The sequence below is a fragment of the Rhineura floridana genome, chromosome 5, assembly GCF_030035675.1.
Source record: "Rhineura floridana isolate rRhiFlo1 chromosome 5, rRhiFlo1.hap2, whole genome shotgun sequence".
Lineage (NCBI taxonomy): Eukaryota > Metazoa > Chordata > Lepidosauria > Squamata > Rhineuridae > Rhineura > Rhineura floridana.
The window spans coordinates 63,461,957-63,727,269 of record NC_084484.1 but is presented as its reverse complement, the minus strand read 5'-3'; the positions used below and the strand labels follow the sequence as shown (position 1 = coordinate 63,727,269).

General features: G+C 41.3%; 6 protein-coding genes across 15 annotated transcripts; 2 read left to right on the top strand and 4 right to left on the bottom strand.

The window, feature by feature from the left end:
• Nucleotides 1-5,838: 5,838 nt before the first annotated feature.
• On the bottom strand, nt 5,839-29,396 carry CHST7 (carbohydrate sulfotransferase 7). 5 transcript variants are annotated; one of them, XR_009762739.1, is made up of 3 exons: nt 27,734-29,395; nt 27,300-27,443; nt 5,839-9,546 (listed from the first exon to the last, which is right to left on the bottom strand). XR_009762739.1 is itself a non-coding variant. In XM_061626975.1 (2 exons), exons 1-2 carry the CDS (start codon nt 29,217-29,219, stop codon nt 9,542-9,544), a joined length of 1,491 nt encoding a protein of 496 aa, XP_061482959.1. In that variant the 5' UTR covers nt 29,220-29,394; the 3' UTR covers nt 5,841-9,541. The 5 variants fall into 5 exon arrangements, 3 of the variants coding, with proteins under 3 accessions (XP_061482959.1, XP_061482958.1, XP_061482957.1); XR_009762740.1 differs by lacking the exon at nt 5,839-9,546 and adding an exon at nt 23,249-23,310; XM_061626975.1 differs by lacking the exon at nt 27,300-27,443 and having other exon boundaries at nt 5,841-9,546; nt 27,734-29,394.
• A 27,345-nt stretch (nt 29,397-56,741) lies between these two features.
• TUBGCP5 (tubulin gamma complex component 5) lies at nt 56,742-98,754 on the top strand. Of its 2 annotated transcripts, XM_061626971.1 has the most exons (24): nt 56,742-57,087; nt 60,355-60,444; nt 60,839-60,892; nt 60,971-61,079; nt 64,357-64,453; nt 64,761-64,837; nt 65,381-65,516; nt 75,127-75,241; nt 75,782-75,871; nt 76,610-76,703; nt 76,859-77,105; nt 77,209-77,411; nt 77,981-78,096; nt 79,263-79,531; nt 80,749-80,947; nt 82,332-82,520; nt 83,796-83,978; nt 84,993-85,077; nt 85,176-85,296; nt 87,293-87,471; nt 88,305-88,430; nt 89,636-89,724; nt 98,081-98,181; nt 98,489-98,754. In XM_061626971.1, the coding sequence occupies exons 1-24, from the start codon at nt 56,855-56,857 to the stop codon at nt 98,533-98,535; spliced, it is 3,249 nt and encodes a 1,082-aa protein (XP_061482955.1). In that variant the 5' UTR covers nt 56,742-56,854; the 3' UTR covers nt 98,536-98,754. The 2 variants fall into 2 exon arrangements, with proteins under 2 accessions (XP_061482955.1, XP_061482956.1); XM_061626972.1 differs by lacking the exon at nt 60,355-60,444 and having other exon boundaries at nt 56,743-57,018.
• Nucleotides 98,755-101,831: 3,077 nt separating this feature from the next.
• On the top strand, nt 101,832-196,246 carry CYFIP1 (cytoplasmic FMR1 interacting protein 1). Of its 2 annotated transcripts, none has more exons than XM_061626964.1 (31): nt 101,832-102,095; nt 111,776-111,899; nt 112,020-112,109; nt 113,312-113,389; nt 118,058-118,159; nt 118,465-118,646; nt 122,407-122,503; nt 122,689-122,817; nt 125,128-125,232; nt 126,339-126,430; nt 126,641-126,758; nt 127,812-127,934; nt 129,841-129,966; nt 130,081-130,247; nt 131,715-131,862; nt 143,088-143,235; nt 145,267-145,423; nt 147,766-147,862; nt 148,737-148,813; nt 148,912-149,020; nt 149,253-149,372; nt 150,676-150,875; nt 155,348-155,435; nt 163,822-163,965; nt 169,285-169,375; nt 176,856-176,986; nt 189,740-189,812; nt 190,855-190,949; nt 191,592-191,830; nt 192,497-192,644; nt 192,808-196,246. In XM_061626964.1, the coding sequence occupies exons 2-31, from the start codon at nt 111,783-111,785 to the stop codon at nt 192,970-192,972; spliced, it is 3,756 nt and encodes a 1,251-aa protein (XP_061482948.1). In that variant the 5' UTR covers nt 101,832-102,095; nt 111,776-111,782; the 3' UTR covers nt 192,973-196,246. The 2 variants fall into 2 exon arrangements, with proteins under 2 accessions (XP_061482948.1, XP_061482947.1); XM_061626963.1 differs by lacking the exon at nt 143,088-143,235 and adding an exon at nt 143,466-143,619 and having other exon boundaries at nt 101,833-102,095.
• Nucleotides 157,383-158,030, bottom strand: FNDC9 (fibronectin type III domain containing 9). Its single transcript, XM_061629318.1, has one exon. The coding sequence runs from the start codon at nt 158,028-158,030 to the stop codon at nt 157,383-157,385; it is 648 nt and encodes a 215-aa protein (XP_061485302.1).
• On the bottom strand, nt 196,214-232,383 carry NIPA2 (NIPA magnesium transporter 2). 3 transcript variants are annotated; one of them, XM_061626965.1, is made up of 6 exons: nt 232,090-232,383; nt 215,077-215,307; nt 200,470-200,526; nt 199,845-199,935; nt 198,131-198,291; nt 196,214-197,138 (listed from the first exon to the last, which is right to left on the bottom strand). In XM_061626965.1, exons 2-6 carry the CDS (start codon nt 215,213-215,215, stop codon nt 196,504-196,506), a joined length of 1,083 nt encoding a protein of 360 aa, XP_061482949.1. In that variant the 5' UTR covers nt 215,216-215,307; nt 232,090-232,383; the 3' UTR covers nt 196,214-196,503. The 3 variants fall into 3 exon arrangements, with proteins under 3 accessions (XP_061482949.1, XP_061482951.1, XP_061482950.1); XM_061626967.1 differs by lacking the exon at nt 232,090-232,383 and adding an exon at nt 231,471-231,668; XM_061626966.1 differs by lacking the exon at nt 232,090-232,383 and adding an exon at nt 228,012-228,170.
• Nucleotides 232,384-239,274: 6,891 nt separating this feature from the next.
• On the bottom strand, nt 239,275-264,585 carry NIPA1 (NIPA magnesium transporter 1). Of its 2 annotated transcripts, none has more exons than XM_061626968.1 (5): nt 264,097-264,585; nt 260,228-260,275; nt 252,821-252,911; nt 247,229-247,389; nt 239,275-245,032 (listed from the first exon to the last, which is right to left on the bottom strand). In XM_061626968.1, exons 1-5 carry the CDS (start codon nt 264,251-264,253, stop codon nt 244,521-244,523), a joined length of 969 nt encoding a protein of 322 aa, XP_061482952.1. In that variant the 5' UTR covers nt 264,254-264,585; the 3' UTR covers nt 239,275-244,520. The 2 variants fall into 2 exon arrangements, with proteins under 2 accessions (XP_061482952.1, XP_061482953.1); XM_061626969.1 differs by lacking the exon at nt 264,097-264,585 and adding an exon at nt 262,279-262,371.
• Between the last annotated feature and the right edge of the window lie 728 nt (nt 264,586-265,313).

Below are 265,313 nucleotides of genomic sequence, written 5' to 3'. Positions count from 1 at the left end.
CGAAGGTGCTCAAATCAGAATTCGACATTCCTTTGCAATTCAAAAAATCGGTTTCCTTAGCCAATAAATATTATATGCTGGAACAACCGATCATGGATCAGCTGAAGGTCCCACTCATAGACGCGCCTATAGTCAATCTGCTAAACCCATCATTGAATCCAAAAGACTCAGATGCGCACCTTAAGGATACCACTGAGCGCAAGATGGACCAGGGGCTTAGAAGGGTGCACGAGGCTAGTGCGCTATCAATCAGGGCAGCAGCAGCCTCCTCAGTGATTGCTCGAGCCTCCCTTCTTTGGTTGGAAGATCTGCTGGATGGCCCACAGCAAGATGCAGCCCGGGTGCGCAAATCTCTGCTGAAGGTCTCTCGAGCAGTTACCTTCATGGCAGATGCATCTATGGATGCCATGCAGTTTGCAGCAAGGTCACTGATGGCAGGGATCTTCATGCGAAGAACCCTTTGGCTTCGACATTGGGAGGCAGACCGGGCAGCTCATTCGAATCTTGCCTCAGAACCCTACGTAGGAGGCAAATTATTTGGGGACACTGCCCTCGCTAATGTCTTGGAAACTAAGGAAAGGAAAAACTTCATGCCATCCACCAGAAAAAGGGATGACGGAAGAACCTTTCATCGCTCATTCCATCCTTATCATTTGGCGCAGTCCTTTCGGGGCTCACGTCCCTTTGGAAGACAGAAGGACACCCGCTCCAGCCGTCCCTTCTGGAACAGATAGCGCAGCCAGCTTAAGTCCCAGCAGCACCTTCCGGGTCAATCGGGCTTTGCATCCCAGTCATGTGGAAACGGGTCAGTTCTGACGCCTCCGCCTCGCCGGTGGGAGGCCGTCTCCAACATTTTGCTCACCGATGGAAGGACTTATCCTCCGATCAGTGGGTCCTACGCACCCTTAGATACGGCCTTCGCCTGGAATTTTCTTCCACCCCCCCCGGCGAGATTCATTCCATCCCCTCTATCAGCAAATCCACACAAGAGGGGCAAAGTTTTACAGTCAGTTTTCCATCTCCTACGCATGGCAGCCATTGAGAAGGTCCCACCAGGAGAGAGATTCCTGGGAAATTATTCTCTGTTCTTCACCGTCGAGAAAAAAGACGGTTCGTCCAGGCCAGTGCTAGACCTCAAGGGTCTAAATTCCTTCATAAAATACCGCAAATTTCGTATGGACACCTTACTTTCGATCAAAGAAGCGCTGAGGCTAGGGGACTTCCTCTCTTCTATCGACCTGAAGGAGGCCTACCTTCACATACCAATCTTTCCCCCTCACAGAAGGTACCTTTGCTTCGCGGTGGAACAAGACCATTATCAATTCAAGGCTATGCCCTTTGGCCTGTCGTCTGCTCCCAGGACATTCATGGAGATCATGGTTGCCCTGGTGGCACACCTCAGGACTCTGGGGATTCATATCTTTCCTTATCTGGGGATTCATATCTTTCCTTATCTGGACGATTTTCTGATCTGCTCACCATCATTGCACAAGGCATGGAAGGACCTCCATGTCACCCTGACCTGTCTAAAAGACCATGACTTCCTGATCAACAAGGCCAAGAGCCATCTCTTTCCGTCCAGACGCATTACACATTTGGGAGTGACTATAGACTCACAACACGGCCTCATCACGTTGTCCCAAGAAAGGATCAGCAAGATTCGCAAAGTAGCATTGGATGTCCTATCCTCCCCCTCAACGGACCTGATGGACTTGGCAGCACTTCTGGGTTTGATGGTATCCACGTTCCAAACAACACCATGGGCACGTCATCATTCCCGCACACTTCAGTGGGCGCTCCTGCCCTTCAAAATGACATAGCGTCCAGACACCACTGCAGAGTAACTTTGTTGCCAGAGGTTCGGCAGTCGCTGTTCTGGTGGACCCTCGAGCCCAACCTGGAGCGAGGAGTTCCTTTCCAGGATCCACTGCACACTCTGATGACATCGGATGCCAGCCTATCAGAATGGGGAGCCATATGCGATGGGCAGATGATTCAAGGCACGTGGTCGTCTCAGGAATCCACACTGCCGATCAACCTGCTCGAACTACGTGCAGTTCGTCTGGCCCTCAGACACTTCGTGAGCACCAGACGGTTAGGGGCGGTGCTTATCAGAACAGACATGTCGGCTAAATCTTATTTAAACCGTCAGGGGGGCACACACTTCCTCCTTCTTCAGAAGGAAGCCTTTCTCCTCTTCCAGTGGGCAGAGAACAATGTCGACTCAATAGCGGCAGAGTATCTCAAGGGGGAGGACAACAGCCAAGCTGACTGGCTCAGTCGGAAGAAGCTGATTCAAGGAGAATGGAGACTTCACCCAGAGGCCTTTCGTCAGATAGTGGAACGTTTTGGCCACATTCAGGTAGACCTGTTTGCCACCAGTCACAATCGGCAGGTGAAGAGGTTCTTCTCCCGGTATGTGACACCAGGCGCGGAGGGGATAGATGCGTTAACTTCCCGGTGGCCTCCGGGCAGGCTATATGCCTTTCCTCCAATTCCAGTTATCCCCAGGGTGATCAAAAAACTTCGTGCCGAGAGGTCAGCGGTTCTGTTGGTGGCTCCATGGTGGCCAAGGAGACCTTGGTTTCCAGACCTCCTCGACCTGTCGGTGGAACCACCATGGAAAATTCCAGCAAGAAGGGACCTGCTATCTCAGGGACAGCTCCGCCACCCGGACCCAGAGTGGTTGGCGCTTCAGATATGGAACTTGAACGGAAGAGACTCTTGAAAAAAGGCATCTCTCCCCAAGTATTGGAAACCATGATGGCTTCTAGACGCCCATCCACACTCAGAATTTATGAAAGCACATGGAAGACCTTCTCATCCTGGTCACAGAAGAAAGGAATTCTTCCTCGGAAGCGGGGGTCAACGAGATCCTGTCTTTTCTGCAAGACGGCTTATCTTTGGGTCTCAGACCTAACACCCTGAGGCACCAAGTTTCAGCCTTATCGGCAATTCTCTCCAGATCCCTGGATAATCCAATCGGGTCTCACCCTTTCATCAAATGTTTCCTCGGGAGCAACGATAACAGCACCACCTACAGTGCATCGCTACCCAACTTGGGACCTACATAAAGTTTTGACAGCCCTTCAAAGATCTCCGTTTGAACCTCTGAGTCAAGGTTTCCTCTGTCTTCTGTCCTTTAAGGTCTTGTTTCTGGTGGCCATTACTTCGGCACGTAGAGTGTCTGAATTGAATGCCCTGTCTGTCCATAAGAATATTTGTGTATTTCATAAGGATAGAGTAGTCCTACGTACTGTCCCTTCCTTTCGTCCCAAAGTGTTGTCTACCTTTCATTGCCAGCCAGAGCTGGTATTGCCATCCTTCTGTCCGAATCCTGTCCACCCTTTAGAGAAAGCCTGGCACTCTCTTGACGTGAGATGAGCCCTTAAAGTTCCAAGACAAAGCCAATTCGGAAAACAGATAATTTGTTTGTCTCCTTTCACCCAACATCCCTGGGGAATAAGGTGACCATGTCTACACTAGCCAGGTGGATCAAGGCATGCATATCATTGGCATATGCCTCTCTAAGATTAGCCTGTCCTACCGGAATAGTAGCTCACTTGACCAGGGCAGTGGCCACATCAGCGGCCTTTTCCCATAATGCCCCTCTAGCGGAGATTTGTAGGGCAGCCACTTGGTCCACTCCCAATACTTTCATTAAACATTATAAAATAGACTCCTATGCTTCAGCTGAGGCAGCCTTCGGGAGGAGGGTGCTACAGCACGTCCTCACAGATCAATAGTAGCCACAGCCCAGCAGTATTCCCACCCTACATGGGTCAGCTTTGGTATGTCCCACCTGATATCATGTTTCCATGCACAGGAGAAGACACATTTGGTCTTACCGTGAAATCGCTCTTCTCTGTGCATGTCAAAGATGATATCAGGGCCACTCCCTATGAGGGCTGGGCTGCCTTTACAAGCACTATTGGACCTTGAGCAGAGAGTGTATGAGTACTGTTGTCTTGTCTTCTTTGTGGTGTTTATTGGTCTTGTTCGTAGGGGCTTGTCATTGAAAACTGAGCACGGAGCAGGCGCAGACCAGGAAGGGATCTACAATAAAACGTCAGCAGTAATCTTTTGCCTTCAACCACCAGGTGGAGCTAATTACCCACCTGATATCATCTGACATGCACAGAGAAGACCGATTTCACGGTAAGACCAAATGTCTCTTTCATACAGAAATCAGGATTACTGCCATTCATGTTGGGACTTTAATGATGCCAGCTAGGCAATAATTAGGGGATGTTTGTTATACAATCTAGGAACTGATGCCGCCTGATGTAACTCAGACAAGTCTTACTGACTTCAACAGGGTTTACATCCAAGTAACTGCAAATAGGTTTGAACCTTTAAAGTTAGATGGTCTCATTTATCTCTCTTTGAGGGTATGTATTTTTCATCCCTACAAGTAGGATGCATTCCTTCTAAAACACCCTTGAAAAATTAGCCAACAGAACAGTACTTATCTCGAAGCAGGCCCATGTGCTTTAAGCAGAAGCAACAGATGTTCTTACAGAACAGGAGAAAATGAATACTAAAAAACATAGCTTGTTAGGTAAATACAATGTGTTACTACCCTGTATTTAAAAACAAGGCAATTTTTCCTTACAAGAGCTCCAATTTTCATAAAATTTCACACTACAGTCCTAAAAACATTTACATAGGAGCAAATCTAATTCAACTCATTGGTTAGTTATGAGTGCATAGGATTGCACTGTAAGTTTCAAGAAGATGGTTGCCCGAGAAATAATTTGGGTGCAGCTACCTAAGAGCTGATAGTTGAGGTTGCTATACCCCTTTTGGTGACATTGTCTAGCCATCACCAGGCATGCAGAAAACTGTGTGAACTTGGTGATGGATCTTTAGCAGTTATTGTGTTATCACAACTGGAAAGGGTGCTGCCATATTTGCAGTAATTGCTGCAAACTCTGGCCACAATCCCAATGTAGAGTTAAAGTGCACTTACAATTGAAAGCGATGCCAATCTGCATGTGTGCTAATTTTGTTGGGTTATTGCTTTCAATTGACAAAGTAGCTTTGATTTTTTAAAGCAGAAGTAGGCACCCTGTGTCTTCGAACCTCATTTTATACAGTCTCCAGTGCTTTCGAAGCTGCCTCATTCTTCCATCCCATTAGAGTTCATTCTTTTCTATTTCCTCTTTATTTTTTCTGGATTTGTATTTTCTTTCCATGTAGTTTTGGCTGTTTGATAAAAATGAATTTGTTTTTGTAAAACATTTTTCCTGATAATTTGGACATTGGGGGAAAAAGTTTTATGTCCTACATGTCTGAAAACAAAGTTATAGGCTTCTGCCATATATGTGTATATATTAGCACACGAATCAGAAAGGTACTACTTACATTTTCTTGCCAGAATAGTAACTATATTGGTCTGTTGAGCTAAAAAAAAAATTCCCGTCTGTCTGTCTGTACTTCCCCGAGAACCCCATCAAACCCAACAGAGCTTACTTCTCAAATTGATGGGAATTCTAATCTGAGGTAGCCATGGTGAAAAAATGAAGCAGGATGATCTTTATTCCTGAAGAAGTTAATCCAGAATTCTTGTATCTCTTTCCTCTGCCCATTGCTGTACTGTCATCTCTGACTGGTTACCCTAAAAGAAATGTGGCCCTTGACAGAAATAAAGCTTCCTATCTAAAGCATGGATGCCATAAGCACAATCGGCAAGATAACACTGCATGTAGGTGGCATAGTCAAAAATTTTACAGCTCGCTACCAGCAGATTTGAAGCTAAACCACACTGAGGTTGCCTATAATTGGTTGTAGAGAGAATGAAAATGGTAACATCTCATATCCTGTAGACTTGTGGTTTACTTATAAGAAAGCTAGCCATTATGAGTATTAAACTAGTTTTGTTTCTCCCCTAAAAACTATTGGGTGCTTTGTGTTCAAGTGCATGTTCATTGAAAGCCAGAGATTGAACCAATTCTCTCCTGTAAACATATTTATGATAGCAGTAAAGTGCTTCCAGCATAAAAGGCCAGCAGCATAAAAGTGCCAAGTTTGATGATGGGAGCCCTGTATAAGCCCTTTATTAGTGCCTATTCTATTTCACTGCATTTAAACAAGACAAACATTTTAATACAAATTGAGCCTCTATATGTTGGTGCAAATTAAGTTACTGTTGTTCTTTTAATGTAATGTCCAAAGATCAAGTGGTTCAAAAATTCACAAAATGGTACCCTTCAAATTCTAAAACACCCACTAAAGGTGTTCCTATTTGGGCAGAGCAATCCAAAGATGATGAGGGTGGGAGAATCAAAGTGGAGGAACTGCCAAATCCAATGTCCAACCTTGTGCTAGCAGCGTGGTGGATGGGTGGGGGTCTGTTTTTCTTTTTTGGATTTTCTTTTTGATTGGTTCTGTTGGGAAGGAAAACAATACACCAGTTCCAAGGCAATGTACTTATCACATTGCACATTTTTAAACAGTCAAAAGCTGTTCTGTTAAAAAAAGGCAATTTGTGAAAATCATACTGCATTATTATCTATCATAATGTGTTCAAAAAGCCATTTTTTAAACACTTGGCCTGTTCTTTTCAGATTTAAATGGTTTCCTACATGCTCCATTTTTCTTCACCTCCCCATCCAGCTGTAATCTTACTTGATTTCTTCTTTTAAGCAGGAGAATTACACCAAGCTTTGTCGTATTGTGTTCTGTCTAAAAAGCCCCATATGACCCCTTCTGCATTTAGACTTCAAACAAGAGTTCCATGCCGTTTATGCATTAGTGAGATGGTGCAGGGAAAGGTGCTTCATATTTTTAAGTTTCAAAAATGTAAGTGCTTTAGCCAATAATTACAACAAACTTTTCTAACTTAGCAATACTGCCTAGTGAGGGCCAAACTAGACATGCTAATGAAAGTGCAGCTGGTGTCCAAAACAACCTTATATCAAGTTCCCCTTCCTGTGCCCTTTACTGTGTAGTAATGGAAATGTGTGTGATGTGACATCATGTGGTGTATTCTTCCTGCCCATCCACTAGCAGCCAATCATATAGAGCAGCATGTGATGAAATGTGTGCAATGTTACGTACATAATAGCAGAACATTATGATGCATTTCCACTTACCCATCCTGGATCCTAAGTATCTCAGAGTTCTCCCTCTCTGAATGTTTTTCCTCCCAACAATTCTGTGAGGTAGGTTAGCCTAAGGTCACCCAGCAAGTTTGTTGATTAACAAGGATTTGAATATAGGTAGCTGTGTATATTAAGCTGGACCTCTGGTCCATCTGGCTATGTATTGCCTACTGACTGGTGGCAGCAGCTCTCCAGGGTTTCAGGAAGGTCTTCCAGCCCAACCTGGAGAGGCCAGGGACTCAACCTTGGACCTTCTGCATGCAAAACTGATGTTCTACAACTGAGCCATGGCTTGTTTCCCACGGTCCTAAAACTTATGTTGCACTACATAGCCACTGTTACAGCAGAAAGGAAACTAAACATAGTGATGCAGCCCTTGGTTCTATGTTGTCCTCTAACTTTACTCTCCAGCAGAGAGAATTAAATGCTGTGTTGTTAAATAAATGTATCAGTCTTTGTATGCTTTTCTATTATTAAGACAGGCTCTCTAAACTTGCTGGCTACATGCAAATGGTGAAATATCCCTAATTCATTATTAGGTCAAAAGCTGATGTGTACTGAAAGAATGTTCAAAATTCAATATAATGTAAGACATCACTGAACTACACTGTTCTAATTTGTGAGATACACTATAATTTAGGTGCTCGCAATGGGAAAGAACAAGCACTGCTTGATCAGTTCTGTCAAGTGAATTAAGGTCCTTACATGCTAGTTAATGAAACATGAACTTGCTTAACATTGACTGTACCGTAACTTTTTAATAAAAGTCCCTTCCATGGTACAAGTCTAAGGGTGCAATCTTAAACACACTTGCTTTGGAGTAAGCTCTATTGAACAGAGTGGTACTTTCCATAAAGTACAGTTATATAGATGCAACTGTAAATATCCAGGACTCATGGGTGAAGCTATTTGTCAGGCCCAAATTCTAACCATTTGTTTTGTCCTGTGCCTCTTCTTTCATACCAGAGGTGTGTTTTACAAGAGTGCTAACAAGCAACCTTTCAGCATGTTGAGAATAAAGTAAAAAACATAGCCATGAAATTAGGAGCCTCCGATGCAATGCAACTACTGTAGCCTAGGAGTCAGGTCCTGGCTTTAAATCTGTTTTATAAAAGTTAGGTCAACACAATTCTGGAATGGAGCTGGATAAAGCGTAAAAATATACCTGTTCCTATGTCCTATACTAAAGACCACTTTTATATCTTAAAAACCCAGCAATGGCTGCTATTGCCAAATCCTCTATTCTAAAGAAAGCTGCACTTAAAAAAAACACCCTAATCTTCCACGTACCACATCTGTGGTTGCACATGTCAAGCACAGAATGTATAGCCTTACTTTGACCATAAAGGTCTCTTAATTTTAGATTAGAATGTTGGTCTTTCTGACTTGTGATTGTTTCTTATGGGTCAGTTTAAACATAATTTCACTCCCATATCTCCAGGTATCATAGTAACTAGCATTCTTTTACAGGCATGGAGCTTACTAAAAACTACTGCAATGTTTCAGTTCCTAGCACCAGTGCTTCCTCTAATGTTTTTTTTAATTGAAAATAAACTCGTTGGGAAATAGTGTGTGTTTGGCAATTCCATCACAGCCTGAACATTTTATTTTAAAAACAAATTTAAGTTCCTGAACCTATCTAAAACAATGAATGTGTGTCTAGTTTTTCAAGTCATCAGCAGTCTTCACTTAGTGGGTCACATTAATGATTCCATCACCATTTTAGTTGTTGCTAAACCTTTAAGAAAGGTAGATAGTCAAATAAGAGAGCATAAGAGTGTCAAGGAAAAAGGAGGAATAAATACATTGGGCGGCATATCTGAATAGGTTAATTAAAAGCTAATGCCTTATGTTAACAATTTACCATATGCCTCCTTTAGGCAGGACTCTTGAGTCTCAACCTAGATATCTGTTTGGATCTAATGAAAGAGGTGAGTTATACACTCATGACTGACTTGTCCCATTGATTTCAGGGGTCTACTTGAAGCATGGATAAAAATGGCTCCAACCTGTTTGCTGAAGTTTCTCCTCTATGAAATGAACAAGACATTTAAGATTCTAAAATCAGTATAAGAGATCCTAAACAAAACACCATTCTTGTTTATATTTCACTTGATATGATAAGTGATTGTCCAAGTGCTGACAGTAAAAAATACAAATAAGTCTCTTGTTGGAAGTAGTAGCGCTTATAAATAGCAGCACACTGGTAGGCTGAAGATAAACCACTCCACAAACGGAAGGTCACAACTATTCATATTGCACCATGTTACTTTCCTTACGGGAAGTTCTCCGTACAATAATTTCCATTTAATTAAAGCTAGTCAGTATTCATTCTGCCGTGCAGAACCTACAGTAGAAGTCACTGATGTTTCCAGTGGCTATGGATTGCATAGCTGCTCTTCCGTGTTGTCTGTCAGAAGTCAGCTGCTGGCCAATTAGCCTGTAGAGTTGAGGAAAAAAATCAAAGCTTGCATTAGAATATGATTTCTGCAACACAGTGCTTTCTTTTTTAAACTGTAACCAGGGATAAGTACATGTCTAGTCAGTCCATCATGTTCTCCTGAGATTAATCTGTGTTATGTCTCACCAGGCAAATGAATTTTACATCATTAACTAGTTGTTCCTTCCGCTTGCTGGCTTTCCAGTTGCATCAATAATAACCACAGTGTCAGCACTCATGTGATTCCAGTGCCCTATGTCATAATATAATTTTAGAACTTACCAAAGCATTGTAGAAGCTAACTTAAAAGATGAGTAGAAGCTCAGTGAAGAGTTCAAGCTCTGCATGCAAGAGGCCCAGGTTCGATCCCTGGTATCTTCAGGCAGGGCAAGAAAGGGTATTTATCTATTGAAAATATTTTAGGCCACCTTTCTAGATAAGATACCCTAACTGGCAAACAAAAATATAAACACAGTTACTATAATTTGACATTATATTAAAAAGGGCTGTATCTAGCTAAGTTCTACTCAGAGCAGACCTGCTAAGATTAATAGACCTAAGTTAGACCCATTTTTATTTATTTATTTGTTTTATTATTTGATTTATATCCCAAGCTTCCTCCCAGCAGGAGCCCAGGGCAGCAAACAGAAACATAAAAAGACCTTAAAATCCATTAAAACAAAACAATGTTAAAAACATTTTTTAAACAAGCTTTAAAAACATCTTTTTTTTAACAAAAAAGGGTTAAAAACATTATTAAAGAAAACATATTAAAAGCAATTCCAACACAGATGCAGACTGGGATAGGTCTCAACTTAAAAGGCTCGTTGAAAGAGGAAAGTCTTCAAAAGGCACCAAAACGATAGCAGAGATGGCGCCTGCCTAATATTTAATGGGAGGGAATTCCACAGGGTAGGTGCCGCTACAATAAAGGTCCACTTCCTATATTGTGCAGAACGAACCTCCTGATAAAATGGTATCTGCAGGAGCCCCTCACCTGCAGAATGCAGTGATTGACTGGGTATATAAGGGGTAAGACAGTCTTTCAGGTATCCTGGTACCGAGCTATATAGGGCTTTGTACACGAAAACTCAAACCTTGAACTTGGCCCAGTAGCAAATGTGTCTACAATGACTAGTATTGGATATAACCCTTAATTAAAAAAAACACCCTCAAGAATAAATAACTAAAAGGAGGTTAGCCAGCACAAATGCTCACGGATGACCTGGCAGTACTGAATATTTTTAGAAAATAAATTAAACAAGTATTCATTATGAAGAGTTTAAGCTACCTATTTCTTCCGTTTTATTAACATACAGTAGCCATTAATATGCACGGTTCTTATATAAAATCACTAAAATAGTGGATAGAGTGGTAACCTGGCAGTGCCAAATTCACATCATGTTGTGTGCTACAGATTAACTTGAGCCACTCAGGGACACACAGTCTAAAGGTGAGCAGGCATGGAAGGGGGGGATGCAATGAAACCTTTCCTATGCTTCATTTGAGCCAGACTTCCTGGTAAATTTTATTCCATTAGATACCAGATAGTACACTGACAAGTACTATGATATCATGTGATAAGAAGGCCATGGTATCCTGTATCTGAATCCCACAAGGAGAACATTGATGTTATATAACAAATGTGTTATGCAAATGTCGCTAGCTGATTGCTAAAGGCCTTCTAATTTGCGTTGTTTTTCTTGCAAAACAGAATTTCTTATTTTTAATCATTACATTTTCATACCATCCTATAGTAGAAGTCTGAGGGCAGTTTATAAGAACATTAAAAGCACAAAAGATAATTAAGAGCAACAATAAATTAGCTAAAAACAATAGAAGGAACAATAAAATATGAGGGTTTTTTTGGCAGCAATCAGATGGCTAGTAACAGTGAAAGGAGGAAACCTGTTTGGAGACAGTTTAGGGCTAAGGCAGAGGTGGGGAACCTTTTCCAGCCTGAGGGTCACATGCTGTTCTGAGCAACTTTCTGAGGCCACATGCCAGTGGTGGGCAGGCCAGAGGCAAAAGTGGATTGGGCAACTAGTGTAAACGTTACCTTTGTACATTAAAGTAGTTTCTACACATACGTTTCTATCCTCCATTTAGATGAGTAAGAGACTTGTCAGAGCAAGAACACATTTCATACAGCAACAACAAGTGTGAAGCAAGGCTAGTAAGGGTTGTGACTTTCTCTAAATCAAGTCTACTACTAGAGCAGCAGGGGGAACTTTAGATTCAGTGGGTTTCTTAATCGGGGCGAAAGGGGAGGGGGATGTAGCTGGGAAAGTCTCAAGGGCCAGATCAGAAAGGCCTGGAGAGCTGTATTTGGTCCCCGGGCCTGAGGGTCCAGGCCCCTGGCCTATGGATATTAGTAAGGGAGAGAGAGCAGTGACAGTTTATAGGAGCTTCTGTGTTTGCTCTCACTTCTAGCCAAGGATACTAGCAAAGATGCAATCTGCTCCTCAGTCCTAAAATAATTGTGGTCACCAAGAAGACCAGGCTATAAGATGTTCTTGCTTAGTAATCTATAGCAAGAATATTTTCTTATAATTTCCAGCAGAGGAGTGGAAAACCTTGCTCTCCTACTGCAAGATTTCCTCGGGGAGGTGCGCACCAGTGGTGTGTGGGGCCAAGCACATAAACAAACACACACAGTTTGGCTTCCTCTCTTTGCACTGAGACAGAAAAGGCAGCAAGCTGGCCATACAGGAAGAGATCTTTTCCTGTCCTGCATCATCAACTCCCTTTGTTTTTTCATTGTGTGTTGAAAACAGGGAGTCCCTTTCACAGCGCACAAAGAAGAAATGCAGTGATTGTAGCAGGGCTAGGGATATGCTAGAGTTCCGCCCAATTTGGATTTGGTATTGAATTTTCCATTAATTTACTTATTCTCTATTGTTGCAGATTGGATTTTTATGTACTGTAGTGATTTTCCAGAGCTATTTCCAAAAACAGTTTTTTAAAAAAAAAAAACCTCTAAAATATTGCTATTTTAGGAACAATATCAATATTTCCTTTTGAAATATCCACATTTTCTTTCAAAATATTTCTATTTCCTTTAAAACAAATAAATATTCATATCAATATTATTTGCGAGAGGGAAAAAACAGATTGGTACAAGTAGCAGCAAGCGGACAAACAATGAACTTGAATTGATAATGGCCTGTTAGGCTGATGGGCTACTTTTGAACCAATACCAGCCAGCAGATCCCATCCCTTAATTAGACATGGAGGAAGAGATTGCTATGGAAAAGGAAGGAGGAGAGGGTGTGGCTAGGAAGAGTGCCAGGGGCACAATTAACATGCCTGGTGGGCCCATGATGCCCTACTGCTGCTCTTGTTCAAGCCTTGATTTAGATAAAATTACTCCAAACTGTGGACAGCTATAATGAAATCATCTTCATAACTTAAGTAAACTCTTGTAACAAAACCACTTGTTGGGAACTGTTATTAAATATGTTACGGGTTTGAAGGAGTTAATGGAATGCTTGGGAGTATGAGTGATGTAAGACTGCCAGGTGGGAGGGGGTGTGTGAGTGAGAGTTCTAAGGGAGGTCTGAATAAAAAGACAGTTGTTTTTGACAGATGGGAGTTTTGTTGTTGAGATGTGGAGTGGAAGGAGGGAGGTGGTGGTGTGGGAGCGAGTTGGGTGGAAAAGGGTGGATTACATATTAGTGAGAGGGGGTAAGACAGGTAGGGAAGCTAGGGACTATGCACCAATATGCTATTTAACATCTTGTCTTTTAATAAAGTTATTGTGTTCATTTAAATGCCTGGGTGTCTGCCTGGTCACATGTGCTACCATATCAGGGTTCTCTTCAGTTCCTGTACCTACATCCTATTGGGCTAACAGGGCACACCAGTGGGTCACCTTTTGGGTGGGACAAAAGGTGGAAGGGCTGACGCTCGTGGTGCAGAGAGTGTATCTGACCCAGGGTGAGGCAAGCCTCCCGCTGGGTGGGGATTTCCTGAACCAAGCGTGGGGTGTCAGGAGGGAGAATCCCTGGTGAAGGGCTGGTTCACGACAACCCTCAACAAGAGGAACTATTGCTTGAAACAAGGAACCTTTTTGCTAGGCTTTGATCATAGCAGCTTAAAATATTCTGGATTCTCATTACAATATTAAAGGGTTCAGGGAAGGCTTAAATTAAAATGTACAGTTGGTTTGGATTCCAAGCAGTTTGTCTCATTTTTCTCTTTACCTACTCTTTACCAACAGCTTTAAGCAAGTGTTTCACGGCCTCATGCTCTCCTATTTATTTGTTTTTCACCCAAGAAACTGGGTTAAATAGAGGCTGAACAAACTTATCTTGTTATCAGAGAAACCAGCATCGCTGCTAGTTCTTAATATAACATAACACTTTTCTGAGACTTATGTTTCATGAAATACTATACTGTGAAAAGAAGAATGAAGGAAGACTGAATTAAACTGAGCAATGGATATCTTAATCCTAAAAACCTAAACATTTGACTTAGTTATATCAAAGACATTCTATCATACTTAAGATAGGACATGTACTGAACATTTTAGTTCAGTAAAATTATTTCTACTGGAAACTGTATTTGACAAAATGTAGTTGATTCTAGTCTGTATAGTTATGGAAGCACAATAGTTTTTGAAATGATTGATTATAGGTAAGCACTGTTTTCCCCCAGGTCACATGCTGCATTAAATGCAAAATGCTTTTAAATGTTTTTTTCATAGCAGTTACTTTGGCTATATTATTTCACATTAATCTTGCAGATTATACTGATAGCACTGGCAGCTTCCAATAAGGATTTACGTTCTTCTCCAACATCAGCTGAATCATATGAATAGGAGAGAGAGAGGGAGAGAGAGGGGGAGAGAGAGAGAGGGGGAGAGGGGGAGGGAGGGGAGGGAGGGGAGGGGGAGAGGGGGAGGGAGGGGAGGGGGGAGAGGGAGAGGGGGAGAGGGAGGGGGGGGAGAGAGCGAGAGAGAGCGCAAAGAACAGTTCCCATACTATCTTAGGTCCATAGGGCCAGCTCTACCATTAGGCAAAATGAGAAAACTACCTCAGGTGGTAGATGCTGAGGTGGGTGGGGTGCCAGCGGAGAGCAGAGCTCTGCGTGTCACTCAGCCTATCTTGCAGCTCCTAAACTAGCCTGCTGGCTCAGGTACAATGGAGGACAGTCCTTTCACTAGTGAAGACAGAATAATAAACTACCCAGTTAACATCTGTACATGGGAATTGAGAGGGGGCATCAGACTTCAAAATGTCTTAGGGTGGCCTTGTTGATGTGGGCTCTTTAAACTTATAGAAATATTGTGCCCAAAAGGTTAAGGCGGAAATCCTACACATGCTTACTTAGGAATACATAAAAAATGAAAAATATATATTAGAAACCTCAGAAAGGATATTGTACAGCTGGAAAAGGCTCAGAAAAGGGCAAACAAAATGACCAAAGGGCTGACATAACTCCCCTATTAACGCTTTTTAGTTTAGAAAAGTGGCAAGAAGAGGGGGCATGATAGAGGTGCACACGACGGTGCATGGTGTGGAGAAAGTGGATAGGAAGTTTCTCTCTCTCATAAAACTAGAACCTGAGACCATCCAATGAAGCTGATGTGAGAAAATTCAGAACAAACAAAAAATACTTATTCACACAGCATGTAGTTAAAACGATGGAATTCATTCCAATAAGGGGTAGTGATGGCCAACAACTTAGATGGCTTTAAAAGAAGATTAAACATTTTAGGGGTCTGTATTCGGGGGCATTTGTTTGGTTGTATAATGTTGTTTTGATGCTGAAATACTATAAAAATATTAACAAAAAACCCTAAAGCAATAATAAATCATTTTTTCTTTTTCAATACATAACTAAATATAAAAGAGGATTAGGCAAATTCATGGAGGATAAAGCCAACAATGGCTACTAGCCATGATGGCTATGTTCTACCTCCACTGTCAGAGGCTGTATGCCTCTATATATCAGCTGCTGAGAATCACAAGAGAATGCACTCAGGTGCTGCTTACAGGCTTCCCATAGGCATCCGGTTGACCGTTGTGAGAACACGATGTTGGACTTGATGTGCCTTTGGCGTGAGCCAGCAGGGCTCTTCTTAAGTTCTTAAGTTCCACTGACCAAATTACCTTTAAAGAAATATACCCTAGACCACATTCAATTCAAGGTGCTTGCTTTGATGTTTTAATACTTAGCTGGGGCCAGGGCACCTTCGGAATAATAATCTGCTCTATGAATTTGCCCAGAAACTCAATTCTACTACTAAGACCCTTCTCGTATTCCCTGAGTTGTCTGAGACAAATGGGTAATGCATGAGACAGGACCCATTCCGTTGTGGTGCCCGTATTTTTGAACAGTTTACCTGGGAGGTCACTTGGCCCACTAACTGCTTGCAGGCGGTGATGAATATTTTATTCCAGCCTCTACAATACAGTACTTCTAGCTGCTGTTTTTTCTTTTCTGAATTGCTGTTCATTTTATTCTTTATTATTTTGATTTACAATCTGTAGTTAATGCTGTGCCACCTTGCCTATGCTTTTGTGCAGGATGGTAGGGTAAAATATTTTGAATAAATAAAATGGGGGGGGACACATCTTAATATTCTGTATGGTTATATACACAAAGAAGCTAAGCTAAGAAATGTTTTCTTATGGAGGCCATAATGCTGGAGATTCTTGTTCAACAGTAAAAAGTGTCAGGGTTGGTATTTTGTAGTTTAATATCTAAAATGTCTGGTAACAAGTGCAAAACTGAAAATTTTAAAAGTAAATAAATATACCATCCTGGGATTTGTCCAGATGATGGGAAATGTGGAAATGTTTTAATTAATAATACTGTTCCCAATGAGTTAAAAATTGCCCCCCTTAGTGGTAACCCTCCATAACCACCATTTGCTCGAGCCGCTATAATGTCATAGAACATTCAAACATCCAGGTAGCTGGATGGGGCAAAGAAGGGTCTCTCATATCTTCTGCGTGAGGGAGAGGAGAGAGAAAGATGGTAGAAGATTGGTCTAGATAGGAGAAAACCCTCACACAGGCCCTAGATACAAGCTGCATGTGCTGCAGAGAGACTGGAAAGCAGGACAGAAGCTAAGAGAGCTAAGTTGTCCATGTGTCCTACTTTATAGAGGACAATCCTCTGTTTGAAGGGCTGTCCAGTCTAACTCCAGTTTTAAAATAAGAAGGAAGAGCAGGGATCTTGAAATTGTCCATCAACAGTTAGTACCTTGACATCCCACTGAGCAGGTATACAGGTCACCTGTTCAGATTTCTATTTACATTATATTAATTCTTTTTAAATTTGCATATGCACATATAAATTAGCATATGCACATTTTATGCAAATATGTGTCCTCTTTTGTCCTTTTTTTTTGGTGATACAGAACTAAAGGGGGGGGAATCAGGCAAGGTCCTGGGGGACAAAATGCAGCTTGGTGCTCTTGCTGAATAGGTCTATGTTACACACATCAGTTAAAACAAACCAGCCAGATATCTTGCTTGCTATAGAATTCTTATTGGTAGAACATAGCCTCTGCTCGTACATGTAAATTCTGCATTTCTATTCAGTGCATTGAAGCCAAAGTATTAAACTATTTTTAGCTAAGAAACTGATGAAATGTACGCTGTCACAGCCTGTTAGTTGACTGGGTGAATATAGGTCACTGTCAGAGCTTAACACTTCAGTGCTTTCCTGGTGCTAAATAGCTTGGTTTGTTGTTATGTGCCTCCAAGTTGACTACGACTTATGGCGACCCTATGAATCAGCGACCTCCAAGAGCATCTGTTATGAACCACCCTGTTCAAATCTTGTAAGCTCAGGTCTGTGGCTTCCTTTATGGAATCAATCCATCTCTTGTTTGGCCTTCCTCTTTTTCTACTCCCTTCTGTTTTTCCCAGCATTGTTATCTTTTCTAATGAATCATGTCTTCTCATGATGTGTCCGTAGTATGATAACCTCAGTTTCATCATTTTAGCTTGGTAGACCCTCTCAACAGTTTGAGGTTAATCAGGCTGACCTGTTGGGAAGCCACAGGCACAAGACACATCTTTACATCTCTTTCAGACACACCAAAGGAGCCAAGGGACTATCCAAAATGCACATTTAAATGGTACAGTTACATGACAGGGGAAGATAAACATTAAACTTTAAGAACGCTGGCAATGTAAGTTAAGGATTTTAAGGGTTTTTTATGGTTTTAAGGTGGATTTAGTTTTACACTTTTTTATTTTTTGTACCTGCTACACTGATTCCCCCCCAAACCTCTACTATCACCACTTATCAGCCTTTATCTGGAAGCCAATTGTGAACCACCATGCATTTAAGTAAACTTTTTTTTTTTGCTTGCCATACACTTGGTGACAGGAGAGCCTAAGAGCTCAATCACACATGTCTACTTAAAATAAGTCTACTTGAGCTAACTGGGGCTTCTGTGTAAACAAGTATAAGATTGCAGTCTACAATACTTAACCTCACCGACCAGCCACCACAACACACTGAATTCAATTTGACTTCTGAATAGGTATGGTTAGGATTGCACAATAAGGCATTTGCTATTCTGTGGTTAAGTCAAATCCTACAAGTATCAAATGACCAAAAAAGAATCCATTTATGTAGGAAGAAACATGGGTGCACTAATTCATTCTCATGATTTGAAATAAGGAATGCACTTTTCTTTCCATTAGCTTCCTTTCTACTAGGCCTAATGTAGAGTTCCCATGAACAGATACATGCCTACCCAAATCTAAAACAGCCGCATGAAATTTAAGAGATAGAGAGGCAGAAAGGCTATAATGCCTCCTGACTGTTCCACTGTGACTCCTTGTCCAGCAGACAGCCTGTTTTGTTCCACTTATATCCCATCTTTTCTCCTGAGTTCAAGGTGACACAAAGAGTTTCCTCCCTCCCCTCTCCAACCTGCGAGACTATAGCTGGCTCAAGGTCACCCATTGTGCTTCGTGGCTGAATGGACATTTGAATCCTGATCTCCCAGCTCCTAGGTCTGACCATAGTCTATACCTAAGCCCTTTCCCTCCTGAACTGGCAGGGAGAAGGGAAGCTCTGGGGATACTCCGTATTTTATTTATTTATTTATTATACTTGTATACTGCCCCATAGCCAAAGCTCTCTGGGTGGTTTACAGTAACCTCTTCTCATTTGTTCCATGCTTGGGGGGAAAAAGAAGTCTCATTTTCATCATTCTTTACTTACACTGCTTAACAGGAGTCTGTATGCCAGGTTTTTAACTTTTTACTCAGATGCAAGCCACCAGGAGCTAATTTTTTTCTTCTGTGTTTGATAAAGGATTTCTGTCTCCTCCTCCATCCAGCTTAGTTACACCTAGTTAAACCTTTTAAAGGCAAGGGATTAGCATGAGTGTCAAGGGTCCCAGGATGACCCACATTAATGCCTGAAGAGAAAGTAGCATAGCTTGATTCATCTTTCCTAAATTCTGTGGGAGATGAAAGCTGGTGAGGAGAGGAGGAACTTATCTACAAAACACATCAGTTACCATCCCGTCAACCTTAAGCATTTTAAAGGCCCATTTATTTCAATGGCACAGATTCAAGCATGAGCCTGAATGGTACATTTTGTTAGGTTATTGGTGACTGTCATCAACTGTATATTTGTCATCACATGATAATTGTTCCCCTTATTTCATCCTAAGCAATTATCATTACATTATTGTGACAAAAATCAAAGTATGGGAAGCATAGAAAATGTTAAGAACATTTATTACTTTAAGCAGTGAAGAATGAAAACATTGCACTATAAGACTGAATGGCAAGAATTTTTGACCTACATACAGGTATTAATGAATCAACAGATGGAAAGCACCTATTAGTGTTATCTCTCTCTGCTTTTATATCTATGAAGATATGATTTCTGTTCTGAATTACAATGGTCCCAGCTCCTGTTATGGACAACGATTAGCAACGGGTGATTTTCTCTGAGTATGTGCATCCCTTGGCACAACAAAAGATGAATCCAACCAATTCAGTGTTGTAATGTTAGTAGGGAGAGTGCATCTGAACACATCTACATGAGGGACATGTACAGAACTTTGCTTGCGTATACAGACTGGGACAAACACTATTCTCTCTCTCTCTCTCTCTCTCACACACACACACACACACTCTCTCTCTCTCTCTCTCTCTCTCTCTCTCTCTTTTACTGTCAGGAAATGCACCAGCCATATTTCAGACGATAATCATCAATTACTTAACAAATGTAAAGGAGCAAGTAGTAAGATCAGCACTACTGAATAGCTACGTTGAGGAAACATTTGATATGCCTGTCCTTCATTTAAGTGCTTAAAATATGCTTTTTCCTCAACAGTGTTGTTCAAAACACAGTATTAACTATTTTCATTGTATCTCAGGTTTCACCCAAACACTGCACACTGCAGAATTCAATAATGTAAAAGATATACTCAGACTGCCCCCTTCCAATGAACAGTTACTCAGTTTTAAGTCCTGCAGAAATCAATCAGATTAAATATGATTAATTGTTCCCTGGAGCACAGTCGCTGTCTTTACTAGCTGTCAGCATCATACTGAACAGAAAATATAGCAAAGTGAAAGATACTCCCGCTTACTTGATTCATACGTACCAACTCTTGTCTAGAATCTGCTCTTTCTTTTAACAAATGATCCAGTAAGATTCCAGCAAAACCTGCCATTTGGTCAACACTTCTAGCACTGGAATGTGAACACCAGCTCCCAATGTTAATACAATAAAAAAATCCTACCTCTGATGTCAACGTTTGTACTTCTGTTTAAAATTCAATGAACTCCCAAATGTTGCATGTGTATTTCTTTATACTCAAAGAATGCAAATGTAATAGCAAAAAGCTGCTACGTATCCACCAGAAACTGTGTATGCTAGACACACAGTAAAACTAAATATGGTGGTCATTCTTTGTGGAAAGAAATTATGACACCAAAGCAATCTATGCTGTGGTAACATTCAGGCTGGATTACTGCAGTACACAATACATGGGGCTGTCTCTGAAAAGAGTTCAGAAATATCAAGTGATGCAGAAGAACACGGCTGCCAGATTGACTGGTATTGGCTATTAGGAATGTATTACTCCAGTGCTTTAAGAATATCACTGGTTCCCAGTTTGTTGGCAGGCACAATTTAAAGTGTTGGTTTTAATATTTAAAGCCTTGCCTAACCCAGAGCCTGACCATCTATAATACTATGTTTTCTCATATAAACCTGTCCACCAGTTTGGATCTCCCTGGCATGCCCTTCTCTGGGCTTATAGTGCTTTCCTTAGCAACAGGGTAAGCCTAGCTTCTAACTGGCTTTACAGCCAAAACAACAGACAGACAGACCTGCAAATCAAATGAATGTGGAGCTGTCAGTCTTTTTCCTTCCCTTATGCCTCAAGCATATCAATATTTTTAATTTATTTTATTTATGAATGTGCCATATACAAGTTCAGTTGTTGTCTTATCAAAAAAATTTAAAGGAAATTTTAATGTGCAAAATCATTGCAGGGAGTGGTGATATGACTGAAAGCCAGCCTAACATCACTGTGCACAGCCAGGTTTTTCTGAACATGCAGAACTAATGTTACTGAGTTTTTTTGGGGGGGAAGGTCAGAGCTCAATTCTGGAAAGAAACAGGTACATTAAACAGACTGCAGTCAGGGTGTTTTCAGAACAGTGTCACTGCTCTGAAAAGGTTATTTGTGCCCTGTCCAGGATGCAGTAGCATCAACTCAGTTTAATAGGAATGGCATCTATTTCCAGATTTTTCCTCTCTGGTTCGCTCTCTCTTATCCTGACATTTCGGTTTTCACAACAGTAATACTGGTAGGACTGCATCTGCTGATGAAAGGTGGATAGGCTAATAGGCTTTTGAGATTCTCATCATGCAGCTGTCTCATTTGGCCAGTGGATTGGGCTGATGGGAGTTGTAGTTCAAAAAAGTAACTTTTCCAAGCTCTACTTATCTGTGAGTGTATATGTGTATAAAAACTTCCAATGTTATTCTTATCATGAGAGTTATCTGAATCAAACATCAAAAATACCAAGAGCAGCACATTCTACTAGTATACAGTACACTGCTGTTCCGCCTCCCCATATTGGCCTCTGTTAAGATGATTAATGCTTTGTTCTTCTTGTCTTCAGAAAGTTTTTCCTGGTGATTACTTCAAGACATGTGAGGCAATGGAAACATGTTGGGCCAAATTTCAGCCTTAGCAGCTAAATATGCCCAATTTGTGGCACTCATCTATGGATCTAGGACTCTAGAGTGTTGATGCTTATGTACTGAATCCCAATTTATGGTGCAATTCCCTTTGTCTCAACAATTAAATGCATGCTTTGTGGGTCACACCTCTGGGCTTCTATGGTTTCCTTGCAGCTGTTCTTAAAAACTCCCACTTCCCACTCTTGCAAAAGGACTGCTTCTGCTTAAGCTCTGGGGTCATTAGAAGTTCTAACTGCAAATATATTCTTTACCCCTTACATCACAGTAGGCCACCTCCCAATAATCTCTTGGCACCACCCCACCATTCTGGGCACTTTAACAAAAAAAAGGAGTTTGCTCTCCAAACAAACAAAGCATGCTGCAAACAAACAAGGAATTCTTGATGGCACAATGCCCTTATGTGGAAAAACGGAGACCATTCATATGCAGTCAACAATGAATGCCTGAAGAATGAGTTTCCTCAGGGTTTTATGTCAATGTAGAAACTGCATGTGAAGCATTCTATGTTTGTCTGTGTGTTTTTGAAACCCTACCAAATTCCAAAGCAGGAACATTGTTGGCTTGGACATAGCTGTATTGTTACAACCTTGCAAAGCTTTTTCTTTTTCAGAACACCGAAATTATCACTTGAATGATTTACAGTGCATTTATTGTTTCCAGCATGTAAATAGGGCCCATTCAGCTACTTGCCAGAATCCCTCTTCAGTAATTGCTTTTCCCCCAAAGCTCCTTATTATGCTTTGCATAATTGCCATTACCAGCTTCTCATTATTATTATTATTATTAAAAAATTCTTTCTGGAGGCTTTTAAAAGTGGCTTTCGCTAACGCCCAATAATTCTGGATACTACCTATGCAAAAATATGTGCTTGAGTTACAGGAAACACCTTGAAAGATTATAAAGTTCACAATACAATTATACTGCAGAAGAAAGGGCAGAGAGGCTTCTCCCCACGGAATGGACTCCCTTGGGAAGGAGGGCAGGATACTAATTTAATTTATCATCATTATCTTCATCATCATCATTATAGCTCACATCTTTCAAGCACTTTAAAAAGTGTTATCTTGCATTACATTGAGTGGCCAAGGGTCCTATCTTGTTTGGCCACACTGCAGTGAAATAAATAAATGGTTGTCTGCTCACTGCTGCATCACAGCCAACACAGGTCCCTACAGATTGCCTTATTTGGAGGAACATTTTACACATTAGTGTTTTCAGAAAGTGCGACTCTGTAGCAGGAGCGGATTAAAGTAAAGGAAGGAAGGAAGCCAGAAAACTGCCAAGTATTTATTTGCAAGTGTTCAGGCAGATGTGGCCTGAAGGGCAAAATTCTCTTATCTGTAATTCATACTGCTTTGGTGGCTGAATGATATTCATACCAGGGAAGAACAGAAACAACTTTTAAATAGGTTATAACAGTTCACAATATAGAAAGATATAGCTCTATTTTTCTCAAATCATACTAAGGTGCAAAAGAATAGGAATATGCTGTATAATTCTTCTGCTGATTAATACTTTTGTCGGTGCTATGGCTCTCCAGATGTTGTTGGACTATAATAAATAAATAAAAACATCCATCAGCTCCCACAAGCATTAACCAATGTTCAGGGTTGCTAAATAATGCTAGATCAGAGTTTGGAAGAGGGGCAATTCTCAATCTCCCCTGTCCCATCCTCACCACTCCCCCAGAATGCCTCATTTTCAGAACTTACTGGCCTTGGCTCAACAGACTTTAGCTAAGCAGGGATGAAAGACTTAAACCAGTGCATCTCTGTCTGAGCCAGGACAAAATACTTCAGTCAGCATAACCCTAGCTGAGCTCAGATGGAAGTCCACCGATTCCAAACTCCACTCATCCTGGCGGATCTTGGGTTTAGATTGTTCCATAACACTGTAAATCCTATGCACGCTCCTGGGAGTAAGTCCCAATAAACTTAATGAAGCCTTCTTCTCTGTAGATGTGTGCAGGATTACTGTAAAAGTTGCAGCCCTAACTACAATCTTGCCTAAGCACACTAACTAGGGAACAAGTCCCACCGAGTTCAACGTGGCTCCTTCCTAAGTGTGCCTATAACTGCAGATTTCTAAATAAATATGCACAGAATTGGATTGTCAAGAGTCATAATTGGATCTACTGATGTTCTCTGTAGTGTGACATATTATAGCATAAGAATACTTTTTAAACAACATTGGGGTTCCAAAGCTCCCTTCCATGGTGGTGGAAATAATTATTTTTCAATTGTCTTCCCAGCAATTTTAATATATAGGTTCATTCTTGATCTGGGAGGAGAATCCCTTATTTGAGGCTCACAGCTTTATGTCTATATCAAAGTAGCATCTATATAAAATGAAGGTGCAGCCTTTAAAAACCCCTGCAAGTTTTTTAAAATATCCAAATTCCTCTCCACTCCCACAGTCCTTTACCCATAAAAACTTCTCCAATTCAAAATTAGTCTGCAAAAGTTACATATGCTAAAAAGCTTCATACCAAGCTTGCCAAGGTTAATTTGAAACTGTTGGGAAGCATTTGGATTTGTTTGTATTTAAAAGTCTGGGAGGATGTTGTTGTAGCAATAGGATGCATGTCTGTGCATCAGGCAGGAAGCTGAGGAACAAAAGTCTTCCCCAGGAGATTCCATGGATCATCCCCTTCCTTGTAAAAACAAGCTGATTCTGAAGGAAGTAGAACACAATCACCGGTTCTGTTGATTGAGAAAACCAGCTGAACTTTTACTCAAACACTATGTTTCTCAAAAGTCTTTGCTATGTATTTCAGATGATATTCTTCACAGAATTTATATACCACTTAATCATCTAAATGGTTCACATAAAATATAAAATATACATTAAAAATGTATGGCATTGCTCACAAATTCATACTAGATAATATTGTTTCTGGGAGTCAGTGTGGTATAGTGGTTAAGGTGTTGGACTATGACCTGGGAGACCAGGGTTTGAATCCCCACACAGCCATGAAGCTCACTGGGTGACCTTGGGCCAGTCACTGCCCCTCAGCCTCAGAGGATGGCAATAGTAAACCCCCGCTTACCATGAAAACCATATTCATAGGGTTACCATAAGTCAGAATCGACTTGAAGGCAGTCCATTTCATTTTCGATATTCTTTCCATGATAAATAAAATTTCATCAAATCTTTGCTTTTCTAAAGAACTTACCTTTAAAAACAAACATACAGATGAAACTGTACCCAAATGTTAACAGAGGGTCTGCACAAACACAAGGTCCCCTCCCTATCCCTCCTCTGGTTGCTTCATACCGTACACAGATATATTCTATCCTATGCTATACCACGTATACTAATGAATGGGGAAAGTGTCACAGGTTCTCCAGCAGCATAATTTTGTTTCCAAAAGGGGCTATCAGCCAAGTGTGAGTTTCACTAGTCATTCCAATAGGATCAGTATTTCTGTCTTTTGTAACTGATTTCTTTTCACCATCATTTCCCTCCTACTGTGGGCTCATCCATACTTCCATTTAATCTGTAATGCAAGCCCCTTGTGTCTCCATTAATTCACCCTCATCCATATGACATGGCCTGCCAACTGCTGCACTCCCTGGTTTTCTCCTAGCTAAATCTGGAGTTTCCCTACCCACAAACACTCGGAATAGTTCTGGGTAGAGAAACTCTGGACTTAGCTAGGAGAAAACTTGGGAGGGCAGCAGTTGGCGGAGCACATCATATGGATCAGGGTGTATTAATGGAAACACAAGGGGATTACCTTACAGATTAAATGGGAGAATGGATGAGCCCTTAGTTGCATCACTCTAACAGTATGGTCTTCAACCATTTAAGAAATAGATACAAATTAGTTTGCTTTTGCAGTACAGTACTGTTCAGAAAACTTCAACGTGTGGTCTGAGCTTTTTCTGAAGTACTTCAGGTTTATGCAAATACATACTTGGGCACAAGTCAGATTGAAACCTGTGGGAATTACTTCCTGTACAGCTTAGCTAGTTTCAGTCTGCCCTAGTCATTTATGGAGTCTTGTACACAGGCCCTTTTTCTCTTAAAACGAACTTTCGGCTTTTTTTCTAACCTCTATCTTAACTATTAGGTTGAAGACCATACTGTGCTCCTCACAATCAACTCTTTTATTTGGCTCAGTCTGCAATCCTATTCGCAGTAACTTATCTCTAAGTGAATGTGTACAGGACTGGGCTGCATGGCTGAGGGCTTAGGCTGAAATCCCTACCCCACTTACCTGGGAGTAAGTCTCACTGAATTCAACAGGACATATTTTTGAGCAGAGGAGTGGGAATTTTGAAGGACAGCTGTGTTTTAGTTCGCATCCTGTTTCAGAAAATGCAGATTAGGTGGGCTCATCTTTAAATGTGAACTGGTTCTAATTTCTCCCCCATATCTACTTCTGAGTAGACATGGTTAGGATTGTGCTGTAAATTCTGAAACATGTACAATCTAAACAGGCTGCTTTTGTTCAGGTGCAGAGTGCTTTCCCCTCACTATTGAATGCTGATTTGCATATAATACTGATTAGATTACTGCAAAAGCATTGTATGAGGAGCTGCCTTTGAAGAGGCGCTGGAATATTCAGTTGCTGCTATAGGACTCTTGACAAGCATATTTGAATCACGTGTTGCCAGAATCAAAAGGGTTACACAAGTTGCTTGACTGCTTCCCAGCCCATTTCAAAGGGCTAGCATTGACTTGTAAAGCTTTAAACAGGTTGGGATCCAGGTAACTGAAGAAGCACATTCTTTGTACCATCCTGCCTGTACCTTTAGTTCATCAACCAAAGCCTTTCTCTCTGTTCTGCCCTTGTTGATGGCAAAGCAGGTGACAACCAAACAGAGAGGCCTTTTGGCTGAGGCATCCATGTATATGGAATGACCTCACTAGAAAGGCTAGCCTGGTGCCAGATGAAGCCCTTTTTATTCTCAGGCTTTTAAGTTTTATGCATTTTTAGATTTTGCCAATGCTTGTTTTATAGTATGTTTTATCACTGTGCTCTTGAATCAGTTTTGCTGAAGGGTGGTATATAAATATGTTAAACAAGGTAGATAAATATATTACAGAGCAGCAAACCCAGGTATACCACCATGTACACTCAAGAAGTCGCAGCCAACCACCTGCACGTATGACACAGGCATGGTGACTGCATGCACACATCACATTTTAAGTGTGAAGACTTCAACCATCTTTGTCGTATATCTAAACAAAGCCAACATGCAAGGCAGTTGTTAGTAAACCACACACAGAAGCCTATGTGGCACCTCCAATTGCTGCCAGACAACTCTTGTAAGCCTGACAATGGCTACCCTGGTACACCCACCTGTGATGAATGGCTGATATATACCACTACCCAATTAGCTATCAGGTCATGTGATTTGCTTTTTCTTGCATCCTGATCTGAACTACGTTCAACTGACTTGCTCAAATGCAAATGGAAAACCAACCCAGCCTATTTGCCCAAAGGCTGGTGGTATGCATTTCATCCATCTTAAGATTTCACCAATGCCACTCACTTTAGACACTAAGGCTGAAACCTAATGCGTACTTACCAAGTGCTAGGACTCAGTGAAGGTTACTTCAGAGTAAGGACCTTGGTGCACACTACTATTAGAGTTTTAACAGGAGTTGCCGCCAGATACTTCTGCCAAGCAGCGTTTGGGGTTTGAGGTTCCTCCCTTTTTCCTCTTCTTCACCTTGTTAAGTGGAAAAGGTTGCAGGCTGGTGAACTCCAGACCACCATTCAAGCCTCAGGATATGGACATGAGAGGTCTCTGCAGATCATGCCCCTCTCCCCACACCCAGGTAGGTGCAACCATCTTCCCCCCTAACAAAATCTACCAGCAACTGCATCTACCAGCACTGGCAGATAAAGCTTAACCTACTGAATTTCCTTGCCTCTCACTATTTCCAACCGAACCACTTGGGGGAAAGGGAGAAGGGCAGCACTGGGAAGACACGGGGCTGGAGGGAAGTTTGGTTCTACCTGGGTGCCGAGGAGGGTTCGGGCGCCCCCTGGTGGCCTCATGCGGACTGGCTTCCTCGCCACTGAGCGGGTAGGAGAGGAGACTCATGGCCTCACCGCAGGCGTCTTCCACCTGGCGCACCTGCTCGCGGCTGAGGCGCTCCCGCCAGGCGTGGATAGCTTCGCGCGCGTCGCGGGCGGAGATAAGGAAAGGGCGCTCAGAGGAGTAAGCGGCGCCGCGGGTCATATTGAGCACGAAGTCCTCGAGGGCGAGCGGCGTAGGGAGATCCACGAAGCGCAGCAAGCGGCGCAACTCGGCGCGCGGCTCCAGCACCAGGTCCTCGTAGCGCAGCTGCGTGTACCGGGCACGTAGCCAGGCCGGGGTGCCGCGGGAGAAGAGCAAGTCGCGGAGCCAGGCCTGGCAGATGACCTCGAGGGCGCCGGCTAGGAAGAACTCGGCGCGGTGTTGCTGGTGCGCTCGGACGCCAGCGCCGGCTAGAGCCGCGGCGGCGTGGGGCAGCAGGAGTTGCCGGCGGGGGAGTCCCCGGGGCTCGGCGCGGTGCCGGCTCCGCAGCACCTGGATGCTCTCCCGAAGCAGCGCCTGCTTGGCCTTCAGGCGGGAGTTATGGACGGCGCGGGGATCGCGGAAAAGCTGGATGATGCGTAGGTCGAGCTCTGGGTCCCGCAGCAGCGGCAGGAGCACCCCCAGCTCCAGCAGCCTCACATCCTTGATCACCATCACCGGGTACTTACGGCACTCGGCCTCCAACTCCCGGAGCGCTCGCGGCGGGCAGCTCCGCTCGCAGGCGGCGCCGTCGACGAGGCCCACCTCATCGCGGGCCCGGGGCGCGTCGGGACACAGCGGCGCGGAGCAGATCACCTTGTTGGTCCGCCACCCGAAGATGCTAGCCGTGCTGAGGTTGCTGCCGGACTTGCCCCCGGAGACGGCGGGGAAGGGCGCAAGCGGGTCGCGGGGGGCCGGCGGCGCCGCGTAAAGGCGCAGCACCGAGAAGTCGCAGCGGAAGAGCGAGCGGATCATATCCCGGAGGGCGCCCTGCAGGCTCAGCGCGTCGCCCGGGTACAGCGCCTGCCACATATGCCACATGGGCTCGTACAGATAGAAAACGTCCGGGTGCTGGTTGAATAGTTCCCCCAGGAAGGACGAGCCGGTGCGCCAAGTGGCGTGCAAATAAATGTGCCGCTTCCCGCCTGCCCTACTCCCCGGGCCGGCCTCGAATCCAGTCCCAGTCTTGTTCCCTCCATGACTGGCTGCAGCTTCTGGCGGCGGGCGCTGCTCCTGCTGCTCTCCCCACGTCCAGTCCCCTAGCGCCTCCTCCAGGCTGGGGCAGTGGCGAGGCGGCAGCAACTCCTCGCCCGCGCGCCCCCTCCTGGCTCCGTAATCCAACATGTAGGACACCAGCAGCAGGAGCAGCAGCGTGTAGAGTACCAAGCCCAGGGCGAAGCCCCGGTGTTGCCAGCGCCATCTCCACCGCCGGCGGCTCTTCATGGCTCTCTGGCCACGCCTGGGTGAACTGCCCAGGCCACCGTCGCTGCTGCTGAGGCGGGTCTTTACCCGGGAGGCTCCTGCCTGTTTTAACAACAGGCACAAACTTGGAGAGGCGGAAGGAGGCGGCTGCGGCGGCCGCTCTTGCTTCTGCCTCCGCCGCCTGCCCAGCCTAGAAACACGCCCACATGCCGGCGAGAGAGAGAGTGAAAAGCGATAGCCCGCCTTTCTTTCAAGCCGAGCCTGCCGTCGCCCTTTGAGTCTTGGCACTGCTGTGGTCGGTCTGTAGCGCTCAGTAGGTGCCAAAACATAATTAGTTCATTTGCGTTCTAGCTCCGGAGAATGTCAAGACTGCTGTCCTTCGGAGTAAAACACAGCAAATTTGGTGAGACGTTTTCCCAGCCGATCGTGCATAGGATTGGGGCGAGTGTTGACATTGTTCCTGCATACTCAGTGTCATCACAAAGCATAAATGCAAAATCATTTAACATTCTTATAATATAAACTTAAGTTGCCTTTTTGCCAAACCATCCCAATGCCTTTGGAATGGAAACCAGCCCGAGTTTGTTGACATCTTACTGAACAGTTATCTGCATGTTTTCTCTTGGTATATCCCTGAAATGGAAATGGACTGCCTTCAAGTCAGTCCCGACTTATGGCGACCCTATAAATAGGGTGTTCATGGTAAGCGGTATTCAGAGGGGGTTTGCCATTGCCTCCCTCTGAGGATAGGCCTCCCCAGCTGGCTAGGGCCTGCTCAGCTTGCCACAGCTGCACAACCCAGCCCCTTCCTTGTCTGCAATTGGCAGCTGGGGGGCTACTGGGCTCCTTGGGACTATGCAGCTTGCCTACGGCTGCACAGGTGGCAGGGTACGTAACCCCTGAGCCACTCACTGTGGGGATGATCTTTAGCTGGCCCTTGACACCCAGGAGACACGAGTGGAGATTTGAACTCACAGACTCTGGACTCCCATGAGACACAAAAAGCCAAAAAAAGGGAAACTCACTTAAAGAAAAAAACCCCAGGAAATTCAGGGAAGAGCCTAGAATATATCTGAGCGGACTGGTCACTGTAGCTTCCCCCCCATCCTGCAGCTGTTTATTTATTTGGCCCTTTATCCCATAAGGAATGCTCAGTGCAATTTCCAGTGTTTAAACTATACAAAATAGCCATAAAATTATAACCAGTGGCAGCCAGTATGTGTGTGCTGTTGAAACATGGATTCAAAGCACCACTTAACCATGGTCCTTCAAGTGCTTAGTTGTCCCACTGTGTTACAGAGGCCGGACTGACCTCAACCAGAAGTCTGGCACTTAGTGTCACTAGTTCCTCAGGATTACTCTTCCAGCAGAGATTTGGCAGGCATCCTTGCTTTACCTTTCAGGCAGGGGTGTAGTTGTTTAGGGTCTTGGGGGGTCTTAGACCTCTTACTTTTTGGGGGAGCAGAGTCCCTATGTCTCCAGCATCGTATGAGCCAATCAGCATGGAAGGGGAGTGTATTGGCCACTGAGAAGAGTCTTCTAACATGTTTCCTTGTCCTTTCCTGGCTCTTAGGGATATCTGTTGTGGGAGGAGGCATTAACAAGGATCTCATTCTGAACCCCAAAAAAGGGGAAAGGAGGCATGGCTGTGACTAACATGAAGAGACCCTGGCACTTCTGAATTTGCTACTACATTACTGCTTTCAGGTGCTTCTTGAGGACTTCTTTATATTGTTTAAACTTTTCTTGAGTAGCCAGTCATGTTAATGTTTTTATGTTGCTTTACACTGCCCTGATATTTTTGAAAGGGTGGTATATAAATACTTCCATAAATAAATAACACTGGCTGTGTGACCTTGGGCTGGTCACTCTCCTCACTCATCCTAATCTACCTTCCAGGGCTGTTGAGAGAATAAAATGAGCGGGTCAGTCAGTGTACAGTCAGTGGCATGGTAGTTACATTTTGAAGTGAAAGAACTTGCCATGACAACCCACATAGCACATCACCAAGCAGTGTCCAAAAATGCATATAACTGTTGTGATCTATATATCACACCCAAAGAGTAACAGTGCCCCATTCAAATGAGGCTGAACCCCTAGCACTGTTCTGCAGAGTAGCTCTGACTTGTCTGGATTAAGTTTCAATTTGTTTGGTCACATTTAACCAATTACTTGTTCCAAACTGTTCAAAATCTCCATAATATCCCTGGTTTGAGATGGAAGAGTGAGTGAGAGAGAGATGCATCTTGTCATTTGCATAGCGATGACAGCAGACTCCAAATCTCTGGGCAACCTCCTGAACAGTTGTATGTCGCTGTTGAAAAGCATAGGAATCATAAAGCCCTGTGGGATACAAAACATCAAGGAATCAACCAGTACCACCTACAGAAATCTAATCTGCAAGAAGGACTGGAACCACCATAAAAAGTACCTCCAATGCAACCAGTCTAAACCAAGGGTAGGCAGAAGGTAGGTCTGGATCTACTCAGTAGTGGCTGGTGGCTCCATGTTAGTGGGGCAATAGAATCTGCTCTGGGTTTTAGCCAGCTTTCAAGGAGCTGTCCACGGTGCTGAAAGTTTGGACAAAAACCTGGGGCAGATTCCACTGCCTCACTGACATGGAGCCATCAGCAGCTACTGGATCTACTGGTAGATACCTGGATGATTTGAAGTAGATCAGCAAGGATTCTGTCTCCCAATTGTTTAACAATAGCAACAATGAAATGACTCTTCCCTGACTTAAACTGTACTGCTGAAGTGAAGATAGCTCAGGCTAAGCAGGAATGGATTTTTGTGTGGGATGACCTGAGTTCCATTAAGTTCTGAGACTCAACATAAATTTATTTGGGTTCAGAATTCTTAATTTCAAAGCATATGCATTTTGCCCCAGGCCTTTGGTTGGTGAGTCTTGTTACGACTGCTTGGCTAACCCCATTTTGGTTCAAGTGGAATCAAGGAGGTCTTTGAGCATAATTCCCACCCCACACCCCTTGTCTTTCTGGTTATGCGTTCCTGAGGTACTGTGAGGGGACAGCACAAGGCCATCCTGTGAGCAACAAAAATAACCAAGAGAAACTGGAATAAATGTTATCTTCTTCCTTGGCAGATTTCGATCCCATTCTTCAAAGAAATCACTGAGTTTTCTCAGTATCAGCTAGAAACATACACACACACGAAATCACCTCATACCCAGACCCCTCCTTTTTCAGGGGAGTTGGCAGAGGCAAAGTGTATGTAAAAAAGCAAGGCTTGAGATCTGGGGGGGGGGTAATGGCGATCTGAGCTCCAACACATGTAACTATGCTCTCAAAGAACTCAGCACAGAACAGCCAGGGATTCTGTGTCTCGGCACAAGCCTTTAGGCAAACAGATTCTTTCCTGTTTTGGGGCCAGAGCTCCTTCACATCACTTCAGCTGTATTCCACTGCCCACTCCTGGGCCTAGGATAGGTAATCTCTCCTACCTGTCACTCCTTATAGTAACAGAGTCCTTTGATCTCTTTAGTTTAAAGTTATGAACGGGTTAGGATATTAATGATTCATGCTGCCACGCACACAGTAATTTTGTAATGCTATTCTTCTCTTTTCTCTCAAAAAAGAAAGCTTTGCTTTAGTCTGGTTTGGACCTGCATTTCTTGGGTTATGCATGTACCATTTAGGCACACTTCAGGGCAAAGCACTTGTTTTATCCATAGCAAAAGATCCCCCTCCTCTCAAGGAGGTGTGTTTCATGGGACATGTGGGTGGCAGGTTCACACATTCAGGTTCCCAAGAGCACAAGTCGTAATAGTCTCTGAGTTCTGATAAAAATAAAAGTAGATCCCACAAACGCAACATCTGCCCACCCCAGTCTAAACAATCCAAAAGAATGCCCTGGTAAGTGGTATTAAGCCACTGAAAGGTCTAGGAGAACTAAAAGGGATATACACTCCTATTGTCCAGTTCCCAGCATAAATAATCCACTAGGACCTCTTAGGGCTCTGGAATTAGATGGAATAATGGACACACTGATCTATTAAACTCCTTAGGAAAAAGAATACAGTACCTTTGTTATGTCAGCACAAGGCAGATCTAGTCATGTAATCAGTAATCAGTGCAACTGTAGTGCTGAATGTTGCTTTCCAAAGTGTCCGAATTGAGTGGGATATGAATATGAACATTTTTATTGGGGTGTATATGAAAAATAGTTTATACGTTGGTTGTATTGTTTTGAGGTTGTGTGGAATGAATCCTGGTCCCATTAAAATCAGTGGGAGTTTTGGCAAACACTCCTCAGTGGAAGCAGAGTGTAATAGCTTTATGCATAGAAGTCTGTCTCTCTTTAAACTAGTAACAGATTTTATTTATTTGGATTTGTCCCATTTGGATCTGCCTCATCCCAAGGGATCAACAAAAAACCTTACACAGATTTAATAGCATATTGAATTCCAGTCACTTAAAAAAAAAGTCTGGAGGAGTTTCTTTGACCTGTTTTTCAGCCAATGAGACCATCACAAGGCTACTCCTCAGCGGTACGGGTGAAAGGGTATAGCTGCAGTTAGTATGGCAGCTACACCATAGCATCGCATATGTTGTCTGTTCTTTTGTACAGTGACTTTCTCCTGTGCATTGTATATTTATATAGTCTTTGTGTGGGAAATACTGTATTTGTCATAGCTAACAGCATATGAACGCTTATATGAGTAACACATCTTTTTTTATTGTTCTGACCTAGAACCCATTGTGTAGATGTGGAGAACCTTTCTGCAGCCTGAGGGCCATATTCTCTTATGGGTAACTTCCATGGCCCACATGCCAGTGGTGGGTAGGGCCAGGGGCAAAAAGTGGGTGTGACCAGAGGCAAAATTGAGTGGTTTATTAGTCCCAGCAACCCTAGGTACAATCTGAGACCTGTAGAACAGGGGTTGCCAAGCTTTTGGGGGCCTGGACACATTTGCTAACCAGAGAAACTGCAACCTGTTTTATTGCCTACAATACAGTGCTTCTTTCAAGCCTAATTTCAGCAGCAGGAGGGGAAGAGAGAGTAAACCCTAATGGCACAAGAGAAGGCCTCTATGGGCATATGCATGAGCCCTGTGGTAGAGTCTAATCTAATTAAGTTCGCCGTCTCCTCCTACACTCTATTTCAAGACTCAGACTTTGTGGCCTCAGCATCAAGGCAGCTTTCTCTCCTTTCACCCTTTTCTTTGCCATCCAGTCTGATGAAGAGTGCAGTGAATTCAAAAGCTTGGTCACGTTTTTGTGACACCTTGGTTGGTCCTCATAAAAGTATTGTCTGAATGTGGTTTTTGAAATTATAAAGCATGACAGCCAAAACTGTGGAGCAGAGCTTTGTAATTAAATCATACTTATGATCCTTCATGGCTGTGTGACCTAGAAATCTTTTTTTATTATTGTTTTTTCTGACTTGTGGAGATGAAACGTTACATCTTGTACTTGTGAGTGGCAGGGCTTCAATTACCAAGATTTCCAGATCTCAGAGGATTAAATAAACATATAACCACTGGCAAAATCTAGACAAAATTGTTTTAGTTACCAATAAATCTACAAATATGTCTATGGCTAGTTTGAGTATATGTGTGATTAATTTTAGTTTAAATAACTCCACACATGAAATGTGTCAAAAATGAAATTCTATAGCCAGCTAAGTTCTACTCAGAGTAGACCCATTGAAATTTAGGAACCTTACATTAGCCATGTCCATTAACAGTAGCATTGAGTATAATCCATAGCTATATTTTATGAATAATGCATTTTTTCAGTAAATAATTCTGCACGTCTCAAATGTAACAAAGTGTTCCCTGGAAGTGATTTCTGCTGAATTACCTTTAAACCTAACATTTACAGCATTCTCATCTTTTCCCTTGTTGTGGCTCTTAAGCACAATCTCAAGGGTAGCTATTCCATACACCTTGAGCAATGTTTCACCCAGGACGAGGATCCAAAAAATTGCAACTAGTTCCACAAACTCAAAGGGAACTTTCTTGAACAATACATGCCCAGGTTACATAGCAAACTTCTTTTGAAAGAAGTTTGTGTGTGGAGCAGCTTGTAATGTTTTCTGTGGGCCTGTCATTCAAATGGAGGGGATGGAATTGGAAGTTTTCTGTGGGCCTGTCATTCAAATGGAGGGGATGGAATTGGAAAACATCAGTGTCTACAAACATTTTTTATTTATAAAAATATTTATATACCGTTATTCATTATATATATATATAAAAGCTGTTTACAACATGTAAACTGTAATTTAGGAATATTAAGAGTGCAATTTCAGATGTTCCACTTGTCAGAAGTAATCACTTGCAGTATCAAATCTCACTTCCTTATTTATTTTTTTTGCAGACCTTGTGCTACAAGAACAAGGAAATTATCTTCTCAAATCTGTTTTGGGCTTGTTCTCTTGTTTCCTGGCTGCATTAATGATCACTTCTCTACCTTGAGCACTATCAGTGAGGACACAAAGAGCTTTTCTTCCTCCTGATAAACAACAAAGACACTTTCTACCTATAAAGGTTAGAATCCTTTGCACACACAGCTAGGCTGCTTAAATCCCTCTGAAGTAAAGTGTGGTGTAGTGGCTAGCAGAATGAACAAAAACTGGAGAAATCCAGGTTCAGATCCTCGCTAAGCAATTGGAACTCATTGAGTGACCTTGTGACAGTCACATACTCTCAGCTTAACTACCTCATTTATTTATTTACTTAATAATTAAACCCTACCCTTCAATCAGATTATTAGGGTAGCTGAAAATGAGATATTAAAATGCAATAAAATAAAATATACATCAAAATGAGCTAAAAACATCAAATCCATAAAAGCAACTTAAAAATAAAATGCAAGCCAAAATAAATGGGAATGACAAAAATGTAATGTAAAATAAGAAGATCTCTGTGATCCTCTCTGAAGAGAGCATTGCACATTCAGGATGCCAGCACTGAAAAAAGCCCTTTCTAATTTCCTGACTATTGTCTCCACTTTGGTTAATGACTGTGCCAAGGTATTGATAAACTTTGACAAGTTCAATGTCCTCCTTGTCAACTTTAAAGTTACATAAATCTTCTGTTGTCATTACTTTAGTCTTCTTGACGTTCAGCTGTAGTCCTGCTTTTGTGCTTTCCTCTTTTAACTTTCAACAGCGTTAGTTTCAGATCATTACTGGTTTCTGCTAAGAGTATGGTATTGTCTGCATATCTTAAATTATTGATATTTCTCCAATTTTCACACCTCCTTCATCTTGGTCCAGTCCTGCTTTCCTTATGATATGTTCTGCATATAGATTAAACAGTTAGGGTGATAAAATACACTCCTGTCTCACACTCTTTCTGATGGGGGAACCAATCGGTTTCACCATATTCTGTCCTTACAATAGTCTATTGTCCAAAGTATAGGCTGTGCATCAGGACAATCAGATGCTGTGGCACCCCCATTTCTTTTAAAGCTTTCCATAGTTTTTCATGATCTACACAATCAAAGGCTTTGCTGTAATCTATAAAGCACAGGGTGATTTTCTTCTGAAATTCCTTGGTCCATTCCATTATCCAACGTATGTTTGCAGTATGATCTCTGGTACCTCTTCCTTTTCTAAATCCCGCTTGGACATCAGGCATTTATCGCCCCATATATGGTAAGAGCCTTTGTTGTAGAATCTTCAGTGTTACTCTACTTGCATGGGATATTAAGGCAATAGTTGGATAATTACTTCATTCCCTGGGATCCCCTTTCTTTGGAATTTGGATATGTATTGAATGCTTCCAGTCTGTGGGCCATGGTTTAGTTTTTCATATCTGCTGACAAATATTTGTCAAAATTTGGACAGATTCAGTCTCAGTAACTTGTAGCAAATCTATTGGTATGCCATCTATTCCTGGTGATTTATTTCTTCCAAGTATTTTAAGAGCAGCTTTCACCTCACATTCTAAAATTTCTGGTTTTTCATCATACGGTTCCTCTGTGAATAAATCTGTCACCCTTGCATCTCTTTTATACAGCTTGTCAGTGTGTTGCTTCCATCTTCCTTTTATTTTATCTCGGTCAGTCAGTGTGTTCTCCTGTTGATTATTCAACATCCCTACTCTTGGTTTAAATTGCGTTATAGCTCCTAATTGTTTTGCTACATCACTTCTCACTATTAAAACACCTTCTTCTTAATTTCTCATTTCCTGCATAAAATATTTTGTAGTTGCCTGATTGAAATTCCCATCCATTTTAATTCACTCACGCCAAGTATTGTAATGTTGATGGGTTCCATTACTTGCTTGACAATTTCTAACTTTCCCTGGTTCATGCTTCTCATGTTCCATGTTCCTATTATGTATGTCATGCTACTCCGGACACTCCTTTTGCATCTGTGCACAACAGCGTCCGGGCTTTCTTTTGGCTTTGTGTCATTAGTCACAGTGCTACTCGTACTTGTCCCTTGTTCTTCCCCAGTAGCTCAATGAGTGCTGAAATTAGTGACCAGAAAAGTACATCCTCACCAGATCTTTCCACCATTGCCTATCCAAGATCTTATTCTGTTCCCGGGCACTGAACAGCAGATGAAGAGATTGGTTTTTATCAGCAGGAACCATTCTTATCTACTTGCTTTCCTTCCATTGTCACAATCTGTTTCTGCTGCATTATGACCGTTCACTCAAAACAAACATTACAGCTATAATCCCACAGGCAGTTAAATTGCAACCCTCAAATTATAGGCTGCTTGCTTTACAAAAGTTCCACCCAGAAAAGAAAGAAAAGGTGAGCTACAGTATTGGAAAAGGTAAGCTACAGTTTGGGAAATTTTGTCCTTCTGCAGTGTAACATACACACACATACAGGTAATTTGAGACCAATCAATGCAGGTAAAATCTTCCACATGACTCAAAGCAGTAGAATTCTCAAGTAGACAAAGCCTCCAGTGGGCTTAATTTGAGCCTGGACTCAACAGGACTAAGCCTTTGGTCCTGTCTACACTATAGACTTATATAGCTTTTTATATCACTTTAACTGTCATTGCATCCCAGGATTTGTTGTTTAGTCAGTTAAATATCCCAAACCCCTTCCCACAGAACTACAATTGCTAGCAATTCCCAGAATGACAATTCCCTGGAAAGAGGGAATGAGTTTGATCCTATGTACATCCCAAGAGAGTACTTAGTTACTTTTGAAGAACCATACATAGGATCAGACCACATTCTCCCGTCTAAAGTGGATATTATTGTTAATTTTATTTCTGAATGCCCTTCTCAGTGGAGAGCTTAGGATGGTATACAGTATATTAAAATACCATCAGCCCTAAACATTGCAATAAAACCAATATATTTCCTACAGCAGAGCTTAACTTAAAAATGACAGAACCATATTGCAACTGCTGAATCCCTGGAGCATCCATGCCCTAAAAGTGTGGGTGAAAAAACATGTCTTTGGCTGATGCCTCAAGGCTACCAAAGAGGGGGACAAAACATGCTTTCTGAGGCAGGAAATTCCTCATTTGGGGTCCCTATCTCATGCAATCACTCCCTGGGCTGCCTCCATTAATGGGACTATGAGCAGGGCCTCCCCTGTCACTCTCAGGGCATGGGCTGGGAGGTACAGAGGAAGAGAAGGCAATCCTGGTCACCTTGGCCTATAGTTACAAGTTTGGAATTAAAGAGGCCCCAGGCTATGTACTTGCTCCTTCAAGGGGAGTGCTACCCCATCCAAAACAGGCCAATTCCTGGATCTGAGAGATGGTCTTTTAACTACAGTATACAATGGGCCATCTCTGAAACGTACTGTTGTACTATATGAGTGCTGTCATACAATATAACTGACTTTGATCATGTGGATGGTGGCTTCCCAGTCATTACTGAGTAATCGCAATCAGCCTGCAAACATGAGATAGTGTTATCGGGCGAATGCTGACAGGGTCTGCGGTCTTTTCAGAAGAAATTATTCCCCAGGGACGAGGGTGAAAATGTTTATGATCACTCAAATGGGTAAGGGTTAGAACTAAACGTTAAGACTGCATGGAGCACATGATAGCAATTCAGAGAAGCCAAAACACTGTATGGTTAAATACACGTGCTAAAGACATTTGGAGAGAAACACTGTGCAATGAATAAACACCATGTATAAATGGTGACACGCTAATGCTAGAAGCTTCTGAGCCAACATGAGTGAGCTAGAGTGCATGGTCTTATTGTAGAGCATAGGTGTAGTGGGCATAATGGAAATCTGGTGGAATGGATAGAACCGTTGAGATATGGCTATCTCTGGATACAAACACTGTATCCAACAAATTAGAAATCCCAAAAGAGGCAGTCACCTCCACAGAATCATATGCCAGGGTAGTTAATGAGCAGAGTTAAAGGAGGTGTTAGAGGCAAGAAGTCTTCTTTCAGAAAATGGAAACCTTGTCCAAATGAGGATAATAAAAAAGCATCACAAACATTGACAAAAGAAATGCAAGCAGACAGTAAAGAATATAAACAAACACACACCAGATTTGGAAAGTACCTTGCTAAAAACATAAACCCCACCACCACCAAAAATCTTTTAAAAATTAGAAAAAGGAGACCAATTAGCAGGGGGGTTAGACCTTTGGACGACAAGAAAGTCAAAGGTGTACTTAAGGGGGAAGAGGAGATTGCAGAAAAGCTAAATGGATTCTTTCCACCTGTCTTCACAGTGGAAGATGTAGAATAGATTCCTATGTCTAAACAAACTTTCTCAGGAAGCAAATCGGAGGACTGAGGAAAATAGGGGTGAGGAACCTATGGCCATCCAGATGTTGCTGGATTAAACTTCCATAATCTCTGACCATGTACCATACTGGCTGAAGCTGATGGGAACTGAAGTCCAGCAACATCAGGAGGGTCATAGGTTCCCCATTTCTATTATATAGTGTTTGAATAAAATGGAGTTTAGATCTAAAATAAACTCTTTTTCATAATCAAAGAAAACTAATAGCACAATTAGTGCATATCTTAACATACCATATACGTTTCCAGTCCAAGACTGTTGCTGTTATGTTTGGATCAGTACATTTCTAGGTCTCTTTTCCAATGCTCACTTGCATAACATGTAGCTATCTTTTGCCCTGCTCACAGCTTTTCTGATTTTCTGCATGGCAGGACAGACATATTGGCTGAATTGTATTTTGCCCATTCCAAAACAAGCAACTCTGGGTAGCGATAACACATAGATTGACTTGAATGACACAACCTAGATATAACTACTGTGATATAACATGTCCTTTTAAAATCTCAAAATGAAGGAATACCTTTGATCACTTTTCTATTCCTTCATGCTTTTGCTATTAGGATTAAATTATAGTGGCTGAACATTTGCACAGAAGGGTTTTGTGTGCCTAAAAGGATAATGTTCCCTGCAGAGCATTCAGAATGTATTTGATATCTGCAGGAAAACTTCCAAGCATGGGTGTTCCCTTAATGTCAACAGTGAGCAGTAAATTACTATTTTTTTTTCAGAGACAGACAGTTGCCATCTTAGCCCATTTTTGGTAGCAATGGAGACAAAGGTCATCATTAAAAGAAATACATTTGCTCTTTGCCCAAGGGCTCATATGCACCCACTGGAATTTTTGACGTTTTGATAAACTGATCCCTGTGCCATATCATTTCCTTAATTTCCTATTCAAGTCTTCCCACAAACGTAGCCAGAAGTGCACTACTCCATGTATAAGAAAAAAGGCAGATGTATCAGCAGACTTGGGGTAATCCTTAGATTTGCAGGGATCCAAACATCTTTAGAAAACAACCCTAAAGCAGGGGGGAAACCCTAAACACCCCAATGAGGACTCAATGGTCATGCAACCCAGAATGACTGAGAGAAAAACTGACAACCAGTTGGGAGGGGGAATGGAGAAGAATAGCTGGAAATAAGAAGGTGGAAGAAACCTAAGAAGCTGCCTTATACTGAATCAGACCATCAGGTCTATGTAGCTCAGTACTGTCTATGCTGCCTGGCAGCAACTGTCCAGGATTTCAGACAGGAGTTACTCCAAGGTAGGCCTGGAGATGCAGGGATTGAATCTGGGACCTTCTGCAAGCAAACCATAGGCTCTACCACTGAGCCTAGGCCCTTCTCGATGTAAGAGAAGACACACAGATACTTTTTTTTAAAAAGAAAGAAGAGCCATCTCGGTTGGATCAAGATTTGTCCCTACACGAACGGGAGGGCTCCTTTCATTCATGGAGGGAACTAGGATCTAACAAAGGCTCTCGGCTGGAAAAAGGCGACTGTTGTTTTTTTTTTGGCCAATTCTTTTATGTAGTGATTTTCCATAGCTATGTTTGAAAACTGTTTCGTGTTTTTTTTTAAATGCCTCTAAAATATCAATTTTAAGAATAGTTTTATCAATATCTCCTTTCATTTATTGGTTATTTGCTTTCAAAATATAAATAGTATCAATATTTTTTTGTGAGGGGAAACAATGGATCGGTAAAAGCGGACAAAGAATGAATTTGAATCGATACTGGCCTGTTAGGTTGATGGAATGCTTTCAAACCAGCACTGGCCAACGGATCCCAGAAGAAGAAAGTTAGTGTTGTAATACATCAGGAGGATTCCTCCAGCATAACCCTTATGCTAGTCACATACGGCCCTCATTTGCATGAAATGCTAAGCCAAATCATCCATAGCATGAACAAATAAATGTGGGCATAGTGAGGGGACATTATGGCCACTTTGCTTCTCCCAGTAGTTTTGCTGCTGCACTGAGCCCAAGTCATGGTTTAATATAGTATATCATCTCAATGCAGACTTGTGGTTGAGCTCTGCTAACAAACTGTGGCTTGCAAACCATAGGACAAACTTTGGCTACAGCTCATAGTTTTTCTGGACAGTTAAACAACATGCTCAACCACACCATTAGCTCAGCACAGCAACAATATTACCAGAAAAGAGCAAAGTGGCTGCAATCTCCTTTCCAGGAGTCCACATGTTTGCAGTAAGCCATGGTTTGGCATAGTGTAATGTGTGAACTGAGCCTCTGTCAACACAAAGGACAATGGAGTGAAGGCAAAAGTGGGCCTTGGTTGCAAACATATGCTTGGTCACGAGTTGATCCTGCCATGCCAATGTTAATGTCAATGGCATAACGATATGCAAAAAAAAAAAATCGCATTGGAATTAATGGGAAAGTCCAGATGACTGCCATCCTCTCAGTCCAACTCCACAGCCGCTACAGAGAATGGAATTTATACATTATACAAGCAATAAAGGTGTATGTATATATATATATATGCACAACCAGGCATATATAATCCCTAGCCAATTCTCATATATCCAGGTTTACAGCATGGAGATCACATACACTGATCACTGCTTTCCATGCATAGGTAATATTGGGACATTTTCGGTGTGCAGTGTCATGACTGATATACCACAGTAGAGTTACCAGGGATGCTGTGCAAGTGGTAGTTGATGCTATGTTGTTTCTACAGCTACTGTTATGCTTGTTGACTCTGCTGCTGGTTAACCTACAATCATGACCACAGTATGCTGGCATTGGCCCTAGTGTAGTGGCTACCTGGAGTACTGAAACCATAGGATCAACCTGAAAGTGATAGATAAATGAAGTGTTTAAGCAGTTTTCCAAGTTGACTGATAACTACAGTTATCCTAGTTTGATGGTTTGGCTGCTAGAAGGCAAGCTATTTACGCATTGTTCCTGCAAACCAACTCACAAGGACATTGCTAGAAAATATAGCACCCTGCTGATTCAGAGGTAAACATCTCTTCCCTACCCCCACTCTTTATTCCAAACAGTGACCTACTTTGTATCTGCCATACTCAGCCTTTGTTGGTTGATGGGGGTGAGGAAAATAGATGTCAAGGGAATTGTAAGTCACATACATTCACTGGCAGCTACTGGCAATTTTCTTTTTACTACCCCCAGTCCTTTTTTTACAAAGAGGGTTGCGCTAACTCTTCAGAAGCTAAGCACTATCTCTGACGGCTAGTCTGTATCCTGCGTTAAGTCAACATCCTACAAACAGCCAAAGTGGTCCATGCACCGAAGTGCTGCAGAGACCCATTTGCAAGTCAGTGTGATATTTTCACTCTACGCTCTTTACACCTATGAATCTTATCTACTGACATACCCATGAATCTTTAACATGTTTGCTCTTTTCAGCAATGTTAGAATATTCACAATTTGGTTCTCAGCTTTAGGCGATTTCTACAGTGGAAACTAGGAATCAGCAATAAGGAATGGAACTCATTAGTAGAATATATGCTTTGTCTCTTTTTTGCCCTTCTGTATTGATCAGTTTCTCTAAATCATCCAGAACTGGCCACTGTGCAAAGCAGAATACCAGGCAGACTGATCATTGTTCTGTCCTAGGAATACATCTGACTGGATATTAATCAGCAACAATAGGCATCGGTATAGCTGTATAGTATTTCATCTGAGCCAGGAAATTTAATCCTAAACATCTACACTTGGAAATAAGTCCCACGTGTTTCAATTTAAGTTACATGCACATTATCCTTAAAACTAGGAGCTTGCTTAATTTTTAATGGGGTGGGGTGAGAGTCATAGTACAAGTACTTTAAGATATTTGATTCTTATTTTGTTGTGTTATATATTGAATGGAGTGAAATGACTTCTCACTGAGGAATGGAGAGATGGCTCACAGTTCATAGGAATGTTGTTCAAACTGACAATGTACTATTCTCAGCATTTGAGATATTAAAATTACTAAATCAGTTGCCAGCTTTTCTGCTGAGCATCAAAGCTGTCAGAGAGGGTTTGCGTGCACTATAGAGCATGTTCTTATGTGCAAAAATATTTGTAGCATTGTCCTCTAGCAGCTGCAGAAAGCAGTATATTCAGAAAGGTAGACCATTTCAGTACCAAAGGCACCTACACTGGAAAGACTCCTGCAACTGCACTTTACAAAATACCTAATTGGAAAAAATGCAAAGCTATTTTTCTTTGATTGTTCTACCTCTCTAACCAAAATTGCCCATTCATCAAGAGCTACATGTCCCTTTAATGGAATATTTTATCATCTGTGTAGATGGAAAATAAAACAACCCATTTATCCACTGCCCCCTCCCCCTCCCTGGAACATTACTTTAAATCTTCAGGTGTAATTACTGCAATCAATTCAGGAACATTTTAGATAATCAATTCACAGGGGAAAAAACAATCTTTCAAGCAGTAAACATGCTGTGGCTTGTGATAAGAGCTCCATGATGGTTTTCCACAGAGAAAGGACTTTGTTGCTTGCCTTTGATAATTTTCTTTATCATTTGTGGCTTTTCTGTACATGGTGGATTTTCTTCTCCACTCCATCATATATCAGTGTAATGCTCGTGGCAGGTATAAAATTAGCACAAAAACTAGAGAACAAAAATCTACATTTAAAAAAATGCTACATGTCACCTACTGTGGGGAAACTATTTACAGTTATAGGAAAATAGCCTAGAATAAGCTATGAGGGACTTTAGTTGAACACAAAGGATGTTTTGCTTAATTATTACTCCCTATCTCCCCTTCCTAAAAAGATTATCCTCCTCAGTCAAACATATTAAGATTAAAAACGACATAACAACAGGTAGCCATGTTAGCGCATTAAAGAATTTGTTGTTATGTGCCTTCAAGTCGATTACGACTTATGGTGACCTTATGAATCTGCGACCTCCAATAGCATCTGTTATAAACTATTCTGTTCAGATCTTGTATATTCAGGTATGTGGCTTTTTTTATGGAATCAATCCATCTCTTGTTTTGTCTTCCTCTTTTTCCACTCCCTTCTGTTTCCCCCCCAGCATTATTGTCTTTTCTAGTGAAACATGTCTTCTCATTCTGTGTCCAAAGTATGATGACCTCAGTTTCATCATTTTAGCTTCTAGTGATAGTTCTGGTTTAATTTGTTCTAACATCCAATTATTTGTCTTTTTCGCAGTCCATGATATGCGCAAAGCTCTCCTCCAACACCACATTTCAAATGAGTTGATTTTTCTCTTATCTGCTTTTTTACTGTCCAACTTTCACATCCATATATAGAGATCGGGAATTCCATGGTCTGAATGATCCTGACTTAGTGTTCAGTGATACATCTTCGCATTTGAGGACCTTTTCTAATTCTCATAGCTGCCCTCCCCAGTCCTAGCCTTCTCCTAATTTTTTGACTATTGTCTCCATTTTGGTTAATGACTGTGCCAAGGTAATCCTTGACAAGTTAAGGAGCAAGATCTGGAGTACCTGAAAACTTGCTCACTGCTTTCTGCCATTTTCCTTGGTCATAATAAAAGTGCTGCTATTAATAATTATTAGTACGGTTTAAAAGATTAATGTATTAATTAGGAAAGTGGGCCTTTTCTGTGCTAGTCTCCTGATTGCGGAATGGTTTTCCTAAGGAAGGACGGCTGGTGCTGACTTTGTCATCTTTCTGATGCCAAGCAAAGAAGGTTTTATTCTTCCAGACATTTGGAGTGCATTGATGGTGAGGCTTTTGGTGGTTACTGAATGAATGAATGAATCTTTATTTTTACCCCGCCCTTTTCCCAAAGCTGGAACTCAGGGCGGCTTACAGATAAAAACTATGGTACATATGGTTAAAAACATACAAAAATATACAATTAAAATACAATTAAACTATTTACGACATTAAAACTATGAAGCCTAAAATACAAAAAAAAAACCAATTTAAAATAATACAGGTAAAACCATGGGACAATACAACTGACCTTATAGGTTACTGGTGCTTCTATTTTGTGCTGTTTTAAATGCCTTTTTCTTTGGATTAACATTATTAGTATTTTGTATTTGTGTATCTTTATTATAATTAAATTTATATCCAGCCCTTCCTCCCAGAAAACAGGTGTTGTTTTATTGAATTTATTATCTTTTTCATATTTTATTATTGTAAATTTTATTATTGTCGCTTCTGACACTTTTGGAACTGTGAAGTGATATATAAACATAATTAACTAACAATTATTGTAGCAATATGGGATCGTTCTCGAATTGTGATTTGGCTTAATTTTGGAGGCACATCTGAATTACAGTGTTGAGAAATCAGTCATAGAAGGCCCCACTGGGTGATACAGAGTTGTGCTCAGGTAGTACCTTGTAAGATATTCGGCACAGATGAGTGTATTTCCTCTGTAAATCCTGCATTTCATTGTCTTATCCTAGCCAAGTACAGCCATGTCACTTGCCAGATGCCACTAGACTCTCATCTGCTTGCTTTAGTAGTAGTAATTGCTGCTTTCAAAGAGATGTTACAAGGAGAACAAAATATTAGTAAAGAAGTAAACTTAATTCTGTTGGTAATAAATTAATAACATGCATTCAGATTTATTGATTCCACTAACATGATTTCAAAAACCATTTCACTTTTGCAAATGGACTAGGCAATTCATTAACCATTTATTGTAACCAGTGGGACTACAGCAGTGTTATAGCCAGCAAATGTTAATTTTTTATTATTTTAAAAACTCCTTTGTTCTTTGTGCTATGAACAGTTAGCTTCACAGAAGGATTATGTATAAACCAAGTAAGAGGCAAGATTTGGTTTGATGTTACACTGAACTTTGGAAGTACTCTGACTGCCTCGAGGCCCAGTGCAACTGAAAGGGTTGTGGCTTCCTATAATATAAGGCAGTTCCCTATGTGTTCTAATAGTCCAAATGTTGTGACAAGGCCCTGTTCTCCTGTTCAGGTCTAATTTCAAGGGAGGGAGTTCATCTCTGTTATGCTCTGGAGCTCTGGAGTTGCTTGGAAACCAGTGAGATGTTTCATTGCATTCTGGGCATTGTTTAGCATCTCATCAGAGAGAGACCCATTCTTCTATGGAGCCTGGAGAAGGATGCAGTTTTTCCCTGACAATGCACTGGTTTCAAAAACCCTCTGAAAGCAAGTACTGTACAGCTTGAAGTCAGGCAAAGACTTCACCCTTCCCCAAGGTCTGGAGAATAGGGGCTTTACAAAGTGGTATTGTCTTACCAGTGGAGACCATACTGTTGTAGACCTCTGCTTGTAGGTTCTTCTGAGGGTAAATAAGAATTTCAGTGTCATTTGCACACTGAAACGTGCCACAATAATGAGATGAATAATAAAGAGCACTCTAACATACAGCTTAGCAATTAAACAGAGGAAGTTATGAAGGAAACTGAATTACAAGAAGCTCAGCTTTCCTTTTTACTCCCAACATCCCCTTCTTTGTTGGACAATTTCGAACTGTAGGCCAAGGGTGGAGAATATGTGGCCCTCCAAATGTTGTTGGACTAAAGCTCTCATTATCCCTGGCCATTTACTATGCTGGCTGGAGGTGATGAGAGGTAGAGTACAGTCTAACCACAGCCAAGCTTCCTGTCCCTGCTGAAGGAGGAAATTTTTGCTAGCTCTTCAGCCGAACAGGATCTCCTCTTTCTCTCCCTGTTGCCCTCTGTAGGAGGCTAGGATGAGCAGAAAGGATTCAGGATGGTGCCAATGGCACTGATGGATTGTGCACTCTCATTCTGTTCATCTGCTCCAAGCCAGGTATGGACTGGATGACAGATATTACATGGTAAGTACTGTCCACTCTTATTTATTAGGCATATCATTTACTCTCTGTATGAAAAAGGCTCTGGTAGAGCTCATGTCTGAAAGAGCTGATTTTTACCAACTTGTATTAAAATTAGTTCCCAGTTGTTTTCTTTCCTATTTTGAGGTAATTTATTTGATAGAAATTCATGGGCATTGCGGGTGGGACTGGGAACTCTTGACATTCTATCTAAATGGTGCAATTTAGACTACAGCTGAGCAAAAATTTAAAAAATTTGCCATACCATTCTCTACTGTCGCAACTTGGCATCAAAAATGTCTCCACAACAATAGATACATTTTTTTCACACTTTCATAGTATGTGAACTGGATTCCTGTTTGCAGACTGGCAACATGTCAAAGAGAAAGGAGCACAAGCATCGCTGCAATGGATTTAGAACTGTGCAGTTTCCCTTGTGATCTGTAAGATAAGATCCTTTGAGATAGAACCTTATGGGAAAAGAATGATAAACTTCTTATGTTGTTATTACAGAGTAGTATGAAGCCAACAGCTGGGGATGAGGAGCAGAGACAGCTGTTTGTTATTCTGAAGCATTTGCTTTCCTCACCAAAGAGTTCAATGTTAGTTTAATTTTAATTGTAAATAATTTCTGGCTCCCCCCCCCATGGTTAAGCCCTTGATGCTATGTGAACTATAGATTTCAGAAACAAGAAACTATTCAATCTCTTCATGCCAAACAATAGTGGATAGATGGAAATAGAGTGAAACTAGATGGGGCTTCTGGCCACCAAGCCATTAAAAATACTGTTAAGATATTTTTTCTTGTGATTTCAATTAACTAGCACAGTTATTCCCATGTGAGGGAGGACTGTCTCATGTTTTGGAGGGATCCTATTACAGCATACTCCAAGTATTGTAAACATAGAATATATATTCATCTAATGGCTGCATTTGAATGTCACGATGAACCAGGGATGGTGAATCTTTGGCCTTCCAGATGTTGTTGGACTCGAACCTGCATCAGTCTCAGCTCTCCATGACCAATGGTTGGGGACGATGAGAGTTGGAGTCCAACAACATCTTGAGGGCCACAGGTTCCCCATTACTGTGATACACCATGGTTTATTATTATTATCATTTATTATATTTATTAGTCGGTTTCCCCCCAGAAGTAAACTCAAAGCAACTTACAAATATTAAAAACAGATATACATGTCCTCTCTACCCTTGCCCTTCTTGGCTTATTAAAGCTTGCCGAGGGGATTTGACTGAGTGGATCCAGAGTGTGGTCAATGCATCATTGCTGGAGGGAGTGGTTCCAGCCACCCTGAAGGAGGCGGTGAACCGACCGATCCTGAAAAAGCCCACCCTGGACCCATTGGTCTGCGACAATTACTGACAGATTGCAAATAACCCCTTTTTAGGGAAGGTGACTGAGAGGGTTGTGGCGCAGCAATTGGAAGTACTCTTGGATGAAACAGATTATCGTGACCCATCCCAGTCTGGGTTCAGGCCTGGTTATGAGACTGAATCGGCCTTGGTCGCCCTGATGGATGACCTTTATCGGGAGAAGGACAGGGGGAGTGCGACCCTGTTACTCTTACTTGATCTCTCAGTGGCCTTTGATACCATTGACCATGGTATCCTTCTGGGCCGACTTGGTGAGATGGGTATTGGAGGCACTGTTTTACAGTGGTTCTGATCCTATCTCCAGGGTAGTTTTCAGAGAATAGCATTGGGTGATTGTCTTTCAGCCCCCTGGCAGTTGTGCTGTGGGGTGCCACGGGGTACCATCTTGTCCCCCATGTTGTTTAACATCTATATGAAGCCTTTGGGAGCAGTCGTCAGGAGATTTGCGGCAAGGTGTCAGCAGTATGCTGACGATATCCAGCTCTATTTCTCTGTAACATCTGAATTGGGAGAGGCCATGGAAGTCCTGGACTGCTGCCTGGACTTGGTGGTGGGCTGGATGAGGGCCAATAAACTGAGTCTGAATCCTAGCAAGACGGAGGCGCTGTGGGTTTGTGGTTCTCAAGTTCAGATAATTGGGAAGTTGCTTACTTTGGATGGGGTCATACTCCCTCTGAAAGAGCAGGTCCATAGTCCGAGGGTGCTCCTGGATCCATCTTTGTCGCTAGAGGCCCAGGTGACCTCCGTAGCTAGGAGTGCCTTTTACCAGCTTTGGCTGGTAAGACAGCTGTGGCCGTTTCTGGACCAGGATAGCCTGACTACTGTTGTCCATGCACTAGTAATCTCTAGGCCGGATTACTGTAATGCTCTTTATGTGGGGCTGCTCTTGAGGTTGGTCTGGAAGCTGCAGCTGGTGTAAAATGTGGGGCAGGGTATCGCCAACATATCACCCCACTGCTGAAAGAATTGCACTGGCTGCACATTTGCTACAAGGCCAAGTTCAAGGTTCTAGTTTTGGTGTACAAAGCCTTATACAGCTTGGGACTAGGATACCTGAAAGACCGTCTTATCCCTTATATACCCCTTTGATCACTGCGCTCTGCAGATGAGGGCCACCTGCAGATACCATCTTACCAGGAGGTCCGTTCTGCACAACATAGGAAATGGACCTTTAGTGTGACAGCACCTACCCTGTGGAACTCCCTACCCTTAAATATTAGAGAGGCGCCATCTGTGTTATCTTTTTGGCACCTGATGAAGACCTTTCTCTTTCAACAAGCCTTTTGAGACCTTATCCCAGTCTGCTGCTGTGTTGGAATTACTTTTTAATATGTTTTTAAACCTTTTTTTTTTTTTTAAAAAACACCAATGTTTTTTAACCTTTTAAAAAAATATGCCTTCAAAGCTTTTTTAAAAATGTTTCTAAAGTTGTTTTGTTTTAATGTATTTTAAAGTCTGTTTTTATGATGTTTTAAAGTGTTTTTAGTGCTTTTGTTTGCCATCCTGGGCTTCTGCTAGAAGGAAGGGCGGGATATAAATCAAATAATAAATAAATATAAAAACAAGAATAAAAAGAACCTAAAATACTCATAAAATGCATAAAAACAAAATCCAACTCATCCCTATCTGACTATAAAGAAGTAGAGAATTAAGTTCCAAAGGCCTTGGTAAATCAAAATGGTTTCATCTGGCACCTAAAAACAGATCATGATGGCACCAGGTGTGCTTCTCTAGGGAGAGCATTCCACAAATGGGGAGCTACCATTGTGGCAGCCTATTCTCATGTTGTCACCCTCTGTACCTCCCTCAGAGGGGGCAAGCTGAGAAGGGTCTCAGATGAAGAATACAGGGTCTGGGTTGGTTCATGATGGGAATGACCCTTGGTGTGCCTAACCAGAAAAGACTGGGAGCTGGTGCTTCTATTTTTGATTAGCCACAGTTCAGTGATGTTCAAATCCTAACCTGGAATTCATTTTTACTGTACAAGCCAGGTTCATGACCCATGGCTTGAAGATGGCTTGTTTCAAACACACCAGTTAAGATTAACTTACAGTTTGTGCTAAGCTCTGGCCTACCCGTTTCCGGGCTTTCTGCTTGCTACCACCAGCAAAACTGTTGGTGATAGCTTACTGCCTGCTAGGGCACAGCTGGGTTCTCTGTTGTGGTAGAGTTTCTCCAATCACCCCTGTCCCCCCAGTAGTGTTCTTCTCTGCTGGCGGAGCAGCTTCTAGTCACCATCCTAGCCCACTTAGCCATTAACATCTGGGTAGAGGAAGGATTTTGCTTTCAGGCTGTTTTCAGACATAAGCCATATATTTAATGAGGCAAATTTCTGGTGTAAGTGGAACAGAGAGGAGACATACTCTGGTGTTTCCTGGAGTGAGATGTCTAATTAGTTCCACACAGTTCAGAGTTGAAACTACTTTTGTCGGGAGCTGTAAACACCTGCACATTTCTTGAACATTAAAAAACCTTATTCTGTGCACCTGAACCAAAAATAGCTTCAAGAAAAATATATAAGGCTGTAACATAACCTTATTACACATTTTTCTTTCTACATTTTCACAATGAATAATGCTCTCCAGGTGTTTTTCTGGGACAAAACATTACTTCTTTGTTCTCCCTTTGCAGTATTACTCACTGTTCCTCCTAGATATATGTACACCTAACCACTTTACTTCCACACAAATTAGATGGGAACAAATGTATATTTTCAATAGTTTATTTTAAAATAATGATTGCATGTGTTTTCATGTATCTGGCACAGTGGTGATGTTATAGAGGGTACACAAAGTTAGTAAATTCAATAACAGCATAGACAGAAAGGCTTGCACGGCTCTTAACAGCCATTTATTCTAATTTCCTACAAAATAAGACAAGCAAGATAAGTAATTCATATGGTATACCAACAATATTTCTTAGAGGAGCACATCAGTGTACTCATATTTCAATTATCAAATGACAGAAGAAAAAAGTGAGCTTGCATGTACTTTTAGAAAAGTTGACAGGAAGTATTTATTTATTTCATTCATTTCATTTATGAATCACTTATAAAATATTTCAAAAAAGTTTTAACAATAAAACAATTACAACCATTTTATACATTAAAACAATTTCAAATCCAGTACAGAGACAGACAAGGATAAAAATTTCTATTTAAGCCTGGTTAAAAAAGGAAGCTCTTCAACAGGCAGTGAAAAGACTATAGAGTTAGCAACTGTGTGATATGTAACGGTACAGGAGGAAGTTCCAAAAGGTAGATGCCACCATAATGAAGGCCTGGTTCCTACATCCTATAGAATGGATCTCCTGATTAGATGGTATCTTCAGGAGGTCTTTGCAGCAGAACACAGTGATCAGTTGGGTATATAAGAGGTGAAACAATATTTTGGGTATCCTGGTCCTAAGCTGTGTAAGTCTAGCACAGCCTTTCCCAACCAGTGTGCCTCCAGATGTTGTTGGACCACAACTCCCATCTTTCCTGACCATTGGCAATGCTGGCTGAGGCTGATAGGAGTTGTGGTCTGTGATGTTCCTGCTTATATTGTAAATATGGTAAGTGCTGGTTATATAGAAGATATATGGTAAGTGGAGTGAAAGAGGAGGGGGAGTACATGAGCAGTAGAATGCTGAATGATTGGCTGAGCGTTTGAATGGCTGGGAGTATAAATGGAAGAATGACAGTTGAATCTTGGTAGAGGTTTGGTGGTGAATTGAGGTGGTGGCTGTGAGGTGGTGTTTGGAGGTTGTTGTTGTTGTTGAGAGTGAGTCGGAGTTCTGAGGCAATTAGTAAGAAGTCAAGTACATAACAGAATATAGATGAAACCATACTCTTGTGAAACATTCCTTAAGTAATCTTGTTATTATTAATTCTTAATAAATATTTCTTGGTTAAACAAAAGCCTGATTCCTTCAGCTGGGAAACACAAACCAGGGGGGATAGCAAGTAACCAAGGCTGAACAGTTGTATCAAATGGTGGCAGCGGCGGAGGAAAAGATATTGTATCCAGTACCACAGAGAAACCCAGGGCTGTAAGCTTCAGTGCAAGAGGCTGCAGGGGGATTTGGGAATTACCTATACCCATAGACACAAGGTATCGAGATAGCCTGGCAGAGACTAAGGCACAGTCTAAAGGTTATAAGAGATACAGAGTGTTGGGTAGTAAGGCCTAGCAGGGGGATCTTCTGAGATCTGTGCTAGTGCGGTGAAAGATAAAAATAAACCTGATGACCCGGTCTGCTGGTGGCCACAAGTGAGAGCTTCACAGGTGGTGCTGGGGAAGGATGTCACATGGTCCAACAACATCTGGAGGCACACTGGTTGAAAAAGGCTGGTCCAGCACCTTGGACTTAGCCCAGCACCTAACTGGCAGCCAGTGCAATTCTTTTAGCAGTAATATGTCCATATTCTGCCTTAATAAGCAGCCCGGTGGCTGCATCTTCCACTAGTTACAACTTCCGGGCCAACCTCAGGTATATGCAATATCTGCAAAAGGGTTTCTAGAAACTGTGTAGTAGTCACTCTAATCATGAATGAAATCCTTCTGATAAAATTAAGTGAACTACTTACCATACAGTAGATAAAATTGGAATGAAAATGCAACTATGAGAAAAAATAAACTTCTCTGCCAGTCTACATGTTTCTAAAGCCAGGTATGTGCATCAGGTTCACCACAGACAAGATATTTAATTGAAGTGAATGCTCCAGACAAGTTATAACCATTGTTTGTTTTTGCTTTACCACTTATGGATTGTCTGGGGAGACAAACCATGGGCCTAGGCTGAATATAGCACTGAGCCAAACTGTGGCGTAGCTCTGGTAGCAGCAGGACTGGGGAGTAATGTAGTGGCTGTGATAATTGTTCCAGGAACTTGCACGTTTGTGCTAAGCGATGGTTTGGCATAGCATTAGGTGAGAAATGAACCTCTGAAAGTAGTGAGACTTCTTGGTGCCTATTGAATGTCTCTGATGAGCCTACATCTCTTTCCCCCAGCTGCAAGTTGGGGAATGATGGGTTCAATTTCCCAGAATTTAGTGCAATTTATAACCTTGATCTTTTGGAAGAGGAAGGTCTGGAGAAGAACACCGTGAGGCAGTGATATTAAATGACAAAATGTTATTAGAGACAAAAATATACTTATCTAGAAAAGTTCCAGTTACTACCATTTACATTTTATATAAAACATGCAAACTGTACTTATAAGGTAATCTTGGGAAACTTTCACTGAAGCAAGAGACATTCTTGAAAGCTCTACTGAAAAGAAAGCAAAATGAATATAAATGAATGTGACAGGCTGTGCAGGGAGAATGCTCATTAGCATTTGTAAAGGTCAGGGCTCGTTCCCAACATGGATTAAAAGCACTATTCCTCAACTTAATCTCCAACAGGTAAAAGAACCGGAGACTCACAGCAACTTCAATAACCCTTTGGAAATGTCTGTTACTGCACAGAAATAGATTTGATTTGAATAAAAAGGAAGAATAAGGGTTTTCAGTCTTAGCTACATCATTTTCAATGAACTACTATCTAGTTATAATCCCACCTACTCAACTCTTAAAACTGCAATTCTATGCATATTTTATTGGGAGTGCACCCCATTGAACATAGTGGGACTTACTTCTGAGTAACCATGCATTGCACTATAAGCATAATATTACATAATTAGTTGGGCACAGCAAGCAGCATTCACGTTTTGAAGTTCATCTGAACTGAAAAAATCACACACTCCATTTCTGTAATACAGACAAAAAATAATTTTAGCCATCTAATTTTACTGATACACATAATAACTCAGTGGGACTAACAGCAAAAAAAAGTGCTTGTGTCAGCATCACAGTGCAACTGGCACACAACTTTTCACATTTAGATTGGTGAAATGTAAGCTATGGGTGATTGTCAACTAAGGCTGCAATACAGTACACATTTACCTGGGAGGTAAGTCACCTTGAACCCCATGGAGCTTAATTCTGAGTAGACATGTATTGGATTGCAGCCTGTTATACTCAGGACAGACCCACTAAAATCAATGGACCTAAGTTAACTGATTTCAGTAGGTGTACTCTGAGTATGACTTAGTTGGCTACCATCCTGCATCCATGCATGAAACTAAAGCTGTATCTATTTTTACATACTTTTATTGGATTAAGATTTTGTTTATAAAAGTTACAAGACTGTACAAGATACCACCATAAAAAAATTTAAAATAAAAAGGTGACAAAGGGAAAGGTAGAGATACTGGGCAGGAGAATGACAGGGAAGATAATAAATAGGGATCATTATATATTCTATAAACACTGTACAAAGGATGCACTTTTAACAATAAAACTCAGTTCAGTAAAATTCTCAAGCAAAAGTTTACGTATAGGCTGATCAAATCTTTAAATATCTGTCCATATGTTGGAGGGTATCGTAGGAGGCATGTTGAAACACAATGTGCTGTCAAATCTTTGGTCCATTAATGTACTGAATGGAATGACAACTCTTACCAGTGCTGCAATATGGGCTTTTGGCCACCAAGAGAGGCTGGAGCTAGCTATGGTGGCCATCCAACAGACCCCATCCTGTTGCATATACATCAGCTAAATGCTTATACATCAGCTAAAATGAAATGTTTCCAAAACCAGATTAAGGTGGACAAAAATTCAGTCCAGAATTGTGTAACACATCACATGCACTAGGGATTGCTCCTTCATCTTGTGACTTCAAGCAAAAGTGGGCTATCAATAAGTTTTTGTTGAATGTCTGTGCCCCACAAGCAGCTTTGTATGAAGAGCCTCCCCTCACTTCAGGGAAGGTGATCTCTCTTTGACTGAAGTCATGTAGGGTGGGGGTAGAGCTAATAAAGTTCAACAGAGAACAGGATATGGGGGAAGATAACTTCAGAATCTGCTACAGCAGGGCCTTCTCACTCCCCAAGGCAACCAAGTGTCCTTTGGGAAGGACGCTGCACTCTTTCTATATTTTGGCATTATTTTAATAATAATAATAATAATAATAATAATAATAAACTAGGATCTACCCAAGGGTTTCCCCAAAGATTGATACAAATGAGAAAAGCTGGTATTTGAGAGCATTTACTACTCCCGAAAACAGTTTTACAGCATAATTTTAGGCATGTCTACTCAGAAGTAAATCCCACTGAGTTCAATAGGACTGGATCCTAGGTAATTGTGTTTAGGACTGCAGCTGCAAAAACTGAAGGGGAAGGGCGGTAGCTCATTGGTAGAGCATGCAGAACATCCCAGGTTCAATTCCCAGCATCTCGGTGCAGAGCTGGAAGACTCCAGTCTGAACTCCTGGAGAACTGCTGCAAGTCAGTGTAGACAGTACTGGGTTTGATGGACCAATGGTCTGACTCGGTATAAGGCAGCTTCCTATGAAGAATGAAATCTGATACCTCATATTCTCCTGAGTAAAACGGGATAAATCACCATCTACACGGTGTTCAGTCCTAGTGACTTCAATAGTGATTCTCAAGTTCTGAAAAAGCTTTATTGATCCAGACGCTGTAGGAAACAAAAGACTTTAACGGTTGTTGTTTTTAAATTTACATCAAATAAACAGTTCGCCAAAATCCTGGGGAAGCCTTCTACAAGCGTATTACCAAGGCGGCAGGCGCATGCGTACAAAATCTGAAAGAAAGTCTCGCGGTATTCAGAGTTGCGAGATGTTATGTGGGCTATGGCGACTGAAAATTGAAAGGTTATAACATGGGGGGGGGACTGCTGTTCTCGCTGACCTGTTTTCTTTAGTTGGTTATGGCGGCAGCGGCGACTCCCCCGGCGCACTGGAGTCGGTTTGAGCAGGAGCAAGACCTGACATTACGGGACCTGATCCGGCGACTAACTGGCCTGGACGGGCAGAGCTGGGAAGAGGCTGGCCACTTCCAGGCGGCGCTGAACTTCGCCTGGTCCAACTTCAGGTCCGTTAGCCGGGGAGGGGTATGCCTCGAGCCCAACGCGGAGGAGGAGCGGCGCGTGACCTGTTACCGGTGCCTGCCTTCGAGCGTCATCTTTGTTGGTTCAGAACAGCCGTTCAGGAGGGCTCCATTCCCGGCCAGTGTAGTAGAGGAACGTGCCCCTGAGAAGCTCAGTTATAAGTGGCTTGATCATTATTTGTGCGTTGGGTCCAGATTTAGTCATGCTGAAGGAGAACCCATTGACTTCAGTGGGTTAGTCTAAATATGGCTAAAGCTCGGTCTAGCTTCATTTATTTAGTGCGCTTGTATCCCACCCTCCTCCTGTCATGGTGGCGGAAACTCGAAGATGCCCTATATATGGTTCTGAGGGATGGGGAACTTGTGGCTGCAGAGCATCTGCTTTGCAGGGCAGAAAGTTCCATCTTCATTCACCCTATCTCCAGACAGGGCTGCTAGAGACTCCGGTCTCAAATTCTGAAAAGTTGCTGCCAGTCATTGTGGACAATAATGAGCTAAATAGATCAGTGGTCTAACTGTGTATAAGGCAAAATCGTATGCTCCCATTTAATTAGACCCTTTATTAAGAACCATGAGGAGTAGAATCATACTTCTAAGGAAAAGCTGTAGCTTTGCATGAAGTGGGCCCCAGGTACAGGTAAGGTTGGGAATGTCCCTTGTTTGAAACCATGGTGAGCTCCTGCCAGTCAGTGTAGACAGTTCCTGAGCAAGATGGACCAATGGCCTGACTTGGTATAAGCTGGTAAATTCCTGTACTGTTGGACTACAGCACCTATCAGCAGTTGTAGTTAGAAGTAAACTGACAATGTTTAGTACCTGTTGAATTCTGAGAAGAGGTGGGTAACTGTAAATCTGGTTCTAGGACCATGGGGACAATTTTCTTTTAAAGTGATGATATTAGGATGCATCCCAGCAATCTGGAATATAGGAAACTCTTGTGGAGGTGAAGGGAGCATCTAGTCCTTTCTCTCCCCCTTCCCTCTTTCCCCCCTTTTCATATCTTTCCCATCATTTTTAAATTTCTCTCTGTCCTGTCGTGTCTTTCTAAATGTAAATGTACTGCCTTCAAGTCGATTCTGACTTATGGCGACCCTCTGAATAGGGTTTTCATGAGGCTGTGAGGCAGTGACTGGCCCAAGGTCACCCAGTGAGCTTCATGGCTGTGTGGGGATTCGAACCCTGGTCTCCCAGGTCATAGTCCAACACCTTAACCACTATACACACTGGCTCTCTTCCTGTCTTTCTACTAACTAAATTTTCTCTGTTGTGATGATGGATATACAAATGGATGTATGAATATGGTTGATTGGATGTTATGAGCCTTTTATACGAACAGCTTAATTTAGAGGAATGTTAGTTTATCACATTTATATTCCATCTTGTCTCCTGAGGTCGAGGTGTTAGTCATGGTTTTTCCCCTTTCCCTCCATTTTATCCCCACAAAAACCTGGTGAGGTAGGTTAGGTTGACAGAGTGTGATTGGCCCAGGGTCACCCAGTGAGTTTTGTAGCTGAGTGGGGATGTAAACTTGATCACCTAGTCAGACACTCTAACCTAGTCTGTCACACTAGCTCTCTTCTGTAAGGTTGAAATTGTAAGGACAGTGTGGAAGAGAAGGAGAGATGAAAGTGAAGATGAAAATACATTCTTAGAATAAAACCGTAACGTGAGGCAGGAACTCTAAATTGGAAACACTTGGGTTCCTTTGCTTATATTCCCATGAACATAATGATCAGCCTAGCAGTTTGCCATGTGCTTAGGATGAGTGGCTCGTCAAATCCAAAGTTGAATATGCTGTGTGACACAGGCAGGCTAGTAAAATGTTTTGGACTGGTAACCTTGAGCGTGATGTATATCTTTGTTAAATTTATATACCACCGTTCCTCCCAGAAGGAGCTCACTTGCTTTTTAGATATGGATCAGATGTGTGCATCTGGCAGACCTACCGTTCCTTGGTAGTACAAGCCTCTCTGCCCTGTTAGTTTTTCATTCCCTTCTTTCTCTTGGCCGTAGAGCAGGGGTTCCCAAACTGTGGTCTGCGGACCACCACTGATCCATGAGCTTCATTCAGGTGGTCCACAGCATGTCTGTGAACTTCTGGTTGAAATCACATGAAATATTTATATTGAATTTTATTTGTAGTTTAATTGCTACTTTTCTTTCATATATACTGTATTTTACTGTATCACAATTTGAATTCACAGCATAAAGCCATCAAAATTGTACAACAGTGGTTCGTAACCTTTTTTGGGTCATGGACCCCTTTGAGAATCTGATGAAAGCAATGGACCCCCATAAACAAATTAAAAATACAATTTATTTTATTGCATTGGAAACTGATTTCTTTTTTGCGCCCAGTTCATGAATCCTCTGAAGCCTATCCATGGACCCTATAGGGACCCATGGATCACAGCTTAACAACCACTTGCGTACAAGATAAAACCAGAATAAATCACATAAGCACAAGCTCTAAAAACAATAAAATAATTTCAACAAACTCTAAAAATGATAATATCATCCATGTTAATTCCAAAAACAACAACAAAACAGTTTCATCATATATAATTGATATTCTGTAAAAGACTGGGTTATACCTTAGGAAAAGTCTTCCTAAACAAAAATGCCTTCAGTAGGCACTCAAACATCCTCAAGTTTAGGCGTCTGTTTGATTTCGGCTGGAAATTGGTTCCAGAGAGCTGGACCTGCAACACTAATAATCCAGCTTCAAATATGGGCTAAGTGCACCTCTGGGGCATATGGTACTCTCAGCAGTGTCCCATTTGAGGAGTGCAGTTGCAGAGCAGAGATGTAGGTGTTCATCATCTAACATTGAGTTAGAAAGTATTCCTTGATCTAATTTGTGTTTCTCAGTTGCTATTTCTTTTTAAGCTTCTCTTTTGATTTAAAATTTGGTGCTTCTGGGACAAGTTTTTAAAAAAATCTTACTGGTATTTGCCAGCATAGAAAAGAATAAAACTCATGCACTTGATAACACAGTAATAAGAAACAGGAAAATTACAAACTAAATAATATGCCATGACTTAGTTACACAGAAATAGTTGCATTTCCTTTGTGGAACAAGTTCTTGAAGCGATTGGTGGCTGCTTACATGTGGAAAAATTTTCCTTTAGCTCCCATGTAACTTTCTAGGAATGAATTTGTGATTGGGACTTGACACGGATCTAGCATCTTCAGGAATTGTGCCTGGAGCCAGTTCTGACTGCTGTTTTTTTATTTATGGATACTTTTAAAATGCAATTTCATAACTACTAAATATCATGTTGGATTCAGCCTATGTATGTGCTCTCTTGCTCTCCTTAGGCTGCTTGCTGCCTCAGTGTATTCTGAATCCTCCAGAGCAGCAGCTTTAACTGTGCCCTTAGAATGCTCATTTCACTTCATGCTTGAAAGGTACAAACAACAAATAGCTAAATTATTCCCTCTATTGATGATATTCAGGCTGTGAGTGCCATTGCTTATGTAGCACCCACTTACAAGAGGGAGGTATCAACAGACCCAAGGCTTGCAGGAGAACCCCTCCCCCCAACAATCTGTTGAGGACTAAGTGTGATCAGTGGCCATGGAATGCTGACTGATAGAAGAAAAAAAAAATGAAAATTGAAAACCTGGGTGGCTTGGGGTGAGGGGGAATAGAGTAGGAATGCTCTACACTGCAACATTTTGTTGCAAGGTCTTGTGTACCCTACACCAAAACTGCTGAAAAGGTAAATGCTTAACTTGTATCTTTCTCAGCACTTTCTTATATGCGTGATACAATAGGTATTCCCTCTTTTTCTCTCTCTAGGTTTCATCGATTTCTTGATGTCAGCAGTCACAAAGTGGACAAAATAATAGAGGGGTAAGACACTTCTATTTTTTATGACACTGGGTTTTCTTTTGACAGATTCACTGATAAGTACTTAATCTTTTAATGCAGAATATATGAAAAGCTGATTGTTCACTCAGACCTTGTTAAAGCTGCAAGTTGGAAGGATTTAACGGAAGAATTTCTGAATTCACCTCTTCCAGCCACAGAAGGAACAAAGGTATGCAGTTTAGAAGATAATGTTCATTTGTGTTATTCTTCCATACTTTTGTTCTGAGGCTAACCATTTGGAAACATAAAGCAATTTGAAACTTGTTCAGTTTTTATAAACCATTGTTTGCTGCATTCTTTATTATTGAAGTATGTATGTATTGGGCTAGTCCAGAATAATGCTTGGGCTCACACGCTTCTCCCTTCCTTATGCTAAAGAAACATCTTAACTATGTTTTGTTGAAATAAACCAGCTTCATACTTTAAAACTCTGGCTTGTTTCAACAAAATATAGTTAATATTAGTAACGGTTTGTCAGTTAAGTCAACACAATAAGCTGTGGTTAGGCAAAAATGAAAGCAAATGCTTCCATTCTCCTCATTGTGGTCAAGAAGGGGGAAAGTGGGTGAATGAGTCTGAAGCTCATTGTGGCTCATTCATGTGTTGTTAGTTGTGATGTCTTAACGCTGCTATTGTGTGCACATTGCCAGCATGCCATTTCCATGTGGCATGTTAGATACTTAAGAGGCAGATAGGAGGCAGATAACACTACAGATGTAGAAAGAACCTGCTGGATCACACCAAGGGTCCATCTAGTCCAGTATCCTGTTCAACAGTGGTCAACCAGATACTTATGGGAATCTGCCAGCAAGCCGAACATTATTATATTATTATTATATTATATTTATTAGTCGCCCATCTGGCTGGTTATCCAGCCACTCTGGGCGACGTACACAATAAGATACATTCAACATTAAAATATTAAAATATAAAAACCCCAACAGTAAAAGCTTAACCCAACCCAAAGGCTTGCCTGAAAAACCAGGTCTTTAAAGTCCGGCGGAAGCTCATCATCGAAGGGGCATGGCGGAGATCATTTGGGAGAGAATTCCACAGGGTGGGGGCCACTATTGAAAAGGCCCTCCCTCTGGTCCTCACCAGTCTAGCTGTTTTAACCGGTGGGATCGAGAGAAGGTCTTCTGAGGCTGATCTTGTTGAGCGGCATCCCTGCCGATGCTGGAGGCGCTCCTTCAGATAGACTGGTCCAAAACCATATAGGGATTTAAAGGTCAGAACCAACACCTTGAACATGAGGGCAACACTACTCCCACCTCTTGTGCTTTCCAGCAACTGGTACTGTGATACTAGAGGTGGTACACAGCTATCATGACTTGTAGCCATTGTTAGCCTTATCCTCCTAATTCACTTTTAAAGCCATCCAAGCTGGTAGCCACTACCTGTTGCGGTAAAGAATTGCATTAACTATGTGCTTGTAAAGAACCACTTTAGTTTGTTAGTCCTGAATCTTCCAGTGTTCAGCTTCGTTGGATGGCACTGGTTTGCAGCTGATGCTGACTGTTCCCCCACAGATGTCCTCAGAGGACATGTGCATATCTAAACTGCACACATTAGGCTTGCGGGTGTACTTCTTCAGGCACTACTTTATTGGTCCATTTGATGCATGATGCTGGCAGCCTGGAAGGAAAGGGTCTGGGATAAATATAAACCCTGGATAGCCATCCAGACCATAGGCTTTCCATTGACTAACTGGACACAGTCCTGCTCTGTAGGCATCCTGATCACTTACTGAGGAGAAACTCAGGGGAGAGCTGACAACTTGTGCCACAAGTTTTGAGAAATCAGTCACCCCAGTATGGTCCAAGCCCTCCCACCGGCTGTAGAAAAAAAAGAGCCAACAGAAGGCATCATCCTCACCTTCCCATGTGACAACTGTGCCTGCTGCCATCTTAACACTGAGAGTTCTATTGGAGTAAATCTGATAGGCTAGCCCAGGTTTGCAAACATTGTTGCAGTGAATCTTATATTTGGCCATAGCTCAGTGGTATAGCATCTTTTTTACATGGAGAAGGTCCCAGGTTCAATCCCCAGCATCTCCAGGTAGGGCTGGAAAAGAATCAGTGTAGACAGTACTGAGCTACATGGAACAATGGTCTGACTTAGTGCAAGGCAGCTTCCTATGTCCTATTAGGCAGAACTGATAATGTACTGAAAAAGAAAAGAGCAATGCCATTATGTGCTTTGAAATTTCAAAAGGAGGGATGCTCTGTGGAAGATTGCAGATTGCTTTAAGTTCCTAGTATCATTCTCCAACAAAAACGGAGATATGTAATTACCAGTTTTGCTGTGATGGGGATGTAGGGAGAGAAGGTTTGTACTTTCTTGGTCCATTTGATGCATGTATAAATGGGAGTGTGGTGAGGATGTGGCTAATCAGTGTACTTGTACCTCTGTAGGACACCCTACTAATACTTTGAGAACCCCAGCAATAGGACATTTTCAGAATGTGGACACCCCACCCCCACCCACCAACAATAGCAAGTTATTTTCAACACATGGCTAAGTTTGTGTTCAAGTTCATTTCTTGGTGTGATGCTCCCAGGATCCCTCACTAGGCCCTGTCACTGAGTGGTCACTAATTCTTCAGCTGCTCCATTCAGATTTCTCTCAGAATACCTGATACCACCACCTACTGACTTCCAGGGAGCAGTAGGATTCTCTCTTTATATTATTACTTAAGTACATCTACACCAGGCGTGTGGGGTGAGATATATTTGTCTGAGAATCCACACAGATCAGAACATAAACAGTTGAACATAAACATATGTTTAATTATGTGAACAAGTAGTCCTGTATGTATATAGAAAATTCATCTAGTTTTCGTTTCCAGATCTGACATAAGTTTCTCTTGTTTCATAGCAGCTACTTAAACTCTTGTATATTCTTGAATGTCTCCTTTATCTCATTTCCCCCTCTGATTCTCTGCCCTTCACACCCACACTCTCCACTCTAAATGTCATTCCCCAAAAGACACTACCAATCACTCTTAACTCTGCTCAACATTCCAGTCTCTTCCTGTCATTCTTCCTTTTATTCTTCTGTTACATTTGATAAAACAAAGCAAATATTTAGCTTTTGCCTTCTTACCAAAGTGTGTGTCTATGCAGGAAGCATTTTGTGCTTAGAAACATCTGAATGTATTATTCAGAACTTGAATTGCTTGAACAACCGGAAGCTTACCATGAAGCCAGTTAGCTGCTTTCCAGTATCATGGTCAACTTGTATAGACTAAAAGCTGTTATGAAATACAGACTTTGGCTGATTGAAATACGCTATTATACAGACTAGTGTTTTGTTTCTTATGTGGTTTTGTATCCTGATTCTGTTCCTATTAAGATGTGTGATAAACTGAAGCTGCTATTTCATATTTCTAAATATACTATTGTACTAGAATTCCTTCACTGAATTACTTTTTCTTTCTGTTTAAGACAGATACCCATTATGCCATACTCTCTCTTCTGCTGTGCTTATCTGATTCTCCTTCCAACACCAGTTATGCAGAAAAACCGAGAGAGAAAGAAGTGGGTAGGTTTTAATAAATAGAATCCACAAACCAGGAATTAAGTAGAAAACCTGGTGTTCTTCCTTTTTTGAAATCTTTTTATAACCTGTTTGTTAAACTCATATCAATTCCTTTTTTATTTTGTGAATTACTACTGTTAGATTGTTCATGTTCATTGAAACTTTACTCCTATTTAACAGTTCAAAATATCTCGGTACTGCAGTAGTTTAGCCTACTTACATAATCATCCTGTGCTCTGAAGAAATGGGGATCACTGGAGAGGCAGTTGAAAATAAGTCAGTATAGTTCTTATTTTCTTTTTTAATCTAGAAAAAGAAGAATTTGATTGGGGAAAATACTTAATAGAAGATGAAGAATTTGATTTTGGTCCTGATTTAGAAACACCGGTAAGTAATACAGAACGCTGCTTTATAAAGTCACAGGATACATTGGCAAAAAGTGGCAGACTATATACTGTTCTGTTAATCCCTCTGTTTTTAATATTTATTATTCATATATTTAATAATTTATAAACTAATTTATTTTTATTATTAATAGTGAAAACCAATTGTCTACATTTGCACATCATGCTAAGCCAACCTATGGCTTAGTGTGAATGTGCAATGTGCTGCCTTCCAATGAGGAGCATGCTTTTCCCTGGGCTTTTTAGGTCCACTACCTCAACAGTGTTGGTGAAGAGTGGTGGGCTTCATGTCCCTTTGATCTAAATCAGCAAGGCAATTCTATTGCCTTTAGTGTGTTTGAATTCTGTTAGAATTTATTAAAGGGATTGCTAATACTTTGAATTATGATCTGATTCAGACGTTAGGGTATACTGTAATATATTTTATAAAAGTAATTTTATTTCTTGTCTAGCAGATTGTTTCTTTAAATCTAGACGAATGCATCTATCTTGAATTAAATATACTTAGTGTGTTTATGTTTTACAGGAGTGGTCTGAAGTTAGTGATGATGAAGAAGATACTGAACCTTTGAGTAGAGAAGACTCTGGCATTCAGGTAGACAGGACACCACAAGAAGATCAGGATCAAAACAAGAAATCAGTGTCTCATGGCACCTGGAAAGGTTTGTTTTCCAAAGCTTTCTTCATTTTGGTAGAATTTTTATATCAGGCTGGAGCATATTAGTTGTTGTCATGTCGTTTATTGCTGTTGCTTTAAACTTTGTGCAAGTTTGTATTACTAGTATTGAAACTCAAGCTGGCAAATGTAAAATAATTGCAGGGTTTTTTATTTACTTAGGAAAGTAGCACCACTTGTATCACTTAGTTGTCTTGTCTATGCAGATGCAAAACTGGCTCTTTGATCATTGTAGTTAGCAAATTGGAACAAGCTTCAGGAACTCATATTCCTTCCTAAAGTGAATTCCCTTTTAAATCATGGCTTAGTGATTTGACAGCAAGACATTAAATACAGCTAAGGCTTAACACAGGATCTGTAATGGATGTTATTTTCCATATGAGTCCGGTCCTCACTGTGGGTTGTAGCTCCACCTATCGTGCGAAGGCAAGAATGATTTTTGAAGTCAAGACTAGGGGCGTCAGGCCCCTCCCATTCTCCAGTTCATTCTTGCCTTCGTACGAACAAGATTGAGATATCCATAGCGTAGCACTTAGCTAAGTCTTTCGTATTTGTTTGTGTATTTGTTTGACAGGGTGCAGAGGTGGTGTTACGTGTGTGTCTCCCAAGCCCTTTCCTTCCCCTGTCTTGTGTTTGACTGCTTGATTGAGTTCATTCCCTGTATCCGGGCAGTTTGTTTTCCCCGGTGATTGCCTGACGGCCCCTACAGCGACCGTGGCTGTGGTTCTCCACGTCCTTGGCCGTTTCCAACTTTTTCTCCCCGGGCTCTCGCATCCATCTGGAGCTCGCGGCTGTTACTCTGCAGTACCGGCTTTTCTGTGCCCCTCGAGCCGCGTTCCGTGGCATCCTCGGAGAGACCGTGGCTGCGGTTCTCTTTCAGGCGGGAGCTTGCGGCTGCGGCTCCCTGCCTTTCCCCGCCAACCGACTTTAGCCTGCCTGGGTACTACCGTGCCCCACGGGAGCCTGCGGGTGCGACTCTCTCTTGGCGAGGTCTTATCCTTGAGCTCAGCCTCACTCCGTGGCTTCAGATCCCGCCGCGGAGAGCTCTGCAGTCGGTGGCGGTGGCTGCTTGCCCCTGCTACCTCGCTTGTCACAGTGTTCTCCTGGCCGTTCCCTCCTGGGTTTTTTTCAGAGCCGCTAGTGCGGCTATCGGCCCCGCGGCTGCTGCTGCGAGACTGTGCTGGACAGCCCCTCCCCCAGTTCGCTAGCATACGGCGGCCATTACTCCTTCTTCGCCATTTTTTGACTAGTTTTTCCCACTCTTTTTACGGGCGCCATTTTATTTGCGCCCTTTTTCCCGCCCTTTTTGTTACTCTGCAAAGCTAACTGTATGTGTGTTGTAGACAGGCTCCCATAGACTCAGGTCTCCTTACACACGAATTTACAACAATTTTAACCTAGACTACTGTGACTGTATCATCAAGGCTGTGGCTGTAATCTCAGGTGCTGAACTGTACAGCATTATATTGATGCCAATACCATAGTGCATCCTGCCCCCTCTGTGGCCGTGTACCAACCTGAACTATATACTGTACATCCTGCCCCCTCTGTGGCCGTGTACCAAGCCTGAAATCCAGCCTACAGCATTATATTAATGCCGACATAGTGCATCCTGCCCCCTCTGTGGCCGTGTACCAACCTGAACTATATACTGTACATCCTGCCCCCTCTGTGGCCGTGTACCAAGCCTGAAATCCAGCCTACAGCATTATATTAATGCCGACATAGTGCATCCTGCCCCCTCTGTGGCCGTGTACTAAGCCTGAAATATAGACTGTACATTCTGCCCCCTCTGTGGCCGTGTACCAAGCCTGAAATCCAGCCTACATCATACTAACGCTGATACCATAGTGCATCCTGCCCTCTCTGTGGCCGTGTACTTAGCCATCTGCCAGTGTATCCTACCCCTCTGTGGTCGTACACTGTGCCTATTCGGGTCCCTACATCCTGCCCCCACTGTGGCCGTGTACTGCACCCAAAGTGAATACAAGATGGCAGATCAGCCAGGCATGTCTCAAACAGCCAAGCCGCAACCTTCTAAGGCAACTAAGACTAAGCATGCTAAACCACTGGCTAAGACCAAACATCTTTCCACTCATAGCAAACCAAAGCGTCCACGCTATGCTTCTGTGCCGACCCCCTCCACAGCAGCGCAGGAGCACATAAGAGATATATTCCATTCACCTGCTGCTTCTTCTGACGAGGAGGACTTTGCTGGCTTTCCTACTCAGCCTTCGCTTAACCAGCCTCCCTCCAGGTTGCCACCCAGGACTTATCCTCCGGCTCAACCCACGGAGCCAGTTACCCAGGCACAAACATCTGTTCCAACAGCTACTCAGGCACAAACATCTGCTCCAATGGGGCTGCAGCTGACCCATGATTTCCTTTCCCAACTTCAAGGCATGCTGTCATTTTTCACCCAAATGCAGTCACCACCACAAGTCCCTGCCATACCTCAATGCACTAGGGACCAACGTGCGTGTCATGAAGCACACCCTTCCTGCTCCCCAAATCCCTTTGATGTAGCCAGAGGCAGATGTATTGACGAAGCTTCGTATGGGGAGGAGTCAACCTTCACTGACCACGTTGAAGGAGATGACTGGAGTGACTATTCAGAACATGAGGAGGATACATCGTATCGCCTGTTTAATGCCTCAGACTACCAGCCCCTGGCGCGCAGGGTAGTTAACACCCTTGGTCTCCAAGCTGCGCCTTCAACATCTACCACTCCAGCTATCAAAGGGGCCAAGGTCCTCAAATCTCCTGCACCTACTGAGCACTACATCCCGGTGCCGGACCCCATTGCCAAACTGGCCTCTGAAGAATGGTCTCATCCATTCCAAACTCGCCGCTTCAAGAACCTGGCTGACAAGCTTTATGCCCTAGCTCCGGACTTTGCCACCAAGCTAGCCGTCCCTGGCATAGACGAACCAGTCGCTAGCCTAGTTTCACAATCTCTTTTGCCCAGGGAAGGAGAATCCCAACTAAAGGACGCTACTGAGCGACGACTAGACGTCGCCCTCCGCAAAAATCATGAGGCCACCGCTTTCTCCATACGTGCCTCCGCATCAGCCTCCGTCTTCTCCAGAGCAACTATGATGTGGCTGGATGATCTTCTAGAGGACACTAACCCAGATCCTGTCTCCCTCAGAAGGTCACTGATAAAGTTGCTTAAGACAGCGGCGTTTGTGGCTGATGCCACTTTGGATGCCACTCAACTGGGGGCACGAGCCATGACGGCTCAGATAGTTGCTCGACGGACCCTCTGGCTTCGCCACTGGCAAGCCGACTCTGTGGCCAGAATGAATCTGTCTAGGGCTCCTTACTCTGGATCTCTACTCTTCGGCGAGGAAGCTCTAAAGGCAGTGCTGGTTGACCCCAAAGACGCCCACAAACCGGTTTTGGCCACTGTCAAGAACATCGACCACAGGCCTTTCAGGCGACTTCCTCCCTTCCGCACTAACCAGCCCTTTCGAGGAACGTGGCCAGGAGGACGAGGCCGCGACTTCAGATCATATGACCCCAATTCCTTCAGGGGATCCTGGAACCGGCGTTTCCAGGGTAGAGGTCAGTACCAAGGGCGCAGGGGCACCTCATCGTCCTCATACAGGGGAGGGCCTCGCCAATGCAAACAGTATTAACACACTTCCCGTTGGTGGCAGATTACTTAATTTTGGAGACCAGTGGCTGCGCCTCACTACAGTCTCCTGGATCAGGGAGCTTTTCTGTTATGGCTATGTAATAGAGTTTTGGGCGACCCCACCAGACAGATTCCATCCGTCCCCTTGTCCAAGGGCACCAGCCAGGCACAGCATCATGCAGACAGCTATACAACACCTCTTGGACATAGCGGCAATAGAGCCAGTCCCCACAACTGAGAGGTCGGAAGGGGTGTACTCCCTCCTATTTGCGGTGCCAAAACGAGATTTATCATGGAGGGCGGTATTGGACCTCGAGTTCGTCAACCGTTTTGTAATATATCGCAGGTTCAAAATGGAATCACTCCATTCTATTTCGGAGAGTCTGCATGAAGGAGACTTCCTGGCTTCTATCGACCTTAAGGAAGCGTATCTCCATGTGCCCATTTGCATAGCCCACAGAAAGTTTCTTCGGTTTGGCTTTGGCCACCAGCACTTTCAATATAGAGCGATGCCGTTTGGCCTCTCCTCTGCTCCAAGAGTATTTACCAAAGTGCTACTCATTCTAGTGGCTTATCTCCGGATTCAAGGGGTTCATCTCTACCCATATCTGGATGATCTGCTAATACGGGCAAAATCTGAAGAGCTGGCTCATCATCATTTAACGATCACCCTCAATGTCTTGCAGGCCTACGGCTGGCTTGTCAACTTCGACAAAAGCCATCTTCAACCAACCAAATGCCTACTACATCTAGGGGCGATGTTGGACACCCTGCAGGCAATGATATTTCTGGCTCCAGATTGCATCACGGCCATCACAAACATCGCAAGGTCCCTGATGCAACAAACATCCGCAGACGTCATGCTTCTAGCCAGGGCGCTTGGAATGCTCATCTCTACCATCCATATTGTGCCATGGGCTCGAGCCCACACTTGTCACCTTCAGTGGACTTTGTTGCCCTTTCAACAGGACATCGCCAGCTCCAGCCATCGCAAAGTTCACTTGAGCCCCGCTCTGTGCCTCTCCTTCCGCTGGTGGATGAGGGTCCAACACCTTTCCAAGGGCATGCTGTTCAGAGAACCCCGCAGAACTGTTGTAACCACAGATGCCAGCCTCATCGGCTGGGGAGCCCACTGCAACTCCCAGTACGTTCAGGGGGTTTGGTCCACCGCAGAGCAGACTCAAAGCATCAACTGGCTGGAGCTAAAGGCTGTCCACTTAGCTCTACGTCATTTTCAGTCTCTGTTCCCTTTGGACCATGTGTTCATTCAAACAGACAACATGTGTGTAAAATCACATTTGAACAGACAGGGGGGCACCAGGTCTCGTCCTCTGCAGGACTTAGCCTCCCTCATCTTTGTCTGGGCAGAACAACATCTACAATCCCTGAAAGCAGAACATCTCAGAGGGATTTGGAATGTGACAGCAGACTGGCTCAGCAGACAACAAGTTTTTCCGGGAGAATGGAAACTTCATCCAACCATTTTCCATCGCCTTCAGTGTCGGTTCGGCGCATTCTCAATCGACCTGTTTGCTTCCAGTCGCAATTCCAGCTTCCCAGGTACTTTGCCCGATATCTGGACTCAACAGCGGAAGCAGTGGATGCGCTATCAACACCGTGGCCACAAGGTCTGTTGTACGCCTTCCCTCCAATACCAATGTTAGCCAAAACATTGAGGAAGGCGCGAAGCGAGAGGGCACAGCTGGTCCTGATAGCATCATTTTGGCCACGCCGACCGTGGTTCTCGGACCTTCTTGCAATGTCAGTAATGGATCCTTGGACAATCCCAGTCAGGCCAGACCTTCTATCACAGGGTCCAGTATGGCACCAGGACCCCACTTGGCTCCACTTAACAGCGTGGCGTTTAAACGGGGACATTTGAGGTCGGCTGGCCTGTCTGACGCTGTTATTGATATTATCTTGGCCTCGAGAAGACCATCTACCACTCGGATTTACCAACATACTTGGGTGGCTTTCTCCAAGTGGTGCCAGTCCCACCACCACGATCCATCCCAGGCCACCATGCAACAGGTGCTAAAATATCTCCATAACGACTTCATGATGGGGCTTAGACCCAACACCTTACGTCGACATGCCTCGACTTTGTCGTCTATTCTATCAGTTTCCTCTTCTGGTGCGACTGTTGCCTCACATCCGTTCATCAAAGGTTTTTTGAGGGGAGTCGCCCTACAATCTCCGGCTGTTGTCCATCGGTTTCCCTCATGGAGTTTGCCGAAGGTTCTGCAGGCTTTGCAACGCCCTCCGTTTGAACCCATCAGGACTGTGCCTCTACGTATGCTGTCCTTCAAGGTCTTGTTTCTGATCGCAATCACATCTGCCAGACGAGTTTTGGAGTTGGGCGCATTGTCTTCTGCTCGCCATCTCTGCGTCTTCCATAAGGACTCTGTTGTACTGAAGACTGATCCTTCCTTCCGTCCCAAGGTTGATTCAGTTTTCCATTGCAACCAGGACATTGTTTTGCCTTCCTTTTGCCCGAATCCTAACCATCCTCTCGAGAAGGCTTGGCATTTGTTGGATGTCCGGAGGGCTCTCAAGACCTACCTGTCCAGGACTCAGGATATCAGAAGGACCGAGTCTTTGTTTGTATCCTTTAATCCAAGGTCTATGGGGCAAAAAGTAGCTAATTCCACTTTATCCGGCTGGTTGCGGGCTTGTATTGCTTTAGCTTATGAATCCCTTAAGCTTCCAGTTCCAGCTAGTATAACTGCTCATTCAACTTGGTCAGCGGCTACTACGGCTGCTTTTGCTACCAACGCTCCTGTTGCTGATATCTGCAGAGCTGCAGTCTGGTCTACCCCACACTCGTTTATAAGGCATTATAAAATAGACCGTTATGCCTCTGCTGACGCCTCTTTTGGCAGACGAGTGTTGCAACAGGTTCTTAATGAGGATTAGCATGTGGGTGGTCCCTCCCTATTATGGGCTGCTTTGGTACATCCTGCAGTGAGGACCGGACTCATATGGAAAATGGACCATTGGTCTCACCTGAAGGGTGATTTTCATATGAGTACGGTCCTCACGACCCTCCTAGTTGGAGGATGTATAGATATTTTACTAAGCTGTTATATATTCCTGTTACGCCATTATATTTAATTTTAAGAGTGAAGTCAAGATTTCTAGTTCTGTTATATCGCTATGTTCGAGTCATGTTATTATCCATGTTACTATTGTGTTATTTTCCTGTTGGCAGGCCTGTTGGCCTTGTTACTGTATTTTTAGATATTTCTTCTTAGACTCGCTGTGAATGAACTGGAGAGTGGGAGGGGCCTGACGCCCCTAGTCTTGACTTCAAAAAACATTCTTGCCTTCGCACGATAGGTGGAGCTACAACCCGCAGTGAGGACTGTACTCATATGAAAATCACCCTTCAGGTGAGACCAATGGTCCATTTTTTTTTATTACGGAAATATATATTATGAATAAATATATCATACAAAAGTAATATACACTAGCCTACATCTATAACAACTTTTACCAAAATGTTTTTAGGGGTATTTTTTTCTACCCCAAGCTACATTACACTGTATCTCAGGAAAATCAAATGTCTCAAGACCAAACAAAGGGTGTGGTGTTGGTAGAAGTCTGATGGCGAGAGTGTAATGCTCGTGCACTTCCCTCCAGTAACAATGCCAGTAACAAAAGGCAGTGTATAGGCACTAGCCCCAAGTCCCGTCAGTGAAATAAACATAACTTGAACAGAGGAGGGGCAGAACCATTCTGCTCAAGCCAGCACTGTTCCTCAGCTTTGATGGGGCTAGTAGTAGTCTTCAGGTGAGAAGTACTCCCTGACACATTACTGGTCTCCACCGTATGCTTCAGATTTTACTGTGCCTTCAAAGCATATAGTAAGTGATAGCATTGATATGGAAGGAAAGAATGCCATATGCTCATGATTGGCAGTCTGACTCCATCTCATTTGCCACTTCATCCTATCTTACTGACTGGTAAGATGGGAAGACATGGATGGGGTTGTCCTAAGCACAGACTTGTGTTTCAGGAAGCATTTATCCATTAGCCCTGTGTCTAATGGATGAATGCAAGTTCCATGTGTCATGAACCTGTAATGGTCATGAGTTATTAAAAAGCTGATGACAATACTTTGGTTCCAGAAAGGGACTCTGGGAGATGGTTATAGTCAGAAAAGACAGGCCTTGCCAATTTGTAAAGTTAAGTTTCATTTTCCCAGCTGAAGACGGTTAGAAGAAGCCTTAACAAGCTGCACCTGTTTATCTTTGCTGATTAGCAAGTGCCTGGCACCCAAGGTCATCCTTGGCCTATGCAGTTGGAAAACATCGTTGGGAGGGGGGCCTGAAGGCGCGAAAATGTGAGAAACATCGAGAAGAAAGTTACATCAGTCAATTCCTGATTGGTCAATTAATCTTGGACCGTTAGGATCTTTTTCCCTTAAGTATAGGGCTAGGGACCCATAGCCTTTGTTCTCTGTTCTCTGCCTATGCTGACTGGCACCAGAGTTCCAAACCTTTTCTGCCTTATGGTTCCTGGGGTTGCTTATGGGAAGGCAACCTATGTCTGGTTCCATTGCTTTATGTTGAACATCCATCTCTCTTAGGAGAGGTGCCACGCAACCAACTACCTCGTATGTAAGTAGTTAGGTGAGCTAGTTTATTATTTTCTTGTTGTGTGTATGAATTCTCTTGTAAGAACCTAAACCCCTGTTGGGTGAATGGTCTTAAAGGATTACTTGCTGCTATATGATATGTGCACTTATATATTTTAATAAAGCTACTTCTATTTAACCTGGTGTGTTCATTTGAGAGAAGGGGTGGTTCTAAATTCAGTGTTTTGACCCAATCTCAGTCACTCACTACCAAAGAGGGTTAAGAAGTTAAAAGCTTGGATTTTAAGTGTTAAACCAGAGGTGCCTGGCAAGGAGTGTAACTGTGACTCTTGCCTTTTAGGACCTTGGTTTTATATACCTTCTGGGCTCAGAGATCCCCTGGCTCTGAGTGGACCAGTATACAGGGGTGGTGGCAGCCTACCTTCTACCTTGCAGGGTTGTTGTGAGCGTACACAGCCTTGGCAAGGGTGAAGTAATAGCTTTTCGGTTCCAGTCTCATTTCCCTAAGGGTGGGGGTCTGAGCCTGATGCATGTTCCCGGGACCCTGAGGGTCGGGCGGGCATGACACCATGTATGTGCCTAAGACAGTTGGGGGAGGTGCTGAGGAATAAACCTTTCCCTCCCCACAATTTTTGGAGCTCCCCACTTCTTTAATATACATCTTCAAAAGCAGTAACAAATATTGATATTACTTGTACACAGCAGATAAATTTCTGCTTAGGTGTCATGATATCCTGCCTTTGGAGGCCTCTCTTTGTAGTAGGAGGGGTTAAGCTATGGCCAAATCGCCTTTTGAGGGAGTTGCTTGGCCCAAGAACAAAATGTGGTAGCATCGTGTCAGCTGTTGGACATTTCCCCCTGCACCATGCTCTTTTCACTGCATGCTTGTAGTTTGTCTCAAGATACTTTCATAGTTGGAGAGTTCTTATGCTCTTGCTTAGAATAGAAGAGATGACATTTCGTAAGTGCAGCTTCCTCGGCAAGCAGTAATCTTAGTGGCTTGAGTCTGAATTGTTTTCCTGTGTTTATTATCTTAATTATTATGATTTATTTTAATTTATTATTAATTTATATCCTGCCTTTCTTCCCAAAGGGAGCCCAGGGCAGCAAACAACAAGTGATAAAACCCTTTAAAAATAATTTAAAAAGAAAAAAACCCTTTCTGTTCCTGGTTTGTGAATTTTCAAATTGACATCTGTTTCATGCCTTGGAGCACCTGAGATTTAGGACCCTATATACACTTACCTGGGATTAAGCCCATCTCTATGTATAGGATTGCTTTGTGACTTATATTCTAATGTTTTCCCTTTTATGTAAATGGAAACATTTCACTGGAATGAAATGCCTTGTCTACAGATGAACCTGATGCACGTACCTGGCTGGAGCAACATGTAGTTGCCCAGTACTGGACAGGCAGAGGAGTCCGTTTTCCCCATAGTTTGCATATTCATTCCAATTTAGCTGCAGTATGGTAAGTAGTTCAGTTAATTTTGTGTTGAAAGTATTTCATTCATGATCAGAGTGGTTAGTCCGCTACAATTTCTAGAAACCCTTTTGCAGATGTCATTGCATGGCATAAAATGCTATTTTGAGTTGGTCATTCCTTTCTATACTTTCTCTGATTGTTTTGTGCAAGTATCTGTGTTATAATGATAAAATTGAATTCAGTGTATACCAAGAACCACTTTGATTCATGAAGAATTACAATACTTCTTGAACTGTGCTATTCTTATGTAGTAAAGGTGCTTAAAGATGAGGTTTGCAATTTTAATATAGTGAGCATCTGTGAGATGAAGTAATACATTTAAAATACATATTCAGAGGGCTTTTCAGTCTACAATTGGAGTAGTTAATGTGCATTTTAATTTTTTATATAGGACAAATTATTCCTTTGATTCCATAGTTCCATAAGTCCACTGGAGCTGCAGGAGAGAAGCAAATGACAGGAATAATATTTTATATTTACCAATAATGTCAGTTGTTATAAAATAATGATGGTTTTTCCCTGTAGGGAACAGCACTTATATAGTAGTGATCCCTTGTACATGCCGGAAGAAAAAATTCTTGTCACTGAAACACAGGTCATTCGTGAAACAATTTGGTAAGTAGCAAGATCAAAGAAGTCGACACCTTAAATTTGTTTAATGTTCAGTCATGGAATACTCAACATTCTGCAAGTCTTCACAAATAATATTCAGATTCAGAAAAGTGATTATGCTATTCCTTATTTCAGCATCATCACCTGTAATAGCAATTCTATTATTGACATTTCTTATATTTCTTATGCCATGGCTTTAAAAGGAATTTAATGCTTTGCATTGCTTTTGAAACGCACAGAAAAATTCTAAGTGTCATCTCAAGGTAATAGCTGCAGGAGTGCTTCTCAAAGGGCTTTGCTGCCTTTCTTGTGTAAATGTCATTCATTTCAGTGTGAATTTTGTCAGTGGGGGTAAAATGAGAATTGTGTTACCCAAGGTCAATGCTTGAGGGAAAATAGTTTAGTAATATGAATATTTGTATAACTTTGAAAAAGAAGCCCCTTGTTAATGAGGTCTAAAAATAACTTATCTGAGATATACCTTGTAAAGTTGAGGCCACTTTATGAAATGCTGATGGAGAAAATTACCACAATTTTCCCCAAATGAATGGTGGGCCACTATAACAATGATATAATCCAAAGGTATCATATTGAAATCAATGAGACTTGCAAAGCCTAATGTTTGTCTGGGGACTTCCTGAATACATCCTATCTTTTATATGTATAAAGCTATTACTTCAGTTTTAAAAAGCCAACGTGTACTATATCAGACATTCTAAGTCTGTTGTTTTTATTTTATAGGCTGCTTTCAGGTGTAAAGAAACTCTTTATATTTCAGCTGAATGATGGAAAGATTACTGTGAGAAATGACATCATGGTAACCCATTTGACCTACGTAAGTTAAGTGATCAACCTAGATCTGATTCAGTACTAAATCTAGGTACAAAGAGACCCTGCTTTTGATACACGGAAATAGGGTTGTGTGCAAAAGATACCTTCTGAGTTTCTATATAGGGGCATTTTTTTCTTAAAAATATATTTGTTTTGTAGAACTCATTAAGATCAATGCTGGAGCGGATAGCAGCATATGGACAAGTTGTATTTAGGCTGCAAAAGTTTATTGATGAAGTCATGGGTCACAGCTCAGAAAGTGGAATGCATGGAACTATTTCCACTCCCAAGAAATCTGCAGATGCCCCATTTAGAACCTATCAAGCTTTCATGCGAGCCCTCTATAAATACTTCATAAGCTTCAAAGAGGAACTTACTGAAATTGAGAGGAGCATAATAAACAAAGGTAAAAAACTTTACATTATAGTAGAAAAGTCTGCATAATTCCTAATCTGTTGTGAAAGTATAAGCTGTGAATATATATGTGAATATGTATTTCTGTTCTATAGATGCAACAATCACTCTTTCCATAGTCATTGATCAGTTGTCACATCGACTAGCACAGCTGAATGTACTTCATAAAATTTTTAGCACTGGAGTTGCAGAAGTACCTCCTGACACTCGCAATGTTGTAAGAGCATCCCATTTGCTTAATACATTGTACAAAGCTATCCTTGAGTATGACAACGTTGGGGAAGCCTCTGAACAAACGGTATGGAAGCTCTTATTTTATCATGATTCCTCAAGAGGAAAAAATGTTATGCTTTTGTCAGCTGAATACCAGACTTATAAATGCTTTGGTTCACAAATGGTAGTTGTAGTGTTCTCCTATTCTCATACTATCTATTCCACAAAGCTGGAAATCTATTATAGGCAGTTCAGCACTAAGCTCAGTGCAGATTCCCTGGTATGCAGCTTCCTACAGTTTAGTGGAATACATTGGTTTTTATAGGTTATTTGTAGATCTAGGCCAAAATGCACAGCACCATGTGGAGTGTTCAGTTTGTCTGTGGGAAGTCATTTCGTCACCCCACTCCTGGTAGAGTGCTTCCTGGAAAGCCACCCTGAAGGTCAGGAGTCTTCTAGAGCAGTTCCACAGGAAGCTTAACAGGCTGTTACCGGAGGGAAAAATTGCCTGCAGTCATATGCAGAAATGCTTTGTACGTGTGCCTATGGACATCTCTGGTTCCTGGGTTGTATATCTTAAGCACATTGGGGAGGATATATATTCATGAAATATTTATAAAACATCCAATAATCCTCTTTGAAATTTCACTGCAGGTCTCCCTCTTGTTTTCTCTTTGGGTTGAAACAGTAAGGCCGTATTTACAGACGGTGGATGAGTGGATTGTCCATGGTAATTTATTTGATCCTGCTAAAGAATTTATAATTCAGAGGTAGGGATAATGAACCTCTCTTGAATATATTGGAGTTCTTAGGGCGGAGAACACTGGTTAGATGCTAGTCTTTGACCCCAAAAGCAAGACTGTATGTGTAAGGGACTTTCTTTTCTTGCTAGCTAACTACTTCCTGTACAGTCACACTTTCATCTCCATCCAGCAAAAGAAACCCTATGTGTATATGCAGCTGCAGTCAAAACAGGCAGCAGCTTTGTGATCTTTGTTCATCCTCAGCAAGGCTGAGACACACCCAAGAAACTTGGGCAATTGTAAGTTAATAAAATGTCTAGCAAACTTTAGGATAAACATTTCAATGAAAACATATTCTTTAAATGTATTGCAGAGTTATGTATTGCAGAGGGCTATGATATGCACCTTGTAAGTGAACATTGTTTAATTTTGTGCGGATAATATCCTCTGAACATAAATTGGAGAAAAGAGAGTTTGGGTTGTTTTAGTCACGAATATGCGGGCTGCAAGAAACACATAGGCAAGTCTTCTACAAGTGTTTATCCTTGAGATTCCTTTTATTCAGTGTTCCTCCTTAAGGCGTTTGTAATGTCATGGCTAGTTTGTGTTTCTTAAAATGTTTCACTACAGTTACTTGTATTGAAAAGGCTTGCACAGCTATGTGCAGGTATCTAAGAGATTACACATTTTGGCTGTTGATTTGTACATCCTAATTCTAAAAACTCAATATTTTCTCAATCAGAAGGTGGTGTTCAACTACATACTTGTGTGGGGAGAACGACTTCTGCTTGTGCAATGGGACTTTCCTCCTCTGTTCTCCCCCTGCGTATACCCTGTGCTGTCTCAAATCTGTTCCGGAAAGTTGGGGGTGTCCCAGAACAGGCTTAGGAGGAAAGAGGGAGAATTTTCCATTGCACCACGATAAATGCTTGTGCTGATAGAACATTCACTTTAGCTCTACGTTGAATCTAGCCCAGAATGTTTATATTACCCTCATGAGGGTTCAGAGCTGTTTATGTCGACCTTGAACTTAACCGATTCCCCTTATAGTTTTTAGTTTTGTAGTAGAGAATTCTTCTCTAACTTGATAACCTGCTTTAGACTATTTTCAGTAATAGTCATGATATAAAGAACAGAGAAGCAATTATAGTTTCATAAGGGAAAAATTAATAACTGCATGTCTGTCTTTGCAGAAACAAAAATGTTCCAGTTAACCACAGGGATTTCTGGTATGCTACCTACACTTTGTATAGCGTATCAGAAAAGACAGAGAATGAAGAAAAAATGAGTGATAATGCCAGTGCCAGTTCTGGCAGCGATCAGGCACCCTCAAGTAGACAGCACACCATGGTCTCGTTTCTGAAACCTGTACTAAAACAGATCATTATGGCTGGAAAGTCTATGCAGTTGTTGAAGAACTTGCAGTGCACAGATGGCTCTTCTCAGCAGGCTTCATCAAGAGGTGAAAATGGCTGTTGTGTAAAATGCTATTTTGCCATGTAAATGTTAATACTATAAGTCTTGGTTTTCAGCAGCATTCACCTCTCTATATTGCATGTGAAAATGCAAGCCGTGTAGTGCTAGGATAGCAAAGAAATAGTAGTTTTTGTTTCAGATCCGTACACCAGTGGATAGTCAACATTTCAATATAGCTCCCTATATTTCCCACTGAATTTTATTCCTTTAATTGTTGCCTACTCTTTAAAAATCAGTGATTAAAATAAAGATAAATTATATTCAAATATTATCTATCTTTCGTTATTGTTGGTTTTCAGTCAGCCCAGAAAGTAATGTCATGTTTATTATCAGGATAAATTATAGTTTCTGGTATCTGGTTTCTTTTTCTTTTTGTTCTATAAACCTAAGTTTTCCATTTTTTGAGGGGGCCGTCTTTAAATCACCATCAACACATTACAGTTTTCACAAGAAACTTCATCTTACGAAAATGTCTTAATATGCATTCTATGGCTTTGTAATTGTAAGAATCAAATGTAATGTTGTGAGTCTGTTGTGATGGCTGGAGAGTAGCTGTGTGAGATGAAGATTTGTTTCTGTGAATTGGTGATTGTTAGACTTTAGGCTTCTATAGCTGTTAACACTCGCATTCCCTTAGCAGTATGTAAGAGATCTGGAGCAGCTGCTGGCATTCATGTTGGAGAAGGGATATTCTGGGAAAACAAACATCCTGTAGCCTACTCCCTTACCTCTTAACCATGTTTAAGTGACTAGGAGTGTTATTTTTTTCCCCACTGACGCTTGAAGGTCTGGATATCGAATAAATAAAGTCTTACAATATGGTATTCCAACTACTAGTTCAGTGTGATGTGTTAAATCATGACATTGGGTGACATTGTATGCATACTCACAGTATATGCATTGATTTCTGTGGGTCTACTCTATGACAGATGGATACCACTCATTTTTTTAATTGAACACTTCTGCAGCATTAGAAGTGGATAAACAGCACAAGTGCTATGTGTTCAATAGGCTTACAATGTTTAAGAATGCCAGCTTGTAACACCTTGTTAGATCAGCCTTAATTCACTTGCTGATGTTGACTGAGAGATAAAAAGCATGCATGGCTTAAGCTTTCCTTTTCCATTCCTTTTTTGTTCTGGTTTAAGTGAACAGCTGTTTTTGGAGAGTGCATAATAATCTGAATTTCTCTATGCAATTCAGATGCAGAAAGGAAGAGCTTGTACACGTTATTTCTGGAGTCTGTACAGTCACGCTTGCGGCATGGAGAAGAACCTGTTCAGGATATTATTACAGAACAGCAGGCCACTAAGCAGAGTCTAATAAAGATGCAGTCTATTGCAGAAAGACACTTGGAGTTGGATGATGTTCACGATCCCTTGTTGGCTATTAATTTTGCAAGGTAATAGAAGAGTTTCAAAATATTTGATTCTCCGTACTGTGTCACAAATCCGAAGTCTGATTCTACCAGACACATGTTGGGGAATTCAGGTGGCTAGTGTGTGACTTGGAACCCAAGTTGCTGAGTGGCAGCTTGTTGCTGTTCCATCCTTCAGAATTTATTAATCTTTATTGCCCCTGTCACTGGCCATGGCAGTTATCTGGATATAATGTACAAAAATTGGAATGCAAAACATAGGAAATAATTTGAAACAAGATACAAATGTGACATCCTATAAAATATCCTATATAAAACGCATCTGAAGAAAATTAGGCCTGTACAAAGAAAAAAAATTAAGCAAAAGATAAAGACTATTTCATATATTGAATGAGAATGCCCTCTTGACTAGGGCAGGAGATTACCAGTCTTTCTTTGCTAAATGGCTTCTTCCTCAATAACGATACATTTCTGATTAGTACTGTGAGCTCCTAGAGCAACTGTCAAATACAGCTGAGGCCTTGTCCCCCTTCATGGGCAATGATCCACGACACAAAGGCCAACAAGTAAAATCTAGAATGTTTAGCACTTTGGGCCTAAATCTTTAAAATGACAGAATAATGTGACAAATCTTCAGGACCTGCTGAAGCACAAACACAGGAACAAAACCTGTAGGTCTCTTCTGTGCATGTAACATGCTCTCAGGTAGGATGTGAGCACTCTGAGAAGGTACAAGACAAGTTGCATACACAGTTTGTTTTCTGGTTTGTGAGGATCTTTGTAGGGGAAAGTAGTCACATATTCCTTGAAGAAGAATGATCTGCTACTAAAGTAGTTTTGTAATGTTGAACCATGTAGTCTGGCTTTAATTATAGGTATTGCCTAGTATAAACCCACAGATTACATCTATTCATATGAGTGAAATACTAGCACTGACCTTTTAAAAAAAAATTGGAGAAGGGAGGAATTCTGATAAGTTGCAGAAGATCATCTAGCATTCACAGTTTTTAAAGGCCTGTTCAGAAAGCTGAGAGATGGCTAGGAGGCTCAATCTGCAAACATAGGTTTCATCCTATATTAGAAGTTTATACCAGTGAGTGCTGCTGACAGATTTCTAGGTGCCATCATGCGTTGCTGTACAAGTTGTAAGGCCTATAGATATTGGGAAATATCCAAGATACATTTTTGCCTCTCGTCTTCCCACCACCCAATATTTCCAGTAGAATCCCGCTACAGAGCTAAAAACCCTATGGAAATCTATCTCCCAGCTTTAGGGTGCAACTTCATGGGAAGCTTACATTTTGCTCCTCTCTAAGCATAAGAGACTTCAACAACTTTTTGTTTTTTGTTTTAACTCATTCTTGAAGACATTTCATATCCAGTAATATATTTTATTTTATTATTGTAGACTATATTTGGAACCAAGTAACTTGCATGAGACCCTTACTGGTGATGATGTTTGTGTGGATAGATCATCTGAGTCAGTTACATGCCAGACATTTGAACTGACATTGAGGTCGTGTCTTTATCCTCACATAGACAGACAATATCTGGAGTGCTGTGGAAACTTAATGAAAACGTTGAAGAAAGATTACAGGTAACTTAAAATATGTTGGCACTGATGATGTGGCTGGTTGTTATAGCATGCTTAAGCAGTAGTGGAGGTCTGGTTTGGATTTCCAGTAGTTAGTGCTTGGTACTACAGATGCTCAGTGTAGGACCCAGTCTTGATCATTCTTCAGATGGATGGAGGAAGTATCCTGATGGCTTGGACTGCTTTAATCACAACGATTGTTGGCTGTCTTTATGGAAGAGACTAGATTAGATTTATGGTGGGAAAATAAAAATTTGTAGCAAAAATTGCCAAATTCTGAAGAATTGTGTGTGCAGACACGTGATTTTTCCACAGTTCCCTTTTCAGAATCTGGAGTTTGTGGCTTTTTTTTTTTTTGAGGAGGGGTATTTGCAGAAATGTCATATTCTAAATAAAGGCTTTAGCCTCTAAAGATCTTCTTGGGTCACTCTTGTTGAAGTTAGCATGATACATATTGTACAGTATATACTTGAAAGGAATGAAACATGGTACTAGCAGCAACTCATCTGTGCATGGTAAATAAGCTTTGAATTAGTTGATGTAAGTTTTGATTAAGGCTTGAAAGGCAGCAAAATAAGGCCTTTCGGTTTAATTCAAGAAATCTGCATGTTTCTATGTGGAATAACTTCTGTTAAGTGAATGCAAAAAATGAAGAAAAGGTACTAAATAATCTCCCTCCCTCCCTCCCTCCCTCCCTCCCTCTCTCTCTCTCTCTCTCTCTCTCTCTCTCACACACACACACACACACACACTCACTCACTCACTCACTCACTCTCTCTCTCTCTCTCTCATGCGCTATATATATATATATATATAATATTATATAAAATAACTTTACAAGAACAATCTTACAGCTTTAGGCTAAGATTAGGACAGTCAGAGAGAAGACAGAGACCTGAGGAGAAAGGGGCAGGGAAGACAGGAAGTTGAGGAAGGAGCTAGTGAGAGTAGAGTGTGGCAAAAGTATCAAAATGCAACAATGGGAAGAGGGGTGGGTCCATGGTTGATGGGAAAAGTGAATGTGGTGACAGAAAAATGCTGGGTTAGCCTGTAAGTTAGTGAAAATGGAGTTTCATACAAGATGAAGCTATCTTATTCTGAAGTTAGGTCTCCTGAACCATGCAATTTACTAGTATTTATATATACATATTTTTAAAAATCAAGTTTCCTATGGCACAGCTTTAATGGTTTGCATTTGAAAGGTTTCATTGCATAATAACTGAAGTATTGAAGTACAAAATCTGAAGTAAAATCTGAAGAAGTGTATTGGTTTCTTAGGCTCGTAGAGTACCTGCAGGCAATGAGAAACTTTTTCTTACTTGAGGCTGGTGATACTATGTATGACTTCTACACATCCATTTTCGATAAAATAAGAGAGAAAGACACATGGCAGAGTGAACCATTCCTTAATGTCCAGCTCCAAGAAGCAGTTGGACAGCGTTATCCAGAGGACAGTTTAAGGTAATAAGCATGCAGATTATATATACATTTGGGGGGAAGAGATCCTCATTTTTGTGTGACTAAGAAAAGATTAAGAAAAATGGCTTGTTTGCAGGGAAGCAGCAGGCTGTGTTTGGAAAGTAGGTGACATCTTGCTTAATATGTACCTCTTACTAACCATGGCAGTTGAAACACAACCAGCATCTCTTTTGCTTTCAATAGATCTGGAAAGGATGGAGAATTGGGTAAGAGAGCAAGCAATGTTCCATTAAAGTGCCAAATTGGATGCAGGAGGACACTTGGGTGAAGAGGGCCATACACAAAAGAGCTGTATCATATTTGGTCTGGCTGTATAGCTTCCTTTTGTAGGAAAAGGAGAGGGCAGTATATAAATACTTATATAAATAAATGGGTTTGCTAAAGGAGTGCCGCCTCTTTTTAAGGAGTGCCCAGTGCTGCAAGAGGAATGGAATTTTGAATGTGTTCTGGTTCCGTTTGGTGGAAAAGCAGTGACGTCAATTATGTCAATTTAACAAAAATAGCAAATTTAGAATATGCTAAGTGTAAAAATGTAAAGATGTGAGAGTCCTGAACTCAGAAGATAACACAGATATGCCTGTACCCGAGACCACAAGCTGTTTTTCTAAGGAAGTGAATCTAAGATCTAAGTGATGGGCTTAATTATATGCCCATTCTAATGTTGGCTATTTAACATAATTTGACCTCTGCTGGGTATGAAGGTTTAGGGGGGAAATTAAGCCCAGTCTAGATTTTGTAAATTGGAAAAGCCAAGTCAATTTAAAAGACATACATTTTAATGTTAGCATTCTACCCTGTTTGAGAGCATCAAGGTTTCTCTGTCTTGTGTAGAATGTAGCTATTATTGTGAGCATAGATACCTAATATCCTATTACAAAGTTTGCTGCAGAAGTAATTGTAGCTGTGAGATTTTATCTGATTTTGCATTTGTTTCATTTACCTAGTAATCTCTCTCAGAGCAAAGTAATGGTAACTAATATGTGTTTCTGTATGCAGGCTGTCTATATTGTATGAAAATATAGATATAGCAAAGAAGAAGCTACCTGTTCATACCTTAGATGGCTTAATATTGAGCTACAAGGTAATACTAGTTTGACTTTAAATAAAATTATGGTTTAATTATAAGGTAATATATAGTTTAAAAAATGAAATAATTTCATGAACATTTTTGCTCCTTAGGTCCCTTGGCCTGTGGATATAGTTATAAGTGTGGAGTGTCAAAAAATCTATAATCAAGTGTTTCTTCTGTTGTTACAAATAAAGTGGGCCAAATACAGTCTGGATGTGTTAAGATTTCATGGTAAGGTAATTCATGGACACATTTTGTTCTGTATAACTGAAAATACAACAGTAATTATGGATGGCCTATAGTCACACTGCTTCCAGCTTCTAGAAGAGCATAATATTTTTTCTACCTATTATGTTTCCTCCTTGGAGGGAGGGGAGGTGCAAAGGAGAGAAAAAAAGAATGTAAGAGCAGGAAAAGGGAAGCAGGACTTGGGAAAGTAGATACTGTGGCAAAGTATAAGTTATATGTAGTTGGAGGCTGATTATAGGAAGAACAGGTGGGACCTAATAATAATAATAAAATTTTATTTATTAGTCGCCAATCTGTCCGAGTTAACAGACACTCTGGGCGACGTACAACAATACAATACAACAATTCAAGTACAGTATAAAATAATATATAAATCAGCAAAACACAACATCACCATCAATTCAACTAAAACCATCTTCAGTTAAGATTCCATAAAAACTAATCCCCCTCAAAAATCCCATAGGCCTGCCTGAATAGCCAGGTCTTTAAGGCTCGGCGAAAACACATCAGGGAGGGGACATGTTAGAGGTCAAAAGGGAGCGAGTTCCAGAGGGTGGGGGCCACAATCGAAAATGCCCTCTGTAGTATGGAGTGCTCCTGTTCAGGATTCCAGTCAGCCATAACTTTTTCCATAATACTCCATTCCATTCCTGCTCCCCAATAATCAGTGAACGTTTTATGCCCACGGATAGTCTTGAACTCTCCATTCAAGTGAACAGTCATTGGACTGTTTTGGGGAGGTTGCCCCTTTGAGGAATTTCCTATAGTTTTTTGTACTTCTGCAAGCTTTGGTGTTACTCAAGGATTAATACTTGGAGAATGATTTTACTATCCATGTATAGGATGAACAAGTATATTAGCTGAACTCTAATATGGAGTAGATGTGTTTAGCTGTCTGTCTGCAATAAACAGAGCTGTACAGTGCACTCTGCGACAAAGAATTTAGTTACTTGAATTGGCAACTTGATGGTGGTGGTTGTTTTTCCATACAGAGTCTTGTGGTACCTTAAAAATGAGTATTTTAATGTACCACAAAACTTTGCATTCTTTTTGCTGCAACAGACTATTTCCAGAGGTGTAGCTATGTTAGATTATTCCAATTTGCTTATATTTGTGTACTTTCTATAGTTTATTCTGTATAGTCATAAGAACTGGCATATAGGATACCCAAATCCTATTTCTGAAGCTCAAGGTTAAGTTCTGTTATTTATTATTGTTTTATTTTATTCATTTATATCCAACCTTTTTCCCAGACTGGGATTCAAGGCAGTTTACAAAAATTAAAATAAATACAGTTAAACATATAAGTAAAACATACAGACAGTTATCATTAAGATGTAACTAAACTAGCTGTAGAATTAAAACCATTTAAAACATAGCGATTAAAAAGCACACAATAAAAATCTGTAAAACAGCATTCTATTGCCATTGCAGTCAGTTCCCGAAAGCCTGTTGGAATATATAAGTTCAAGTCATAAGAACTAGAAACACCCCACTCTCTTCTATGCATGACATTATCTTATGAATTGATGAATTGGTTTTATAAAATGTTGTGTAGCTACTTAAAACAAAAATATCCCTTAATACTTGGTTTTAAGAGCTTGGAAAAGTTACTTTTTTTGAACTACAACCCCCCTCAGCCCCAGCCAGCATTGCCACTGGATTGGGCTGATGGGAGTCGTAGTTCAAAAAAGTAACTTTTCCAAGCTCTGGTTTTAACACCTCGTTCAGTGATTGAATTGAAAAGTGGATCCTTTGCATTTGATTAATGTCCTGATTTTTGTTGTTTGTACATCATAGCAACCCTGCCTTCTGCTGTTTTAAACAGATCATCAATATCAGTTAATTTTTTACTAATAAAGAATTTGAGGGAATTGAACTATTCAGTTCAAATATTAGTAATAGTGTAAGGATAGTAATTTACACAATCTTGCTATTTCCCTTGATGTCTTATTTTGTTGTCTTTATTTCTTTTAAGAACTAGTCAGAGCGGCAGAAAAGTCCCAGAATAAAGGAGGACCTGTACTTGAACAAGAGCCATTTTCTCACTTTGGATCACAATTGGAGCCCATTAAACAACAGACTCATCAGATGTTCCTTTTAAGGATGAAACTGATGCATTTTGTTAACAGCCTGCACAACTACATCATGACTAGGGTGTGTGATATATAATAATTTCATTAAGATTAAGAATGTAACTGCTTCTGTTTAACAATCCAAAATTACTTCTGACATAGGTGCAGAGTTTGACCTTCATTTTGTACGGCAAAAGTGCACCTTATTTGCCTAGGTTTTAGTTAATAGTTGGAATACTCTTAAAATAACCATATCCAGTATAATGGCAAGGCTGGTACAGCGGGCCCTTGAAGGTGGTGGTGGTGAGTGATACAGGTGGCACTGCCACTGTGGTGCACTTAAATAGGCCCAGACACATCAGTACACTGCACATGCATGCCTTCCATCACCCAAGATGGCGGTGGGGGTGTGTTGATGCCCCCATGGCCATCTTGGGTGATGGCAAGCATGTGTGTGCTAATGCAGGAAGTGGTGTGGCCAGTCTGCAACGGCAGCAGCAGAGTATTGACTGGGAGGGTGGTTCAGGCAGATCGTGAAGTGGGAGTGACATCCACCTAGCCCAAGCCACAGGGGTCCCTGTCAGCCACAGGGGCCCTTGGCCAGTGCTCAACCTGGCATGCTGCTGACTCTGGGTCTGTTTATGTATTGAATAACCCAATTCTACTAAAGCAAAATGCTTTTGGTGTACGTGATTAATCCTTCTGTATTCTTGCCAGAACTTTAATCCCAAGCACTGCAAACAGAAGCTCTTTGTGTAACATAAAATATATATTTTATAGCTAGATCAGCTTGTTGTGGTCTTGGAGACAAAAATATAAGTGTAAAGCATTTTTCATAGAATTGTGAAAAAGAAAGGAGATGCAACATTTAAACACAAAGTTTAATAATTCTTTGTACGTTTTGTCTTTCTAAAGATTCTTCATAGTACGGGTTTAGAATTTCAACATCAAGTGGAAGAAGCAAAAGATTTAGATCAGCTGATTAAAATTCATTATAGATACCTTTCTACAATCCATGATCGCTGCCTGCTGAGAGAAAAGGTACATCAAGTAACACCTCTGTGGTGTATTTAGTTCAGCAGGCAAATTCCTATAATACCTGCAGTCTGTTTAGGGATTTTTACATAATATAAATCTGTTGGTAATTTTAAGACTTGGGCTGCAATCCAATACACACTTACTTGGGACTAAGCCCCATTGAACTCAGTGGAGCTTACTTCTGAGTAGACATGTATTGGATTGCCGCCTTAGACTTAAACATAGTTCTTTTACTTTCATATAAATGACTCATAATAGAATTTTCATTGTTTGTCCAGGAAGCTTTAGGATCCTTTATTTGTATAGTATTTTGATTAAGTTGTTTGGATAAATTGTCTAAGTACATATCTGACTGGTGTTTTCTTATATCTATAAAAAGGCTCTCAAAACAGCCACTTCAAAACAGTAATAAGACTTAGTTATAAAATCATTCAAATTTAATAGAGGGTAGAGTCCTCTTCCAGTGATAGAAAATGGAGGTTTATAATATGGTTCTGCAGTTTACATTTAGTGTAAATTAAACCAGGTTATTCACACACTTATGGTGTAGGATTTAATATTTAAGACTAATAAATAAAAATTGTGACCACTAAGGAATAGGGGCAAGATGGTTGAAGCAAAGAGATTTCCACCTTCACTCCCCATCTGCTGCACTTTCTCTCTGTTATACCTATTATAAAGGTGTTTTGTGTAAAGGCTGTAATCCTGACACCACTTACCTGGGAGTAAGTCCCATTGAATTCAGTAGGACTTACTTATGAGTAGATTTGGTTAGGCTTGTGCTGTGAGTTAAGGAAAACCAGATGTTGTGTGTTAACCATGAACAGTTCACAAAGCTGGTTCCATGAAGCTGAGCCGAGCCAGACCCACCACAGATACTGTGCTCAAGCTTAAGGACCAAGCTTGAACTGTGGGACTTGTGCAAAGCAGAAGGGAAGTGGTTACTTCTCTTCACCCACCCAAACTCCCAATCCTGCTTGACTAAGCTAATGCCTCTGTCCTGCTTCTGTGATGATAAAGAACCATGAAGGAATAGTGCACATGCACATACACAACCCTCAGCCCACACTAGTTTAGCAGGAGTAGCTTTTATGTTGGGTAGAGTAGTGCAACCATTTAGAATAGCAGGAAAATGGAACATGCATCAGGGACATTGAATCTCAAAATTAAACTGATCACAGCAGCTAGTTTTTTAATGTCATTTCCAGGTTACCTTTGTGAAAGAAGCTATAATGAAAGTGCTGAACCTAGTACTGATGTTTGCAGACCGTTGGCAAGCTGGTTTGGGAGCTTGGAAGTAAGCACATGCAAAATTATTTGTATTGTAATCATTTTCCATAGGAGGTGGGCCATCACTGCGGGTAATAGTTCCACCTATCGTGCGAAGGCAAGAATGTTTTTGAAGTCAAGACTAGGGGCGTCAGGCCCCTCCCACTCTCCAGTTCATTCTTGCCTTCGTACGAACAAGTTCTCAGATAGCGTAGCTTAGCTAAGTTTCTTGTGTCTACTTGTGTGTCTGTCTGACAGTGTGTGGAGGTTGTTATCTGTAATTCCACTTCTCCCTCCCCTCTGTCTTGTCTTTAATTCGTTGTGTCTCCTGGAGAATTGTTGGGGGGGATCTTCCCTTACCCGGTCCGTTTTCCCCAGTTTTTTGAGCTTTTCAGCTCATTGTTGGGGGGGATCTTCCCTTACCCGGTCCGTTTTCCCCAGTTTTTTGAGCTTTTCAGCTCTGCAGAAACCGCGGCTGCGGTTCTCTAGCTTTTCAGGCGGGAGCTTGCGGCTGCAGCTCCCGATTTGGCCCGCTGTTTCCCTCGCTTAGGAGCTGGCTCTCGCGGCCTCCTTTTTTTCCCTTCCAGGAGCTTGCGGCTGCGGCGGCTTCGTTGCTTGGCGCCGTTTTTTGCCTCCGTCTCCCGACCCTTCAATTTCCCCAGTTTTTTGAGCCTTTCAGCTCAGCAGAGACCACGGCTGCGGTTCTCTACATTTGTCTCTCCCGTAGCGTTTTTTCCTGTCTCAAGCCGCGCTCTGTGGAGCTCTTGGAGAGACCGCGGCTGCGGTTCTCTCCCAGGCGGGAGCTTGCGGCTGTGGCTCCCTGCCTCTTTTCCAGCCTCCTAATTTCAGCCTGCCGGGGTCCTACCTCTCCAGAGCCTGTTGATTCGGCTCTCACAGGCTTCTCTCGGCAGTCTCTTCCTTGGGGTTTTTTAGAGCCGCGAGTGCGGCTATCGGCCCCGCGGCTCCTCCTGCGAGACTGTGCTGGGCAGCCCTTCCCCCAGTTGGTTTCCAGACGGCCGCCATTGCTTCTTCTCCCTCCGCCATTTTTGGATCATTTTTTCCTGCTCTTTTTTCCGGGCGCCATTTTTTGTTTGGATTCAAATTTCCCGCCTTTTTTGTTACCACTTTATTTACCAACGGATACCTTCCCTGCAAGCTATCTGTATGTGTGTTGTATGTGGGCTGTAGACAGACTTACACAGGGCTTACTTACAAACAAATTTACTGTGATTGTACCTCAATCTGGAGCTTTAATTCAGTGGCTGACTCACACAAATCTAATGCGACTGTATCAGCTAGGCTGGAGCTTTAATTGCTGTGGCTGACTCACACAACTTTACTGTGACTGCATTATCAGGGCTGGAGTTTTAATTTCAGTGGCTGCCTTGTATTAAATCCGAATTATATTCTGTACATCCTGCCCCCTCTGTGGCCGTGTACCGCGCCTAAATCCAGCCTACAGCACTAATCTGAACTATATTTTGTACATCGTGCCCCCTCTGTGGCCGTGTACCAAGCCTAAAATACAGCCTATATTATACAGCCTATATTATTCTAACGCTGATACCACAGTGCATCCTGCCCCCTCTGTGGCCGTGCACTTAGCCATCTGCCAGTGTATCCTACCCCCTCCGTGGTCGTACACTGTGCCAGTTCGGGTCTTTACATCCTGCCCCCTCTGTGGCCGTGTACTGCACCCAAGTTAATATAAGATGGCAGAACAGCCAGACATGTCGCAATCAGCCAATATGATGCCAGATCAGCCAGGCATGTCACAAACAGCCCAGCCGCAACACTCTAAGGCGACTAAGTCTAAGCATGTTAAAGCAATGGCTAAGACAAAACATCTTTCAAGCCATAGCAAACCAAAGCGGCCACGCTATGCCTCTGTGCCAACCCCCACCACTACCACAGCAACTCAGGCACACATAAGCGATATATTTCATTCCCCTGCTGCTTCCTCTGACGAGGAAGATTTTGCTGGCTTCCCCACTCAGCCTTCGCCTAACCAGCCTCCCTCCGTTTTACCGTCCCAAACATCTGCTCCAATAGCCACTCAGGCACAAACATCTACCACAACTGGGCTGCTGCCGTCCCCTGATTTCCTCTCCCAACTTCAAGCCATGCTGGCATTTTTCACCCAAATGCAGTCACCACCACAAGTTCCTGCCATACCTCAACTCAACAGGGATCAACGTGCGTGTCATGAAGCTCATCCTTCCTGTTCACCAAATCCCTATGATGTAGCCAGAGGCAGATGCATTGACGAAGCTTCGTATGGGGAGGAGTCAACCTTCACTGACCACGTTGAGGGAGATGACTGGAGCGACTATTCAGATCATGAGGAGGATACATCGTATCGCTTGTTTAATGCCTCAGATTATCAGCCCCTGGCACGCAGGGTAGTTAATACCCTTGGTCTCCAGACTGCGCCTTCAATTTCTTCCACCCCAGCTATCAAAGGGGCCAAGGTCCTCAAATCCCCTGCACCTACTGAACACTACATTCCGGTGCCGGACCCAATTGCCAAATTGGCCTCTGAAGAATGGGCTCACCCATTCCAATCTCGCCGCTTCAAGAACGTGGCTGACAGGTTTTACGCCCTAGCTCCGGACTTTGCCACCAAGTTAGACGTCCCTGGCATAGATGAACCAATCGCTCGTCTCGTTTCACGTTCTCTTTTGCCCAGGGAAGGGGAATCCCAACTAAAGGACACTACTGAGCGACGAATGGACTTCGCCCTCCGAAAAAATCACGAGGCCACTGCCCTCTCCATGCGTGCCTCCGCTTCGGCCTCCATTTTCTCCAGAGCAGCTATGATGTGGCTGGATGATCTTCTAGAGGACACTAACCCAGATCCTGTCGCCCTCAGAAGGTCACTGATAAAGTTGCGTAAGACAGCAGCTTTTGTGGCCGATGCCACTCAATTGTGGGCACGAGCCATGACGGCTCAGATAGTCGCGCGACGGACCCTCTGGCTTCGCCACTGGCAGGCTGATTCAGCGGCCAGAATGAATCTGTCCAGGGCTCCTTACTCCGGATCTTTACTCTTCGGCGAGGAAGCTCTAAAGGCAGTGCTGGTTGATCCCAAAGACGCCCACAAACCGGTTCTGGCCACTGCCAAGAACATCGACCACAGGCCTTTCAGGCGATTTCCTTCCTTCCGTACTAACCAGCCCTTTCGAGGAACGCGGCCAGGAGGACGAGGCCGCGACTTCAGATCCTATGACCCCACTTCATTCAGGGGCTCCTGGAACCGGCGTTTCCAGGGCAGAGGTCAGTACCAAGGGCGCAGGGGCAACTCATCGTCCTCATATAGGGGAGGTCCTCGCCAACGCAAGCAGTATTAACACACTGCCCATAGGTGGCAGATTACTTCATTTTGGAGACCGTTGGCTGCGCCTCACTACGGTCTCCTGGATCAGGGAGCTTTTCAGTCATGGCTATGCCATAGAGTTTTGGGCAATCCCATCAGACAGATTCCATCCGTCCCCTTGCCCAAGGGCACCAACCAGGCACAGAATCATGCAGACAGCTATACAACACCTCTTGGACATAGCGGCAATAGAGCCAGTCCCCACAACTGAGAGGTCGGAAGGGGTGTACTCCCTCCTATTTGCTGTGCCAAAACGAGATTTATCATGGAGGGCGGTCTTGGACCTCAAGTTTGTCAACCATTTTGTAACATATCGCAGGTTCAAAATGGAATCACTCCATTCCATTTCGGAGAGTCTGCATGAAGGAGACTTCCTGGCTTCTATCGACCTTAAGGAAGCGTATCTCCATGTGCCCATTTGCATAGCCCACAGAAAGTTTCTTCGGTTTGGCTTTGGCCACCAGCACTTTCAATATAGAGCGATGCCATTCGGCCTCTCCTCTGCTCCAAGAGTGTTTACCAAAGTGCTACTCATCCTAGTGGCTTATCTCCGGACCCAAGGGGTTCATCTCTACCCATATCTGGATGATCTGCTAATACGAGCCAAGTCTGAGGAGCTGGCTCATCATCACTTAATGATCACCCTCAATGTTTTGCAGGCCTACGGCTGGCTTGTCAACTTCGACAAAAGCCATCTCCAACCAACACAACGCCTACTACATCTAGGGGCAATGTTGGACACCCGGCAGGCAATGATATTCTTGGCTCCAGATCGCATCACTGCCATCACAAGCATCGCAAGGTCCCTGATGCAACAAACATCCGCAGACGTCATGCTTCTCGCCAGAACGCTCGGAATGTTCATCTCTACAATCCACATTGTGCCATGGGCTCGAGCCCACAGTCGGCACCTTCAATGGACTCTGTTGCCCTTTCAAAAGGACATTGCCAGCTCCAACCATTGCAAAGTTCATTTGAGCCCCGCACTGCGTCTCTCCTTCCGCTGGTGGGCCAAGGTTCAACACCTCTCCAAGGGCACATCGTTCAGAGAACCCCGCAGAACCGTTGTAACCACGGATGCCAGCCTCATCGGTTGGGGAGCCCACTGCAACTCCCAGTACGTTCAAGGGGTTTGGTCCACCGCAGAGCAGACTCAAAGCATCAACTGGCTGGAGCTAAAGGCTGTCCACTTAGCTCTACGTCATTTTCAGTCTCTGTTCCCTTTGGACCATGTGATCATTCGAACAGACAACACGTGTGTAAAATCACATTTGAACAGACAGGGGGGCACCAGGTCTCGTCCTCTGCAGGACTTAGCCTCCCTCATCTTTGTCTGGGCAGAACAACATCTACAATCCCTGAAAGCAGAACATCTCAGAGGGATTTGGAATGTGACAGCAGACTGGCTCAGCAGACAACAGGTTTTTCCGGGAGAACGGAAACTTCATCCAGTCATTTTCCATCGTCTCCAGTGTCGGTTCGGCGTCCTCTCAGTCGACCTGTTTGCTTCTAGTCGCAATTGCCAGCTTCCCAGGTACTTTGCCCGATACCTGGACTCAACAGCGGAAGCAGTGGATGCTCTGACGACACCGTGGCCAGACGGTCTCTTTTACGCCTTTCCTCCCATACCATTGTTAGCCAAAACCTTGAGGAAGGCGCGAACCGAGAGGGCACAGCTGGTTCTGATAGCACCATTTTGGCCACGCCGACCGTGGTTCTCAGATCTTCTGGCAATGTCAGTGATGGATCCTTGGACAATTCCAGTCAGGCCAGACCTTCTATCCCAGGGTCCAGTATGGCACCAGGACCCTACTTTGCTCAATATAACAGCGTGGCGTTTGAACGGGGACATTTGAGGTCAGCTGGACTGTCTGACGCTGTGATTGATATTATTTTGGCCTCGAGAAGACCATCTACCACTCGTATTTATCAACACACCTGGGTGGCTTTCTCCAAGTGGTGCTAGTCCCACCACCACGATCCATCTCAGGCCACTATGCATCAGGTGCTGCAATATCTCCATAGCGGCTTTATGATGGGACTTCGACCCAACACTCTACGTCGACATGCGTCTACTCTGTCGTCCATCCTCTCAGTGTCCTCTCCTGGAGTTCATATTTCCTCACATCCGTTCATCTAATGTTTTTTGAGGGGAGTCGCCCTACGTTCTCCGGCTGTTGCCCATCGGTTTCCCTCATGGAGTTTGCCAAAAGTTCTGCAGGCTTTGCAACGTCCTCCATTTGAACCCATCAGGACTGTGCCTCTACGTATACTGTCCTTCAAGGTCTTGTTCCTGATCGCAGTCACGTCTGCCAGACGCGTTCCGGAGTTTGGCGCATTGTCTTCTGCTCGACACCTCTGCGTCTTCCATAAGGACTCTGTTGTGCTGAAGACTGATCCTTCCGTCCCAAGGTCGATTCAGCTTTTCATTGCAACCAGGCCATTGTTTTGCCTTCTTTTTGTCCGAATCCTACCCATCCTCTCGAGAAGGCTTGGCATTCGTTAGATGTCCGGAGGGCTCTCAAGACCTACCTGTCTAGGACCCAAGAGATTCGACGAACGGAGTCTCTATTTGTATGCTTTCATCCAAGGTCTATGGGGCATAAAGTATCCAATCCTACCTTACCGTTTGTTAAGGGTATGTATTACTTTAGCATATGAATCTCTGAAGCTGTCAGTTTCAGCTAGTATAACGGCTCATTCTACCAGGTCAGCTGCCACTTCGGCTGCTTTTGCCTCTAATGCTCCTGTTGCCGATATTTGTAGGGCTGCAGTCTGGTCTACCCCTCACTCGTTTATAAGGCATTATAAAATTGATTGTTATGCCTCTGCTGATGCATCTTTTGGCAGACGAGTGTTGCAACAGGTTCTTAATGAGGATTAACACGTGGGTGGTCCCTCCCTGTATGGGCTGCTTTGGTACATCCCGCAGTGATGGCCCACCTCCTATGGAAAATGTACCATTGGTCTCACCTGAAAGGTGATTTTCATAGGAGTGGGCCATCACGACCCTCCCAGTTGGAGGATGACTAGATATTTCTAATGGGTTACATATTATTGTTACGCTATTATATTTAAATGTAAGAGTGAAGTCAAGATTTTTAGTTCTGTTATATTGTTATGTTAGAGTCATGTTATTGTGCATGCGACTGTTGTGTTATTTTCCTGGCGGGTCTGTTGGCCTTGTTCTTGGATTTTTAGATATGTCTTTTTAGACTCGCTACGAATGAACTGGAGAGTGGGAGGGGCCTGACGCCCCTAGTCTTGACTTCAAAAACATTCTTGCCTTCGCACGATAGGTGGAACTATTACCCGCAGTGATGGCCCACTCCTATGAAAATCACCTTTCAGGTGAGACCAATGGTACATTTTACAGCATCAGGCTTTTTACTGACATTTATCCCTTGCATGACTCATGATGGCTAGGATGCAATGGCACAGACAAAAGACTAATCATGTAAACAAGAATGAAATTCATTTAAGTAGGATCTTACCAGTTCTGGGCACATGTTGGGTTATAATCAGCATGTCTTCTAATGATAAGGTTGCAAATTGTACATTCATAAAATATATTAGAACTGGTAGATGGTTAACAGTAAAAAGAATTAAGTTGTTGTGACCCTTTCTCCTCTGGTTTAAGTACCAAATATGATCTGTGGTCTGAATTATTACTCTCTTGATTGTTGTTACTGGTAACTATTGGACAGGTTGAAGTTTTGTTTGAAGTGTTTTTCCCTTGTGAGAATTTTGGATTTATCACCCTGTGGCTTAGCCTCGTCTTCTGAAGTTGCACAGATATTTTTTAAAAGTGGCTACAGCAGTTGTGTTGTGAAGACTCCTATATCTTTCTGGTTTCAAACGGCTCCTGCTGGGAGGAAGGGTGGGATATAAATTAAATAATAAATAAATAAATATATGTATAAATAAATAAATATAAAATAAAACAGCTTGATATCTGGATAGTCTTTTTTGGGTATTCATATACTTCGTTTAGAATAAGGAACAATATTGAGGAAAAATTAGTATAACTGTATTCTGCTTACAGAACAGGGCTTTCCTTCCCCATCCTCTGTGCTGTGGCTCCCATTGCCCACCCCAGAAAGAAACCCTGATCTTGAGACTCAGGGAATTATCAGGAATAGTATGAGAAATAGTATGGTGGGCTACTAGTAGAGGGGGAAATTGTGTGCAATACCCGCTTCTACACACAATTGAAAGTGGTTTTCTATCCATTCAAAGTAAGTCTAGATAATGCGTCTGCCAACAGTGGTCAGTGCTTTGATACTTTGGGACATTTGTGGCAAACTGTATACTGAACATACAGTGTGGCCCACCTCTACTATCTCTGTGCATCTGTTGTGATATGTGGATATTGTAAGATATTAACTGTAGGATCATTCTCAAAACTGAATAATGAAGATCATGCATGTTCAAATGTGTTCACTATGTAAACATTTTATCAAACATATGATAGTAGAACTTTATTACCAAGCATTTGTATACAACTTACCATGTGCATTAAAAAGAAGTCTTAGACTTGGTACAAGTTAAAGTGTAGAGGACATTTCTAAGAACAAATCCTTCAATTTGTTAGGTACTGGTATATTTACAACAAAATGTTTTTTAAGATGCTTCTAATGTCAAAGCTATTGGGGTTTAATCTAGTTGTGCCCTTCTGCTCGTGAACGGGTTTTTGATTCAGCAGGACTTCTTCTAGTGGAAGGGGAAGAGGATTTTTGCCGATTCTCCCAGCTACTCCTGAAAATCAGCTCTAGAGGTTGAGGGGGTGCCCTCTCAACTAGCATGGAAAGTAGTGTGGTGGCTACATGCATAAGTGAAAATCGCCTCCCCTTTCCATTAGTAGTAGTAGCCGCTGAATTGAAAGCCATTACATAAGCAGAAGGGAACTATTGGATCAGTCTTTTCTGTTCTTGCCTTTTGAAAGCAATTTTGTTTTTTCAGTACAAATTGATTTTTGTCTGCTTAAACTATCCTGTACTGTTCTTAGGATGGAATCCATAACGAAGATGGAATCTGATTTTAAAAATTGCCACATGTTCCTTGTGACAGTATTGAACAAAGCAGTCTGTAGAGGCTCTTTCCCACACTGTAAGTATTTAGAAAAGAAAGCTCAGATTAGATTTAGATACTGTTACGTATTTATTGCAAAGTATGTTGTACTGCTTTCTTAGTGCTTTCAATTATTTCCAAAATAATTTTTAAGCATCATACTATTTACCAGCAGATAATTGTCCTGTATAGGAGGATGTTTTGGTGTGTATTAATGAGGATTCTTTAGAATGATGTGCAAGTCTCACTCATATGATTGTCCAACACGTGGCTTTGCTCCTTTTTTTGAACAGTGACAAAGAAAAATGTCAAACATTAAAATATTTCATTCTGTTTTGTTTCACAGTGGAATCTTTAGCCTTGTCTCTTATGGCTGGAATGGAACAAAATTAGAAAAAACAGATTTGATAAAACACTCAAGTACCTGCAACATCTGTCCAGCACTGTAATCATTCAATGCTGATTGCTTACATGAAGTATATTTTGAACTAGGTGGCAGAGTTTTCCTTCTGAATGATCACAGAATTTCAGTCTTAATTTTGGGATTGTACATATTTGTGCTTGAAAGAGTAACAAAAAAAACACCTGTAAATAAAGCATTTAATGCAATTATATACTGTTTCTTTTATACATCATTAAATATTCAATCTGATCAGGTCATGCCTTTGTTTTCCTCTGTGAGGAATAGTTAGTAAAATGCATACTGTAAAGCAGTATTAAAGGATTTCTGTGAACTTTGCTCCTGTGTATAGCTTTCAGACTATCCCTGAATGCAGTTACAGAAATAACTGCAGATGTAGTGGCTATGACAAGTGGTTCAATTTTATTGAATTGTATTTTCCATGGAAATGAATAGGTACAGGCATAGGTAAATGACCTTTTCATCATTAACTTATTGCCCATCATAATATTCTAACATTTGTTTGGCATTCCTAACAGCTTCAAAATGTTCATTTCTAACTTGTAATCTTAATGCTATCAACATTACTGGTGTAATGGGATGGACTATTTGCATTATTAGCTTACATAAAGTGTAAGATTAAAACTTCCTTCTCTATACTGCTAATGTATTTCTAGTGTAATTGCCTTTTATGAAACCTGATACCAACTTATTTGATTCTGGAAGGAACTGCGTGGGAAGGCCATGCCCCATGGCAATCGTTTTGTGACTGGTACCCACAGCACTTTCTCAAAATTCAAAATGTGCCACTGATCCAAAAAGGCTGGTAATCCCAGATATACATTTAATCTGGTTTTTAAATAAGATTTCAAAATCATAAAAATGTAGTAGATATAGAACTATCTCAGTAAACAGCCAAATCAGCATAATGAACAGAGCAAGGATGGGCATCATAAAAAATTAGAGGCTGCCTCAGAAAAAAAGAGTCTTCACATGTCATTAGAAATGCAGCTAAACCTGCTTCAGTTAGTGTGCCTGTGTCAGAGCCCTGCTCTTTCCAGAGTCCATTGTAGCCCCATAGAAGATTAGGAGTAGGATGTCTTCAGAAGATTGTAACTGGTTTGTCTGTCTCAGGAGGTCCTTTTAGGGGTTTGATAGTCAAAGCCTTGAACTGGGCCTTGAAGGAAATTAGTCTGTGAATTCTGCTCTAGAATAGGTAAAATAGGAGAATCGGTCTCTACCTCTCAAGAAGCATGCTGTTGATTTCTACACTAGCTGAGACTTCTCAACCTTTTTTAAAAAGTAGACTTCCACAGATCGTGTTGCATTAGTCCAATCTGGAAAACCCCAGAACAGGAATGACTGACCAGATCTCTTCTAACAGTCTATAGACGATGTTTCACACATTTTAGTCATGTAAGTACCTGAGCTTTCTTAAAGATTCTCATCTTTTGCAAAGAAGAAAATTATATAGACCAGTGCTAACAATATGGCCTCCTTTATTTATTTATTATTAGATTTATATCCTGACCTTCCTTAGAAAAAAATGATTGTACAACTTTTAATTCTCATGATATAAAATCATGTGACTAGCATTTAAAAAAAAATCCCTCTCAGTGGGATACATTTGGTAATGCTGTACGGTAGCTTGTTGAGATGATTATTGAAAAGAGCTTTCCACTTCAGAACTTGCAGATGAAGCCCAATCTGCCCCACGAAAGGGTTTGGATGTGATGAAGGTGTCCCTCTGCTTGCCAAAAGTGGATTGGCTGAGCTGCTACCAGCAGTATCCAGTAGAGAGTATTAAAAAAAAACTGTTTCTGGGGTAGGAAACAGACAGCTGGGCAGGCAAAGGACTTTCTGGACTGTAAGCCAGTCCCACTTCTGCCAATAGGTCCCATGTGGTCCTCTCTGCTGTACCAGCCTAAAGCAAAAAAATGGGACAAAACCACCAGCAGCACCTGCCCTGGCTGCTGTGAGTATCGGGACTTTGGATGCAACAGTGACTCTACTGCTCAGTTCAGCTCTGCCACTCCCAGATGCTCCCTTAGAATATAAATTAAGAGTTCCTTTATTTATTATTAATTTTCTATTCCACCCTTCCTCGCAGGAGTCCAGGGTGGCAAAAAGAAGACAAAACAAAAAGCATCTTAAAAAAATCTGTAAAATAAAACATCTTTAAAAATCATTTTTTTAAAAAAATCTTAAAAAGTAATTCCAACACAGATGCAGACTTGGAATAAGGTCTATACTTGAAAGGCTTGTTGAAAGAGGAAGGTCTTCAACAGGTACCATAACAAGGATGGCACCTGTCTAATATTTAAGGGGAAGGAATTCCAAAGTGTTGGTGCTACTGTACTGAAGATCCACTTCCGATGTTGTGTGGAACGGACTCATAAGATGGCCTTCACCTGCACTTCATAGTGATCAACTGGATATATAAGAGGGAAACGATCTTTCAGGTATCCTGGTCCCAAGCTGTATAGGGCTTTGTACACCAAAAACAGCACCTTGGACTTGGCTGGCAGCTAATGGGCAGCCAGTGCAATTATTTCAGCAGCATTTGATACATTGCATATATTGGTTCTAAATTTTGTAGTATTATAAAAGGTGGGATATAAATGAATAAAACTAGTGGAGATTATTCTTTACAAAAATACATGCTTAGTTTTTCCTCGTGTATTATTTCATTATTTCTTAGAGCAGGGGCTCCTAAACTGTGGTCCATGGACTTTATTCATGTGGTCCAGACTGCCTTTAAAAATACGTGTTGAAAAACACATAGCATCTAGGAGAGTACAGTACAATTGCTACACCAGGCAAAAAATCATTTAGTGGTCCGCTAAGACCTTCAGCAATTTTCAAGCGATCCGTGGAGGAAAAGTTTGGGAACCACTGGCTTAGACCTAATGTACAGGCATCTAGACGGAAGAATTATAACATTAGGAATCATTCTGAGATTGCCTCCCCCTTTGTTGGAGGGAGATTTAAAAAGGGTATGCAATAAAATACTGAAAGCTTCTGTGTTTCCAGTTAAAGCAGGCTTCTGTTCTCAGTACAGCCAAATTAGTAACGTGCAACAGTTCTGTGTTCAGAGCGTAAATGTTCCGCGAGATGAGTAATTAACGCAGGACCTGCTGTCAGCTCCCTCTCCCTGCAAATCGGACCACTTGACGGCTGTGTAAAGATGGGAGGAGAATCGCTTGGTCCGGAAGGAGGAGCCGGAGGCTGCTTGGGAGGCAGACAGGGTGGCTGCTCTTGAAAGGAATGGATAAGGGTTTGGGACGGGACGGGGGAGGAGCTGGAGGAAGGGTGTTTCCTGGCACGGTTTCCTTGTTTGAGTGACTCAGACAGGAAACTCCCAGCTTCGTGCGGCCCTGGAAAAGAAAGCAGCCCGAGCGAGAACACCCCCGCCGAGGCAGCACCACCCTCTTGCTGTGGCACCGGGGGCGGGAGGGAGCGGAGCCGCAGGGAGCTGAGTGCCGGGGGCTGGCTGCACGAGTGGGTGGCTGGAAGGGGACGCAAACCGTGGGCCTTCTCGCTTCGAGGCTGGGTGAGAGAAACTTTCCCTTGTGTGTGCCTCTCCTGTCTCTTATCCGCCCTCAGTGGAAACTCTACTCTCTTCTAAGCTGCTGCTGTTTTCCTCTCTGCAACAATGCCGGGTGCGGGGGAGAGAGGAGAGCTTCATGCAGGAGTTGTTGTTGTTTTTAAAAAAAGACCTAAACCTTCTTTCCTCCCCTATATGGCCTAAAGCAGAAGGGCGGACGTAGTTGCTGCCTATGGATTTTGGGCGGGCCTCGCTTAAATCCAAACTTCCTTGAAGTTGACTTTCTATAAACATCTAGTTTTGTTCACGCGCCTTGCCTCATTTGGAGAAAGTTCGAGGGCTGGATGTAAGGGTGAAGCACGGGGGTCAAGGCTCGGTTCACTTGTGGGCTTTTGGGGAGGCCGTCGTTTTAATCTCAGTGGGATTGTTAATGACTGACTTGACAGGATTGGTGGGGGAGATGGCAATATGATTTGTAAAAGCGCTTCCGCACACCCCCGTTTCCATAGCTCTTTTTAATACGAGTAGAACCTCTTTATGATGTTCAAACTGTACTGAGGTTGCCAAAAATTCAAAGCAATTAAGGCAGTATGTTTGGCCTCCGCAACCTGACATAAAATAATAATTCATTCTTAATTCTGTATTTATTGTGGAGTAGTCTGTGCCCCACATGTTGTGCCCAGAAGGCCACATTTTCTTTCTTAATTTGGAAGAAATGCCATATTTTGATTCCCCAGCGAAGGCTTGTGAATAAGCCCAAAGTAGTTGCTAGTCTACCCACTCACATATCTTTTGTTAGTCATTTGTGGAACTTTGGTAGCCTAAGAGAAAGAGCCACCTTCTTCTTTGAGAATATCCACCGAAAGGGGTAGGAGGAATCTGAACCTATTATAACATGTGTTAATAATGTTAAGGGGGAACTAAATTGCAAGAGACTTAGATACATGCTAATATGTACCCATTGAAAGGGTGGGAAAGTTTATCTTTGGTACCACTCTTTAGCCAGTAGAAAAGTTTAACTTTGGTACCACTCTTTAGCCAGTGTGAAAGGGAGTGCAGGAAAGTTGATCCAGTGCAGAACTAGTTTGAAGTCAGTGGGATTTGTTTCTGAATAAACATGCATAGGATTGCAGCTTAAGTCATTAAATAGCAACTAATCATTAAAAATCAATGAATTAGTTTTAGAGTGGCCTGGCCTGGGCAAAGACCCTGGGCTTGTTTAGAAACATGTGCCTTTCTTCTATAGCTGTTAAGAATTGTTTCAGCAGTTGACAGTTTCTTCCAATAAAGTGTGGCGTTTAGATGTTACAAAATGCATTTTTCATTGAGAGACACACATTTCACTACTTAATATAAAACTTGAGTTTGCCAAATGAAATCTGACAGTGGCAATATTTGAATTTTAAGCTGATTTATGTTGCCTGAACTCTAGGAATAAATTAAAACACTCAGGAGTAACTAGATTATGAACAGGCTTCAGCTCACTGGTTGGGTTTTAGGGTAGTGAGCATAATTCACATTAGTGTTGTTATGGCCACAGCATTAAGTTAAATGTTTTGAAATGTCTATTAGCTATGTTTAGGGCTGTTCATAATTGTTACCCGTTCAAGTATTTCTTTACATTTATGGTACTATGGCCATTTAGGAATAGAAATCAAGGAAGTGTGAAGCTGAGACATAATTTTTAACTTCAGTGTACAAACTATTTAAGCACTTATACACAAACTTCATCTTAAATCTGACCTGCTAATGTTTCACTATTTTAAGTAATCAGTTTGGATGCTGGTGCACTTTCTTGCTTTTAAATGTTGACAGTTCCACATTCTAGGAAGTTTCTACTGTGGAAGAGAGGATGCTAGATTAGATAGGCCTTCAGTCTGATCCAGTAGAGCTGCTGTTATGATGTGAGGAATCTTTTTGATTTATTCATGAAGTTCACTGTTGTATGGCAAGGAATGCTCAAGAGAACATCGAAGAAGTGAACATACTATGTAGCCCAGAGTTTTTGCAGTTGAATGCTGAGAATGCAGTTGGTCATTAAAAGTGCTGCAGAAAACCTGCCACTGGGAGACAAGGGTTGAACCTGAGCTTAGCCCCACCTGGCTTGAGAAGGACATGGTTGTAAAGGGAGTTCAGGTGGATTTGGCATGTCCTAGTTTTGCATCTCCCAAGCTGACCCAATGTGTAGCCATCATTGTGTGTGAGCAGAAGCTTCCTGGTAGTAACCACTAGGAATACCTTCTGCTTTTCTGCTATTTGTACTTAACATAAAGGGTGCTGTGAAGCGGTCATGCTATGAGAATAGGGTTATCAATGGCTACTAGCCACAATGCCCATGTTGTACTTCCACTGTCAGAAAATACCACGTTTTGGGAATCGCAGTGATGGAGGGCTTTGTTGCACTGAGGTCCTGCTTGCAGGCTTTGCATAGACATTTAGTTGACCACTGTAAAAAGAGAATGCTGGACTTAATGGGCCTTTGGGCTCATCCAGCTGGGCTTTTCTTATGTTCTTGATATCTAGTTCTCAGTGGAGTCATAAACTTATGTCTTGACAGTACAACTTCAGACTGCAACTGGGAGTTCATATAATAGATAGCTTTCATTCATGTTAGTCTCTACCTGCCCTCTCATGGTGTGCAGTCTAAGCAAACTATGGCTATCCCAGCAGGAGGACATAGAGAGTTCATACAGATGCCAGGCTATTTAGCTTTTATTTAGCTATTAGAAGTTAAACAGTGTGATAGATTGTGTATGGAAGGCAGTAGGAAGCAGGCACAGACGTGTGTGTCAATAAATATGTAGTGAATGTGGTGCAGGTTACTTTCACTCTAAACTAATATAGAAACAAGAAGTTTTGGGGTGTAGGTTTAGCCACTGTGTGTGTGCATGCGCACTGTATGCTGTTGAATTACTCAGGTGGTTATGTGGCTTTTCCACCACAACTGTGTTCAGATTAGGGGTAGCCAATGTGGTGTCCTCCAGATGTAACCAGACTACAACTCCCATCAACCCCAGCCAGCATGGCCAATGGTAAGAGATTATGGAAGTTGTATTCCAACAACAGTTGGACGGTGCTACATTGGCAACCCCTGGTTCAGATAGGGAAACTCTTCATCAGGAAGGAGCAGGGGGAATATTTCAAGCTGTTTTTGCATTGTACACTGTAGTTCTCACTGTCCTTGGTTTTTTTCTCCTCCACTCAGATTTTGTTTCCAACCATCCATAGGCTTACTATTAATTTAATTTATTACCCAACCTTCACCCTGAGATCCCAGCATGGGTTACAACAACTTAAAATGCACCCTTAAAAACAATTTTAAGCAATTTACAATCACAAAAATAGGGTGGGTCCTAAAAATATACATCTTGCATTTCAAAGCCTAGGGTAAAGAAGTGTCTTCAACATTTGCTGAAAACTATGTAGTGAAGTTGCCAGATGCACCTCTGTAGGGAAGGAATTCCACAATGAAGGGGCTGCTGCAGAGAATGCCCTCTCCTGTGCCAACCCCCCCCCAGATCTTCTCTTGGGTGGCGGAACTACCAAGAGGACCCCCCTGCTGACCTTAACACCCAAGACAGTCTGTAGAGAAGGAAGCAGTCTTTCAGATATTTGCAGCCTAAGTCGTTTAGGGCTTTAAGCACTAATGTGAACACCTTGAATTGGGCCCAGAAACTAACTGGCAAAGAATGCGCTGTTTTAAAACACCTGTTATTTATTTATTTATTTATTTATTTTATTTATTTATATACCGCCCTAAGCCCAAGGGCTCTCTAGATGAGATTTAAATGGAACCCCAGTCAGTAATCTGGCCTCTTTATTCTGAACAATTGAAATCTGAGTCATCTTCAAGGGCAGCTCAGTGTAGAGCAAATTGTGATAATCCAACATGGAAGCTACCAGAGCATGGAGTACAGTGGCCAGGTCATTTCTGTCCAAAAGGGGCTGTGGCTAGCAAACAAGCCATAGCTGGAAAAAGGCACTCCTAGCCACCAAGACCACCTCAGCCGCCACTGACAATGTTGAATCTAGGAGCACCTTCTGCCTGTTCTTTCTGGTACATAACGTTCACTGCCTTTGTCTGTAGATCAGAATTTTCTGTGCAGAAGTTAAAGAGAGGAAGTTGTAAATGTGGCCTTTAATGTAGCTATTTTTGTGTTTCTGTTTTAAGTTGCTTATCAAACTTGCATGAGAAAAATGATTCCACGTCCAAAGATGTGCTAGTTATGTGCACAGTTTAGCCAGGTGTGAATATATTTTGTACAAGATACTGTGTGCGGAACTGCATGAGCAGTATTCAGAGTTGGAAGGGACTTCATAGTCTAGCCCCCTGATGGTGTGGGAGATTTTCTGTTGACCACTGCCTTTCTCATCTCTTGATATATATTGGAGCTTTTCTTTTTTGTGGAGAAGTTACTGTGTTGTTGGGTACATGTTTTCATTATGAGGATGAGGGATATCTTGAAAATTTTACAGTTTTTGAAAATGGTGCTGCCAGAAGAAAGCTTAAAATGTTTGTTAGTGTTATAGCAAATTACAGCATTCTTCTGAGATGCCTTTTTATTTATTTAAAACATTTAGACCGTTTCTTTTCCATCTAGACCTTCAGTTTTCCAAGACCTTCAGATTTGCTTACAGCAATAAAAACTATAAAACAATTTATAATAGACTTAAAACAACACAGCCAAAAGGCAGCAATAACAAACATCAGTAGCAAATACAATTATTAAAATCGAGCTACCATTTAATCAGACTAATTTAACCAGAATAATCAGGTTTTCTCTGCCCATTGGAAGGTGAGCAATGATGGAGCAGGTGGCCGTCCCTAAGGGAGAACATTTTGCAGTCTTACATTTTAACTATTTGCTGCCCTGTGCTTCTTCTAGGAGGAAGGGTGGGGTATAAATTTTAAAAATAAACCATTTGTCAATTATATTTGCTGGTGTGTAGACTGCTCTGTCTCTCCCTTCTGCAGCTCATTGTGTTTCTATGCTAAGTGTGGAAATCTGAATAAGCTAAAAATATTATTGAATAGGCCTGCAATGTAAACAAGGCCTAAGCTATGTGACAATTTGTTGATTTCTTCTTCTTCTTTTAATGGCAGTAGTTCTGCTGATGAGCTCTTTTTCTCTTGTTTCTCTATCAGTCAGATACTGATTTTTCTTGCTTAAGAATTAAAATAAGGAAGTGCAAGACATATGCAAATTTCTTAAAGAGCAACTACAAAAGGTTTGTTCCTTTTTTCACATGTCAGCCAGAACCAAAGGGAAAATCCATAGTGATCTAATAGTATAAGACATGTCTCTGGTTGTGTCTGAATGAGACATGCAACAAGAGATTTGACTTTTAAGATCAGTTGATAAGCCAATTAAGGCTGCAGTCCTAACCCCAATTACTGGAGTAAGCCAATTGAGTTTGATAGGGCTTTGTTTTAAATATATATGGTTAGGATTGAGGTGTAAATGACTGTGAATTTAAGCAGATTTGGTCTCATTGGAAGTCAACTATAGCACAATATTTCAGAGCTTTGCTTCAGATATTACATTACCATGTATCTTGGATCATTCCATTCTTTTCTTCAAAAAGAAAGCAGGAGTCAAGCTGGTCACTGAACTTCAAGCAGAGAACTGTGTTGGAAGCACACATACCAAGTGTTAGTTGGTGATATTTCAATCTTTGAAGGTGGTATCACAATTAGGTTGGTTTTAATTGTTTTTAATGCCAGATTTTAAAATTGTTTTAACCTGCCCAAGGATAATAAATGCTGCTGCTGCTGGATAATAAATGCTGCTGCTGCTGGATAATAAATGCTGCTGCTGCTCAATGGAATGCTGAATATTCATTTCCATTCATTTGTATCCTGCCTTTTTCCAGAAAATGGGGCTGAAGGTGACTTAAAAAATTAAAACAAATATAGATAAAAATGTAGATACAAACATACAAAAAGTTGTTTTTAAAATGTAATTAAACTATCTACTGTATAGAATTAAAACCAGTTAAAATGTATCCATTAAAAGCATATGCACATGATTTTTATTCTGGTGGAATCTTCAAAGCAGTTTTTGCATTCCAACATGTTTTGTTTATTCATCCCCTTTTAAAATAGGGGCAGGGATGTCAAGGAGAATTGTGTCCTAATCATGTTGGAAAAATTTAATGCTGATATCTCAGCATTCTGCTGAAATATGTTACAAACAAACTTACAAAAGTGGCTTGGTGAGTTAAAAAATCCTCCTGTCTGATTAAAATTGCATTTGTTCTTGATGGCTAGTATGGAAACAGGCAGGGTATTGGATTATGCTGTTTGTTAATCATCTTTATTTATTTATTAAAAGGGCAGTAAACAAAAACACTAACAAAACTCCAAAACAACATAAAAACAGACTTGAAAACATATAAAACATCTTTAAAAACACATTAAAACAAAACATTGTTTAAAAATCTTTAAAATAAAACATCTTTAAAAAATCTTTAAAACATCTTTTTAAAAATCTTTAAAACATCTTTTTAAACATCTTTTTTAAAACAAATCTTTAAAAACATCTTAAAAAGTAATTCCAACACAGACTGGGATAAGGTCTCTACTTAAAAGGCTTGTTGAAAGAAGAAGGTCTTCAGTACGTGCTGGAAAGATAACAGAGATGGCACCTGTCTAATATTTAAGGGAGGGAATTCCAAAGAATAGGTGCCACTACACTAAAGGTCCACTATCTATGTTGTGTGGAATGGACCTCCAGATAAGATGGTATCTGCAGGAGGCCCTCACCTGCAGAGTGTAATGATCAACTGGGTATATAAGGGGTAAGACAATATGGTTTTGTACACCAAAACTAGAACCTTGAACTTAGCCCAGTAGCTAATGGGCAGCCAGTGCAATTCTTTCCACAGCGGGGTGACATGCTGGTGATACCCTGCCCCAGTGAGCAGTCGTGCCCCTGCGTTTTGCACCAGCTGCAGCTGTAGCCCACATCTTGTCAATGAAACAACACCAATAACTGCTATTGTCTGAATTTGTATCAGGAGTTCAACTTAATGATAATTACCAGGTGCTATTTTTGTCTGAGTGAATTATTCCTTGTTTTTCTTTGAGTATGTAGGCACAAGTACTGGCAAACCATATGAAAGTGAATCACTATTTTTGTTTGTAGGCTGGCAGTAACAGGGTCAGCTGAATTTAGCCCTACTTAGGGACAGAGCTGAAGAGTTCTGTCAAGGTATATTAGCATGCTCTTAAAGGAGGTGATGAAAGGATGCTGTAGAGGTTATAGAAAACAAGAAATTATGTTGCTAGCAGGTAAGAAGCTGTGATGTGGGAATTGCACAGGGTTTTAAGCTGAGTCAGGACTTGTCAGTATTTAGCCTGAGAATCTCTCTTGCAGTTCCAGGACTCAGCTGTGAAATAGGGATTCTGTAGTAGTGGATTTCCTGCATCAGAAGGAGGTTGGATTAGATGACCTTTGAGCTTCCAATCAACTCTATGGGTTGTATTCAACTAACTTTTACTCAGAGTAGCTATTGAAATTAATGGCCATGACTAATTCACATCTATCAGTTTTGGTGGGTCTACTCTGAGGAAACGTTAGTCGAGTACAACTCTATGATTGCTAGCCATCCTTGAATTCTATGACTAACAATAAATGGCACCATTCAGTAACTACAGCAGATTCCATTACATCAGGGTTTCCAGGTCAAGGGCTATGGTTTGAAAGCAGATTTTAGCTCCAAGAAATTAGCTACTCGGCTGTGGTGGCTCTTTCAACTGGCCAATGGTAGGGAACTCTTTTCAGCCAAAAGGCTGCATTCCCCTAATGATAACCTTCTGGGGGCCACATTCCAGTGGTGGACAGGGCCAGAGGGAAAACTGGATTTGTTATTCACACACAAACACCTCTCTATCCCCCATCTCTAAGCAAGCAAGAGGCATTATCACAGTCCGCTTAGATATAGCACTCCTGAAGGGTGTGGAGCAAGGTTAGAAGGGTGCAGCCTGGGGAGACTCCCAGTGGCCAGGCAGAGGGGCCTGGAGGGCCACATTCAGTCCCTGGTCCTGAGGTTTCCCATCCCTCAGTGAGACAGTATGTGGTGTGTATGCGTGGCGAGATTTGTGCATTTGTTTTTGAAGTGAGAGTCTCTTCATGAGGAATTTGTCTATCATCATTGGTGAATGTTTCTTCTGAACTTTTCCTGCATGTGGTAAACTTGTGAGTAAAAGCTCCACAGGATGTGGTGTGCCTCACATCTTGGCATTTCTTTACCACCATGATGGGCTGAACTTACATCATGTTGATTGTTCTCTGTGAAACATGAACATAGGATAACCTTGTTGTTATGTGCCTGCAAGTCGATTATGACTTATGGCGACCCTATGAATGAGCAACCTCAAATAGCATCTGTCATGAAACACCCTGTTCAGATCTTGTAAGTTCAGGTCTGTGGCTTCTGTTATGGAATCAATCCATCTCTTGTTTGGCCTTCCTCTTTTTCTACTCCCTTCTGTTTTTCCCAGCATTATTGTTTTTTCTAGTGAATCATGTCTTTTCATTATGTGTCCAAAGTATGATAATCTCAGTTTCATCGTTTTAGCTTCTAGTGATAGTTCTGGTTTAATTTGTTCTAACACCCAATTAATTGTGTGTTTTTTCCAGTCCATGGTATACACAAAGCTCTCCTCCAACACCACATTTCAATTGAGTTGATTTTTCTCTTATCCGCTTTTTTCACTGGCCAGCTTTCACATCCATACACAGAGGTGGGGAATACCATGGTCTGAATGATCCTGACTTTAGTGTTCAGTGATACATCTTTACATTTGAGGACCTTTTCTAGTTCTCTCATAGCTGCCCAGTCCTAGCCTTGTTCTGATTTCTTAACTATTGTCTCCATTTGGGTTAATGACTGTGCCAAGGTACTGATAGTAACCTTGTAAATATGCCCCCAAAAGTTACTAAGCTGCAGTTTGTTGGTTGGTTTTTCTAGCCTGCTAAAGGCTGGCAGAGGAGGGAAGGAGATCTGCATTTCTATGCTGGGTGCAGAGGAGAGGGCTACCTTCTAGCAGCTTATAGGGTTTGTATGCTGCATATAGAGGAGGGATGCAATGCTCCATCCTTACTTCACCAACCCACTCACTTGCCTACAATGAATTTCTGTTCACCTAAAGCTACCAAACTTAAAGACAAAGGGAATTGTTCTCCTTCTCACATGTTCCAGCAAACGAATTACACCTTTATGCATAGAGTAGCAGGTTGCTTCTGGCCCAGGTTTTTTATGGCCCCTGAATTTGTCATTTAACTTTTTTTTTAAAAAAGTTTTATTACTCCTATGGCTCACTGTGATATGATGCCACAAGGTTTTTAGTGCCCCCTATAGTTTACATGTTTTATTTTTTTTTAAAAAAAAATTCATTTCATTTTTTAATGGCTCCCATAATTCTGATACTGTGATGCCGCAAAGTGTTTGTGCTACCCCAGCATATTAAAATAATAATAATAATAGCTGCACCTGCTTTTGCACTTTTCCCGCATCCTTTTGTGTTTTGACATGCAGTTCCCTGAGGGTGGACCGTAAGTCAGTGCTTCCTTGGCCTGAAAAAGGTTAGCCACCTCTGGTCTAGAGCATGCCAAGGATCATCTATGATTGTTCTAGATGTTGACAGTTTATTAAAATTAAGTTCTGTTTACCCTCTGTAGAATCAAAATGACTGCTCAAGTTACCTTGGAGGACGCTTTGTCCAATGTAGATCTCTTGGAAGAATTACCTCTGCCAGATCAGCAACCATGTATTGAACCCCCTCCATCATCCTTACTTTATCAGGTATGATATCAGTAAAAAGAAGTATTTTTGACATGTTTTGGAAGAGTTCTGAATATTCTTTATTTGAATAATTTTCTTCCAGACTTTTGATCATTTGAGTGTTTGTTTCCTTTCATACAGCCAAATTTCAACACCAATTTTGAAGACAGGAATGCATTTGTCACAGGCATTGCCAGATACATTGAACAAGCTACTGTTCATTCTAGCATGGTAAATATTTTTTCTGTTTTATTGTGATTTTTCTGTCTGTCTTTTTACAGCAGCAACATAAAAATAGGGGCAAGTGAGGGAAGGATAGCATGGTAAAAACTGAATGGTGCTTTGCAGGATTTGATTACAGTAGAAGGAAAAAGAAAATTACATTAGTGTGTTTATTTCAACCTAAAAGATTCATTTTCATGAACTTCAGGAATAATATGGCTTGTTAAGGATAATTTTAAACAATATGTATTTACTCTGGGACACTGTTCTGTACTTTCACCTGTTTGTGGTAAAAATCTTAAATTACATGTCATTATTTTTGTATTTTATAATTTTAAAAAATACCCTCCAGTTGTAGCATAGAATTTATTTTGGTCCAAGTTCATTTGAAGCTGTGTAAATGTAAGTTGGGGGAGGGGGGCACCGAAATGTAGAAGAAGTTTAGAGTGAGTGAGGTGAACTCAAAAAGTCTGAGAAATGCTGACTTAGATTGTCTCAAGCGATCCAACTGCTCTAATTCTTCTAAAATGGGCTCCCTTTTGGTGAAAACTGTCTGCTGTTAAATTCATTATATGCTGGATTGGAAAGTTCCAATACTTAGCAGTTCTTTTACCATTTCAAGGGGAAGGCTTCATGGCTGGGGCGGAATATAAATAAAAAGAAGGAAGCAGCAAGAGATGTGAAAGATCATTTGCCTAAGACCCTAAAGATCCACTGCTAGGCAGAGGAGATAATATTGGACTAGGTGAACAAATAAGGCAGCTTTCTATGTTCCTGCAGTTGGACTGTTGTGTAATTCTGCTCAAACAGAGTTTAGTATTGGGCACATACTAATTAAGCATTCCAAGAATCTCTCTCTGTGTGTGTTTTTAACCCCCTTGTTTAGTAGCTGAGATAATTGGTTCAATAATTTGTTGAAGCAGTAATAATTATCCTTAAAAACAAAAGATTAGACTATGTCCCTAGGACACTCACATGGAAGAACCAGAGCTGACTGCCTTGTTGGTGATGTGTTTAGAACTGAAGTAATAGTCAAAGTAATTTTGGTTAGTGTTCTGAAGAAAGGTTTTAGTTGCATCTCTTCTAGACGGTATTGGTATATCCTTGTTTAATTTCTCTATCTTCATACTGTTGCTAGCTTTGGTAGTCCTCTCTGTATGTTCATTTACGTATCTTTTTGTATAAATAACAACCTTTAATTTTTATGATAGAATGAAATGTTGGAAGAAGGACAAGAGTATGCTGTTATGCTATACACATGGAGAAGCTGCTCAAGAGCCATTCCTCAGGTAAAGGAGCAAAATCAACCCTGAATGCTATCATTTTGGCTTCTTACAGTTCCATTAATGTGCCTTTTAATTATGTGAGCTACTTTGAAAGCTCTTAATGTCCAATCCCTCTGCCTGCCCCCCACAACTCCACAGGCCATTATATGTCTTAATAGTATAAAGCTCAGTACCACACATATATGCTTGCAGAGACCTATGGATCATTTCATACTGTCAGGAAATAATTGTTGCGCCCACTATATTCGATGGAGGAACTGGAGTGTCATCTATGCATGTGTTGGACTAGAAGGAAAATAGTCCTGCAGTAAAATATCGCAGGAGGAGGACATTTCTCCCCCTTCTTTTACACTCTTTCTTACTCTTCCCAGTTCCATGGAGCTAGCCCTTGGGACAGCTGTCACCAGAGCCCCCATCTGTTTCAGAAAGGCAACTGCAGTGCCACCACAATGACTTAGGGGACCACAGACATGTGTGCATGCATATGTGTATGAGCAAGAGCTTGTTCCTCCTGCCCAAAGAAGTTGCAGGGGCTTGTCTTGGATTCAGTAAATGAATACAAAAAGCAATTGTCCCCTGAACACAGGGCACTCAAGCCCACATAATGAAGCCATTGCTGAAGGATAGAGATGGAGCTTATTCTGTCTCCCGTTTGGGCCTTTAAGGCCATTTTGTGAGGGATGAATTTAAGAACATAAGAACATAAGAAGAGCCTGCTGGATCAGGCCAGTGGCCCATCTAGTCCAGCATCCTGTTCTCACAGTGGCCAACCAGGTGCCTGGGGGAAGCCCGCAAGCAGGACCCGAGTGCAAGAACACTCTCCCCTCCTGAGGCTTCCGGCAACTGGTTTTCAGAAGCATGCTGCCTCTGACTAGGGTGGCAGAGCACAGCCATCACGGCTAGTAGCCATTGATAGCCCTGTCCTCCATGAATTTGTCTAATCTTCTTTTAAAGCCGTCCAAGCTGGTGGCCATTACTGCATCTTGTGGGAGCAAATTGCATAGTTTAACTATGCGCTGAGTAAAGAAGTACTTCCTTTTGTCTGTCCTGAATCTTCCAACATTCAGCTTCTTTGAATGTCCACGAGTTCTAGTATTATGAGAGAGGGAGAAGAACTTTTCTCTATCCACTTTCTCAATGCCATGCATAATTTTATACACTTCTATCATGTTTCCTCTGACCCGCCTTTTCTCTAAACTAAAAAGCCCCAAATGCTGCAACCTTTCCTCGTAAGGGAGTCGCTCCATCCCCTTGATCATTCTGGTTGCCCTCTTCTGAACCTTTTCCAACTCTATAATATCCTTTTTGAGATGAGGCGACCAGAACTGTACACAGTATTCCAAATGCGGCCGCACCATAGATTTATACAATGGCATTACGATATCGGCTGTTTTACTTTCAATACCTTTCCTAATTATTGCTAGCATGGAATTTGCCTTTTTCACAGCTGCCGCACACTGGGTTGACATTTTCATCGTGCTGTCCACTACAACCCCGAGGTCTCTCTCCTGGTCGGTCACCGCCAGTTCAGATCCCATGAGCGTATATGTGAAATTCAGATTTTTTGCTCCAATATGCATAATTTTACACTTGTTTATATTGAATTGCATTTGCCATTTTTCTGCCCATTCACTCAGTTTGGAGAGGTCTTTTTGGAGCTCTTCGCAATCCCTTTTTGTTTTAACAACCCTGAACAATTTAGTGTCATCAGCAAACTTGGCCACTTCACTGCTCACTCCTAATTCTAGGTCATTAATGAACAAGTTGAAAAGTACAGGTCCCAATACCGATCCTTGAGGAACTCCACTTTCTACAGCCCTCCATTGGGAGAACTGTCCGTTGATTCCTACTCTCTGCTTTCTGCTTCTTAACCAATTCCTTATCCACAAGAGGACCTCTCCTCTTATTCCATGACTGCTAAGCTTCCTCAGAAGCCTTTGGTGAGGTACCTTGTCAAACGCTTTTTGAAAGTCTAAGTACACTATGTCCACTGGATCACCTTTATCTATATGCTTGTTGACACTCTCAAAGAATTCTAATAGGTTACTGAGACAGGACTGTCCCTTGCAGAAGCCATGCTGGCTCTGCTTCAGCAAGGCTTGTTCTTCTATGTGCTTAGTTAATCTAGCTTTAATCATACTTTCTACCAGTTTTCCAGGGACAGAAGTTAAGCTAACTGGCCTGTAATTTCCGGGATCCCCTCTGGATCCCTTTTTGAAGATTGGCGTTACATTTGCCACTTTCCAGTCCTCAGGCACGGTGGAGGACCCAAGGGACAAGTTACATATTTTAGTTAGCAGATCAGCAATTTCACATTTAAGTTCTTTGAGAACTCTCGGGTGGATGCCATCCGGGCCCGGTGATTTGTCAGTTTTTATATTGTCCATTAAGCTTAGAACTTCCTCTCTCGTTACCACTATTTGTCTCAGTTCCTCAGAATCCCTTCCTGCAAATGTTAGTTCAGGTTCAGGGATCTGCCCTATATCTTCCACTGTGAAGACAGATGCAAAGAATTCAATTAGCTTCTCTGCAATCTCCTTATCGTTCTTTAGTACACCTTTGACTCCCTTTGTTGATACAATGCTTCCTTTATGGCAGGGGTGGGGACCTTTGGTTCTTTGGATGTTGCTGAACTACATCTCCCATCATCCTATGCCATTGATTATGCTTGCTAGGGCTGATGGGAGTTATAGTTCAGTAACATCTGGAGGGCCTAAGGTTCCCTATCTCTGCTTTATGGTGCCTCCTCTAAGGCTGCTCTCCTTCACACTTCTCCCCCTGGATCCTTCATGTCTGAAGAATTCTAACAGGGTGTCAAATTGAAGTCCCTCCCTTCCTTTGCCCAACCCTCTTCCCACTTACATACACATTGGCTACTTTCCACCTCCTGCCCCGTCTTTCTAAGGAAAGCCTTGGCCTTGGGGAAGATGCGCAGATAGGCATGCATCCCTAAAGCCAATCCCCATCCCTTATTCTGTAGTCTGCAATTGGAAGTTCCTCTTCTCAGCTTTAGAGATCCTATGGGGGGAAGAAGAGATGTGCTCCTGCCAGCACACATCCCCTTAGGGCCCCAGGCAGAAGGAAAGGAAGTGCCTGAAGCCTGAGGGCTTGTATCTGTGTGCTGCCCTCATGCAGTCATGATAGCACGAGGACAGCAAGCAAGTGCAGCTCTTTGACTTTGTGCCATGTGGGGGTTGGGTGGGGAATGGACATTCTCCCCCCCCTTTAAACCATGGTTTTCTTGCATGCCTTCAAGGGTTATGTGTGTGTGTTTCACAGTATGCAGGAGCCCCCTTCTGTCTTCAGCTTTGACACTTTCTCATTCTGTATGTGGCATATATGCTTTACCTCTAGAGGGAGCGATGTAATAAAATTAATAAGGAAGTGCTGAACAGTGGAAAGAAGACGGCTGTTACATCTGAGATGACCTCCCTCTTTTAGTAGTACTGGAGGCAGAACCAAAGTGGAACTGCAGTCCCCTCCCTTCGCCCCTGTAGGAGACCACCACATACCTGCCATTGGACTGCTAGGAAAGGCATTTCCAGGGCTCCCTGCTCAAGTCAGTGTTCATTACCTTTTTTATTCCCTTTTCCCTGCCATCTCTAGCTTGCCTCTTAACCCAACTCCTGCTGGCAGGCCAAAAGGTGAAAACAGAAATTGCATCACATGCCGAGGGTAGCTTTTGCTGTGAGGGGCAAGAAAAAGACCAGACTAGCTCAGTCCTTGCCCCCCACAAATGTAATGTAGGAATTGTTACACATTGAAACATTTTATAGAGAACTAGTCACAGACTTCAAATAGTCCACAAGCTGTAATTTCGAATATCTGCATGGGATGAGATTTGTGCTTCTTCACTAGCAGCTCTGTAAGAAATATAGAAGTACAGTCCTTAACATCTGAGCAGAGAAAAAAATCCCACTGAAATCAGTGGAGCTTGCCTCCCTCAAGCATGGTGATGCCAGTCCCTGAGCATGTGCATAAGTCATGTCATCCGTGTTATTCGAAACATTATGGACTTAGTGGTATTGTGTCCAAAGTGTTTTGATTTAGTTCAGAGGTGGGGAACCTCTGGCCCTCCAGATGCTGTTGGACTCTCAGACTTCATCTGCCCCAGCCAGCATGGCTGATGGCCAGGGATGATGGATGTTGTAGTCCAGCAACATCTGTAGGGTCACTTGTTTTCCACTCCTGTTTTAGATAACCTGGCAGCATTCAATAAAATAGTCATTGAGTCAAATGCTCACTAAAAAAGATCTGAAAGATCTTCCTCTTTCAACAAGCCCTTTAAGTAGAGACCTTATCCCAATTTACATCTGTGTTGGAATTGCTTTTTAATATGTTTTTAAACCTTTTTCTTTTTTTAAAGATATTTTTAAAGCTTTTTTAAAAAACTGCTTTTAAAGATGTTTTGTTTTAATATAGTTTAAAGTCTGTTTTTTATTATTTTTAAAGTGTTTTTAGTACTTTTGTTTGCTGCCCCGGGCTCCTACTAGGAGTAAGGGCGGGATATAAATCTAATAAATAAATAAAAAATATGTGTGCTAAGTGGCATAATATAATTTGGATGTTTTGAAATTGATGCATTTGTGATGTTATAACTAGGGGAGGAGGATGTGTGTGAAATGTCATAAATTTGACAAATTCTCTCCTCCCCTCCACATGCCTTTTCAGGTAAAATGTAATGAGCAGCCAAACAGAGTGGAAATTTATGAAAAAACAGTAGAAGTTCTGGAACCGGAGGTCACAAAGCTGATGAATTTTATGTATTTTCAGGTAAATGAATATTGGTTGCTAAAGTAATGGTTTTTCTTCTTCCCCAATGGTTTCCATGATTGCTTCTTTTCTAGCATTCTTCCTGACTCATCCGTCTGCTTGTTCTATGGTAGGTACATGTGTTGTTGGTTTTTAGTGGGCAACTCACATGGGAAGTCATTTTGTGCACAGCCATGCCTGGAAAAATCTGTTCAATGCAATCTGTGGGTACACACAGATGTGTAAGAACATATCATGCCATGAAGTTAAATGGGATGTGGGTTGTATTCTGTTTTTTAAAAAAACTCATTTCTTTGTATCAACAGAGAAATGCAATTGAAAGATTCTGTGGAGAGGTGAAGCGTTTGTGTCATGCAGAGAGGAGGAAGGACTTTGTGTCTGAAGCTTATCTGATCACTCTTGGCAAATTTATCAACATGTTTGCTGTTTTAGATGAGCTGAAAAATATGAAGTGCAGCGTAAAGAATGACCATTCAGCCTACAAGCGGTGAGATGTTCTGAAAAGGGTGGCAGGTTTCCCCATAGTTTGTTTATTATGATGTCCTAAATTGTACAACTAGTACAGAGTTTGTATCACCATTGCTGTTTTTGTAGTGAAACACCTGCACTACAGGAATACCCCACATTAACGTACGCAATGGGTCCAGAGCGAGTACGTAAACTGAAAATGTACTTAAAGTGAAGCGCTACCTTTTTTTCACTTGCACCGCCACTGCGCCACCTCTCCTTCACGCGGAGCCTCAAAGCCCCATGCTAAAGCCTCTGCTGCTGCTCTGCGGTGCCTTTGCTGCTGCGGTGCTGTGCCTCTCAGCTGATTGTGATCGCGCCTCCCAGCTGATTCGCGGTCACGCGATTGCGTCTCTTTCCACCACCCCCACGCACTGAAAGAACAGGCCACAACTGAAGGTTAAGTGTCCGTTCTTGTGAAGCGAGCATACGTAAACAGAGGAATGGTGCTACTGTAAGTATGTCCGTACTCCCGAGTGCCTGTAAAGTGAAGGTCCGTATAGCGGGGTATTCCTGTAATCTTGTTTTCCATCTGTCTGCAATGAGTATCAGATGAAGTCTTCCTGCAGCACTTGCTCATTAGGGAAAATAATTTTCCCCCTTTATTTGGGTGTGAAATTGTCTACAGTAATATAGGATAATGTGACCACAAGATGGCACTAGTTGTTTGCTGTATTTGCATACCACATTTTGGATATAAATATAAAATATGTAAACTCCCTCTCCCCCCAAAAAAGTGAAATGGCTCTTATTGTTTCCTGGAAAATACTCTGACAATGAGTTGAAATGAAAGAGAAGAGTTGGACACATGTCAGAACTTGCTCAAGATTCGGAACTGATGTCAGTGTAATATTGGTCTGTGTGTTTCCATTTTCCCTAGGAAATGTGCATGAGCCAGATAAGATATAACTTTTGTACATGGTTTTCCTTTTCTGGGAGCAAATACATATGGATTACCAGTTTTGAAATTGCATTTGTATTACAATATGCCTCCATGAGCATCTTTGCAAAGGCACTCCAGTGGTGATTAATTTACATATTGGAGAGAACTGGAGAAGGCATTAGTTCAAGTACAGCTTTCTTAGAGACAGGGCTCAGCCCTAGAATAATTTCAAAGCCCATACTTAACCTTGAAACGTGTACATAGAGAGACTGGCGCATGTTTGGGGTGCAGTCCTTCGCTTCTGATTGACCTCAGTCTGAAACTTGTGGGCAAAGTCCAATGTTGTGCAGCAAGATCTTGAGGATGTTCAGGCAGGATGGGGGAGGACTGCAGGTGACAGGAGAGGAAGGAGAAGTCAGTGTTCAATACAACATTGTAAGTCTGACATGGTATGTGAAGCTGTCAGGTCTGATTTTATTTCTTTCGTGGAAATTTTTATAAACCACTAAGCATCACAGTAATACTATAGCAGACTACAACAATAAAAACAAAACAGTTCTCACAGCATACCAGATGTTGCTTGTGAGTAAACTTGCCCTTCCTGGAAAGCCTGTAATTTTTTTTGGAAAAAAAGCATCCAATGAACTGCACAGTGTTGGAGACTATCTAATTTCAATGGGTAGTATGTTCTGCAAGGCAGGTACTGCTACACTGAAGAACCTAGTCCAAACTCTGAAGGACCCAGTCCAAGCCACCATGGACTGAACCCCTGGCGCATGCAGCATCATAAGGAAGTGATTTGATTTATAGGGAGATTGAGCACCAACACTGCTCACTTTAAAAAAAGCAAGCATTGGGCTTATCCCATGCAAACCCACTGAAAATGTTTGAGCTGCTGCCTTCCAAGTGTGTTCAGTGTACATTTCCAAGTTCTGTGCCTTAAACTGCAATCACTTTCACAGCTGATACATTAGGACTCGCTTCTGAGAAAATGTTCATAGGATCGGGTTGCTTGAAGCTGTAGGCAGCAAGCGGCTGTTCCCCTGCGATAACACCTGCAAAATCATGCCTGGCAGAAATGTGGCAGGTGGCTGATTATGATGTTAATTATGATGAATAGCCTCATTAATCCCACGCTGCTCCTTTCAGAAAACTCCTATTCCATGCAGCAGGGGAAGACAACCACCTAGTGTCTGAGTATAAAACCACTTGCATTCAGACTATTCTGTTGCTTTTGGACTTCTTAATGGTAGTGGGGGTGAGGGAGCACAGAGAGAACACAGCTTTCTAAGAGCTCAGTCTTTAGCTGGCAGCTGAAGATAGCGCACCCCGGCTAACTCACACTTAATGATTTGTTAAAAATTGGTAGTTTGGATCTGGACCCCTTATGGGTGTGTAATAACAGGGTTTAGAAGGCTTCTTTGTGCTCTTGCCTGCATGGTTTGGCTTCTTGTTTTAAGTGAGATGCTTTCAGAGCTAATGTTTTTACCCGCCTTTCACTCATTGAGTCTATATTATTTTCCCCTTTCTTACCTGTATGACTTCAGTCTAATAACTGCCATAAGATGAGATATTTCAGTGTACTTTTATATTGTTCCATGTTTTAACAACGGGTATCCACTTAGAGGGATGGATTAGAAATATAAAATAAGGAAATACTTTGGGGACTTGCTGCATAAAGAGAAAAATGCAAAAAAGGAGGGGGGCTGGAGAAAATCTTGATTTTGAGGGTAATGTGGCTACTTTGCTAAGCTGCTGTATGCATTTGGGCAAAGGTTAAAAAAAATAAAACAAGGATTGATGGAATTAGTAATGGGTTTCAAGGCATGATGTTTTGAGCAAAAGGAACCTAAAATAATAAAAAGAATCATAGAATAGTAGAGTTGGAAGGGGCCTATAAGGCCATCGAGTCCAACCCCCTGCTCAATGCAGTTGATATTGGTCAATTCTTGACATACACCGCTATTTGCATTCTGCATGGTTTCTCAAGACCAGCTTCAGTCATTAAGTAGTTGCAGATTCCAAGATAGAAGTGGCTCCACCTAACAGTCATATTTGGACTGATTTTTATGGCAAGCCACTATCGCATGGATAAGTTTCCATGCTTGTGCCACTTGTCCCCATGGAGGCAGACAATAGGATGAATCTTCCTCGTGAGTTGTTTACATAGCAGCTTTATGGAGCTTTAGCAATGATGCTGCCCATGTAATCAACAAAGCGTACTTTATTTCAAATTGCCAAGATAAATCAACTTTGTTTGGGCCCAGCCCATATTGCTTGTGTTCCCAGAGGGTTTTTTTCCCTATATATTGAGATTTGGTTGGCTGTGTAGTTTCTCTTGTGCAAGCCCAGAAACTATCTGTGTACTTAGATGTACTGGGGACTATGGATAGTTCTTCACTTTACAGATTGGCTACTCTCAGACACTGATATCTTGAACAGTTTGTGGTAGCTTTTGCTTCAACACCAGCATTGCAAATGATTGCTGCTGGAAAATAATGAGATCTCTGCAGAATGGAGTGTGTGGGTATAACTACCTGATTCTGCCTACTGCTCTTGCATTTATGAGCTTCCACATGGCTTAGCAAGGTGTGACATTGTATCCTACACCAGTGAGAGAGAGAGTTAAGCTTCTTAACTAACAATAGGAAGGTTAGTGAAAGTGAATAGTCTTCTTGTTCAGTGATGATAAATCATTAAGATATAGCAACTATCTTTAATTCATACACCTGGCTTTGACATAAAGTCAAGACAAACATACTTTCTTTCAGGAGCCCGTGGCAGTGCTATAGGGACTACTCTCTGTCTCTTGTTCTTGCAGGATTTAACTTCTTTATCTCCCCTGTTTTATTTAAAGGGCTGCCCAATTTTTGCGTAAAATGGCTGATCCTCAGTCTATCCAAGAATCCCAGAATCTCTCCATGTTTCTTGCCAATCACAATAAGATTACACAGGTATGATTTATAATAAACAATATTGCAATGTAATTGTTACCTTTTATTTTTGTACACAGAATAGCATTTTATGTGCTTAATGATAAAATAGAATCCAGCTATTTCTGTCCACATGAATACAATAAACCTTCCTTGATTTTCTTTTTCTAATGCCATGTATAATTTTAAATTGGTCTCTGTTCTAGTCTTTGCAGCAACAACTTGAGGTCATACCTGGCTACGAAGAGCTGCTTGCTGATATTGTGAATTTATGTGTGGATTACTATGAGAACAAAATGTATCTAACACCTAGTGAGAAGCACATGCTCCTAAAAGTAAGATATGTTGGCTTGAAGCACTTTAGCATTTTGAAAATTGGTGAACATTGCAAATAGTCTTGAAAGGCAAATGCTTGGAATAATTGGTACCCTTCTTGAAGTATTTTCAGTCTCTCTTTTATGTACATGATTTCACCTGCTCCTCCCCCGCTCCACTTCTATATTCCCAGAGTGTATGGAATTTTTATGAAGGGGATAGACAAAAGGCAAAAGTGGAATCAGAACAATTTTGTGTCATTTTGTCATATTTGGTAAAAGATAAGCAGAACAAATGTATCAGTTGCAATGCTTAGTGGAACCAGATTGGAACATTTATAGTATTGGCTTTTAGCTGAATATAGTAATTTTTTAAATGTTGAAAATGTAGGATATTTGTGCCCAGGAATTTTTCACAGTATATCTCCTTAAAAAGGAAAAGGACTGTACAGGAAAGCTAATTTAACACCTTTCAAATCAGATTACCATACTTTAAGAATCTGAGGCATTTATCCCTCCAATGCTTATAGGTCTGAATTGTAGGAGGTAAAATTGGCTCTGATATTGTAAGGATTCGAGAACTCATTGTGTTTGTTGTGCATATACGACTGCATTTTAGCATGCTATTGAATATTTTGAAAATCCTGGTGCCTGCTTATATGGCTTCTGCTGCAGCACATCCTGTGCTAAGAGCATAAATTATTGATTTTAAGATTTTAGAAAGAATAATTTTGTTAATTCACCTAATTCTAATAGCTCCCAAATATGTTACAATGATGAATCATTTGAAGTGGAAAATAGGTTCTTTTCTTAAGAGAAGCTTCAAGACTTCTGCACGAGCATCTTTCTTGAGGCTGGGTCTGAGAAAAATGTGAGTACAGGCATTATACATAAGAACATAAGAAGAACCTGCTTGACCAGGCCCATCCAGTCCAGCATCCTGTTCTCACAGTGGCCAACCGGTTGCCCATGGAAAGCCCACAAGCAGGACCTTAATGCAAAGAGCACTCTCCCCTCCTGTGGTTTTCAGCAAGTAGTATTCGGAAGTATCCAGCCTCTGACTTTGGAGGCAGAGCATAGCCATCATGGCTGGTAGCCATTGATAGCTTTATCCTCCATGCATAGACTCCTCTGAACTGCTGTAGGTATAATGATGATCAAAAGTTTATCTTGGGAAGACTTGGTGAACTCAGTGTAGTTGCTCAAGATCTCCTTGGTTGCCATGTTTGGTTCCTGGATTAAATCTCCCCCAAGTCTGAGCGGCCAGTGATTCTGGATATATTTTTTCCTCCCATGGTGCTTACAAAAGCCCGGGCTAGAAAGATGTGCTTTGAGACAGCACTGAAAAGCAATTAATGCTGGCACCAGGTTTATCTTGGGGGAAGGAAATATCACAACTCTAATGCCATCACCGAGAAGGCCTTATCCCATGTCATTTCACTATAGGCTTCTCCTGGTGGTGGAACCATGAGAAGGCCCTCTTCTGCAGATCTTAATGGTCAGGCAGGTTGACATGGGAACAGGCACTTTTTCAGATAAGTTGTTTAGGGCTTTATATGTTAACACCTTGGTTTGATAGCCTATAAGCAGCTGATGCAGAAGCTTCAAAGCTAGCATACTATGTCTTCATCTCACTGAGCCACTTAGAAGTCTAGCCATTATGTTTTGCACTAGCTGCAGCTTCCAAACCATCATAAAAGGAAGCCCATATAGAACACATTATGGTAATCCTCTCATGAAATTACCAGGCTATACTGGGCCAGGAATGGCCTTGTAGCAGGAAATAGTCACTCCAAGCCACAGAAATTGCTTGGATGTCTAATGACAATGTTCAGTCAAGGAGCATTCCCAAGCTACATGTTATTTCAAAGGGAAGGACTTTGAAACAGGCCAATGTCCCAATTCCCAGACCCAGAAGCCAGCTACCCGCAGCATCTCTACTTTGTTGGGATTCATTCTAAGTTTATTGGCCCTCATGCAGTTCATCATTGCCACAAGACAAAGGTCTAGCACCTACACAGCCTCATCTGATTCAGATGACAAATAGAAAAGCTGGGTATCATTAGCATATTGACTAAGATACTTAAATGATAGCAATTTAACACATAAGCATAGTTAGAAAAAGTTAATGGTAGAAAAATAAAGAAAATGTGAACCATATCCATGATGCTTGTGATTGCTTGATTTGTTAATAAAGTATTTTAAATTTTTAATCATCATTTTGAGGAAGGTTTACAGGACTTAGTCACTTTCACTTTACAAAAGAACATTCAGGTTTATCACCTGATCTTAACTTGACCTGAAAACAATGTTGCTTAATTTTCTTTTCAGGTAATGGGCTTTGGTTTATATCTGATGGATGGTAGTGTCAGTAACATCTATAAGCTGGATGCCAAGAAAAGAATTAATCTGACCAAGATTGACAAGTTTTTTAAGGTTGGTTAAGGTTGTTTTCTTCTTATAAAAGGAGCGGTTATATATGCTTAGGTACATATTAACATCCTAGGAGATGATACTAAGCTTTGAGGGACAGAGCATCAGTTGAAATGTCAGCTCTGTGCAGAGATAGAGAAACATCAAAATTCTGGGGTATCAAAAATGTGGATGCTAGTCAACTGGCTGACTAGGTGTCCAAATGCTCCCAGTCCTGATTATATCATTAAGGTAGTTTCCCCACCTATCAGGCTTAAAATACATAGGGTGGTATCTTCCCTGTCCTCTTCCTGCATAGCCCCAGATCTGCTCCAGTGGATTGGAGGAGTCCCAAAAACAGACTGGGGGAGGCGTGGGAGAAGGAGAGGAAGGGGAAGTTCCTTTGTGCAAGCAGAAGTGCTTGCACGAACAGGACAGTTTCATTGGATGCAACCCACTATATTTGAAGCTGAGAGCATATTCAGATGACAGCTTCCCCAGTGGTTGGTATTGACCTGATGTTCCAAGCCAGAAATGTGTGCATCAAAGGGAATATTGCTGGCCAAAGGTGGTGGTTATGTTCTGGGGATGCTGGATTTTGCTAGCACAAACCACAATATTTTTGTCCCTTAAAAAAAAATTCTTCCCACACAAATTCTTCATGTAAAGGTACCTAAAGGTATCATGTCAGAGGTGCCTATGACATGAGAGCTGGTGAATAGAGTAACTCCCTGTTTTGGTACATGACATCTTGTGATTTATTGGTTTTAATTTTATTCCTTTTTAATGTTTTAAAAGCTGAGCACTCTCGTGCTGTATCATTTCAGTATGAGAGTGGTAAGCAACAGCATGACTACCTCACATATGCTATAATGTTGTGGAAGGTTACACACTCCTCATTCCTAGCACCAGAGCAGAACTCCATGTTGGTGTTTTTTTAAGAGTAAACCCTTGTTCCACTGTACATAGATTTGATACAGTTAGAGGACTTATGAGACTGTTGTACAAATGCCAAAATGTTGATTGCCTTATTGCGTGTTTTCTGATTGTCTGGTTAAATGAAGCTGGGGAAGGGTGGGGGAAATGCACAGAACACATTGAAGACTTAATTTGTTTTCTCTTGAGTACAGCAGCTGCAAGTAGTTCCACTCTTTGGCGACATGCAGATTGAACTGGCAAGATACATTAAGACTAGTGCTCACTATGAGGAAAATAAATCTAGGTAAGACTGAAAAAAAAGGCTAGTGTGCTATCGCAAGGGCTACACAACTGCTCTAAGTCATTCGTACAGTTCGTTTAAAGAAAATCCATTTGCGGAACATGGATCCTTTGCTGCTGTCTTTTTTTTTTAGTAATTTCATGTTTGTTTTTTGTTTTATTTCAGATATTGATATACTGCTTAATATTCAGAATTTCTCTTTTCCTACCATAGATGGACATGTGCTTCATCCAGCAGTAGTCCGCAGTACAACATCTGTGAGCAGATGATCCAGATAAGAGATGACCATATGCGTTTTATTTCAGAACTGGCTCGTTACAGTAATAGTGAGGTGTGTAGGTTAATGCAGGACATCTAGTCACGTCTTATATGCAGATAACCTGTAATTGCAGAAGTACTAAACTTAAAATGTGCCATTGGTTTTTGTACAGAGTAGTTAGGGTTACTCTTACATTGGTGTGGTGTCAGTAAAATATTTATACTGTGAGTGAGAAAGTGCTACTGGTTAATTTTTAATTAGTGCACTTCAGTTTTCTAACAAGTTCCATGCATATTTTTTTCTTCTTTTAACTAGGCACATGTTTATTTGTGTGAATATCTAGACTGAAAAGGCAACAAGCCACATGATGTGCATTAATCAGAGTTTAATTTGATCACAGGGTTCATTTCCTAAACATGTTTCGGTGTCCAGTTTCAACCTTCGAATATATGAAATAAGAACAAAAAAGAGTACCTTTTAACACACAGCGTATATTTCTCTAACTGTGCTTTTGTTCTCTACCCTTTTATTAATGGGCAAGGGTTGCAGACCAGAGTCAGCTTGGCAATTGGTACTACTAGCAGGGAGAAAAACTGGTGTAAATGCTTGTTCATCATAAATTAAAACAATCCCATACCATACAATGGCATGCACTTTGCTGCTGTGATAATGTTTAGATGAAAAAACTCTGAAGACTGGAAAAATGATGTGGTTCCATGCCATGAAATATTATAGCCAGAGGGTGATTCTGAAGTGGTAAGAAACCATGTCATTCCCAGCTGGCTATTTCATCTTCACCAACCTGGTGCCCTCCAAATATTGTTGGACTGCAGCTCCCACCAACCCCAGCCAACATGACTAATGGTCAGGGATGATGGGTTTTGTAGTCAAGCAACATCTGAAGGGCATCAGGTTGGGGAAGGCTTATCTAGACACTACTGGACCAGCATGGAACCACACTATAGGGGAGTTGGCTCCAACATGGACATCGATCGTCATAATGTTTTTTTTAAAAGGCTTGAAACCTGAAAAGCACACAGAGATGGTTGTGTCCTGCACATCTGACACAACTAGTTTTCAGTTACATATGTAGTGCAGGTTTTAACAAGCATGTTTTCATTACAGGTAGTGACCGGATCAGGCCGTCAAGAAGCACAGAAAACAGATGCTGAGTATCGAAAACTCTTTGATCTTTCTCTCCAGGGTCTTCAGCTTCTGTCTCAGTGGAGTGCACATGTGATGGAAGTGGTACGTGGAGGAGAGTCAATGGGAAATTCTAAAGAGAGAACAGGAATGGGGAGGGGGAATGTTTTATGACCCGTAGATGACCCATTATTATTAATAAGTAACTGATAATTTATTTCGACTTGTACTTAGATAAGCTAAGGATCTTATGCTGGCTTGTTTTGATTTGAAGCTATTATGTGAGCATATGACTAAATGTCGCATTTGTGGCCTGTGAAGGAATTTTTCCATAAGTCAAGTTAGAATGAAACTTTTTTGTTGTTGTTGCCCGGCTTACTCTGTTAGACACAGTTCCAGTGTAGGCTTAATCACTTGCAGTTAGTCATGTACAGCAACTACTGGCCCTAAACTAGAATGTGAATCTGCATGCACATTTGAAGATCTGTCTAGACAGTTGCATAGGATCCGGATAAGCATAACAGTATAGATATGCATCTACTTCCACGTTACCTGCACACCCAGAAGCTTGCTGCTATGCATGTTGCCACTTTTTTGTTGTTGTTAGTTTGGGGTATTAGTCTTCCTGTTTGAGGGCTTAGCAACTATTGGTCTGATAAAATCATCTTCAGTTGCCAAGTCAAAAGCACACGAGTGTGCAAGCTTTATTTATTTATTTTATTATTTATTTATTTATTATATTTATTAGTCGCTTTTTTCCAAAATGAAACTCAAAGCGACTTACAAAAAAGAAAAGAAATATCTCAAAAACATATGCAGGATAAAGATAACAAAAGCATACCAAGCAAAACTCAATACAATAAATAGAACAATATGATAAAAATTGCAATACACAATACAGCTCAAATATAGATTTTCTGTTACCCCCCCCTCCTGTGCCCCAAACTCTGAACCTACTAGTTCAACTATTGTCGTCAAGAAAGCCCCCCAGGCTTAGGCTACAGGGAGCCCCACTTCAGGCATGTTTGGTGGCAGAAGCCACCTCGTAAACAAACAAACATTGGAGATGGAGGCAGGGCATCTCTGCACACCAAGCAGGGAGTCTCTGTGGATGCAGGAAAGCCATGGGGCAACCCAGCGGGCTGCCCCCACCTGTGTGGGTCCAGAGGTGCGGCTTCAGGTGGGAGCTCTTAATGTAATCTTCTCGCAGCCGGCATTGGAGCAGGTGTAGATGGACGTCCATTTGGGAGGCCAGAAGCGGCATCCCCTCCTGGTCTTGGCTTCCAACAACTCCAGCAAGGAGGAGGGCAGGGTGAGCAGGTCCCCGCGGCAGAGGCCTGGGAGGGGAGGCTCTCCTCAAAGAAGCCAGAGGCGCTCAGGTGCAGATGGAATTGATACTGGAGTGGGTGGGTGAAGGCCGAGTGGTAAGGCGGCGCAGCGGCGGTCGTCGGGCTGAGCGGTGGCATCTCCGCGCAGGGGGTCTGCAGGGAGCCAGTAGCCAACATGCAGGGCGTGGGGCTGCCCTCCTGTTTGATCCCAGGACAGGGCTGCAATGCCAGGCCCATCAAGGGCCCGTAGTCCAGCTCCAGGTCCAGCTTGATGCTCTCCATCACAGCTTGTTGCATTCTTTGCCTTTGTGCGTCAGATATAAGTCCCATTCAGCAAAGATACAACATTAATTGAAAGTTTCCTGTTTGCAGGTTATGTTCCTTTATTATATGCTGGAAGTCTTGCAGCACCGGTGCTGCCATTGCATGAGATGGTGGTTGAGCTTAGGGGAAAGAATGAATCTGCTGGGCAACTCATTGATTTCTTTCTCTTTTACATGCACCTATGCACCCAAACCTTTATGTGTAGAAATCTCTACACATAATTCAGGATGGTGGCCATATTTTTTTATCTACTGAAAAAAAAATTCATTCATTCATCCTTTGTGGTATATAAGTTCTACTGTAGTTTTTCAGTTTGATTTTTTCGTTCTGGTCATTCTCACTCCCATGTCAATTTGCAGTATTCATGGAAGCTAGTGCATCCAACTGACAAATACTCTAACAAAGATTGCCCAGACAATGCAGAAGAGTATGAAAGAGCAACTCGATACAATTATACCAGTGAAGAGAAGTTTGCTCTTGTTGAGGTAAGAGAGAAAAAAATGCCTCCTGCCCAGGATCTCCCCACCCCATCCCACTACCCATATCTCTTTATGATTCAATGATTTGTTTAATTATGCAACAACATTTTCCCCATGCAGGTTATTGCAATGATTAAAGGACTGCAGGTATTGATGGGCAGGATGGAAAGTGTCTTCAATCATGCCATTCGTCATACCATCTATGCTGCTCTCCAGGATTTCGCGCAAATTACACTTAGAGAGCCATTGAGACAGGCTATCAAAAAGAAGAAAAATGTCATCCAAAGGTGGTGGCTAACACTTTCTTATGCCATTCAGTTTGTCTTTCAAACACACCATATTTGTGAAAAGAAAACATAGAGCTAGAGATCATTTTTTATAGTGCAATTTGTCATGAATTTTCCCAAAGGGAACTTCAGGCAATATTCAGCTAAATTCCTGTGCTAGCAGAATGAATTTGACTAGTACAAGGGGATTCCCCTTCCTCCCCATGCTATCCTCAGAATTGCTTCAGAGGGTTGGGGGAACACCTGGGACAGATTTAGGGGGCACATGGGGGAGAATGTTCCATTCATAACATTTGACTTGGTGCTGCATTGAATACAATCCTTTGGAATGTTTTTTGGATGTGATCCACAAATCCTGCTGTGTGAAACCACCTCCTTTCTCGACCACCAGGCAAACCCCAACCTACTTAGCATCCTAGATACCAGATATCCCAGTGGTTGTAAAGCATTGTCAAAGTTGCTGCAACTGATCAAAACAATTATGACAGTTCCAAGGCAGAAGCTGCAAGTTCACTCAGCCTGTCTCCCACAGTTAAAAATGAGGTATTGCAACTGTTCTGCCCAATCAACAGGTATTAGATGGCAGAATACTGGATCCAAAATATGCCTGGCATTTGTTAGAACTGAAGAAGGTAAGAAGAGGATGGTGTGTTTATATCAGGGCTTTACAGAATGCATCCATTCATTAGGGTTTTCTAGATTAGGATGTTGGGAATTCATTTCCTCCCAGAACTGCAATTCCCTAGATTTCTTGAGCTTAAATAATGACAAGGTTCCCTTTCAGATTGGCTATGCAGCAAAGCTAAACCATACATATCCAATAGCATTTTTGCTCCCACGTTAAAGGTCCTGCATCACAGTTGCAATTATAATAGCATTGTAATTGCAGGTTAAGTCCCCTTTCTGCTTTATGTGAAGGGGGTGCATATATTAAAGAAATAGCAGGCCTGTGTGACTTGTCCCACCATTGGCCTTATACAGCTCCCTTCCTCCCAACATCCATGTGTTGAGTGTAGGATTCCAAGAAGGGATAGCACAAGGTTTCAGTTTCCATAAAAGCTTATGCACATGGGCATCTGTGTGTAGGCTTCCCCACTGCCAATATCCATGCTCAACATGTTGGGAGGCAGGGCTGGCAAGCTACTTGATATTGAGGTGACCCTGCTTCCGCTTTGACACATGGACCCCTCTTGATGCTTATAGTGCAAGAAGGGGCTTTAGCTGCACTTGAATGGTAAATCTATTTGCTGTTTTCCAAAATTAGAGGTTTCCAGGCTAAGGATTGATGAATGTATGAGATCTTTACTAATCCATTGGTTGAAAATAGAGTGTATTCCCAGTATGACGATTTTAACTATCTGTAGAATGTGTGGGGATTTTGGAAAGTACATGCCAGGATGCTTGTGGTTCTTAAGGAAGAGTTCATGCTTGATCAGGAACTCACACAACCTCTTGGATCATGGCTAGTGTTCTGCAGGCAATCAGGAAGACTGTGTGCGATTGGGAAGGCGGGCGTGAGCCATTTAATGACCCTGCGCTGAGGGGAGAGAAGGATCCCAAAAGTGGCTTTGACGTCAAAGTCCCCAGACGAGCAGTGGGTCCCTCCAGTACCCAGGTAACTCACTCTCTCCTAATTCTGGAATGTGTGTCACTGACTGGTAGAGGAATTACTGTAGAAGGAACCCATTCAGAAAGATTAGTTATATAAATCCTGTGTAAATCTGGATTAGTAAAAAATCTCATGTAGTAGTACTGCCAGATTACTCCCCCACCCCTAATCTTTTCCTCTGCTGCACGTACCTTACATGGAAATGCTTATATCTTTAAATTGTGTCTTACAAAGTTTTAGTTGTTTGTATTTCTGATTTCTTTACATTTATGTTTCTGCACTTAAATATACAGTGCCTTGCAAAAGTACTCAGAATGCTCTCATAGTATTAAATTACAAATGGTACATTGTAATTTCGTTCTGTATGGTATTTTATTTTGAAAGACTGAAACTCAAAATCAGTTATTTTATTTATTTATTATTTGATTTATATTCCTCCCTTCCTCCCAGCAGGAGCTCAGGGCAGCAAACAAAAGCACTAAAAACACTTTAAAACATCATAAAAACAGACATTAAAATACATTAAAACAAAACAACTTTAAAAACTTTTTTTAAAAAAGCTTTGAAGACATCTTAAAAAAAAGGTTTAAAAACATATTAAAAAGCAATCCCAACACAGAAGCAGACTGGAGAAAGGTCTCAACTTAAAAGGCTTGTTGAAAGAGGTGGTCTTCAATAGGTACCAAAAAGATAACAGAGATGGCGCCTGTCTAATATTCCAGGGTAGGAAGTTCCACAAGGTAGGTGCCGTCACACTAAAGGCCCGTTTCCTATGTTGTGCAGAACGGACCTCCTGATAATATGGTATCTGCAGGAGGCCCTCACCTGCACAGCGCAGTGATCAACTGGGTATATAAGGGATAAGACAGTCTTTCAGGTATCCTGGTCCCAAGCTGTATAGGGCTTTGTACACCAAAACTAGAACCTTGACCTTGTAGCAAATGTGCAGCCAGTGCAATTCTTTCACCAGCGGGGCGACATGCTGGCGATACCCTGCCCCAGTCAGCAGTCTCAACGCCGCAATTTGCACCTGATGCAGCTTCCAGACCAACCTCAAGGGCAGCCCCACATAGAGCGCATTACAGTAATCCAGCCTGGAGATTACCAGTGCATGGACAACAGTGGTCAGGCTATCCCAGTCCAGAAATGGCTGCAGCAGTCTTACCAGCCGAAGCTGGTAAAAGGCACTCTTAGCCATTGAGGTCACCTGGGCCTCTAGCGACAAAGATGGATCCAGGAGCACCCCCAGACTACAGACTTGCTCTTTCAGGTCACATCATTGCAACCACCTTGCTGGCCACATCATTGCAACCACCTTGTCTACGCCATCAGGCTGCATCAAGTGAAACCGTTCCCAAGAAGTTGCAGCAGACATTGCACTGAACACCTCATTAGAGACTACAGTAGAGGTGGATAGAGCATTAAGACTGCTATGGAGGCGACTTCCGGGAAGGGTGACTTAGCCTGTGCCTGCTTTTGAGACGGGCTCCTGCCTCAAAAGAAGCTTATTCAGATATATCAGTCAGATTTTTTTTTTTTTTGACTGATTAAACTTCTCCCGGGTAGGGAGAAACGAAGAGATTAACCTCAAAGCCTATTTTTGTTGGGACGACCAGATCTCATTAATTTATGGGACGAGGTCCAGCCGACGAAGGTGGGACGGATTTTCAACAACAAGCTCTATCTGATAAAGCGAACGTTCATCTTATCTTCTAAGAGAGAACGCACTAACAGGCAAGCACCCTTCTTTCTATATTTTTCTTTTACTTGACTTAAATTGTTGCTGTTTAAAAGAGATTTGCCAGATTGATCGGTTTTTGACATCTCACTGGGGAGCCATAACTTCTCTCTGCTACTCACTAATTAATAGCTTATCTCTGTTTTTGTTGCAAAAAGCTGTCCTGGATTTGCATTCTAAAGATATACACAGAAGAGGGATTTCTATTCCAGATTTTTATTTTGAAGAATATTATATTGTCTGAGACTACTCTCTTTTTGGTCTATTTTATTTTGACGAATCTGTTTCCTGACGACCGCCATTAATTGTTTCGATCCTGGGAACTGCATTTTGTTTACTTAAGCATGGAGAGATAAGGCTGTCTGCTCTGTTTATACTGTGATGTCACCAAGTTTGGAGTATTAACCCAATTGTTGCTGAAATAAGAAGTGGTTTTCCTATATTTTTCTTTTAAAATGGCAATTAAGAAAGTGGCTGAGAATCTGGAAATAACTATGTTTCAGAAAATAATGGATGAGATTGAGATAACGAAACAAAACCTGCGACAGGGTTGTAAGGAGCTGAAAATTGAATTGAGTAAAATGAAGCAGGAGATTAAAGATATAGGGGTCCCTGTGAGAGAGGTGACCCTGGAAGGGGTCCCTGTGAGAGAGGAGACCCCGGAGATTGGAACAAACGTGGAACAGGAAAAAGATTTGGAGTCTATGGACTTTAGAAACAAAATCTATTGTTTGGAGACACAGGAGATTAAAGACATAGGGGTCCTTGTGAGAGAGGAGACCCTGGAGACTGGAACAGGGGTCCCTGTGAGAGAGGAGACCCTGGAGACTGGAACAGGGGTCCCTGTGAGAGAGGAGATCCCGGAGATTGGAACAAACGTGGAACAGGAACAAGATTTGGAGTCTATGGACTTTAGAAATAAAATCTATTGTTTGGAACTCAATGTTATCTCTGAAGAAATTAATGAAGATTCTAGAGATAAAGTTATCAATGGCATGGATAATCTTCTGGACTGGATTGATGTGATGGAGCCCAATATAGAGAAAATCTATGGAATTAACTGCAGCCATGTGACAATGGAAAAACTTTCAAGAGATGACCCAGTGTATTTTGAAAAAAAGAACAGAGATATGATTTTACAGCAGTATTTCAGCAACCTATTCAGAATGGATGGCAAGAAAATATTTGGGATAGAGGTAATTCCCATCAGACTCTTACTATATGACTATGGCTTTGACAGCAAGATTATTATGGAATACTGATAATGGAAGATTGGATACTGAAATTACTGGACTTAACAAGACTACTGAAGATGGAAGATGGAAAATGGAACTAATAGGGATAATAGAACAATGGCTACTGAAATTACTGAACCTAACAGATTCTGATGTGATGGATTAATTGAAATGTTTATTTTGACTATGGTTATGACAATAAGATTATCATAATTAGTAATGAGATGGATTAATCGATATGCTTATCTGGAAAAAAAAAATTGATAGATATATTTCTTAAAGAATTGAAACCTCTCTTTGACTTTTTGTGGAAAGAATAAAGTAATGTTTATGAGATTTGATGATTAAGTAAGATAACTACTGGAGGAAAGTGATTTTATAATATGACTTAAGAGACAGGATTGTTATATATTATAGACTTATAACTGATTTGATCTTTGACAAATGGGAAGTCAATATTTTACTCTTTAATTTTTATTTTTGTTTTTTTTTTCTTCTTTTTTTTTTGTTTAACTATTTTTGATTTTGTTTTTTGTCTTTGAATGTTTTATGATTTCGTCTTGTATGTTTTATGAAAATCTGAATAAAAATTATTGAAAAAAAAAAAAAAAAAGACTGCTATGGAGGCGAGCAACTTTATCCTCAAAGTGCTTTACAGACAATTCACAGTGGACCTCCGAAGGGTCTAAGATTCCATTTCCTGGAGTTGATATCAACAGACCCCTGACAATACAGAAAAGCTTCACTGGACGGCTACTTAAGGATGCATGGAGGCAGAGAAGTGGGCCTTCTTTGCCGCCCTCACCACCACACAGTAGGCACCGTTACGATGTTTTACTCATGCCCGATCAGCCTCATGGCACGTCTTTTGCCACTTGCACTCTAGCCGTCATCCAGCCTGTTTCATTTCCCTTAGCTCACTGGTGTACCAAGGAGCAAACCAGGCTCCACAATGCCAGAGAGGGTGCTTGGGGGCAACCGTGTCAAGAACCTGATGCGCCTTGCTGTTCCTCAGCGTGACAAAGGCTTCAGCAGGGTCACCTGCTCTATCTACTGGGAACTCTCAGGGATCCAGGGGATTCCATTAGTCTCCGGGGGCGGAACATCTTAATCTATCCACCACGCTTGCAGGGAAGGATCGGAGCTACAAGTCTAAACCTCACCAGGAAATGGTCTGACCATGACAATGGGGTGACATCCACTCCCCCATCTCTAGACCACCCCTTCCTTCATCTGGAGCAAAAACCAAGTCGAGGGTGTGCCCTGCCCTATGCTTCAGGCGGGTGACAACTTGAGACAGCCCCATGGTCATCATGGAGGCCATGAAGTCCTGAGCCAGAACGCTAGAGGCAACGTCAGCATGGACATTGAAATCACCCAGGACTATCATTCTGGGGTCTTCAAATATTAAAGCTGAGATGGCCTCTGCCATCTCAGTCAGAGAAGCTGCCGGGCAGCAGGGTGGATGGTACACCAGCAGCAACCCTAGTTTCCTGTCTCTTTGGTCTGACACCAGGCGCAGGCCCTCACAGCCAGCTCCAAGACAGAGTAGTTTCCTGGTGACAGAGATGGAAGTTCTGTAGACCATAGCAACTCCTCCTCCCCCCATCCCTGTAGCCTGTGCTGGTGTTGCACTGAGTATCCAGGTGGGCCGAGCTGGGTCAGAACAACTCCCAGCTCACCCACCCAGGTTTCTGTAATGCACACCAAATCAGCCACTTCATCCACGATCAAATTATGGATGAGCATGGTCTTATTGTGTACCGATCCGATGTTAAACAACAACACACACAGGCCACAAGATGTGCAATGAGAAACCCATCCATGAGAGGAGTGGGAGGGAGGAACAAGACATAGATAGCGTTGCCCTCGTCTTCTATGGTAATTCATTCCTCCATGGCTATACTTCCCTCTACCCATGATCACTGAAATTGGGGTGGCATCACCCATGTCCCTCCTTATTAAGACTCCTCCTAAACACCTGATATGAACCCAACAAGAGCCCATCAACAAAACCTATCTGAGCCAATTATCCCAGTAGGCCTCTGCAAGAATTGGGAACAGTCAGACCCACTCAGTATTTTTCACACAGGGCACACCTACTCCCCCTCTGTCTCACACCCAGGGAGGGCCAGCCTTCTGCCAGTAACAGACTCTCACTCTGAAGGCATCTGGCAACTTTCTCCTATCTCAGTGCACTGCACAGGCTCTCACCCTGCGCAGGAATTACACATGAGCCATGCACCATCCCCACTACCAATCTCCCCCAGATTGGTTAGGAAAAAAGAAAGAAAGGAATAGAAGAGGGTAGTGCCCTCGCCCTCGGGACTCCCTATGGGGCTCCCCAAGGGACAATCCCCTTTGGTTTCTTCCCTTCAGTGGTAACCCCGTTGGCAGCAGATCTGCCACCCAAGGGCAGCCAGGCTTATATGCCTCCTGACCCAGCCAGGAGCTGCTGCAAGGGGTTGCAAGATTAACTGCAGCCTCTCTCTGGAGCCAGGGTCATACAGGGGGTCCTAGTCCTTGCAGCACTTACCAGGGACATCAGCTGTCTCAAAAGACAGCAACTAAGAGGAGCAAGCAGGAAGCACCCACATGTTCAGAGACTCACTCCCAGGGCAGGTCTTCTTCAATCCCTCTAGTGTTACAGCTGTTCCCCCTGTTCCTGTTATTATTGTAAGGTGACTTTGGTTTTATGTTGGGAAGTGTTTGTAAGAAACATAAAAAACTGAAGCATGTTGCTTGCATAAATATTCAACACTGTGCTGTGGACACTCCCAGTTCACACAGATGAAAGAAATTGCCCTATCAAGGACACAGTTACCTTACCATTGGCCTCCACCTGTGAACCATTAAAGTTGCTGTCCCATTGTCAGGGTAAAAACCCCACTGTTGAAGGATCATTGGTCAGGCTGTGGATCTGAAGGAAAATGAAGACCAAAGAGCGTTCTACAGAAATGAGAGGTAATGTCATGCAAATGCATAGATTAGGAAAAGGGTACAAAATAATATCCAAATGTTTGTATATCCCAGTAAGCACAGTTGGATCAATAATCAGGAAGGGGAAGCTGCATCACACCACCCAGGCACTGCCAAGAAAAGGCCATCCCTCAAACTCAGTGCCAGACAAGAAGGAGACTTGTGAGAGAAGCCACAGAGAGGCCAACAATCACTTTGAAGGAGCTACAGAGTTCATTGGGGGGGAGGGGAGTAATGGTGCACCAGTCAGCCATATCAAGAGCTCTGCATAACACTGGCCTGTATGGGAGGGTAGCAAGAAAGAAGCAATTACTCAAAAAGTACCATCTGAAAGCACGTGTGGAGTTTGCCAGAAAGCAGGAGAGTGCCCTAGCTGCAATGTGGGAAAAGGTTTTGGGGTCAGTTGAGACCAAGATAGTGCTTTGAATTTTGTCCAAAAAGGTCTGTGTGTGGTGCAAACCTAACACTGCCCATGCTTCAAGACACACCATCCCTACAATGAAGTATGGTGGTGGCAGCAGCATCATGCTGTGGGGATGGTTCTCAGCAGGGACTGGGCACCCTATTAAAACTGAAGGCAGAATGGATGGAACAAAATACAGGGAAATACTGCAAGAGAACCTGCTTCAGTCCACTCAAAAACTGAAGCTTGGGAGGAAATTCACTTTTCAGCAGGACAATGATCCCAAGCAGAAGACCAAAGCAACATTGGAGTGGCTCAATAACAAAAAGGTGAATGTGCTACAATGTCCCAGTCAAAATCCTGATCTCAATCCCATTGAGAACCTGTGGTGCACTTTGAAAATTGCGGTACACAAGCAACGTCCAACCAACCTGAAGAACCTGAAGCGAATCTGCCTAGAATGGGCCAAAATCCCTCCGACACTGTGTGCAAAGCTGGTACATACCTATCCCAAACGACTTAAAGCTGTTATTGCAACGAAAGGTGGCTCTACCAAATATTAATGTGTGTGTGTGTGTGTGTGTGGGGTTGAATACTTATGCAAGCAACATGTTTCAGTTTTTTATGTTTCTTACAAACATTTCCCAACATAAGACCAATGTCACCCTATAATAATTGATTTTGAGTTTCAGTGTTTCAAAATAAAACATCACACAGAATGGAATTACATTGTACCATATGTAATTCAGTAATATGAGAGCGTTAGTCAGGGGTCTGATTACTTTTGCAAGGCACTGTATCTACCTGTTTTCAGGATAAATTATATATTTTCTTGTTTGGTGGCTATTCTCTGCCTACTGTGGTTTTCTGTTTTGAAGCTCATTTCTGATATAACTTTTTTTCTTGGCTTTTTAGTTGTGATGGGTGTGGGGCGGGAATTTTCTCTGTTTACATGTTAATGTGAATCCTAATTTGCACTTCCTGAAACAATACGGGAACTGAAATGTAGCCATCCACCCAACTTTATACTTTTGCATGGCAGTTCTGCAACCTAAAGTGCACACAAAAACCCGTATGTTAGGGAAAACTTAACAGAAATATGTATATTGGTGAAAATAATGTACAAAAATACATTAGGAAAATTACATACAAAATGTGTATACTAGGAGAAATGTGCATGAAAACATATTTGAATATCCATGCTGACTTTTTTTTAAATGATAAACTAATGCAGAAATGAAGTCAACTAAATTTAAGATTGGAAAAATGAGGAACAGAAACAGAAATGGGCAGATTGGTCCATCTGTACTTGTAAGAACTTACTGTATCTTCTTTTTTCATATAGTTAAAATGTCAGATCTACCTTCAAAACTGTTTTTAACCCAACAAAGAAAACAGCAAAGGATCAACTACCAAGCTTGGGGTGCATAGCATTAAAAAAGTTTTTAAAAATCACAGATACCTTAAAGTCATATGACATACTTTATAACACAAAGCAAATAGCGTAATAGTTACTTGTGAGAAGTAAATGTACAATTCTTCATGCATGACAAATGACCAAATGCATGACCAAGATCAGTTTTCTTCAGTGCTATAGCGAACTCACAAAGACCTAAATTTCATATAATATAAATTAAATTAAATTAAATAAATAAATAAAATAATAAAATAAATCCCATATTTATATTCCCCGACTGCAAAGGGAAACCACTATGAACACAAAATATACTAAAAAGATGCCTGTGGATATGTGAAGGTTATTTATTGTTTATCTTTGTCTTTATTACAATAGGTTATTGTTTTTACGTCTTGATGCCATTGTTATGCTATGGTTCTTTCATAACATTTGACAGATTTCAATGACAGGCAGAGCACTATTTTTCATATGTTAATATGAGAATTGGGATCTCTGTGACTTTGATACAACTGAGGAAGACAAATTATAGTTAAAATGCATTTGACTTGTCATCAATTCCTGTTTACCCAGGCATTTGATGACTGATATGTACTGGCCATGGCCACCTTGAAATTAGTAACTGTGAGGGTATGTGATTGTTTTTAGATGGTTTTTAATTGTTTTAAAATATGGTTTATTTTAAAATTGTACTGTTTTAACATTTTGATGTTTGCCACTCTGAGCAGGATGCAAATTTAATAATAAATAAAGGATTTGGGGTGATATCCAATGTTAGTCATACATATATAGCTTAAATGGATATAATCCTTTATATTTCATTTCTCAAGAGTTGCAGTTAAGCAGTTTGCCTTAAAATTTTATGTTTATTAAATATACCCTATGTGTTTTTATTTAATAGGATTGATATACCACTTAATCATCTAAGCCAGCCTTTCTCAACCTTTGGGTTCCCAGATGTTGGACTCCAACTCCCATCAGCCCCAGCCAGCAAGGATGATGGGAGTTGTAGTTCAGCAACATTGGGGGATCCATAGTTTGGGAAAGGCTGAATAACCCTCTAAGTGATTTACATAAAATATAACATACATTAAAATTACCAATAAAATCAGATGTTAAAAATAAGTTAACCTACAATTTTTCAAAATATAAATAAAGTGAGTTTTAGAAATCAAAATTAGATTAAAATTACATATTAAAATACATGTCAAATTTATATGTCTGGATAGGCTTGCTTTAAACACATAAGGCTTTAGCAGACACTGAAAACAGTACAATGAAAGTGTCTGTGTAACATCAGTGGGCAGGAGTAGGTGTCGGTGTTGCCACGCTGAAGGAACTATTCCTTGCAGGTGCAGAACAAACATGATGTGGCATTTGTAAAAGTGCCAGTTTCACGGAAGCAGTCAAGTGGGCAATATGGAGTAAGGCAGTCTGGCAAGTAAACTGGTTCCAAGCTGTTAAGGTCTTTATATACTAATAGTAACACTTTGAATTTGGCCCAGTAACAGATCTGCAACCAGTGTAGATCTCTGAGAAGAAGTATAATATGCTGACAAGGTCTCATTCCCGTCAGAAATTATGCAGGAGCATTCTGTATTAACTGAACCAAGCACAAGGGTGGCCCAACACAGGGTGCATTGCACTAGTCCAGTCTTAAAGTCATCAGTGCCTGGGCTACTATGGTAAAGCTATCCTAGTCCAGGAATAGCCAAAGCTGGTAAAAGGTGCTCCTAGCCATCTTAGCTCTCCAGCTGGACCCAGAAGAACCCCCAGAATGTGTACCTGCACTCAGGAGAATGCAACTCCATGCAGGGCAGGCAATTGACCAGTTTCTTAGACACATGAACCACTCACCCACATTACACCTCTGTCTTTCCAGGATTTAGGGTTAGCTTATTTTCCCTCATCCAGCCCTCACCACTGCATCCAGACACCAATCCAGGGCCCTTGTGGCCTATCCTGATTCAGATGTTATGGAGAAATAGTGATACTGATGACACCTTGCCCGAAATCTCTTAATGGCTGCTTCCAGTGACTTCGTACAGATATTAAGTAGCATTTGGGATGAAATAGTGACCTGTGGCACCCCATAGCATGACTTTCAGGGAGCCAAAAAACACTCTTCCAGTGCTACTCAATAGACACAGCTGTGTAGGTAGGACTGGAACCACGATAGCCCAGTGTCCCCAATTCTCATCCCACAAAGCCAGTCTAGCAGGACACCATGATTGATTTGTAAAGCATCTGTGCATTTTTTTTCTCCCCACTTTTCCCTTTTTTGGAAAATACACCCCAGTTTGGTAGTTAAATCTGTTTTTATCATTTTAAAGGTAGATCAATAAACATTTGAGTTTATTGAGCAACACCTGAAAAATGTGTAAATGAAACAGAATTATCCCTAATGTTATGGAAAGGAATGTGACATTTATTATTATCTATCTTGATTTATTAGATTAACCTTCTTTTCTTGATTCTCCCCCCACCCAAAAAAAAAAAAATCCAGTATTTGGACAACTCTGTAATAATTGTAGCTGTTACAGTAACTTATTATTTGATATTTTAAAACTCAGTTAAAAGTGAAAACTATTTATTTGATATTATTTGATATTTTAAAACTCAGTTAAAAGTTTGAATACATTAAATGGAAAGCCACAATCCGGGGATTATGACCAGTCTCACGTACCCAGTAGGGCTTTGGATTTATTCAAATCAGTTTTGGAACACACAACCTTTCAAATCAGATTGTGATATTGAATGAGGTGGGTGGGTGTTCTGATGTTCAGTGAGGGGGATTTTTTTCTTGTTAGTATGTCCTTGGGTGCACCTGAAGTAGCTCTCTTGATTCTGGTATAAACTTGTCACCAGGTTCCCCCCTCCCTCCTTGAGCCTTCTTTTATGGTCTGTCTCTTCCTTCAGCTCTTTCCCTTTTCAGGGTCTAACTGCCTATTCATTTTTGAGAGATATGAACCTTCTACACACAGCAAACTTGCAACCATCTTGTTGTGAGCCAGTGGTTTGTAGGATTATAGTTTTGTGTGTTAGTGCTATTTATTTCATTTATGAGTTTATTCCCATAAAACATCCCAAAACGATTTTAGTACTACAGCAACTTCATTTCCAGGTAACGTATCACTATGTTGGAACTAAAAATCTTTGTAATTGGAACTACAAATTCCCATCGAATTTGCTGAGATATTATGCATCTTGTATGATCTGTAGTGAGGTCAAATGCAATTTTCTTACAGGCAGTATTCTGAGCCTTAACAAAATGAGTAGGCAAATGAGTATGTAGATCAAGGCGGCTTCTGCATTCTTTGCTGTCTTGCTGTTCCTCTCTTAACAAACTAATATACACATCTTCTGGTTTTGTATTTTCTCCTTTTCTTTTTTACCCATATGTTTTATTAACGGATTCTCTCTTCTCCCTCTTTTGCCTCTTCCTTCTCTGTTGGTTTTTAGCTCTACATGGTTCGCACTATGACAGAGTCCTTAAACTCTGCTGAGCTGTTGAAGCAGCTCAGATCTCTGGGAATGGAAAAGTTATTGCATGTGATAAACAAGTTTCTGAGGCAGTCCTACATCTATCCTACTCTTTTAAACTTTGGTGGTAAGGCATTACTTATTATTTTTAAATAACATGGTGACACAGGCTGATCCACTGCAAATTGTGTTTTTTCTTTCTTTCCTCCCTCAAGTTAATGACTTTTGAACTTCCTTATCAGGTTTCAGTTTGAAGTGGAGCAGTCTCTCTTTTTTCACAGTGTGTTTCTACAGTGCTGAACTAACATGCCGTATGTGTTTTTCCCCCTATCATGAATGTTTTGTTTAATGACGCAGCTTTACATGGTGAGAACCATGTTAGAGTCCCTCATTGCTGACAAAAGTGGTTCCAAGAAAACCTTGAGAAGTAGCCTTGAGGGGCCCACCATATTGGACATAGAAAAATTCCACCGAGAGTCTTTCTTCTACACACACTTGATAAATTTCAGTGGTAAGATACATAGATGATAAATGTCCAGCTTTAGCATGTCCTAACACCTCTAACATGACCTGGGAAAATGTTTCCGATTTTATGCAGCTTACTTGATTTTAAAATGTTGGTCTGTCAGCAGCTAGTTGCTTGGCATTTGGCTGGCTGTTCTTGAAAGCAGGATGCTGGGCTGCAGTGGACCCTCAGTCTAGTCCAGCAGGGCTCTTCTTATGTTCTTATCATGTTGTAACATTACATATAATATTAGAATTAAAAGGTTGGATGCTTCATATGTTTTTTCCAGTTGGCATGATTTTTCTTTCTTCCTTCATAAAATTTCAGTGTAAAAAGATGTCCTGATATTGAAATCCTCTTAAAATGGCAAAAATGTCTGTTAAGTCCAATGTTTCTTCTTCTTCTAAAGAGAGAAACCAAATACCATGCCTTGGGTAAAACAATTTTCTTTGTTTTGACTGCCATTCTCTCTACTATTAGCTGTAATCGGAAGCATGTTGTTCTAGTGGTTTCACCTACTGACATCTCTCTAGTCTAGTCATACCACATTGTGTTGTCTTTCCAACTCATGTTGTTGTTGGAACTCTTTGGAAGGAAGAGATTCATGTTATAATGTTGTTGAAACACAGTGCTTTTTCATTAGCCTTAGTGTCCTTGTTCTTGCCTTGTTCAGTGATTCCCAAACAGTGAATTTGGGACCCACCAGTATCTTGTGGATAGGTCTGCCAGAAGCAGTATTGAGCTAAGGGTAATCAGAACTATAACAGAAAAGTCTGTGCTCATTTCTTCCAACTGCAAAAAAAAAATGACCATCAAACAATGCTTCATATATGCGCAAAACAAACACGCTGCTGTAAATCATTCTTTACCCAGCCCTGGTAAACCTTATGGGGTACACAAGGTTCCCCATTCTCCAGTCATCTTGTTTAGGCTGTCTGTATTACATTCTTCAAGAACTTGCTTACATATCATTGCCAAGGCTAAAAAGGAAGATCCTTAGAGGTCAGCGATATGCTCTTGATGAGTCTCTTAATAACAGTTGGGAATCACTGCTCAAGTCTACTGAAAACACTGCTGCTATGATAAATCAGAGGAACCCTTGGCATCTCTAATGGTATCTTCCAAGCAATTTTAGGGTTCCTGTAACTATTCTCCCTATCCTTGGTACTCATTTAGTGCCCTTCTGACCAGTTCATACCATATGGAGCAAGACAATCCCACCATCTAATTGAATGCATAGAATAATGATGGTTGTTACAAGACATTCCCATTTCATCTGCCCTTCCTTGCAAAGCCAAGAGCTGGAAGTGTGACATACATGGCATTTGGCACAAGTTGGGAGAGCCGTTTAGAATATGTGGACATGCACCATGAAACCACTGAGTTGATACTTCCTCCAGTGGTGTTTTCAGTAATGAAACTATTTTATGCTTATGTTATGCATTTATTAATAGCAGCTGTAATAATTTCCTAGGCTTTCCATGTGGACACTGGTTTGCTTTTCTTTTTCATGTGTCAGTCTAGCAACCCTCTCTCACCTTTGGTTATTTATACAACATTGCACCACTAGAATACTGCTGCTTCTGTGTGTGTGTGTGTGCGTATTTTCTCTCTCAAAAGAAGATTAATTCAGTAATTTTTTTCTGCAATAAGAAACGCTGCAGCAATGCTGTGACTTATCCCAGCTATGGTTCAGAGAGTTCTTTCTGGAGCTGACAATGGGCAGAAGGATCCAATTTCCCATCGAGATGTCTATGCCTTGGATTCTGACGGACCACATTTTGGAGACTAAGGAAGCATCAATGATGGAGTAAGTCTGATGTGGTTCTTTATTTATTTTATTTATTTATTTATTTCGATTTCTATACCGCCCACAGCCAAAAGGCTCTCAGGGTGGTGCACAACATAGAATAAAATACAATAAAATTACAAAGGTCAGTAAAAAGCATGCATATTAAACAGTAAAACAGCCTGGTATAAATTGAAAGCTAAAAAATAAATTAAGTTAAAATGCCTGGGAGAATAAAAAGGTTTTAACCTGGTGCCGAAAAGATAAAAGTGTAGGCGCCAGGCGTACCTCATCGGGGAGACTGTTCCATAATTCGGGGGCCACTACTGAAAAGGCCCTGGATCTTGTTACAACTCCCCAAGCCTCTCAGTGGATCGGGACTCGGAGGAGGGCCTTTGATGTTGAACGTAGTGAGCGGGTAGGTTCATATCGGGAGAGGTGTTCCGCTAGGTATTGTGGTCCGGCGCCGTGTAAGGCTTTATAAGTCAAAACTAGCACTTTGAATTTAGCCCGGAAACAAATAGGTAGCCAGTGCAAACGAGCCAGGACAGGTGTTATATGTGCGGACCGCCTGGTCCTCGTCAACAGTCTAGCAGCTGCGTTTTGCACTAGCTGTAGTTTCTGAACTGTCTTCAAAGGCAGCCCCACGTAGAGCGCATTGCAGTAATCCAATCTAGAGGTTACCAGAGCATGCACGACTGAAGTGAGGTCATCGCTTTCCAGATAGGGGCGTAGCTGGGCTACCAAACGAAGGTGGTAGAACACATTCCATGCCACCGAGGCCACCTGAGCCTCGAGAGACAGGAATGGATCGAAAAGAACCCCCAAGCTACGAACCTGTTCCTTCAGGGGGAGTGTAACCCCATCCAGAACAGGTTGAACATCCACCATCTGGGCGGAGAAGGCACTCACCAACAGCGTCTCAGTCTTGTCAGGATTGAGCCTCAGTTTATTAGCTCTCATCCAGTCCATTATCGCGGCCAGGCAACGGTTCAGCACATTAACAGCCTCACCTGATGAAGATGAAAAGGAGAAATAGAGTTGCGTGTCATCAGCATACTGGTGACAACGCACTCCAAAATTCCTGATGACTGCACCCAGCGGCTTCATGTAGATGTTAAAAAGCATAAGGGACAGAACCGATCCCTGCGGGACTCCACAATGGAGAGTCCAGGGTATCGAACAATGCTCCCCAAGCCCTACCTTCTGGAGGCGGTCCACCAAGTAGGAGCGGAGCCACTGCCAAGCAGTACCTCCAACTCCCAACTCAGTGAGTCTCCTCAGAAGGATATCATGGTCGATGGTATCAAAAGCAGCTGAGAGATCAAGGAGAATCAACAGAGTTACACTCCCCCTGTCCCTCTCCTGACATAGGTCATCGTACAGGGCGACCAAGGCTGTTTCAGTGCCAAAACCGGGCCTAAAACCGGATTGAAATGGATCTAGATAATCGGTTTCATCCAAGAGCACCTGGAGCTGGCTGGCCACCACACGTTCTAAGACCTTGCCCAAGAAACAAGACCTTTCTCTTGTTTAGTACTAGATACAGAAAATTCTGATGAAAATGATATTAGAGTCGTAATGGAATGGTCTAGGTGAGTGAGATGAGAGCTTTTTTCTTTTTTTTTTAAGAAAGTGGTTGAAGAAGAAGTAAGCCTCCAGTTTGGCATTTTCCTCCTCTGTGCCCAGCTCCTTTTTCCAGCTTGGGGAGTCTTCAGTTTAGAGCAGTCACACATTTATTTTTCTGATGCTGGACTCCACCTGTGTGACTTCTCAGGACATGCTTCAGTACTTTGCCCGGAAATCTCTCAAGGCTTCCCTCACCCATTGTAGTTCTGGACTGTGGATGGGTTCCCTTTCAGTTTTTCCTCTTATCTCTCCCTTTTCATTTACCACACCCTTTTCCCACTTCCAGTCAATCTCCGCTATGACCACAGACAGGGAATAGTAGAAACAGGGCATGTAACAGAGCTCATTGACACATGCTTAAGTACCTCCAGTCAACTTTTGTGCCACAGAAGTTTTCATGGCTTTTTGTTTTTGGGTAATGTCTTCTACGTAATGCTGGAGCACCCTTTCTTCTCACTTGTTGTAGTGATCATTGTAATGGGAGCCTGATAGGGTGGGAGGAACTCATGTTCCTTTCTAGGATATGACACATCACTAGCTTTGCATAATTATATGCAATCTAGTTACCAGAATTTTGGGATGGGGATTTTTTGTATTTTGCTGATGACCATTTCCACGTTCTTTGTGGCAATCTGTGGCAAGTTAAATGTTTCATTTCTAAAATGTTGGGTCGTATCAAAAGACAGGAACATTTTTTGTGTGTTTCTGAAAAACATATTCTCTTCCTCTCATAGATACGTTCTGTATTCTTTGGACCTTTATAATGACAGTGCTCATTACGCACTTACCAAATTCAAGAAGCAGTTCCTCTATGATGAAATTGAGGCAGAGGTAAGATAATTGAATCTATCCTAGTAGTTGAAAATCTGTTAAGTAGCAGCACATGTGGATGGGTATATTATTTGGTAAGGATGAAGAGATAGCAGTGAAGACAACCTGAGAGGATAGACTTCTGAGGAAACTTAAGGCTAGTACACACTTGCATGTTCTTAACTCGATAATCTGAAGGCAATGAACAGCAATAGCAGATCTAGCACACAGGCGTTTTTAATTGCCTTTCAATATTTTAATTGCCTTTTCAATATTCAACACAATATAAAGAACAATACAAATAAAAACACCAGTTAAGACAGAACAAAACCATTAATAAAACTAAAAGCAAAGAGTAGAAGTTACAGCCCATCAAAAGCCAGTTTTTATAGCCTGCTTAAAGCTAGTCACAGAGGAGACCGATCCTGACCTCCCTGTGGGGGAGTCCCACAGTTGGGGTGTTGCTACAGAAAAGCCCCTGTCCCAAGTACCAACCTAGCTTCTCTTGGTGGTGGAAAATAAAACTCCATCAAGGAGTACTATGCTTGAGTCTATATGTATCTTTGGGGTCCCATACACACATAAGAAACTGCTTTATATTAGGTCAGACTATGCCCCTCTATATCATTGTTAGGTTTTTTCTTTGAGTATACTGTTTGTCAGTGTTGATGTGCTCCCCCTTCATGTTTAAGGCTCAGGGCAGTCTCCTCTCCACCCCCCAATTGTCTGCTCCGAAAAAGGGACCTGATCCAAACAGAAAGGATAGGCTACAGAGGCTCAGCCACCAGGCATGTTATACTTTCATGGCCCACTGTAGAAGTAGGTTTCCGAAGGGAAATGCACTTCAATAAAGATTTTGTGTTTTAACTGAGCAATTCATATGTTGCACTTTCAGGTCAACTTGTGCTTTGACCAGTTTGTCTACAAGCTGGCAGACCAGATATTTGGATACTACAAGGTTATGGCAGCAAGGTAAATACATCCAATACACATTTTTTTAAGCATTCATTTTGTGATTTTTAAAATACAACTATCACAGTTTGCTATTTAATATTCTACCTTCCCAATAGTCTGCTTTTAGATAAAAGGTTAAGATCAGAGTGCAAGAATCAGGGAGCAACTATTCCCTTGCTAACATCTAATCGGTATGAGACGCTCCTAAAGCAGAGGCATGTTCAGGTTAGTAAGTGATACCTTGCGTGGCATTCTTCAGTGGTGTGGTCTGGTCTTTTCTTTATTAATTTTCTCTTGTTCAACCCTATTGGGTTGATGCTTTGCTTTAGACTTGTGTAGATTGTACTCTGTACAGGATTGCATTTTTTGTAAAGAGGTGGGACTTGAGAAAGTGTGTGTGTGAATATCTCTATATCTATCTATATGATGAAACTTCTTGGAATTTCTTTTGCATCAGCTTCTTGGCCGATCAATAGATCTGAACCGTCTGATCACTCAGCGAATTTCAGCAGCCATGTACAAATCTATGGAACTGGCAATTGGTCGCTTTGAGAGTGAAGACTTGACTTCCATTGTTGTAAGTGTTGAGAAGCATTAGCACTATTCAGATTTGTGTTAACTCAGGAATTGGCTGATGATTTCAAGTTTGGCGACATGTCTTAAGCCAATGCTTTCCTTATATCACAAAAAGTTAATGAAGGGAAGGGAAAGAACTGTGTAACATGGTATCCCATCCCTCTCTCTTCTTTCCCTTACCTCCTTTTCCTACCTTTTCCTTGACCTCTCTTATGCATCCACCTCCAATTCTGGCTTTCATTGCTTTCCCCTTCACTTGCTCTTCTCTTGTTCTGCTTATTACCTTCTTTCTATTCAGACTATCCCATTTTCTCCATCCTCAACAAACTTCTTCAGGCTTCTTTTCTTTTGCGTCACCCATGTCTGTAGCTCTCTCCCCAAACCTACTGATCTTTTTAGTGAGCCTGAGCCAGAACAGGTAGGAGGATTAAATTGAACAAAGTCTGGGAATGAAAACTAAGAGAGGCATATCCTCTTAGTTCTGCTTCATGTGACATTAGGCAACTTGGCACAATGATTGGACACGTGACTAATAGTTGTGGTACATAATCTCATCCCAGTTTTCATTTTTTCAACACTTTCTGTTGGGCCATGGCTTATGGTTCAGACAGTGGAGGATGGTCCGTAAGGGCAGATCTGCCCTGTCAACCTCAGTCTACCTTCAGCCAGCCTCCAACTGCCTGCCATTTTATTTACAATGAGTCCAGTGGCTGTGAGTTCTTTAGTCTTAGCGTTGCCTCTTGTAGAATTCCTGATGGGTGCAAAACTAGAATTATTTGGCTGTGCCTATCATTGGCTCTGGCTCCACCCACCATTGGTCTCCCTGCTTTCTGCCCCACCAGTCCCAATAGGCACCAGCCACCACTGTTGTATTCAGATAAGCTGAAATTTCATTGTACAGTTCCAGTTTTTAGTTTTAAGAAGTTCCTCTTCCTTGAATCTGTATTAATAAAATATAGACTTTTCACCAATGGACACTAATCCCATCATTTTAAACTAAATGAAGAAAAATGAACAAAATCTCCACATCCTGGAACAAGAGGTGCCTATTGACTGCTGTTAGGAAGAGCTTTTAAATATGAAAGAACTGTAGTATATAGATTCATCTTTGGAATTTCTTCTGTCCCTGTAATTAAAAGGAATATAATATTTGGCTGTTAGGAATAGGCTGGGTTTATGAACATGCTTCTAATTCTCATGGTCGTGTCCATAAAGTTGCTGTTTTGTTGTAGGTTTTGACAAGATTCTCACTTCACTCTTTCCTCCCTCTCATGGTCTTTTTCCTTCCTCTAATTTCTTCTCAGGAATTAGATGGGTTGGTAGAAATAAATAAGATGACACACAAGCTCCTGAGCAGATACATGACTCTAGACAGTTTTGATGCCATGTTCAGGGAAGCCAACCACAATGTATCAGCTCCCTATGGAAGAATCACCCTTCATGTCTTCTGGGAGCTCAATTACGATTTCCTTCCAAATTACTGCTACAATGGGTCCACTAACAGGTTAGTGTGAAAGCTTTTAATGTATTTTTTAAACTGCATTTCGGTTCACTGGCTCTGATATTGACAATATTTGGAATCCACCTTGGTTGCCAAATGTCCATATCTTAGCAGTTTTCCCACAAGCTTAGATTTTTTTGTTAAACTCAACAGTTTATTTAATTCTGGATAAATTAAGTTTCTTTACCTTTTTTAAAAAACTAAACTAGTCCAGAGTCCTGCATGTCCAGGGGCTTCTAATTATCTTCTGTGAAAAGGATTAAACTAAGTGTGCATGATTGCTTTCTTCCAAAGAAGAAAAGCTTGCAAAGGATCCTATTTCTTATCCCTGGTATAAAAAGCAGGGAAATTCACTAAAATTAGTGAATGTATACATTGATGCTTTCAAAATTTTCATTATGTATATTTAACACAGCATAATGCTCAATTCTAGTCTACATTTTGATATGATAGTCCCACTGCATGTCCATGAAGAGGAAGCAACTATGACTGAGACCTGGATATAATTTAACCGGAATAGAATGTGTAAAATAAGGGCAAGCTCTGACTTTTGAGTTTTCAGTGTCTGCTTAAAACTTACCCGTTATGTATTATTGGCTACAACAGTTTGAATCTTAATTGTTTTTCATTTTAATATGTGGATTTTATTGTTTATTGTATAATATTTATCTATTGTGAACCTCTCTGGTCTTATTTAAATCATGAGCTATACAGAAATATTTTAAACAAATAGAAAGACTTGGATGGCATGCTAGCAAGATACTTTGGGCATACCAGAGCTATCATGGCCTATCAGGTGGAATGTTAATAATATAGAAAATCATTAACATTCCCTGTCAAATTTGCAAGGTCTCATTTGTTTTCCAATAATAAAGAAGCTTATGGTTTGCTTTGAACTTGTATGGACATGGTCTGGCAATGCCTGGGGTTAGTAGTCAACATGCTTTTATAGGAACAGGAGGCCGCTGCACAGAGGATGTACCTAGCCTCTTCCCACTTGTTTCCAGCACCTCGAGATCTCCCCTGACATTTCATCCCCTACAAATGTGTTCCCTGTCCCCCACCTCTGGTCTTGAAGCAAATCCTCCTTGCCCACAGTCTTGTTTTGTGTGGTCCAATCAGAAACACTGGCAAATGAAGGATGGAACAGCTGGATGCCTTGCAGGGAGGTGTAGGAGGCCTGCTGTTTCCCTACCACAGTATAGTATGTAAGACCACAACTAGAATAACCGGCATGGTGTGGATGAAGGTGGTGGTGGCACTGTAAAACCGGCTCTGGGATTGCATATGTGTGTGTATCCAAAAAAGACTAGTTGAATCTGTGTTTACTGAACAAAAGTATGTTCTTAATTTGAACATAGAAAGAACATGACCTCTGTCTTTAATAATAATCAGCTGGATTTATAGAATGTACAGGAAGGAAATAGCTACTAGTTCTATTCTTAATATGCTAGCACAAGAGTTTGTGTAGCGCTATGGTATTATAGCAGTAGTCTTTCATCGTTTCAGATCTGTGACCTCCCTTCTTTAGCCCAAACATGCATTTCTTACTCTCTTCTTCCCTCCACAATTTATTTGTATGGTGGTAATGCTGTGGTTGTGACCCACTTTAGGTCGGCCTGTGACCCAGTAGTGAGTCCAGACCCACCAGTTGAAGATTAATGCTTTTATAGCAGTTTTCATGCTTCCACTTGTGGTGCCTCTTGAACAACAATTTGCACAAGTGGAAGATCAGTATTGGATTTTGTTTCACTTTTCTCAGTCAACACTCCAGGATGATGTATATAGTTCTTTTACACCATTAGACACTACCCTTTTATTTCCTAAAGGAAATCAATTGTTCAGCTACCAAAAGTACTTAAAAGTGCTTCTCTCCACTAAAAAAGTACATCGGCAACCAATTGCTGAGTCACTGGGAATTCTTAACCTGGCTCTATATAGTGGTGACACCCCACAAACTCATTAAACTGTGCTTGTCTAAGGCTACTAGATAATCAGTTGGCTATATAACAATAGGCAGGACACAGGAAATCACTATCCTTTTTGGCCTTTTCTGCTGCTGCATCAAATAAAATGCATTTAATCTTTACTGAGTTGCAAACATATTTTATTGAACCAAGTGGTTCTGTGTGTGTCCTGCCTGCATGTTTTTAAATAAAGCAGCAGCAAACAGCACACTTTAATTCTGTGAATTTGATATTAATTTTAAATTGTTAACAGAGGGTTTGGCATTTGCAATAAGCTTTTATCACTGGGGTCAAAAGTTGAGATTGTTCCTGAAAAAGCATTACATTAAACTATGCCCTAAGCTGACTGACTGCTTGTAATGGTCTACTTTTGTTAATGTAGTGAGACTAAATAATTGGATGGGGTGCTATTAAAGCAATAAACATTTATTAATTGCATCTATTTGTCTTCAGCTTTCTGTGCATCCAGGACCAAATATGAGAGTGTTGAGCCTGAAATGTATGCAAGGAAAAGGAAGAGGCATTGGAATTAACAACAAATGTTCTTCCTAGGTGTTCCTTGTAGTATGTATATTTATGTAGCATAGTGGCCCTGGTTGCAATTATATGCATGCTTTACCTGGAAATAAGCTCCACTGAATACAGTTGGACCAAGGAAACATGCCTACAGTTGTGCTGAGCTCAAATGAGTAGAATTGAGCTTCAACGCAGGGAGTCCTAGACTTTTTAGGTGGCTTTAAGCAAGCTGCTATTTGTCAGTCTCAGCCCTTCAGTTGAAATGTTATAAATAAGTAGCTGTATAATAAGTGAACTGTGTGTGTATGTTTTTGTCCTTGAAATTTGCATTTTCCTCTAGTTTATAATATCAAGTCGTAATAGTGCAAGCAGCATGTTCAAGTCTCCAGAGCTCCTTACTCGTATTATAATAGTAATCCATACAGTAACAAGCCTGTAAGGTCGGCCAGTATTACTTTCCAGGGGTACTATGCTACTTTTGTTTGACCCTTTTACTGCTTTGATGCCTTTGTGGTATCTACATATACATCAGTGTTTGGAGTAGTAATTTACATACTGTCTTATACCACTTTGTCCAACTAATGTAGATTAAAAACCATAATGTCAATACTTTAGATTGTACCACCTATCACTAATATTCAGCAAAGATTTAGTAGTTATATTTAGATGATGCCTGTTTGGCCAAGATATCATCTTAAACTCCTGCTTGGAATTGTACTACTTGAAAGTGAAATGAATACTTTACAATTCTGCCTGGTGTGTTTATCAGTTCCCCCCGCCCCGCCCCGCCCCAAAAAAGCATTGGTAACAGGGTTTTGATTTGTGTAATCTACTTTATCTTGACTGCTTAGTGCTGTACTGATGAAAATTGATAAATTGCTAGGAAAGTCATCATCTAGAGATAAAAAGTAACATGACCTGATTATATCAACATGTGCCAAAACCAACAATTTAGCAGCATAGTGTACTAAAGTGGATTTAGCAAAATCATTTCGTTTATTATGGGAGGAGGAAAGGGAATGCATCTTATTTAAGGCAAATCTGCTTGTTTAATTTATGTACTTTAAATCTGCTTGTTGCTTTTCTCTGGACTATTTGAACAAGTGAGAGAAGTTTTAAAAAATAAAATTAAACCAAGAATGTTGGTGGTTTTTAAGCAATGATGCATGTTCTAAAATTGCTCTTTAAGAGCATCAGTTGCAACGAAATCTGCCCAGTGATTGGCAGATCTGCACATTAATAAAGAAGTGAGCAACATATCCCTGCTAGAGTTTAATTTGGGCCACAGTGTATTGTTGTTTAGAAAATTAATGAGAGCTCTTTGTAAGAGAATCTTAAAGGTTGTATGTCATACTGTTGCTCAGCTGATAGTAAGGTTTCCATTAGCAAAATGGGGAGGGAAGCGATTTTTGGAAATTCTTCTTACAGCTCCCTGCCCCCCATCTGCTTTGGAGACTTAGTGGGGCTACAGTGAGAGGGAGAATTACAGGAAGTTAGTTGCTTTCCTATTTTGCACCTTCCATCAGCTAAGCGGTACCATACGCTGTAAGTGCATATCATTTGAACGATGCAAAAAAGTGCATCAATACATATGGAAAATATAAACTAAAAGACAGTTTGTGTGGGATCATGACGTTATATTTGTGCCTATGATCCAAACGATATTTGCTTCTGTAAAGCATCCCAAGCAATAAGCAAATAATAGATCTCTAGATAGCTTGGAAAGTGCATTTTTTTCTCCCTGCATTCCTGCAGTTAATGTAAATGAATCTTCTGTTGTAGGGGTTGTATATTATCTACAATATATAAATCTTGTATTGCATAATAAGAAATACCTAAAAGAATTCCCTCTCATATTCCTCAGAATTTAAGCACCACATAGATAAGCAGGCAACTTCATTTTTTTAAAATGTGATTCAAAGTCCCCGGAGGATTAATTAGACAGTAATTGTACAAATGTAGATTGTCGTGTTGTCTTGTTTGATTATGTAGGTTTGTTCGAACAGTGCTACCGTTTTCCCAGGAATTTCAGAGAGACAAGCAACCTAATGCACAGCCGCAGTATCTACATGGATCAAAGGTTAGTATTTTTCCATATTTGTTCTTTGTTTGTGACAGATATTTGAAAATGACACTGTAGCTTATGAACTATTAGAACTTACACTGTGTTTTTTTAATGTAGTCTACCTTAAGCATATTTAATGTAGTCTACCTTAAGCATAAATGGTATGATAAAATTATTTTGATTCTCAAAGATACACCTTGTATAAGTGAGGGTTAACATACCAAGATATTGGACTGTTTCAAGCAAAGCAAGCAAACTATGGTTGGGCCATAGTAAATAAGCTTTGGGCTTGTGTGTTCCCCCCCTTCCTCTTGCTTTTCTGATTCCCTTCAATCCTTCCTGATTTGAACAAACTATAGTTTGCATTAACATCAAAATAACAGAGCAAACTATAGTGTGCATTCAAAGCAGCATTAGAACCCATGATTTCAAGTTTAACAACAAAGAATATATCACAGAGCATCTGAAATGGACCTGAACATTGAACAGAGGGAAATTTGGAGGATACAGACTCTCTGTGTTAGAACACAAAAGTAATTACTCTTTATTCAGATTTTATTTAAAGTACTATGTATGAGATATAACCAATCACAAATGACTGAAAAAAATAGGCGTTTGATATAGAATAGTAGCACTCTGCGTAAATGGTTAGCCCAACATCCACTTTAATTGTACAAGGAGTCATGAAGCCAGGCCTACCTAAAATAGTAGTCTAATTGAACCCAATGAAACTAAATCTGTATTAAGTGAACAAGTGCCCTCCCCCCCCCAAGGAAGACCAGTCCAGGATTTATTTGGCAAACAATTACCTTGTGTGGCACCTGAGTTTTGATTATTTGACTATCTTACATGCACAGCCTGTTAACTAATCCACATGCAAGTCTACTCTATGGTATTTAAGAGCTGGACTATATCATAGATTACTTGCACACTGCTGCATATACTACAAATGATACATTTACCTGCTGTGAGGTTCAGGTAGTACACTATCACTGTAGTCTAGAATAGGCAGCTAAATATTTAAATTTTAGGAGAAACAGCTAGATACTACAATAGTAATCAGCTTAACACCTGTACACTTTTCCTTATAACTGCACAAAAGTGTTATTAACTTGAACCATTCATACTATTTCACTGCCATGTAATACAGTATGTATATAACATTAGAAATATGTAGCTGGTGCTTTTAATTACATGACAATTTTTGAAAATGGTAGCACTCCTAGCAAAGGCAGGGATGGGGAACCTGTGGCCCTCCAATGTTGCTAGTCTACAGTTCCCATCATCTTTACCATTAGCTATGCTTGCTGGGGCTGATGGGAGTTCGAGTCCAGTAGCATCTGGAGGGTGACAGGTTCACCATCCCTGAGCTAAGGAGGTAAGAGGAAGAAACTGCAGGACAAGACTTCAAGATAGACAGTGGGGAAAGCAGGATAATCTCTTCCCGCCACTAAGAGACTTATTGCCCTTCTTTCAGTTGATGTCTTCCAAGAAATAAATTAACCTGTGTGGATACCATTTCTTTTCCCCCCCAGTTTGTTTTACAATTATTATTTTTTCTCCTTCAGTATGTTTATATTCATAGTTGTTAAACCACTTTTGAAATCAAGGGGAAGTTTCAAAAGTGTTCTAACCTTCTAAGGAATAGATTATAAAACACTGAGTACTTTGGTGGCATGCTAAATCCCAGCTGTTGATTCCTCTCTTGTTGTCCCTTGCCATGCTTTCCTAGAAAAATCAAGGAGGCTATTATATTTTCCTCCTATGTGTTTTCCCTCTGATAAAAATCAGATGAGACTATTTAGCTTTGTGTGCTGCAAGAAACTGTGATTCAGGGATATGATTGGATTCAACAGTGCTTTCTTGAACAATCCTGAAGTAGGTTTAAATATACATATTGTTATTCACTGCAAAACAGGTGTGGTGACATGTCCCAGTTAAGGGTGTCTAATTTACGGCAGATTAACTTACAGACATAGGCACAAAATCCTGACTTTTGGAACTCAGCATGGTGGGCTTCTTAGATGTTAAGGGATTTGTAATTATGGTGGCCAGTTGGACACCATCTGCAATTTTAATTTCAACTCCTTGGACAGGCTGTGTCTGCTTGTTGAAGTCTTCTGAACTACATGATTCATTTTTTGCCCATACCTCTCCCTTATCTTCTGGTGTAATGCTTTGTCTCCCTGAACTCTCTCTTCTTTTGCGCCACCATATATGCAAGCAGCCATAGACAAGGATACCAACAATTATAAGAAGCAAAACCGTGCTGGTTAGCCATATACCCACTGCCAGATCTTTCTTCTTGTTGCTTGTGGATGCTGGATCTTGTTCAAGGGTGTTAAAAATTCTGCATTGGTCACTGGATGGGTTTGCTGACTGGCATGTTACACACAGAATGTAAGTTGTTAGTGGGATCAGATTCTCAATGACAAATGAAGAACGACTAGCTGGCACTCTCTCTTTCTGAAAATGTTTTCTGGTATATTTCGACATTTTGTCCCAGTTTGGATTGTACATGATACTGTAAAAGCTGTCAGTACAACTTGCCATTTTGGGCCAGGTCACCAGGGCTGTACTTCCTGTTATATTTTGTACTGTTATTCCCATTGTGATATCGTCCTGTCAGTATTCCACTTCAGCAAACAGTGATTGCCCTCAGAATTCAGGAGATCAAAAATTTTCAGTACGCAGATTTAAGAGGATAATGAGCAGTGGAATTCTGAAATTTAAGGAAAGAATAATTATTTGAAAACATTATCTGTATTCCTGAGAGCATTTTTCAGACAGTAATGTCGTTTAATAGTCAAATAAGATAAATATTTGTTGTTCAGGCATTTATTTATTACGTTTACCTTTTCTTTAAAAAGCCAAGCAAAAGGTCAGAGAGACTTACATGGAGCTTCCAGTGGCCTTCCATCCATGAACCAATCAATAATTAATTTTTTTAAAAAAATCTACAGTATTGGATGTTCTCAGGCTATTTAGATTCTTGCTTCGAATCACTCTACTATTGGAATCATAAGAATGTATAATGGACAACTTTTGGAATGCCTTTCTGTTTGATTTGAAAGCATATTTCTTAAAAAGTGGGATTATTTCAAAGTCATTGACTTTAAGTATCTATATTTTATTGATGTTTCATTGGACATCTAACCAAATTGGTCATTGTTTCATTTTCCATTCCTGCCCCTTGCGCTTCTAAGCCAAGGCAATGAAAAAAATGAAGCTTTCCACAAGTATTGTTGAATCCAGTTTTGTTTATGGAAGAGAGGAGCTGTGGGATATAAATATAATAAGTAAATAAAATAAACATTTGCTATGCCACATTACGTGCTGTTTAGTATTTAATGGCACAGTGGTATCTGTATTAGTACCCTCCATAGAAAGTAATAGTGTAGAACTTGGTAAGTTATCACTGTGCAATTCATACCTTTTTAAAGTCGCTAACTATCACATGTTAATTTGAAGGGATATGAACTGCACTTCAAAGATAAAGGATTTTGCTTTCAGAAAAAGGGATAGCCCTTGTTTAGAATCGAAACATTTTTATTGTTGTGGCAACAAACAGTAAGTTCTTGGGGCTAGTTTATGCAGCATTTCCTGCCTACTTTTCTCCATGTTCAATCTCACCTGAGTATGCCTATACATGTGAAAATATTTTGCTACTTGATTCTGTATTAGAGCATTGCATATTAGTCATATTTAAAATAAATGTGCCAAGGTATTGTTCATGACTAGCAATCTGCAGGCAATAACCCAAATATTTCATGCAGAATCATTCATAGTCACCAAAAGTAAACAGTTTTGTATTGTTTCATTGAATTATACTTTTAGCCTAAGATACAATTTTTTCTTGAAACTAGTTAAAAATATTATTGCCTATAGCTGGCATTTTAAACTTACTCATTTGGGACCTATTTTTTTTAACAGAGTTAGAGTGTAAAATTGCTGCCTAAATCTCACCAATAAGTTTGAAATGCATTAGTTTAGTATTACAGAATTACTACATTTGTTGATATTGTGAATGTAAATGGGAAACTTATCTTATTTAGATTCAGCAGTAGACTAGGCAAAGTCAAATTTCAATATAATATTGAAACAGCCCAGTAAATAAAAAATAAGTCCCCTGAGAAATGATTTCTCAAACTCTCCTTCAGAATTTGTGAATTTTAGGTTCTTTGGAGGAACACAATTTTTGCTCAAAGCTGAAATAAACAAAAGTAGAACATATTGTAAAATTTACCTTATTTTCAAGAAGGTTAAACAAACCCCTGATAATTTGAAACAAATCATCTGTCATTTTTATAAACTTAACAGTAGTGACAAACCTGCTGAGATTCACTGCTATGTTGAACAAGCCCGGTGCATCACATGCAGTAATGATTTTTTCTCTCCAGATACAACATTGCTTTAAGGCTATAAATGTACATTTGTTATTTTATTTAATATTACCTAGCTGAACTGTGCCTTTTTATAGGTAAGATTAAATGTATGTGATTTGATGCTTCCTGGTGAGGTCCTTCTATCTCCTTTCTTATCAGCATAGTCTTCAAACAAAACAGTTCCCTCCCCCCTCTCTCCCTCATTCATATATACACACACCCTGAGCTTCTGCCGGAAGGAAGGGCGGGAAATAAATCAAATAATAATAATTATTATAATGCACACACGTTATGCATGCACACACTCTCTCACACTCTATCTCTCCCTCCCTCTCGCATATTCACATACATAGAAGTCACATGCTTATTTTAGTGAAATCCTGAGGTTAATGCCATATTTTATTTATCAATTTTCAAAAATACATACGTACCATCAGTGTAAAAATCCCAAGGCTTTCATCAGATATTGTGGGGGGAGGGATAAAGGCTATCCTTTCAGGTCCTCCTTTGAACAAATAGTTTTCATCGTGGTCTATGGCTGCCAGTTTCTCGCTAGCAGATTATGTGAACCAAGTTCTCATTATGTGACACTTGTAGTTCTCTTCATGCTAGCACATGAGGCCCTCTTTGTTATCTTCTTTCTACGTTCAGGAGCATCCTGTCTCAAGTATTCTGTTGCCTAGGTTTTCTGAGAATGGGAAAAAAACAGTCTTCATTTTCTCTTGCTTGCTTCCTGATACAAATTGGAGTGCTCTAGTTAGATTCTTCTTTTGTGTTGTCTGATTTGCTGTGCAGCTGATGCAAGTGAATAATGCTCTGTTCTTCAGTGACATCATTACTTAAACTCCTGGGCTAGGGGAGGAGGGGATGTAGCTTTTGGAAGAGCATTTTGGCTTGATTATCTTGAATGAGCCTCCATAAGATTGCCACTATTAATTCTTTCTTCTGTATCATCAGTTTAAATTTTTTTGCTGCAATTTTCAAATTTAACCAACTTTACGCATTAGATTTAGTAAGTTTACATAACATTTTTGATAGAAACACAAAATTCTGATTGGCATATTTTAAATTGTTTTGTACTAATTCTAAACTTTTTAATGCTGACTATGTGATGATAATATTTTTCTCTCTAGTGAAATTTTTTCTCCTTTACCCACTTGTTCCTCATATAGCTTTTCTCTCCTACTATAGATCTTTACATGAACCATTCATATATTTGTGTGTGCGCGCACACACACATACTCGACGTATAAAAGGGAGAAATACAGTTTTAAATCAAGTAGATGTGCAGCCACATCCTTTTGATACATTTTTAGAACCTTTTTTGTAACTGTTTGGAAATGCTTTGAAGTCTTTAATACAAATAAATAAGAACCACACTTAAAAATTGAAGTTGCTGTATTATGTTTTCTATCCTCCAGCAGCCAGGTTAGAAATGGGGAAAGAAAGGGAAATGATGTTTTGTAGCCAAGTGCATATCCAGAATGTTACTAAAACCTTGTCTTATAAATTAAATGTAGAAACACGTGCTGTTTTAAATATCCTGTCACTATGATAAACTTTTTCTGTGTGTACATGTACTCTTCAGCACTGAGTGTGCTGTTTTCCAGCAAGCGTTCATATACAACTTGATTTTTCAATCAAATGTGATCCATTAACAGGATTTATTCATTTTAACCAAAATATTTTTATCCATCGATTTGGATAATCTACCATTCTATCAGTTACTGTAGTTCCCAGCCTACAGGAGAAAAATGGCAGTGTTTCAATTGCTCTTAAAATAGCTGTTTTACAAAGTTGTAGGGTTGCAGATGGCACTTTCATAGGATATAGGTATCTTTTTATTTTGTTTTAGTTTCTTACATGTATATCCCACCTTTCTTGGAATTTAAAGCAGCATACACATGGTTTCCAAGTATTCACCCATCCAAGCACTCACCAGACCTGGACTGCTTCCCTTAACAAGGTGGTGGCTTCGTCTGTCTTTATACCATACTCTGGAAATCTGTATAATGGTTGCCCACGGGCCAGCAGTCTACAGCTGCCATCCTCAACGAGCTTACCAGAAAGCAAATCACATGTAAAGTACAACTTCTATAAATACAAGTATTTAGGATCTGTCAATATAGGCCTAAAATTGAGAAAAGTATAAGTAATAATTGTCTGGATTGCAGCAGGGTTCTTGCTTCAAACTTGATTAATAACTCTCTTGGAGATAGATTTTTTTTTAAAGGTTAGATGGGTTTTTTAAGGATCCAGAAAGAATTAAAAAAAAAAACTATGATAGCATTATATGCTGCTTTATTTCCAGAATGGGGTGTGATACAGCCAAAATAAAGCACTTGTAATCCCAGTGATTTAAATCACAGAGTTAAATACCTGTGCTAATTCTCTCCAGTGGAAAAAATTAATGCTGCAATCCTGTGCTCACTTTCCTAAGAGTAAGCTCCATTGAACACAGTGGGGCTTATTTCCGAGTAGACATACATAGATTGCATTGTTAAAGTGCTTCACTTTAGTTGGGTCATGTCTATGGATTTAAAAAATGGCAGCAACTAACTTCTTGATCTGATAAATGAAGTTCTATTCTGAAATAATAGATCATGATAATAATGCTGTTCAGATATACAAATCCGGGATACAGCTATACAGTAAGCTTTTCCTCAAACAATACAATAACAATTGAGAAAGATGCTCCCTAATTAGCCCTCAGTTTTGTTATATTTTTAATAAGCTAAATGTCTTCATCCTCAAACAACAATTTTAGATAAGTCTCTCTCACTGCTATATTACAAATGGAGTCTGAGGCTGATCAAAGTAACTTGTACAAGGCCACCTACAGAGTATATAGCTTCAGCAAAGCTGAAAGTCTAGCTGCATCAGACACTACATTTCACTATCTTTTGTTTGCTGATAGTGAATTCAACTTATCCCTAAGATCTATAGCTAGCCTCACTTTCTTGATTCTGCTGTATGCTATGCAGAATGGAAAAAGGCATCTCTATACAATTAAGATGGAATGCTGGTCTAATAAGTTATATACAGCAACTTTGGTTCATTGCTAAAGTTGATGGGTACTTTTTCCTGAAGTATGCCATGTAAACATAGGCTTATTGGGCTTTTGTATTACAGTACAATATAAATATAAAATAGCAGTCAACAATGGAATCAAAGATTATGCATACCGCTTAAATCATATACTTTCAGTTAGTTAAAACATAATAAAACTACAAAGCATCAAACAAGGTGGATTGCAGTTTCAAAGATGTAAAAACCATATTGCAGCCTGTGATCAGAGCAATATGCCACATAGTGAGGCCTAAACTCCCACTCACTGATATTTGCAAAGCACTGGGCAGGCTTTAAGCTGTTTACTATAATTTCCAGGATTTTCTGCTGTATTGTGTATTGCAAATTTGAATAAACAAACTGCCTTTAAAAATAATCATTGAGTCTTTAACCAAATGGTCCTTGGGTTGTTTTACTACTCTAGTTTGGTAAATGATGTAGTTTTCTCTTTTTAATTAACGAGGGGAAAGTCATTTTCTTTGTGAGCCATCATTGCCAAAGTAGATGGATGCACAGCTAATAAAGAGCCTTAACAACTGGTTTTGTAGTGGTTCCAATAAAGACAGGAACTATGGGTCCTGTATATGAGTACCATAGGAAATATCTGCAAGGGTTTGACTTCAAAGACTCCCAGATTTCTAGACTTGATAATCATTATTAGAATATGTTGACAAAAATTCTTCACTTAAAATTCTGCTTTTTATTTTAGTTAAATGCTTCAAAATAGCTAAAATCATACTACACCTTATTCTGGGTTTTTTAAAATAAAGTTGTATGTTTCCTTTTATAGGTGAAACTGGGATCCCATATTTATCTTCTCTTTAATTTGAGTGAAAATGTTTGCTCAGAAAAATAACTGTTGCCCATGAGAGCATCTGTGGACTTGTAATGTAGGAAGAAAGGCTGCCAATTTAGATTTGTATGTGTTTGTTTATTGTTCCTCTTAGGCTTTGAATCTGGCCTACTCCAGCATTTATAGCAATTACAGGAACTTTGTTGGCCCCCCTCATTTCAAAGTCATCTGTAGACTCCTGGGATATCAAGGCATTGCTGTGGTAATGGAAGAGTTAATGAAAGTCGTCAAGAGTCTGGTACGTTGACCTGCACACTGTTCTTTATTTCAGTATTGATTTTAAGGGAAGCAATATCAATGTCTCTTGTTCAGTTCAGTGAACGTCTAACAGACATTTACCTGACTGGGTAAGTACAGATAACCACAAATGTCTGAGGTACAAATTAAAATTGTTTGAGAAAAAGCAAATAACAGGCTTTTTTAGTCAAGAGGCATGTATCAGTGCCTGATGTGTCTGATTCTCGGAAGCATCGAAATCACACATTTTAAAATTCAAAAGGACCATATGAGTGCCATGAATGAAATGAATTCTTGTTTTAATACTGGGGAGAGGAGAAGAAATGTAGATGTTTATACCTCCAGAGGAAACCTGTGTCCCATGGGCCAGATTTGGCCCTTGAGGCCATTTTCTCCATACTATGACCACGTGCCCCATACCTGACACCATATGTGACATTAGGTGTAGGGCACGTAGAGATGAAGCTGGATCGGCTATGTGACAGAGTTCCACGTGGGGAATGCGATCGTGCAGCTGATCCCAGCAGAAAACAGGGTTGAAGGCACTACCCATCAGCTGATGGGTGGTAAGTTCAAGCCTTGTGGATCAGCTGCACAACCAGCTTCTCCCTGGGGAACTCAGTCATGGAGCCAATCTCTGCAGAAAGCAGGTTTGCCTACCTTATGCCCAGCATAAGGAAAGCACCGAACATAGGGCTGGCAAAGCCCCTTACGCTGTGGTTCCCAAGCTGGCTGCTGGGTGCTTGAGAAGTACTACGCAAGGGACTTTGATGGACAAGCCACCTGTCAATCAGCTGACATCATAATGACATCAGGTTACTGACAGCTGGGTTGTCCTGCACACTTGTCAACGTTGGCCTGCATGGATGGGGACCAATAAGGCTCTGGCCCCCCAGGACGAAAAGGTTCCCCACCCCTGCCCTAGAACTTAAAATTATTTGGAAATGAACATATGTTAACATCTTGCTATGCAGAACTCTTTGACATGCACTGTTCCCTTTGTTTACCCTGCTTTTCCTTCAGAGGTGCTTAGGCAGAATATCTTAGGGTTCCCAAGCATGCTCCCATTCAGGCACTAACCACACTCAGATGTGTGTTTAGGTCGTTCCCTCTTTTAATATCAGATTAAATGCTACATCCTTGAAATGTTATGTATGTACATGGCTGAAATACAGTGCCTTGCAAAATTACTCGGACTCATGACCAATGCTCTCATATTACTGAATTACAAATGGTACATTGTAATTTCATTTTGTATGATATTTTATTTTGGAACACTGAAACTCAAAATCAATTATTGTAAGTTGACATCGGTTTTATGTTGAGAAATCAGGCAGGCTTTTGGGGTTGGCTAGATTTTATCTTCATTGTTTTTAGATTTTTAATGTCTAGGTATTGTATGCCTATTTTGTACGTCGCCCAGAGTGGCTGGACAGCCAGCCAGATGGGCGACTAATAAATTCAATAAATAAAATAAATAAAAATAAAATAAATGTTTGTAAGAAACATAAAAAACTGAAACACATTGCTTGCATAAGTATTCAACCCCCACACATTAATATTTGGTAGGGCCACCTTTCTTTGCAATAACAGCTTTAAGTCCTTTGGGGTTGGTATGTACCAGTTTTGCATGCAGAATTTAGTCCCCCTTCCCCAGTAATTAAGCATAGGGGGAAAGTGGGACTTTCCCCCTAAACGCTGCACATTGGGGGGTCCAGATTTTGGGGGGCTGGCATCTTGGGAGAGAGAGATTAATTTAATTTACAATCCCATGTGGCAGTTTGGCTTAGACAAAAAGATCTCTTTCACACAAATGGGACCTTTTTTCTAAGCCTACATTTCTCAGCCAGGGGGAGAGGGAGATATAAAGGAAGGGGAAGTTTAAATGGCAGTGTGTGTCAATGTGTGTGTCTAGAGAGGATGTCTGGATGTGTGTGAATGTGGTGTCCCTGCCCATGTTTGGCTTTGACCTCATCCATCATTGGCCCCCAGCCAGTACTAGTGTGTAGCCCCTGACCACTTTCCCTTGAGGGAGTGTGGCCATCAGCTTAAGAGAAGGTTCCTGTCCCCTGTCTTAAATCTTGTGTTAAAGCAAAAACCTCAAGTTTTTTTACTGGGTGAACATCTTTAGGTAATCATGCAAGAGGAAGTGTAAAACTGCGAAGTATTAAGTGGTGACATTAAATATAAAACTATCTCAGTTTGCAAGACTTCTCTCTTTCAAATTTATTTATTTATATTTATTAGATTATTAGTCGCCCATCTGGCTGGTTGTCCAACTACTCTGGGTGACGTACAGAATAAAAACATACAAATACATTAAAACATTAAAATCTCAACAATATAAAAAACAATCCACCCCAAAAGACTGTCTGAAGAGCCAGGTCTTCAAGGCCTGGCGGAAGCTCATCATAGCGGGGGCATGACAGAGATAGTTTGGGAGGGAATTCCACAGAGTGGGAGCCACAATAGAAAAAGCCTTCTCCCTAGTCCGCACCAGTCTAGCTGTTTTAACTGGTGGGATAGAGAGGAGGCCTTTTGAGGCTGATCTTGTTACGTGGCATCCTTGATGAGCCTGGAGGCGCTCTTTCAGATAAACTGGGCTGAGACCGTATAGGGTTTTAAAGGTCAAAACCAACACCTTACATTGGGCCTAGAAAATAACCGACAACCAGTGCAACTCCTTCAGCACTGGCGTGATGTGATCTCGCCGGTGGCTGCCTTTGATCAGGCAAGCCGCCACATTCTGTACCAATTGCAGCTTCCGGACCGTTTTGAAGGGTAACCCCACATAGAGCACATTACAGTAGTCTAGGCGAGAGGAGACGAGGGCATGTACCACCGATGGGAGCAGATGGTTGGGAAGGTAGGGGCATAGCCTCCGTATCAGATGGAGTTGATACAGTGCTGACCGGCTTACAGCCAAGACCTGAGCCTCCATGGACAGCTGGGAGTCGAAAATGACCCCCAGGCTGCAGACCTGGTCTTTCAGGGGCAATTGTACCCCATTGAGGACCAGGCCAACATCCTCCAACCCTCCCTTGTTTCCCACAAACAGTACCTTGGTTTTGTCGGGGTTCAGCCTCAGCTTATTCCTTCCCATCCAGCCACTCACCGACTCCAGGCACTTGGACAGGGTTTCTACAGCCAACCTCAGTGAGGACTTGAATGAGGGGTAGAGCTGCGTGTCATCTGCATACTGGTGACACTGCAGCCCAAATCCTCTGATGATAGCCCCCAGCGGCTTTATATAGATGTTGAATAGCATTGGGGAGAGGATAGAACCCTGTGGCACCCCACAAGTGAGAGGCCAAGGATCCGAAACCTTGTCCCCCAATGCCACTCTCTGGTACCTACCAGAGAGGAAGGAACGGAACCACTGCAATACAGTGCCCCCTATACCTAACCTCTCCAGACAGTCTAGAAGGATACCGTGGTCAATGGTATCAAAAGCCACTGAGAGATCAAGGAGGACAAGGAAGGAGCATTCGCCCCTATCCAGCGCCCTCCTCATATCATCCACCAAGGCAACCAAGGCCGTTTCAGTCCCATGTCCAGGCCTGAAGCCTGATTGAAATGGATCCAGACAATCCGCTTCCTCCAAGTGCGCTTGCAACTGCTTTGCCATCACCCGCTCAACCGCCTTGCCCAAGAATGGCAGATTTGAGACTGGGCGAAACTTGTTCAAATCTTGGGGATCCAAGGAGGGCTTCTTTAGAATCGGTTTCATTACTGCCTCCTTGAGGGCTGATGGTATTACTCCCTCTTCCAGGGACATAAATCTTCAGTGAATATTGTTCCTGACTGTTACTTCTATAGTGGGCAAAACAGAAGAACAAATCCAGCAGTGCGTATCTGTGTCATACATGATTAGATGCGAAATTAAACCTAAGTAGCATCCTCTTGGTATGAATTACATTTTGTAGACAAAAGACATTAAAAAATTGTCTCTGTGACAGAACACACGCACACGCACACCATAGTAGTGTTTGTCTGGAACTGACAAACTCTTGTCCCGCTTGTGGACTTCCCACAGGCATCTGGTTGGCCACTGTGAGAACAGGTGCTGGACTAGATGGGCCATTGGCTTGATCCAGCAGGTTCTTCGGTTCTTAATTGCTTAAGTCTCATATAAAACTAGTAGTTATTTCTGGTTTTTTCCTTTATGTGGGAACATTGTGTCTGCTTGTGGATGGGGGCTTTCCCATTCCTCCTCCTCTTCCACTGCAGTCCCTTGAACACAACCCAGAATCCCTCATCTGGCAGTGGGAGAGCTGATGTGGCAAAAATTAGGGGGAAGTTGCTTGAGCAAGCTGCCTCAGTCTGATTTTGGGCAAATCCCACACACACAAACACACACATACTGCAGCTCTAGATACCACCTTCCATGTCTTTTGTGGTGGCCTCCCAAACCTCAAGAGAGCGTTTGAATTGACTTTTTTTAATTGTTCAGAAATTAGATCCCTAGGATGTATAGGATACAGATTTGAAGAAGAAATCACAAGGGAGCTCACATTTTAAAAGGAAAATCCCTTTGAAGTGTATTTTGCACCAGTGCATTAGAGGAACTCTGTAGAAAAACAAGTAATTAGTGTTTCATCAGCAAAAATATTTGCATTTTACAGTCAACATGATTAGAAATCAGAAAGGATTTAATATTTCACATTGAGCTGCATGAATGTTGTTCAAATCCAGAAAAGCTGTGTAACCCAGTCTTGTGCATGTTTACTTTAATTGTCTTGTTGTTATCAGTATGAATTTGCAGATCTTTAGTGCCTCTTGTATTGATGGTAGTAAATGCAGAGGCATCGCTAGGTCCCTGAACTCCAGGCACAGGCTCATGGGACACATTTGCATAAAATTATTTTGCATATACTAATGCCTATGTATTATATGCACCTTTAGGCTGACTGAGAGGGAAACCCTTCTTGTAAGCAACGGATATATATTTTTAAGGTTTTAAGTGGAGGAGAGGGGGAGATCCAAGGTTCAGGTCTTCTGGGACACTTACTAACTAACTCCTTGGTAGTAATCTACTTCATGTTTGGTACACAAATAGTCCTGCTTGTGGGAATAAAAACATGTATATAGGTATGTAGAAACATTGTGCTTACATCTGGATTTCTACATGTATGTACACTTGGAAGTCATGTTCACACATTACAGTGTATGCGTTCTTTACTCCACTCCACTCCCCTACAAATGTCATGTATGAAGCAGCCCTTTGTATTTGGAATACAAATATACCAGCTCATGTGTATTCTGAATCACAGCCTGACTTCTATTTCTTCAGCAAAACTAATCATTTGTCTTCTTGTAGCTCCAAGGCACAATTTTGCAATATGTGAAGACCTTAATGGAAGTGATGCCGAAAATCTGTAGGTTGCCCAGACACGAGTATGGTTCCCCAGGTAAGTTACCTTTTCCATCATGTTATTCCAGCATTAAAAGCCAGTTTGGTTCCTTGGCTTTAGTACATTATTTAATAAACAATTTAGATTAGCAAATACAACTGAACAATGATGTTTTCACATTGTCATGCACTAGGGCAGTGCATATTCAGATTTTCTTGACATATATTTATCAGCTGGTGAGTGGAAGGTTCAGTCTTGCTGGATGGTGCTTCGCCAGCATGTTCCCTGTGGAGAATGTGTGGTGAAGCAGACCCCGCAGCCAGCAGGACTGAGCCCTCTGCTCATTAGCTGGTCAGCAGCGGCTTCAATCCTGCTCAGTTTGGCTGCATGCACTTATTCTCTTGCTGCAGTGCAGGACTGTTTGAAATCCATTTTGCAAACAGCTCCACAGTGCTCTTTAACACTGTGGTTTTTGAAGGCTCAAAGAGCAGCACAGGGTTATTTGCAAAAGAGCTTTCAAGCAGACCTGTACTGCACTTAGAAGTTCTGACAGTTGGGGCTTCAAAGTACAGCATTACCTGACATCACTATTGTTGGAAGTGAGGCAAGAGCAACTCCTGTTTTGTTCTTTATGTTCTTTATGTTATGTTCATGAAGGGAGATAGAGTTAGGGTCCTCCAGATGGCTAGGCTTGACTACCTTTACCTGTGATGCTCTGACTGACTTCCTTCCCGTCAGACTGATATGCTTAGGGAAGCTTATCTGCCTCTCCTCTTTCCGCCCTTTCCTTTCCTTCTCTCCTTCGACTGTCAGAGAGAGGAGGCACCTTTGACACTGCTCTCTCCCTCCTGAGCCATGAGGGCAACTCCCAAACCTGGGCGTTGCACCTCCAACTTAGTTAGTTAAAACTAGGTGTGCCTTTCCTATCTACTATGTATTTCTATAAATAAAGTAGCTTTTCTTATTTTACTAAGTCTTAAGTCTCAGTGATCTCAATGCAGGGTAAAAGCCTGCTTTCTTAGGTAGATGCACACACTGGCACACTGCATCTCAGACTGTTGGCAATCTCTGCTAATATCTATACAGATTTACTTAACTATGACATCAGGTGATTGACTGTCCACTTGTCAGATTTGGCCCTCTAGGGATGGGGAGATGAGGTTCTAGCCTAGCAGCCAGAAGAGGTTCCCCACCACTGCAGTATGTAATGCTCCTGGCATCTGGAATAATGATATAGTTCAAAGCTTGTTTTATTCAGTTGGTGTCTTAGCTTTTTAACACAAGTGACCTTGGTAGAGGAGCTGCTGCTGGGAGGCCACTTCAGAAGAATTATCACTGAAGAACCATTATTGTTTGACCATGATTTTTAAGGCTTACATAACATAACATCTGCACTTTTAACATGAATGAATCATTGCACTTTGTTCCTGGCTTTGAGTATCTTTTCTTCTCCTTCCTGTTCCAAGTATTACTTAGCCTTATTAGAACTCATTTTAACTAAATTTATATTTTTTTTTACATCATATTTGGTGCTTGACTTGTATTACCAAGGCTGAACTTAAGTCAAAAAGGTTCTGAGATATTGGCTCCTGTGGTTCTCCTCTTGGACTGATTTATTGCCTCATTAGCCATTGTTAAAAAAATGTGAGGGGTTCAATTGTTAGCTACCCCAAAATTAAATGACAGAATTTTAGACAAAAGTCACATTGGTCTTTGTAAGTGTAATGGGTAGTCAAATAAAAAGAAAACTCTGCACTCCTTTCAGCCCCTGTCCCCTTGGTAGAAAGAATTTTGATTGCAAGGAAGAATATCGTAGAATAGTAGAGTTGGAAGGGGCCTATAAGGCCATCAAGTCCAACCCCCTGCTCAATGCAGGAATCCAAATCAAAGCATTCCCGACAGATGACTGTCCAGCTGCCTCTTGAATGCCTCCAGTGTTGGAGAGCCCACTAACTCTCTAGGTAACTGGTTAGGTTAGGAAGTTTTTCCTGATGTTCAGTCGAAATCTGGCTTCCTGCAACTTGAGCCCATTATTCCATGTCCTGCACTCTGGGACGATCAAGATCCAGGCCCTCCTCTGTGTGACAACCTTTCATGTTACTTGACGAGTGCTATCATATCTCCCCTCAGTCTTCTCCAGGCTAAACATGCCCAGTTCTTTCAGTCTATCCTCATAGGACTTGTTTCCAGTCCCCTGATCATCCTTGTTGCCCTCCTCTGATCCTGTTCCAGTTTGTCTGCGTCCTTCTTGAAGTGTGGAGACCAGAACTGGATGCAGTACTCAAGATGGCCTAACCAGTGCTGAATAGAGGGGAACTAATACTTCACGCGATTTGGAAACTATACTTTTGTTAATACAGCCTAATGTAGCATTTACCTTTTTTGCAGCCACATTGCACTGTTGGCTTATATTCAGCTTGTGATCAACGACAATTCCAAGATCCTTCTCACATGTCGTATTGCTGAGCCAAGTATCCCCCATCTTATAACTGTGCATTTGGTTTATTTTTCCTAAGTGTAGAACTTTGCATTTATCCCTGTTGAATTGCATTCTGTCGTTTTCAGCCCAATGCTCCAGCCTATCAAGGTCCCTTTGAATTTTCTTTCTGTCTTCCACGGTATTAGCTATGCCCCCCAATGTTGTATCATCTGCAAATTTGATAAGCATGCTCTGTACCTCCTCATCCAAGTTGTTAATAAAAATGTTGAAGAGCACTGGGCTCAGGACTGAGCCCTGTGGTACCCCGCTCTTTACTTCCACCCAGTTTGAGAAGGAACCATTGACAAGCACTCTTTGAGTACGATTCTGTAGCCAACTGTGGATCCACGTGATAGTTGTTCCATCCGGCCCACATTTAGCTAGCTTCCTAATCAGAATATCATGGGGCACTTTGTCAAAAGCTTTGCTGAAGTTGACATATATTATGTCAACAGCATTCCCAGAGTCTACAAGGGAGGTTACCTGATCAAAAAACAAGATAAGATTAGTTTGGCAGGATTTGTTCTTCATAAATCCATGTTGGCTTCTAGTAATCGCTGCATTGCTTTCAAGGTGCTTACAGATTGACTGCTTTATAATCTGCTCCAGAGTTTTTCCAGGGATTGATGTTAGGCTGACTGGTCTGTAGTTCCCCGGTTCCTCCTTTTTGCCCTATTTGAAGATAGGGACAACATTAGCTCTCCTCCAGTCATCCGGCACTTCGCTAGTCCTCCATGATTTTGTAAAGATAATAGACAGCGGCTCTGAGAGTTCTTCAGCCAGTTCCTTCAATACTCTAGGATTCAGTTTATTGGGCCCTGCTGATTTGAACTCGTTCAAAGTGATTAGGTATTCCTTGACCATTTGTCTATCAGTCTCAAGCTCCAATCCTGCCCCTTCCAATTCATGTTCCCTGGGAGGGTCATAGACCCTTTTTTGGGAGAAGACTAAGCCAAAGTAGGAATTGAGCACTTCTGCCTCTGTCATCTGTTGTCATTTTGCCATCCTCATTGAGTAGCCGTGCCACCATTTCTTTCCCCCTTTTTTCCTTGTTGGAATTGCTTGCCATTGTGCTTTTAGAATTTCATTTTTTAGAAACTCCCACCTATCTTGGACTCCTCTTCTCATTAGGGTAGCTTGCCATGGAACCGTATTTTCAATTCTTCTGAGTTTATTAAAATCAGCTTTCCTGAGGTCCAGGGTGCGTGTGTGGCTACTCTCAGCTTTTGCTTCTGTTAAAATCAAGAATTCAAGTATGGTGTGGTCACTTACCCCCAGAGTTCCCGTAATTGGCACTTCATCCACCAAATCATCTCTATTGGTTAGAATCAAGTGCAGGATAGCTGATCCTCTGGTTGCTTCCTCCACTTTCTGTAGGAGGAAGTTATCTCCAACACAAGCCAGAAATTTCTTGGAGGGGCCGTGTTTGGCAGAATTTGTCTCCCAACAGTTATTGGGATAATTGAAGTCCCCCATTACTACTACATCATGCCTCCTCGAAACATTGGCAATTTGCTTTTCAAAAGTTACATTCTCATCTTCTCCTTGATTGGGTGGTTGGTAGGAGACTCGAAGCACCACATTCCTTTTATTACTTGCCCCATTAATTTTCATCCAGATACTCTCGGTGGAACTACCAAGCTCATCTTCCTGTATTTCTGTGCAGGGATATATATTTTTAACATATAGCACGACTCCACCTCCCTTTTTATTCCTTCTGTTCTTCTTGAAAAAGTTGTATCCTTCAATTGCTGTATTCCAGTCATGGGAGTCATCCCACCAAGTTTCAGTTATATCTATCAAGTCGTAATTACCCTCCTGTATTAAGAGTTCAAATTTGTCCTGCTTGTTTCCTATGCTCTGCGCATAAGTATACAGACATCGAAGACCATGTGATTTATGGCTTGGCTTCCTTACTACATTTTTCTGAGGATTGTTACTGGGCCCTGTTAGATCTGATCTCTCTGTTCCCATTACTGTGCACAAGCTTTCATCAGTCGTTACCACCAAGTTTACGTCTCCCTCCCCCTTAGGATTGAGTTTAAAGCCCTCCAGATGAACGTCTCCATGCTGTGGCCAAACACATTTTTCTCAGTCCTTGTGAGATGCAACCCATCACTTGCCAGCAGTCCATCTTCCAGGAACCATAGCCCGTGGTCCCAGAATCCAAATCTCTCACGTCGGCACCATCTTCGTAGCCATTCATTCACACAGAGTATTTTTCTTTCCCTTTCTACTCCTCTTCTAAGTACTGGAAGGATGGATGAAAAAACTATCTGGGCCCCAAAGTCCTTGAGTTTCTTTCCTAGAACTTCAAAGTCTGATGTGATTTTAGTATCATTTGTTGCCACATGGATGAAGAGAAAGGGATACCTGTCTGTGGGCTTGATGAGTGATGGCAACCCTTCTGTCACATCTCTAATCTGTCCTCCTGGTAGACAGCACACCTGGCGAGTCCACGGATCTTCTCGGCATTTCGATCCCACACAGTAGGGAGTCTCCCACTACTAGTACTCTTCTCTTCTTGTTGTGGGGCGTGGTTTCATTTCCCCTACTTGATTCAGCTTCAGCCTCTTGCTCGTTGTCGCATGGGGTCTCCTGTAATTCTTCCACCACAGGATGTCCTCCTGTCTCATCCTCGAGTGATTGAAAATGATTCCATAGTTTGTTTATTTATTTATTTATTGTATTTATATACCACCCCATAGCCGAAGCTCTCTGGTTCCACTGGTGAAGGGTGTCTTCCTTCTCTTTTGCTCCTAACTATACCTTTCCCATGGAGTTTCCTCTACTTAGTTGTTCCCCTCCAAAGCAGTCTCCTCTTCTGCTACCACATGCTGTTGCTCTTCCACCTCCACGTCTCTTTGCTGCTGTTGTTTCAGCATTCTGTCTAAGAACTCTTTGTCTTCTCTTATACTTCTCAGTGTGGCCACCCGCTGTTTCAGGCCTCTCACTTTTTCCTCCAACAGTGCCGTGAGCTTGCACTTGTTGCACGTGTATGCCATGTTGTTCTCAGGCAAGAAAACAAACATGGCACACACCTTGCAGGTCACAACCACTGGAGTGTCCTTCCCGTTCATACTCTCTTCTACCTTTTGTTTCTTTCTAACTACTTGTTTTGGAGTGGCCTGTGCTTTGTCCTGTCCTACTTCAGCTAAACTTGAGAGTCCCACTGGCATGCAGTGCACTGTACAAGAATAATTAGTAATTATTATTTTTTTAGGAACCTCCCTGTTGAACTCTTGTCAAACTCCTGTTTGCTCTCCCTGTTTGCTTACTCTGTTCTCTCACTCTCTGAAAGCTGGCTTGCTTGTAACTCCTCTCCTGTGGACCAGCTGAGACAGCTCCCTCTGCTCTGCTCAGTTAGGAGTCAGGAAACAGAATCATTACTGATAAGTGGTGATCCAAACTATAACCACTTAACCTCTGGTCTTCCTTATCCCAACTCTCACCTAACTTTACCCTCTAGCACGCTGTTCTTCACCCTTGGGTGCCCACATGTTGTTGGACTACAACTCCCATCAACCCCAGCCAGTTTAGCCAGTGGCCAAGGATGATGGGAGTTGTAGTCCAACAACATCTGGGCACCCAAGGGTGAAGAACAGTGTGCTAGAGGGTAAAGTTAGGTGAGAGTTGGAATAAGGAAGGCCAGAGGTTAAGTGGTTATAGTTAGAATCAGAAGGCATCACATTTCTAAACAGTTCTGTATTATTTTGTTTTGGCCTTCTGGGTATCAAATTTGGCTCCTGATTTTCATAGCTTTTATCCAGCTGCCTTTTATGATGTGTTGTCACCTATACCCCCGTTTTCCTAAGATTTTAAACCTTGGGCAAAGGTTATTTTAGTGAAACCCATCCACAGCATAGTTTGTGTATCCCAGCTATGCCTCATCATTTAAAGAAAGGTGAAAGTTCCTCATGCCACCAGCTAGCCCATATCTGAAACTTAACTCAATTCTCTGTGTGAATACAACTTCAGATGATCCTCCAAGCTGTGGTTTGAGAAATCAGGAATGAGCTGCTTGTGTGAACCTTGGGCTTATGTGCTTTCTGCCATCCTTCCCACGCATCCAAAGGCAAAGTGAAAGTTTCTGGTTTGAAGGATCATTCTGAATGAGACCTGAGTGCTGAGCACCTAACCAGTTTTTTAGGCTAGGTCATCTCCAGTGTCTTGGAGGACAGGCAACTCATAAACTCTTATATGGAAAAGTAAACACATTTGTTTAGTATTTTTATATCCCAGCTTTCTCTCATGATGAAACCGAAGGCAGCATACATGGGGTATCCATGCAGAGTCGCATCTAGTCACTGACCTGACTCAAACCTTCTTAACTTCAGTCAGTTGGCTGTATCATATGCCCTCAGTCATAAGTCACTCACCATGCATTGTGCCCTATACAAGGAGGTTTGACATTCCCTCCCCCTTCCCACTGTGTACAGTTCCAGGTGGGCAACAGTAATAATGGTTTGCCAAATCCATGGTGTCGCCACCATACATATCTGAGGTTTCAGCACATATGTGGAAAGTAGGATTCTTAGGCCTAATTCCTATTATAACAAAATTCATGCTTGCTGAGTATGCAGAAGGGGTATCAGGATTGTTTCCTTATACGTGATCCTTAGCCCATGAAATTGGAGCTAAAGTTTGCACAATCTTTAACCTTAACCCTTCCAAAACTTATGTAAAGTTATACAAATCTGCATATTAGACATGCCTTACTTGGTTTCCCTTCCATGGCAGGTTGCTTGTGTGTATATGTACCCACAGTATACAAGTGCCCTTAATGCAAAGATTATGTGTGTACTCTCAGAGCTCCTGCGTATGAGCTACCCAATATTCTATAAGGGTTAGATGGCTGTTGTTGGGGAGCTCCATGGAGGCTTTGGAGATGTCAAACTGCAGTATTTTAGTTACTGTTGAATATTGCCTTCACAAGGTAGATAGTCAAAATGTATATTTAGAAAAATCTAATTTTCTGTCAATGATTGCATTACTTCCTTGTGCACAAGCTCATTTATTTTGCTTTCTACAATTCCCCCCCTCCACCTTTTCTCTCAGGTATTCTGGAATTCTTTCATCATCAGCTAAAGGACATTGTTGAATATGCAGAACTGAAAACTGTGTGTTTTCAAAATCTGCGAGAAGTGGGAAATGCTGTACTCTTCTGTCTACTCATTGAACAGAGCTTGGTAAGTGATGATTTGAATCTACATGCACTCTCTAATATTATACAGCCATGAGAGTGGCTGTATACTATTACTATAGTCAGCATGGATTTTTTGCATTCCGCAATGTTAAGTTGAAAATACCCCCATGCCATTCTGCTGCTTCCCATAAGCTCATTCCAGAACAAAACCTTACAGTACTTAACAGTCCTGAACTCAGAAACATTTGCTTAACAGCCTTCTGTGTTTTCATGGCAATACACAAAACAGTCAGAGAGAATCGAGAGTTCAGAGTGTAAAACAAGAAAAAAAATCCAGACCCCTGTTGGACTTTTTTCTGTCAGTGCAGTCAGCCCAAATAACAGAAACAAGACACGTGCTGTGCTGATCTTGTTTTAGCAGAGAGGAAGCAACATTATGAAGACAAATTATATAGTTCATATAGTCACTTTAAATATGTTTGATTTGCTTTGCACTTTTAATGAAGCATTTTCTTTTGCTTCTGTTTCTGTGAATATGTGAAATACAGCAACACTTTGCATAACTTGCACTACAAAAATCCTCCAAAACCAATTGTGGAATAATGGCACTGACTATTCTGCAGAATAGTCTCCAGTGGACATGAGGAGTATCTCAGTTTGCACAAGATGAAACAGCGGGAGGTGAAATATATTCTAGCAAAATTCTAGGTTTTTAATTGACCATACCCACCCTTCCTTAAGTGGAATGGTTTAAGCATATGAGGCTGAACACATACATGCATCTTGGGCAGGCCAAGTTTGTTTTTCCCAGCAGTTAGATTCCTTGCTTAAGTAATAACATATTGCAATCAGTCTGATTGTACATCAAATAGCACTTTCAGATTCAATCATTAATGCACCCAAAATAGAAATAGAACATGACCTCCAGTTTGAAACACAAAAGGCTGTCTTCACCATCATATGACATTGACCAATAAAAAGGCTTTGAAATTAATAAAAAATAAATTTGACACAGATTTCTAAGATAAATAATGAGAGAAATATAATTTTCTAGGTTAGATGTTCTATAGAAACAGTAGTAACACAGGAAAGAAACAAAGCGAGAAGAACACCAACAAAATACAAAACATGTAATTCTCCATCTTTGGAGATGTTGTCCTGAGTGCAGGTGTTGCCACCACCCACGAAATGCTCAGAGGCACATATTACCAAATTCTTCCAAGCTACACAGGAAGTGGATTGGACTGTGAAAGACCAACCCAAATTGCGTTTGCATTTGGACAACTTTGTAGGGCAGTCCAATATCTCAGAGAGGTCAGGTCCCCTGGTGCATTCACTATAGCTGCCCAATTTCCCTGCTTTTTAAAGTTTGATAGAAATATGTTTTGGCTATACTTGCGTATAACCACAAAGGTATTTTTTTTGCCTATTATTGAATTTTTAATGTCTTACATGTTTTCAGGTGACACAGACTCAAGTGTCAACTCCGAATCGTCTAGTGACCTTTTCAATCCATTTCCTTGGAAATAACTTTTTGAGGAAGGGGATGGCAGCTCTAGAATTTGTCATAAGAATTAAGATTCAAAATGACAGAAGCATAGATTTCTGTTTTTTCTGATAAAGAAAAGTTCTGTTCTCTTGATGCCACCTGGTGTCCAAACTAGGAACTGCAGCTTAAAAAAAGAAGATACTGGCTTGGTTCATGTTAACGGTATAAGCCTAAGCCAAACTGGCTTAGCATGAATGAGCAAGTGTGCAAGTACACACAGTGTGGCCACATCACTCTGTCCTTGCTCCTGGTGCTGCCGTGCTACCTGGAGCTAAGCCATGCTTTGGTTTTGCATTACATGTGAACCAGGACACTGTCTTTGGAGAAGTTGCTGTGAATTGCTACAGAAAAGATGAAAACAGGAAGTGTGGACTGTCAGAAATTGAAATGGATCTCTTGATACTACTTCATACTTTTTAAGATACCCTTTACTTAAAAAAGAGAGAAAAAATTGTGTGAGCAGTCATTTGTGCTGTTTTCCTAGCCTTACAGAAACTGTCCAAAAATAGATGCATAACTCAACAAGATTTATAAAGGACTAATATAATTTCTTATAGCACACTAAATTTTGGAAGTCTATCATACTGACTTACTGTGTTCTGTTATATTTTAGTATTTTGTTACCCCTTAGCATAGAAAGATACTTGCTGTAGTGTAGCCAACATCTGCTATTTTTAGATGGCATTTTTTCTTTAAAAAAATCCTATAAAAACATACAAAATTTCATTTAGTTAAGTTCAGGGAAGCAACCTTTGATCAGGATAGAAACCATCTTAAAAGAGAAAATGCAGCTATAGAAACTCTTGTTTCTGACATATATAAAGTTAGGGCTATGTGTACATTCGAAAAATAGAGGCAAATTCTGTGTTAACTAGAATTCTGCAAAATGTGGAATGTATGCAAAATAAGCAAATGTTACCAGGCATTTCCTGCATATACAACTATGCAACCATAACAGCTAGAAACTTGTTTATTGTTAATTATAAGGAAGTTGAACTTTGCACCCAATACAACATTTTGTGCAATATAAGAGATGCTGAAGATTGCCTTGACACTTGTGACTATCCTCTGGAGAGCCTGTTTTGTTTTTGATAGAAAAATGGATCAGAACAACATTCTGTATTGCAAAACTATACATTTAGACTTTCTCTTTTTATTATTTTAACTTTCCAAGTCATTGAAATTTTGTGGATGAGCATATAGAATGGTGGCTTTTCTTTCTTAAATTCTCAGCTTCATTTGTGTTGTTCATTTACTTGATTTTTACTTGTGCAAGTAGTAAAGGAAGTGGGACCCTTCTTGTACCCTTTCAATAGTCCTAATGTTTTATCTGAAATTAATATTATCCATGCTGGCCACTCAAATGTGATGTACTGTTAAGATGAAATTTTAACTTGAGAAAGGTGCTAGTTAATATGAGGAAAAGAGAGAATTAAGGAATGAGGTGAGAATGTAAAATTAGCCTGCCAAGTAACTATGACATGGGCAGTGGGAGTGAGGAAAAAAATGTCCCGAGCTTGAAGACTAATCAAGTAGGTGATATCAGGAGGCATCTTTCAGATTCACATGGTTGTATCCAATGAAGTTGTCTCCTTAGTGTAAGGACTTTCGCTTGCAGAATGTACCATTGGTCTCACCTGAAAGGTGATTTTCATAGGAGTGGGCCATCACTGCGGGTAATAGTTCCACCTATCGTGCGAAGGCAAGAATGTCTTTGAAGTCAAGACTAGGGGCGTCAGGCCCCTCCCACTCTCCAGTTCATTCGTAGCGAGTCTAAAAAGAGAAATTTAAAAATACAGGAACAAGGCCAACAGACCCGCCAGGAAAATAACACAATAGTCGCATGCATAATAACATGACTCTAACATAACAATATAACAGAACTAAAAGTCTTGACTTCACTCTTACATTTAAATATAATAGCGTAACAATAATATGTAACCCATTAGAAATATCTAGTCATCCTCCAACTGGGAGGGTCGTGATGGCCCACTCCTATGAAAATCACCTTTCAGGTGAGACCAATGGTACATTTTCCATAGGAGGTGGGCCATCACTACGGGATGTACCAAAGCAGCCCATACAGGGAGGGACCACCCACGTGTTAATCCTCATTAAGAACCTGTTGCAACACTCGTCTGCCGAAAGATGCGTCAGCAGAGGCATAACGATCAATTTTATAATGCCTTATAAACGAGTGTGGGGTAGACCAGACTGCAGCTCTACAAATATCGGCAACAGGAGCATTAGTGGCAAAGGCAGCCGAAGTGGCAGCTGACCTGGTAGAATGAGCCGTTATACTAGCTGGAACTGACAGCTTCAGAGACTCATATGCTAACGTAATACATGCCCTTAACCAACGGGATAAGGTAGGATTGGATACTTTATGCCCCATAGACCTTGGATGAACGGATACAAATAGAGACTCCGTCAAATCTCTTGGGTCCTAGACAGGTAGGTCTTGAGAGCCCTCCGGACATCTAACGAATGCCAAGCCTTCTCGAGAGGATGGGTAGGATTCGGGCAAAAGGAAGGCAAAACAATGGCCTGGTTGCAATGAAAAACTGAATCGACCTTGGGACGGAAGGAAGGATCAGTCTTCAGCACAACAGAGTCCTTATGGAATACGCAGAGGTGTCAAGCAGAAGACAATGCACCCAACTCCGAAACGCGTCTGGCAGACGTGACTGCGATCAGGAACAAGACCTTGAAGGACAGCATACATAGGGGCACAGTCCTGATGGGTTCAAACGGAGGGCGTTGCAAAGCCTGCAGAACTTTCGGCAAACTCCATGAGGGGAACCGATGGACAACAGCCGGAGATTGTAGGGCGACTCCCCTCAAAAATCGTTTGATGAATGGATGTGAGGAAATATGAACTCCAGGAGAGGACACTGAGAGGATGGACGACAGAGTAGACGCATGTCGACGTAGAGTGTTGGGTCGAAGTCCCATCATAAAGCCGCTATGGAGATATTGCAGCACCTGATGCATAGTGGCCTGAGATGGATCGTGGTGGTGGGACTGGCACCACTTGGAGAAAGCCACCCAGGTGTGTTGATAAATACGAGTGGTAGATGGTCTTCTCGAGGCCAAAATAATATCAATCACAGCGTCAGACAGTCCAGCTGACCTCAGATGTCCCCGTTCAAACGCCACGCTGTTAGATTGAGCCAAGTAGGGTCCTGGTGCCATACTGGACCCTGGGATAGAAGGTCTGGCCTGACTGGAATTGTCCAAGGATCCATCATTGACATTGCCAGAAGATCTGAGAACCACGGTCGGCGTGGCCAAAATGGTGCTATCAGAACCAGCTGTGCCCTCTCGGTTCGCGCCTTCCTCAAGGTTTTGGCTAACAATGGTATGGGAGGAAAGGCGTACAAGAGACCGTCTGGCCACGGTGTCGTCAGAGCATCCACTGCTTCCGCTGTTGAGTCCAGGTATCGGGCAAAGTACCTGGGAAGCTGGCAATTGCGACTGGAAGCAAACAGGTCGACTGAGAGGACGCCGAACCGACATTGGAGACGATGGAAAATGACTGGATGAAGTTTCCATTCTCCCGGAAAGACCTGTTGTCTGCTGAGCCAGTCTGCTGTCACATTCCAAATCCCTCTGAGATGTTCTGCTTTCAGGGATTGTAGATGTTGTTCTGCCCAGACAAAGATGAGGGAGGCTAAGTCCTGCAGAGGACGAGACCTGGTGCCCCCCTGTCTGTTCAAATGTGATTTTACACACATGTTGTCTGTTCGAATGAGCACATGGTCCAAAGGGAACAGAGACTGAAAATGAGGTAGAGCTAAGTGGACAGCCTTTAGCTCCAGCCACTTGATGCTTTGAGTTTGCTCTGCGGTGGACCAAACCCCTTGAACGTACTGGGAGTTGCAGTGGGCTCCCCAACCGATGAGGCTGGCATCCGTGGTTACAACGGTTCTGCGGGGTTCTCTGAACGACGTGCCCTTGGAGAGGTGTTGAACCTTGGCCCACCAGCGGAAGGAGAGGCGCAGTGCGGGGCTCAAATGAACTTTGCAATGGTTGGAGCTGGCAATGTCCTTTTGAAAGGGCAACAGAGTCCATTGAAGGTGCCGACTGTGGGCTCGAGCCCATGGCACAATGTGGATTGTAGAGATGAACATTCCGAGCGTTCTGGCGAGAAGCATGACGTCTGCGGATGCTTGTTGCATCAGGGACCTTGCGATGCTTGTGATGGCAGTGATGCGATCTGGAGCCAAGAATACCATAGCCTGTAGGGTGTCCAGCATTGCCCCTAGATGTAAGAGGCGTTGTGTTGGTTGGAGATGGCTTTTGTCGAAGTTGACAAGCCAGCTGTAGGCCTGCAAAACATTGAGGGTGATCGTTAAATGATGATGAGCCAGCTCCTCAGACTTGGCCCGTATTAGCAGATCATCCAGATATGGGTAGAGATGAACCCCTTGGGTCCGGAGATAAGCCACTAGGATGAGTAGCACTTTGGTAAACACTCTTGGAGCAGAGGAGAGGCCGAATGGCATCGCTCTATATTGAAAGTGCTGGTGGCCAAAAGCAAACCGAAGAAACTTTCTGTGGGCTATGCAAATGGGTACATGGAGATACGCTTCCTTAAGGTCGATAGAAGCCAGGAAGTCTCCTTCATGCAGACTCTCCGAAATAGAATGGAGTGATTCCATTTTGAACCTGCGATATGTTACAAAATGGTTGACAAACTTGAGGTCCAATACCGCCCTCCATGATAGATCTCGTTTTGGCACAGCAAATAGGAGGGAGTACACCCCTTCTGACCTCTCAGTTGTGGGGACTGGCTCTATTGCCGCTATGTCCAAGAGGTAGTGTATAGCTGTCTGCATGATTCTGTGCCTGGCTGGTGCTCTTGGGCAGGGGGACGGATGGAATCTGTCTGATGGGGTTGCCCAAAACTCTATGGCATAGCCATAACTGAAAAGCTCCCTGATCCAGGAGACCGTAGTGAGGCGCAGCCAACGGTCTCCAAAATGAAGTAATCTGCCACCAACGGGAAGTGTGTTAATACTGCTTGCGTTGGCGAGGACCTCCCCTATATGAGTACGATGAGTTGCCCCTGCACCCTTGGTACTGACCTCTGCCCTGGAAGCATCGGTTCCAGGAGCCCCTGAATGAAGTGGGGTCATAGGATCTGAAGTCGCGGCCTCGTCCTCCTGGCCGCGTTCCTCGAAAGGGCTGGTTAGTACAGAAGAAAGGAAATCGCCTGAAAGGCCTGTGGTCGATGTTCTTGACAGTGGCCAGAACCGGTTTGTGGGCGTCTTTGGGATCAACCAGCACTGCCTTTAGAGCTTCCTCGCCGAAGAGTAAAGATCCGGAGTAAGGAGCCCTGGACAGATTCATTCTGGCCGCTGAATCAGCCTGCCAGTGGCGAAGCCAGAGGGTCCGTTGCGCGACTATCTGAGCCGTCATGGCTCGTGCCCCCAATTGAGTGGCATCGGCCACAAAAGCTGCTGTCTTACGCAACTTTATCAGTGACCTTCTGAGGGCGACAGGATCAGGGTTAGTGTCCTCTAGAAGATCATCCAGCCACATCATAGCTGCTCTGGAGAAAATGGAGGCCGAAGCGGAGGCACGCATGGAGAGAGCAGTGGCCTCGTGATTTTTTCGGAGGGCGAAGTCTATTCGTCGCTCAGTAGTGTCCTTTAGTTGGGATTCCCCTTCCCTGGGCAAGAGAGAACGTGAAACGAGGCGAGCGATTGGTTCATCTATGCCAGGGACGTCTAACTTAGTGGCAAAGTCCGGAGCTAGGGCGTAAAACCTGTCAGCCAGGTTCTTGAAGTGGCGAGATTGTAATGGGTGAGCCCATTCTTCAGAGGCCAATTTGGCAATCGGGTCCGGCACCGGGATGTAATGTTCAGTAGGTGCAGGGGATTTGAGAACCTTGGCCCCCTTGATAGCTGGGGTGGAGGAAGTTGAAGGCGCAGTCTGGATACCAAGGGTATTAACTACCCTGCGTGCCAGGGGCTGATAGTCTGAGGCATTAAACAAGCGATACGATGTATCCTCCTCATGATCTGAATATTCGCTCCAGTCATCTCCTTCAACGTGGTCAGTGAAGGTTGACTCCTCCGCATACGAGGCTTCGTCAATGCATCTGCCTCTGGCTACATCAAAGGGGTTAGGTGAACAGGAAGGATGAGCTTCATGACACGCACGTTGGTCCATGTTGAGTTGAGGTATGGCAGGAACTTGTGGTGGTGACTGCATTTGGGTGAAAAAAGCCAGCATGGCTTGAAGTTGGGAGAGGAAATCAGGGGACGGCAGCAGCCCAGTTGTGGCAGATGTTTGTGCCTGAGTGGCTATTGGAGGAGATGTTTGGGATGGTAAAACGGAGGGAGGCTGGTTAGGCGAAAGCTGAGTAGGGAAGCCAGTAAAATCTTCCTCGTCAGAGGAAGCAGCAGGGGAATGAAATATATCGCTTATGTGTGCCTGAGTTGCTGTGGTAGTGGTGGGGGTTGGCACAGAGGCATAGCGTGGCCGCTTTGGTTTGCTATGGCTTGAAAGATGTTTTGTCTTAGCCATTGCTTTAACATGCTTAGACTTAGTCGCCTTAGAGTGTTGCGGCTGGGCTGTTTGTGACATGTCTGGCTGATCTGGCATCATATTGGCTGATTGCGACATGCCTGGCTGTTCTGCCATCTTATATTAACTTGGGTGCAGTACACGGCCACAGAGGGGGCAGGATGTAAAGACCCGAACTGGCACAGTGTACGACCACAGAGGGGGTAGGATACACTGGCAGATGGCTAAGTGCACGGCCACAGAGGGGGCAGGATGCACTGTGGTATCAGCGTTAGTATAATATAGACTGTATTTTAGGCTTGGTACACGGCCACAGAGGGGGCAGGATGTACAAAATATAGTTCAGATTAGTGCTTTAGGCTGGATTTAGGCGTGGTACACGGCCACAGGGGGCAGGATGTACAGAATATAATTCAGATTTAATACAGGGCAGCCACTGAAATTAAAGCTCCAGCCTTAATAATACAGTCACAGTAAAGCTGTATGAGTCAGCCACAGAAATTAAAGCTCCAGCCTTGCTGATACAGTCGCATTAGATTTGTGTGAATCAGCCACTAAATTAAAGCTCCAAACTTGAGGTACAATCACAGTAAATTCGTGTGTAAGTAAGCCCTGTGTAAGTCTGTCTACAGCCCACATACAACACACATACAGATAGCCTGCAGGGAAGGTATCCGTTGGTTAATAAAGTGGTAACAAAAAGGGCGGGAAATTTGAATCCAACAAAAATGGCGCCCGGAAAAAAGAGCAGGAAAAAATATCCAAAAATGGCGGAGGGAGAAGAAGCAATGGCGGCCGTCTGGAAACGAACTGGGGGAAGGGCTGCCCAGCACAGTCTCGCAGGAGGAGCCGCGGGGCCGATAGTCGCACTTGCGGCTCTAAAAAACCCCAAGAAGGAGACTGCCGAGAGAAGCCTGTGTCGGGAGAAGCAGCAGGAGGTAAGCCGCTGTCGCCGCCGAGTACAGAGCTCTCCGCGGTGAAAATTAAAGACACGGAGAGAGAGGGAGAACGAGAGCCGTAGCAACAGGCTCCGGTGAGGCAGTACTCCGGCAGGCTAAAGTTGGGCGTCGGGGAAAAAGAAAGGCAGGGAGCCGCAGCCGCAAGCTCCCGCCCGGGTTAGAACCGCAGCCGCGGTCTCTCCAAGAGCTCCTAGAGTGCTGCTTGAGACAGCGCTTAAAGGAAAAAATAAATCCGCGAGCTCCCGATGGATGCAAAAGAGCCAGGGGGGAAAGCTCAAAAGCGGCCAAAAAAAAAGGAAGAGAACCGCAGCCGCGGTCTCCACAAAAACAGGAAAAAGAAGGACTTGGAGACAAATACAGAAAACAGATACGAGAGACTTAGCTACGCTATAGATCCAATCTTGTTCGTACGAAGGCAAGAATGAACTGGGGAGTGGGAGGGGCCTGACGCCCCTAGTCTTGACTTCAAAAACATTCTTGCCTTCGCACGATAGGTGGAACTATTACCCGTAGTGATGGCCCACCTCCTATGGAAAATGGAACTGCCCCTTCCTCTCCTCCCCCAAATCTATTCTGGCTGCCCACCACCAACCTTCCAAAGCAGATTTGGGGGATGGGGGAGGGGGAAGAGGAAGGGGAAGTTCCTTGCATTAGCAGGATAACTTTGTTGGATACAACCCATTTGTGTAATGTTTCTGTGTTGCAAAAAATGTGTGTCAGTTTTCTGGAAATGCATGTTGTATTCTTAAGCCAAGAACAAAGGGAGCTGGCAGTATCTCCCTGGCCCAGACATCTCCTAAATAATTCTCAAGAATATAAGAGGCCTTGCACAGTGAAGTTGATGATGCTTGATGAATTGGGCTGCTGCCTATTTGGCACAACTGCCTTAAAACACTTAACTTGCTTTTATATTGTTGCTGCTACTTTACTTTTCCAACCATCTTCAACCTTCATTCATTCTGACTTTTGGGGTCCATTCGGATCCCCAGGTGCACTTTTCATTGTGTAATTTACACATAAGTAGACCTACAGGGGTGTCCTCCTAGGACATTGTCACAAATTTTAACCTGTACAACATCCCAAAATTTCAGCTAGTTACCACTTACTCTTTCCCTTCTGGATGCCACTGGGTCCAAAAATACCCCCGTTTACTCAATATGCATGGAGGCCAACTTCTACTGCTCAGAAAAATTCTACCTCCTCTGAATAAGTGTTTTTTTTTGCTCAAGGTTCTTTCATAGTGTCAAGCACACTTGTGGTGACCAACAAAAAGGGGGTCTCTGGGGTACAAGGTGACCCCATCTTTCCATTGGAAATCTCATTGGGGTCAGACAAGTGTGACTTTTTTTTAACACTCAGGATGAAGATTAATTTAATTCTGTAACTGTGGGCTGGTCCTCCTATTCAGGGTAAAAGCCAAAGAGAAGAACTTTTCAGTGAATACATAGAGTGTGTAGCCAATATTATTAAAAAAATTATAATAATCATGGTTTTTAAAAACTGTGTGCAAAGGCACACTGGGGGGTCAGTGGAAAGTGACTTCCCCCTTCTGCCTTCGGCAGCTCTACTCAAAAACCTCTCCTGAAGATTTGGGGATCTCCTTGAATGGGATGGGCTATGGAAAGGGAATTGCCAAAAATCAGCAGGGGCACCTTTGGTGAGGGGAGATCCTGCTGGTCACTGGTGCATTTGGCAACCCTCCTTTCCCTGCAGCTCCACACACCACAGCCCACCCCCTTCAAGAAGGCCTCAAACTCTCTGGAGAGGTTTTTCTAGGGGCTGCTTTCTGGAGGAGGAAAGAGCAGGAAATTTCACCTTCTGCTAGCACTTCTCCGGATCCAAGCCAGTGTTTCTTAACTGCAGTTAACTAATTTGTTTTTGTACTTTAACTCCTGTTGATGATTGAAGTATATTTTTTACAATATTTGACCAGTCAATTAGCCAAATCATTTTTGACCATTCAAATGCTTAATCCCGGTATTAAGCTAGATATGTGTGTTGCATGTTTGTATATGCATAATGTACAGAAATGTAAGAGGGGATGATAGATGGAAAGCACTTCAGTCCATATAAGCTAAGACACAGATGGGGAGTGAGGTGGATTGTTGAGATGTGGGAGTTCCCAGCCTGCCTCTGCTTGGGGGAGGGAGAATTTGTAATTACAAACAGGAACATATCTATAAATGGGGCATGCCAAAGATAGGACTTCAACATTTTAATGATCCTTAAACTGGAGAGATTTCCAGGGACAGTCAGTGACACATCTCCACTTGCAGAACATGAGGGCAGGGTGATATGAAAGACACCACGTGGTATTAGGAATCTGTAGATTTTGGGGCGATTTGTGAGTGCATTGTAGATAGTAGTTAGAAATGCTTAGACTCAAGCCTGCCTCTGTAAATCATAGTATCTGCTTTGAAAGTGCTGCCAAACAGTGCTGGGATTAGCTGTGGTTACTTGGTGGTGAGGGAAACTGCTGCTGCAAATGCCCCAAGGAACCTTCTTTATCATGGGTGTATGGATGCGTGTGTGGGCATTTAAAGCAAGTTCTGGAAATAGGCCTTGATGCTACCTTGTAAAAGACACCATCTTCATTTAGCCTGGCTGCCTTGTGCATTTGACGAAAGCTTCAGAAGCAGATTGGATCACCAGTGCGTGCTGATTTTCTGAACTAGTTTTTTAACCGAATTACCTAGATTTTGAAGATTACTTTGAAATGGCCAACACATTACTTTGAAATGGCCAACATTCAGTGACCCACAACTGGGTCTTTGAATGGCTGCTCTTATGGGTGCTGTCCTTGAGGAGATAATGGGTTTTGGAAATAATGTTGATAAAAATAAAAGCATTACTCACTGCTTGGTTCACATCTCTCCATCTGCCACTTCAACACTGGCAATTAGTCATTTGCATTAAGCTTTTTGCTAAAGTATGCTAATAAATTTTCTAATTATTTTACCTGTAGAATAAGCTATCTATACTAACAAAGTGTAGCTTTATTGTGAACCTGAGGACTGAACCAGATGTGGCACAGAAAATCGAAGATGAGATTTTGCATTTTCTAAAAGAAAAACAAAAAACACATATATTGCATATATATACACACACACACTTTGGTTTGTATAGGAGAGGGTTGTTTTTTAAAAAATTCTGTACCATGTTTTATGGTGCCAATTTTTTTTTTCAGAGGAAGGTTGGAAAATGGCATGCAGATGGATTAACCCATCAAAATTGGAGCGCCCCCCCCCTCATCCAGCTGCTTTCAACTTCAAAACACAATCTGGAAATCCAATCACAGATCTGCCAAGTTGCATCTGTTTCTGCTCATGGCACATGCTGCTTCTAAAAAGTGTTTAGTTGGACTATGGTCACATTCACACCATACATTTATTCCACTATTACTCCACTTTAAACAGCCACAGCTTCTCCCATAGAATCCTGTAGTTTGTGAAGGACGCTGAGAGTTGTTAGCTGAAACCCCCTAGTCTCCTCACAGAGCTACATTTCTCAGAGTTCTCTGGGAAGAGGGATTGATTGTTAAACCACCTGGAGAATTATAGGGGAATAAGGGGTCTCCTAACAGCTCTCAGCACCCTTCACAGACTACCCTTCCCAGGATTCTTTGAGGGTCGCCATGGCTGTTTAAAGTGGAATAGTGGAATAAATGTATAGTTTGAATGTAGCCTGTGTAGGTGCTGTCACATGCGGCCATATGTTGAGTTTTCAGTGAATGTTGTTCTCTTTGTTACAGTCTTTGGAGGAAGTGTGTGATCTGTTGCATGCTGCACCATTCCAGAATATTTTACCAAGAGTTCATGTCAAAGGTATGTTTTCTTACTGTGACCTACCAACCTAAATGCTCACCAAGGGCTCATTAAATCTCCTGGTTGTGCTGCCTGGGACAGAAAAAACAGGGGTCCTAATGGGCCACAGTATATGTCTGCCACTGGTTTAGTGAGTTACAAATTTTGGAGGTCTTCTGTGAAGCTTGCACAGTAAGGTTAAGTCTTCCACACTGAAATCATGGGAATTACACGTTTTGATAAGCGCTGTGCTGAAAGTGCTGTGTGACTTACCACTTGGGAAGATACTTGTTTTCAGCACAGTACAGTGTTTCTCCATCTCTTCGCAGTGCTAGCAGATTTTGCCTGTTGACCCCCCCAAATAACATTCCCATTGGTTTGCCAACTGCAGCTAAACAGTCATCCCCACTCTTGCTTAAAAGCAGACAACTGTAATCTCAGTAGACAGCCAGGAAATTGGCTGGGATCACTGCCAGTTGAGTTCTCTCACTTTCCACAGAACATTTCCTCCTTGCAAATGATGTATAAACCAATGCCTCTTAAAAACTGTAAAAACAAGTTTTGCTATACGTAAAATTCCATTCCCTGGAGTTTGGCATTTTGTGTGACAAGATTTATCTTAATTGATTTTAATGTATGTGGGAAGAAAATTATGTTTGAACACAGTAGTTTTGTTTGAAGAGTCAAGTAAGCAGCTCCCACTGAGAATGTCCTGCTGTTTATTTTTTTCAGTTGAAGAAAACTATGGCAAAGGAATAAATCAAGCAAAATGCAGGCTGAAGCAGCAGGAAACTCTCTTGACCCTTGAATATTTCCTTTAACTTAAGCACTAGGTGCTTTACGGGTCTTGCTTGTTTTTTGTTTTTGATGAGGTTTTATGGTACTGTATTTTGTTGTTCTATAGGTTTTCTCGTTGTTAGCCTCCTTGGGCACATAATATAGAAAATTGGGATAATAGAAGTAATACAATTAATACATAATAATAAATTGGAACAATGCAAAGGTGTATCTCTTTTAGCATTACTTCCCTGTTGGTTAAAAAAATCACTTTGTCTCATTCCAGAGGGTGAAAGACTTGATGCTAAAATGAAAAGACTAGAATCAAAATATGCTCCACTCCACCTTGTTCCATTAATTGAAAGACTAGGAACACCTCAGGTACAGCCTTCACTTTTTAAACAGTATTATGCAAACATTTCACAATACAAGGAAAGAGAGACCTTGACATCAATTTCTTTGCAATTAGGGGTGGATGCAGCAGCTTTTGGGGGTGCATAGCTGATCGCTAAATGTTAGGAGACTGTGCCATAGAGCTATTTACTTCAGGTAGAGTAATGTAACTACCAGAACATAGGATTTTCACAGGGGGGACTCACAATTCAGATTTCAGGGAACCAGTTGACATGCTCCGTAATCTTTAACAGAAACCATTTGTTCTGTTATGATTCACTGAACAAAGCAGAGAAAATCCAGAGGGGATTTGAATGAAGCAGCTACTTTTGATCTGAACTGTGATGAAATACTGGTTTCCAGAAAATAGCTCTTATTTAAATTGCATTCTTCTTGTGTGTGAGAAAGATCCCTTTAGTAGTATTGCTAAGCGAGTGTCAGTGTCTTGAGCCATTTTATTTGAGAGTGCTTATCTTGTGTAGTGCGAATGACTCTGTTTCGGTGTGCAGACTCAGAAGCAGAGAAACAAGAAACTTCCAGCAGTTGTTCATAAAGCTTATCCACCGGTTTTCCAGAGCAATTTTCTTCCTTTATGGTCTGACATAATGTTCTTTTTGGTTGCAACCATAGCAAATTGCCATTGCAAGAGAAGGAGACTTATTGACCAAGGAGCGCCTCTGCTGTGGGCTATCTATGTTTGAAGTCATCTTAACCAGGATCCGGACATTCCTCGATGATCCAATCTGGCGTGGCCCTCTCCCCAGCAATGGTGTGATGCATGTGGATGAGTGTGTGGAATTTCACCGCCTATGGAGTGCAATGCAGTTTGTGTACTGTATTCCTGTGGGGACACATGAATTTACTGTGGAGTATGTATCCAAGTGTTTGCTCAGGTCCTGTGTCTCTGTTATATGTATTTCACCAGCTAGGCATGAATACATCCAAGAAAATTATGAGATAAATTTAGAATTTCTGATCACACAGCAAACAGAGAAGGAAAGCAACCAGGGAAGGGAGTCTGTGATGTGACCACATAGCTAATATCTTACTAAAATTTAAAATGTGCACTTCAAATTCGTTTTCATCAATGTAGCAGCCCTAACATAATCTCCACAGTGGTGCCCTGATATTAGCCCTATGGAAGTCTCAGGAAACCTGTAGTAGTTGTTTTCTAATTATTACTAAATCCATCTTGGGTTCGTTTTGTTTCAGTTTTTTAGCAGTTGTGTTATTGCCAGTCATTGGCTTGTTCTTCAGAATTAGGGGAAGATGAGGGTACATGGGGTGGCATGTAGCTTTCCTAGCTAGGTAACGCTATAGCTGCTACTTTTGTTGTACTGTGCGATAGCATAAATTTTGGAATGACTGGATAGATCATTACATGCTGCTTATCCTAGATCCATAATAATTTGTAAGGTGTTTCTCTAAACATCTAGGCCTCTTAACATAGTTAAGTGCTTTCAAAGTTCAGGGTGTCACCTTGATTTGTCCTAGTGAATTTAATAATACCATTTTCTATACAATTTGCTTCACAGACAGTGTTTCGGAGATGGGTTGCACTGGGCTGGCTGTATGATTATTGTGCTTTTGGGGCAACAGCGTCGGTTTGATGTGCTGGATTTCTGCTACCACTTATTGAAAGTACAGAAACATGATGGCAAAGATGAAGTCATAAAGAATGTGGTATGTTGACAGAAGTAGTCCCTATTTCTCATCCTGTCTGTTTTGCTTTTGACATAGGAAACTTAACTTAAAACACACTGACATATGTATGTTTTCTCTAAAATTTACTGGGACATTAGTGTTACCTGGCCTTTTTCCTAACGGTGCCATTTTGGTTTTGCAGCCTTTGAAGAAAATGGTGGAGAGAATCCGCAAGTTCCAGATCCTGAATGATGAGATCATTGCTATATTGGACAAGTATTTGAAATCTGGTGATGGAGAAGGCACACCAGTGGAACATGTCCGCTGCTTCCAGCCTCCCATTCACCAGTCATTGGCCAGCAACTAGGAAAGATCCACTTTTCTGCTTTCCTTTTAGAAGCAGTACACAGTGCACCATGTTGCCAGGCAAGATTTGACGGATAACGGAGATTATCTTGACCATCACTGTTTTCTAGTATTGCCTGAGCCTTCTGCTAGGAGCAGGTCTTCACTTTCATTTCCAAGCACAATAACTGTACACAATTCTGTTTTTTAGACTACTTTTTATATACTTTTGATAAAAGGCTTTGGAATGTAACCTATTTTTAGTTTTAAAATCCTTTGCATTTCTCTAGCTGTTGTAATCATTTTAGAGAGGTTTGATGCATTGGATCTTTCTTCACTTGTCTAAACTATTAGCAAAAATGAAAAGTTACCCTTTTTAGGGGGCGTCTTTTTTGTAATTTTCTTGTATAAGAGAAACATTATGCTGCTTTGCTAGCCTTTACAGAAAACTCCTTATTTTGCAACTCCACGAGTGTCTTTAATCACTGGACTGCTCCCTCTGGCAATGTCCATGCTCCCAATACATTGTCGTCTTTGGAAATACAGGTTTTAAGGGGACATTTTAAAAACAAGACTATAAGGAAGCAATTAATGTTTTTAATGTGTAGAGAGTCTGTTCATACATTTAGACGTAGCTACTCTTGCTGCTGCTTTTTTAGCTTAAAATACAAAATGGAGAGATCTGAATACCATTTTCCACATTGGAAGCAGACAAAGCAGCAGCATGAGTCACTTTACAAATAAATATAGAACATACTTTGGTTTGATAGAATTTAGAATTATACCCTTTTCAAGTTTTTTTGTTCATTCTTAGAAAAGGACTCTAAAGTTCATAACACTTAGCTCTTTCTAATGCTAAGCTTGAATATTTATAATTTTACTTTGTGAATCATGGGTCAGTAGTTTACTTCTGAAACTAATTTCTGAATTAAAACATGTTAAAGGCAACTATGGATGTAAGAGTCACTCTTGTCAAGTTCTGATCTAGTGAGCGGAAGTGCTGTTTGAAAATTGCCCTTTTACTGTTACAAGGGACTACCACTCACTCCCATAAGTCTGATATCCAACATTTTATGCAGTCCATTTGTGTGTGTTCCTGTGAGTTGTAATCTTGCATTATTTTGCTCAGAAGACATACCAGCCACATTGCAGGCTCAGTTTAAAAGTTATGGCGTATATGTTAAAAATAAAGCTGGAATTCCCAGCATCTTCCTCCTATGTGAGAAAACAAAATCACTTTGGCTTCTGTTTTGGCCCTCTCCTCTCGGACTGGATTTTGGGAAGAAGAAATAATAATGTTCTATCACCATAATTCAGACGGTGCTGTTCTGATAGCTTTCAAAATGATGTTAAACAACCCCTAAGGCTTTAGGTTGTGTCCTGAAACTGTTTGAAATGATCTTCCTCTCATGTTTTTGTACATGGTTTTAAAATGCTACTTGTTTTACAAGTAATGGCTGCCATGTATTTCACCAGGATGCAAGTTCTCTATTTATTGAGAATGTACTTTTAATGGGAAAAGGTGAAGAGGTCATTTTCCCAAAACCATGCCTGACCGCCCACCCACTGATTGGATGACAGGTGGGAGGGTAGGGTTAAATCTTGCTCAGTGTGGCAGGGTTGAATGCAAACCTCTTGTTGATGCAGGACTGGGTTTGCTTCGAAGTCTTGTTAAAGTGAAAGACTTTCAAACAGTCCAGCAGTGCTCTTTGAAGTTCTCATAATGGGGGGCTTCAAAGCATGGCATCACCTGTCAAAGCCTTACCCACCTGTCAAATTTGACTCACCAGGGCGGGGAGATAAAAATCTGGCCTGCTGCCTAGTAAAGGTTTCCCACCTAAGTTTTAGCGAAAAGTTGCTTAGGTTGTCTTAGACTATCACAGCAAAGCAGTAGTAAAAACCAAGAACGCATAATAGCTGTGAAGGCTAAAATTGAAAGGGTGTCTCATTCAATACCATCACTACTCTTCTTTAATAGTTACTGAAGCTGTTTTTACTTTTCAAAACACTTGAGCAGTGTAAAGCTGTTTTCTCAGGTATTCATACCAGCATATTCTTAAAAGCACTCTATACTGCAGAGCATACAAAACCATTGATACATTTACTTTCACATTGCTTTTCACTTTCACAGGGCATTTACCAACATTGTTGCAAAACTATTGAATTCATATTTTTTTCCTGTCATTTTTATGATTTGGAATGCAACTGAAACATGAGCCTAAGCATTCTTGCTGTTTCTGGTGGGAGTAGGCAGTGCTGTGCTTTTTGATGCCATGTCATTAACATGCCAACTGTCCATTCTTCTTTCAAAGACTGTAGTGTGACAATGCCCTGTTCATGTCTTCGCTAGGTTCAGTATTACTTTGTCTCCTTTTCCAGTGTAACAGGTCAACCTAAACTGTTTATACAACAAAATGAATATGCCATCTCCTGTTTTGTGCTTCCTTCTAGGTTAGCTGTAATAAAACTTCCAGGCATACTTGTATTTAAATGATACCAAACAGTTTTATTGCAGCCTCATCCTGTGCCTACCAATAATTTGTTTTTGGCAGAGATCTAGACTTAACAGCTGCCCTCAACATTGTCCTGAAACCCACAAGTCTCTTAGCTGCCCCTGGATCTGGAAAATAGGGTGGTCTCTCTCTAAATAGGACTAACTAGGAACTATATTGGAGAGAATGGAAAGAAGGATGATAAAGGCACTATGTCACAGATTTCTCTCATTTGGAATATGGACAATGATTAGTGCTGACTTTCCTTTTAACTTTATAGGGTGGTGGTTAAAGTTACAGCTGGTTAATGCAGGTGAAGTGCTTTGACCATCTAAAAAGCATTGCAGAAATGATTAGCCATAGCTGGTTTGTTAAAAGCAGAATTCTTCCTCTATAAGAGGGAGGGGAGAAAGCACACAATAAACCATAGTTATATCTTAATGGGGCCCATATGTCTGTTTACACAAATGAGTATGTGTAAACAATGCATCATATAAAAAGGAACCTCATTATGGGTTTTCTTCTGCGAAGTGGCATTTACAAGCAGGACACAGGACCTGCTTTTTTAATTTGTTTGTCATCAGTACAGACACTCGGAGTTGCAGCACATGGTTCTTTGTGGTATTTATACAATTATCATATGATACCCCTAGTCTGTTATCTCAGTAATGTGTGAATTAAAACCTATTCCATACATTGAAAACAAGGAACTTAAATTGAGGGAAGTAGCACAAAGAGATGGCTGTGTATGTCAGTCAATTTACATCTCACTCATGCAGAAATAAAGCATTTTATTTGTTAAAATTGTCATTAGTGCAATAAATCTTAAACCGAAATTTGATATTTACATGTTCTCACAACTTAGCAAAACGTGTTTTGAGGTCCTTTAGTAGTTTTTTAAAATGAAAAGTAAGACAAATAAATATTCACCACTGTTCTTGATCCAAGCTAGTCAAACCTAAAAAAGATTGTCTCTACATACTGTGTAAAATACATTGTTTGTGACAAGCACTTAAAAATGACAATCCACAACAAAACACAGTTACAGAATTGCTCTTTTCTTAAGGTGCTGCCAGGTTTCCATTTCTCCTAGAAGACACTCCCTCTGTGGATTGTAGATCACCTACTCTGCTTCCACTTTCTTCATCATTAAAGCGTTCATATGTGTTTGGCAAAGAGCCATTTATTCCTCTGTCATTTTTATGTAAAGACACAGGCAAGTTGGCTAGGGTGAAGTTGACATCCTTAAAGGCATGCAATAAAAATATTCCCACTATTATAGTGAGAAAGCCACTAACAGTGCCAATAATGTCATCAGCCGCCATGTGTTGCCACTCCTTGAAGAGGATAGCAGAACAGGTTAAAACAGATGTCGTGAAGAATACATAATATATTGGTGTTACAAGAGATGTGTTGAATATATCCAGGGCCCGATTTAAATAGTTGATCTGTGTGGTGACACAGACAACAAGGCTTAGCAGCAGAATCCAGAATAAAGGGTGTTTCAGCATAGGTTCTCCAGCAAAAAGTTCCTTTATAGCAATGCCCAAGCCTTTTACACAGGAAACAGACAAAGCTCCAATGACGGAGCAGATTGTAATATACACAAGAATGTTGGTTTGCCCATGCCGTGGTCCCACCACAAATATCATTATTAAGGATACAATGACAATGAAGGTTGCAAAGACCACAAAACCTGCAACATAAAAAAATCACATCAGCCACAATTTGCTCATATAGAGTAATAACATACACATGCTGAGGCTTTGGGAAACTGGAGTATGATTACCAGTACAACAATCTAAGCTAAAAATATGAATGTACTGAAAAAATCTGCCTATTAAAGCTGTTGCTTTAATAACTGATGCCAGTTTCAGTACCAGAAAACAGTAAACACTGTGCATTAAACAGCCTATGTATCTAATTGAAATTGATCAGGAATACTCAGGGCATCATATCTGTACAATGATACCTCAAGAAACCAATTATGTTTTAAAAGGAATCTGAAAAACCCAGCATCTCAGAGTTAACAATGCATAGGCTACCTCATAAAGGTGATGGGTCTGTCAATCAACACATTTGACAGTTAGCAATCTCTTGGTAAAGGCTGGAGAAACACATTCTACCGATGTAGCTACCTAGTTCCCAGTTTTGCAGCATTAATGCAGGTATGCAGTTTTAACACATGATTTTAGTAAATGTTATTGTTTTAATTACTAGTTTTTATGTAGTTTGTTTTTCATGTTAGTTTTTATTGGTATTTTTATTTATTTTAGATGGTCTTTTGTAAAGTGCTTAGAGATCTTTTGTTCAAGTAAGCAGTTTATAGAAATTTAAAAATAAAATCAATAAAAAAGAGCTGCAGCTTAGAAGGCAAAAGTCTTGCAGCAAGCTGGGTACAGGAGGCACAAGCATATAGCTTTATATTGTAAACCTCTCTCAATAGCTACTGCAGTTCTTTGCACAACTAGAGTGCATACCTACATCTAGATTTCACGCATTAAGTTAAAAACACAAATTCTTCTTCATTATTCACTACTGCAATCTCCTGCTGCCCTGGGCTCCTTTGGGAGGAAGGCCAGGATATAAATTGAATAAATCATATAAATAAATCATATCATATTTCCATGAATTGGGTATTGCTCTGTTAGTTATTTTATTGAGCAGGACAGTCAAGTATTTTCTCACCTGGATCACCTAACTTGCGGGATATTTCATTCAAGGTTTCTACCTCTTCTTCTTGGGGTGCATGAATTACCATCACAGTTGTACCCAGTATACTTAGCAAACACCCAACTTTTCCATGTAGATTAAGCTTTTCATTTAAAAAGTATGATGAGAGAATGGCACTGAAACATACAAATGTACACCAAAAGTCAAAACACTACTCTTCAACCCCTTATTTCATGATGGAGGTTCTAATAACAAGCGTTAGCTGGCAGTGAATTTGAATTGCTCCATTGTTTTTATATTAAAAGCCACCTTGCAGATTCTGACAAGGTTGGAAAGCAGCATATAGCAGTACCCTATGCAAAATATTTTGACAGAACCTTAAAATTTGAAGGTTTTAACATTTCAAAACTAAAATGATCCTGATTAACTCCAAAGGGAAAATACTGCCTCTTATTACAATGAATAAGAAATACTAAACCAAAATACACAACATCTAACAGGACTTTGGTTTATTAGTGTATATCTCTAAAAAGAATGCACTGAGTGCAATTTATTCATAAGCGATTGCAAGAGAGACAGTGAGATCATGACTAAATATATGAGATGATCATGACTAAATATAACGAATTCAGAATAAAACCTAAAGCAAACAGACAAGCTCTACAAAACTATGGGTAGCTATATAAAATGGCAAATACAATGTTAATTAAATTCAAAGTAATGCACACTAACCACATACATATACATATGTACAGTAGGGCCCCACTTTTTGGCATTCTGCTAATACTGTGCCAGCGGGACAATCAGCTGTAGCGGTGGGAGCTCCAACTGCCGCACTCCAGCTGACAGCACTCGGCCCCTCAAGCTCCCCACGCTGCAACTGATCGTGCGCTACAGCTGTAGTGCGGGGAGCTTGAGGGGCCAAGTGCTGTCAGTTGGAGCATGGCGGCTAGAGCTCCCCCCGCTACAGCTGATCAGCTGGAGCGTGTGATCAACTGGAGCATGGGGAGCTTGAGGGGCCAAGCGCTGTCAGCTGGAGCGCAACGGCTAGAGCTCTCCGTGCTACAACTGATCAGCTGGAGCATGGGGAGCTCCAGCCACCACGCTCCAGCTGACAGCAATCAGCTAGAGCGCGCAATCAGCTGTACAGTACAGCTGATCGTGCACTATGTCCCACTTTGTGGTGATTTCCGCTTAACGGCGGGGGTCTAGAACGTAACCCACTGTACGAGTGGGGCCCTACTGTATTATATGATTTTGCTCTATCCATTACCAAGGCAAAAGCAAGTCAGGAATAAAAATAAAGTAGAATGGGCAGCATTAAAAATATATAACTTGGCTATATATAAATTACATAAGCCAGCCTATGAGTGTTTCAAGCAACCAAATAAACTTAATACAATGTCTATGTAAAACTATAAACAGAAGTGGCTACAATTAGATTTCATTGTTTAAGCATATGAAAGTAAGACTATTTGGGGTGGGGGAGTTCAGGAGAAGACATAAAAGTTAAGCAAGCCGTGTATGTGGTTAGGAAGTAAATGTGAAAATTCACTTAAAATTGCTGGCTATTGGTTTTATTGTATGATTTCAATTAACAAAACTAATTGTAGAATTCACGTGATCTTTACTAACTTAGAAGACTTCAAAAAGTTGTGTGTATACATACATGAAACTTCTCCTTAACCATTGCAGCAGCTCTGCCTCTCTGACATACCATGTTCCTTACCTTACAAGAACACTGAGAGCTCCTAATGGAGTCACCAATGTAGCTGGTGCAAATGCATAGGCAGCAAAGTTAGCAACTTCACCGGCTCCCACTACAAATTAAAAAAACAAAAAGGGACAAGTGTTAGATAATTAAAACACCCCTCATCCACTCCTGTAAATAAACTAGGATACATAAAATTCTTTATATTTCACCAATGTGGAAAGCCATCAAAAACAACATTCAAAGCTAACTCCTAGGTGTTTAACCCAAGGCGGCATTTCAGTTTTTAGTTACTTTTTAAAAATTCCCATTACAGTACTTCGCTACTGAAGATAAAATTAAGTCTTGCAAGGGGAAAATCTATCGTTTACCATGCGAGAGCGGTCTTTTCTCAATTTCTCCCTGTAGAGTTAGAAAGCGATTTAGAATATATTGAATTAAAAGCTAACAGATATAGAAGTGAACAGAAACTGGAATAATTTCCTTTCCAGTTAGAATGAAATCCAAATGTTCAGCAGCACAAATGAATTTGGAGGGGGGGGGGTCTCCAGCAAGTGCCCTGCCATGCCCACTTCCAACACCAGCCTCGATGGGATTCACAGATAAGGTAACAGACAGCTTTTAGTTTCTTCAGACAACTTACTTGACAAAAGTCCGGCCCACCATAACCACTCTTTAAGGTATGCATGGCCACCTTGTCCTTTTAAAAAAAGAAAATATAAGTTATTGTAATACATCTGATGATACTATTATATTTTAGATTCCTAAAAACTACATGTACAGATTTTTAAAAATATGCTATCAATAAATGCAACTTGCACAGTTTGATGGCCAAGTACAATACTGAAGAGCTTGCAATTATAAATAACCTGAAATGGCTAACTATGCAGTCCAGTTTATGAAGGGTGGTTACACAGTCTGGGATGGGAAACCAACAAAATTTGTCTGCACTGCATATACTCAAGCAGTCTGGAATGTTCATTGTAATTGCAAATGGTTTTCAGCATTTCATGACTGAAGTGAACCTACATGTATACTATGCACATTCGATCCAAATACACGGTAGATGTATTTCCATATTCCTTAATATCCCCAATTAAAGCCTATAAGCTGAGCTGTATACCTGTCATGAGCCAAGACTGCAAACTCACCTGGTATCCATAGAAAAGTAACTTCCACAATGTTAAGAGTTAAAAGCTCATATGATTGCTCAAGTTACTCACAAGATCAGCTATGAAAACCATAACTCTCAATCCTACTAAAAAAAAAGTCCCCAATGGTGGCTTGTATATTGTTGGTAAAGATGTGGAGGCTTGAGAAAAAATACATTTCCTCCCTCCTGCCCTAACACTGGAAAGCTATGGAGAAATGTGCAAAAGTCTTATGAAATGTTCTCTTTAGTATGATGACTGAAACACTTTTAAAAGCAGTTCTGGAGTGATATTGCTGTATCCAATTCATGCTGCTAGAACGCTCTTTGGTTCAAGATTAAGAAAACAATATTAGAGATTAATATAACATTGCTACTGTGTTTTACTCCCATTTAAAAAACATCTCTCAGAAGGTTGAAAAAAGCAGTTTCAAATATTTCTGAATACAGAACATTATGTAATTTGAATTAAGAATGTATAAATGAGAATCAGAAGTTAGGGTTATTTGACACAGTTTCCAAAGAGAAATAAAGTTATACAAGGATCTATTTATGGGTATGGAACAAATATGTGTATAGGATTGCCTACAACACACTACTGACAAATCCAACATTTTAGTAACATTTAACTGAATATTCAAATTTATTGCTATGCTTTATCTACAGAAATATTTTCAAAGCCATTTTTCTAAAGTGTCTTTCATTTCTATATGGTAATGCTGAAGTCTATGTACAGGCCAAAATCCAAAGTGTTATTTACATGCGCTCAAGGGCATACCCAGTGGATTTGTTTTAGAAAAATCCTCCTTTACATAGCAAACTCCAATGCCATATTGCAACATTGCTTTGAAAATTCCCATCAGTTTCAAAAATGATTTGCCATTGATCAACTGGGTGAGAAGAAACACTGCTCCAGGAACCTTGCATGGTGTGTCATTTTAAATGTGGCTTTTAATTGGTTTTATCCATATTTTATGGTTAAGCAGCTTTGCACATTTCTTTCTGAATAAAGCGACTACCAAATGCAATTAACAACAACAACATAAGCCCAAACTGTTCTTGGGTAGGGAGAACTAGCTGCACAGTTTTTGGATAAAATCCATGTTTTTAAAAATTCCTTCAACTTCTCTACAATGTTGATTTCCATTTTCAACTGTTATTTTAATCCTCTTTTCCAACTGGCAAAAAAGAGGTAAATTTAAATATTAAGTATGTAGTTTGCATAGAAGTCCCCTCTCATTTCACAATCTTTGGGTCTCCCTTTCCTTGTCCATAAAACCTTGAAATCCAATAACGTCACATCCCAAACTCTCAAGGAGTTTTACATTTTAGAAAGGTGTTAAATTTTGTTTGTGAAAACAAAATCATAAAACTACAAACTTTTACTGAAAAACTGAATTCCACAATTTTGTATCTATCGGATATCCCAGAGTAATACAGAAACCTGTTTTGGCCAGCAGTTTTTGCTACCACAAAGGCACAGTAGGTAGGATTTTGCACCATGAAAACTCAGTCTGCCAAAATGTATGTACGTGAATTGAATGCTCTCTGACTTGCCTACATACAGATTCAAGGGTTCTTCACTTTAAGCCTAAGGCTATATAGAGTCCTTGTATGAAGCAACCACACTCTCCTAGACTCATGCTGCACCTCAGCAGTAAATCTAATACAGACTTAAGAGGAACTCCCACCAGGGATTTCTCTCAGGACTAGGGAGATATCAGGATAAAAAGAAGAGTTCTACAGCAGGAGGAGTTCATGCTTTTTATTAACTACACATTTCTATACGAGCATACATCAATACATGAGTAAATCAGAATTAATAATACAGCACACAACCAAAGATTATTAAGTAATATAATATAAGCTTCAAGGATCACATAATATGCTTATACAGTCTAGAAACCTTAACACATTGAAGGAAAAGCGTCAGTTTAAATCTCAACCACGGGACTCAGACAAGACTCGGCAATTGGGCAACTTAACAGCAGCGTGACCAGTCCATGAGGACTAATAAAACACTGTGTTTGTGATCTCTTTTTATCGTCTCTCTGATCTGAATTTACATCATCTGATCTCAGTTCTTTCCCATGAACAAATTCATAAACATTCATAATTCATACACATTCTCATGGGACAGTCTTACAAATAATCCATCCCTCAGACACAGGATCTTCCCAGAGATGATATCTCCTCCTCAGGTGATCTACGTCTAGTCGTCAGAAAGACCTGATGGGGCATTCCCCAATTTCTTCAGTCTCTTCTAGTATTTTTTCAGCTATTTACATTTCAGCTCAGACTTGTTGACAGGATAAGTTACAGTCTGGCTGTTCACCCAGACATCCTGGAGGGGGATAGTGGGTAGACAAGCCGCTTGCCTTTTAGAACACAATACTTTTCATTACATCGGGGGGGGGGCACCTTCAACAGTACACTCTAGCATACTCTAACTTAAATAATTATGTAGACTTATATAGGACATACATTATTTATAGGGGCTTACCACAATCCCCCACTTGGCCGCATGACAAATGTTATCAAATGATTAAAACAACTATTTATTACATGAGGTCAAGTAGCTGTATCATTGGTGTAACTTGGTCTTCTAATCAGTTCTTCTCCAGAGTCTTCATCATTCTCTTCAGCCGTTTCAACCGACACAATCCAGTCCAAAAGGCTATCTTCATCAGAATATATATCACTGAAAGTTATGATGTCAGCATTCAACTGTCAGTCAGTTTGAGTATTAAGACTGCACAAAGCTGTTATCTGTGGAAAGGCTGCACACTTCATAATTCAGCTGTTAATAATTGTACCACACCGTCAGGGGTCCTATTAGATTTCTTCTTAGGAATTGAGTTTCATATCCTTGTTCAGAATCAAACACAAGATTTGGGAAATTGCTCATATTAGCTATATAATGACAATGAGGTCCATGGACACACGTCAAGACAACTTTATGTATCGCATTCATTTTTGTGAAGGAAAATTCAGATGTGACTTCATTTATGACATCATAAGGAGCAATCATGATGAAATCCTTCACTACATATTGCCATGGTGGTTAAGGACATAAAAGAATCTATGACAATCACAATTTCCCCAACATTATATAGGTATGCTTGCAGGCATGAAATATGAGTTGCACTCTTCATTGTCTGCCACACTACATTTCTTCCAGAGAGTTGGATCAACTGGACTATGGCTCTGACAGCTTGATCTCTATCTTCTGGTAATTCTATTTTGCCTAATGGAATCATTCCCCTGTTATTTACTGGTAGGAGCACAGGATTCTCATTGGCAATTAATCCTTGAATCCAAGGCCATTGTCTCTTATGTAGTGAGTATTCTAAATGTAAGAAAGACTCCTGTTAAACCAAGAAAAGATCAATAAACATCTTGGAAGAATTCTGACTTCATTTGGGCTCCTCTGCACTGTCTGTTCATTATGATAAACTCTTTAATAACAACATTCATTTGGTACCTGGTTGCCTTTGTTCATTATTTCTAGATGACTCTCTCATCTAAATGAGAACAAATACTTCTTTTGTTGCTTAGGATTTTATCCCTTCACTCCTTTTTTCATCTTGGTCGTTTACATATTCTTAAGTCATCACACTCACTATGGACTCATTCACAATTCACATCTTACTATCACTGTTTCATCTAAGTGAATGACTGCCTTTGGACAGCCTGTTTACCATCCTCAGCTTCATTTTCTTATAGTTGGTGGAGTTTAAGAGTTCGTTTTTACATTATCTATGGACACAATTCTTTCTCTTCTTTCCGGGCCTTCCATTACTAGGGTTTGTGTCTTGATAACTCTCATAATTGGTTGAAGAGATTTGCATTGAAGATGCAGCTGGACTGTTAATAATTCTTCTTGTATTCCACTTTGGGAATCACAACTACAGGTTTCTCTGAAAACTTTGTAGGTGTAGTTTGTTTCTGTGATGATTCATCTCTCAGCTCCTTCATCAGGACTAGGCTATCAGCTGAGGTACTTCCACTGTCTACTCGGGAATATTCATTTATACACTATATATTAAACAACTTGGAAGTCTCCCTTTCTTTCTCGTAGGCAACTTATTCACTCTAATTGCACATCTGAAAATAGGATGTACCACTTGAGGCCTATTAGCTAACAACTTTGTAAGAGAGTGTTTTGTCCCAAATATCTTATTTATTTATTTAATTTGTTGGTCACTTTTCTTCACAAAAGTGAACCCAAAGTGACTTACAATCAAACTAACTGGATAAATTCCTATAAGACTTAATTTCTACTTGGAAGGAGGTGGAAAAGCTACCTCAACTGGAAGTTTAGGACAGTATTATTTTTTAAGCCAGTGCTAGTCAGACACAAAACAATGAGAAATGTACGTTGATAGTTTTGGTGTTGCAGAAATTCTCTGGTAAGGAAAAGAACACAGAACATGAATATATGTCTGGTACAATTACAGAACTGAAGTGATGCTAAACAAATGCACTGCCTTTGTTTTGTTTTTTAATAGGGATTATATAAACATTTTTTTTATAAAGCACATTTTGTTTACAATCTTTATAACCGTTATAAATTTTTAACAACCCAAAATGCGTTCCATATAAAGAAATGGCAAGTTATGTAGCTATCAAGATTATTATATTCCATTTCCCCTGAGATCTGGGTGTGAAAAGGTGCACTGTATTCCCATTTAATGCCCTTCTCTGTCCAGCAGAGGTGAACCACATTGCTTGATCGGAGTGCAAGCTTTAAGAATATAGGCTCATTGAGACTGTTGAGAGCTCTTATCTTGGTGTTAGCCACTTGGTGTCTAGTAGGGTACAACTGCATAAACCCAGAACACACATATGGCTACCAGTATTTAATCTGTACATGTACTAGTGTGGCATCTCTGCCAGGATGTACATGCCCCAATGGTTCATGAGCATTTTGTATCAATGCAGACTGTGCCGTAACAGGAGGAAGAACTCTTATAATACCATCAGTTTTTTAAATCATGCATATCTCATTTTTAAACCAATATTCATTCTTTTCTCGACTTTTCTAGACTTATCTGTTTGCCTTTTAAATGCTGTTGCTAAGTCCAACTTAATACTTGTACTGCTACTTCATTACAAATTTTATGTGCTGTCCCTGATTTCATGTGTCCTGGAACAAACACAACTTCAATCAAGGGATTAGACTGTTTAATCATGGCTATCTTTTTCCATTTGCTTGCATGTTTCAAAGGTTTTCTTCTATTATTCATAAAACCATTCCATACCCATCTTCAATATAGGCCTGGCCAGATAAGTAGAGTCAGTGCTTATTAGGGTAGGAGGTTCTTTTTTTAGCAACTTCTGCAAGTGCTAATTCCAGGGCCACTAATTCACCTTACCAGCAGAATGGTCTCCAATGAGTTTCTTCCATTCTTGCAAAACTATCCAGCATGTCTTCACACAAGCTGCTGCAGTTGACTTATTTCTCCCTTTTATCTTGGAATTCATATCAGTATAATATATTGTAGTATAGTCTTCATTCAAGCATGTTTGGAGCAAAAACAGTTTCTTTGGCTGTGTGATAGCCAGTTTAGCGACCTTTTATTAATTGCTTTCCTTTCAGCCACTTCTTACTTCTGTAGACATGTTGGGAGTTCGTAACGCAGAATATTATATAATGGGTTGTCCTTCAGCCATATCTTATGCAGTGAATGTGGCTGAATGAATGAACTGCCAACAATAACTTTTTTCAACGGAGTATATTTTGATTAAGTTCCTTTAAGGGCTTATTAATAAAAAGCCAATGATCTCACATTATTTTCATTATAGAATTGATAGCACTTTTTGGCATAGCCTGGACTTTGACAACTAACCTGGTGTCTGGGTTTCTCGTCTCTAGGGCAATTGCTTCAGTTATTGCCTTTACCAGGTCTTTCAATATTATTTCCTCTTGGTGGGTCCAGACAAGGTCCTTGCTTTTTCTGAGCAAACACCAGAACTTCACAGAGTGGCTTGTATCATGCAGCACAATCCTGTATAAACAATCTAGCAAAGTTTAATGTCCCCAATATGCTTTGCAACTGTTCAGTAGTTGTTGGAGCTTTATCTTCTCTAACATACTGCAAAATCCATCAGATATGCCATGTCCCTCTTCAGCTATTGTAAAGCCTAGGAACACTACACAGCTTCTTGCTAAGATTTCTTCACTGAAATGATGTATCCAGCATTTCCTCTTTATAGAATATTGCCCTTGCTTCTCTGGGGGTAAAATTGCACAAGATATTTCAGCTCCAGTATCTATCAAATATTGAAAGGCTTTACCCTGATAGATAACTACCGCATACAGATACTTAGTTTTGAGTGGCATCCTCGCCATCCTCTTCTACTGATACAGTATGTACGTGTAGCACTGCCTTTGATTCTGTAACTGGTGTGCCACGTTCTCCTGTTGCTGGTATTGTAGCTGAACTTCATCCTCCTCCTCTTCTTGGAGTGAGAAGACCTGCTGCTTGTCCTCTGGCTTCCCAGGCTGCGTGTCACTCTCTGAATTCAGGATTGTCTTCACCACCATACCGTGGAGGTGGTCTTACCTTTGGTCTGAATTGGTATCTTTCTCTTCGTGGCTCTTCATATCTTCTCTGGTCTTCATACCTTCTTTGACCTTCTCTTGGCAGGCTAGCTCTTATTGCCTCTGTAGCTCTTCATATCTCCTCTGTGGGATTCCTTGAGATCTTGAAGCTAAATGAGCTCTTGTCTCTGTCCCTGCATGTTGTGTCAATCTTCTACCTCCAAATCTCTGCCGTTGTCTGCCAGTGTCAACTTCTTCAGTAGTCTCCTTCTTACGAGCTCCCCCAGTTCTTCCCAGCAGATCCAGACCCAGGGCATTGTGAGCTCTGGCCAACACTGCTTCAAACTGTTCTGCTCTTGTACGACCATCTGATAGAGCATCTAAAGCTGTATTCACCACCTACATTAATGCTTGTCATCGCAGCAACTCTTCACTATGCCATATACTGTGGCATAGACTCCTGGAGCCAAGCACATTCCCAATCGAAAAGCCACTGATGCTCTCTCTATTTTGCTGTATTAGTCAAAACAGGTTGCAAGTTAGAGATTGCAATATGTCCATGCACTTTTAAATAGAGTGCTGCTACAGCATCACTCCAACTGCCACATTCATTCTCAGTCAAAGCCAAAGATGCTGGCACGAAGGTATTGATCAAGCTCTTGCGTATATTTGCTGATGTAATTGGGACTACCCCTTCTATAGCAGCCATATTTTTAGAAATCCACATTGCCACATACTTCATACCAGGTGTTGGTCCTACCACTCCTCGAACCATCTGTATGGGCAATGCTTGGGGTACCTCCCTATACTCTCCTGGAATAGGTGCTGGTGCTCTTGCACACAACTCTTGTCTAATAAGTAAATATTGTCTTCTCAGAACTTCATATACTTGAGCCATGTCATCTCTTGCTGGCTAGAGCTGGCATTTCTTCAGGAGTTAATGGGGTATAATTTCTCCCCTCAACAATCCAGGGATCAGTTGCTCTTATTGCTACTGGCTCATACTTTGTCACTCCAGGAGGGCACTCTGGCATTGCTCCTAACCATGCAACTACTCTTGCTTCTCTGGCTCTAATAGATACATCTACTCTTTCATATGCACGTGCATGATCATATCTCCATCCTGGAACTCCTTAACTCAGATCAGCCACGTAGACTATAGTGGTATACCGGTATCCTGTTAACCAATCTTCATTTGTCATTTCAAAGACCACAAATTCATCATCTGCAGGCTCTTTCACCAACTCTAAGCAGCTGAAAGGCAGCTAAAAAGCCTTCTATATCACCAAATTGTTGTACCAAGATTGAAGTTTGTGTCTTCCCAAGACTTCTCCTATCTTGGGGTACAGGGATATATGTATACCCTGCCTCCTAGCTCTCTCTGGCTGAGGAAACTCAAGTTTTTACACTTGGTCTAATAGTTTTCTATTAAAGCAAATGTTCAAGCAATCAGATTTTACTGCAGTTTATCTGACTCCTCTCTAGGACACGTCTCCTGCTAGTGAATCCTGGTTGGCTCGCCACCTGAAATATTTTGAACACCCTCTGACTTGCCTACATACAGATTCAAGGGTTCTTCACTCTTTCCTTAAGCCTAAGGCTGTATAGAGTCCTTGTATGAAGCAACCACACTCTCCTAGACTCATGCTGCACCTCAGCAGTAAATCTAATACAGACTTAAGAGGAACTCCCATCAGGTTCTCTCAGGACTAGGGAGAAATCAGGATAAAAAGAAGAGTTCTACAGCAGGAGGAGTTCATGCTTTTTATTAACTACACATTTCTATACGAGCATACATCAATACATGACTAAATCAGAATTAATAAGCAACTTAACAGCAGTGTGACCAGTCCATGAGGACTGATAAAATGCAGTGTTTGTGATCTCTTTTTATAGTCTCTCTGATCTGAATTTACATATGATCTCACAGTTCTTTCCCATGAACAAATTCATAAACATTCTCACAGACTTGTCATAAACATTCATAATTCATACACATTCTCATGGGACAGTCTTACAAACAATCCATCCCTCAGACACAGGACCTTCCCAGAGATATTATCTCCTCCTCAGGTGATTTACATCTAGTCATCAGAAAGACCTGATGGGGCATTCCCCAATTTCTTCAGTCTCTTCTAGTATTTTTTCAGCTTTTTACATTTCAGCTCTGACTTGTTGACAGGATAAGTTACAGTATGGCTGTTGACCCAGACATCCTGGAGGGGGAGAGTGGGTAGACAAGCCGCTTGCCTTTTAGAACACAATACATTTCATTACACCGGAGTGAGGTGTGTGTGTGTGGAACAACTTCAACAACACACTCTAGCATATTCTAACTTATATAATTAAGTAGACTTATATAGGACATACATTATTTATAGGGGCTTATCACATAGTATTTGTTATTGATAACGCTGTGCACAAATTGTTTTAAACAAACATGTTTTAAACTAAAGTCTTTAAAAATAAGACTCAACCAAATTTGTTAACTCAGTAATGTGAAATGTACTGCACTAAAATAGGACCATTTAGTGAGAGTTATTACACTACATAATTTCACACAGTATTCATGGCACAGTAAAATAGTTGTGTACATTTTCAGGCATCCCGAGTCTGATGTGTGATTTGGGTGGGATGGGGTGTGTGTGTACCACTATTCAGGAAAGAGTAAGAATAAATAAATGGGCACATTTATATTCACTAATAGGCAAAAAACCTTGCGGTTTAAGAACGTACCTATAGCCCACAGATATTTCTATCCAACTTTAAAAAGCAGGGAAATTGGGCAGCTATAGTGAATGCACCAGGGGAGTAGGAGACCTGACCTCCTCTCTGAGATATTGGACTGCCCTACTGATGGAGGATCCCCCAAGCATCCTGGCCCCAAGCAATTTGGGCCCTTGAAAATGATGAAGAAAAAAATGGATTTCTTTCCCTATATTCACACACAACAGGCATTAAAAGCAGGCCTGTGTGTAGGAAAAGCAGGAAAATGGTCAAGTTCACCTTGCTATAAATTCCCGAGTTCTTTCAGTGCCACGATTGGCTAATGCATGACCGCAGATCATTAATTTGGTATTGTTTTAAGCAAAATGCGAACAGGCATACCCCGTTTAACGTCACTTCACTTAACGTCGCCTCGCTATAATGTACATGCTCCATACACCACCATACCCCGCTTAACATACGCGTGCTTCGCAATTACGGACACTTAATGGCATGACGTGCTGCCATCTAGTGGCAATTGCAGTGCAGTACATGCATAGATAATTGCTTCACTTTAAGTACATTTTCACTTTACATACACGCTCCAGTCCCATTGTGTATGTTAAAGCGGGATATGCCTGTACAATCTTTTGATTAATATACTTTTTACTATTTGATCTTGGAAAAGAGGTTTCTGGTCTTGTATGCTGCAGAGCAATGGTCTCAGCTAAGGGAAGTCTTCATAGAATCAAGGTGGAGAGGAGAAAAAACTTTGAGCTTGATACTGATTTTTTTCAATAGCATGATGGGTATAATTTTACTTCATAAATATAATAAGTGTGTTTTTGAGGTGAGAGGTAATCTGAGGTGGGCTACCTTCTTCATCCCTCTGTGTTTGATGGAGAGTGGCCGACTCACAATTAACCCTTTTCTTTACTGCGTTACCTAATCACTTTTTATATTGTATAGCTTTCAGCTATAATATGGTGATTTAAAATTAATCTTTCTCTATAGCAGTGTAATATAAGTGGAATTTCATATAGAACTTCCAGTCATTCTAAGGAGAACCAAACTTGGCCTTGCCTCATGTCTCACTTAAAAGAACAGGTTGTAATGTCCTAGAGATGTCCCTGGCCAGCTTGGCTGATCAGAAGCCATGATAGAATGGAATGTATGGAACAAAATCATCAGTAACGTATGACAACAGAATAGTGGCAATATCAGTCAAGGGGACAGATTGACATCAATCTGGGAAGACAGAAAGACAATATGATGGGAGGTATCTGTAAAATTATGAATATACATGAATTCATTTTAATAAGGTTATTTGTTTGGTTGCAAATATTGCAAGAGGGAAGAACTGTTACGTTACTTGGTGAAGAACTTAGTGGATTGGTTACTGTCACATGCTGTAATTGTACGGTATAAAAGATCTCTGCAGACTGTACCTCACTGCAGTCCTCTCCAGATTTTCTGGGGGACTGACCCTGCATATGCTTGTAAAAAATAAAGGCCTACCTTTTTGCTTTAAGCCTGTGTCATTGACTACTTAAAGGACCCCCAGCAAAGATCCCACAAGAGAAAATAAAAATTCTCCATCACTACAAATTTGTCAAAATGCAAACACAATTTGGGTTGGTCTTTCACAGTCCAATCACTTCCTGTGTAGCTTGGAAGAATTTGGTAACATGTGCCTCTGACCATATGGCGACTGGTGGCAACACCTGCAATCATCCCAAATAATAGAAAGACGTGCTGTGCTGATCTTGTTTTAGCAGGGAGGAAGTAACATTATTAAGACAGTTGATATAGTTCAGATGGTCACTTTGAATATGTCAGATTTCCTTTGCAATTTTAGTGAAGTTTCCTATAGAAAATCATTTTCTTTTGTTTCTGTGAGTATGTGAAGTACAGCAACACTTTGTAAAATTAATACTAAAAAAACTCCAAACATAATTGTGGAATAATGGCACTGAATTCTGCAGAATAGTCTCCAGTGGATCTCAGGAGTGGGAGGTGAAATATATTCTAGCAAAATTCTAGGTGTGCTCTATGTTTTTAATTGACCATGCCCACCTTGCCTTAAATAAAGTGGTTGAAACATAGCAGGCTGAAAACATGCATCCTCTTTTTTCCAACAGCTAGAGTCATTGCTGAAGTAGCAACATATTGTAAATCAGTCTGATTTTACATCAAACTGCAGTTTCAGATTCAACTGTTAATGCACCCAAAATAAAAAAGAATATAACCTCCAATTTGAAACACAAAAGGCTGTCCTCACCATCATATGACATTGACCAATAAAAAGGATTTGAAATTAATAAAAATAAATTTGACACAGATTTCTAGGATGAATAATGAGGGAAATAAAATTTTCTAGATTAGATTCTGTGTAGAAACATCACTAACACAGGAAAGAAGCAAAGAAAGAAGAACACCAACAAACATACAAAAATATAATTCTCCGTCTTTGGAGATCAATGGGATTTACTCCTATGTAATCATGCTTAGGATAGGTAAAACTGACCAAGGGGGAAGGAGAGTATTGGAGGGGGGCAAAGGAAGGGCGGGCAGGTTTGATCATTTGCATGCTTATAGAGTTCAATAGTATTGAAGGGGGAACATAAGAAGAGCCTGCTGGATCAGGCCAGTGGCCCATCTAGTCCAGCATCCTGTTCTCACAGTGGCCAACCAGGTGCCTGGGGGAAGCCCGCAAGCAGGACCCAAGTGCAAGAACACTCTCCCCTCCTGAGGCTTCCGGCAACTGGTTTTCAGAAGCATGCTGCCTCTGACTAGGGTGGCAGAGCACAGCCATCACGGCTAGTAGCCATTGATAGCCCTGTCCTCCATAAATTTGTCTAATCTTCTTTTAAAGCCATCCAAGCTGGTGGCCATTACTGCATCTTGTGGGAGCAAATTCCATAGTTTGACTATGCACTGAATAAAGAAGTAAAGAAGGGGAAGAAAGGGATTGGAAGGGGATGTGGAGGGAGGGGCAAAGGAAGGGGGAGGGGGCAAGAGAGAGGGGATAGGAGGGAGGAGAAGGGAGGGTGGGTTTGATCATTTGCATACTTTTTGAGTTCAGTGGGATTTATTTCTGTGCAATCATGTTTGAAAATGGAAATGGACTGCCTTCAAGTTGATCCTGACTTATGGCGACCCTATGAACAGGGTTTTCATGGTAAACTGTATTCAGAGGGGGGTTACCGTTGCCTTCCTCTGAGGCTGAAAGGCAGTGACTGGCCCAAAGTCACCCAGTGAGTTTCATGGCTGTGTGAGGATTGGAACCCTGGCCTCCCAGGTCATAGTCCAACACTGACCTGGGGAAGGGCAGAGAGGGGAGGAGGAGGGGGAGGGGAGGAGATTGGGTGGCCGGGCACTGGGCAGAGGAGAAGCCCCTTTCCTTTCCAAAAGGAAAACACTGTGACAGTATAGTTTTTCAGTGTTTCCCCCACCTTTTTATTCTACAGAAGGCACATGTAGTCTCTCACCCAAATGCAAACCAAAGCTGTCCCTGGCCACATCCACACCAGGCCTTTATTTCACTTTAGGCACTCATGGCTTCTCCCAAAGAATCCTGGGAAGTGTAGTTAGTAAGAGTGCTGAGGGTTGCTAGGAGAGGCCCTGTTCCCCTCACACAGCTTCAATCAGAGTGGCTGACTGCTAAACCACTCTGGCCACTAGGCCTCTGTCAGGGGAATAAAAGTCTCCTCTTAGCACCCTTCACAAACTATGCTTCCCAGAATTCTCTGGGGGAAGGCATGACTATCTCACATGAAATCAAAGTCTGGCATGGGTGTGGCTCCCTGATTAGGCAAGCCCAGCAACTTTGAGGCTTTTAGAACACTAACAGTTGGTCCTTACTGAGCATGCCCCGCGTTCTCATTGAGTTCCAGCCAAAATTTCTTAAATTAATTGAAAATCAGCCAGGCATTTTTTTTAACTTTTAAACTGCAGAAGATAAAGGTCAGAGTATGGGGCAAGGTCAGTAATAGGATTACAGGTACTCTGTGAACATGGCTGATTTTTAACGAATTTCAACAGATTATGAGAACTCTTGACAGAAAAAAAGGCCAAAAGGGTTCTGGTTTTTTTCCCTCTGTTTTTAGACTTTGACTTTCTATTCTCTCTGTTTTGTGTATTGCCATGAAAATTTACAGGGTTATTAAGCAAGCGTTTCTGAGTTCAGGACTATAAGTTTTGTAAGGTTTTGTTTTGAAATGAGCTTATGGGAAGCATCAGAATGACATGGGGAGTATTTTCAATTTAACATTGCGGAATGTGAAAAATCCACGCTGGCTATATTATACAGCCACTCTTGTGGCTGTATAATTAGCAAAACATGACTGGAGACTCAAAGGAGTTGCTTCACTCCTTAAACAATATAAATAGTGCTGAACTTAGATCCCAGTTTGTCTATCACATGTTTCTTTTGTGAACACTAACAGGTGCAGAGGAATAAAGTTTCTTAAAACATATAGTGCATACTGACCCAATCACAGCTTTTGGATACATGTTTAACATACACCTTCCTTCCACATAGTTCTCAACTGTTATATATGTGGAGAAACAGGAACTCCTTTGTTGCATCATGTGAAGCTGACCACATCTTTCATGTTTTTAACTTTTTAAAACCAAAATGTTGGAAGGTAGCTTTTTTTAAAAAAGTGCAGTGGGGATTCTTAGGATTCTGTCCCATATCCCAAATTTTGCAGAGAATCATAGAAGACTTCGTAAAAAAAATATTTTGCATATGCTTCAAGAAATAGCCAAGAGCTCAACTCAAAATTCAGCCTTGTCTTACACATTTTTTTTAGTAGCATTGCTCAAGCCAATCAAACTTTTACCTGCTCTCATGGAGCCCTTCCTAGCCAGCCGAAGGAGGCCTTTCTTCTTCAGGATAAAACTCCCACCAATGAAAAGGCTGGAGCTCATTGCCAATACCAGACCAATGTAAAAATCATATCTTCCACTACTCTCGATCATTTCGTCAGTTGCTGAAGCATTCCAAACTGTCTCATTGATCAAGGAGCACAGCTGTTGCCGGTATTGGAGGCAAGACGATTCCAAATTGAAACCTAAAAACAAAAAAAAAATACATAGTTACAATAAGGCTCAGCACAGAGATACAGTTCTGTGCACATAATACGTGCCCCTGCTCGAGTCTCAATTTGCTCCTGTGGAAGCGACAGCTATGAGCACACACTCTACTGGGTGCACACAACTGCCTCTAATGAAATAAGTGGATTTTCTTGAGGGCAAATTAGTTTCATATGAACACGACACCCCCTCTGCTCAGAAGAATTGCTGGGTCAGTACACATGTCTCGTTCACACAATAAAAATGTAAGCCATCAGAAACTGGGTCAGTTCCACTTCTTTAAAACTGCAACGCAGGTAGAGAATACATGGGATAAATTTAGAAGTACTGCAGGGATGGCATTAGTGCAAAAACTACAGTCCTTAAGAAAAAGGCATTCCATGCAACAAAGGCAGCAATCTTAGGCACACTGTCTTAGGAGTAGGCACTAGTGAACACAGAGGGACTTGCTTCTGGGTAAACAGGCATAGAACTACATTACACATCTGTCAGTTCAGAAGCTGTATATCAACGTATCCAAAATAAACCATTCTGTACAAGAAACAAAATCCTTACATTTAATCTTATACTTGTGGAGGCAAGATTCAGACAAAGTAACAAGGGACTAACAATTTTTTCAGGACTTAGCCTCATTTACAAAGGTCAGCTGTGGTAAGCTCTTAAACTGAAGGAACATCTACACCAAGGTAACACAGGGATTTTAAGCAGAGTTCTAGACTGCTGCTAACTAACTGGCAACTAACACAGGCAATCTTCAGGTCATCATTCATACGGCGTTCTCTACCGCTTCAAGAAGTGTATCCTACGCACCAATACATTCAATTCTCCAAGAATCGATCCTAATGTAGCAGCTTGCACACACAAGAGGATGGTATCAGCAGTTTGGGGAACCTAACGTTTCCCAATTCACTTCAGATCAGTGCAATTTGCTAAAGATGAGCAGCAGTACAAAACATGCTCCCAGGTGCAAGGCCTGCAACTATAACTCCCACTCCACACCCCCACCCTTTTCCGTGTGGCTGGATATGCATTTCTGAGGTATTGTGCAAAGGACAAGGGCAGCTGTTGAGACACAAAATTAACTAAAAGCTACTGAATACATGTTATCTTCTTCTTGGCAGAGTTCCCTCACGTCTAGAAGAATAATCCCATAGTTCATTAGAAGTAGCCTGAGTTTTCTCAGGGTCAGCAAGAACATGCACGCACGCACACAAAATCACCTCATGCCCAGACCCCTCCTTTGCGGGGGGGGGGAGAAAAAGCCTTTTAAAACCAGGGCTTGAATCTAGAGAAAGAAGGGAGAAGGGGTGCGATGGTGATCTGAGCTCCAACACGTGTAGCCACGCTCTCAAAGAACGCATCAAGGGATGGCAGAGACAGAACCAGGCAGAGAATCTGGGTCTCGGTGCAAATCTTGAGACTAAGGGATTCCTTCCTGTTTTGGGGCCAGAGCTTTTCCACATCACTTCAGCTGTATTCAACTGCCCACTCGTGGGCCTAGGATAGGTAATCTCTCCTACCTGTCACTCTTTATAGTAATAGGGTCCTTTCATCTTTTTAGTTTAAAGTTATGAATGGGTTAGGATATTAATGATTAATGCTGCCATGCCTCCAGTAATCTTGTAAATGCTATTCTTCTCTTTTTATATATATACATACACACACACCACACACACACACACACACCATTTAGGCACACTTCAGGGCAAAGCGCTTGTTTTATCCCTAGCAAAAGATCCCCTTCCTCTCAAGGAGGTGTGTTTCATGGGACATGTGGGTGGCAAGTTCACACACTCAAGTTCCCAAGAGCACATGTTGTAACATATATTTGGGGGGAGACTTGGGGGGGGGAGGAATCCCAGAATAGCCCAATGAGGACTGAGAATGCTTCATGCCCAGAAATAACATTTGACTGTTGAGGAAGAAACCACCACCATCACCACACAGAGAGAACAAAGGGTAAGGGAGTAGAATATCCTGGAATATGGTATGGCTCGTTCAAACCCTCAACAGGAGTTCAATGCAACATTTTGTTGCAGGGCTTACATTGTTCAGAATGCAATTAGGACATCAGTTAGAATTACTACCCTTAAGTATTTTTGACCCTCCAACTCACCTTTCACCAGCAAAATCCCTTTCAATGCAATGCGGGGGGGGGGGCTGCTGGTGAGCCCCAAGGGGAAAAAAGAAGCAAATCAGCAGTCAGACAGTGCTAACTTAGAAGTTTGGATTGGGAGAAAAATAAAGCCACACAGAAATAAAAAGAAATAAAAAGAAAGCCACACAGAAGACGAGGTTGTAGGCAGTAAAGTACAACTGTTCTTCCACTAGCAGAGCCAGCTCTACTTGAAGGCAAAGAAATGTTTTCCCTTTTTGAATTTCCTTTGAAACCTTGTTGCAACACAAGGGATCAAACTCTGTGAGAAGCCCCAATCTCATCTTACTATGCAAAAGTCTTATAGCACAATGTGAGATGTGGATGAACAGTGGTCATATATTTCCAGTTGAATTAAAAAATAGACAGCTACATGGAACAGGCATCTACCAGCAGGCAGCTAGCTGCTCTTTCAGAAACAGGTCATGTTTGGGGAGAAATAGCTTGTTTAGAGAATGCCCACACTGTAAGGCTAGATTACAGGTGGAACCTTGAAAGCACCTGAAAGAACAGATGGTTTGAACACATGTATCTTGCCTAACAAACACATTTGGTTGTTCACAAAAGATTTTTATTTCTAGGAAGTGAAGCCAACTGGCTTGGTGCTCGAAATTCAATGTCATTTATACAGATACTAGAAGCAGAAGTTCTGTATATAACAGTCTTTCCACTGACTATGGCACAAGTATCATTCAGCGAAATATGAACCCAACATCACCAAGTTAAACTGTACAATATGCTATTCACCTCATTAGCAACCCCACATCATAGATTTCAACTTAGGTATTTGGTTGAATATTTGGGTCATAGGTTTATCAAACTCAACGTTCCATTTGTGCTCAATGATCTTAATACATTCTCCTGCAGTTAGGGGATATAAGCTATAGTTCTAGATCTACTGCCTCTTGATTTCAGGCTCCCCTGTGGGTTTTGTAAGAACCACGCCTATTTTCTCTATTATACACGTTAACTTACACACTACTTCATATGGCTATTACACTTCCCAATGTATGACTTATAGTTGACAATGACTTTTTAACCGTAAATCATCCCTAGGTGATTCTCAGGATTAAATTCTGCAACATCCTGGAAGATTTACACTTCAAATTCTTTGTACTCCATGAATAATGGCATTAATACATTTATAGACTTTCCTTCAAAGTACAAAATTAAGCAAGCAGCTCATCTCTTGCAGCTACAGACAAATTCATTCTGGAACTTCATTTTTTAAATGCCAGGGCACAGCTAGAATTAACCAATAATGGAGACAAACAACAAACCTCTTGCATATTTCAGAAGCAGCACCACTGCTGACATAGGAAGAAAATCCCTATGAAGCAACAGCATGGAGGCAATTTTGCAGATCATAACGGAAGCATCCACGTGTATTTATACTTACATTATATTATATTTACCTTCCTTTTAAACTTTCATGATACTCACTTTGAAGAAACCAAGGGTTTTTTTGGTAATGTGTTATCAGGTTTTTGTTGTCCTATACTTGCTAAGTCTGTTTTGTAAGTGCACTGACCCCATGTACTGGGGTTGAACCACTGTTACAAATGGGTTCAGATATTAGTATGTGTTTATCAGTGAAATGTGGATATTGCAAAACAGGCCAGTTAGTGGCATACTCCCATGGTGGACAGACTAGACACTACCTTAAAGCAATGCAAAATGGTGCCCTTTGTCATTGTCGGAGGTGAGCACTGAAAGATACTCGTAAAGAGTCAATGATGTTTTTCAAAAAACTAGAAGTATTTGAGCTAATGGAAATCATGCTAGATGTCAGAGGTTTATGGAGACCTATGAAGAGACCCGCATGTGTCTGTCCCAATAGTCCTAACACAGAATATTCATGGAATATCAGTATTGTCTTGTCAGTACTGAATATAACATCACAATAAATGTCAGTCTTTGAAGGATGGAGCTGCAGGCATTTCATGGACAGACTATGGATGTTTGGGGGCAGATAGCATGACAGTCCAATAGAGTGTGTGTATTTTTACAACTCTAGTAAAAAGTGTACTCCAACAGAACTAGCACAGTTGCTCTACAAAGGCTTTAAAAAACAGATATTCTGAGGTTTGTTCTTCACAGCCTTTCCCAACTAGTGGGCAACCAGATGTTGTTGGACCACAACTCCCATCAGCCTCAGCCAGCATTGCCAATGGTCAGGAAAGATGGGAATTGCGGTCCAGCAACATCTGGTGGCCCACTAGTTGGGAAAGGCTGGTTTAAATCATCTTGCTTGGTTTCTCCTAGACAACACGCTTCTGGAAATTCTGTAACACATGAGACATTTGAAAATGTGATACTTTGTGTTGAAAATAATTCTCCCCAATCCCTGCCTTTCAATACCTTTCAGTATAGCAAACTATTTAGACTGACCTGACTTAAGAAGCTACCTTCTTAATAAACAACAGCACAATCTTAATTATGTCTATGCAGAAGTAGTCCTACTAAATTTAATGGGGCTGACTTCCAGGTAAGTAGAGCTAGGATTTCAGCCTAAGTATTCCAAATTGAAAACTACTCTTGTGATATCTTTCCTCATTTACTTCATTTTTATCACATGCAAGACAGCTGCATTAATTGTCTTTTGGAAGGCCTGCAATCTTTTTTTCAGGCTAGCAACTGTATAACTCTACTTTTTCAAAATAAAGTAAAAGCCACTTCCTCAAAATAAAACAACTGTTACTTATTTTGAATTCCCATTGCACAAGTCTTTCTTCATCTCTTTTTAAAACACACCTAGCTTTCTAGTCTTGTACAGAGATCATCAGCACATAATCCCTTCAAAAACAATGACAGATTTCTGCATTACAAAAATATTGTTATCCAACTCAGAAAGGAATTTTGTATTTCTACTTATCCAGCTTTGTGTGTGATCTTTAAACAAAAAATACTCCCTTACCTTGGTGACATTTTACAGACATTTCTTCGAGCCATTTGTCTTCCATTTCACTAAGCAAATGAGCTACACTGAAAAAGAAAGGATGTCAACCTGAACTCTGTCAGATAGTAACTTTGTGCCACATTTGCCTTTGTTTACAGATTGTGAGCAAGTGGACAGGATCTCTTTTTAAAAGACAATTTTCTGTATAAAGTAATTTGCCCTCCTTTACAGTGTAGTACAGTACAAAGATTGAAAGCTACCTGTCTTTTTAGTTTTTTCCTAAAACCAAAGATCCTAAACTATATTTACTGTTAATTTCAGCACAATAAAGCCTAGTTCAGCCCCATAACATCAAACCATAGTTTAGTATTACCTCTAAGCAAGCCTTAACATACCCCCTGCTCTTTCACATGCAAGAGGAAGCTGAAAAGCTTTCATTTTAATTTAAAATGAACAGGAGTTCCCTGTCACAGTTTGTATATTGAATACTGGTTGCTGGGAACTGCAGGAGGGGAGTGTGCTGTTACACTCATGTTCTGCTTGCAGACTTTCCATAGGCATCTGGTTGGTCACTGTGAGAACAGGAGATTGGACTAGATGGGCTACTGGCCTGATCCAGTGCTTAGCTCTTTTTATGTACTTTAAGCTCTAGTTAACAAGCAAACTAGGATCATAAACCATGGTTTGATACTGGCTTAAATGAAACAACTAGAATTTGAACTCACCAGAGGTCCCCAAGTTCTCAACCAATAGGAAACTCTGGTTAGTTTTAAATCAAAATTAGAAGCTTTCAATCTCCTCTTCTGCTGCCCATCAGAGGAAAGAGGACTATACAAGCCCAAGGCCTACTACAACTCATGCACATAACACGAAACCTAAAACATATTTTAGCATTACATCTGAACTATCCACTGAGTAATGCTCCTGTTATTTCATAATATGTTTTTAACAGAAGATGGAGTGGAAGAATGAATGATAACAGAGGGGGGAGTAAGATGAGAAAGAGAATGAAAACGTAAGTAAAACAATTAGGATAGCTGTAAAGGAGAATAAGTTATGTTCTGTTACAATATTAGAACTTTTATTTACTCATCTGTACTTGGTTTGGATGCTATGTTCCCTAAATAAATATATGTTTACAGTTTTAACTATCAGTTTTCTGGTCTAGTTGGCTCTCTCTAACTTGTAGGTGACTGCAGCTGGTATTATGACGAGCATTAAGAGAAGCCTGGTTCATAAACGATTTTAAGGAACTATAGGAGACTCCTGAAACAAAGTTGCAATTACTTTAACAAAATGAGCCACCATTTGCTCCCACTGTATTGTTCAAAATATTTCATCAAAGTCCATCATTAGTGGCTTGGGGATATAATCAACTTCCACATAGAAACTTTTCTCTCCTCTTCTCTGCAGCCCCTCCCCCACACCCTCAAAGTCTGCTCCAGAGGATTATAGACCCTCTGGAGAAGATTTCAGGGTCATGTGGGGAGAGGAGGGGAAGTCCCATTGTGCGACTGGGACTCTATTACTCACAGTGAATTACTTGGGCTTGAAAAGGCAGACAATTCAACTTAACTTTTTTCATAAGAGACTGTCAGACTACACAAGCACAGTGGCTGGGCAGAAGAATGCCTGCAACTACGGGAGTAAATTGCACTGAATTCAATAAACATGCAAATGATCAAACCTGTCCTTCTCCTCCAGCCTGCTCCCATCCCAGTCCTCCCCTCTGCATTTCCACCCCTCCCTCCTCCTCCTCCGCCCCTCCTCATCCCCTGTGGTCAGTCTCCCCTATCCTAAGCATGATTGCAGGGGAGTAAATTGCACTGAACTCAATAAGCATGCAAATGATCAATCCATTCTTAGCAAACTTGCACAGGATCCCATTTCTTACCTCCCGGATTAAAAAGCAGAGAAATTCACTAATAGGCAAAAAACCTTGCAGTTTAAGAACGTACCTATAGCCCACAGATATTTCTATCCAACTTTAAAAAGCAGGGAAATTGGGCAGCTATAGTGAATGCACAGGGGAGCAGGAGACCTGATCTCCTTTCTGAGATATTGGACTGCCCTACAAATTTGTCAAAATTCAAACACAATTTGGGTTGGTCTTTCACAGTCCAATCTACTACCTGTGGAGCTTGGAAGAATTGGGTAACATGTGCCTTTGAGCATATGGCGAGTGGTGGCAACACCTGCAATCAGCCCAAATAATAGAAAGAAGACATGTGCTGTGCTGATCTTGTTTTAGCAGGGAGGAAGCAACATTACAGGAATACCCCGCTATACGGACCTTCACTTTATGGACACTCGCGAGTACGGACATACTTACAGTAGCACCATTCCCGTTTATGTACTTTGCTTCGCAAGAACGGACACTTAACCTTTGGTTGTGGCCTGTTCTTTCGGTGGGGGGTGGAAAGAGACGCGACCACGTGACAGCAAATCAGCTGGGAGGTGCAGCAGCACAGCAGCAGAAGCTTTAGAGTGGGGCTTTGAGGCTCCGCTTAAAGGAGAGGTGGCACAGTGGCGGCGCAAGTGAAAAAAAGGTACTGCTTCACTTTAAGTACATTTTCAGTTTACGTACTCACTCTGGACCCATTGCGTACGTTAATGCAGGGTATTCCTGTATTAAGACAGGTGATATAGTTCAGATGGTCACTTTAAATATGTCCGATTTACTTTGCAATTTTAGTGACATTTCCTATAATCAAACATTCTCTTTTGCTTCTGTTTCTGTGAATGTGTGAAGTACAGCAACACTTTGCATTGCTAAAAAAAAGCTCCAAAATAATTGTGGAATAATGGCACTGACTATTCTGCAGAATAGTCTCCAGTGGACCTCAGGAGTGTCTCAATTTGCACAAGATAAAACAGTGGGAGGTGAAATATATTCTAGCAAAATGCTAGGTGTGCTCTATGTTTTTAATTGACCATGCCCACCTTGCCTTAAATAAAGTGGTTGAAACATAGCAGGCTGAAAACATGCATCCTCTTTTTTCCAACAGCTAGAGCCATTGCTGAAGTAGCAACATATTGTAATCAGTCTGATTTTAGATCAAACAGCAGTTTCACAACGGTTAATGCACCCAAAATAGAAATAGAACATAGCCTCCAATTTGAAACACAAAAGGCTGTCTTCACCATCATATGACATTGACCAATAAAAAGGATTTGAAATTAATAAAAATAAATTTGACACAGATTTCTAAGATGAGGGAAACAAAATTTTCTAGATTAGATCTCTGTAGAAACATTAGTAACACAGGAAAGAAGCAAAGTAAGAACACCAACAAACATACAAAAATATAATTCTCCATCTTTGGAGATGGCAGGTGTTGCCACCACTCACCATATGCTCAGAGGAACATGTTACCAAATTCTTCCAAGCTACACAGGAAGTGATTGGACTGTGAAAGACCAACCCAAATGGTGTTTGCATTTTGACAACTTAGTAGGGCAGTCCAATATCTCAGAGAGGAGTTCAGGTCTCCTGCTCCCCTGGTGCATTCACTATAGCTGCCCAATTTCCCTGCTTTTTAAAGTTTGATAGAAATATCTGTGGGCTATAGGTACGTTCTTAAACCGCAAGGTTTTTTGCCTATTAGTGAACAGAGTTCTTTAGTGTATTGTTTCCATCTTTTATCTCAGTCAGTCAGTCAGTGTATTCCCCTATTGATTATTCAACATCCCTACTCTTGGTTTAATTTTCCCTTTAATTTCTCTAATCTTTTGGAATAGGGCTTTTGTTCTACCTTTTGTATTATCCTCTTCTATTTCTATACAATAACTATTGTAACAGTTGTCTTTGTTCCTACGTACCACAAATAGTTGCTATTCCAAATCTGTCAAGATTCCAGGGGGCAGGGTTTACTTTTGTTTTTAACTATTGTAGGCTTTTGCTTGTATTCATGTATATACATATAGTACTTATCCCAAGGGCAGGCAACTTTTCCGTATGAAGTGTGGTTCTGTGAGGTACACATTATAAACTAAAAGGCAGCAGCTAATTTAGCTATGTGATCTATGTAAACTCAAAGCTGCTGGTGGCAGACACATGCTGCTTCCCTAGTGAATAATCCAGGAAGATGAACAGCCAAAGGCGCTGCTACTGCCAGCTACATGTTTGATACCACAATTCATGTCCTTCAAACCTCAAAAGGTCATGAGTTTCAAAGACGAATCATTGAGTTTGAAAGAAACTATTTACTTGTCTGTTAATTAATTTTTAATAACTTTTACAACAGCCCAAAATTGCACAGACACCATGTGTCATTTACAGGTCACACAGTGCACATCAACTGAATATTCAGTAAAGTACTCTATTCCCATTAACATGTCACACTCAACACTTTTCATTTATGTATAATTAAATGTTGTTTGATTAAGAATATAGATCACCATATAGCTTGATTGATTTATCTTAAACTATACTGTTTAAATTTACTTATATTGTGCAGCAAGAGTGAAATAATTCTGTTGGTTGCAACCAAATCAGAATAAATGTAGTAGATAAATATTAAAACAGCACTTTTGCTAGCATACAAAACATTTCCACTGAAACATTAGAAATTCTTTCATCTGAATATTGCAGTCTCAAATATTTCCGTTAACAAATTAACATAATGGTAGCGTGAAAGGCCATATCTCTGTGGTAAAGCATGCATGTAGAAGGGCCCCGGCTTAATTCCCATCATTTCCAGTTAGGGTTGGAGAATTTCCTGAAACCCTAGGGAGCTGCTGTCAGCACAGATAAAGATGGGAAACCTGGAGCCCAACAACATCTGGAAAACTGTAATTCCCACCATCCCTGACTATTGGCTGTGCTGGATGGGACTGATGAGCCTTGGAGTTTAATATGCCTACATACAATATGTATGTATTATGAGGCTATGTGCTGGCAATGCTATTAGTACATTGCATTCTTATGTGCATTGTTAAAAATGCTATAAAGACAAGACTCTGGAGTGGCCATTTAATCCTATTTGGCAGATAACTTCATTTATATACTTAAGTTATATTCCATAGCTTTAAGTATAATAATGAAGCACTATTAAATATGATCTTTGTTGAGAGATTACTATTTGGATTTATATTTCTAAGAAGCTTCAATAGAGATCTATGAATAACAATACTGTAAGCAATAACACCAACGGAAACATTTCTAGCCAAAGTCAATACTGTTGTCTGTTAATTTACACATCTGCGTTCTAATTACATGTTACATGTTAACTGCTTTTCTTTTTTTAAAACAACAACAACTCTAGATTACACAACTATTAAACAAAAACTAGCAAGTAAAGTTTTTCAAACCAGGCTTCCGAAATTATCTTCGTTCGTTGAATTTTATAAAATTAACTGCCACAGCATTCGTTTTGAATTATTCACTGCATTATTCATGCTGATCTGAACTTTTAAGTGTTTCTAATACACAAACAAGTAGCCAACTTTACTGTACAAAATTCCTAAGAAGGATAGGAATTCTAAATCCCTAAACATTCTTACAGAGCATACATCATAAAAGGCGGAATGTTAGCATTTTAACAGTAGTTTAGTGTACTTTGCATGCATCATTCATCCTTCACCTCACTTCTATTAAAGATTCCTGTATCCCTCATTCTGGGAAAGCTCAACAGCGATACACAGTCAGCAGCAGTGGGGTGAGGGGAGGATTCTCAGCAGCAAAGCTTAGTGTCCCAGGAACAAGCAGTCGACCTGCCCAAGCTCCTCTATTCTCTATCGTCTTTCCAATACATTGCTTCGTTCCAGTAGCACCTCCGTTTCTGCCTTCCACACTATGCTAATTTCTCTGCTTAACTTGTAGGGAAACCTTGGGGCTACAAAAACACACTTTCTGTGAAATGCTAGGGCTGCTTCATAGTAGGAAAGGAGCACTTTTTCAGGCCCTAAGAAGTCAAATAGGGTTGGGAATTGGACCTAGCCAGTAGGCCAGATCCGTGGGCAGAACCACCCACCTGTCAACAGTGGGATCAGGTGATCAATTTTTTTCCTGCAAAGTTTGACATCAAATTGGGTGGGGGAAAAGCACAGCACTTTGTAAGTCTCACCAATCAGCAGATCCTTGGTGCTTGCAAAGCATTCAGCACACCTTTGTAGACACTGATGATTGCCTGTGCCTGCAAACCCCTTTTTGGCTCAACTGTGTCTTTACTTTGCTATTGCACATCAGGTGTAGCACAGGTGAGTGGCCAAAAAGGCCTGTGGGCCAAACAGGGAGGCCTGGCAGAGCTAGTTGTGACCATTGGCAAGATGTTGCCTACCACTGCAGCAGAATATTAATTACTATGTGTTTTTCATTTTTTTTGCCTGTAACTCAGGGGTGAGAAACCAGTGATCCTCCAGGTGTTGCTGGATGATAACTCCTCTGACTACCTCTGACTACCGGGCATTCTGGCTAGAGCTGATGGGGATTTAAAGAGTCTAGCAACATCTGGAGGGTCACCGATTCCCCATCCCTGCTCTAAACAGAAACTTGTTTAACTATCAAACTACTGGCTGCTGAAAAAAATTCCTATATTTTACCTATTCAGTTAAGTGTCTAAAGTGACAAGGGGGGAAATCAGGTAATTTATTCATATGAACACATGCAAAATACATCCTTAACTCTACTATTTTTAACTCCTTTATCAATAGCACTTCACTTAAAAGAGTTTTTTGCAACTCTAGAATAAATCATTATGCTCCACTTTCAACAAATTAAGGAAAAAACAACTCTGAATGTTAACGAAGCAAATGTAGCTTTGGTGGGCACGCAAGAAAAAAACAAAAATCCACAGCTGAGCAATACCTTTATCAGAACCAACTAAAATATCGTAACATTGTGGCAACCTTTCAAGTTCTTTAGAATTCTTCCCTCAAGCAAAACATTACACAAAGCCTGGGAAGGGGGAGGAAAAAAAGAAAGTTTAAAAATATTATGACAGTTTAAACACACTCATTTAAGTTGTTTTCTCAGATCCACAAAATTTCAGGCACTAAACAAAATAAAAACATGTTAAAACTGTCAGCAACCAATATAAGACAGTTTTCCTCTAGGTTACCACAAATAGTGCTAGCTTAGCATTTTTATAAAGACATTGTATTTTGGCTGCATACAACATTTTTGACTTTATCTTAACAAAGCAACTTCTGTCCAGACATGTTACAGGGTTATAGAAAGCCCTTCATGACTATGTCACATGACACCATTGTACAAGGCTCATCACAAAGGGATCCTGGGACTATTACAGTTTTAAGAATCTACACAATAAACTGTCACTTGCCTCCAGTATCATTTTTCTGCCAAGTCATACAACACCATGAGGTAAGAATATTACTGTACATATGAAGTGTTTAATAAGCTCTATCTGGCAGAACTGATCAGCGATTTACATAGAGACAGTCTCTAAAATGTTTGTAGGTGATAAGGCCTTGAAAACACCTTGAGTCTGGAAGATTACAGTCAGTGTATGAAAGGATTTTTGTGCAGTCCCCACCCTTTCCCCACAGAGTCAGGATACACGTTATAGTGCTAAATGCAGTCTTTTTACTTCAGATGTTGCACAAACAGAAGATAAACAGCATTTGTTTGATATATACAGTCAACAGTCTATTTACAGGTTGCTTACAGCAGCACAGCCAGAGGTTCAGTGTGCTCGTGTAGTCCTTTCGCTGTCCCAACAGCAAAACCCGTCCGTGATTAGAACATCAGCATGCCAAGCAAAACAGCAGCAGTCCTTGAGCGTTGGAGATATGGAGAGCATCAGCAACTCAACTAGCTCTGGGTCTCTCTCTCTCTTTTATTACCCAAACAGACAGGATGATTTAGCCTGTCCCACCTTTAATTACTCACACCTGTCGGCTTGTCTTGGCGTCTGTTGCTATTAACCCTTCAATCACAGTTCCTTGTAAAACAACATATGCTTACATACATTAACAGTGTACTTGCTACAAAACTGACTGCATATATTTTCACCTTCTCACATACTTTTTGAGCTGTAGCATGTGACACTAACAGCAGCTTTCTTTAGTGTCAGCCTCATGTAAAGTACATTACAGTAGTCAATCTTTAAGGCTGCAAAAGCATTAGTAACTATGGTTAGATCACTTTGCTTCAACAAATTATTTAAAATACTTTTAGGCCACTTTTCTGGACAAATGCCTGTCCAAAGCAAAACAAAAAGTTAAAAACAGTATAAAATTTTAAAATAGTACAAAATGTAAAACTTTAAAACATTCAAAATCAACACTGAACAGAACTGGAAAGAACATGTTTGAGTCAGACCACAGCTCAGCTAACAAGTGTTAAGAGAACCTGTACACTTACAGCTCATAAAAGATAATTCTGGCTATCTTTTGTTCCCAGAGCAAAAATGGGACCAGCCTGACCCACTGAATCCAGTACAGAGCCTGGAGGTTGAGTACCTGCCCCCAAGACAGGCATATCTCCTGTTTCAACCGCATTAGGATTACCCACTAACTTCACCTCTGACTTGTTTAGATTCAACTTCAGTTTGCTTACTGTTATCTACATGATGAAGGCTTCCAACGCTTGTTCAGGGCTGAGACAACCATTCCACCCAAACATCATATATTTTCTAGCAGTTTCATGCAAACAGTAAGCAACAACAACAACAGCACTGAGGAACACTGCAGATCAATTCCTGGGGTTCTGAGTTCCCTCTCAATGACCACATTCTAAGCAGAGTCTAACAGAACTGATTTAAACAAGGTGTGGACAGACTTCAGGTTTACACGATCTACTTTGTTTTTTACTAGAACCCTGAGATGTACCAATTTGAACCAGGTGCAAAAGACACACACACTTCAAATTAAAGATTTCTGATTCCAGGAATTTTAGTATTCATCATCCTTCCACACAAGAATTCACCCCTAGTTACCAGATTACCTCCCCCCAGCCCACCAACAGTTTTCTTCATTTCAGCAACATAACTTGAGGAAAGGAGGGTCATTTCATTTTTGTTATTGTCAAAACAGTTGGAAGTCATCAGGCAAACTACCAATAGATGCTGATCTATCTTCTCTCCCCACCCCCCTCAATTTAAAGATCTAAAGCAACAGACCAAACACAACAACCGGATGTTCAATAACAGTATTCCTCTTGCTGAGCAGAGCAAAAATAATACATGCTCTAACCTGTTTGACCATACTAGAAATTTCCCTTATGTGCTTTCTTCCCCTGAAAAATGGCATTTCAATCTGCAGTTTGCATTAGACAAGGGGTGGCTAACCTGTGGCTCTCCAGGTGTTAAAACTACCACTCCTATGATCGCTGACTAGGGCTGATGGGACAGAAGGCCAAAGGTTAGCTGCCCATGGCCAAGATAAAGATAGTAGAGAGTTGAGGGAAAAGCCCACAACATCCCCTTCCCAATTCTATTCACTTTTCAGTCACACACATAAGATTGCATCAAAGATTTGAAACTGGTGACATCACAATTGCTGACATCATAACCCACACTGCACACATTAATCTCAAACCTTGCACAAGAGCTCCACGCTCAAATATGCTAACACAGATCACGATTTCTATTTCATCTGTATTTTCCTTCTAGTATTTGAGTTGCCTTGCTGTCAATGCATCTTAGACAACTCATAGTATTAAAACCAATAAAGTTAAATAAAATTAAAATGACTAAATTTTAAAAACAAACGATTGTCACTTAAGTAGTTGCAAGCTAGAAGGATGCAGTTAAGAATAAAATCAATAATATACAAACATATGATAAGCAGGCAGGGAATGCCTTGTTCATTTTTATTGGAAGGCAGAGTATACATGTAACAAATAATTACTAAAGTAATGACAACAGAAGATTTGTGTAACTTTACAGTTGACAATGAGGACATTGAACTTGTCGAGGATTATCAATACCTCGGCACAGTCATTAACCAAAATGGAGACAACAGTCAAGAAATCAGAAGAAGGCTAGGAATGGGTAGGGCAGCTGTGAGAGAACTAGAAAAGGTCCTCAAATGCAAAGATGTATCACTGAACACCAAAGTCGGATCATTCAGACCATGGTATTCCCAATCACTATGTATGGATGTGAAAGTTGAACAGTGAAAAAGGCGGATAAGAGAAAAATCAACTCATTTGAAATGTGGTGCTGGAGGAGAGCTTTGCACATACTATGGACTGCGAAAAAGTCAAATAATTGGGTGTTAGAACAAATTAAACCAGAACTGTCACTAGAAGCTAAAATGATGAAACGGAGGTTATCATACTTTGGACACATCATGAGAAGACATGATTCATTAGAAAATATAATGCTGGGAAAATCAACAAAGAGTAGAAAAAGAGGAAGGCCAAACAAGAGATGGCCTGATTCCATAAAGGAAGCCACAGACCTGAACTTACAAGATCTGAGCAGGGTGGGTCATGACAGATGCTCCTGGAGGTCGCTGATTCATAGGGTCGCCATAAGTCGTAATCGACTTGAAGGCACGTAACAACAACAAGGCAATAATAAAAGCAGCAGCACAGCTACTAGCAATAAGCAACTCCCAAACAGGACAATAAAGTAAAATTTCACTAAATGTGAGCAAAAGCTTATTGAAATAGCAAAATCTTCACCATCCAGTAGAAGACCATTCAGAAGATGACTAGGAGGGATTCAGTTGATAATGAAAAGCAGCTGAGAAGACTGCAACTTGCTCTTGCCGATTTTGTTTTGGCAAAGGATAATACACTGAGAAGGGCCTCACCTTCAGTTTTTAAGAAGCAGGGTGTAGCATATATAAAGAATACATTCTCTAAGGCACCGATCTTCAACTGGTGTGTCTGGATCCACTACTGGGTCACAACCCCACCTTAAAGCAGGTCACAACACCACAACCACACAGATATATGGCTAAAAATTAAGCAGTAGGTCCCCAAACATGTTTTGGCTAAAGGTGGGTCTCATATCTAGAAAGGCTGAAGACTACTACCCTATGGGACATCAGACCCACATGGCCTATATACAGTCACTCAAAGTATAAAAAGAATTCTTCCAGTTGCCTATTCCTCAAACCTCTTAACTTAAAAAAAGGGGGGGAGGAAGCATATTAAAAAATATCCAACCCACCTTAAATGCCTTTAATGCATTGGCAGAGCTGGTAGGAAAGACAAGAATTCATAGTTGGTAGGAAATGGTGGCTACATTTCCTGGAACTCTTCCTTCTTTGCCCACGCCTTCCTGTCTTATCCACGTCTTAAAGCAGAATGTTAAATTCCTGAGACACACCCGTGTTACCGCGCAATCCTTCGCATGTCGACGGGGCTGACTCCCCGATAAGCGTGCACAGGATGACACATCTGGGACAGCGCGCGCGTGCACACACACGCGCAACAATCTTGCGGCAAAGACTTAAGGGTTTACTTCAATCGGCGGATCTTTAAAAGTGCCACACGAATCTTTTGACCTAACCAGCCCCTGCCGTCAACTCTACCTGCCACCGTTCCATGTTGTCTACAGCACCGAAAACATGAGCGTCCAGTGGCCGCTAAGCGCAGCAGTTAGCAGCGACTCAAAAACCAAGGAAGCCACAAAGAACAACTTCAGCCAGGTGAAGGACAGGCCGATTATAGGGCATGAGGGGCGGTGGTAGCCGCGGCGCCCTCACAAGTTCCGGCTCCACTTCCCTGCCATCGGACGCAGCGGGAAACCGAGAGAGGAGTCGGACGCCTCCGGCCCAGCAAGTTACCTGCAACGGTGACGCCTCTTTCTCATACCCTGGTCGCCCAGAGAGGGGTCGCGGCCGGCGCGGTGTTGGTGCCGGGAGGAGGAGGACGAGGGAAAGCAAAGGGGCCTTCCCAAACACGCGCCGTCGCCATGGAGAACCACCCCTCAGGTGGCGCTTTCGCGCCGCGCCGCGCCGCGCCGCCGCCCTGCGCGTAAGCAACACGATAAACTCTGCAGGCTCTCTTTCTCTTTCTTCCCCAAGCACCGCTTGGCACATTAGCCGGAAAAGGCGGAGCGAGCGAACAACTGATTAGCGGAAGCTGCCTCCTCGAGGGCAGGTAGGGTCACGTGGTCGTTTACATCATCGGGGGGGATCGGCCTCTCGGGTGGGCTGGCTGTAACGTGTGACAATGGTCAGCGCCGGCCTTACTTCAGGGAGTTGTCACGCTGTTCTCTCTAACCTATGTAGGCTTGACTCAGTAGCATAATAGGCTGATTTGTAATACTGATATGAAAAAGTTTTTCCTACACAATCCTCAGAAGTCAGCCCCGCTGTGTTCAAAGGGGCTTCTTCCTGGGAAATTGTGCTACTCAGAGACAAATCCCATTGTTTTCTCGAAGAATGTGCTCAACCTGCAATCCTCTGCGCGCTAACTTCTTGAGCTAGCCTTTTATTGATTCCAGTGACCAAATATATATGTTGGAGTCAGGTTGCGGCTCTCGATTGAGTTCCATATGGTGTGTGCTGCAAATGGCCTTTGTCTCACTTCTTATTTCGAGTACGGGTGCCTTACCACTGAATACCTGACAGATAATGCATGTCCATTTCCACCGAAATTCGGTAGTGGGAAAGCACAGGGCATTTGCAGGAAACGTACTATTATGGACACTTAGAAAAGAGCCATAGTTGCTATTTCCCCCTTTTGCTGCCTACTGTGTATTCTGTTCCCTGGGGCACCGGCTCTTTCTTTTGTATGGGCGAAATCTAATTGCTTAAGCACAGAGTTCATTTGAGAAATATGAGCCCGCAGTTTAAGCGCCTGATACAAATGTAAGATAACAGAAAAAGTTAGCCTAAAGGGTTTCAAATCTCATTAGAGAGGTTTACTCAGTGGATGTAACCTGTAGATCCTATCTCAGGCAAAAGGGTGGGGACCTATGGGAAGAGCATAATATTTACACATACTTATGAAACTCCATTTTCCTCACCTGCATTCCCTTGTAGGGAGAATGGGGCCTATGGGTTCAACACTAGTAAGATGGATAGGGGAGGATAAGCCAGTGACCCAAAATAGCACATAGGGGGAAAAGGAGACAAACTTAATAAAATAGGACACAACTCTATATATATTGGTATGGACCTCAGTTAAATATGCAATTTAAGTTAAATAGGAAGGATTGGAGTCCAATAATTTAGCTTTCCACAGGTGAGCAATTAGTCTGGCTAGGCTGCACAGTTCTGGGCTGTGATGCCCAACTTCTGTCATTCCTTGGGTTGAGTGGAGCTGCTGCTGGTGTTTTCAGCTCCCCTGTCTTCTCTGAATGGTTCTTTTAATAGTCTCTCTGCTCTCAAATCTTCAGCTCTCTCTTCCAGGATCTGTTCACAAACACTCCCCTAGTGTCCCTTCAGCAAACTCCTTCAGTGCCCCCTACTGTGGGTGCTCAGGGTCAAGAAGAGTTGTGCTGTAGCCATCCCACAGGGGGATGCACTTCACAAGATTACACTTCTTTTTTCTAGCTGGTTCTGTCCAATTATGAATTAATGTTCCTACCAAACAAACAAAAGCAGTGGAGGGCAATGCTGAAAGAAGACTGCAGAGTTAAGAATGCCCATTTATTGGTATTCAGACACTTACCTCTTTTCAGAATATGTCTTGCTATTTTGTTCATTTTAGCACTTAAAACAAGGTGGAAAGACTAAAGAACATGCTGAAATTAATCCTGTTAGGAGAACTCTGCCAGAATAAATGTTGAAAAGAGATTTTAGAAAGAGATTTTATTTATTTAATCCAGCCACGTTCTCTGGGTGGATTCCATAAAAATAAAATTTACAATAAAAATCCTTAAACCAAAAAAGTAATGAAGTATTGGCATAATCTTTTAGAATAATGCAGGTTTAGATATTTTCTGTTACTCCTTCAGGTGCAGCTTCATGATTGCCTCAGGAGGACATTCCACAGAATGGCCATCATATAGTGAGATGACATGACAAATGCAAAAATGCAAATGGATTCCGACTTGTGGTGACCCCATGAATAGGGTTTTCATGGTAAGCGGTATTCAGAGGGGGTTTGCCATTGCCTTCCTCTGAGGCTGAGAGGCAGTGACTGATCCAAGATCACCCAGTGAGCTTCATGGCTGTGTAGGGATTCAAACCCTGGTCTCCCGGGTCGCAGTCCAACACTCTAACACCACTATGCCACGCTGGCTCCCAACATGACATTGCCTTACTATTAAAATGATGCACAGCACAGATAATGTGTGGAGGGTACAGGCTGGGATAGTGCACACTAGTCCTGCCACCAACTTCTACACATTTATCAGAATGTCTGAACAGAACCTGCATGCAGAGTAGACATCAGGACCAGGGCTAGTGGGCATAATCTTGACCCCCTTCATGCATTCATTCTAAGCACCATGCCATCTTAATAGGGTTAAACATGCTTTCTCAATGGCCATGGACAGTTAATTTCACCCCCATAAATTAGCATAGATTGTTTTTTTTTTGAACACACTCCATCTGCTACAATTGGGGACAAAAAATTAATAAATGCTGACAGTTGTAGTCAGAAGAACAGACTGAACTGAAGTCTAAGGTTTTTGCATTCTTTTGCAAAAACGAGCCTTTAGATGTGGGTAGATGTTGCTGCTTCAACTCAAAGTAGACCCATTAGTCATGTCTATTAACTTTATTGGGTCTATCCTGAGTAGGACTTGGTTGAATACCACCCATTGTCTTTTAGTTGGTTACCTGTTTCTTTACATAACATAAACTGAACTTAGTACAAAACTCTTAAGTCTTTTACTTTAAAATATTTATGGCAACTTATCCAGTCTCTTATTCAGGATTCATATAACAACTCCCAAATTGTAAAAGCTCTAAATATGCATTATGGGAGATCTTCATGGTATATTTACAGATTATTGTAATGAATGTGCCAGTGTATTTTAATTATTTCAAAAGTTATTGTCAGCTGACCCTCCTGTTTATTTCTTATTATTTCTTCATTGCTCTATCTACTGAGGAGCTGATAACTTTCTCAAACTGAATGTTTACTCTTGCATTTAACCATTAATAATTCAGGATAGCTTTCGCACAGCCAGTGCCTATGCATGTAACCTGAGGTGCTCTATCTTACTGCATAATTCAGAGATGGCTTCCTTACCTTCCATTTCGGCCAGCTTCAAAAATTGTTGGTTGCAATACAATGTGAATTCTGGTTTTAAAAATGGTCAAACTCTTGTTAACAAGCCCAATTCATGTCTGCAAAATTTCTGACATGAATTCAGATTTTTTCAGCCAAGGAACTTCACAACTCCAAACTCCAGATATAGATCTGTGCAAGGGAAATTAAATACCTATAATATTGCTCCTGTCGTACAGGGACACAAAAGGAAAAATAAGCCATTCCTTTGACCCACTTCAACTGCCACGAATTTTGGGCCAAACTATACATGGCATCTGTCATGTCACTTGGCCTTGTGTTGCTGTTTTTTTAAAAAAAATGTTGACAGGAGGGAGGATCAAACTGGATTGTGACAATGGTGTGGGAGGAGGGACAATTAATCCTTCACCCCTGCCATAATTCCAATCAGGGTCCACAGACACACAAACACTCATTATCCACAATGGGAGTTTTCCTCCCATCACAAATACTAAGGGCTCGTCCAAACTGACCTTATAATCCATGTTTTCCATATGCGCTTTGTCATCTGACAGTCCCCACTAGCCTGTTTGTTCGCTCTTTGCCGATATAAGAACAATACTTTTTTGCGCCTGTACACGCAGCGGGGAGCACCCGTACTTCTTCTCACTTTTTCCCAGCTCCACTCCTGATTGGTTCACTTTTCCCGGGCTTCTTCCCCCGGACATTTGCGCACATGTCCAAAAGTGATTGGATGGGAATGACGGAAGGGGTGTGGGGAAATAGCCATGGACCGCCCATGAACCGCCTACATTGCTCAAGTCCGGCGTATTGCATCCTAGCGCTATGTTGAAGCGGGTGATTCCCGGTTTAAAAAAAGGAAATAGCATTTTTTGCGATACTGCAGATGCGGATTTAAACACTATAACATCTGCGAAAATGGGCAACGTCGTATGGACCATGGAAAATTAATGAAGACACAAAGCGATCATATCGCTGATTAAACAGTCGTTTGGACGAGCCCTAAGTGTGAGGAGGTTCAGTATAATCAGGACTGTGGCAGGGGCAAAAGCTTAAACGCCCTCTCATTCCATGCCGTGGTGCTAATCTGGCTCAGTCCCCTCCACTGTGCCCAACATTGGTTTAAAAAAAGGCAGTCAGACAAGCTAAACTGCAGGTTTGCTCTTTACCATGGAATTAAGAAGGCTATTAGGGCTGGCCTTAGACTCTCACTGCCAAGTTTTCTGTGACCATCACTGGACATGTATATACCAGAAATTGAATGAAGTATTATGTGAATTGACCATATATAAGATATGCTTTTCCAGCAATTTCTGTTACTGGGGGCTAAAAGAAAAAGTGAATTATTCAACTCCAAACTCCTTTTTCCCAGTTGGCAGACTGTCTTACTTCACATACCAAGGGAACTGAAAAAGTATGCACTGTGCAATTTTATGCATGTTTACTCAGAAGCAAGTCCCACTATGTTCAATTGGGCTTACTCCCAGATTAGACTGCATAGGGTTGCATTTGCACCCTTAATTCTGTGAATGTGTAGCTAGTGTAACACTCTCCAGAGATTGTTAACAGAGAATCATAACAGCCTATGGTCTGCTCTTTCCTATAGCTATTAAAAGCTGGAAAGTTTAAACAAGTGGACCATGACAACTTAATGTCTTCATTACCATTTACATCTCTGAAGGCAAATATAATGGCAGTAGCTAATCTTCTTGTTATGCTGTATACTGAACTAACATCCAAAGAGTGCCGGTTTCTATATTTATTCATAGCAAAAGTGAGGAAGGCAAAAATTCACATATTGATTTGCAATAACTAAGTATTTGACTATACTGCAGGCCTCTAATACATGCACTTTTACTGCCTCCATTATTAGGCAGAGCCTCATCACCTAGCATACTGGGGCATTTGCTGGGGCCCATGCACTTCAGCAGGACCCACTGAGGCAGACTCTTTCCTTGGCCCAATCTCAGGGCTTGTCAACAGTTGGAGTCCCCAGCAGCAGCACACCTGTAGCCACCAGCCTATCGTTCACTCACAGGCTTACCTGACAGTTCATTGCAGTGGTGCTTCCAGGTAAACCTGCTTGCATGGGTGAGGTGAAGGCTGGTAGCTGCCACCTGCTTCCCTGTGGCATGTGTGAGCAAGCTTACTCAAGCAGCAGTGCTGCAATGGACAGCAGCAGGATAAGCAGGCTGGCCTGCAAGGGAACAGCAGGTGGCTGCAGCAGCACACTGCTGGGGGACCAAGTGGCAGCAGGTACTAGGCAGTTCTTGAAGGCAGTGGGGGCCCACTGAGACCAGTCTGCATGGCCCCCCAAAAGCTGGAGATGAGCATGTTGCTTATGCAACAATTAACATAGCAAGTTAGATGTGTTACAAGAAGAGCAGGGGCTTAAGTCTCCTTGGGGGTCACCCTTTCTTTCTTTGCAAGGCATTACTTTGAATTCAAGGTGTGTTGAGGGCCAGGTAAGGGAAAGTGAGACGTTATTTGACTGTCACCCTGAGGCATTATTGGGTGGTTAAGGGGCAACTTTGAGTCATCACCCACAACCTGAGGTTTGGGGGTGTCCTTGGAGCCTGGCATGCACACCTTGGTGAACGCTGGACAACAGGACTTGGGTTTGAAAGTTGGGCTCATATACCCAAAGCTCACTGAGCAAGGCGGCATAGGAGGATGTCGTGGTTAGAGCTCCGCCACCCTTGAAACTTTACTTGGAAGTTTAAAACATCTTTTAAAACATCTTTTAACATCTTTTGGGGGCTGGAGAAACGGGCGTAAGTAAGCGCTTCCCCCCTTTTATTTTGGCTGGCCACCCTTTTAGCCTCTACACTCTGTGAGTGGAAATTGGCAAGAAGAGCGCAAACGATAAGAACGCCATAAGAGGAATAAACGTGACTCACCGTTTGCTGGCCGACGCTGCGGGGCTGAGAGGGGGATGTGTGGAGGGTGGTTTTAGGGTGGATTAGCTTTCTGTTGTATTAATTGATGTTTTATATCAGATATAATGTATATTGTAAATTGTTTTTGTATTGTATATTGTATTTTAACCATTGTTGTAAGTTGCCTAGAGTGTCCGAATAGTCGGACAGATAGGCGACTAAAAAATAAAATTTATTATTATTATTATTATAATTCTTGGCTGGGTAGCCAACAAGGTGGTGGTTTGCATGCTCAGGGGTGTGGAGGGATGCTTCCCAAACATTCTCGTTGATTAACTTCACCTGACCACACTTGAGTGGCTTACTGTTGTAGATCTTCTATTTGTTACATAATCAGGGTGTATTGGCAATCATGTTCCCACCTTTAGTGGAGGAGGCATTGCCTCACCAAGTGTGATTTCTGAGTAGTGAGATAAAGACATGGGGAAGAAGTTTGAAGGGACTTGTTTAATGTTTTCCAGGGCCGAGTCCAGACACTGAAAAGAGGATTTAGAGCTACGCCCCAGTTTAAATTAAACCATAAAACTGAGTGGTAACATCAGTCAAGTAGGTTAGGGCATCTTCGGTAGGATATAGATGATCAGGTAGTGCATTAGTAAGCCTGAAAATAGCAATGCATGTTTCTGATTACAGCCAGTACTCTTAAGCAAGACAGGACCTGCCATTCAAACAGATGTCCTGTTGTGCTCTATCATGTAAAGACAGGACCTAGTGATTTATTTTTATTGTTATTCCAGGCATGGGTCAATTGTCAGAGTATTGTTACAGGTTGCAGTTAATGATTTTGATTGATTAGGAGAAAGCCTGATGGTGGCTCTGCTTATAATTCTTCACTCCTCATAAAGGTAGTAGAGTTAAAAACAAAATCTCATAAAACAAATATGGAGCTATAATTTTTTTTATTTGAAAACATTACATGTTAATAAATAGGTCTGCTGTCAGAAACCTTAATAAACAGCCTTTGCTAATTTACAAGGCAAATACAACATGCCTATAACTGTTGGCTTAAAGCAAAGCTAAAGTTTTTAAGCATTTAACAAATTATATACATATTGTCTTGGAAACTAATAAAATAGTCCTCTTTAATATGCCTGACCTAACTATATTGCAACACAATAGTATTTAAGCAATCAAGCCTTTAGGAGTCTTGCTCCCAACCACCTTTTCTATTGTTTGTATTCATATTTTAATTTGAAACATACCAGCCATCATCACCCCTACTACAAATAAAAGAACAAAAAGCTCTCCAGCTGAGGGTGGACTCCCATCAGCCTCAACTAGCATGGTCAACAGTTAAGGGTGATGGGAGTTGTAGTCCAGAAACACCAGGAGGATCACATGTTCCCCACCCTTGTCCTAGGTATTGGCTCTACGTAATAATTCCCACCAAAGTGCAAACCCATATGCCAACAGTGTATATGTAATATGATCATAGTCTCTAAAGAGCTCTGAAGTCTTTAAAATCCTCTGTTTAAATTAGAAAGTGAGAGTGGTCCATCATGCAAATACAATCCAACTTTCAGTGCAGTTTATAAACCATCTTTTTAAAATCTTAAACTACCGTAATATAAAGATGAAGTGCACAGCTTCCATTGTAACGTTTCAAAATCCAGTGCTTTTGGAGCTAATTTCTTCAATATCACTACATTCAGTATAAATCAATAAAATTACTAAGATAATTTCATATAAATGAAATGAGCCTATTCATATTAATTAATAAATAGGAATCTCTTTCACTCACACATACACTCAATCTGGAACAGCTATAAGAAATAATTTGTATAGGCAACAACGTAAAAGCAATTTAAAGAGCACTTCTATATATTCAGAAGTAAGTCCCACATTGTTTAATACGGCTTACTCCCAATTAGGTGTGCTTCGGGTTGCAGCCTTTGTCGTAAGTATTCCTGGGGTTGCTCTATAGGGAAGGGCACAATCCAGAATTCCATCTCCTAAACTAGTCCCATTAAAATTATTCAAGAAATATTGTGCAACTTTCATTAGCTGAACGGATTGTTGGATTTCTTCTCTAGAAATATTTCCTAGTGGATTGTGCCTCAAGTGTACATAAAATTATTCCTGTGTCAGCAGGCTGCGGGTTGCAATCTTTGATTTTTTTTTTAAATACACAACATATTGTTATTTAGGAAAAACTAAAGGATTTTTGGCTTTATTGGAAAGGTTTATTACTAATAGACTTAAAGGAACTTAATAAAGCAGAAATATGTAAATCCTACAACATGTTACTAACAGAATTAAGCATCTTCAGCACATCATTATACTTCATAAATACACTATGAAATATCTTTAGGGAGGGCTCAGCTAAAATTTAATGCCTTCCATGAATATACAGTCCACTTAAAATATTTTTATAAGCATAGGCTCTGATTATTTTAAGTGACCAGGCTCTTGACAATCAATGTGTATGAACTGTGCCAAAACCTAGTAAGAACATATCAAAGTTTGAGGAAGACTGAAGTTCAGGAGATTACAGCATGTTTATTTCCCAGTACTGCTGAAAAAAATATACAGAAGTAGTAACAGTAAAAGATCAGGGAATGGAAGAAAGTCTTATACTAGCATTACCAATGATGTTCTTACATCCAATGTTTAGGGAACCTGAACTTGCCACTGGGTAACAAACGAAACAGAAGGGATACTATTAGTTGAACAAAAGTAGCAAAAAAATATATATCTGTTTACCATTCAATATGTTAAATGCTGAGATATAAGTTATGTGCAAGGCCGCTGAAAATATGTCACAGCATTCTGGCTTTTGGCGTTAAGGCCATCTAATCCCTCCAGGCAGCACACCAAAAAGCCAGTCCCCTATATCACAAATCGGCCTACACAAGCCAGTTCAAAAAGTGTCATAAGCAGGGAGGTGGTGCACTGGAGAAAGGTAAAGAATCACAAATGGCTTCAGATGGACTTGCCACACACTACTGCCCAAAGTAGGGATATCCAACTGGCAGACCCCATTTTATCTGGCAGCTTTTAAAATCAAAGTGTGGTAAATCAAGTTTGTATACAATTTCACTCTTAAGGAAAATAAAAAAAATGTTTTCAGGTTGTAAGAACAAGAGGTATTCCATATTTTAATGTTACATTTCTCTTTTATGTAGCATGTACATTATCTGAAAGTGTACATAGTTTGTATTTACTGTGCCTGAGCACACAAACACATACACTCACTCGGTATATGTAAAGTGCTTACTTCCAGATGGCACCTTCTTTATTATGGAGCCTGATGAGGTACATTTGGTTGGCAAAATATATTTCTGCCCCAGACCATTATTGGGAGGAGAGAATGACCCCCCCCTGCCCTGGTTAGCTATCCCAGGACTAAACTGACAATACCACATTCAGAAAAGAAAGCTTTGTGTAGGATTTTAAATGTGCATACGTAGCAGCATACTTGGTTAGGCACTTTTTCACAGAGAACAATAATGCACATAGCAAGCATTTGCTACAATTTCTAGAATGAGATAATCCTCATACCCATGTGCCTGCTTACATAAAGGAAAACTCAACTGAGGTCATCAGAAGTTAAAGGCTAGAATCAATCAAATGTGATTTAACCTCTGGACATACATTTTTTTAAAAATAGGAACAAAATAACCATGTCTCATCAATTTTCTTTCAAAAATGTGAAATGTCAACCACATCTCATTTAAAATACAGTGCCTCACAATAATTCCCTCCAGACACTTATCAATCACAAACAGTAAGTTTCTACACAAAATTAATATCTAAACTGTATGAATACTGATTAAGGGCAGCCATCCATAAATCCACTTGTCAGGGACAAGTGTCTGCTGCTGAGCAGGACACCCAGTGAGTAGATTCTTACCCTATCACATTTTTCAAGCCAGCAAGAAACAGTAGGATTCTTGTCTAAGCAGTGGGAGAGATTTCTGCTATTTCTTACCTTGTCTGCATTCCACACAAATAAGATGACCCTGCTTCTTTCCCAAGGCCTCTGTGCATTTCAGGAGGTTTCAGGGAGAGGACTGGTGCTGACCACAAATAACATGAATACTACATAGTGAACACTATGTAGTAGATGGCCGGCTTGTAAACCAAGACAAAATTTGTAGACCCTTAATTAAGGGCCTCTTCGTATAATATGAGTGATCACCATAATGTTTGAAGTGGCTATATTTATCTACTCTACCATGTATAGACATGGTGAAATAGGAAGTCTATGGCCAATCCAAACATGACAATATACATCTAATGTACATAAGCCCAAGCAATAACATGTGGAGTGCCCCTTATTTTATGACGTCCCATTTGCAACTTACAGACAAAAGTTAACAGGAATTGCAGAGCTTCTACCCTGATTATTTGTGTTAATTTAGAAAACTGATAATTATCTGTGGTGAACTTTCACCCATTGTTTAAATAATGTTATTGCTGTGAGTGGCTTTTAATGAACTGAAAGCTGGACTTTGAATGGATTAATTGCTTATTTGCTTGGTGAATACAGAAACTGTACTTCAAGTACATCAAAACTTTTGCATATTTAGGAAAATATGCAGATTTTTTAATCAATACATATTTTATATATCATTGAACCAATAAGATAAAATAGTTCTATGGAAGACTTCCAACACATTAAAATTAAAGACTGATAATATATCTTTAAGTACCCTCAAGCTGTTAAATCAAATCTGAAGCTTCATATAGCAAAGCAGATCCTTAATATCTGAATCAGGTATACCAAATTAGCTTTAGCTTGTCATTTCTGTAAAATGAGAGAGTTCTGTGCCTCAGGCTGATCTGAATTGCTTTCTATGTGAGTGACAATAGCTTGGGATTCTTGATGGCTGAAGAGCCACTTGGGACACTTGGTTAAACTTTCCTTAACTGGAATTAAACATTCACTTCACCACAAGCTTCCTTTTCAAAACCTGACTTAGTATGCTATGAAGTAGCTTATTGAACTTTGTTAGGGAAAAACTAGGACCCTGAGAATGGGCAATTGTAGAATACTGCTCCTCGGAGCAAGCACACAATAGGAGGTGCATGGAAGTTACTGCACAGTCACCTTAATTATACTGAAAATATACTGCCCTTTCTGACCGTTTTGCAAGTTTATAAGCATGAGGACAGCCAAATGTTAGGAGAAAATGAACTGCCCCACAGAGATTCTCAAAACACAAATTCATTCAACTTATGTGGTCTTTTTAGAATACAAAAGGCACTGAAGTAGTTTCCATCTATTTACAAATGATCTACCAAAAAGGGGGGGGTGTAGAAAAGTGGTTACAATCTGCCACAACCCTCACATTATTTTTTATTGATCATTAAATGCTCTGGGATGTAATGTAATGTGTTAATGCACTTCAGATACTTACTATGAACATAAAGGCATACCAGTATACTGAATGCCATAATTACTTAGGTCTGTGAGCAACTTTGACCTGGTAAAACAGTATTTTGAGAGATAAATACACTGCTCTGTGTCTTGGACTTAAGTATCAGTCAACATCAGTCTGATGTTGGGCTCAACATCAGTCCAAATTACAGAGGCAGTCAATGAAGGAAGGAAATATATCAGTATATAGATTTTGAAATACTGATTTAAGTATCCTCAAATAAAGCTGTGAAAACAATTAATTTTGCTACATAACTAATGAGACAGAGAGGAGGAAAATCCAGTCACAATTTTTTGAAGTGTATCTACACTGCCCTTGGAAAAAAAGGGCTGTTTATCATTCATGGCAACTGCCCAACTGAGCACAGAAGCTGAATTTAATGTAATCACACAGCATTTCAGGAAGGCATTTTGAAAGGTTCCTGCATCCTAATATGCCAGAATGCGTGCGCGATATCAACCATCTTCTAGGGTGAAGAAGAATTGCACTGATGCAATTATTACCTGCCTGCTGCGAGGGTTACAAGAGTATTCATTTAATACCATTTAGATGGTTGAAGCATGATAACAGTAGTCCTAAAGAAAATGGATGGAGAACACCAATTCATTTCACACATTCCACCAAGGAATGAAAGGCTCTGTTGTTCTCCGGGCTTAAAAATCATAGGCTATATCATTCCCATGGTCTAGAAGTGGAAGGCCTTATAATTTACTGGGTCTTATAGTCACTTCTGATATTGGTATCTTAATCAGTCTTCATATTAGGCTTATTTAAATCTCCAATATTGAAATTGAACTCCTTGAAGACTTGTATAAGAACAATTCCAATAGATACAGTAGTGAATCCACAAGCCATCCCTAAGAAATCAACCACTCCAACATTGCTCCACTCTCTGAATAGAATGGCTGAGGCCAGCAAGACCAGAGTGGTGAATACTACATAGTAGATGGCACCAAACACAGAGGAGTCAAAACATTCCAGAGCCTTATTGATGTACCTGAACTGAATTATGATGCTACATCCTAATACTGCTAGCAGAACCAAACAGAGGTACAGTGCTCTTTGACTTGATGGGTTATTGTGAAAGATATCTTGAGCAGCCAGTCCAATGCCTTTTGTACTGGGCACTGTGAAACTTCCTAACAATGAGCAAATGCTGATGTAAACCATGATATTAGTAGGTCCATGAGCTGGTGCAATCCAAAAGATAAGCAGAAGAAGCATGAGAAGAACGATGCAGAGGTAACCCACGAACACTGAAAAACAAAATAGTGACATGATAAATCTTTGCACAAAGACAGTTTTATAGAGGACATTTTTCAGCTTTATAATATGTATATGCAAAATCCTAGAAATCTGAACAGAAAATGTGAATCAGCTTTGACTGAATAAGTATAGAATATGTTCTCTCTTTCCCCAACCCACCTGTGCCTCGCACCATTTCGGCTATTCCATTGGAGTATTTATCAGAGTAGTTCCACTGGCATATTGTCATAGCAGTGGTGTATCTAGTGTGCCGCCAGCATAGCAGGGTGTCTACCAGTTCCAAAATCCCCTCAGCTGGTATTTTCCAGTATAGTCTTGCACCCCAAAATGCATTAATTTTCCCAGGGAAGGAGAAATTATAAACAGAACTGCTAACAAACGAATAAAATTCAATAAACTGGGATCCTAATAGTTACCAGTTACTAGTATTTCATGGGCTATATAAGGAGCTGCCTTATACCGGGTGAAATCAGTGATCAATCTAGATCTAGTCCAGCACCGTACTCTAATCTGGAAGCAAGTTATCCAGGCTGGGTAACATGCAGAGCTGCATTTCCAGTTCTGCTACTTAATATTCTTTACATGGAGATGCCCAGCACTGGAAATGGCACCTCCTTCATGCGAAAAATTACTGTATCACTGAGAAACTAACAAGAAATGATGGCTGTAGAGCTGTATGTCAGAAATGGGTATCCCCCAAATCCAAATGAACCAACTAGTGGGTCAATTTAAAGTGGAGCATGGAATAGCATAAGAAGAGATTGCTGAACACACACTCCACAAACACCCCTGCATTTATTCTCCAGCCCCAAACAGCTACTGCCCAGCTGTTTTTCTCCCAGTAAGGTTTGAGACAGGAAGCCATTCCTGCTGGAAGAAAATTGTCTGGAAAGAAGTGGTTTTGGAGGGGAAACAGAAGTGTCATAAGGATTCAGCAGCCTGCATCAGTAAGTCCATTTGGTGTTTTAAATTGCTCCACTTTAATGGAATTTGGAATGACCCATGTCAATCTGGGCCACTGTTGCATCTAATTTGTCCATGAGCTACAGTCCTTCCACTGGCATACAGTTTGCACAATGTATATACCCAACACTAACTCACACTTGCTACATTCAGATGATCCTCCAAACCAAACTTTGGAGGGTCATGAGTGAGTACTGTGCATGCATAAACCTGCCCCCCTCAACAGCAGAACAGTTCCTTACTTGTTTCAATCAAACCACTTTGCCATAGCACTGAACAACAGTTTCATCCTGATATACAAATCATTCAACTCCTGATTTACAAACTCATTCAGTTTCTTTGTTCACACATCACAGCAAACTGTTTTGATCCAAACAAAAAGTAAGGAATCAAGGCCTACACAGAAGAGGAGTCCATGCACACAGTGAACATTAACATCTTGCAACATGTGGTTTGGAGGATCATCTGAATGTGCCCACTAGCTCCACTAGTTCATAGTCATATAGCAGTAGAGCCATAGTACTTTAAATTTCCCCAAAAGGAATAGTACGTTCCTTCTATCGGTTATAATGTTAAGTGTTCATATTTAATATAATTGCCTATGTCTTTGTTTTTTGTATAGTTTTGTTGCCTTTGTTTCAGTAAAGGCATTTTTTTTAAAAAAATTGCCTATTATTTTAATGCACAGCATTCTAATAAATATTTTGTTTTTTTAATTCCCAATACATTTATAGTATTAGTTACTGCAATCCTGAATAATTAGGTGCTTAAATTCCACTGACTTCAGTTGTGCAAGAATGCAGCTAATTTCTCCTTTAATAATGGACTGATGCATAGAAAGAACTTTACCAGAAGAGAGTTTCATATCAAGAAAGCAAACTGGCTTGCCTTATTGTCCTTACAGTGTTTTTCTGCAGTTGCAACCCTAAACTTCTTTTTAAATCAGGAAACAACTTTAATTGCATTCAATAGAACTTAGTTCTGAGTAAAGATATTTAGGATTGTGGAGCAAATGAATTGCAGTCATTAAAGATGGAGCATCAGGAAAGAGACTAATGCATCCTCTTTTCACAATACAAAACTGCTTGGCAATAAGCACAAAGCAAATGAGGCGATACCTGATGTTGGACCAACTTACTCCTTGTTTTTTGTTTTGTGAAACCGACACAGCTGTTGAGACTCAGAGTGACTTGGCAGCATGATTATTCCAAGAAATGAAATACCTGGATTTGTGAGCTTCTCTTCAAGCTCGGCCTGAGTGGTGACACTTTCAGACTTCGGGGAATGGATTATGAGAACCACAGAACCTGCACAGCTCAGCAGACAGCCCAGTTTGCCAAGAATGTTGAGCTTTTCTTTCAGTAAGTAGGAAGCTAAAATGGATCTTTCAAAGAAGAGGGCCAAAAAGAAGATTTTAATTGAAACTTTCAATTTTGTTCACTTAATTCCAAGGTAAATCATAGCTCTAGCTCATAATCCTTTGCTTCTTTTTGATAAAACCAAAAGAATTTGTTTGTTTAAAGTGGTTTATTTGCCTCCTAACTTGGGTCTAAGGGATCAATATTAACATTTGACCTCATTTTAGCAGGTGGAAGGGCAAGATGGGGATGGAATACTTCCTTGCCACACTTGGTGATCATCAAAAACATCATAACCAATGGCAAAAGAGAGGTAGGGCTTTGTTATTGTTTTTTTTAATCTGTATAACATTTTCCATCTCTGTGTGTGTTTTTCAAAAAGGAAAATTGGAAGAGACTCTCAAGTAGATGAAGAGCCTGCATTATACAATTCAGCCAATATCACCTTTTGACAAACCCAAGGAAAATATTTAGTGGCATCCAGTTATGTCCACCTCTTGGGCAACAGAACTTCTGGTTTCTCTTTTCTAGTCCCACATGTGTCCCCAAAATCTGCTCTGGAGGGTCCCCAACTCTCTGGTACAGTTTCTGGACATGCATGAAGGCTGCAAGGCAGAGGAGAGAAATCCATTGTGCAAGCAGATGACTGCTTGTGCTGTATTGCATCTCCCCAACTTTATTTGAGTCTTTGAGAAGGATGGGGTAACCACCCGATCCAGACAAAGTTAAGCACATGTCACTGGATGAGATGCAAGTGTGAAATTAATTTTTAAGTGCTTATATTTGGCAGGATTGTGCCCCAGTACTTCACTTTCTCTTGAGAATTTCAGAGAGTGAAAAGGGCCTAAAACCCAGCAAGCCTCCCCTCTGGCTTCATCCCACGATGTCTAGCCACTTGAGCAATGGAAATCCATTTGTACAATAGGACTTCTGGTTTCTCTTTCTATCCCTCCAGCCTCCTGTGCATTCCCAAAATCTGCTCTGGAGGTTCTCCCAATGCGTTGGAGCAGAATAGCCTGACCACCGGGGCAATGCACTAGTAACCTCCAGGCTAGATTACTGTAATGTGTTCTGTGTGGGGCTGTCCTTGAGGTTGGTCCAATATGCTTTAATATGAATTCCTGCACTGAGCAGGGGGGTGGACTCAATGATCTTATAGGCCCCTTCCAACTTTATGATTCTAAGCTGCAGCTGGTGCAAAATGTGACTGTGAGACTGCTCACTGGGGCAGGGTATTGCCAACATGTTACCCTGCTGCTGAAAGAATTGTACTGGCTGCCATTCCAGGCCAAGTTCAAGGTTCTAGTATTGCTGTGCAAAGTTCTACACAGCTTGAGACCAGGATACCTGAAAGATTGTCTTATCCTTATATACCCATTGCACTCTGTAGGTGAGGGCCTTCTGCAGATACTGTCTTATCAGGAGGTCTGCTCCGCACAACATATTCAGCGGACCTTTAGTGCTGTGGCACTGATGCTTTGGAATTCCCTCCTCTTGAATATTAGGCAGGTGCCACCTGTGTTATCTTTTCAGCATCTATTGAAGACCTTCCTCTTTCAACAAGCCTTTTAAGCAGAGGCCTTATCCCATTCTGTGTGCTAGAATTACTTTAAGATGTTTTAAACTTTTTTTTAAATATGTTTTTGAGATGTTTTAAGATGTTTTAAAGTGCCTTTGGTGTTTTTGTTTGCTACCCTGGGCTCCTTCTGGGAAGGGTGGGATATAAATTTATTAAATAAATAAATACATTACCCTAACACTTTTATAGTCAAATGTACAAAAGTTATTGGATGAAACAATAAAGAAGAAAAGGGGATAGAATAATCTTTTTGAGAACTTTTTTTAGATTTTATTTTAGGTGCTATGAATTGGATTAATGAAGGATTATGAAATAATTGGAGTACTATGGTGTGTCAATAGGATTTGGAGATGAATAGTATGTTTATTTAGGTATGCAAAAGTCAGCAATTATGCAGGAGAATGAGTAGAAATGTAATGAAACTGTAGTTCTATTGTTTATTTCATGTATGGTTTGTTTTCATGCACACCGCTTAGGAATGATTAAGCGGTATATAAATGTTTCAAATAATTAAGTCGTTTGTATTTTTGCTATTTTTGTGTGTATTTATATAGTTATGATTTAGTAAAATATTTATAAGACAAAATCCAGTCATAATACTTGTACAGTGCAATTCTACGCATGTTTACCCAGGAATAAGTCTCTGTGCTCAATGGAGCTTATTTCCAGTAAGTGTGCATAGAACTGCATCCTTAATGTGATAATCATTATCCTCTTTGTCCAGTTCTGATAAGGAAGATGATGATTCTGTCCTGCAGCTAAGAAGCTGAGCCCCTATCCAAATTATTTTAAAAACATCTGCTTTTGTACTTTAGGTTTTGCAGGTAAGGATATAGACAGAGGAAATATTCCTTTGTATGGAGCTTTGTTAATTCATCCAACCTGGGAGAGGGAATGTTTCTCTTTACATTTAGTGTGACATGGGACTTCCGGGAAGGGTGACTTAGCCTGTGCCTGCTTTTGAGACGGGCTCCTGCCTCAAAAGAAGCTTATTCAGATATATCAGTCAGTTTTTTCTTTTTTTTTTGACTGATTAAACTTCTCCCGGGTAGGGAGAAACGAAGAGATTAACCTCAAAGCCTATTTTTGTTGGGACGACCAGATCTCATTAATTTATGGGACGAGGTCCAGCCGACGAAGGTGGGACGGATTTTTAACAGCAAGCTCTATCTGATAAAGCGAACGTTCACCTTATCTTCTAAGAGAGAACGCACTAACAGGCAAGCACCCTTCTTTCTATATTTTTCTTTTACTTGACTTAAATTGTTGCTGTTTAAAAGAGATTTGCCAGATTGATCAGTTTTTGACATCTCACTGGGGAGCCATAACTTCTCTCTGCTACGCACTAATTAATAGCTTATCTCTGTTTTTGTTGCAAAAAGCTGTCCTGGATTTGCATTCTAAAGATATACACAGAAGAGGGATTTCTATTCCAGATTTTTATTTTGAAAAATATTATACTGTTTTGAGACTACTCTCTTTTTGGTCTATTTTATTTTGACGAATCTGTTTCTTGACGATTGCCATTAATTGTTTCGATCCTGGGAACTGCATTTTGTTTACTTAACTATTGGAGAGATAAGGCTGTCTGCTCTGTTTATACTGTGATGTCACCAAGTTTGGAGTATTAACCCAATTGTTGCTGAAATAAGAAGTGGTTTTCCTATATTTTTCTTTTAAAATGGCAATTAAGAAAGTGGCTGAAAATCTGGAAATAACTATGTTTCAGAAAATAATGGATGAGATTGAGATAATGAAAATTGAATTGAGTAAAATGAAGCAGGAGATTAAAGATATAAGGGTCCCTGTGAGAGAGGTGACCCTGGAAGGGGTCCCTGTGAGAGAGGAGACCCCGGAGATTGGAACAGGGGTCCCTGTGAGAGAGGTGACCCTGGAGACTGGAATAGGGGTCCCTGTGAGAGAGGAGATCCCGGAGATTGGAACCAACGTGGAACAGGAACAAGATTTGGAGTCTATGGACTTTAGAAATAAAATCTATTGTTTGGAACTCAATGTTATCTCTGAAGAAATGAATGAAGATTCTAGAGATAAAGTTATCAATGGCATGGATAATCTTCTGGACTGGAATGATGTGATGGAGCCCAATATAGAGAAAATCTATGGAATTAACTGCAGCCATGTGACAATGGAAAAACTTTTAAGAGATGACCCAGTGTATTTTGAAAAAAAGAACAGAGATATGATTTTACAGCAGTATTTCAGCAACCTATTTAGAATGGATGGCAAGAAAATATTTGGGATAGAGGTAATCCCCATCAGACTCTTACTATATGACTATGGCTTTGACAGCAAGATTATTATGGAATACTGATAATGGAAGATTGGATATTGAAATTACTGGACTTAACAAGACTACTGAAGATGGAAGATGGAAAATGGAACTAATAGAGATAATAGAACAATGGCTACTGAAATTATTGAACCTAACAGATTCTGATGTGATGGATTAATTGAAATGTTTATTTTGACTATGGTTATGACAATAAGATTATCATAATTAGTAATGAGATGGATTAATCGATATGCTTATCTGGAAAAAAAATTGATAGATATATTTCTTAAAGAATTGAAACCTCTCTTTGACTTTTTGTGGAAAGAATAAAGTAATGTTTATGAGATTTGATGATTAAGTAAGATAACTACTGGAGGAAAGTGATTTTATAATATGACTTAAGAGACAGGATTGTTATATATTATAGACTTATAACTGATTTGATCTTTGACAAATGGGAAGTCAATATTTTACTCTTTATTTTTTATTTTTGTTTTTTTTTTTCTTTTTTTCTTTTTGTTTAACTATTTTTGATTTTGTTTTTTGTCTTTGAATGTTTTATGATTTTGTCTTGTATGTTTTATGAAAATTTGAATAAAAATTATTGAAAAAAAAAATACATTTAGTGTGACATGCTGCAGTGTTGGAGACAGCTTTTGAAAGGCTGTGGAGGGGGAGACTGTGTCTGCTGATGTTCGCCAAGTTTCTCTCTCCCCCTCTCTCTGGCTGAATAAACTCACAAGGGCTAAATCAATCCACACATACTTGAGTGGTATAATGGAGAGTATTCAATGTCTAAAGATGTTTTTAAAGCTTTTAAAAGGTACATGCAAAACTATATGAACATAGAGGCAGGGGTGCATATGGAAGAATTGCCACTACTCCTAACAAGTGGGACTGGAAACAAAATGTTGTACTGTCTTCTCTCCCCTAACAGGAGTAGTTCCTGTTCAGGGTTCCAGCCAGCTATTCCCTCCAAGCAGAGCATTCTATTCCTCCGCCACCATGTTTTCCCATTTTTATTTTCTTAACCTTTTATGGCTACGGAGCATGCTCAGTCCCCATTTGAATGTTTTGAGGGTTTGTCTGTCCCCTTAGGTTTGGCTTTTTTACAAAGGTGTTGTATACTTCTGCAAACCTTGGGGTTCCTTAGAGTATGTTGGTACTTCCCTTTTGTTTGTCATTATCCTCATTTTGGCACATTTTTGTCAGTACTCAACACCTGAGTTTGCTATTGGCAGAATTACAGGTATTTGTGACAGATCATAATGTACTAGATTAGACCAAGGATCCATCTACATAATCTGTGTTCCGAACTGTATCTGTGTGTGTGTGTTTATTGACACACACAGAGAACCATTGTGCTAGCTAGGGCTAATGGAAGTTGCAGACCAAAACTTTTGAAGGATACCAGGTTAGCAAAGCCTGGATTAGTAGAACAGGCATGGCACACTCTAGTAAACTGTGGCAAAAGACCTACCTAAATATCCAATTTCATTATCATTCCTTGCTGGTATTCAGATATTTACTCTACGTACGTTTTAATCTGTATGAACTTCAAAATCAAATAAACAAAATCCCTTACCCAAATGGAACTCCGAGGGCTCCAAGGGGAGTCACTAGAACAGTTGGGACTGCAGTATAGGCTAAGAAATTCCCAATCTGTCCAAGTGCCACTGTGGAAATAAATGCAAATGGGTAACTAGAAAAATGCAATAGGACTGACTTCTGAGTAAACATGTATAGGATTGCGCTGTTAAGTAAAAACCAGATATTTCCAGCCACTCACTTGAAAGACAAACCTTTATATTCTGAAATCCAGTATGGGACAGCAGTTACAGCATCAGACTTGGAAAACCCAGGTCTGTATTCCCACTTAGCCACAAATCTTACAGGGTCGGTCACTCTCTTTCAGCCTCTCTAACCTTACAGGGTCGCTGCAAGGATAAAATGGGACGGGGAATACTATGTATGCCAACTTTCCTTGAAGGAATGGTGGGATAGAATTGTAATAAATAAATGTGTACATTTGCAATAAGAAGAAATAGCACTGCCACAATAACAAATGTCCAAGTATAGGCACATGCTAGCTATTTTTTTACATACCTTACCATAATTTAACTCCAGGGAAGTTAAGGATACACTGGTGCTCTCAAATTGTCCTGTAACAAAAACTCCATTCTAAGCAGCACTCAGCTAAATGGTAGGTGCTTATGTGGGTTTAAGCCAAAACATTAGAAATGTGAGGCAGAACTGGGGAATATTCTTAATCAAGGCATATATCTCTATCTATAGAAGAAAGGAAAAGGAAAAAAATAATGCAAGAAGATAACCAGAAGTTATGATAGTGAATTGCTAGCATCCTAACTTCAATATTTAAACTACAAAAAAGAACACAAAGGTTGCATAGCTTGCATACCAAGAATCCTTAGTCCTTTCTTGTGCAAGCAAGCTTTGTCCCAGACTGCATAGGCACATGTTAGGCTCCCAAATAAGTAAATAGCATCAGTAAAAGATAAAGAAGAGGAGGTGTAGTAAGCAGGGCATGCTTTTAAATTAAAAAAAGATTTCCATGTGAGGCAGGATCTCATGACAATGATATCATAACCCACCTGTTTTAGAGCCAATCAAAATATATCAATCATATTTCAAATTTATACAAAGATCAGCTTAATGTGCAACTGTAAGGACATGTCTGCAGACTGGTCTCCCAATTTTACATACAATATTTTTCTAAGGCTGTTGTTGTTGGAAGTGGGGCAAGAGCAACTCCTGTTTTGTTCTTTTGTTTAAGCTCCAGAGGGAAGATAGGGCTAGGGTCCTCCAGATGGATAGGCTGGTTTACCTTTACCTGTGATGCTCTGACTGGCTTCCTTCCGGCTACTAGGCTATGTCTTTAGGGAAGTTTACTGCTCCTTTCTTCTCCAACTGTCTGAGAGAGAGGAGACACCTTTTGTCTCTGCTCTCTCTCCTAGCCATGAGGTCAACTCCCACAGCTGGGCATTGCACCTCCAACGTAGCTAGTTAGTTAGAACTAGGTATGCCTTTCTATCTACTATGTATTTCTATAAATAATGTGGCTTTTCTTATTTTACTAAGTCTCAAGTCTCAGTGATCCTGATGCAGGGCAAGAGCCTGCTTTCTTAGGTAAATGCACACACACACTGGCACACTTGTATTTCAACATCTGCTGTTACTCTCTGCTGCTGTTGTGATTGATTGATTGATTGAGTTTATTTATATGCCACCTTTCCACAGTGAGCTGTGCCCAAAGCGGCTTACAACAAACATTCAAAATATCAAAATACAAAACACTGAGCTGCTTTAAGCAAATTTAGTAGCACACACACACACAGAGCAACAGTTGTCACGCTGTTGCACAGCATACTACAGCACAATGACAGCCTTCTAAATGCCACAGGCCCATGATGGTGACTGGGCAGCCCAAGCAAGCCATGGAGGAACAGTCACGACAGGCTGGGTCAGCTCCTCAGCAAGGATCCTGCTGGGCTGCCACTGCCACCCACCACAATAACAACACTATTTCAGCCTTAGTGGCAGAGGGTGAAGAAGAGGAAAGCAGTGGGAGAGCAGACCGTTTGCTAATGAGCTGTCTCGGCCTATCCCAAGTGTTCTTCCACGGCTTGCCTGGACTGACTGGATGCCACCACCTGCTTGGTGATCTGTAGAGGGGTGGGAGGAGAAGGCTTGGTCAGGTCTAGGGAGAGGAGGAGTTTGGCAAGGCCTGTAGGCAGTGGGGGTTTTGGTGAGGGGTGTAGCTGGTAGGGGACGTTGGTGTCTTTGCATGTCTGGCATCAGGTGAGGGGGGAGAAGCGGGGGATCATTAAAGGCTTTTGGCAAGCTCTAAGGGGAGGGGAATGATTTGCGTGAGGGATTTAGGTGGCATGGTAGATGAGTGAAGTGAGTAGGGGCAGCAACCCCTAGTAAGATCATAAATGCATATTATTATGAACCTATAAATAACGACCCATGTACTCCAGCCTGATATGTGATGAGAAGTGTTGGCCTACTGTTTTCTGAGCCAAGAAAACTGTGTTTTAGGTGCAGAAATAATGGCTGCACTTTGATCAAAGCAATAGCAGTCCAGTGTCTAATTCAACTCATTTATTATATTCCTGAAACGTTATCAGAAGAAAAAAACTTAGGTTTGCTGAACCTTGATTGATCAATTAACTGATTAAGTACTCATGAGCCAGGGCCTGAATTACAGGTGTGGCCTTGCAATGGGGCAAGGTGAGGTGGCCGCTTCAGGCACTGGATTTTAGAGATTGTGGATTGTATATTCCCTACCCCTTGCAAAATATTTTTATAAAGTTTTGACAAATGTGCCTGATGGATGAGGCAGTGGCAGCAGGTGCCTCCAAGTAGCATTCAACACGCACATATTAAGCAGGCTCCTAAATATCAGGTTCTGTTTCTATGGACTAGGGTTGCACATTTTATGGACTATCAAGCTGAATGCAGCCTACCAGCTATGCATAAAAATGCTTTTAAAAAGGTGCATTTAAAAACACCCCCATTTTTGCAATCCTGGGCTCAGTAAACCCAAGCTTACTGAGCCCCTGGCGGATTGCCAGACATGTCTGGTGGGCTGCTCACAGCTTACAAGTTGTACAGACTTTGCGTGGAGATACCATCCTAGGAAGTCTGTGTATGAAGCACATGCCTGGTGCCATCTTGGAAGCACTGCCTGTTGGACAAGCTGGAGACAAACAACATTCAGAATTAGAGTTGCGGGCAGAGATGTAAGTCAAATGGATTTAACCTTTCCATCTTATGTGGTGAAAGGCTGAAGTCAGCTTTGAATGGTTCTCTCTCAGCCATGCACTGATGGAAAGAAGCCTACATAGGTTAAAGCAGTGTAAATCTTTACTATCTATTTCAGGCCACATTCAGCTAGCTTAGGGGTAGCTTTACTCTTAAGTTGCCTGTTGTAGCCTATGGGTAAAATTCAGTGGGGAAAACTAGCAAGTGTGATAACGTGCCCTGCCACGAGAATGGCCAGAGGACCTGAGCATATACCCTCCACCAGCACTTGATTGGAAATGTAACAAGAAAAATGGTCACTGTTAATTTGTAATTGAAATATGGCATGTAAAAAAAGACCATACGAACTGACCCAGGTAATTAACAAAACAGCAGGTATAATTCCTCTTTCCAACATGAACGGATAGCATCCATGGGAGTCACAAGGTGAGTTTGCTCAAACCTCCTCATGCAGTGAAAAGCATGTGTGAGGAGATTGTGCTGCATAACCCCACCCCAACACATTCAGTGGCCTGTTGAAGAGGCCTCCCCTGGCCTGGGCCAATCAGGATGCCCCCTCATGTGCCCCCTCTACCCATCTACATCTGTACATGCAGAGGGCCCCTTCACACAGCAGTCAATGTACGGCTGGTGTGCTTGACAGAGGCAGGGCTATAAAGTGCATGAAAAGGGACTTGTGTGGGACCTTCCCCCTGGTACTGTGATATAGTCTAATAGGAATGATCACCCCTGCAAAGCTAGCTCAAGCTCCCTAGGATATACCTAATCTATTAATGGAAGTCTTTATGTTGGAGCTCTGTTGGGTGAGCAACAGAAAGAAAAGGAACAAAATGGAGGATTTTTTGGCCACATGTTCACATTACAAGTGGGATTTTCCCCACACCCCAAGTCAAGCTTAGTTGGGGCTGGCTGATTCTGGTGCCTGAAAAATAAAATCCCACAGGTACCTCTTTTTAAGCAACTAAGAACATGCTGTCCTTTCATGTCACCCAAAGCCAACTGCCTGAGGTAGCCATCTCACACTGCCTAATTGTAGGGCTGGCTTTGCCAAGTTGCATGCGTAACTGCCTGAGTAAACATTTTTTCGGTGGAACATTGATATTTGCTTTCCTTCCCATGAACTGGTTGTAGGATCTGAAACATAACTCAGCCCTAAGGCACCTGGAGCAAGTCTAGCCTAATTCTAAACACACATCAGGCCAGAAAGTTTTGCCAGCTTGTTGAAAAGGAAGCTTAAACCTGTTGATAGAAGAATGCCCCGAGGCAGTACAGAGGAAAGAGGAAGTTAGAGGGTAGCAGCTGTGTATCACAGTTCAATGAAATTCTCCACAACAAGAGACCTCACTCTCAACCTCTTCTGTTTCAATCCCACCATCAGGAGTGGGAAATTAGTCTGGGAAGTAGGAGAAGATGACTACAGTTAGGGCAGCTAGCAGGTCAATACCCTCATAGGCAAGTGCAACATATCTCCTCTTACTGATGATCCACATCTGGGAAGTCCTGAATTCCCTCTGTCTTCTTAAACAATCTTCTTGTCTCTCTGCAACAGAAAATCTGACTGAGGATCTTCTAGGATCTGGAAACTGCAAAATGTCAAGTCCCTATTCTAAAATGGCAGTGGCAAAGTCCAAACCTTCTAAAGAAAAGTTAGGCAATGGGTCTGTGTCAGGTTCCCTCCTGTGGTCACCACCTTGTCACGGTCCCACCTCAGGGTCCTGCTCTCAAAACGGTTCTCTCACCGTCTCTAGCAAAGATCTCTCAAGATCCCCCTGCTAGGCACCACCACCAGACACTCTCTCTAAACAATACTGCCTTGAGACTGTGCCTTCATCTCCTCCTGGCTTATTGCTACGTTGTGTCTGGGTGCACTTACAGGCCTCAACCCCCTGTATCTTTGCGCCTATAAAGATTACAGCCCTGGGTTGCTCTGGATACCTGATGATGTTACACTATCTCTTCACCATTGCCACCATTGATACTGTTTCCCAACCTTGGTATATACCCTGCCCACCCTTCTGGTCTGTGTAAACCCAGCCAAGGATCAGGTGTTTTGGTAAACCAAGAAATATTTATTTATATACAAAGGGAATAACAAGATTACTTAAAGGAATAGTCAACAAGCATGTGGTTTCATAAGATGCGTTACTCTTTATGTTTCTTAGTCATCAATAACCTACCTCACTACCCACCTAATCCAATCCACCCTATCCAAAACCAACCCACAGAACCAACCGAACCAACCAACCGAACCTCCTCTCAACTGTAATCCTCTCATTTATACCTTCAGACACTCAGACACTCAGCCAATCATCATACAACATTCTCCAACATTCCAACCCATGTGCTCCCCCCCTCACTCAGTCTGCTTACCACATATACTCTAATAAACCCACACTTACCATATTTACAGTATTATATATATACAGGGACATCATAGTCTGCAAGGTGTGTCAGTATGAAAAAGACTGAAATGGAGTAATTCAAAACTGATCCAATCCTACAGTTAGCAGCCAACTATGACCATCATCACTGTCTAGCCTCACTGACAACTATAAATATTGCTTATGTGAGGTATTCACGTTTCAAATGGTTATTAGGTTCCACCTTAATTCCCAGTGTTTGCCTTTCCTTCATACCTCATGCTTGAGGGCTGATTATCACAAATGCTTCTGAGGTTTCTTTCTTCATCACAGGTCCAGTAATTTTCAGAGCTTGGAAAAGTTACTTTTTAAAACTACAACTCCCTTCAGCCTCAGCGAGCATGGCTACTGGATTGGGCTGATGGGAATTGTAGTTCAAAAAAAGTAACTTTTCCAAGCTCTGCTAATTTTAGAAGAGCAGCTGGGGAGGGGTTGTGTAAATTAGTCTACAAAGCCATGTTAATGGCATGGCTTGCTACTTTTGCTAGCACTAGCTGGCCTTTGCATTTCTTGGCACTGCAGTGTTGCAATTGAATGGAACAGTATTGTCTTCTATGAAACCAGGAAGAACTTCAGTCTCCCATAGCACGCTGCACCCAAGTCATATGGGTGTTTTTAGCAGATATCTGAACACACCAACTCTGGTTTTTTTTCTTGGGCTCTTCTGGTCATCTCTGTCCCCACAAATTCGGCTGCCAAACCAGATATATTAAACTAGAGAGTATGAATTGTGAGCCACGTGGTGTAGTCATTAGAGTACCAGACTAGGACCTGGGAGACCAAGGTTCAAATCCCCACTCAGCCATGAAAATCAATGGGTGTCCTGGGCCAGCCACAGTATTTTATTTAAGATTTATATCCTGCCCTTCCTCCCAGCAGCAGCCCAAACTACCTCACAGAGTTGTTGTGAGAATAAAATGAGCGAGGGGGAAACCGTGTATGCACCTTCAGTGCTTAGATGAAAGACAGGATATAAATATAGTAAATAAATAAAATTCTTATGTCTGACAGAGTAAGTTTCAGCTACCTGACAAAATTTTTGTTGACTATATGCTGAGACCAGATAGCCCTAGGTGGATTTTTTATCTCTAAAAAGACATGTTCTCCTATAACTATGAAGTGGCCTCATCAGCCCTGGACAACTGCATTATGTCAAGCAAAGGATTATTTCTTTTGTGATGCCTGAGAGTGTCTTTTGTTTAAAATCTGAACATTCTGAATAAAGGCCAGGATCACATAAAATTTTCAGTAACAGTGAAACCTTTAAAAAATACAAAACCTTTGATACTTAAAAAAGACTCACTACTGGGTAACTTAATAGACTTAATTAAAAAAAATAATCCAACAACATCCAACGGACTAATCAAAGTGGTCATTCATAAGACATGTTATCCAAAACCTTCAAGCAGGGAACAAATTGTAAGAGTTGGTAATAGGAGGAAAAAGAATACCAATCTGACTGTGAGTTCCATGCTTTTGTATTTCGTACAAATACAGTCCTCTTAAAATAAAACAGACAACTAGGTTAAATTCACTGTTTTACAGTACTCAGTAGCTCAGTACCGCAGAGAGTCCATGGGATTCGGTGGAAGCTCTGATATGTCAGTAGAATGCAGGATATGGCACCAGCATGAAAGATAGCAGCAGCAGAACATTCCAGATACACTGGACTGTGCATGTATGGTGGCTCTTCCACCAGCATAGTGGTGGCACCTTTCTTCTACTATTCTAGCATATAAGAAGAACATAGGATTTCTTGGTTAGTTACTTCAAGGTATACTTACTTGCAATAGTGCCTGACCACCAGACTATATCGGTTAAATATGAAGTTCCTAGAAAAGTGAAGAATCAGAAAACAATATCAACAATAATGCAAAATCAGTATGGACTCATACTCATATACACTGTAAATATCACAGATTGCTACTGTTCTTCACACAGCTTTAATGCTAAGTCAAATTTAATATTGGCTTTACAGAACTGTTGTGAGGATTATTTAGCTACTGTATCTGAATTACCTTGAACATTTGCTGTATAGAAATACAAAGCATTATTAGACAACCCTACACATATCTATCCAAAAGTCCTATTGAGTTAAGTGGGGTTTACTCCTTGGTAAGTGTGGTGTAGAGGTTAAGGTGTTGGACTATGACCTGGGAGACCAGGGTTCAAATCCCCACATAGCCATGAAGCTCGCTGGGTGACCTTGGGCCAGTCACTGCCTCTCAGCCTTAGAGGAAGGCAATGGTAAAACCACCTCTGAATACCGCTTACCATGAAAACTCTATTTGTAAGGTTGCCATAAGTCAGAATCAACTTGAAGACAGTCCATTTCCATTTTCCAAGTAGGTACAGGGCTGTAGTCTAGGTTACTTGCAGGGAAGAGAAAGTAACTTTTTGCACAGCATTTGAGCTGCTGTACATCTCAGCATTTGAACAGCAAAAAAAGTATGTTATACAATTTTAAAAGTGGAAAATCACAGGGTATAATCTTTGGCTTATCACACAAATATGAAAGAACATCTCTTCACTGAAAAATTGGCACTGTTGTATTGGTGTCCAATTTACATTTAAAAACACTTTCCTGAAGAAAATCTTAAGGTGGCATGTCATATACTTATATTAGAATCCCTTCAAACAGAAGAGAGACAGGAGCTACAAACTGGCTCTTTAGAAAACCAATTGATTCTAATTTCAAATTCATTTACAAAAGAGCAAAAACAGTGTCTAAATATATCACAAGTCAGTGATTGTAGAAAATGCAAGCTAAACATGTTAGATCATGCTGTCAGCTGGTAGTGATGTAGCTCAAGTAATTTGTTATGTTTCAAGACAGCTTGCAATTATATTATCAGGTATAAGATGATCTGCTGGTATTACAGCAGTGATCTGAAATTATTTTACAAGGCACCCTTTTAAAAAAAATCTAGTTACTTAAGTACTAATATTCTATGTCTCAGCTGTTAAAAAAAGGGCTAGTGCAAACCACTTAGGATGATCACACTGCAGTCTATTTATAACAGGGGTGGGCAACTTGTGACCCTCCAGATATTGCTGGACTACAACCATCATCTCTGATCATCTGGAGGGCAACAGTTCCCCACCTCTGATTTAAAAACTTAACAGACCAATTCCTATGCAGAGTTAAACATGCCTAAACCCATCTAAATCAGCAGACTTAAGTCCATTTAATTCTGCATGACATTTGGAATGGATGGCTGAAAATCTGTGCATACTCACTAGGAAGAATCACCACTGAACTCCGTGAGGCATGGGAAAGCCAAGACAATTTGCTGCTTTACATCAGATGGCGCACCCACCCACCTGGGCAACTATGTGTGCATGTGGAATACACTATTTTGGTTCAGTCCACTGGTAAATAAAATGAATGATGTAATCTCAAAAGCACACAAATGTTTAACAGAGCAATCCAAATGCCAGGGAGCTGGCAGAAGGGGGGCTGGCAGAGGAGGAGCCAGTGGAAATCTCAATGGGATCTTCCTCTTGCTCGGGGAGTTTGCAGGGGGGGATTGGGACTCAGGGAAGGGGTCTGAATGTGAGGAAGATCTCACATAAGCTCCCCCATGGCTCCTCCCCACCATGCTCCTGGAACACCCCATTTTTGGGGCTTTCACCAGTTTCTGTTAGCCCTCTGTCTGCAGGGTTGGCCATCCCTGGCAGACCCCCAGCAGCGCTGGCAGGCTCCTGGTGGCACCATGGCTCAGCCATGGTGGAGGGCTGCTGCTGGCAGAGGCCAGGAGTCTGCCAGCAGAAAGGCAAGTTGGACTGCACCCTTAATCACTTAAGCCAGTGAAAGGAAGCCAAGTTAGCTTACCACTTTCAGAATTCTTGAACAATTTAGTGTGAATGACAAATTTGCTGCTTTGGGTCGATTCACAGTGATGTGTGTGAAGAACTCAGATAAGCGATTCTGCAGTCACTGTTAAAGATTCTTAGCTACATTTATATAAAAACAGAGCAACATTATTTTTAAACTGAACAAATACAATAAAAGCAGGGCTGCATTGTTTTTAAACTGGACATTATAAAAGATAGTTTGAAACATGTAAATGACTTTGTCTAATTTATTCTGAGAGCTGCCAAAATGGCTTATTGCTGGTAATCATTCTTTCCCCCCCTTTGCACTGCTGTTATTCATGTCAAAGACCCAAATAACTGAATATTACAGATGACAAGCTGCAGCCAATCAAGAAACCAGGGAAAGTGACTATGTTGTCTTACAGCAGGCCTTGTTTAGGTAGCAGAACTGGATGGTTTTGTAACAGGACCGAGAACAGACTGAGGGCAACAATGCCCCTCCAGGTTTAGTTTCTGGAATGGAACAGCTTATATATTTGAAATGTCATGCCAATATCATTCTCCTGCCTCTGTCTGATTGGAAGATATCGTTTCTATTCTCAAGTACTCCAACAAGAAAACACAAGAACTCCCGGATAATGAAATGAATCTCACACAGAAATGGCATGCTAACTGCAAAGAGTTGTGCTCTTCAGTTTGATTTGAGAGCCTGTATTTTCATTATATCTGTAGAACTAATGATCGTGGCAAAAATCCAAAGAACAAAGCAACTAGTTCTGTTCTCCCATGGAGGTTGTTTTGTAAAACAGTAGGAGCCTGTATATGCCACATGGCAACACGCTTTTGAAACTGAGGGAACTTTCAAAAGCAGTTTGTAATAGGAGTTTGCTAATATGTGTGTATATGTGTGAGCAAGTGTGTGAGAGAGAAATAGCCCACTGGAAATGCTTGAAGTAGATCTCTGAATGCCAATCCCTGAGACAACCTGTAGATTTTCTTTAGAGTTTCATATATTAAATATGGCTTTATACTCAAAACACACAGCAAGAAACTTAACATCTAGGCAAGTTCCAGAACCTCACCATTACATCTTCCTCCCTTGGACAGACTCCTGACACTTAGCTTCTTTACTAAACATTACTTTCCAGAGTCAAAAGCATTCAGCTCTGCTACAAAGTAAATTCCCTGGAATCATAATTCACACACAAAACTTTTGTAAAAACAATCTGAAAGGTGATTTGAACAAGATAGCAACTAGATTAGAAGGTCATCCCAGTCCAAGGGGAGGGGGTTGATAGAAAGTGGATGGAAGGGAGGAGAACTGATGGGTTCAATTAAGACACTGCCTGTAATAACCCCGTGCCTGCCCAGAGGGTCCAAAGCTATATGCTTCAAGCCCAGACAGGGAACAGTGTCGCTACGTTAGATAGGGACCTCTCTTCCACCTCGCATTCACGCACAGGCAATACACACATTGAAGGAGCATAGACCCCAGGAACATGCCTTTTGGTGGTGAAAAGGTTATGACAGAAATTAGGTATAAGGGCAGCAGAAGCCGTGGATAGCAATCAGGTGCGAGACAGAAGTGGTGATGTGTTTTAAGGCACCGGCGCGCTGCTGGGCTGCGTGTGCCAAAGATTCGCAGGCAGAGGGTGACCTCCGAAGAGGGTGCCAAGGAACCGGAGTAGGGGGGCGCGTGTTCAAGCCCGGGAGGCGGCGGGAAAGGGGCAGGAAATAGAACGGAAACCACGGCAAATAGCCCCTTCTGCGCCCACCCACCGCAGTGGATAGGGAAGGGGATGGGGTGAACAGGCCGTAGGAGCCCCCCTCCTACCTCGTCCTCTAGCCCGCACGATTCCTTTTTTCTGCAGTACGAACGTGGAGCCATTCACCAGGCTGGATACCACAGCCACGCTCAAGCCCAGAGAGACTGCCGCGGGGCCGGGATTCGGCGACCCCCCATCTCCAGCTGCTGCTGCACCGACCGTCATCCTCGTGCCCGGGCGGCGGTGCCAACACCAAGAACGTCCAGCGCTTCGGCGCCCCTGTTTCTTCTTCCCAAGCCGGCCAGGAAGCGGCTGCTGCTCTGCGGGATCCGCCCTGAACTACAAAACTCCTCCCCTAGCTGCTGCTATTGAGATCTCAGCGCCCTCTGGCACCCGAAGCCCCGCAGTAAAGTTGAGGGGTTGTCGCTCCTGGCTCTACAGCCCGAGCCAAGGAGAGCGGGGTGTGTGTATGTCCGTTTCCAGCATCGGCAACTCTCAAGAACAATCTTCTTCGCAAACGCCAGCGGTGCAAGTCGATAAGTGGCCGGGGCTCTGCACCATGACGACACGGCTTTGCACCATGACGTCATGACTATGCAGGCTGGTGACGTTAGCGTGGGGGAGCAGCAGCCTGAACGCTGGAATGTAGGTTACAGCCGAAAGAGGGCGTTGCTGGCTCTTGCTCTTTTAGGGATGAACTCGTATTGTGATTATATAGTACCTGTTTGTCTCTAGGAAGGCTTACTTGAACTCAGAGGGACTTAGCTCTGAGCGCACATGGAGGGGATTGCGCTGTCAGTGGTGTCATTATTGCGCAGAGCTGCGTTTGTGTGGGCAAGTGGGTCCATGATTCAACAACCAGGTTTGCTTAAGACTCAGCTCTCTTGTATTCAGAATCTGATAGACTTGCTTTCACGTGATTGTTCAACAAATTTAGTGTGATGTTTTGGAGGGATTTTATTAACAGACTGAAGGATCTTATCCAGACAGTTTAAAACTGTAAAAACAAAACTCTCCTTGAACAAGTTGGGGGGTTGGGGTGGAGGAGGAAATCCCATGGGTTAACCAGTCATAAATTAGAACGCTATGCTTATAACCAGTAGCGTAGTGGCAAATTCAGAAGTGCAGGGTTCCTTCATGGTAAGTCACAGCCACACACACCCATTTTTGCTCCTGGGTTGAGGATGAGAGCCTTGCTAATGCCTTCTCCCACAACAGACATCTCTAGGAACCAATCGGTTTGAAGGGGGGAATGTTAGCTACTGAAAAGAGTCTTCTCAGTGGC

Excerpts from the sequence above, each read along its gene's own strand:
- CHST7 (XM_061626973.1), bottom strand. The coding sequence starts at position 29,219 with ATGAAGAGCCGCCGGCGGTGGAGATGGCGCTGGCAACACCGGGGCTTC. Across the intron at positions 24,462-27,733 it reads GAACCCTCCTCGGCACCCAG|AACCGGTGATTGTGTTCTAC; the intron begins GTAGAACCAAAC and ends CTCAATCAACAG.
- TUBGCP5 (XM_061626971.1), top strand. The coding sequence starts at position 56,855 with ATGGCGGCAGCGGCGACTCCCCCGGCGCACTGGAGTCGGTTTGAGCAG. Across the intron at positions 57,088-60,354 it reads CGGCGCGTGACCTGTTACCG|GCTGCTTGCTGCCTCAGTGT; the intron begins GTGCCTGCCTTC and ends TGCTCTCCTTAG. Across the intron at positions 98,182-98,488 it reads TAGAGGCTCTTTCCCACACT|TGGAATCTTTAGCCTTGTCT; the intron begins GTAAGTATTTAG and ends TTTGTTTCACAG.
- CYFIP1 (XM_061626963.1), top strand. The coding sequence starts at position 111,783 with ATGACTGCTCAAGTTACCTTGGAGGACGCTTTGTCCAATGTAGATCTC. Across the intron at positions 145,424-147,765 it reads AAGGAAGCATCAATGATGGA|ATACGTTCTGTATTCTTTGG; the intron begins GTAAGTCTGATG and ends TTCCTCTCATAG. Across the intron at positions 155,436-163,821 it reads AGTATCTACATGGATCAAAG|GCTTTGAATCTGGCCTACTC; the intron begins GTTAGTATTTTT and ends TGTTCCTCTTAG.
- FNDC9 (XM_061629318.1), bottom strand. The coding sequence starts at position 158,030 with ATGGGAATAACAGTACAAAATATAACAGGAAGTACAGCCCTGGTGACC.
- NIPA2 (XM_061626965.1), bottom strand. The coding sequence starts at position 215,215 with ATGATCGAGAGTAGTGGAAGATATGATTTTTACATTGGTCTGGTATTG. Across the intron at positions 200,527-215,076 it reads GAAGGGCTCCATGAGAGCAG|GACAAGGTGGCCATGCATAC; the intron begins GTAAAAGTTTGA and ends TTTTTTTAAAAG. Across the intron at positions 197,139-198,130 it reads CCGCAAGTTAGGTGATCCAG|GTTTTGTGGTCTTTGCAACC; the intron begins GTGAGAAAATAC and ends TTTATGTTGCAG.
- NIPA1 (XM_061626968.1), bottom strand. The coding sequence starts at position 264,253 with ATGACGGTCGGTGCAGCAGCAGCTGGAGATGGGGGGTCGCCGAATCCC. Across the intron at positions 252,912-260,227 it reads GTGGTCAGGCACTATTGCAA|TGGCACTTGGACAGATTGGG; the intron begins GTAAGTATACCT and ends TTATTTCCACAG. Across the intron at positions 245,033-247,228 it reads AGAGAAGCTCACAAATCCAG|TGTTCGTGGGTTACCTCTGC; the intron begins GTATTTCATTTC and ends TTTGTTTTTCAG.